Source organism: Hyaena hyaena, unplaced genomic scaffold (genome assembly GCF_003009895.1).
Source record: "Hyaena hyaena isolate Hyena2069 unplaced genomic scaffold, ASM300989v1 scaffold_30, whole genome shotgun sequence".
NCBI classification, from domain to species: domain Eukaryota; kingdom Metazoa; phylum Chordata; class Mammalia; order Carnivora; family Hyaenidae; genus Hyaena; species Hyaena hyaena.
In genome coordinates this window covers 4031555-4312291 of record NW_024080662.1, presented here as the reverse complement: position 1 = coordinate 4312291, position 280737 = coordinate 4031555, and the positions used below count along the sequence as shown (strand labels likewise).

At 50.4% G+C, this 280737-nt stretch overlaps 5 protein-coding genes and 1 non-coding gene across 12 annotated transcripts in view; 3 read left to right on the top strand and 3 right to left on the bottom strand.

The window, feature by feature from the left end:
- The window catches only part of LARS2 (leucyl-tRNA synthetase 2, mitochondrial), a 235356-nt gene extending 204880 nt beyond the window's left edge, over positions 1-30476 (top strand). For all 3 annotated transcript variants that reach the window (XM_039228048.1, XM_039228051.1, XM_039228050.1), the window contains 7 exons: positions 3926-4026; positions 6549-6731; positions 8178-8347; positions 10296-10373; positions 13896-14007; positions 25373-25500; positions 29239-30476. In XM_039228048.1, the coding sequence (XP_039083979.1) occupies positions 3926-4026; positions 6549-6731; positions 8178-8347; positions 10296-10373; positions 13896-14007; positions 25373-25500; positions 29239-29418 (952 nt within the window). In that variant the 3' untranslated portion in view covers positions 29419-30476. The remainder of the gene's footprint in view (positions 1-3925; positions 4027-6548; positions 6732-8177; positions 8348-10295; positions 10374-13895; positions 14008-25372; positions 25501-29238) is intronic.
- A 22080-nt stretch (positions 30477-52556) lies between these two features.
- On the top strand, positions 52557-126251 carry LIMD1 (LIM domain containing 1). 2 transcript variants are annotated; one of them, XM_039228199.1, is made up of 8 exons: positions 52557-54616; positions 84404-84505; positions 115118-115185; positions 116419-116481; positions 121051-121181; positions 121725-121776; positions 122323-122391; positions 123574-126251. In XM_039228199.1, exons 1-8 carry the CDS (start codon positions 53221-53223, stop codon positions 123709-123711), a joined length of 2019 nt encoding a protein of 672 aa, XP_039084130.1. In that variant the 5' UTR covers positions 52557-53220; the 3' UTR covers positions 123712-126251. The 2 variants fall into 2 exon arrangements, with proteins under 2 accessions (XP_039084130.1, XP_039084132.1); XM_039228201.1 differs by lacking the exon at positions 116419-116481.
- Positions 126252-133273: 7022 nt separating this feature from the next.
- Positions 133274-133346, bottom strand: TRNAR-ACG. The gene has a single exon. It is a non-coding gene; the product is annotated as a tRNA-Arg (tRNA).
- A 265-nt stretch (positions 133347-133611) lies between these two features.
- SACM1L (SAC1 like phosphatidylinositide phosphatase) lies at positions 133612-191080 on the top strand. The gene is made up of 20 exons (XM_039228202.1): positions 133612-133747; positions 149614-149711; positions 152327-152401; positions 153885-154012; positions 157090-157239; positions 159937-159996; positions 160846-160879; positions 166151-166252; positions 168739-168824; positions 169605-169691; positions 170160-170228; positions 175644-175723; positions 178814-178912; positions 181357-181495; positions 183271-183340; positions 183462-183534; positions 184485-184578; positions 184694-184786; positions 185430-185487; positions 189230-191080. The coding sequence occupies exons 1-20, from the start codon at positions 133716-133718 to the stop codon at positions 189364-189366; spliced, it is 1764 nt and encodes a 587-aa protein (XP_039084133.1). The 5' UTR covers positions 133612-133715; the 3' UTR covers positions 189367-191080.
- A 6606-nt stretch (positions 191081-197686) lies between these two features.
- Positions 197687-232805, bottom strand: SLC6A20 (solute carrier family 6 member 20). Of its 3 annotated transcripts, none has more exons than XM_039228282.1 (11): positions 232685-232805; positions 219659-219799; positions 217816-217907; positions 214263-214490; positions 210521-210656; positions 209574-209841; positions 208320-208482; positions 204615-204819; positions 202636-202795; positions 200393-200558; positions 197687-198689 (listed from the first exon to the last, which is right to left on the bottom strand). In XM_039228282.1, the coding sequence occupies exons 1-11, from the start codon at positions 232803-232805 to the stop codon at positions 198540-198542; spliced, it is 1830 nt and encodes a 609-aa protein (XP_039084213.1). In that variant the 3' UTR covers positions 197687-198539. The 3 variants fall into 3 exon arrangements, with proteins under 3 accessions (XP_039084213.1, XP_039084214.1, XP_039084215.1); XM_039228283.1 differs by having other exon boundaries at positions 209574-209815; positions 210546-210656; XM_039228284.1 differs by lacking the exon at positions 210521-210656 and having other exon boundaries at positions 209574-209815.
- A 15868-nt stretch (positions 232806-248673) lies between these two features.
- Positions 248674-264799, bottom strand: LZTFL1 (leucine zipper transcription factor like 1). Of its 2 annotated transcripts, XR_005527720.1 has the most exons (12): positions 264669-264799; positions 262397-262521; positions 259908-260102; positions 258467-258527; positions 257118-257189; positions 255658-255723; positions 255494-255571; positions 252498-252674; positions 251405-251508; positions 250352-250419; positions 249212-249382; positions 248674-249000 (listed from the first exon to the last, which is right to left on the bottom strand). XR_005527720.1 is itself a non-coding variant. In XM_039228396.1 (10 exons), the coding sequence occupies exons 1-10, from the start codon at positions 264669-264671 to the stop codon at positions 250401-250403; spliced, it is 900 nt and encodes a 299-aa protein (XP_039084327.1). In that variant the 5' UTR covers positions 264672-264799; the 3' UTR covers positions 250015-250400. The 2 variants fall into 2 exon arrangements, 1 of the variants encoding a protein (XP_039084327.1); XM_039228396.1 differs by lacking the exons at positions 248674-249000; positions 249212-249382 and having other exon boundaries at positions 250015-250419.
- Positions 264800-280737: the final 15938 nt, after the last annotated feature.

Here is a 280737-nt window from a genome sequence, read left to right as displayed (position 1 = left end):
GCTTAGGTCATGATCTCGCGGTTCGTGGGTTCGAGCCCCGCGTCGGGCTCTGTGCTGACTGCCAGCTCAGAGCCTGGAGCCTGTTTCAGTCTGTGACTCCCTCTCTCTCTGACCCTCCCCTGCTCATGCTGTCTCTCTCTCTCTCTCCTAGAAATAAATAAAACATAAAAAAAAAAAAAATTAAAAAAAGAAAAGAGACTTTTCAGAAATCCAGGGTTTCCTGTTTTCTTCTTTCCAGGTCCACATAGGAGCCCACCAGGTCAGGGGGCCTCCCGAGTAGGTAAAACATTATCTGCAGGGGCCAGTAGGGGCTCTGACGAATCCTGAGATTCTGCTAGCCACATCCCGGCTAGTCCAGTCCTTTGTATGCAGTGATTGTTTTGGATAAGGGCGCTTAAAATAGCCTATCAATCCATGTCCTCAAATTCCTTATTTATCCTAATAATTGCTGACCCTCCTCACCCTGCCCTCCCTCCCTCCCTCCCTTGGTGGAAAAAGGTGGCTTTCCATGACCAGCATGTTTCAATTGCTGTCATCTCTGAATTAGGGCAGCACACACTGTCCAGGAAGTACCAAAGAGGGCATCACTCCCCATCACCCCACTCACACATAGCTGTGCCGTGGCAAAAGCGGGCATGCCCCACCTCTAGGAGTGGTATTTTTTTAAATTCTTTTTAAAAAATTGTTTATTTAGAGAGAGAGAACACAAGCAGGGGAGAGAGGGGAGAGAGAGAGAGAGAGAGAGAGAGAGAGAGACTCTTAAGCAGGCTCCACACTCAGCACAGAGCCTGACAAGGGGCTGGATCCCACGATCCTGGGACTATGACCTGGGTGGAAATCAAGAGTCGGATGCTCAACCAACCAAGCCCCCCAGGCGTCCCCTAGGGGTGGTATTTGAGGCATAGCAGCAGGAGAGCTGAGCCAGAGCAAAGGGCCCAGCTCTGCATCCGTGGCAGTGAACCTAGCCAGGCCCCCGCCGCCAAGACCCTGCCTGATGCCCACCTCTGATACTTCCAGGCCAAAGGGGTATGGAGCAGGGGGGGGGGGGAAGGGTGTCACGTTTTTCACTTCCTCATAAAGCCCTCTGCTGTACGCGGTCATTGTGATGAATGAGTAACTCGGTTGCAAGTTCGTCCCCAGTGCCATTCCTGGAGTGAGTGAATGAGCAGATAGGGAATATGTTACCCAGGTTGTGAATCTTAGTAACGAGCGTGGTGATGGTGTGAAGGCTGCCCCTACAGGACTGGGTGCTGAGCTCCGTGGGGCCCTTAATGGCCCCTGTCCCTCATTCCCATGCACCTTGCGCCTCCACATCACACTGGTGCCAACTCTACATGTGTTGATGACTATTTCTGGCATGTCTTGGGCCTCCGTTTTACTGTAAGCCCTCTAACCGCAGAGTGCTCTGTACCCGGCTGTGGCTCAAATACACGGTGAATGAGTAAGCAAGTATGGCTTGCTGAGCTTACTGAAGCTCATACTGAGCTACAGTACTTGAGGGTGGGTGTGACCGGCTCCAGCCATGAGAATGAGAACCTGATTCCCTAAGTCCTGTGGGTCATTCCCTTGAGCCCTGGAGGGGGAGGAGGTGGGGGGACTATTGGGAATGAGCAGGATTCGGCAGCTGGGAGGCTCCCCTCCCACCATGAACTCCAGCGTAAATGCTCTTGGGACCCCTCCCCCATGCTCGTCCCCTTGCTCCCGCTGACCTTCCTGCGAGCTTGAGTGGACCGAGTCTGAAACCGCTCACTGTGCCTCTCCCTGCAGAGAAGTCACGGCCCCACCTATATGCCAGTGCCTGCCCTTTATCCGCCTTTCCTCTGCCACCTCGCATCCTCCCTGCCCACCTCATGTCCCCCCATCTTGCGTCCTCCCCACTTCGCGTTGCCCCCCACCTCGGGTCCCTCTCTGGCGTCTCGTGTCCCCCTCCCCCGCCCGTGTCCCCCCATCTCACGTCCCTGTCCTCACCCCCACCTAGCGTTCCCCTCTACGTTGTCCCCAACTCTCCTGCTGGCAGCTTTATTCCTCCTCTCATGGGAACAACGTTCATTTAGTTCATTCACTGGATTTAGTTCAAACCAGTGAATGAGTATTGAGCATCAGCCATGAACTCGGCACTGCGGGGAGGCTCACAGGAGGAGGGCAGGGAAGCAGCCCCCCTGAATACATGGTAAAATTTAGTATCTGCTGAGCACAACTACCAGGACCACACAGAACACACCACCAAAGGACAGCTCTGGGGACAGTCTCCAGTGTGTGCAGGCCCCCGGGACCCCTCACTCTCACCTGCAGAGGGTTAGAAGTGGTTTTGAAACACTGTCAGCAGCCAGGCTGGTGGTGCTGCAGTGGGGAGGCAGGGCCTCCGGGAGGTAGGTCCACTCTGGCCATCACTGGTGTGCTTATGTTGTGAAAACGCATCAAGTTTTACTCCCAGGATCTGTATACTTTTCTATATGGGTGGTGCACTTTATTTCGAAGTTTACTTAAAAAAAAAGAAAACAAAACAAAACAAAAAAACAAGAAGAAGAATTGTAACCCATTAGGCCTGAAGAGCCTCTGGAAGTAGTGGCACATGCTGGTAGGTGCAACACCATCTGTTCCCAGAAGGTGGCAGCATCGAGACACCTGATGACCTGCAGGACCCAGAACAGGATTCCTGGTTTCTTCCCCAGCCCCCTCTCGCCCCCTCTGGAGGTTAAAACCTCTGTGGATTTTCATCATACTGCTCATGTTTACCTTTGGGATCCAGATTATTCCCTCCCGCCCTCCCTCCCTCCACCCCGAGTTTTAATTTCTCCTGAGAGGTACCAAAGCCGTTGTACTTAGAGCAGGAGAGGAAAGGAAAAATCTCAGAAACTGGTGCGGAGACAGTAACAGAAATTCATCCCACTGGCACCAGGCACAGTAGAGAGAAAGCAGCGGTCTGGTTTGTTTTGTTGTTTGGTTTTGTTTTGTTTCCTGTGAGGCTACGGCATGAAGAAGATTCCAGTCTTAGAGGTGAACCAGTGCACCTTGTGCAGATCAGCCCCATCAACCCCGCTGATGCTCCATGGGGGCACCACTGGGTTTTGGGGGGCTGTCCTTCCTTGTGGAATACTGGCCCCATTTGCCTGGTGCTTTTGAATGTGTTTGTGTGCAGTCTCTTTCTTGACCTGCTTAATAAAAAGTAGCCATGTGATTCTATCTTGTTTTAAAACTGTTGTGGGGCGCCTGGGTGGCTTAGTCGGTTAAGTGTCCGACTTTCGCTTAGGTCATGATCTCGCGGTTCGTGGGTTTGAGCCCCGCATCGGGCTCTGTGCTGACTGTCAGCTCAGAGCCTGGAGCCTGTTTCAGTCTGTGACTCCCTCTCTCTCTGACCCTCCCCTGCTCTCGCTGTCTCTGTCTCTCTCTCTCCTAGAAATAAATAAAACATTAAAAAAAAATAATAATAATAAAACTGTTGCCGTATAGTATATGGAATGCGGTAAAAATCCTCAGCTTGGATGGAAGGCAAAGCTGCCTTCTGGGCCCAGCAGCAGCGGCCACCCAGTGTCTTCCATCTTCCATCCCACTGTTCGCCTGTCTGTATGTGCATATTTATGAATTCATTCATCCATCCATGTTTTGAACTTTTTTTTTCTTTTTTTTTGAGCCTATCTGTCATGCACAGTGCTCAGTGCTGGGGACAGAGGGAAGAGTAAGGGGCAGTCCTGACCGTGGTGGGTGTAGGGCCGGATGTGGACTGGTCTTTACATTGTATCACCGCACAGCCTTGTCACGCTTCTCACGGTGGTGCGTGCCGTCACTGCGGGACACAGGCGAGGGCCCGGAGATGTGTGCGAGAGGGCCATTGTTTCTATCCAGCAGCTGGAAAGGCTTCTGTTGCTGTCTGCTGGATGCTTCACATCCCTACTAATTGATTTCTTCTCCCGTTATCTTTTCGCAGAGAGCCTTTTCGTAAGCTGTTGGCCCAAGGCCTTATCAAGGGGCAGACATTCCGCCTGCCGGATGGACCATATCTACAGAGGGAGGAAGTAGATCTCACAGGTAAGAATGGCCTGTCCACTCCCTTCTGGGTGATCACAGAGAACCGAGGCCAGGTCTCGGGCCATTGACAAGGCAGGTGCTTACCCAGGGCCTCAGTGGGGTGAAAAGCCCAGGAGAGGGCCCCAGGGGTCTCTCGGGGTCTCCAGGTCTCAGCCTGCCGTGTCCGGGTGGCCAGGGCCCTCTGGAGGCTGGGGCTGGGGTGGCCACCTGCTCCTCAGTCCCGGCCCTGTCCAGAGTCTACTCACTTCTGGACGGGTTTTCATCTGTACAGAACACAGAGCCAGCCCGGTGTCGCCTCGTGCCCTTGCTTACATTTGACGGCCCGTCTCAGGGACAGAGTCTCCAGGCCCATGAGATGCTTTTCCAGGCCTGGGACACTCCCAGCGTTTTTCCCTAGGTGGTCTGTAGGGCTCACCCGTATGGCACCCCGGGGCAGCACTTCCTGGTGGAGCCCCTCTCCCTGGTCGCTGGACCCCCGCTTCTCTCCGTGCTCCTGGCGCTCTCTGCTGCTCTCTGTGCTGTCACTCCTCCTCAGGGGTAGAGGTGGCACAGGGAGGGTGTCATGTGCACCCAGCGTGCTGTGCTAATGGAATCAATGACATGGTAGAAAGTGGGGGGGAGGAGGTATGCAGAGGCAACTGTGAGAAGCCCCCAGAACTCTGGCCATGAAGTTTAGCAAGCCCAGTGCACAGTGGATGAGATCATGTAAACCCAGCAACCCCTAAGGGTAAGCAGCCTTCCAAACCAAACACTGGAGAACAGGTTTAGGTGGAAGCTGTCTATGGAATTACCTAATTGTGCAGTCATTTATCAGGGTTTGGAATGGTCCATGGGACAGAAAGAAGCTTGAAAAGAAGAAATTGGCAATATTTCACCAACACAAACCAGAGGAGAAAGGAGCCAAATCCAAAGGGCATATATACATTTTTCAGTTGTTAGTGAAGTGCTCCCTGTGTTATGGGCAGGGCTGCCATTGTATGGTGGTGCAGTTCGTGCACAAAGGCACCCAGCCAAGGGGGTAGCAGGGCCTGAAATCTAGCCCCTTGCCAAACCATAGACCTCAAGGCCACATGTGCCAAGAGAGGGCACCCTTTTCTAAGTTCTCAACTGTTCTGCCCAGATAGATGCCTCTTTCCTAAGCAGTACTGGAAAGAGTAGCTACAGCCCGGAGGAGGTGTGTAGGGTAAATGGAGCAGTGGTTCCCCGAGCCTCACCACAGCCCAGATAAAGCAACTTCCGTCTCCCTCTGCTCTGATGTCAGGGGGCAGGCAGTGTCGTGAGCACCTTTTCCCTTCCCACGTGGACTCGCTCCCTGGGAAAGAATACTCGGATCAGCGTGGGCAGGCTTCCCTCTCCCTAATGCGTGTGCTCCTGCTGGGAGCACAGAGTCGGCTCTCAGGTCCACACATTGGCTCCTTAGGAGTTTGGTTGCCGTCAGAGTCTGGGACTGTTTGTCTAGAAGCACCAGAAACGTGCCCGAAGGTGGGTGGAGCCCAGGATGGAGGGGTACCTCACAAGGCAGCTACAGGGGCTCCAGCCAGGCCTCGCAGCCTGCATGCGGTCACCAGGCACCACACTGATGCCTGGCCCAGAACTTTCTTCTCTCTCCTTCTCCAGCCCCTGTTTGCCCTTCCTCCTGCTCTCTGCTCTTCTGCCCTGTTCTCCTTCCTCCACCAGGCTTGGCTTCTGTTCTCCCCCGACTTCAGGTCACCAGGTGACCTTGGGGAACCAGGGTGCCATGCCCTGCCCGTATCTGCTTAGGACTTTATGGTTCTGGTGCCCAACAACCATGGAACAAGAGCTTCTGTCCCTTAGTCCCAGTTCCTGAGAGACACCTTAGCCTTCCCGGATGTCTTTCCTCGTCCCAACCACCGGGGGCTCGGCCACAAGGACACCTCATCCAAACTTAGCCATGTGAGGCCTTCTGTGTCAGCACCCTTTGGACCGCTGGAATGTGGGTGGGGAGGAGGCACTTGCAAGGAGCGGGCCGTGGCGGGTGGGCACCACCACATTCAGTGGGAGCCTGGTGAGTTAAGCCTGCGGGCCCCAATATAGCGCAAGACCATGTTTCGGTGGCTAAAGTGACCTTCAGAGTGCTTTGCTGCTGCTCTGAGACCCTGGCCGGTCAGCTGCCGGCTTCCAGGGGAGACACCAAATGCCTAAAGAAAACAGCAGAATGTGCGAGCCTCTGTTACCCTGCTTTTACTTTCTCATTTGCATGTAAGTAATTTATAAAGCGGGAAAGTGCTTGCTCTTACTTTGTGGATGAGAAGAAGCTTCACGGGCCGCCATACCTGTGCTGCCTGTTGCCGAAGGGAAGGTTCGTGGGGCGAGGAGGGCCTCATTTCCTTAGAAGAGGAGAGCATTTTCTAGAATATTTCGTAGAGGAAGAGAAAGAGGCGTGGCAGGTGGGTTAGTGGGGTTCTTCAAGTGGATGCTTTCAGTTGCTCTTATCGAATGTGCTGTTGTGGACCCAGTCCCAAGCCGCACACGCTGTCCCCATGTGTGACATTGGTGTCCAGGGGCAGTTCCTGTTCACGCGGAAACGAAGGAGCCGCTGGAGGTGACGTGGGAGAAGATGAGCAAGTCCAAGCACAACGGGGTGGACCCCCAGGAGGTTGTAGAGTGCTACGGCATCGACACTGTGCGGCTCTACATGCTCTTCGCTGGCCCTCCCGAGAAGGACATCTTGTGGGATGTGAAGTGTAAGTCCCCTCCCCTTCCCAGCCCATGTCCCGTGTGACTGGCCTCGGTCGGTTGCCGGAGGAATCTCGGGGAAGGGGATGTCTTGGCCGAAGGCAGGAGCAAGGGTCTAGGAATCCGTCCCAGGAAGTGAGTGGCGGTTTGTCCAGCATCCTGTACCGTCCTCAGACCAGTGACCCCAGAGGTGGTGAGCCTCACACTCACTGGAGGAGCTCATAGACGGTGCAGCTTCCCAATCCTCGCCCAGTCCTGCTGATGGCATCGGCGGGGGTGCCCGGGAGCCTGCCACTAGCAGGTGTGGTGGTGTCCTGACGCCAGTTCCTGATGGGAACACTTCCTGGGAGCCAGACTGGCCTCCCGGCAGCCCGAGGCCCTTTTTGGTCCATGGAGGCCAGTCCCCCCTTGATCTACCCTGAAAGGTTTCTTCTAGCACAGTGTCCGCGTCGCCCCTCACAAGTCCAGAAAACGCTGCCTGGGGCCTGCTCCTGGTGTTACCTGGACTTCCTCCCTCACCCACAGCAGCCCCCCGGCCCCCTCAGGGGAGAGTTGTCTCTCCAGAGTTTTCAAGATCTAAAAAGGCAGAAGATAGAATCTTCTTGGTATATGGGTATCCCAGAATAAGCAGTCCAGCGGTCACTCAGTTTTCCTTCCCGTGGTCTGCCCCAGGTGCTCTGGGAAGGAGAAGTCAGAGGCCCTGGATCACTGCCTTTTTTTTTGTACATACACACACACACACACACACATATATATATATATATATATATATATATATATTTAATGTTTATTTGAGAGCGAGAGAGAGTGAGAGCGTGAGCGGGGGAGGGGTGGAGAGAGGGAGATGCAGAATCTGAATCACACCCCAGGCCCTGAGCTGTCAGCACAGAGTCCGACGCGGGGATCGAACGCACCAACCGCAAGATCATGACCTGAGTCGAAGCCAGATGCTTCACCGACCGAGCCACGCAGGTGCCCCACCAGCGCCTTACTCAGTGAGCCACTTCCGGTGATGCGCGTGGCTTGGAGCAGTAGTCACAGATGCCGGTCCTGGCAGCGTTGGAATCGCTGGGGACATACGGAGTGCGGACGTTGAGGCTTAGGTTGTTTGGGGACAGCTTGTGACCGCAGGCTCTCTCAGGCGAGGCAGCTGGGCACCGCGGCGCGGCCTGGCCCAGGCTTCTGAGCCAGTGGTGGGCCAGGGGCGGCCGGGGGGCACTCGGAGGAGCCCTGCCGCCCAGTGCCCCGAGTGCCCGGCGCTCTGGGATGCGGCGGCCTCGGCGCTGGTCTGCGCCCCGCGACACTGGAAGCCAGGGCGGGCCCTGCAGCCTGCCCTTGGGTGACTCCATCGGGGCGCCGCGAGGTGCGTCTTCATTGCGCAGGCGCATCACGGCCAGGGTATAACTACGCCAGTCGCTCACGTGTCTGTCTCCCCCTTTGTCTCTTCTCCTCAGCTGATGCCCTCCCCGGGGTGCTAAGGTGGCAGCAGCGTCTGTGGGCCTTGGTGACGCGCTTCATCGAGGCCAGGGCTTCCGGGGCGGCTCCCCAGCCCGGGCTGCTGAGGAGCGAGGAGAGAGCCGAGGCCAGGAAGCTCTGGGCGCACCGGAACTCGGTCGTCTCTGAGGTGAGGGCCTTGCCCGGTACGCTGGTGAGTTCTGGGGCAGAAGGCCACACCCGATGGCGCCCATGGCCCACGGCGTGCAGCGTCAACAGAAACGGAGGTTGAAGGTAGAAAGGGTCGTGAAGAGACTGTTCTCCGGCCTCCGCGGGTTACAGATGGAGGCAGAGCTGAGGCCCAGAGACCGGGTGCGACGGCGGAGGGAGGGCTTGCCTGCCCCCCACTTTGTCACACAGTGTCTGTGTGAGCTGGCGTGGCTTAACTTTTGCAAGATGCGGTGTGTTTGGGTTACCTTCTTAGAGAATAGTATTTTATTTAGAAAAATTTTTTCTAATGTTTTATTTATTTCTGAGAGAGAAGGAGAGACAGCATGAGCAGGGGAGGATCAGAGAGAGAGGGAGACACAGGATCTGAAACAGGCTCCAGGCTCTGAGCTGGCAGTCAGCACAGAGCCCGACGTGGGGCTCAAACCCATGAACCGTGAGATCAAGACCTGAGCCGAAGTCAGATGCTTAACTGACTGAGCCACCCAGGCGCCCGACAATAGTATTTTATTGTCTAAATCATCTTTATTTTATATTTTTCTTTCCTAAATATTGTATTTTTAAGAAATCTCCGTGCCCAACATGGGGCTTGAACTCCCAACCCCGGGCTTCATGCTCTACTGACTGAGCCAGCCAGGCGCCCCCAAATTCATTTTACAAGATTCTTCACTGATAACAAACCCCTTTAAATGTTTTATCCCGAGGTCTGCCACAGCACCATGACATTTGCCTTTTTAAGAACTTTGTGGAAAAAATGTCATATGTCTTTGAAAGAAGGCATTTAGGAGCTCTGAAGGCAGTTCTTAGTGGGTATCGGACACAACAAGTGACTCCTTAGGCTAAATTTTCTTCCTTCCTTCCTTCCATCTGTCTTGTCTTGTCTTGTCTTGTCTTTTCTTTTCTTTTCTTTTCTTTTCTTTTTTCTTTTCTCTTTTCTTTTCTTTTCTTTCTTTTCTTTTCTTTTCTTTCTTTTCCTTCTCTTCTCTTTCTCTCTCTCCCTCCCTCCCTTCTTCCCCCCCCAGTCTCAGTCTCTCTCTCTCTTGAACTGCTGGTTTGAACTTACAAAGTCAGCCAGGGTCACTCTTCCGGACTCTGGTAACTGACAACATTGAAGGCACAAGGTTTTTCATGAGGCCTTGGGTCCAGCATGGTCTCATTCGGTGACACTTCTTCAGCTCTTTTCCCGTCCCTTCTCCTCTAGTGCAGAGAAACTGAGCTCAAGGAACTGAATTCCGGGATGTGAGTGGTGCCTGAATTATTATGTTCATACCACACGTCTCCTCTCTGGATCTGGCACGTTCTTATGTTCTGTCAGATCATAGAATTGGGTCACTTCAACCAGTTGGAAACTCTTGACGTCTCTTGATGTGTGGGTTTTCTACATTCTTGGCCATGGTCAAAACTGAAAAGCACGCGAACAGGAAGAAGCTGGCAAGTCCCGTTAGTGTTTTTATATGGAGTCCATATTTGGAAATGCAGAACTCACCTTCTCCTGTCTCCTAAGCACCTTCGTTGTGAATGAGAGTCCCGGAGTCTCCGAGGGCGGCGTCCTTCACCCCACCTCCTATTTGCTGTTGTTTTGAGACTGCTCATCCGCGGTCCTGCCTCCGGTCATTGGCAGCGTTTTAAGTCCCCACTGCGAGACCCAGCACCACCCAGGCCTGGGGGAGGAGGACGTGTCGAATGGTGGAAACAGCACTCACCCTGATTTCAAAAATCTTTGTGCCAATGAAACATTATCGTGATTATTCGAGACAGTGAATCCATTTGTAAAGATCACTACAATCTTCATGCAGTTCACATTTGTAGAGTCATCCGTTCGTTTTGGTGGTGTGTTGTGTTCTATTGGTTTTTTGTGGAAAGCTTCAAGGGATGTTGAGGAAAGTGTATAATTCAACTTTTGCCAATAGGTGACCACCTGTTTCACAGAGGACTACTCGCTGAACTCTGCAATTTCTCAGCTGATGGGACTCAGCAGTGCCCTCCTGGTAAGTGGCCCTCATGACCTCATCCGCTGGGAGCAGACAAGGGCGGGTGGCTTCCAGCTGCATGGTGAGGTGGCCTGTAGGGTCCTGGGTCGTGGACAGAGAGTAGCATGGTGTTGCCTCCTCGGTGTGGCTCTTCTGTCTTAAAGAAACATTTTTTTATTCCATAGTCACAACCTAGTTTTATAGCTGGAAGGTTCTTAAAGGTTGTCTGGCCCAAAATAACTGAAAAAAAGAGGGGGTTGCCTGGGTGGCTCAGTCCGTTAGCGTCCGACTTCGGCTCAGGTCATGATCTCACAGTTTGTGAGTTCGAGCCCTGTGTTGGGCTCTCTGCTGGTGGTGCAGATTCTCTGTCTCCCTTTCCCTCTTTGCCCCTTCCCCACTTGCTCTCTCTCTCTCTCTCTCTCTCTCTCTCAAAATAAACAAATAAACTTTAAAAAAAAAAAGATACTCTGGCCCAACGACACCCCTCCCCCTCCCCCTGCAATGGTTTGCATATGAGGACCCAACGCCCAGGGAGGTTAGATGATTGATTGACGCCCGGGGAGGTTGATTAGTGATAAACCCAGGACCAGACTCAAGCCTCCTTCCCTCCTGACTCTGCTTTTTTTCTTCATGCTCCCACCACCTGGTGTCCTGATGGATCTGATACCCCTTTGGCATCATTAACGTTTTACATGCATTTAACCTGAATGGGTCCAATTTGTGCTCACTAAAAACAAAAGTCTGCCTTTTCCACATAGACTCATCTTGTTGCTACATGTGACTACAGTTTTTCTGGCCAGGGGAAGGATTTGTCGACAGATGCAGCTTAGGCAAGCAGGTGGCTGTTTGGATAACAAAAAATGTGCATTAAAACCATTAAGAAATGCCTTTCATAATGTGAAGCTCTCCCCGAACTATAAGAACAGTGGAAGAAATGTACAGATTTGACTGCATAAAACTTACCATTTTTAGTGTTTTAAAACATGCCACATTCAAAGGTAGATAAAAACTGAGGAAAACATTTTATAACAAATATATCAGACCTAAGGCTTAAGATTCTCAATATATAAAGAGCTCTTTACATATGAACATGAAATACCTAACCTACAAATGATCAAAGGATGTGAAAGAAAATAACTCACAGAAGGTAGGATAGAAATCACCAGTAAACTTGGCAGAAAGAAGTATTTGCCTTCCTAACTATCGTGAAATGCAAATTAAAAACGCGATGCAATTTTTTTGCCTGTCGAATTTGCAGAGACTTTTTAACATAAAGTCTGTGCTGTTACAAAGGCTGTGAGACTGTGTCACACACCAGCGGTGGCCATGGTTGATGTAACCTCTCCAGGAAGCGCTTTGACTTTGAGGTCAGTGGCCCTGCGATTGTTTATATCCTTTGATGCAGGGTTGCCCCCTGGCAAGTGACTTACAGTCACTGAGACAAAGAATGCCGGCTGTGTCCTCAGAAGGGAAAATCGGTAAATGACTTCGGTCATATCCGTAAGAACGAAATGCGCCACCACCATTCACAGTGTCTTTCCAGGAAAACTAAGTTGCAGAAACTCTTCGTGATGTAACATCAGGTAAGAACACAGAATACAGAAGAGTCTATGTGATAAAAATTCCAGTCAAGCACAAGGGTATGTAGACAGATATTATAGTCCCATATTTTTGCGGTTTTGGAGACCGGGATAAAACACATCAGTTTTCTTCTAGGTGGTACAATGATGAGTGATTTCGCATTTCCAGAATTTTCATTGCTGAGTGGGTGTTATTTTTTTAATCAGGAAAAAATGGTAAATATCATAGAAAAATGAAATTAAAAATGAAATGTCGACTCCCTGACAGTTCCGTCTACACGCTTCCAGTAGACTCTGTACCCACCCCATGGAGTTAGATTCAGATCTGTCAGGCCATTTTGCAAAGATCCGGCCTGTCTTTTTTTTAATGTGTAGGGGCGCCCGGGTGGCTCATTCGGTTGAGCATCCAGCTCTTGATTTCAGTTCAGGTCGTGATCTCACGGTTTGTGGGATCAAGTACTGTGTCGGGCTCTGTGCTGACAGCATGGAGCCTGCTTGGGATTCTCTTTCTTCCTCTCTCTGCCCCTCCCCAGCATGCCCTCCACCCCCCCATATAAATATATAAACATTTTCTTAAATATACAGTATTTTGGGGGGGGGTGCCTGGGTGGCTCAGTCAGATAAGCATCTGACTTTGGCTCAAGTCGTGATCTCATGTCCTTGGGTTCAAGCCCCACATCGGGGTCTGTGCTGACAGCTCAGAGCCTGGCACCTGCTTTGAATTCTGTGTCTCCCTCTCTCTCTGCCTCTTCCCTACTCATCCTCTCTCTCTCTCTCCCTCCTTCCCTCTTTCTCTCTCTCTCTCTCTCTCAAAAATAAACATTAAAGTACATTTAAAAAATCTTTAAAAAGACTTTTTAAATGTACAGTATTTTTGGCCTTTCTCTACCTAACAAAATACATTATGTGGGCCTCCTACTTTTAAAGTTTAACAAGCATATAAAATTAAACCAAAACTGTTTTTGTCACAGGGTGTTGTGAGCATAGACTGAGTGCCACCATCTGGCCAGGCTGGTTTTTATCAGGTCTCCCCCAGGGTGCCTTGAGAACTGCCAGCCTCTGGGAGACTCGGGGACATGCTTCCCACAGCCATGGCAGGGCGGCCCCTCCCCTTCCCCACCGTCCTCGAACCACACGCACCCGCTCACACCCTGCTTTGTTGGCCACCCTCCCTCCCCTGCACCCTGTGACACCCTTGGTTCCTCTGTCACCCCTCTCCCCAATGGACGATAAACTCCTTGAGGGCAGAGACTGAGCCTTTCTGGATGTTTTCTCCCCCAAAGTCCCGCACAGAGTAGGTACCCCATAAATTGGATGGGCCGGTCACCCAGTGTGCTGGTCACCCAGCCAGCTGCACCGCAGGAAGAAACTGGGTGTTTACAGTAACTGGCCAAGCTGTTTACTAGAAGGAGGACCCCTGGCATCCCTGAGGGGGCAGGGGTACCCCTGCGCTGGCCATTTGCACGTTGCAAAACCTGTGAGCCAGCCTGTCTGCGTTTCTCACCCATGTTGCAGCGCCCGGGAAACCCGGCAGCACGGCTAGGAGTTTAACTCTGATTTGAGACAGAGTTTAACTCTGGATTCTCGTGGGGGCTGTGTCGCTCAGTTCACCACATCCCTGGGGGCGGGTTACTCTCCCTCTGTGATCCTGAGTTGCCACTTCTGCCTAGTGCGGGAAGAATACTGCCCCCCAAGGGTCGTCGTAGGAACCAGATGAGCCAGCCTCAGACTCAGGGTGTAGTATGTGCTCAGTTAAGAGTGTTACACGTGTTGTCACTGCCGCCGCCCTCCTGTGATTCTCAGGTTAGATGAGCAGTGAGGAGGGGTGCTGCCAGCCTGCTTGCGTCTCTGGGCCTCAGATAACACGCATGGCCTTTCTCTGTGCCTACACTCTGTGCCTACACTCTGTGCCTACACTCTGTGCCTCCGTGTTCTCATGCTGTTTTTTTCTCTTTCTCAGCAAGCTTCTCCGAGAGTCGTCCTCCACAGTCCTGAGTTCGAGGACGCTCTGTGTGCCCTGATGGTGATGGCTGCCCCAATGGCCCCTCACATCACCTCGGAGCTCTGGGCAGGTAGGTGGGCATGTCCTCGTCCAACCCGTCACTGCTTGCCGGGATGTCTCGGGGCTCTCGTTGAGCATGACTCAGGGCTCAGCCGTCCTCAGGTGTGGGGTCTGACATTTGTCATCTGTCCCTGGGACCTCTCTGTCTTGTAGTGGGAATGGGGGGACTCCTTCCTCATAGTCGCCCCCGCCAAAGGGGAGGATGTGTCGTCGTCGTAGCACACGGTGCCGGACGAATGGGAGTATTGGCGTCCCTATGGAACACCCGGTCTGGTCACGCAGCGTCCTGTTCTCCATATGCCCTGACCCCATGTTATCTTTTTAAGGTGGAAACTCAGGTTTAGTCCCACTTTATGAATGGAAACAGGGCCCCTGGAATTATGGCTGCAGATCTCAACTTTACTCCTTAGATGAGGATGCCATCTCTCCAGCAGCCCCTTGTTCCTAAACTGGGCACTGAGCACAGCCCACTGCCCGGGGCTCAGTGAACCAACTGCAGAAGCCTCTGCACCCCCCCTCACCCCCGTGGTCCTAGTTCTGGAGCCTTGGGGAGAGACCAGAGGGCCTATTTTTAACCAATTGCTGGGTGTACTGGGTGATTCTGAGGTGTGGGGGACTGTGTCCCTCTGCTGTTAATACCTGGCTCTCATGCAAGAGCTTAAGGCAGGACCACGTGCAGCCTCTTGAGAATATTTTTCAGGGCCCGTTGTTCATTCTTAAAAGGTCATCACTGGAAACACATCCTCTTCTTTTAAGAAATAATTTGAACACTCTTCATTCTAAGCTGTCTTCAATAGTTATTCTTTCTTTTCCTTGTTCTCATCTCTATTTTTTGTTAATTTTGAGATAGAATTCGTTTTTCAGATGGTGTGAGGTTCATCGTTCCTTCCCACTTTTCTATTTTTGGACACTTAGACCTTTTATAATGATACATTATTGTTTTAAAAAGTGAATAGCTACGTTTGTGTCCACATGCAAAACCATTTCCTTAGAACACATAGCTGAATGTAATGCTTGCTCAGAAGAGATATAAAATATCCCTCAAGAGAGCACGAGTGGGAGAGGGGTGGGGGGGTCGCTGCAGACAGAGCAGAAGCGCGGCCTGAGCTGACAGCAGCGAGCCCGACGCGGGGCTCAAACTCACAAACCATGAGATCGTGACCTGAGCTGAAGTTGGATGCTCAAACGACTGAGCCACCCAGGCGCCTCCAAAATATTAAGGCTTTTGAGGCACCTCCTCAGATCAGCTTCCAGAAATTCTTTGAACCACTGGTGAAGCTGCACAAACGGGCATCTGCCAGGGTCCAGGGGTCTTGTGAGGACTTGGCAGTGTCTTGGTGATGGTGATAACCTTGTCCTGCATGTGCTGGGACGGCCCAGCCCCACGCGCCCCTCGGAAATCCTGAGTGATGTGCTCGTGTGTGGCTGCGGTGAGGATGAGCAGCAGGGCCGCATGCCCTCTGAGGCCAGCAAGGTGGTTAAGCCTTGGAGGAGCTTGGCCCCTGGGCCTTGGCCTCAGTGTCAGGGGCCTAGCGTGGCTGGTCGGGACAGGCTCAGGGTAGTCAGAGTCTGGAGCACAAAGATGGAGTCTCAGCCATCTTTCCCTACGTGGGGCTCCGGTTGGTTTCCTAGGGTTAATGGAGAATTCACCAGCGAGTATTTCTGGTTTAAAAACAAGATAACATTTGTCAGCAGCTTGATTTCTTTTTTTTTTAGCTCGTAAACGTTTTGAAGGACTGCATTAATTGTCCACAGGCGTGACTTTGGTCACTGTCCCAGTAACGTGTCTAACATTCGCTCCCAGCATCCACCACGGACGATTCTGTGCGTAAATCTGTGTTCCCGCCTCAGAGGCTGTCCTTGAAGTGGGAAGGATAGGAATGTTTTTAAGATGCTTGATGTATGTCACCAGATTATTTTCCTGAAAAGTTATCCCCGTCTCTACTCCAGGGTCTGCTTTTCAAGCACATGTTCTGTTTCGCTGATTAATTACTGGATTTTTCCATACAGTTTTAACATCTGGTGGGCTCGCCTCCCTTCATTTCTTTTTCATAAATTTTTTTAGTTCCTCTCACCTGTTTTTTCTCCTCAGTAGAACTCTGGCATAATTTTTTTTAATGTTTATTCATTTTTGGCAAAGAGAGAGAGAGCATGAGTGGGGGCAGGACAGAGAGCAAGGGAGACGTAGAATGGGAAGCAGGCTCCAGGCTCTGAGCTATCAGCACAGAGCCTGACACGGGGCTTGAACCCACAAACTGGGAGATCATGACCTGAGCTAAAGTTGGACTCTTAACCGACTGAGCCACCCAGTTGCTCTAATTTTATTATTAAAATGCTTGAGATTATTAAAATCTTGAAATATGACTAAACCTAGATTTACTTTGGGAAGGTCTCACATTTTTACCCCTTCCAGACTTCCATGTGGTCAGTCCCTCCCCCCACCTTTTTTTTTTTTAATTTTATTTTTTTAAGTAATCTCTCCACCCAACATGGGGCTCAGACTCCCAACACTGAGATCAAGAGTCACATGCTTTACCAACTGAACCAGCCAGACACCCTGTCTGTCCCTTTATTTTACACTTCCTTTGTGCAGAGTCAAGTTTTGTAGTTTTTTCATGTAGATCCTATGCATTTCCTTTTCTTTTAATTTTTAAAAATGTTTATTTATTTTGGGGAGAGAGAGAGAGCAGGGGAGGGGCAGAGAGAGGGGGGGACAGAGGATCTGAAGCAGGCTCTGCCCTAACAGCAGCGAGCCTGATATAGGGGATGCAGGGCTCAAATTCACCAACCATGAGATCATCACCTGAACTGAAGTCAAACACTTAACCAACTGAGCCACCCAGGTGTGCAGTCCTGTGCACTTCTTAAGATTATTCTCAAGTGGGTTTTTTGTTGTTATATTTTATTTTGTCTATGTTCTTGTGACTGGAATCTTTTTTCTTTTACAATTTTTGACTGGTCATAGCTGGCATGTAATTTTTGAAGTTTATTTGCCTACTTATTCTCTGGCCCAGATTTCCTTCCAATCTCTCATACGTTGTGTAAGGGGTAACATCCCCTTAGATTTTCTAGGGTTCTGGGATCAGCAAATAAGAATAAGTATTCTCTTCCTTCCTAACAGTTAGAAGGTCTTGACGTCTGTGGACAGACTGCTTAGAAAACCCTGTGGGACGTCCAGGAAGGCTGGTGCCGGGCAGTCTCCTCTCACCTCCTGATTGAAAGGGCACTAATGCTTCCCTCTCGGGCTTGATGTTGGCTGTTGGTCGAGGATAGATAGTCCCTCTAATGTTAAGGAAACAATTTTCTGTCCTTGTTTTCCAGAACTCATCTTAAGAGTGGGAGCCATATTTCACTTAACATCCATTCTTCCTTTGTTGAGGTATTTGTATCATTTGCTTTTAACTTCCCCCTTTGCCCTGTTGATATGACCGATGTCCAGTTAATTGACTGCCTAATATTAAGCTCTTCCGGAATAGGTTTATGGTGACGGTGGTGTTGTGGACTCTCAATGCACCGTTAAATTCTGTCTGCCAGAGTCTTATTTGGAAACAGGCAGTTATTCTCCTGCGGAAGAGAAGTTTTCCTCAGTACATGTTGTCAGGTTTGGAGGGTTTCACTGACTCGTCGAGTGAATTGTGTTGGTTTCCTTCTGCATTTTGCTCTGTCCTAGAACAGACTGCAAGGGACAAGACGTTTGCCCATTCTCTGCGGAACCGACAGAGCGCCCCAAAGGGAGGCTGGCATAGGCCCTGCCACGCTAGCACCGTATTACATCGTGCGTCACGCTAGGGCCATATTTATTACACCGTGCGCCATACTAGGGTCATATTACATCGCGGCCAGGCTAGGGCCGTATTACATCATATACCACGCTAGGGCCATATTACATTGTGCGCTATGCTAGGGCGGTATTACATCGTACGCCACGCTAGGGTCTTATTACATCATGCAGCCTTCTCTTACCTGCTTGGGAAGGAAACCTGGCTCCTTCATTTAGCATTGGCGGCCACATTAAGTTGTGTAAATGGCACGCTATTCGTTCTTTCCTAGTCTTCCTTTGCCCTAAAACAAACCAGTCTAACTTGTGATAAACTCACTCTTATCCTAGAATATACATTCTCTATATTCTCTATAAGTCTCTTTCTTTTCTCTTCTTTGCCCCACTTTATCTGTTTTCCTCCTTCGTTTCATTTCCCCCACAAATGACTAGAGGGCAAAACACCCTCCTTGGATATCCTTCAGTTGCGTTGCGGGGATGTGGGGGGCGGACAAGATCTACCCTTCCCAGGGCCTTGTCCCTACCTGACAGGCCTTAGGATGTGAGTATACACTGTGGCATGGCCCTGTGGTCTGTCCTTCAGCTGTGCGACAGGATCCTCAACGGGACATATGCCAAAGTATTGTGATAGAAAGGCCCTTTCTAGACCTTGCTCTGTGATTCTTCCTGCACAGCACACATGGCTTTTGTGAGCTGTATTACAAGTAGAGATAGATTGAATCTTAGTTTTGCTACAGTGTTAAAATCAGGTTTTTAGAGCATGCATTATGTGCCACGGCTCTGTTCTGGGGCATTTGTGGGAGAGCTGGGGAGGGCGGTCTAGCTAAGGTCTTCCCTCAAGCTTTACAAATTCATAGCAACTAAGCTTGCTTTTGCTTTTTTAATGTTTATTTATTTTGAGAGAGAGGGTGTGTGTGTGCGCACATGAGATCATGACCCCAGCCGAAATCAAGAGTCAGATGCTCAATCGACTGAGCCCCCCAGGTACTCCCTAATTTTGTTATTTTTTAATTCAAGGAACTAATGGGACGGCTTGGTCTCCTGGCTCTCACCCTGTGCGTGTGGCACCCTCTAAATGAGCAGCCATAACATAGTCAAGTGAGGAGTCCCACACACTTGGTGTGGCACTCTGGTCATTGACTCACAGGTGCAGGTCAGGTGCCCTCAGGAGAGAATGAAGACATGACCCCTTCCTGGCCCTCCCAGAGCTAAAGAAGGCCAGTGTCTCAAGGTGTGGGACGTCCTTTGCAGAAAGAAGCACTGCGTCGCGAGGAGCATCAGTATCGCCACCCCACACTGCTGGTCATTCTAAATCCAAGGCTTTGCACATTCTTACAAACGTGTATCTGTTTGAGAAAATAGCTTTCCCATTGGCTTCAGGTTTCGTTCCTGCATCCTTAAAAGATAACTCAGAACGGCTATAAAAGGGAATGTGGTGAGGGCGGGATGTCCAGAAATTGCCATTTCTCAGAGTTCCCTAGAGAAGCAGATTTTCACAAGAGAGACTCTCTCCCAAAGAGCCGCAGACTTGAGCCCTGTCTTCTAGGGGAGGTGCGGAGTCCTGTGGGCAAGATGGCCGCCATTGCCGTGGACAAAAAGGAAACGCTTCAGAGGAGCTCGGGTAGTCCCCTACCAGTCTCAAGAGCCTGTGAAGACCTTCAGTAGGAAACAGAACCAATGCCCTGGCAGTTGGCAAGCTGTAACAGGATGAGGAAATCTTTTTTCCTTCCTGAAGTTTTGGATTTAAGAAGCTTGAGACACCACGCCTGAATGTACACAGTTCTCTTCTGTGTTCCATAATAGAGTATTGTCTGAATGCAGACGAGGGTGGCAGCGGCTCGCCTTGGGAAATTTTGTGTACTTGTGTGGTTGGAGTCACTGTTACCATTTCCAAACAGAGGGCACAAGGTTTCCTTTGCTGGTGGACAGTAAAAGAGCAGAAAAATCACCCACTGGGAGCTTCTTGGTGGTACCCTGGTGGGAGATATAATTTCATCCTCCTGAGAAATGACCTTTCTAACTGGCAACAGAGTGGGTGGATCCCAAGAGAATTATGCTGGGTGAAAAAAGTCAGTCTCAAAAGGTGCTATACTCTGAGTCCATTCACATATAACGTTCTCGAAATAACCAAAGTATAGAGCTAGAAAACACAGTAGTGGTGGCCAGAGGTTAAGGACTGGGCAGAGGGGGTGGTGCCCATAAAAAGGGGGCGCCTGGGTGGCTCAGTCGGTGAGTGTCTGACTCTTGGTTTTGGCTCAGATCATGATCTCACGGTTCGTGAGTTCAAGCCCTGCATCTGGCTCTCCCCTGAAGGTGCAGAGCCTGCTTGGAATTCTCTCTTTCTGCCTCTTCTGCCTTTCTCTCTCTCTCTCTCTCTCAGAATAAATAAATAAACTTCAAAAAAAAGAAGCAGGGTGGGGACACAAGGAGCCCAGTGGTGGTGGAGCGGTTCTGTATCTTGACTGCGGTGGACGTTGCATGAAGCTACGCACACATGTCAGAGCTGTCAGAACAGATGAAACCTGTATAAGCCCCATGGACTGTACCAACCTCAGTATCCCAGTTTGAGAGGTTACCGTCGGGGGAGGCTGGAAGAGGGGTCCCATTTCTTCACAGCCTCCTGTGGACATTAAATTATTTCAAAATAGAGTCCTTTTGTTTTACATCGTCTTTCTAAGCCCACAAGTCCTGAGTGTTAAGATCCTGGCTCTGAAACATAGTGACCCTGAGAGAAGAAGGCTTTTATTTCTGGTTGAAGAAGGTTTTAATAGACACACACACACACACACACACACACACACACACACACACCCCAGACCAATGCTTGAGACGCTGTGTCTCCTGCATTGCTGGGCAGAGCAGCAGGACAGTCACAGGACAGGCCTGTCCTTGCGGTCCCACCCGCGCCGCTGCCCCAGGGTCCCCTTGGCTGCTGGGGAAGCTCAGCTTCGGAAGGGAAGGCCTAGTGCCAGCTGCAGAAAATAACTCCCCCTCCAGGGTGCCTCTCTGGTCTTCTTAAAGCAAAGCAAAACCCAGATTTTTAATCGAAAAGTTATGTCTCCATGCATATTGTGAAGCATCCAGCCGTCACAGAAGGGTGCGTCCTCAGCCCCGTCTGCACTGACCCGGTTGCTCTGTTGCTCTGAGAACCTCTCTACCGGTTTGCTATTAAATCTGATGCTCGAAGGGGGGCCGCCCAGGTGGCTTGGTCGGTTGAGTATCCGACTCTTGGTTCCAGCTCAGGTCATGATCTCACAGCTTCATGGGTTCAAGCCCTTTGTTGGTGGGACTCTGTCTCTCTGTCTCTCCTCCACTCGTACTGTCTGTCTGTCTGTCTCTCTCAAAATAAATAAGCTTTTTTAAAAAAAGAATTTAATCTGAGACTAGAACTCCATGCATGTTGTCCATGAAATGTGCGTCTGTTTCTATACAGATGTTGGCATCATGTACAACGTTTTGCTCCCTTTTTCTATTGAGAGTAGTTTTGTACCAGTGCTCACGGGCACGCCCGTTCTTTCTTTACCAGCCACACCATGTCCCACCCTACAAAGGTTCCACAAGTCATTCGGGTGATCTTTCCTTCTTTTGCTATTTTTTGTGCTACTTTGGAGTTAGCCTCTCGTCTGAAATACGAGCTATTTAAGATGGGGTGGTAAGCTCTCGTTTTCTGTTTTTCTGGCCATTTTTATGGTTGCGCAGGGAGGCTTCTGTCTGGACTCCTGCATCAGACTTTACCTTGTGTGAGCTTCAGGTCTGCCATCAGCACTGTAGTTGTGAGGTCACAGCAAGGTGACCCGGTACCCTCCCCTGCCCCCAGGCATTCAGAAGTAACTTGTAATCCTGAAAGTACCAGGCTGCCCCCATGGATCCATTTTTCCTCGTCAAAGTGGCTGTAAAGTAGTGCAGTGTAGGGGCACCTGGGTGGCTCACTCCATTGAGCATCTGACTTTGGCTCAAGTCATGATCCCACGGTTTGTGGGTTCGATCCCTGCATCAGGATCTGTGCTGACACCTCTCTCTCTGCTCCTCTGCCACCCTGCTCTGTCTGTCTCTCTCTCTCAAAAATAAACATTAAAAACTAAAATTAAAAAAAAAAATTTAAAATAGTGCAGTGTAGCATTTTGCTATGCATATAGGTTATGTTCCTCAACTTCAACAAAATTGCAAACGTACAGATCACGTAGGGGTGTGTGTGTGTGTATGTGTGTGTGTGTGTGTGAGACCTTTGTAAATAAAGGAGAATAAGTTCTCACTGATGATCTGAGGACAGTTTACTTACATGTGTAAAATTTGGTCACCTGCCTGGAAGGTCGACACACCGGCTCTCCCAGAGGAGGGGGAGGAGTGGTGGGTGGGCCGTAGGCGACTGCACGCCCTGCCTTGTGTGCCGTGGCCTTGACACTTCCTGGCCTGTGTTCAGACTCTGTCCAGGTGCTACCCAGAGACTGGCTCTCGACCTGGGCTGTGTCACGTAAAGAAACCATTGTTTTTGCTACGCAAATGTTGGGTATTTTTACTTCCCTAAAGAGCAGAGAGGCAAACGCCCGGCATAGAACCCACAGCCCGGAGTTTCTGTTCCTCCTGCCCGGCAGAACAGCCCCACCCCCGTCTATAGGGACACCCTGGCAGGGACCCAGGCTGCTATAAATAAGCATTCTGATTGCTCCAGGAAGGCCGGGCTTCCTTGTTTTTTTTTTTTTTTTTTTTAATTTTAGTGGAATTTGTAGCAGCTTCTGCCCAGAACATTAGTGTCCAAGGCCCTTTCATCTCCAGGCATCCTGTACAGCTACCATGCAGAGGGTCTGGACCCTGGCCCACTGCCGCTGGGTCACAGGACAAGCCAGACGGGGCCAGCTTGCTAAAATAAAGACGTGATTATCTCCCTTCTGTGACCTCTGTCTTGTATTTGGACAGGAGTCATAATAGCACCCCTTCTGAGGAACGAGCCGGAAGCTCCTCCCGGCTTCGGCCAAACCGCACATCTGTTAGGAATGGAGTGGGTTCGTTAATGAGTGCTGGAACCCTGGGGCACAGGGCCCAGCTGGGCCACAGGAGTACATCTTTGATGCCACTAGATGCTCAGACTCTGGTGGGCGTGCATTTCCCTCAGACTGACTAGCAGCACAAGAGTGCCGTGGAGCACAACATGCACTAAGCGACACGTACGTGCATGATACCAGCACAAGAATCAAGACAGAGGCGTACAGAGTAGAATGGGTCCATGTGACTCTAGGGTGAGTCGTGGACCTGGGCCGGTCTGGGAACTGGCTGAAACAGGCCACAACGGGATAAGCAGCTTGAATTTACAGTGTGTGTCACCACGCACACTTCTGAGGCGGGCCAACCAGTTATTTTGGTCAAGGAAGCCTTGCGTTGATCCACATTCTGGCCTGTGTTCTTCTGCCTCGCAATGAGCCCAAGGTGGGACTCAAACTCACAAACTGCGAGATCATGACCGGAGCTGAAGTCAGACACTTAACTGACTGAGCCACACAGGCGCCCCTATTAATTATGATTTTAAAATAATGAAACAAGGAATACAGAGCTCCATATACAGCATGATCCCGGTGGCTGTGCCTGGTTTGGTCGGGTTGGTTTGTATATATCCTATTCACTAAATACATTACTATCTTTCAAAATAAGAAGCTTGAGGGCACCTGGGTGGCTCACTTGGTTGAATGTCCAGCTTCAGCTCAGGTCATGATCTCACAGTTCGTGACTTCAAGCCCCACATCGGGCTCTGTGCTGACAGCTCAGAGCCTGGAGCCTGCTTCAGATTCTCTGTCTGCCTCTCTGTCTGCCCCTCCCCTGCTCACACTCTGTCTGTCTGTCTCTCTCTCAAAAATAAATAAATCTTAAAAAACAATTTAAAACAAAAGAAGAAAACAAAATAAGAAGCTTAAAAAATGTTATCCAAGTGAACATGATTTTCTTTGTAGTCTGAGCTTTCACAAATTTTCTGCAAACAGCGGGCATTACTTTTGCCGTCAGGGAAGATAAAACGTTGGTCCCAGCAGTATCCCTGGCACGCTGATGCTGGTGGGATTCATTCCTCGCCCTCGGAGCTGGCTTCAGACCATCCACTGAGGCATGGGCTCCTCCCTCAAGTGCACCTGCCGGGTTCAAGGCTAAGAATAAGGAGGAAGTGTGCAAGGGCTACCCCACCTCTGCCACTCCTGGAAAAGCCAGTCCCAGAGTGAGGAGCACCGCCCCCTTCACTGCCAGCCCCCGTCCAGGGCCCGCCTCCAGGAGGACGGGAAGGCAGTGGGGAAGTGGCCACACTGGTAGTGCCCAGAGATCTGTTTTCTTTTTAAAATTTTTTAGTGTTTATTTATTTTTGAGAGAGAGAAAGAAACAGAGAGAGACAGAGTGCACACAGGGGAGTGGCAGAGAGAGGGAGACACAGAATCCAAAGCAGGCCCCAGGCTGTGAGCTGTCAGCCCAGAGCCCGACGCGGGGCTCTAACCCACAAACCATGAGATCATGAACTGAGCCGAAATCGGATGCGTAACCAGCTGAGCCACCCAGGCGCCCCAGGGATCTGCTTTCTGATGCATGTCTTCCTTGCATGTTTGGGGGCATCTCTTGTGCTCATGAGATTGGCAGAAGCTTCCCAGTCCAAACTTTCCTACTAGGAAAGCAACATGTACATCATTGTGTTCTGACCATTGCGGAAGTCGCTGGGCACCCCTGCAGGTGGGGAGCCTGCCTGTGTCTGCTTTGGGGCTGCAGCGTGACGCACTCTAGGACACAGACTTGTGGGCTTTTGTTCCTTACCGCTTCCTCGCGTTCCACCCGTCCGGAGCCAAGACTTGCACTTTCTAATTCATTGCTTGGCGGGGGCCCCTCTCCAGAAGTTGAGCATGAAGGCTGGGATCCCTTTGAGAAGGTGGAGAAGGAGCTCCCTCCTGCTCTTGGCGTGTTGGCTCAAGTGATTATGAGTAGAGGGACCGGGGTAGCGGGGAGGCCCTCACAGACCACAAGTAGTGACAGGCAGGAGGGGAAGCGAGCACAGCTCATGATTCGGGGATCTGCTCGCAGGAGCATAAAGGCATTACTTCATCAACAGAGCTGCAGAGACCAAGGCAAATCAGTGGCCTTGTTTTGCCAAAATGCACACTTTAGAACAGTGTGTCTGTCTTTACAGCTCAGGGCGCTATTTAAAATGGTTGGTCGGGGCACCTGGGTGGCTCAGTTGGTTAAGCATCCGACTTCAGCTCAGGTCATGATCTCACTGTTTGTGGGTTCGAGCCCTGCGTTGGGCTCTGTGCTGACAGCCCTCTCGGAGCTTGGAGCCTGTCCTCAGATTCTGTGTCTCCCTCTCTCTCTGACCCTCTCCTGCTCACTCTGTTTCTCTCTTTCTGTCTCAGAAATAAATTAAAAAAAAAAAAAAACACATTAAACGGTTGGTCGGTGGGGGGACTCCCTATAAACCCCAGGCCAGAATACGGTGGAGGGGGGAGGCGCCTGGCAGGCTGTGAAAAAGCTGTGGTGTGGCCTCGTGCAGCTCCTTGCTGGGCTCTGCTGGGGTGAAAGCTCACGCTGCCCCCATGATCCCTGTGTGTGCTTGGTGACCCTCTGTGCTTTGGTGTTGCAGGCCTGGCTCAGGTGCCCAGGAAGCTGTGCGCCCACTATGCCTGGGATGCCGGCGTGCTGCTGCAGGCGTGGCCGGCCGTGGACCCGCAGTTCCTCCAGCAACCTGACATCGTGGAGATGGCTGTCCTGGTGAGTGTCTCCCCCATAGCCTGGCCCAGGCAGGTCCCGGCCCCGTGTGCAAGCCCCTCAGCCACTGCCTGGGCCTTTCCAGCCTTCCCGCCCCCAGCCTGACCGTCCCGCCCCTCTTTCCTTTGCACACCTCAGGTCACTACATACCAAAAGCTTGTGAGCATAAAACACTCAGGGCCCATCAGGGATTAGAAAGTGGAAAAGGGAACCCTGCCCTGTGTTACAGGTTCTGGTGGTCTTGTTCCCCCAGCTGGGTTCCAGTCTCCTCTTCTTTTGTTTCGTTCAGCTGCTCTCAGTTCATTTAGGGAGGAGGGTGAGGGTGAGGAGGTTGGCATGTCACTGAAAACATCTATTTCAGAAAGGCTGCATCAAATTTCTCTTTTGGGAGGATGCCTCGGTGGCTCGGTCAGTTGAGCATCTGAACTTTGATCTCTGGCTTTGAGCCCTGTGTTGGGCTCCACACTGGACATGGAGCCTATTTAAAAAGACAACAACTTTTTTGGTAAATTGCATCATTGTAGGTACATAAAAGACATTCTTTTATTTCAACCTTTTATAGAGCAGGTAACTCTTAATGGTTTGTCCTTTATATAATGTTTACACATTTGAGGCTGACGGGGCTGAACTGGGGGACCTTTGAGTACACACATCTCTGAACCACGCATGGGGCCGGGTCATTCACATCCAAAATCGAAGTAGACTCTTCTCACTCAGTGAAGTAGGTATTTCCATTCTCGGTGTTTGCAGTGGGGAAATCAGGCTCAGCGCAGTTGGTCGCCTTGCCTGAGTTTATTGATTCATCAGTGGTTCGAGATCCTGACTCCTTTACCCCAACACAACAGCTCTGGAGCGGGCCCTGTTTTACCCATTTCACAGGCATTTGTGTGGCTAAGGCCACTTGACTGAGGAGGAAACAGTGGCAGAAGGGGCTTACTCCCTGGGTACGCTGCAGGTGTTGCTAGGTGCTCGAGGGCATTGCAGGGAGGGGACATGGGACCTTGGCTCTCAAGGGGAGCAGCATTTCCCTAGTGCAGAAGAGGATGGCTGCTTGGCACAAGCAAGGGTGGGGAAAGCCCTCGGTGATGTTGGGACTGTGAGCCATGGAGGGGCTCGAGCAGAGGCACAGGCAGGGCGTCACTGGGGAGATGGCCAGGCGTCACCCTGAGGGGGTGGCAGGGGGCTGATTGGGGGCAGAGACGAGCCATGAAGTCATTCCGTCTTCATCACTTGTGGAGTGGGGCCTCGGGCAGGGGGCTCCACCTCTTGTGCCTCAGCTTCCCCATCTGTAAAATGGGCACAGAGTGGTCCTGCATGTACTGCACAAGGCTGCAGGAAGACAAGCAGGTTCGCCCGGGTGTATTGCGCAGCCCAGAGCCTGGCACAGAGTGAGAGCTCAGTCGGTGGGAGCTTCCATTTTTCATAGCTGTCACAGGGCTGCCTCTGTGTCGGTAAGTGGCTGTGGATGGGGCAAGGGCAGCGCTCAGGGTTTCCAGCTTTTCTGTTGGAAAAGTTCAAGAGAACATGCCAAGGCCCTGGACCACGGCTGGGAGTGATGAGGGGAGATGGCAAAGTTGGAGGAGCAGAAGCCACCGAACAGGGACCCAAAGATTCTTCTAAAGTCACACGAGAGCTTCTTCCCCTTTGGGCCCCTGAAGGCCAAGTCCGGGGGCATCTGTTGTCCATTTAACTGGTGCCTCCTGCCAGGAGCTGGATCAGGATGGAGCCCCGCCCACTGTGAAGGGTCGGGGCCCTGGGTAAGGTGACTCAGGAGTCCCAGGGAGCCAGAAGCCATGAGAGGGTGCCTGGGGCCATTCCCTGGACACGTGCAGAGGTCATGGGACCCCCTTCCCAGCCCCAGCTGGGAACAAGTATGACTCAGCTCCCTGGACCAGCCTCACCAGAGGGGCCAGCTCCCAGGTCCCCAGAGAGGCACCATTGTGCTGAGGACATCCCACACCAGCTCCTTCCGTCATAGCCGGGAGTCAGGGGATAAGGAGGTGTAAGGCTTAGTGGGCTGGTTGCCTCATACAGGTTTATCTCCCTCAACGATCCAGAGGATTCCATCCTTAAAGAAGAGAAAACTGAAGGTCCCATGGCTTGTAAGTCCAGGCCTGAGAGTCAAACCTGAGTATGCTCAAAAGCACCTACTCTCTCGCCTTGCCCTGGGCCCCTCTTCCCTGGGTAAGAGCCTGAGAGCAGAAACTGGAGCCGTGACTCACTATCCAGCGCCCATTCTAGGGTGCCATGTCTGAGGCCCCCAGGATTTCACGAGGGGCACGGCTTTGGTGTGACAGGGTGGGAGGCCTCTTCTGGACTCTCGTTAAAGCAAGCACAGGGTGGTGAAAGAAGGAAGCTCCTAATGGCTTAGAAACAAAAGGCAGGTGGCAGGGGTGGGGAGTGTGGGGGGCACAGCCCTTCGAACGGCAGCCCTAGCTCCACAGCTTTAGAACATTAAATCCCTGCATCCGGGAGACTCATCGTTTTTTATCTTTTTTTAAGTTTATTTATTTATTTTGAGATAAAGAGAGCAAGCAGAGGAAGGGCAGAGAAAAAGAATCCCAAGCAGGCTCCACACTGTCAGCAGAGAGCCTGACGTGGGGCTCGAACTCTTTGAAACACGAGATCATGACCAAAGCTGAAATCCAGAGTCAGACACTTAACCTGGCTGAGCCAGCCCCAGCCCTGAGACTCACACTTTTTAAAAACAGCCATATTTTTAAGTTAATTTATTTATTTTTATTTTTAAGTTTATTTATTTTGGGAGAGACAGAGACAGTGCAAGTGGGGGAGGGGGTGGAGTGGTGGGAGAGAGAAAGAGAATCCCAAACAGGCTCTGTGCTGCTAGTGTGCTGCTAGTGCAGAGCCTGACGTAGGGCTCAAACTCACAAACCACGAGATTATGACCTGAGCCGAAACCGAGAGTCGGATGCTCAACTGACTGAGCCCCCCAGGCAGCCCAAAAAAAGAACCATATTTTAGAATATTTCAGGACATAGTATTTTCTTATTTGGCTCCCACCCAGTGATGTAGGTTAATGCAACCAAGAAAAATGCCATTACGTTCTATGCAAATCTGAAAAAAAAAAAATGAAGTGGGTGATTAGGGACACCTAATAGACTTTAGTTGAAAGCTCAGAAATTATTCCTGATAACTTTTCATAATACAGTGACTGTATTTTCCCTGGTAAAAAGCAGGAGCATCCGTGAAAGAATCGTAAGTGTTCTTACGGGAGCAGTGGGCTCGGGGATCTGAGCCTGGCCATTGAGAAGCCGCCTGGGCCGTGAGAGCACTTTCCTCTGTGCCCAGATCAATTCATATATGCTGTGAAGTTTGTCCATGTTGAACAACACTCAGTGTATATCCACTGACGTCTGCAAGTGTACCGGTCCCTTCTTGGCAAGGAGAGTTCAAGTGACGTGGGCCCAGGTTCCCAGTCACTGTGCCTGGGTGCCCCCTTTCAGAGGAGCCAGGCCTGTGACCGGGAGGTTGCCTGCCTTCCCCAGGAGCCAGCCCACCTACGGCCCGGGTAGAATCCTGGGTGGCTCCCTGGCAGTGGCTGAGGGTGTGTGACCTAACTTCCAGCACAGCTGGGAGGGGGCCATGCTCGGGAGCACAGGTGCACCGGCTGCAGGTGTGGGCACCCAGCCTCTGTCTGCCCATCTGTGGTGTTGGGAAGCTGGTTCTGCGAGGTTCCCTCTCAGGACTTTCCTCATTGTTTGTCTTGCCTTTTGTCCTCAGATCAACAACAAGGCCTGCGGCAAAGTCCCTGTACCCCAGGAAGTTGCGCGGGACCAGGACAAAGTCCATGAACTCATCCTCCAAAGCGAGCTGGGTGTCAGGCTCCTGCAGGGGCGAAGCATCAAGAAGGCTTTCCTGTCCCCCAGAACAGCTCTAATCAACTTCTTGGTGCAGGACTGACGGCATGGAGGGCCCGGGAGGAAGGGGTAGGGGCGTGTGGGCCCAGGGCGGGGACACGACAGGTGTCTTGAATATTTACCCTTGAACTCTGATGGAAGGGCATGGGTGGCGAGCCTCTGTGGTAGGACCTGGTGCAGGGGTGGGGGCGGGTGTGGGCAGAGGAGAAGGACTCGAGAAGGTGGAGGGGTAGAGCAGCCCCTGCAGGTGGAGGAAGCCATCTGAGCCCGTGCGAAGCCACCAGAGCTACCACCGGGTTTCTGCAGGAAGGCGAGAAGAGAAGTGAGAACGAGCGTGTGCCTCTCAAGCAGCCTGGGAGCTTCTGACCCCCAGAAACCGCACGGCCTTAGACACACCCCGGGAACAGGAGGGTAAACTAAGGACCCACACACAGTATTTGGGTTGTGTCCAAATACCCAGAGTGTGACGTGGATGCGGTGGTCTTCAGAAGCTGCTGGGAACCAGAAGGCAAGCAGGGCGGGTCCCTCTGCAGACGTCCCCGCTGCCCGGCCTGCTCGGGCGAAGCCGTCACCTCCTGACCACTCTCTCAGGGTGTGACATTTGCTGCGTAGCGAAGCGGAACCACGCCGGTTGGACCTCGGATGGAACCAATCCCAGGGCCCTCCTCAGCCCCACGAGCAGTATGTTCATGGGACCCAGACACCACCACCGCGGTTGATGTGGCCCCCAGGGCCCATCACTACAAGGGCGAGCTCACCACAGAGGAGTGGCCCTGTGCCACTAGGCGTTACCTCCTTGTTCACGCCCCCATCTGGCAGCCAGGGAGGTGGCCGGGGACGGACCCCTGTTGTTGGTGTCATTAGGGTAATCTGGTTTTATGTGACATCAGCAATTAGATGCTCTTACCAGAAGGGGCGGAAGCCACAGATTAATATTTAATGGGGACGTGGAGGGGAATCTAGCCATTTTGTGATCCTCAAAATCTGTTTGTTTTCTGATGCCATTTTTCTGAGGTGGCCTCAGATTAGGTAGCCTGCAGTTGAGCAGCTAACAGATGACTTTTTTTTAATGTAATAAAATATTTGTCATGTGTGACGGGACATATGTGTGATCTTGGAATAGCCACCAGATTCCAATTCTGGGAGTTAATCAGGAACAGACTGAGGTATTCTCTTACCCTCAGAAGGCTTGGCCATGTGCCTGACTCTGCATGGAAAGTTCTGAAGTGAGGTACGTGTAGGACTCACACACACAGTAGACAGCACTGATTCAGGGATCTGAGCAACAGCTATTAAGTTACTGGTTCTCAAATGTGGCTCAACCGAATGCCATGCCTGGTCCTCAGTAAATCAGAAATTCTGATTTAATTGGGCTAAGGTGTGTTTGGGCATCAGAGAATCTTAAAAGCTACACGGGTGAGTCTTTTAAAATTTTTTTCTTAATTTTTTTTTTTTTAGTGTTTATTTTTGAGACAGAGACAGAGCCTGAGGTGGGGAGGAGCAGAGAGAGAGGGGGACACAGAATCAGGCTCCAGGCTCTGAGCTGTCAGCACAGAGCCAGACATGGGGCTCAAACTCACAAACCATGAGATCGTGACCTGAGCCGAAGTCGGACACTCCACCGGCTGAGCCTCCCAGGCACCCAGCACAGGTGATTCTAATGGGCAGCAAAGTTTGAGAACCACTGGATTAACTGGCGGATTTGAACCATAACATGTAGGGGTGCCTGGGTGGCTTAGTCGGTTAAGCGTCCGACTTTCACTTAGGTCATGATCTCGCGGTTCGTGGGTTCGAGCCCCGCGTCGGGCTCTGTGCTGACTGCCAGCTCAGAGCCTGGAGCCTGCTTCGGATTCNTAGACAGAGGAAGAAGTATGTTTAAGTAAATGTTAAAATGTTAAGGATAGCCAGCAGAAGAATAGAAATTGAACGCGTAGCTTCCAAACTACTAGAGGAAAAAATGGATGAATCAAATCAATCCAAGAAAGAACAGGCAAAGAGGATTTAAAAAAGAAAGAAAGAGGGGCGCCTGGGTGGCTTAGTCGGTTAGGCGGCCGACTTTCGCTTAGGTCATGGTCTCGCGGTTCGTGGGTTCGAGCCCCGCGTCGGGCTCTGTGCTGACTGCCAGCTCAGAGCCTGGAGCCTGCTTCGGATTCTGTGTCTCCCTCTCTCTCTGACCCTCCCCTGCTCGCGCTGTCTCTCTCTCTCCTAAAAATAAATAAAACATTAAAAAAAAAAATGAACCATGATATGTAACTAGCTCTTCCTCTCCCTGTCTTCAGCTTCTCTGGGATGAGTTTGGTGTAGGACCAAACATGGGAAGGAGGACAGCTGAGAAAGAAGGGGAAGCAGGGGCCAGAACTCCCCCGCAGGTACGAATGTTCCTGGAGCTGACTCGGGAGACACACCCATGGACCAGCCGCTGTGGTCTAAATCTAGCAAAGTAGATACGGAATATTTGATCCGGGGAGGGCGGGAGGAGTGAGTGTTTCTGCTTGGTTGTCTTGTTTGTTCCTAAAGTGAGCCGAGTTGCCTTGAACCCGTCAACAAGATACCGGGGACGGGGGGGGGGGGGGGGGGGGGGGGGGGTGGGGGTGCTTTATCTGCACATAATCCGGCCAGAGCAATGGGCCATTAAAGCCTTTGGGCTCCTGCACTGACCAGTGTGGCTTCGGAGAACTTTTTCTTCCTAAGGCTAAGCCTTTTGAAAACAAGAGCTCCCTTGGTACCCCTGGAGATGATTGGTATAGAGGAACAGAAGGCTAATCCCCGGGGGTGGGGGGCAGGGTGGGGAACATCCCAGGCCTCTATTAACTGCCTCCATCAGGCCCAGACCTAGACTCAACAAGTTCACTAGCATTATGTCATGTAGTTCCCACAAAAACCCTAGAGGGGAGGAATTTTCCTCCAGTAAATGTGAAGAAACCCAGGCTCTGAGGTCCAAGAATCTGCTCAGTTTCCATAGCAAAAAAAAATAGAAGAACTTGGATCCAAACCCACATCTTCTGGCCTCTAAATCCCCCAATACCACCCGGCTTGTTTTTGTCCATCCTCCCCTCCCACCCACCCCCACTTAACTGCCCCTGTTGCCCGAAGTACCACGGTCAGGAAATTCAGCATTCCCCGCTGTCTGGCCTGGCCCCTCCTCCTGTGACGTCCTCGCATCTGTAAAGCCACATCTGTAAAGCCAGGAAGTCCCAGCAGGGACAGGTGCAGGGACAGGTCGTGGCTGACAGGCCGGGAGCACGGTGTGGGGTCCGTGGGCTGGAGGCAGAAGTTGTTGCCAAGCCAGTGGGAGCCCCGGGCTCTCGGGTGATGGCGGGGTCCTGTCTGTCAGGAGCAGGAGTGCCCCGTGACAGATGCCACTACAGGAGGTGCTTAGGTGTACCAAGGAAGAGGACATTGATCTCGGAGCCCCTAAAACAATAAATAAGCTGAGAAATGGCTCAGACAGGCTTCATCCCAACCTAAGCGCACACCCCGGGGGCTAGTTAAGGAAAACAGGGCGCGGCCAGTCAGTGGAGGCAAAGCTTGGTTTATGAAAGGATGTAAGGCAAAGGATGGCTTATAAAAACCATGTACTGTGACATTGTTCTCATGAATAAATCAGTATACTCACACAATGTGATCCTCACCATGCTTTTTTTAATTCCTGCCCTTACACAGACAGAAGGAAATTTGCCCACAGATTATTGGTTGAGAGTCCAACGAGTGATTTTTTTTCCTTGTTTCCTCTTTTTTTTTGTTTTGTTTTTTTTGCATTTTCTAACTTGTATTGGCTATGTGATTTTTCATTAATGGTTGAGTGGGGAGGAATGTCAAAATGGACATGAAGATCCACATGAGTTAAAGGCCTTCCCCCTCTTGATTTTTCTTTCTTTTTTTTTTCTTTCCCACAGTATCTAGTGGCCACTGCGGAAGTGTCCCTGTTAGCAAAACATAGGCCCTCTGTTTTGTGACGGGGAACCCAAAGAAGCAGAAAGCAGCCCCTGTGAAGCTGGTGTTTGTAGTCCCCTCAGAGTGGGCAGGTGTGCGAATCTCCTCATCTCTCAGCCTTAGGATCTCGCAGCCTGAGGACAAAAGAACAGAAGGTAACATTCCCTTCCCGGGACTCTACTGTTCTTGGTAGATGAACCAATATGGCAGCTGAGAGCATGAGCTCCGGAGTTCAGCCAGACCAAGGTTCTGGAACTGTGTGACCAAGCAACCAGGTCGCCTGACACCTCAGTGATCGAAGCAAGCCTTGAAAATGAACCTAGCCTTTGTTTCTTCAACTATAAAAGTAATGCCTTGGGGTATGAGGGCAAAGGGAGATCTTGTGTGTGAAGCACGCGGCATGTAATAAGCTCTCAGTAAATGAGTTTATTATGAGTAATCTGGCCGGAGTAAGAATAGGCTAATGGTCTAGAATGGGATTATCTTTGGTCAGAAAAAAGGGAACATTTAGAAAAAAAAGCATCCCATGCCTGTTGACGGAAAAGATTGAAGCAGTAAACTTGGAGGAATTTTAATCCTGTTGGCAGAATCAGCCCTATTATATGGTATTTTCACCTCTTGAAACCTTAGTATTATCTACTTCCATAATTCCATGCGTGCTGGTTAGTTTCTTGGAGCTCCATCTGGGTGACAGTGATATATCTTTAGGGCTGGACACCTCTTTTCCTTAAGTGGTAGCCCAGGCCACAATCTGACGAGGGTCTGGGAAGTTCCCAACCTTCCTGGGGGCCTACTGTGGCCATCTGCTTCTGTCCCAGGACACAGGGGATTGTGACATGGTAAGGAATGGAGCAAGGGACAAAAAGCCAAGAGCTGGAAACCGTATGTGTGAGCTTAGCCTCCACCCATAGATCAAGACTGGTTTGGGTGGCCTGCCTCTGGTGCGCAGAGTAGAAGGTTACAAGTGGCCTCTGCATCTTTTCCTCAATAGTAGTTATTGGAAAGGGAGCCTGTGATTTGCTCGGAGGCCTCTTGACTCGGTGGAGTGGCCCTCATTCTTCCTGGCTTGGGGCTTACTGGTGGGTGGCCTGAGGCTGCTGAGAGCAATGGCCCAGTGATGTGGAGCGAGAGGAGGTTTGTTGCCACCTGGAGAAGAGACCCTGGCAGGCCTTCCATGTCCTAGAGGGCATGTGGCAGGCCAGTGCCCAGACAAGATGGCCTCTAAACCAAAAGCCGGGCATCAGAGGTTTTCGTTTACAGGTGGTTTGGCTCCGAACTGAGTTGCAGAGGAGTTATGAGGCCACTAGGGCCTGCAGACAGGCCACAGCGTGGCCACCACGGACCAAGGCCAAGTTAGGGCACGATTCCTGCGCCAGCTGTCCCCCTCAGCCTTTCTCTCCTGGGAGAGAGGGGAAGGGGCGGCTGTGCACCAGACACCATTCCAGGGCCTTGCAGCCGCTCTGGAATTCCCACATCGAAGCTACAGTGCGGGCATCATAACGGACATCCTATGAAGAAGAAGCGTAGAAACCTCCAGCGAACTACCTGAGCCGCACCACTGGGAACCGCTAGAGCTGGCGTCAGCCCCACATCTGCCTGTCTGTCCCTGCTCATGCTTTCTCTACATACCAACCTGCCTACCTGGGTTGTCTTGGGAGCAAGTGCAGGCCTTCTTGCTCTTTCTATCCAGAGAATTCTGAGCTGGAGCCCTGCAGCGTGTGGCCCTGCAGACATGTCCCTCCCTGCAGAAGGGGCTGGGCCTTTGTGCCTGAATCTGTCCATCACCGGCTGCAGGCCACTTCTGGGGTGTGGGTGGGTGGGGGTTAGTAACTTCCTGGGCATCCGGGGGTGTGTGGAGGGGGGTTCCCCTCTGTGCAGGGAAAGTCTCTGGAGAAGGGCACAGAGGAGCCATCAACAGCCTGCCAGCCTGGAAGAGGTCTCACCAGAGACCCATCAGCACCCAAGGGGACTCTCAGGAGCAGAGAAGGCAGCCGCCCCAGCCTGAGAAGCAGCGAGCCCGTGGGTGAGGAAGGGCCCTAGACAATAGTAGCCTCACACACAAGGAGTGGAATGCGGGTTGGAGTCTGAACAAGCCCAGCAGCCTCCGGCCCGCCCTGTGCCATATGCTAGGCGGCTCAGGGCAGTGCTGCTGGCCCCAGGGCCGTAGAGAAGACCAACCAGAAGGCGTTATCCCCTGTCTGCCGATGACAAAACTGTGGCTCCAACAGGCTGGGACTTGCTCAAGGCCCGGGCCGTAAGCGATGAAGACTCCAATCTGTGCCCATTCGGCTCAGAGCCCCGCCCTCCTTCTCAGGACAAGCATGGTGCTTCTGGCATCAAGATTCAGCCCAGGATGTAAACTGTCCTAACGGACAAGCCCCACTGCACCCTAGAAGGTCAAGGGAAGGCAGAGGGTAGACAAAATGAGAAGAGTTTGCTCTCCCCTTTCTCTCTGTGAGAAAAAGTTGCAGAGAGAAGGAGCAGAAAACATCTGTTCTGTGGGCTGGGTCCCTGTCCGCCACTCCGAGGGTGGGTGGCCAAACGCTCTCATCCAAGCCAATGAGTCTGGAGATTGGAATCTGGGATGACCAGCAGTGGGCGAGCGGGGAGCCCCCTGAGGGTGGATGGGTGGGCAGTGCCGGTGCTGGCAGGAAGGGCAGAGCCCGGAGCATCTGGGAAAAGGCCATCCTGGGGGCAGAGGCCCCAGATCCAAGGGTGGGGCCAGTGCTGCCCAGAAGGATGGGCCCTGTCTGTCCCGCCTCTGGACCGGCCTGCAGGAGGGAGGGGCATCGGGACGGTGAGGCCCTGCGGGGGAGGTGGCAGCCAGGCCTGCTGAAGTCACCCAGCTGGCCTGCGACCCAACACTGATGACTCATCTCCCCCCGCCTCAAGCCCTGAACTTGAATTTCAGTTCTTGTTCAGCCTCTGGAGGAGTGCTGCCTGCACCGGACACCCAGGGTGCAGGACCCGCCATCTGTGACCCCCCACTAAGGGCAACAGTAACATTTACCGCTTCCTGGGAACTAATCACATGCCAGCCCCTGTTCTCCAAGCTCCACCACAGAAGGGGCCTTGCTCATTCCGCCCCAGAGAAGACAACAGAGCTGTGGTTCTGACCCTCTGCCGCCAAACCACTTCCCACAGGCCTTTGTGCAAACCAGCCCACGCACTTCCTGTATTTTCCCAGCCAGTGCTGATTTCTGGCTTTCTCTCCGGTTGTCCCTCAAGCACCCTACAGCCTACCAGATCTGCACGCCCGGATCTGTGGCTGGGCACGTCAGCGCGCTGTGGATGCACACCTGGGTGAGCACATCCCTGGTATCCTGTGTGGCCCAACTCAGCGAGTGCCATGGGAGAGGTCTGGGCTCTCTCTGAGCCTGGGACTGACCACTCCCAAGGAGCCATCACCTCTGGCAGACAGACGGAGCTTCCTCTGGGCACCATCTTTGGGACTTAGAAGTCAGGGAGTCAACTTTTCTCAGCGTCACATACTACTGGGAGAATCCCATGGAAGGAGGCCCGGGCAGGCCTCACTGCAGCCTAGAGCAGCGCCTCCCTGGGTCATCCTTTCCATGCACAACAGAAGAGCCTCACCTGGGAGTCCTGAGCTTGGCCAGGCCCTTGGCCCCATGCAGAGAACTCACCCACTCCTGCTGCTGCACTCAAAACCCGGAGAGAACAGCGTCCTGGGGAGGGATTCCCCTTCCTCAGACCAGGCGCCGGGGGGAAGTCGGGAAAGGGTGTGATGGACTCCATGCAGTCGATAGGGAAGGCAGGGCCACCCAAAGAGGAATGTCATTCACTGGGTCTGGCATGTCATTCGTCAGGAAAAGGCAGGCCCTGGCTGATTTGCCCCGCAGGCCCTAGGCAAATTCTTTCCTACAGTGCCTTTCCGCTGAGGTGTCCTCAGCATCAGGTCAGAATGAGCTAAAAGACTGACCTTGAACATTGGTTCGTGGTGCTGATGTGATTCCAAGGGTGGAGAAGTGGTTACAGACTTTTGGCTGAGGCTCGGTGCTGCAGCACAACTCTTGAGTTCTGATTCAGGCCCTACGTGAGCTCCGTGACCTTGAGCGTGCTGGTGAAAACACAGCCAAGACTTTTATGTCCTTAATTACCAAATTGACCGGCGATGCCAGCTGGTTGGAGACGGGCACCCCGGGAGGGAACACTGCTGAAAATAGTCCAGGGATATTTTGTAAATTGAAAACTCATGTGCAGCCCTAAGTGACAGTCTGGGGGTTTCTTGGCAGGGAACAAAAGCGTAACAATTGGACGATTTCCTGCAGTTTTACATCTAAGGCTTTGGCCTTGGCCCCTTGTGCCTGGGCCACCGCAAGCCTGGCATGGACGATTAATCACACGGTGTTGCTGGAGCGCAGCGGCCTGTACGTTGCAAATATAGTTTGTGTTTTAGGTCTTGATAGTCAAGAACCAGGCTGACCCCAAGGGCTGGGAGCCTGTTGGGGAGGGAGCTTTAAAGCAAAAGGCCACATGGAGGAGGCACCATTGGTTTATTTTAAGTCTAGAAAGAAGGAAAGTTCAGGGAGCATAAGATGGTATAGTAATCAAGGCCCAGAAGCCCCTGGCCTTTACTTGGATATCTCCCCCGAGGCAGGAGTGAAAAGGAACTAAGTGTTCTACTTACCCTCATGTTGGGGCCAGAACCCAAGAGAGTCGGGGAGGGGAGAGGGGCTTGGGACAGCCATATTGGCTCAAATACGGCCCGTTGGCCAGTTGTGGAGTGCAATGATCCTCTGTGGGCCAGAACTAAAGACCACTTGATGGTGGAATAATGCAGAGGTTGGCCAACTATGGCCCATCGGCCAAATCTGGCCCGCCACCTGTTTTTATAAATGAAGTTTTATTGGAACACTTCCATGCTTAAGTGTCTATATGCTTTTCTGTGGCTGCTTTTGTGCAGAATTGAGAAGCTGTGGTAGAAACTGTATGGCTCACAGAACCTAAAATATTTATTATCTGGCGCTGTACAAAGTTTCTTGAGTCTTGGGATGATGGAAGGGGCTTGGAGGGTCTAAAAACTTGGGTTGACTTCTGGGGCAACTTTTTCCTATCTGGCGACCTTGGGCAAAGCTTTAGGCCCTCCAAGCCTGAGTATCTTTATCTTCTTTAACTTGGACGGAAATGGTCTGCCCAGAATGGTTTACTCAGTTATCATGAGCATCAAATCGGTTATATATCTATTATATTTCTTTGTATTTTTTAATGGTTATTTTAATGTTTATTTTTGAGAGAGAGAACGCGCGCATGAGAGAGAGAGAGCAGGGAAGGGGCAGAGAGAGAGGGAGACACAGAATCTGAAGCAGGCTTCAGGCTCTGAGCTGTGAGCACAGAGCTCAATGTGGGGCTTGAACTCATAAGCCGTGAGATCATGACCTGAGCTGAAGTCAGATGCTTAACCCACTGAGCCACCCAGGCGCCCCTTTAATGGTTATTTTAGACATTGGAACATGCCAACGTAACTGATAATAGACTTCCCTGAGTTTATACTGTGTCACCTCACAGTGTACATACACATGGAACTGCTCTTCCTTTCCTTTGAGCTGTCACCAAATACCTTTTCTCTATATGCTGTAAATCCCACATAAATTGCTTATTATTCTTTCTTCAAACAGCTGACAGTCTTTAAAGAAATTTTGTTTTTAAATTTTTTTAGAGTTTGCTTTTAAGAGAGAGAAAGAGAGCCAGGGAGAGGGACAGAGAGAGGGAGAGAGAGAATCCCAAGCAGCTCCAAGATGTCAGCACAGAGCCCAACGTGGGGCTCGAACTCATGAATGGTAAAATCATGACCTGAGCTGAAATCAAGAGTCGGATGCTTAACTGACTGAGCCACCCAGGCACCTCAAAGAATTTTTTTTTTAAGAAACAATTGTCTTTTAGTTTTACCCAGACACATACCAATTCTGGTGTTCTTGATTCTTCCTGCAGATCTGACCTCGAATCTGAGATAATTTCCCTTTAGGCTTAAAGCATGTTCTTTAGTGTTTATTATAGTGGTTCTATAGGCAGTAAATTCTCTCAGGTTTTCTCAGCTTCTGTGTGAAAAAAAAATGTTTTCCCTATACTTTCACCAGAGACTCCTGGGTTGACACGTTTTCCTTTCAACATTTTAGGTGACATTCCATTGACTTCTGGTTCTTTGTTTCTGAGGAAAATCAGTCACCATTCTTTTTGTTGTGCCGTTGAAGATGCCCTTTTGCCTTTGGCTACTTTTAAGATTTTCTCTTTAACCCTGGGGTGCCTGAGGGGCTCAGCCAGTTAAACGTCTGACTTGGGCTCAGATCATGATCTCACGGTTTGTAAGCTTGAGCCCCGCGTCTGGCTCTACACATTCAGTGTGAAGAAGCTTGCTCGGGAGTCTCTCTCTCTCTCTCTCTGCCCCTCCCCCGCACACACACTTGCTCTCTCTCTCAAAATAACTTTAAAAAAAAAGATTTTCTCTTTAAGTGATTTGAGTTGGACCTGCTTAGATGTAGTTTTCTTTGTATCTGCCCTGCTTGGGGTTCATGAGAGCCACAGGTCATCACTGGGATGATCTGGGGTTTGCATCTTCCTGCCCCTCCCCTGCCCTCTCCTCACCACACACACCCCTTCTTGCCCCTTCCGCATTCCTCTTGGGTTCCCGCTGTCTGGACGGGGAAGAGACACCCACAGACACAAGAGCAATGGGCCTCTGAGATTCAGGGCGGCCCTGAGAGAGAGACGAGCCCCACAGAATGTTTTTCTCTAAAAACTGCCCCCAAATCAGGCCCTTCAGGGTGTGTGGGCATCCACGCAGAGCCGCCATGCCCCCCTCAGCGCTGACTTCTTGGGTTCGGATGCCTGCAAAAGGCAGAAGGCCCACCCCCCCACCCCTCGCTTTCCTTCCTTTTCCTCTCAATTTGGAATCCAGATGTGAGCCTGTTTTTCAAGACAGGCTTAGTGTGAGGTCTGTATGTACACAGGGGGTGGGAGGGCACATTTGCAGCCACAGTGACCCACTGCTCCCCTGGAGATGACAGTGCCTCGTCAGGGCCTTATCCATGCCCTTCCGCCTCCCCATTTTGTTCACTCATTCATTCATTCATTCATTCATTCATTCATTCATGTTTATTTAGAGAGAAGTGAGGGCAAAGGGCAGTAAGAGAGGGAGAGAGAGAGAGAGAGAAAGAGAGAGAGAGAGAGAGAGAGAGAGAGAGAACCCTAAGCAGACTCCATGCTGTCAGTGCAGAGCCTGATGTGGGACTTGATATCACAAAACAGTGAGATCATGACCTGAGTCGAAATCAGGATTCAGATGGATGCTTAACCAACTGAGCCCCCCAGGCACCCTGGGCCGCCCCATTTTAAAATCCATCTGTGAGGAGTCGCCTGGGGGGCTCAGTTAGGAAAACATGTGGCTCTTTGTTTTAATTTTTTTAAAAGTTATTTATTTTTGAGAGAGTGAGACAGAGCACAGGCAGGGGAGGGGCAGAGAGAGAGGGAGACACAGAATCCGAAGTAGACTCCAGGCTCTGAGCTAGCTGTCAGCACAGAGCCCAACTCAGGGCTTGAAACCCTGAACCGTGAGATCACGACCTGAGCTGAAACCAAGAGTCTGATGCTTAACGGACTGAGCCATCCAGGTGCCCCCAAAACACGCAACTCTTAATCTCAGGGTTGTAAGTTAGAGCCCTGTGTTGGGTGTAGTAATTACTTAACAATAAAATTTTTTAAAAATCCATTTGTGAGAATAACCAGCTGGGATGAAGGTTTAACTGGTAGTAGTTTCTCATTGAATTTAAGATAAGTCCAGAACCCTGACCAGCCCTAGGGGGCTGCCTCCTGCCCCCTCAGTCCTGCTCTGCGTGGCTGCACGTGCTTTCAGTTCCTCGCCAGGGGAGCACTTCCCTGCCCTTGCACCGCACCACACTCCTGGTTTACTTTTTATTTTTAAAGTTTATCTACTTATTCCAAGAGAGAGAGGGAGAGAGAGAATCCCAAGCAGGCTCCGCACCATCAGCACAGAGCCCCACATGAGGCTCAAACTCACCAACAGTGAGATCATGACCTGAGCTGAAACCAAGAGTCGGACACTTAACAACAGACAGAGCCACCCAGGTGCCCTTTTTTTAAAGTTGCTTTATTTACACCCTCCTGGTTTAAATGTCATCTCACAGAGTCACTCTCTGATCCCCGACTCCTCGCCACGCCCTGCCCCTCATGCCCTGCTCACTCTGCGCCCAGCACTTCCTACCACATGGGATCCTCCGTCCTCCCTGCGATGTTCTGTGTGCACCTGTCCCCGCGAGGCCACTGCCGCCGTATTCCCGCCGCACCCCCAGCGCTTAGCGCGGCCCCCCGGCCCTGAGTCGGTGCTCCGTAACTGTTGGTTGAGTGACTGAATGAAATGTTATCTTCTCCGCATCTGCCTCGCTGGGGGATTCTGACTGTTGGGGGGGCTGGTTGAAGGGGAGCCACGGGCTGCCACATGTGCCCCTCGGGCTGGGAAAGTACCGCAACAAAGCGCCGCAACCTGACGGGTTCCGACCACAGGGAAGTATTTTCTCGCCATTCTGGAGACTGGAAGTCCCACAGAGAGGTGTGGGCGGGGCCCTGCTCCCTTCTAGAAGGTTCCAGGGGGAAGCCTCCCTTGCCTCTGCAGCGTCTGGGGACTCCGGCGTTCCTCGCGCTTCTTGGCTTGCGCCTGTGTTACACAAACCTCCGCCCTGTGTCACGTGGGGTTCTCCTCCCATGTCTCTGTGTCACTTTGTATCAAGACCAGGGTCCTACTGGTCCCTGGAGCTGCCCTACTCCCATATGACATCACCTGCACTAGTTCTGGCCACAGACACCCCCGTTTCCAAATAAGGTCACACTGTGAGGCTCCAGCAAGGCTGTGACTTTGGGGGGACGCTGCCACCCGTCACGGGCCTCCTGCTGCTCTTTCCCGACTGCTTTCTCTAACCTCCCGCCTGTGTTCCACTTCTGAGGCCCCTACACCTCCCCTAGGGGAGGGGTCTGGCAGACCCCCCTGGCTCACCAGGACTTCACCACCCGGTTAGGAAAAGGCAGCACCAATTGCTCAGTAAATGGTAAAAGTGACCCGCCACCCCCCACCCCTGCACCCTCCTTCCTCTCCCCCTTCCCTGCCCCTTGACCTCATGGCACCCTGAGTCCCTGGTTAGGGTCAGCAGGGTCATGTCCCCTGGTGAACGAGAGCAGGAACCGCCCGCTGCACCCCAACACCCTCTGTTTCTCCGTGTGAGGTAGCGTCACACTTGAACATGGGAATGGCCAGCCTGCCGAGGTAGCCGTAATGGGGACACGCAGTCGCTCACGTGGATGGGGTTAAGACAGGCTGGGGTTCAGTGTGCACCTCTCGGAAGGGTGTCCATGTCTCTTTATTTTTTTTTTATTTTACTTTTTAATATTTTTATTTATTTCTAGGAGACAGGGAGAGAGACAGCGTGAGCAGGGGAGGGTCAGAGAGAGAGGGAGATACGGACTGTGAAATAGGCTCCAGGCTCTGAGCTGGCAGTCAGCACAGAGCCCGACGCGGGGCTCGAACCCACGAACTGCGAGATCATGACCTAAGTGAAAGTCGGACGCTCAACCGACTAAGCCACCCAGGCGCCCCTCCATGTCTCTTTAGAAGGGGACAGAATGATGACCCCAGTTATAGCCGGGCACTGGCACGAAACCGTAGAAGACTGACCTCGCCCTCCAGGCGGTGAATGCCCAGGCTGTTTGCTGCACTCCCATCAATTTCTAGAAGCTTCGGGTGTGTTCATTTGGATTCTTGGAGAAGCGAATACCAAGATGGGACGTGCAAGAGGTTTATGGGGGGAAACCTGTGTGAGAGCATGAGGAGGAAGATGAAGGAAGGCGGGAGAACCCCCAGGCTGAGCCCGGCTTGACACTGCCGTCCAGAGCGGTCCTCACGTCAAAGCAGCTGTGGGGGGCGGGGGGATCTGGCAGGAACAGGCCTGGGGGCAGCCAGGACCAGTGGCCTCAGTGCACCTGCATCCAGAGTGCGGCACGTGGGGCACCAGGCTATTGCACCCCCTACAGGAGGAGTGGGGAGGGCCTGCCAGAGGCTCCAGACGCCCAGTTCTTTCTCGGCCCTGTCGTCAGCTTGGCCCCTACCCTGAGGCCTGCCAGGGACCGGGGGATCCCACCCAGACCGGTTCCCAAGTGCCTGGGGGTGCAGGAGGGAGGCAGCCGTCCCCACCCGGGCTGCCCGGCCTGGGGTGGAGGTCACCCAGGATGCCAGCCCACGGCAGTGGGAGTTTCTGTGAGGTCCTTTAACTTCCATGAGGGTCAGCTGTCCTCAGAGGAAATCAAACCATGAAATCTTTTTCAACACAAAAGGTCCATTTATTTTGACAAGGAAAAAAAAATAGTGGCTCTGAGCGGCCCTCAGCTGTGGTGAGCGCCCCGTGGACGCCCGCTGTGCCTTGGGGTCTATCCACAGCTCTCAGAGGGCATGGAGCAAAGTGTTTTCGTGTTTTGGAGTGATTTTTATTCATTTATTTACTTATTTTTGAGAGGGAGAGAGAAAGGGAGAGAGAGGGGCAGAGAGAGAGGGAGACACAGAATCTGAAGCAGGCTCCAGGCTCTGAGCTGTCAGCACAGAGCCCGATGCAGGGCTCAATCCCATGAACTGCGAGATCATGACCTGAGCCAAAGTTAGATGCTCAATCGACTGAACCATCCAGGCGCCCCTGATTTTTCCTTTTTAAACAGACTTTGAGAAGTGTGAGCATTTTATACTTCCCTGTATTTCCCCTGTTGAGTTCCGCATAGAGTGGTTGTGCCAAATGGACTGAGCATGACACAGAGCTTTGGCCTTGGGGCTACATTTTTGGCTGAGGCTGAAGGAAGGCACACAGTGGGCATGAAGATGGTATGAAGTGAGGCAGGCGGGAACAAACAGGGCATTCTTCCCTCCTGTCTGCAGGGCTCACATCCTCTGAGTGGAGGTCACCTCTCCCAGGTAGCTGCTGGGGGCCTGCCTCACACTGAGATCCTCGGTCCAGCACCTCTAGCAGCTTCGAGGGGCCTCCCCGGGCTGCCCTCCAGCTGGGAGGTGCCTCTTCAATAGCTCACACCTGACCACGCTGACGAATGAAAATGTCACAGGCACTTTTTCCTTTTTTTTTTTAAGTTTATTTATTTATTTATTTATTTGTTTGTTTATTTATTTATTTATTTTTAAGGTGTTCATTTTCGTTCATCCATTCTTTTTTTTTTTAATTTATATTTTATTTATTTCTGAGAGAGAGAGAGAGAGAGCACATGGGCAAGCAGGGGAGGGTCAGAGAGAGAGGGAGACACAGAATCCGAAACAGGCTCCAGGCTCTGAGCTGTCAGCACAGAGCCCGACGCGGGGCTCGAACCCACAAACTGTGAGATCATGACCTGAGCCGAAGTCAGACGCCCATCCGACTGAGCCACCCAGGTGCCCCTATTTATTTATTTTTGAGAGAGAAAGAAAGCATGAGTGGGAGGGCGGGAGAGAGAGAGAGAGAGAGAGAAAATCCCAAGCAGGCTCCACCACATTGTCAGCAGAAAGCCCTATGCAGGGCTTGAACTCATGAACCGTGAGATCATGATCTGAGCCGAAGTTAGACGTGTAAGTGACAGAGCCGCCCAGGCGCCCCAGCACTTTTTCCCTTTTGATACTGCTTTACACGTGTAGCACAGATGTCCCCATGCCCTCTGCCCGTCTGGAGTTTCCTACTCCTTGATTGCCCATGTAGAGCAGGTGCAGGCCGAGCCACGAGCCTGAAGCCGGCCCTGCCAGTGACCTCCATGTAGACAGGCCCCTGGACGCATTTCCATTCTCCTGTTTCAATTTCCCCGCCACTCTTTCGTCTCTTCTCTTCCTGCCCCCTTGGCCCCTCACCTCACCCTCATTTCCTGGCTCTTCCCTCTATCTGAATGGTTCCGGGTGTGGTCTGGGCTCTCTACTTACCTGCTGTGTGCACCTGTGAGCCTCTGCGTCTCCGTCTGTAAAGTGGAAATAATAACGGGATTGACCTCAGAGCTGTTGCAAAGATTAAATAGGGTCATTTAGGCCCCTCTTAGTGCTCCCTGGATGATAGTATCAGCACCGTTACTGTCCGGTACGGTAGCCGTTCATTCAGTACTTGAGTGGCGTGCAAGGTCCAGGGCGGGCCTGAAGCAGACTCGAGCCCTGCCCTCACAGAGCTTGCAGTCAGGTCCAGGTTCTCTCTGGGCACGCTGCGGTGCTGGAAACAGAAGATGTGGTTCCCGTTCAGACGCGGAACTACCTCGGGGCTGCAGTGGACAAGCACACACCCAGATGGCCGTGTTGTGAGAGGCGGTGGGGCACGGGGCTGGGCAGCCTGGTGCCAATCTGGGATCCACCACCTCCTCTAGGTGAGGCCAGCAATTCCTCCTCGGTGTCTCCGTTTCCTCTTCAACACAGAAGAGTGGGTAACGGTGCCTCTCTGATGAGCCGCTGAGGAGACTGAACACTGTCCCACCTGTAGATGAAGAGGGTGGTGCTGAGCTGGGCACAGAGCGGGCGCCGTGACACGTTAGCCATCCTTATTCTTGTCGGGTCTCGTGCACGGTTCTAACGCTGGCCCCAGTGAGATGGTACCCAAGGGATAGGGAGGCAGAGCTCCTTGGTGTCAGTAGAGAAAGGAGTCAAGGCAGCTAATCATTTGCAGCAGAATGGTGGATTTTCCAGAACATGCCTGCCTTGTGGGTTTACCCCGCGGAGATGCTTGCACAGGTATGAGCCGGCTTGCAAGGCAGCCATCACTATGGTGCGTGTCACGGCCAAAGCGTGGAAGCAGCCTAGAGGTCTGTGAAGACCGGACGGGTTAGAAACTCCACGACTTCTCCAGAGAGAGAACTGTGGCCCTCAGAAAGACCAAGGCGGCCGCGTGTGAAATGATGTGAAAAGATTTCCAAGAGTATTTCTGTTAAGTGCAAAAAGCAAGGGCAGTGCAGTTCTACTTTGTGTTACCAAAAAGCAAGCGAGAAGGAAATGGACGTGCCCGTGTACTTTGGTAACATGACGGTGGCCGTCCCTGGACGGGGCTCTGTGCAGGGAGGACACGCACTTTGCACTCTGTGCTCATGGATACCTTTTGAATTTGAAGCTATATGCGTGTATTGCATATTAAAAACGACAAGAGTGAGCAGAAATTGGAGCTGATTCGTGGAGAAGCACTGCAGTACACTGTGCCCCGTTGACCATCTTTTGTGGCTTTCGGAGCAGGTGGCTCTGGGATGGTTGGGCCGGGGCCTGCGGGTGGCTCTCCCTCCCCCATGGGTGTATGGGAGCCACGTGGGGCTCACATGGCCAGGCACATGCCTGCAGCTGGGCCTTCCTGGGTGGCGCAAGGGCCTGGGTGCAGGGCTGAGGCCAGCGGAGAGTGGTCTCCCGTAGCCTGGCAGAGCAAGGGCAAGGTCCACATATCTGGGTCTGGCCTGGGCCGCTTTCCAGAGCAGACGGTCATGATACAGAGCACCGGGAGAAGGCCTTCACCACACCTGTTTCTCTCCACTCACGGGGCAATTCCACAGTGAAACTCAAGGCCGGAGCAGCCAGGGTTCCGGGAAGCAGATGTGGAGGGACCGAGGTTTCCTGGCCCGTGCTGGGCCACCGTGGGATGGAGAGAGCTCAGAGGAACCTGGGCTCTTCGTTCTTCATCCATCTGGAGCGCAGCTGAAATATAAAGATTCTTTTCAGAGTTCTCCCTGAAGTGGCCCTCCAGCTCTGGGACACACGCGGCATTGTGTGCGGGGACGTTCCCTGTAGCCAAGCAAAAGTGACAGAAAGGCCCTTTCAGTTAACTGCAAAATAAGCAGGGCTCTGTCTAAAGAACAGGGGCCCTTTGCCTCATGGGCCCCTTGGTAGTTCACAAACTGGCCGGGCACCATTTATTGCCTGCAATCTCCTGGATTAGGGATTTTTGAATGCCCTTTAGTCAACAATTCTGTATACACACCTATATGAGAAATATACATGTATGCATGCAAACAAACACATATTCTTTTTTTGTTTGTTTATTTTTGAGAGAGAGAGATAGTAGGAGCGGGGCAAGGGCAGAGAGAGAGGGGGAGACACAGAATCCGAAGCAGGCTCCAGGCTCTGAGCTGTTAGCACACAGCCCAACACGGGACTCAAACCCTGGACTGTCAGATCATGACCTGAACTGAAGTTGGACGCTCAACCGACTGAGCCACCCAGGTGCTCTGCAAACAGATATTCTTAAGTCAAATATCCTTTATACATTCAAATACACACACACACACACACACACACACACACACACACACATATCTTTATATAGTCACAATTGACTAGCAAGATAGAGTATGTATGATGTAGATCAGATGTTTGTACAAGGTGATCACTAAGCTCTACAGAAGGTTTGTGATGACACCCAAAGTTGCAAGAGTAATAATACAGTCTCCTTTCTTTGTCTCTCCAAATCTGGGTCATGGTTAAGTCCAACTAGTTTTTTTCCACCTATAGATGATAATGCCTGTACTCGCTTTTCAACTGGGACCCCTTCATTTATTTACCAAGCATTTTGAAGGGGCCCTACCACATGCTAGGCGCTGTTCTAGGTTCCCAGAACATAACAATGGACAGAATGGCCAATGACCCATAGCCTGGGGAGAGGTTTGCGTCCCAGTGAGGAGACAGACGTTCCCTGCAACGACAGGTGGGGACAGGGATGGAGACAGGGAGTTGAGAAGGGACCGCTGGGTGCAGACCAGAGGGTTGTAGGCCACGGAGTCACAGGGCTATGGGGCCTCGGGGGAGGGGAGCAGGGTCTAGGCAGGAGAAATGGCAAGTGTCTTGCCCATTCTAGATACATTGCGCTCACTTGGCAGAAGCCAGTTGGATCCAACTCTCCACCTACTTCATGCCCACATCAGTGCACCACTTCACCGGTCCACCACTGCAGCTGGCCTCTGAGGAAACTATTCAGGAGAGCTGCCTACCACCCTGAGATTCCAACTCCTTACGTACCTCCCTACCTGATTCTTGCCCACGTCCTTCCTGTTACCATGGATGAAATCTGCAGTCGAGCTTGGCCCTCTCTGCTACTCTGGTATGTCACTCCAAAAATCCCCTTCTTTCTCCCCTACAAGAGCAATTCTCCTGCCCCAACCCCCACCTCAGGGGGCCATTCCCATCAGCATAGACACGTGCACCACTTCCCACATTTACAGAAAATGTCTAGGGGCACCTGGGTGGCTCAGGCAGGTGAGCATCTGACTTTTGATTTCAGCTCAGGTCATGATCCCAGGGTCATAGGACTGAGCCCCGTGCTTGGTTACGCACTGAGCATGGAGCCTTTTTGAGATTCTCTCTCTCTCTCTCTCTCTCTCTCTCTCCCTCCCCCTAGCTCACACTTTCTTGCTCTCTAAAATAAATAAATAATAATAATGTAAAAAAGCCTCTCTTGATGGCATTTCCCCCTCTATTCCACTTCATACCCAACAAAACTCCTGAGAAGGGCTGTTTAGATGTCCGTCTCCAACATGGCTCCTTCCGTTTGCACTTCTTCAAGTCTGTGCTCAGTGAGACTGGCCATTGTATTCAAAATGGCGCCCCATCCTCTTCCTTATTTCATCTTTCACATTAGCTCCCCTCACTTTCTAATGTCTTCCACATGGCAGGTGTCTATTTTCTCTATTGTCTACCCTGCTGCACTGGGGTGTAAGTCCAGATAGACAGCCGTGTCTATTTTGTTCACTGTTGTATCCTCAGCACTGGAAAAGGGCCCAAGGCCCCCTGGGCGCTCAGTAATGTTTGCTCAGTGAGTGAACGAATGCAAGGTGAGGGCACAGTGAGGAAGTCAGTGCGGCTGGAGCAGAGGAAGAAGGCAGATTGGAGGGAAATGAGGCGGGAGAGGTGGCCAGAGGCCCGATCACATAGGGTCAAGGGGAGGGTCTCCCTCTCCTTGTGGTTTAGGATGCTGCTGGAGGGTTTGGGGCTGGGCTGAAGGCACTTAATCTGATTGATGTTACTGAGATTCTGGGCAGGTCAAGTTGAAAATTCCACATTTCACAAGTGTGTTCATGGGCACACACTTTTTATACCCATGTGCTCGTGACAATAAGCTTCAAGGCTAAAGGAAAGCTGTATGTGTATCATGGCTCCTATTACAGGCAGGGCCATGGGGGATGGTCACTGCCGTGGAATGGCTTTGTTGGTAAAATAGAGTGTGGGGCATTTCTCATCCAACAAAACAAAACATCGGTAAACACTTAAAACCATCCATGCTCTGCCTACTTACTGATAAAAAGATTTAGGTCTTTAGTATTTTGCTTTCTAAACAACTGATGCGCAAGTATGGACACATTTTTTTTTTTTAATGTTTTATTTATTTCTAGGAGAGAGAGAGAGACAGACAGCGTGAGCAGGGGAGGGTCAGAGAGAGAGGGAGTCACAGGCTGAAACAGGCTCCAGGCTCTGAGCTGGCAGTCAGCACAGAGCCCGACGCGGGGCTCGAACCCACGAACTGCGAGATCATGACCCAAGCGAAAGTCGGACGCTCAACCGACTAAGCCACCCAGGCGCCCCTGGACACATTTTTTTGAGATTCTAATCAACAGATGTTTCCAAGCACACAGAACAGACAAAACCGGCTTACGTTAAATAATCATGGCTGGGATTCTAAATGTTGGGCACGGAATTGGAAAGCAGTTCTGCCTCTGAAGCATTAAACAGCAGCAGTAAAATACCCAGTGGCCTCCTGGCCATGACTGTCATTTCCGAGGAGCCCTTCCCACGAGTATGTGATGTGCTGTGGTGCTCCTGGGATGCTATCTTTATGCGCTGTTCTGTAAAGCTATAAGGGACTCCACTGACCAGGAGGGGGCCAGCCAGTCCGGTGGGGAAATAGGTAGATGATGGGTTCAGGTGTGTGTGTGGAGATGGTGCAGCAGTTTCTAGAACTGCAGCGGGGATGGGGAGTAAAACCCATGGCTTCTGAGTGCTCCGGGCAAGGTGAAACAGAGGGCAGGGGTGGGAGGAGCCTGTAGGGACCAAGGGTTATGGGCTCAGGTGCTGCCGGCTTAGCATGAAAAGAGAAAACTGATTTACAAGAGGCCCTGGCTGGTGTCTGTGGCTCTAGTATCCAGGTTCCCGGCACTTTGTCAGCTACGTCCCCGATACTCAGGGGTCAGGTGCCGTGGGCCACAGCTCTCTACTCTGATGGATGCCCTCACCTCCCCGTACACTAACGGCCACTGTCACAGTGCCTAGAGCAAAAGCATGGGACTTGGGACTCTAGTGGTTCTCAAGTGTGGCCCCTGAACCTGCATCAGAGACACCTGGGAACTAGAGAGGCAGATTGTTAGGCCGCACCCCAGAACCGTCCAGTCAGAAGCTGGTGGTAAGTCCCAGCAAGCAGTGTTTAGTAAGCTCCCTACGGAATTCTGATCGGTGTTCAGGTTTGGGAACCACAGGTCTAGACCAGTTCCAGGGGCGGCTGCTGCTGCTCGGTCCAGGGCCCTCGTTTGAAAGCCACTGTTGTACAGCGTTCACAGGCACATCACTCACTCTATGAGTAAACCCAGTGATCAGTTACCAAGTATGACTGAATACCGAAGGATCGTTTAACAATGATCTCTGGTCAAGGGGATCATGGGCAACTTTTTAAAAGTTCACGTGTCTTTGTATTGTTCAAAGTTGTGACCATAAATGTGCGTTACTTTTGTAGATAAAAAAAGTTAAAAGACTTTGTAAAAGTAAAATTACTTCATTCTATATAGTTCTGTTCAGCAGCGCTTCTCAAACTTGTGCAAACAGAGCACTGTGGAATCTGGTTAAAATGAAGATTCTGGTTTAGTAGGTTGGATGGCTGGAATGGGGGGAGGGAGTAGTGAATTTTGATATTTTCAACGAGTTTCCTGGTGAGTATAGCATACTGACTCATGTAAACCACACTCGGGGTTTACAGAATATAGAGAGCACTTTTTATGTAGATTATTTTATTTGTTCCCTGTCACAGTCTTGGTAAATAGATTCACTAATTCACCTTTTCAACCATTAGATACTAGTATGTACTACTATCTACTATGTACTGGGTATCCAGATAAGGTCTCAATGAGGTGGAAAACCCACCGACCACCACCAAACAAACAAACAACAAAAAAACTGCATGTAAACAGATACATAAATAGTGATCAGAACTGATGAGAAAAGAAAGAGGGTGATGAAAAAGAGGAGGTGATTTCAGCAAAGATGGGAAGGATGAGCCATGAGAGTTCAAGGTCAAGCTCTGGGCAGACACTAGGAAGCTCCTGCAGCTAGAGCACAGCGGCCCAGGGTCCCCAATCAAGTTGAGGAAGGCAGGGCCCGCCAGGGCCTCAGGTAGAGAGCGGATTTTAATCCAAGCCTCGGAGTTAAGCACTGAGTTTAAGCAGGGAGGTGACTGGTCTGGTGTTTGCCTAAGGATCACTCTGGCTGCGATGGTGGGAAATGAACGACACCTCGGCAGGGTCACCTCGGAGTTGGTGCTAGGAGCGCTGGGCCAGGCGGGGGCGCCCAGGAGTCAGGCCCGCAGCCCCAGAGGTCGTGCGGACCCGGGGGGGGAGGGTCAGGAATCCCTTTAGGAATAAGGAGGCACCAGCACCGGGGAACAACGTGACTTTTTTCTTTTCCTCCTTTCAGAGGACCTGGGCTCCCACTTCCCCCTCCGTGCTTGAGTCTGCCCACCTGTTAAGGAGAACTTGGGGCCAGCCCCGGGTGACCTCCCGGGCCTCCAGTCGCGCACCCTGGGCAAGCCTGGAGGCCGGCACGGCCTGAGCGGAGGCGACACACGGGGATGACTGCCCACCTGGGGAACTGGGTCACGGTGGGGCGAGGGGCGCGGACCCTCGAGGCTCCCGCAAACTCGAAGCCGCACGTGGCGGGCCCCCGCGGGCTGCCCGGGCCGCCCGCCAGCGGTCTCCGCGCGGAGGCCCCCGCGCGGCGCGCCCAGGGGCGGGGCCGGCCCGGAGCCCGCGAGCGGGGCGCGGGGCCCCGGGGGGCGGGGGCGCGGTGCCAGCTCCCGAGCTCGGACGCAGCCCCGCGTGCCCCCCACGCCCGGCCGGGGAGAGGGCGGCGGGGCCTCGCCGCGCGGCGCAGGCCTGCCCCGGGGCACCCGCCGCCGCCGCCGCCGCCGACCCCGCCCCTCGGCCGCCTACCCCGCCCCCGCCTCCTCGCGGCCCGGGACGCGCCCGCCCGGCCGGCCACCGAGCGGCGGGGACTGCGTCCGGCGCGCTCACTTCCGCGTCCCGCCGCCCTCCGGCCCGCGCGCGCCCCGCCGCCGCCGCCATCGGACAATAGGCCGCCCGCCGCGGCCGCCGTGGACTTCCTGCTCGGCCCGGGCCGGCCGGTGCGCCCCTCTCCGCGCCCCTTTCCGCGCTGGACGGGGAGCCGCGAGCACCCGGCGCTCGGGACGTGCCTGCGCCCCCGGCCGCCGCGCCTGTGCCGCGTCGGGTCCGGCGGCCTCCACCCTCCCCCGCCGAGCCGGCCCCACGCAGCCCCGTCCAGAGGCTGCTCTCGTCGTCCCGTTTCGGACTTTGGTTGCTTACGGAGGGGATTTGTCTTTTTCTGTTTCTTCTTCCTTTTACGCTTTGCAAAAGAGAAAAGAACGCGCGGCAAGCGGGGCCGGTGAAGCGCCACCAGCTGCCCCCACGTGGACACCTCTGAGGGGAAAGGGAGTTGGAAGCAAACTTGGGCCAGCCGGCCTTGAGGCCTCCACTCCGGCCGGACTCCCAGGCCTGAGGCCATGACTCTCCGGCTCCGCAGGTGGAAGGCTTTACCTGTCCTGGGCTGGACCTGAGCCCCCGCCCGGCGTCAGCAACCTGCGCACCTCCCCCCCTCCCCCCGCAGCCGCATACCGGCCACCTGGGCTAGCCTCTGACTCCCGCCTGCGACATGGACAAGTACGGCGACCTGGGCCTGGAGGCCAGTAAATTCATTGAGGACCTGAACATGTACGAGGCCTCCAAGGACGGACTCTTCCGAGTGGACAAGGGAGCGGGCAACAACCCCGAGTTTGAGGAAACGCGCAGGGTGTTTGCCACCAAGATGGCCAAGATCCACCTCCAGCAGCAGCAGCAGCAGCTCCTGCAGGAGGACGCCTTGCCCAGGGGGAGCCGAGCCCCGGCCAACGGCGGGGGCCCCCCCGGCCCACAGGTCCGCCGGGACGCTGGTGTGGGCAGCAAGCTGACCTCGCACGGGGCTGCCAAGCCCCCTCTCGCTGCCTCAACAGCGGGTCCTGGGACAGCCACCACGGTCGCCTCTGGGCAGCCCTCGTACCCACCCCAGGACCAGAGGGCCAGGCCGTACGTCCGTGGCACAAGCCTCGGCAGCCAGGACTGTGGCTCCAAGGAGAGCGTGGCACGCTGGGAGATGTCTGCCTTCCGCCAGCCGGGCCCCTGCGAGGATCCTTCCTGCCTCACCCACGGAGACTATTATGACAACCTCTCTTTGGGAAGCCCGAAGTGGGCTGATGAACCGGGAGTGTCCCCCGGCATCAGGGGGGGCGTAGGCAGTGGGTGGCCTGGCACCCCAGGGATTGATGCACCGCTGCCCAACCCCCCCGGGGACCCTTCCCTGTACCAGCCTCAGCTGTCCCCGAGCTCCAGCAAGTCATCGGAGAGTGGCCAGGATGGTGGTGGCGGCGGTGGCCGCAGCGGTGAGAAGCCAGCCGGGCTTTGGACTACCGCCTCTTCCCAGCGGGTGAGCCCTGGCCTTTCTCCCCCAGGCCCAGAGAACGGGGCCTTCCTGGGGCCCGCTCAGCCCAGGACCCCTTCTTTCTTAGCACCCCCGGCCCAGAGCTGCCCCAGCCAGGGAGCTCTTCCCAGAACAAACTTGGGGGTGGGGAGCGAGGTTTCAGGCACCATGCCCAAACCCACGATGGACCCTCAAGCCTGGTTCCAAGATGGACCCAAGTCTTACCTTCCTAGTTCTGCCCCATCATCCTCAGCAGCCAGCACGGACAGTTTGCCGTCGGGGGCGGCCCCTGGACCCAAGCCCGTCTGCACAGACTCTGGCATTGGTCCCAAGCTCAGCGCCACCAGCCTTGTCCATCCAGGGATGTCCACCCCGCCTGAGTTACCCTGTAAAGAAGGCCCCACTGGCTGGTCATCGGACGGCAGCCTGGGGCCTGGGCTCCCGGAGAGCCCCAGCTCCCCCAGGGTGAGGCTGCCCTGCCAGACCGTCATCCCAGGCCCCGAGCTTGGGCCCTCGGCCGCCGAACTGAAGTTAGAAGCCCTCACTCAACGTCTGGAGCGTGAGATGGGTGCTCACCCAAAGGCCGACTACTTTGGTGAGTGAGAGATTGGTGGCGTGGCCCGCCGTGGGTGACAGGGTCCCTGCATTTGGGGGAGGGGCTCCCCATCGGGGATGCCGTAGCGCTCCTTGAGTGGCATGCTGTTTTATTTTGGGGTGTGTGGCTTCCTCTTTCAGCCGCATCTTCTGATTCAGAAACTTGAAAGCATCCCTGAACGGAAAGCGGATCTTGCAGCCGGGGCGTTAGCCTCGTGCAAAAGGGCCAAGTGGGGTGGGATTGCTCATGACCGCTCTCAGAAAAGGGAAATGCCGGGACTTTGGGTTTCAGGGGTTCCGGCTGTGCCCCCAGAGCCTCTTGGCAGTGACTGGCCTGTGCAGGACTTGAGTGGAAGCAGAGTCTGGGGTGCCGGTACCTCTGAGCGTTCCATCAGCTGGTGGCTGGGCCAGGCTGGTCTGGCTACTTGAAGACCAGTGGTTGGGCAGGGGCTTTCTCTGGCCCTGTGTGTGTGTGTGTGTGTGTGTGTGTGTGTGTGTGTGAGTGAGTGTGTGTGTGTGTGTAGTTGCACTACTAACATGGAAGACTTTGTTCTCGAGCCCTGGTTCTCAAAGAGTAGCCTCTGGACCAGCAGGAATTGTTCACCTGGGAACTGGTTAGAAATGCAAATGATACAGGGCCCCACCCCAGACCTACTGAAACTTGCAGTGGGGGTGCCGAGGGAGGGTGGGGGTGGGAAGGGGAGGGGGCGGGGGTGGGGGTGGGAGGGGACAGTCTGTTCCTGAGACGTGTGGACTAGCTGAATCCTAACTCAGCCCCTGCCATAGGTTCGAGCCCACAGCCAGGTTAATACCCACTCATGGCGCCCAGTGGGATGGAAGATACTCCTTGATTTTACTCAGTTTCTGGTCTTGTTTTGTTGTCTTTGTGAAATCTCAGACTCTCCGAGGCTGCTGGCTTCAGCTTTTGCTTTTTCTCTGCTCAGGATTTGGAGACAGTGAGAAAGCCGCTCTCTTGCTCTATGGGGTAACAATGTCTTGGTCTCATAGGAGAACTAACTAGAAAGGCTATTTTAAGATGCGTCTGAGGGTTGTTTTTGACTCTTCCCCCCCCCATTTTTGTGCTGTGGATAATTGGGGTCACGATTTCCCCATCTGAGGCCTTGGGAAGCCACGTCCCATGAGGGTGGCCATCGTGCTGCACGGAGGGGGGCAGGGCGCTGGGAAAGGCCTGTTTTTCGCCTGCCCTGTTCTTCTGGCCTGAAGTGCCTGGAGGAACGGGGTCCCAGGTGCCCATGACAGCACTGTGTTCCTTGTCCTCCGAAGCCTCATGGGCCCAGCCCTCGTGTGGGCACTCGGAAATTGGGGCGACTTCGTTGATTTATCTTTCAAAGCACGTGGCACCATCTTACTGCTCTCTGTCTCTTTTGCAGATTACCCCCTTGGGGAGTAATACTTAGATGGAAATATTATGGTTTTTAAACGTAAACTTATGCTTAATTAAAAAAATATTTTTAATCTTTATTTTCGAGAGAGAGAGAGAGAGCATGAGCGGGGTGGGGAACACAGAGAGGGAGACACAGAATCTGAAGCAGACTCCAGGCTCTGAGCTGTCAGCACAGGGTCCAATGCGGGGCTCGAACTCATGAACCGTGAGATCGTGACCTGAGCCAAAGTTGGACACTCAACTGAGGTGCCCCACATGGGCTTAATTTTTTATTTCAAAGTCCTTAAAACAACAAACAGCAGTTTTCTTTTGTCAGGATGGCAGGTTTACACACCGGATCGGGACCGAGGTTTTCGCTAACACCAGCCATTCAACATGTATTTACTGAGCACCTGCCCTGGGCCATGCTCTGTTCGAGGCCCCAGCGTGCATACTAAACAGGACAGACGGAACCGTGGAAGGAGATGGACAAAATAAATAATGAAGTCCTGGGGAGAGACACAGGTCGAGGAGGAGATGGAGCCTGGGGGCAGGTGTTGGCAGGGATGTTTCTGGTTTTCAAGCAGGGGGTCAAGGAACCACCCCATCAGGAAGGTGGCATTTGAGGAAAGGCCTGAAGGAGGCAACATCTGCCCCAGGAAAGGGCATTCTTTGTGGGCAGATGGCAGAGGCAAAGGTCCTGGGGTCAGTCTGTGCTGGGCTCTATGCTGGATGCTGACCTACCTTTTTTTTTTTTTAATGTTTTTTTTTTTTTTTTTTTTTTTTTTTTTTTTTTTTTTTTTTTTTTTTTTTTTTTTTTTTTTTTTTTTTTTTTGAGATAGAGATAGAGGCAGCGTGAGCAGGGGAGGGTCAGAGAGAGAGGGAGACACAGAATCCGAAGCAGGCTCCAGGCTCTACCATTTTATTTACTAGTTGCAGCCACCCTGGGAAGCAGTATGCCTGTCTTACCCCCTGGGACGCTAAAGCCCAGGGAAGTTGCATTACTTAACAGGCCTCCCAGGGGGGCGCCGGGTGGGGCTGGCAGTTGAGCCCTGCGATGCAGTCGCAGCCGCAGTGGCCATGCCTCCAACCAGCGTGGCCAAGCTGCCTCCCAAGCACAATGCGGAACACTGATTTATGTAGGTATTTATTTATTCATCTGCCCCTTTTTTTTATATTGCAGCAAATGTCACACACCGTAAAATTAACCCTTTCAAGGTACGCAGTTCAGAGGCATTGAGTACATTCCCGGTGTTTTCCGAACACCAACTCTAATAGTTTCAAAACGTTTTTGTCACCACGAAAGGACACCCCCTCCCCATGAAGCAATTAATTGCTCCTCACTCTCCCTCCCTCCCAGCCCCTGGGAAGTACCAGTATGTGTCCTGTCTCTATGATTTGCCTGTCCGGGACTGTTCATATAAATGGAGCCCTAGTTTCTTTTTGGGGAAAGGGAGGGGCCCCCGTCTGTAGGATGCAGGCCCAGCTTCGGGCTGACTCCCCGGGGTGGGGTGGCGGGGCTGGGCCTCATGCCCTTTCCGTGTTGCCTGGCCGCTGTCTGCACGGCTTGTTCGGGGACCACAGGGCCCCCCACCCGGCAGGGGCCCTGCTCGCAGTCGCTTTGACAACTGGGCTTCCACTCACTCTTCGCGAGCAGCCGTGTGGCTGTGTGGCCAAGGAGGAAGTCTCTCACCAGAGCCTCCCCAGCTGGCAGTTCTCGGCCGGCCCTGCCGCACAACCTTGAACAAATGCTGTTCTCTTCCGGGACTCACCCCTGCAACCGTAGCAAGGACTGTCTGCACCAGCTGAGGGGCTCCGCACGGAGGCCTCCCTGTCCCTAGATCAGGTGTCATTTGAAAGATGGTGTCTGCCCCACGCGCGGCGTTTCTTAAATGGTGACGAACTTGTGTTTGCAAATAGAGGAGTAACTTTCGAGACAGGGCTCTTCCCGAGAGAGTCCGGGCGCTGGAACCGTTGCCGTCAGAGTGGATGGAGCTCCAGCTGGAAGCAAGCAAAGTGGACGTGTAGGTCGGTGACTCAGGCGGCCTCCTGGGTCAAACAAAGGCGTCCCTTTGGGTGCTCACACTGTGGGAAGCGCGCGTGAATCCCTGCTGTTACCTTTGAGAACACTTGGGTCTGAAGACACCTCAGTGTCCAGTAATTGATCAGCTTCTGGCACTTTCCTTGGCCGTGTTTGTGGGTTTGGTGCGGTGTGGTCCTAGCCACTGCTTCTCCCCACTCTTTCTTCCCCGTTCCTCCCCCGGGGCCCCTTTGTGTCTTTCTGTCCGTGAGGAGAGAGGCGAGGATGGACTCTTGGCGCTGCTTCGAGGGGGTCCCTGGTTTGCCCAGTGCAGTGCGGCTCCTGTTTTAGTGCCGCTGTTTACACTGCAGAGGAAGAGGAGAGGTCACCGGGTCTTTTGTTGACTCTTTCCTGGCCTCTTCCTCCACCGTCTCCACCGTCTTCCTCACACTGCTTCCCTCCTCCCTTCCCAAGGAAAAAGGATACGAACAAGCCACCTGTCACAGCCTGGGTTTCCCTGGGAAGCTACTTAGACAGTTTAGTGTGCAGGGGGCTCCCCAAGAGGTGCCTTTGGAAGGAGGGAAAGGATGCAGGAGTGGGTAGAGGAGGGCCTCAGCCGCTGTGCAGGCCTGACAGGCCAGGGCCCACCCCACACGGGTCCCGGGAGCTGGAAAAGCCCTTCGGATCTGTCCCGAGTTGGGGCGAGATGGCCAGGCCTTCACGCTCCTCATAGAGCAGTTCTCAGATGTGGGCCGCCCCGGGAAGCATGTGACCTTGGGCGGGGTGGCCCCGTGCAGCTGGGACAGGGCCCGAGGGGTGGACGAGCTACGCCACTCCCCTGCTGCACCCCCGGCAGCCAGGCCCCTTTGGTGAAGGTGGATCTGGGAGGCCCATCAAAGGGGCCCCCATCGGGGCGCCTAGGTGGCTCAGTCTGTTAAGCGTCTGACTTTGGCTCAGGTCATGATCTCGTGGTTCATGGGTTCGAGCCTTGCATCGGGCTCTGTGCTGACAGCCTGGAGCCTGATTCAGATTCTGTGTCTCCCTCTCTCTCTGCCCCTCCCCTGCTCATGCTCTGTCTGTCTGTCTCTCTCAAAAATAAATAAACTTAAAAAATATATTATAGGGACGGCCACCGCAGCCCTCAGAATTAGGCAGACAAGACCCCTTTTACATCGACCTTTGGGCTTTGTGATTCTAATCCTGGCGACCGCCTGTTGGGTGCCTGTGACGTGGTTGGCATCGGGGACGTGCTCTGTGTTAATGTTCATAGGCAGACACCCATAGGCTCTGTTCACAGTTGAGAAACTGAGGCTCGTGACTTGCTCAGGACCACAGGGTGGTGGTGCTTCCACACCGTTTGGGCTCTGCGGCTCCCCGGGGGGTCTCGGACTCAGGTCTGTGTTGTTGCTCTGTTGGTCACTCCAGATTCACCCCCTACCCAGCTGCTGCGGGGCATCGCTGGGCCCTGGGCCTGTAGCCCCGCCCCCCATGCCTTCCCTCTGGGCGGTGGGGTCTGGGGAGCAGAGGGAAGCCCACTCTGCCCTGGAGCAGGGGGAGGCTCTGCCAGACTTGGTCAGGCACCAGGGGGCGGAGAGGCAAGAAGGGGTTTGCTGTAGGGTCTCCGTCACCCAGTGAGTGGGCTGACCGGCTCCTCCCGCCCCCACCCCGCATAGGAGGGAGAAAAGGCCGGCTTTGCCCGTAGTTTTCCAGTCTCCCCTGGACCCTCCTTTTTTTTTTTTTAAACGGTTATTTATTTTTGAGAGACAGAGAGAGACAGAGAGGGAGAGGGAGACACAGAATCCCAAGCAGGCTCTGAGCTGTCAGCACAGAGCCCGATGTGGGGCTTGAACTCACGAACTGCAAGATCATGACCTTGAGCCAAAGTTGGATGCTTAACTGACTGGGCCACTCAGGTGCCCTGTCCTGCAGACCTTCCTGATGCAGCCGCCGACCCGCCTTTGCCCAGGAACCTATAAACAGGTGTGACTCCTCCCGGGAATGCCCCTGCCCCTGGCGGGGCCAGCAAGGCTGTCCCATGTGATCTCAGGTCACTAGCATGGCAGGAGGCAGCAAGATGATTAAATACGTGGTCCCCAGGACGAACACGTAACATCCTATCCGCTCCTTCCCAGCTGACGGCCTCTTCACCCTCGAGCCTTATGATGATTGTCTTAGTGACCCTGTGCGCACTTCTTATCTGACTTTATTAGCAACAGATGCTTGCAATGTGGTGCTTAAATCTCGCCCTGAATGAAAAGTGGTGGGTGGCTTCAGAGCACTCTGCCACTTCAGGGTGGCAGAAGGCAACGGCATCGGGCAAGCGGCCCCTCCGGAAAGCCAGGGCTGGGCCCTGCGTGTGCCCCAGAGGCCAGTGACCCCCGAGATAGCAGGCATTGCCATAAGCCCAAGCCAAGTGCCAAGGGAGAGAGGAAGGTGGCAGAAGACGATTAACCATCTGGCTCTGGGTCGCTGGCGTGACGGAGCGTGATTCCCTGGGGGCTCACAGCCGACACGCAGGAGACGTCGTGTAATTTGGACCTAACTGAACCCAGGCGTTCGCTGCCTTGGGAGGAAACTCCTGGTCCCCCCGGTGACTTTTGTAAATGACACCCGAGGCTCTGGGTCTGCCCGTTTCGCCCTGCGGTGTGCGTCGTGTGATGTGGGGACAGCGGCTCCTTTAGAAACCAGGCAGCCAGGTGCATCGTTTTTAGCAGACCAGGTAACATCCTCAAAATTAGGAAGGCATATGTGTTTTGGAAAAATGTTTATTTTGAGAGAAAGAGAGTGAGAGAGAGCGAGAGCGAGAGAATCCTAAGCAGGGTCGGACATGGGACTTGAACCCATGAACCGTGAGATGATGACCTGAGCCGAAATCAAGAGTCCGATGCTTAATGGACTGAGCCACCCCGGCTCCCCAGGAAGGTGTATGTTTTGTAACTTTTTATCTACGTGTAGCATACACGTAGGGTAGGTGCTCACAAAGTGAATGCAACCGGGTAAGCGGGTCAAGGCAAAAACATGAGTGACGGTGATCCCATACGTCCTGCACTGCATGCGACCTTTGGGCCCACACTCAGGCCCACCCTGGCCCAGCTGTGCTCACCGGGCCCGTCACAGCAGCCTTGCTGCTGGTCCTCGAGCTCCTGGAATTTGTCCCCGCCACAGGGTCCTTGTCCTCGCCCCTCCCCAGCCAGCACCCTTCTGGCACCCAGAGCTGCCTGTTCCTGTGACCCTACTCAGGGACGGGTCTCCAGCAGAGCCCTGATGCACCCTGACTTCAGTTTCCCACGGTGTGCGCTGTGACCCTCTGTCGTGGTCACAGTGGTATGTTTCTGCTCTAGTCCTCTGTGACCAGGAAAGAATGTCTTGTTTTCCCATTAACAATCCACAGCATGGGGGCGCCAGGGTGGCCCCACGGGTTAAGTGTCTCACTCTGGCTCAGGTTATCATCTCATGGTTCGTGGGTTCGAGCCCCACATCGGGCTCTGTGCTGACAGCTCAGGAGCCTGGAGCCTGCTTCCAATTCTGTGTCTCCCTCTCTCTCCCCTCCCCACCAAAAGTAAATAAACATTAAAAAAAAAAAACACCTTAAAAAATAATAGTTCACGTAACTTTTTTTAAGTGACATTTCTTTACATTTTTTGATTTACGACCCCGCCATGGGACACGGAACTGGGCAGGGAGGGCCCGGTTTGGGGAGCGAGGAGCCCAGGTGTCCTGCGCCTGACTTACCAGTAGCCCTGGGCGTGACACAGGGCCAGCCGCTCTCCCTCAGTGCGGAGACAAAGCCGACCTCTGAGGGCTCGTCCCGGCCCGAAGGGCTGTGGCAGTGGCTGTGGGGACCCTCGGATGCCTGGGTTTTAGCGGACTGAATAACCGGGAACGGGACCACATCGCCGCCAGCGCCCTGCCCCGTCCAGGCCTCTGCGGAAGTAGAACGCTTCTGTAGTTGAGTTACGCTTACGTTTTCTGGGGCAAGCGGTAGTCGTCTTTGCTTTAGGGATCCGGAAGACACATCCAACAGAAACAACCGTGAATCGCCGACGTGCCGGCCACCCTTAGAATAATCGGCGTTACGATTTTCTGCAGTTTCCAGCGCCCGGCCATGGCTGGAGCCTGCCGCGGTTCGGGGTGCGTCATGCGCTGCCGTTCTGGGCTCCCCGGCCGGCCGGAGAAGCCTTCACTCGGCCGGGGGTCACTTTGCCGTGCAGAGTGTGTCTGAGGAGAGTGAGATTCCGAAGGAAAGATCTCTAGGAAAGCAGCAAACTCAAGGAGCCACTGGTGCCACACTGGTCGCCTGCCCCGAGGCCCTTTGGGGCTCTCGTTCTAATTAAATGCGGGGTCCTCGATTCAGGGGGACTGCGAGTAGCACTGGCTGTGGGGTTCGCTGACCTTGTTTTCGCTGGCGTGGCCCACACTTCCTCCCCGGACTCGTGTGTTGTCCTTGGTGGTGCTGGGTCATCGGACACTGGAGAGTGGCCTCGGGGCCCACGTGTCAGGTGCTCGGCCGCTGTCCTGCTGGAGGGGTGGAGGGCCTTCCGCTGGGGTGTGACGGGAGCAGGGAAGGGATTTGTACCCGGAGTTACGGCTCTGAGATAGTTTTGCTAAAACGTGTTGCCCTGTGCCAGGTACTTTTCCATTCTCTCACATGCGTTGGCTTGTTCGATCCTTGGCAATAACTGTATTTCATTAGCCCCATTCTGTAGGCAGGCAAACTGAGGCACAAAGAGGTCAAGTAACCTGCTGAATACATTCATTGAGGAGCATGGCTGACTGAGTCCAAGATCTTGACCCTCAGCTCCTGGGAGCACAGTGGCTTTCGGACAAAGGGAACTTCAGGGGGAATGTGGACCTGGGTAGGTCAGGGCTGAGGTCCTCCGCTGCTGTGGTGGAGCAGTGAGGGAGGCAGGACATAGGGGTGCTGGATTCCGCTCTTGCAGACAGGGTTGGCACCCAGCTTCCTTTCCCGGCCAGGAGCCCGTGCCCAGACCAACCTTCCTGCAGAGCAGAGATGGAACCACGAGGCTCAGAGGGATACACGGGGCCCATGCAGTGACCTTGACTGCCCGTGATCCCTTAGGCCCCTGACTTCTTGTGTTCCTCTGATGGGTGTGGGTCGGGGCAAGCAGGCCATGCTCTTGGGGACTTTGTGACACCCCCAGGGGTTGTGGGCAAGCATAGCAGTGTGCCAGGGTGCCTTGGCTGAGGATCAGTGTCCAGCACCCGGGTGTCTCAGCCATTAAGCCTCTGACTTCGATTCAGGTCGTCATCTCATGGTTCTTGAGTTCGAATCCCACATCGGGCGAGCTCGAGCCCCACATGAGGTGAGCGTGAGCCCCTCTTAGGTGAGCCTGAGCCCCACTTTGGGTGAGCCCTGCTTCTCTCTTTCTCTCTCTCTCTGCCCCTCCTGAAATTCTCTCTCTTTGCCCCTCACTGACTTGCACCCTCTCTCTCTCTCTTAAAAAAAAAAAGAAAGGATCAGCGTCAACCCCAGATTGTGTGCAGAGATGCTTAGAAGCAGACATTGGACGCAGCGATGCTTAGAGCCCTTCCGGCCAACAGAGCAGAAAGCTTCCCTGCAAACAAAGCAGGTCTCCAGTTCCCGAGGTGCATCGACAGCAGGGGCAGTACTTGCCAGCAAATATTTATATCTGCTTCAGGTTTTGTTTTTCATTTGTCCCCTCCCAGGGAAACCAGCTGGACACGGAATGTCACGGTCATGTTGGAAGGCTGGAGACTTTCTGCTCGAGTGTTTCAAAGGGAATACTTTAGGGGCCACAGCCAGGCTATTTTTAAGTTTTGAGAGCCATGAGTTTAGACTTGGCTGAGTTCCCTCCTCATCTTTCTTGGTCTGTGACTCAACTCTACGCGTCCCAGGAGAGCGAGAGGACCGGTTACTCCCGGTTACTGGAAGTCTGTTGGGAGCGTATCAGGGACCTCCATCTTTTCTCCCCTACGCACATATCTGCAGCATATGGAAAGTTCTGGAAGCGTGCCCTGCCGCTATCTGTCACTGAAGAGGAGGGGCCTGGCGTTCAGTGTGCATCTGCCCTTCAGCCAACCCTGAGAAGGGTAAAAACCCAGGTAGTTTGAGGACGAGTGGATATGGCACCTGCGTATAATGCAGGTCCTGCGTCTGGGGGCGCACACGCATCTCAGCGGGCTTTGGCCCGGACAGCATGTGACGGTCATTTCGGCATGCAGATAGTAGCACGCTTGTCAAGGCCTTTCTGACCATAATAGCAGCCTCCCTGTTCTCCGGAGCCTCCCGTCCAGCAGGGTGGGACCAAGCTGTGGCCGCGTTTGCTCACATGATGGTCAGGCCTCGCCCAGGGCATCCGGGTAGAGCTCTCGTGTCTGCTGAAACGTCGCCTGCCCTGTTCCTCTCTCCCCCGCTCTGTGGCTTGCGTTGCTTCCTGATGAGGCAGGGAGGTAGCAGATTTAGAAAGATGGACCCTGGGGGCGGCCCAGCTGCAGGCTCCAGGGCATCTGCTGATTGAGGCCCTTCACCATAAATATGCTGGCAGCCAACTGTGCCAGCTTGGGCGCCTGGCTTCTCTTTTCTTTGCCCTCAGTTTCCTTACCTCCTGGGGACTAGATGTCCTGTAGTCTGTATAATTCTGTTCCCTTCCCCGTGCTGCGGGCCGGTGACGGGTTCAGGGCTCCTGGCAGAGAAGCCGGGAACAATGCGTGTGTAAATGCACACTCCCTGGGCAGCTGGCCTGTGGTTGGTGATGGCAGGCACTTCTTTGACTTGGCCCTGCCAGGTCCCTCCATGAGGTCACTGTCCCCAACCAGGGTGACCCTGAAATGCCCTTCTCCCACTAACAGTGGTCTTTGTCGGCTTCATTCATGAAATCAAATCTACATTCTTAGGAAAATCTTAAGCTCATATGAAGTGGCACTTGAGAATAATAAGGAAAATGAGGAAGTAAAATCAAACACGGAATTAGTGATAAGTTTAAAAGTACCAAACACAGGGCTTGGTCCGTAGAAGAATAAAAAGTTACGATGTTTTGAGAGCGCCTGGGTGGCTCAGTCAGTTAAGTGTCTAACTTCGGCTCAGGTCCTGATCTCATGGTTCATGGATTCGAGCCCCATGTGGGGCTCTGTGCTGGGAGCCTGGAGTCTGCTTCGGATTCTGTGTCTCTGCCCCTCTCCTCCCCACCTCAAAAATAAATAAAAGCTTTAAAAAAAGAAGTTAAGATGTTTCAGTTACAAAGCCACCGTTGGCTGGGCAGTAGTGGACTGGGAAACTGTGGATGCCACAGAGGCCATTGCTCTGTCCCCCTGTGCCCGGCAGCGGCTTGATGCCCTGACAGCCCAGCAGGGCGGAAGGCTGAGCTGCTTGGGCTGAGACTTGGGTGACGTGACTGGTGGGAGGTGGGCCACACAGCTGAACGTCGGAGGTGCTGAACCTCCAGTGTCTTCTAAACTTGGGAGACGTTCTGGCCCTTGGGGCGGACTTGACCCTTGGCCACATTCTGAGGAGAAGGGAGTTCCGGCCAGGGAGCCTGTAACCTGGGTGAGCCTCTGGACTGTTCCCGGCTTAGCTTGGCTGCATGGAGCTCTGGAGTCCTGAAGCTCGGGTTATGGGTGTGACCCCTGCGACTGGGTCCCTGGCTTTCCTTGGGGGGGGTGGGGGGCAGGGCCCTCGCTGGCCCCTCCCTCACCTCTGTCCGGCTCCAGATCCAGTTCCAGACCCAGATAACATACTCCCTCAAGTGTGTCATTAGGGAACACCTGCTGTATACAGGAGACAGAATTAGGATTCGCGGGGCATCTTTTGCACACAGTCCTGTTGCTTAGCTCCGTCTGCTGGGATGTGGGCGCCATGAGCGGGGTGGGTGTCTGTTCTGTTCACCCTTGTATCCCAGGGCCCAGGCCAGTGGCCGGTACACAGCAGGTGTGCAGTGAGGACTTGCTGAACTGTGGCCAATGGAGGGATGAGGAGAGTCCCCGACTCCCCCGTGACTGCCGGCCCTTTGAGTGGGGGTGCCCTGCTGTGGTGGGCACATGCTCCGGGGCCCCTCCACACCCCACGTGCACGTGCTGGGGCATGCGCGGGAGGCAGGAGCACCGGGTTCGCTGGCACACCTCACCCTGGGACACGCAGGCACCCGCACGAGCTCCCCGGCCCAGGTGGCCCAGGACTGCAGTGGCGGGAAGGGGCTGGGATGCCGTGCTCCGGGTGGGAACTTTGCAGAGCTCCAGGGACCGGAGTCCCGGGGAGGTTTGGACGGGAGCAGGGCGATGTGCTGGCGGGCGTGTGCGTTCATGTCATACTGTAGTCAGAATCTGCGGCACTGCTGTGGGCTCTGGCTCTGCCCCAGGCAGACTCTTTGACAGCCTTGTGCCTCAGTTTCCCCGTCAGGAAAATGCAGACATGGCTGTTGGGAAGACTGAATTCATTAACGTAGATCTGTACTGTCCAGCAGCTGGGAAGGACTTCAAAACACGCTGGTCCCCGTGAGATGTGCTCTAAGGGTGATCCCCCTGTGGGCCAGACTTGATATGGGGAAAAAATGTCAAATAGCTCATTAATATTTTTACATTGATTCTATGTTTAGTGTTTGTTAGTTTGTTTATTTATTTATTTATATTTGAGCATGCATGCAGGGACAGGCAGAGGGAGAAGGGGGACAGGGGATCCCAAACAGGCTCTGAGCTGTCATCAGAGAGCCCAATGCGGGGCTTGAACTCACAAACCGCAAGATTATGACCTGAGCTGAAGTCAGATGCTCAACCAACTGAGCCACCAGGCATCTCCTACATTGATTCTATGTTTAAACAAGAATACATTGAGGGGCGCCTGGGTGGCTTAGTCGGTTAAGCATCCAACTTCAGCTCAGGTCATGATCTCATGGTTTGTGGGTTCGAGCCCCACGTTGGGCTCTGTGCTGACGGCTCAGAGCCTGGAGCCTGTCTTCGGATTCTGTGTCTCCCTCTCTCTCTGAGCCTCCCCTGTCTATCTCTCTCTCAAAAGTAAATAAAACATAAAAAAAAAAAAAAGAATACGTTGGACGCACCTGGGTGGCTCTAGTGGTTAAGTGACTGACTCTTGATATCAGCTTAGGTCATGATTTCATGTTTGGGGGGGATCAAGCCCTGTGTCAGGCTCTACGCTGACAGCACAGAGCCTGCTAGGGATTTTCTCTCTTCCTCTCTCTCTGCCCTTCCCCTCCCCCTCTTCTGTCTCTCAAAATAAATGTTAAAAAAGAGACTACTTTAGATGTATTGGGCTAAGTAAAATATATCATTAAAATTAGGGGCACCTGGGTGGCTTAGTCGGTTAAGCGTCCGACTTTCGCTTAGGTCATGATCTCGCGGTTCGTGGGTTCGAGCCCCGTGTCGGGCTCTGTGCTGACTGCCAGCTCAGAGCCTGGAGCCTGTTTCAGTCTATGACTCCCTCTCTCTCTGACCCTCCCCTGCTCACGCTGTCTGTCTCTCTCCTAGAAATAAATAAAAACATTAAAAAAAAATTAAAATTAGTGTGACCCACTTTTACTTTTTAAGCGTGGCTCCTTGAAAATCTAAAATAACAGGTGGCGTGCACTGTTTTTCTGTCGGTTGGGGCCTGTGAAACCTTTAGAGGACAGACGGCCTGCAGGCTGCTTACTGTATAAGTGGTTACTGTTATTGTTTCCCGAAATATCAAAGCACCTTTACCTTGTCCCATCTGATAGCCACGCTCCCTTGGTTTGTTCAGACTCACAGATGCTTACACAAAACAGTGGTAGTTTGTCCAGTCGCCACCGCCCTGACACGAGCCCATGGAGGCCGCGTGCCTGCGGAGATGACAAGACAGCCCTCACGGCCCCTGAAGCATCTGTCCTGATGGAGGAAGAAGGTAGTCCGCGATCTGAGCAGGTGGTCATTGTAGCTGAGCCGGCGTTCCAGGACCTGAAAACCGCATTTAGTCTCCCGAGGAAGGAGGGCACCCAGACCGCCCGCCCCTGGCTGTCCTGGGAGAAAGACGGTGTTCCTAGTGAGAGGCGCAGAAGGCCCTCTGGGGTTGGGCCCCTCACACCCGGTGCCTGTGGAGGCCATGCCTGGGCGTGGGGAGGGTGGCCAAGTGCGGTGGCTTTCCAAGCAGCCTCCAAGGGCCTGTTCCGGCGCTGCTGACGCCTTCCTCTCTGGCGGTGGGGCTTAGACAGACGCCCTTGGGTGGCTGGGCCTTGGAGGTCAGTTCGGCATTGGAGCCAGCCCTCCCTCCTCTGCCTGTGGCCCCCAGCTGCCACCCATCGGTGGCGGTGGCGGTGCGAGTGTGGGGTGAGGCAGCCCTGCCTGAGTTTATAGCCAGAGAGCAAAGGAAGGGAGGCAGGGAGGGCAGCAGGAAGGAGGAGCCGATGCCGCCAGGGCCCCAGCCCAGCTGTGCGCTTTGTCTGTGGGGTTTCGGTCTCTGCACTGGGCGTTCAAGGGCAGGCCCGGCCCTTTCTGCTGCGTGGCCTTTTCTGACCCAGCTGTGGAAGTGGTTTTGTGTCACTTCTGCTGCACACCGTTGGTGAAAGCAGTCACCAGCCCTCCCCCATTCAAGGGGAGGGGTGGGAGCCTCCCCCACCTCTGTAGGAAGGGACATCGAGGAATTTGTGGCTGTGTTTTTATTTTATTTTTATTTTATTTTTTGAAGTCTATTTATTTATTTATTTTTGAGAGCGAGAGAACGAACAGTAGTTGGGAAGAGGCAGAGAAAGAAGGAGAGAGAGAGAACCCCACACGGGCTCTGCACTGTCAGCGTGGAGCCCAATGTGGGGCTCAAACTCCCCAACTGTGAGGTCATGACCTGAGCTGACACCCAGAGCCAGACGCTTAACCGGCTGAGCCCCCCCAGGTGCCCCACGTGGCTGTGTTTTTAAAAAGTTACCCCTAAACAGACCCTGAAAGGTGTCGTCGGACGAGTTACAGCAAAGTCTGGCACCCGCGTAGCCCACACTCCTGCCGAGGTAGCGTTCCAGCCCCAGGGAGTTCCCTCCTGCCGCTTCCGGTCCGTGCCCACCTCCAGGCAACCGCTTCTCTGATGCTTTTCATAGTTTGTTAGTTTCGCCTGCCCTAAAACACAGCAGAAATGGAGTCACAGGGTCGTATGCAGCCACAGTCACATGATCGTATACAGCCGATCCTCACTGTTCACGGATTCCGTATTTGCGAGTTTGCCTACTTGCTAAAATTTGTTTGTAACCCCAAAGTCGGCTCGTGGCGCTTTGGTGGTCGCCTGGGGCCATGTGTGGAGGGGTGAAGAACTTGAGTGTACCCCCCCCCCCCACCACATTCCCAGCTGAGGGCGAGCAGGGCAATGCTCTGTCGGCTTGTTTTAGCTCTCAGACTGTAAACAAGCATCTTTTTTGTGGTCTCTCTAGTGCCATGATTTTTATAAGCATTTTTGTGCCCTTTGTTGGTGACTTTTCTGTGTAAAACGTTCCCCAAGTGCAGAGCTGAAGGGCTGGGTGGAATTCGTAAACTGGAGAAGGCTGTGATGTGCCTTAACAGGGAAAATACCTGTTTAATAAAGTTCGTTTAGGCGTGTGTCCTGTTCGTTCAGGCGTGTTGGCCATGAGTTCAATGTTAATGAAATCAACAATATATGTTAAATAAGGTGTCGTTAGGGGCACCTGGGTGGCTCAGTCAGTTGAGTGTCCGACTTCGGCTCAGGTCATGATCTCATAGTTCATGGGTTCGAGTCCCGCGTTGGGCTCTGTGCTGACCGCTCAGAGCCTGGAGCCTGCTTCAGATTCTGTGTCTCCCTCTCTCTCTGTCCCTCCCCAGCTTGTGCATGCGCTGTCTCTCCTTTTCTCTCTCTCTCTCTCTCTCTCAAAAATAGATATTTAAAAATATTTAAATAAGATGTCTTTAAATAGAAACAGATAAAACAAGGTTATGTACTGCCTGGTTGATGCAAATATTATGACCAGAGGCTGGCGGGAACCTAACCCTGTATTTCTTTCCGGGGTGGGGGGAAGTGTTCACTATTCGCTACTTCGGTATTTGCGGTGACTTCGTGGAACATTATACTGTGAACATCGAGAATCGCCTGTAGAACTCTTTTGTCTGACACAGTTCACTCAGAGAATGCCTGTGAAATTCATCTCTGTTGTCTGTGTGTATCAGATGTTTATCCTTTTTGTATTTTATTTATTTTTTTGCCAAGTAGTATTCCATTCTGTGAGTACACCACAGTTTGTTTTTCCATTTCCCTCTTAAGAAATTTTTGTCTTCTTTCACTCTGGGGCTGAATAAGAAGTCAGCTGTGGTCATTTGTGTGGAGATGCACTTTCCCTTCTCCCGAGTAAATACCCAGGAGTGGAATTGCTGGCTCATATAGTAGGAGTGTGTTTAACTTTCTCAGCAGCTGCCAAAAAGCTTTACAAAGGGGCTGGGCCGTTTAACCTTCCCCCTAAGTCAGTGAGAGCCCCCTCCCTTTCGTTTTGACGTGTTGTTTTGGGGGTTTCTTTGGGCATCCGCTCCTCTGGTTACTTCTCTCTGAGGAGACACTTGGCTGACACCCTTCCAATTCCTTCTCTTGAAATACTGTCTTCACAGCCGAGTTTCATGCCTTTTTTGGTAGTTACTATACTGTCACAAGGGTTTGATTTCTTTTGTTTTTAATTAAAAATTTTTTTTTTAATTTATATTTGAGAGAGAGAAAGAGAGAGACAGAATGCAAGTGGGCGAGGGGCAGAGAGAGGGAGACGCAGCATCCAAAGCAGGCTCCAGGCTCTGAGCTGTCACCACAGAGCCCCATGCGGGGCTCGAACTTATGGACCGCGAGATCATGACCTGAGCTGAAGTCGAATGCTTAACCGACTGAGCCGCCCAGGCGCCCCTGATTTTTTTTCCCCACCAGCTTTCACTAACTCACAACACTTGTATGGTTTTCGCCATTTCCAAAAACTCACGCACAACTAACTGAGGGAAAGTCAGAAACTCTGCGCAGACAAAAATGATAGTAAAAGGGATGTACCATTCCACTTTGGGGTTGTCACTGTTAAGGCAGCCTTTTGTTTTCACACACTGCTGTTTACTTTTTCAGCGTCTGAGGGAATGAGAGTGAACTTTGTTAGAGCAGTGAGTCTTTGGTGAGAATTGCACTGGTGGAGGGCTCCATGGGAGGACACAAAACTCGAGCTCAGAAGCCAGCGAGTGGAGCCTTTGCCCCTTGAGCTGCTTGTCGGAAATGCCCCCTTGCATTTGGTTTCTGGTACTTGCTGGGAGACTTCGTGTCACCGGAGTGGCTTGATTTTTTTGAAGGCTGCCCCTCGTCTAATTTTATGCAAGTCATTATAGGATCAGAATGGAGAGTGGGAGGGGAGGGGAAGCCTCTCCCCCCCCACCCCATGCCTTGGGGAGCTCTTCTCCAGACCCTCGGACAAACCCCTCTTCATTCCTCTGGGGAACCAGCAGTGGGTAGGGCTCTCTCTCAAGGGTACCTTCTGGTGGTTTGAAAGTCTCTTCTTCTGGGGGCACCTGGGTGGCTCAGTCAGTTAAGCATCTGATTCTTGGTTTCTGCTCAGGTCATGATCTCACAGTTCGTGAGTTCGAGCCCCGCATCGTGCTCTGTGCTGACAGTGTGGGGTGGGCTTGGGATTCTCTGTCTCTCCCTCTTCCTCTGCTTCTTCCCTGCTTGCTCTCTCTTTCTCTCTCTCTCAAAATAGATAAAAAACTAAAAAAAAAAATTTTTTTTTCTTCTGTCTGGCCAGCAAGCAGTCTAATTTAGGATCTGATCCCATCAGCAGTTGGGGGGATCCTGTTAAAACAACACCAGGTCCTGTCACTCCTGAACCCGGAAAGAATCTTCATGCTCTTCTCCCTGTTCCTCACTCATAGCAAAATCACATCTGTGTCTGCGCTACAGATGGCCGGCCTGCTCTACAGGTCCTAAATGACACAGTCTTCAAAAGCAGTGCTTTCGTCTTTTCTCGGGAAGGAGAATTGACAAAGTGCCCCGTGTTAGCCTCTTGGTCCATCAGCAGATGGGTGTGAAAGGCCCCTGTTTACTGGCGGGGACTCGGACCCAGTCCCCCCACGTTGGTCCCATGTGAGGCTTGGGGCCGGTCACGGAAGGAGGGCTGTGCCAGGCGCCTTACCAGCACCATCTCACGCTTTCAGCAGCTCGCAGAGTGCCCAGTACCGTTTCCTGGTTTGAAGATGGGGACAGAGCAAGGAAGCCGCTCGTCCAAGGCTGCACACGGGGTTAGCTGCAGAACTGGGCGGAGTGCTTCCAGACTCTGCGTTTGTCCCAAGGGGCAAAGTGTGGGTGGTGGTCCTCTCCCAGCTGGCACGGAAGGGGGAGACCCTCTCCAGCCCACTGTCTCCTGCTTTTAACTCCCTGGGCTCTGTTTGGAAATTGGAGAGCACAGGCTACCCCCGCCCCAAAGTTTAAAGTTTCCACCCCTTGGCGTTATTTTCCTTTTCTGTTACACCGTTTTTCCTTCTTTGGTGAATGCATAGTTAAAGTACCTCTAAAAGCAGCCTTGTGTTATTCTTTTTTTTTTTTTTTAAGTTTTATTTATTTCTGAGAGAGAGAGAGAGAGCATGAGCAGGGGAGAGTCAGAGAGGGAGACACAGAATCTGAATCAGGCTCCAGGCTCTGAGCTACTATCAGCACAGAGCCCGCTGTGGGGCTTGAACCCAGGAACCTGAGATCATGAACTGAGACGAAGTTGGAATGCTTAACCAACTGAGCCACCCAGGCGCCACGAGCCTTGTGTTACTCTAAAACTTTTTTTAAGTGTTCATTTATTTATTTTAATTTTTTAAATGTTTATTTCTGAGAGAGAGAGAGACACACAGAGTGCAAGTGGGGGAGGGGCAAAGAGAGAGGGAGACACAGAATCAGAGGCAGGTTCCAGGCTGTGAGCTGTCAGCACAGAGCCCGATGCAGGCCTCGAACTCACGAACTGTGAGATCATGACCTGAGCCAAAGTCGGACACTTAACCAACTGAGCCACCCAGGCACCCCTATTTATTTATTTATTTATTTATTTTTGAAGTGGGGGAGGGACAGAGAGAGGGGGACAGAGAGAGGGAGACAGAGGATCTGAAGCAGGCTCTGTGCTGACCGCAGAACCCATGGACTGCGAGATCGTGACCTGCACCGAAGTTGGACCCTTAAGCAACTGAGCCACCCAGGCGCCCCCAGCCTATTCTGTTATAATGAAGAAAGTTTAGGATTTTTATTTTTTCCTTAAAAAAACAAAAGGATTTTCTTTCTGGTTCCACTTGGTTAGCTGTGGCTGTGGCATTGGGCTGTAGTCTGAGGTAGGGGTGTCTCACTGCTCTGGAGTGACTTATGTCAGAGCCTCTCTGTGCCTCAACATCCCTTCTGAACCCAGTGTGCATCCTGCACTCTGTCTGCTCTGTTGTCCGTGGTTGGGGTGTGGGATGAGGTCCTGGTCCAGATAAAGGGATGTTAGTGGGACAGTTAGTAAAATTTGGATAAAGTCTGTAGATTAGTATATATATTGCATATCCATGTATGTGTATATATTGCACACCTGTATGTGCAAGTATGTGATTTATCAGTGTTAATTTTCTGAACATTGGCAATTAGAATCATACAAATGTTAACATTTGGGAAATCTGGATAAAGGGTATATAGGAATTATTTGTACTACTTTTATAATTTTTTTTTGTTTTGTAAGTCTGCAGTGACATGAGAAGGCCCTGTAAGGTGAACGAGCTTGGAGGTGGCGGGGTGGGTATGGCGTCAGCAGCTCCATGCATAGGCTGGCTGTGAGGCCACAGCGTGCTCTGAGGACTTTGAACTTCACCTGTAGGTATCAGAGACTGAGGATTTTTGAGCACGAACATGATGTGGTGAATATACATTAAATTTAAAGCATTCTTGGGGTACCTGGGTGGCTCAGTCAGTTAAGCGTCCAGCTTCTGCTCAGGTCATGATCTCACAGTTCGTGGGTTCGAGCCCTGTGTTGGGCTCTGTGCTGACAGCTAGTTCAGGGCCTGGAGCGTGCTTCAGATTCTGTATCTCCCTCTCTCTCTGACCCTCCCCTGCTTACACTGTTTCTATCTCTCTCTCAAAAATAAATAAAACATTAAAAAAATTTTTTTTTAATTTAAAGCATTCTTGGGGTACCTGGGTGGCTCAGTCAGTTAAGCGTCCAGCTTCTGCTCAGGTCATGATCTCATGATTCGTGGGTTTGGGCCCTGTGTCGGGCTCTGTGCTGACAGCTCAGAGCCTGGAGCCTGTTTCAGATTCTGTGTCTCCCTCTCTCTCTGACCCTCCCCTGCTTACACTGTTTCTATCTCTCTCTCAAAAATAAATAAAACATTAAAAAAATTTTTTTTTAATTTAAAGCATTCTTTAAGTCTTAAAAAAAAGCCGCCATTTCTGAACACAAAGGTAATATATCTTCATTGTAGAATATTTTTTAAAAATGCATAAGAACTTAAGAAAAAGGAGCATGTGGGTGGCTTAGTCAGTTAAGCATCCGACTCAGGTCATGGTCTCGTGATTCATGAGTTCGAGCCCTGCATGGGGCTTGATAGTGTGGAGCCTGCTTGGGATTCTCTCTCTCTCTCTCTCTCTCTCTGCCCCTCCCTGCTCTCTCGCTCTCAAAATAAATAAATAAACTTAAAAAAAAAGAAATAAAATAAAACCATCCATAACCGTTCTTCGTAGCATATCTGCACGTATAAATATACTTAAAGAAAAAGAATAGAAAACAATGCACCACGTACTACATAGTGGTCTTCTCTCCCTCTTTGCATTTAATATTGTTTGATGAGCTTTTTTCACGTCTTAAGATACTTATGTCAAACTGTGTTGCCAACTACATAGAGCTATTTAAAATTACATTTAAGTTAATTAAAATTAAATGTCAATTAGTTAAAATGAAACGAAATCACAGATTGAGTTACTTATGTGTCCTAGCCCCATTGGCCAGTAGTCACCAGAGCTGCCATATTGGACAGTGCAGAATAGAACATTCTCGTTACCGCAGGAAAGGTTCTATTAGACAGTGCTGCTCTAGAATATTTAAAATTTCTAGAATATCTAAAAGTTGTACAGTGTTTATTTAGGTTTACCTCTGCATTTGGGATTCTGTTTTTTTCTGTTTTGCATACTTACATGTTTTAATGTTTTCATGAGTTTTCTTGTTTGTTTCTAACAGCTTCGTTGAGATGTAATCCACGTACCATAACCCGCCCTTTGAAAGTATAAAACTTAGCGGTTTTTAGTGCGGCCAGAGGTGTGCCACTGTCCCCGGTATCTGATTTTAGAGCATCTTGATCGCCCCAAAAAGCAAGACCTCCACCATTAGAGATACAGCTCCCTGCTCCCCCAGTGCCGGGCAGCTGCTAATCTACTCACCTCCTCGTGCACGCCCATCTTTGGCAGCATCTTTGATTTTTTCTTTTTTCCTTGGGAAAAATCCTCTTAAATTCCTGGGTCAAGTGGTGTGAAGGTTTTTTAAGGCTTTTGGGACGTTGCCCACGCCGCCCTCTGAAAGGTGTTGTCCACATTTAGGCTTGTGCCAGCAGCGTCCAGAAATACCCTTTTCTCAGCATGCATGGTAATGCCGTGATTGTCATTGTTTTTCCTCTTTGCCCATGGGCCAGTGACAAGTGGCATCCCCCTTTGCACGTGGCCCCTGGCAAGGTGGAACACTGTTTCCTGTGCTAATTGGCCATTCCCACGTCAGATCAGATTTGGGAGAGGTGCCTGGCCTCCGTGTGGGGAAGGACGGAGGAGGGTGAGTCTAGAGGCACAGGGCGGGGTGTCCCAGCAGCGGCTACAGAGCCGGGCTGGGGGCACAGGGCTTGTTAGGGGGTGTACCTTGAACCCCGTGTACCTCTGGGGAGCGGAGGGCAGGGAAGGATTGAGGCCAGAGAACGGGGGTGTCCTGGGGCAGGCTCGAACCTGCAGGCAGCCTGGTGAGGCTTGCTCTAGCCTGCAGTGATTGGGAAACTGGGATGGAAACTTCCTTCCCCACTGCGATGAAGCGAAGCCATCATTGGTTTTGAGCGGCTTTCGGGGTGAAGAGAGCAGACTGGCGCAATGACCCCGTCACCCAGAATGGGCTTAAATACTTCCTTTGTGGCTTGGGGAGAGTTTCCCCCGCCTGACCCTGGAGCTTCAGGGTGCATGGGAGAGAAGTCAGAGACAGAGAAGGCCTGGTGCCTGGTGGGATGCAGTTGGTGTGTTTGTTACCTACATCCATGGCTCTTGACCTTGGCTGTTCCCTTAGACCCATCTGAGGCGCTTCGGTCGCATCCCCCCCCAGGCTGGCACCAGAGCCCCCGAGGTTACAGTGGGCATCTGTACTGACCTGCACAGCCAGACTAAAGACGTGACCGTCTGCACAGGGCCGGGGGACCCAGCACCCACTGCCTCCGGGGGGTTTTGTGAGCTCACACGGGGCCGGGAGGAAGACCGTTGCCGGGGTCATTGGTCCAGCTCTGCCCCAAACGCTCGGCCCCTCTTCGAGAACCTGTTGACTCCCAGAGCTGCCCAGGTCCACAAGCTGCAAACTTCAGCTGAGGAAAAGACCTTTCTCAACTTGTGTCCAGAGTAACTTGTTCAGATGTGGCCCCCAGGGAGACCCACCCCCTCCCTGCCAACCCCTGAGCCTTGACCGGATGCCGTGAGCCTTGCCTGGATCCCTTTCGTGCAGCGTAGGTGGTTCGTGGCTGTGGGATCCCACATGACACGCGGCATCCGGGCGGAGTAGAGAGGGTGCCCTGCGGTGGCCGCAGTGGGGGCGGGGCAGCTCCCAGACACCTCCCATCCGAGTGAGCTGGGGGGTGTGGGGCCTCCCCCGTGGGCTAGCCTGACAGAGCCTTCTTACTTCAGACCTTATCATAATAATACAAGGTGCCGACCTGGTCATCGCCCGGATCGGCTGTGTGTTCAGGTGAGGGAGGGCTGTGGTGTCCTCTGTTGGGCGGTCTGTGGGAAGATCTCACCCTGAGGCTGCTTTGCTGGCCTCCTTGTTTGTGAATCCAGCTTCGCAGGGAGTGGGGAGGCTGCCGTGGCCCTCAGCCAGGTTTGGGTTTTGGCTCCGGGTGCACGAGAGATCATTCCATACCAGTTTGGAATAACCCACTTCACGTGGAGCGCTGCCCAGGCTGGGTGGTGTCTGCGTTCGATCAGTCATCCTGTGTAATCGGTTCTCAAATAGTCTTTCTGGAACGGCGGCAGGGCGGCTGGAACATTCCAGGAGGCAGAGGGGGAGGAGGCTGCGTCCCACCTAGACCAGAGTGGTTTCCCCTTCTGTTATATGTAGTTGAGTTTTCACTGTGTTGTGTTTTGTTTTGTTTTGTTTTGTTTTTTGTGACAAGTGTCTCCTGCTTTAAGCACCTTGGGAACCCCTGTTGTGCACACAGAGAGGCCCGCCTGGGTGTGTTTCTCCCGTGCTGTTAACCTGCAGCCAAAACAGTGGCAGTGACGGTAACGGTAATAATAAAACGTCAAATTGCTGTAGTGGTAAAACTTGTCTCTTTCCTTCTGGAGAGTCGGAGAGCTCTCAGTAAGGCTCGCTTTATTGCTTCAGCTTCTTGAGGACATTACGATCCGCCATAGCTTTGGCAGTGTTTGTCGCTGGTGCCCGGTTTTTCTGCTTATCACCTGGAAGACCTTAGAGAAAGCTCTGGACAAGGGCTCAGTCAGTTGAGCATCGGACTCTCGGTTTTGGCTCAGGTCATGATCTCACGGTTCGTGAGTTCAGGCCCCGCCCTGGGCTCTGTGCTGGCGGTGCAGAGCCTGCTTGGGATTCTCTTTCTTCCTCTCGCTCTCTGCCCCGCTCCACTCCCTCACTCTCTCTGTCCCCACCAAAATAAATAAATTAACTTAAAAAGTTTAAAACAAGAAAGCTCTGGACAGCCGCCCAAGGCACTGGCCTGCCCACGACGGCCTCCCAGATGACAGCTGGGCAGCCTGGGAGGGGCAGATCAAGTGTTGAGGTAGGGCCTGTCTTCCAGGAGGTTCTGGTGGGGAGCGGCCCAGGAGGCCTGAGCCACATGGGCCCGCGACAGTCTTGGAGCCTCCCCGGAGGAAGCAAATCCTGCCTCCTACCTTAACTGTGCAGTGTGTCCTCCTCCCACATCCACACACCTCCCGGTTCAGAGCGTCACATCCCGTCACCTCCCATGTCCCGGGGCCGCCGGGAGTTTCCCTGCGTCCTGTCCCTGCCTCCAGCCCTGCTGGCTCATGGCCACAAATCATCCCACTGTTATGCACATCCCTCCGGCTTTCCGGCTTTCCCATCTCTGTGCCTTCTCTTACCTTTTCCTGAACCTGGCTCACCCTCCCCGCCTCTCCCCTGCCTCTGCCTTTGAATGCATCCATCGCTTCTCTGGTATCTGCCGTGTAAGGGGCACTCTGCTTTGCTTGTGTTGGTGGGGGTACTAAAAGAGAAAGGCAGGTTTCTTTTCTCAGCGAGCTTATTTTCCGAGACGTAAGAGGGGACGTACACCGCGAGCCCTGCCTGGGCCACAGGCCGCAGCAGACAGGTGGTTGAAGCGCTTGCATAATCCTCAGTGGCTCTTTGCCTCCCGTTGTCCATCATTTAAAACAGGAAACTGTCCCTAGTCCTTGCCCTTTCCTGTGGGAATATTATGATTTAAAAGAATCCCTTATAGCCACTTTGGAAGACAGTTGGACAGTTTTGCGTTTTTTTAAACAAAACTAAACATACTCGTACCATACAAAGCAACAGTCTTGCTCCATGGTATTTATCCAAATGAATTGAATCTCATGTCCATGCCAGCATCCTGTATGTGACTATTCACAGCAGCCTTATTCATAATTGGCCAAGCTTGAAAGCAACCCAGATGTCCTTCAGGGGGTGAATGGTTGAATAAGCTGTGGTCCATCCAGACCATGGGATCTTATTCAGTGCTGAACAGAAATGAGCTATTGAGCCATGAAAAGTCATGGAGGGGACTTGAATGCGAATTACCCAGCAAGAGATAGAGGCCAGTCTAAAAAGGCTTCATACTGTACGATTCCACTCCCATGATGTTCTGGAAAAAGTAAAGCTATGGAGACAGTAAGAAGTTCGATGGCTGCTGGGGGCTGGGGGAGGGAGGGAGGACTAGGTGGAGCACGGAAGATTTTTAGGGCAGGGAAACCGTCTGTATGATACTGTCATGGTGGACATGTGTCATTCTACTTCCATTCAAACCCACTGGATGTTCAACACCTCCTGTAAATTATGGACTGTGGGTGCTGATGTGTCAGCATAGGTCCATCAGTTGGAACAAAGGTAGCGCTCTGGTGGCGGATGGTGATAGTGGAGGGAGCTGAGCATGTGGGGGAGCAGGAATATATGGAGACTCTCTGTACCTTTTGCTCAATTTTATTTTTTAATTAAAAAAGTTTTTTTAATGTTTATTTTTGAGAGAGAACCAGAGCCAGAGCTCAAGCAGGGGTAGAGCAGAGAGAGAGACACAGAATCTGAAGCAGGCTCCAGGCTGTCAGCACAGAGCCCAGTGTGGGGCTTGAACCCATGAACCGAGAGATCATGACCTGAGCTGAAGTCGGATGCTTAACTGACAGAGCCATCTAGGCTTCCCCCTTCTGCTCGATTTTAATGTTCTAACAAATAAAGTCTATTAACAGAAGTGCCAGAAAGAAATAAACTGAAATGATAAATGTCATGTTTAAAAAATCACCCCAATCTATTGATTTTTTTTTTAATATTTTTTTAAAGTTTATTTATTTTGAGAGAGAGCAAGCGTGAGCAGGGGAGGGGCAGACAGAGAGAGAGAGAGAGAGAGAGAGAGAGGGAGAATCCCAAGCAGGCTCTGTACTGTCAGCGCAGAGCTGACTCCGGGCTTGAACCCACGAACCGTGAGGTTGTGACCTGAGATGAAATCAAGAGTCAGAAGCTTAACTGACTGAGCCACGCAGGTGCCTCTCTTAGTCCCTCTTATAAATGCAATGTGTGGACTGGAAAGGACCTGGTGTACAGTCAGCCCTGACTTCAGATATTCTGCTTAATCTTTGAACGTCAGTTTCTTTGCCTGTAAAATGATGATAATGTTCCGTGGGACTGTCATATGTGTCATTAAAACACATATACATTGTTTACTGTCGTTCTAAAGACAGAGTCACAGACCTGGATTAACCTCCTTACTGAGGCAACCGAAAAACCACAAACAAAAAACTTAGAAGTGTATGAACCAAAGGTTTTCAAGACACTGGACATCAGGCAGCAAAGGATGGTTATTCTTTTTTTTTCTTCAAGTTTATTTTGAGAGTGAGAGTGGGGGAGGGGAAGAGAGCAGGAGGGAGAGAGAGAGAGAGAGAGAGAATCCCAAGCAGACAGCACAGAGCCTCTGTCTCTCTCTTTTTTATGTTTTATTTATCTTTGAGAAAGAGAGAGAGCGCAAGCAGGGGGCAGAGGGTCCAAAGCAGGCTCTGTGCTGGGAGCACCGAGCCCCACGTGGGACTCAAACTCCCAACTGAGCCTCCCAGTGGGATGGTAAATGGATACTTTTCTATCCATTTACCACAAGGCACAAGGCTGAGATACTTCCCCACCTAGTTGCCTCTTACGGGCTCTTCGCTCCGTGACCAGCGGCTTAGAGCATCAGTGGCTTCCTTCCTTGCTTTGAGTCGGTGCCGGATGGTCCGAGTGGCGGGAAGGGAGGTCAGCAGCCCGGAGCACGCGGGGTAAGAGAAAGTTCCCAGGGAGGCAGAAGTCAGTAGGTCAGAGCCCTCGGGTGGAGAGGAAGCCAGAGGAGAGCGTTGCTGTGCCGGCTCCGGGGAGCAACAGAGAGCTGATCCGCCGTGACAAAGTAGCAGGAAACCCCCAGGTGGCCCGTGCACCTGTTCTTGTCCACTTGATGATGCTGACATCCTCCGTTGGCTTGACGAGCGTGGCTAGGGGAGGGCGTCTGGTCTCATCCCCCAGATCCAAACGAGATGAGTCCACGTCCTCCTTGGGAGCCGGCAGCATCCCTGACTCCGGACACCTGTCTCGCCTTTCAGCCTCGACGCGCTGTCTAGAAGGCTGGCGCTCTTCTTGCGCCCGGCCCCTGCACGGTGGAAGGGCTGTCCACACCGCTGCGTCTCAAGCCCCTCCGCTCTCTGCAGCTAGCGTTGCTATGGTGGCTTAAGCCATGAGGTCACCATGATTAACAGGGAAAAAGTGATGTTGCCTTGGGCGTGGTTTTGTTCTGTGTGCGTGAGCAGAGTTATAGTCCTGTTGCTTTGAGCTTCCTTCCATCCAGTCTGTGGATGGTCTGCTCTGACTGTGCTTTCGTGGCCGCCTGACACACCAGTCTTTGTTTCCTGTTGTGAGGGTCCACAGTCAGGTCGATCGGTGGGTATGGACAGGTGGTCTGAAAGCGGATCTCAGAATCACCTTATTCTCAGAATCACCAAATAGTATAATTAATACCATACTGTGCCCTATTTGGTGTTTTTTTTTTTTTTTTTAGAGAGTGTTTTTTCTTCATGATCACATTTGCTGAAGATGGAAGGCAAGGCCACTGGGGGAATTTTCTAGGGGTTGGAAATATTCTGTATCATGGCCGGGGCTCGCCTTACGTAGGTCATTTGTCAAAATTCATTGGATGGTAGACTTTTCATTGGGGCGTTTCGCTGTTTGTGACTTTTCTCTTGAGAAAAACAACTGTAAGCAAATGATGAACTCTTGTTAATGATTTGCAGGCTGACGTGTTTGGGGATGAGGCAGAGTGCTCTCTGTGCCTTACTTTGAAATGCATCAAAAATGAGATGGGTTATTGGTCTGATTGACAACAGAATGTTCACAATTGGAGGATTGGGGTGGTGGGTGTATGGGTGTTTCCTGCACGATTCTTCAGCTTTTCTGCCTAATTGAAAATTCTGTAATAAAATGGTGAAACAGAAGGATTATAAGAACTACTACTTGTGTTCTCTAGAACTTTCCATAAACAGATTCCTTCCAACAGCTAGATTTCTGGGCTGACACCATATTATTCCTACAAACGGCCTCACCTGCTTCCTAAACGCAGTGTTGGTGAAATGAGTTGAGGGCCCTTGGCTTGGTGAGCTCACTGGGAACCTGGTGTGAGTGCTTTCATGAACCACGTGTTAGCCTGGACCGCCTTTGAGGGTGACACAGTTTGTCAACTTGAGTCAATAGGACTCTGAAACATGGGGCTTTCCACCCTGTAGGCAGAAGGCTGGGGCTTTGCAGCCTGAAAACAGCCTGACACCAGTGTTAGAAAAGGGGAGCCCAGGCTGGTTACCTGACAGACATGGGGGAGCTCTGTGTGTGTGTGTGTGTGTGTGTGTGTGTTCAAAAATATAAACACTATACAGTATATTTAAACATATTCTGATGCTTTTGATATTAGACCTTTCTAGTCTAGAGAAGTGCCTGTCTTCAAAGAATTTTTTTTTAATGTTTTATTTATTTCTGAGAGAGAGACACACACAGCGTGAGAAGGGGAGGGTCAGAGAGAGAGGGAGACACAGACTCTGAAACAGGCTCCAGGCTCCGAGCTGGCTGTCAGCACAGAGCCCGATGCGGGGCTTGAACCCACAAACTGCGAGATCATGACTTAAGCCGAAGTTGGACGCTTAACCAACTGAGCCACCCAGGCGCTCTCAAATAATTTTCTTTAATGTTTATATTTGAGAGAGAAAGACAGACAAGAGTGTAGCAGGGGAGGGGCAGAGAGAGAGGGAGACACAGAATCTGAAGCAGGCTCCAGGCTCTGAGCTGTCAGCATGGAGCCCGACACGGAGCTTGAACCCACAAACCTTAAGATCATGACCTGAGCCGAAGCCGGACACTCCACCAACTGAGTCACCCAGGCGCCCCAAGCATCCACTCTTTATATTTTGGTATATTTACTCCCTGATTTTTTTTTTTTTTTAAATTTCATGCATCGTTTACATAATCGTGATGTTTTTCATTTGACTCTAATGAAGTTCTTTGGGAAGGAAGCTCCAGCACCTCCTTTATGTGGACTGGCCCGGAGCCTGAGCTACAGCCACAGAGATTCTGGGTTGGTCTAGACAGAGAGAGTTCCGGCTTACTCACAGGGTACGATCCTGGGAGGGCTGGAACCTCTTAAAGAGCCTGTCGGGCGTGGAAGCAACTTTTTGCCGAATGCACACCATTTTTGCATCCTTACTAAGTGTGTGCCTGGTCGTTGAACATATGCCTAATGAAGGGTGCTGTACCAAGTACTCTTGGTGTGTTCTCTCCCCATAAGCTTGCGAGAGGCTGCCATCATCCCATCTCACAGAAGAAACACCAGACGGCAGGGAGTTCAAATGATCTGCCCTAGTCACATAGAGAGTAGATTGTGGGGTTCTAGTTCAAGAGCAGGCTCGATAGACACTTTGTAGCTGAGACAGGGCCAACTCCAATGAACTTGGTGGTTTGCAGAGCAACCTTCACGGCCACCCCACTGGCCGCTCCTGGGAACAGGCAGAGCAGGGGGCCTTAACCTCTTTTTCCTAATTGAGAACTGATGCTCCCAGAAGTTTCCAGGTTAACTCACACTGCGTGGGAAGCAAGTGGGCAGGGAGACTAAAGGTTAGAGCCTGGCTCTCTAATTTCTGTTTCATCATGTTGCAGTCAGAGCCTGAGAGTGGAGTGGGAGAGGCCTGGGGACTTGAAGGGACAAAGGGTGGGTGTAGGGGAGCCCGTGAGCAAAGGCTCAAAACTGGGGTCCAGTGGGGCTTGTTTGGAGGTGAGGGGCAGGGAAGGGCCCTGGCCTTGTGGTCTGCCAGACCTGGGGCTGGTGGCCTGATGCTTTTGTAAAAAGTGAGGCTCATCAGGGCGCCTGGGCGTCTCAGTAGGCTAAGCGTCTGACTCATGATTTCAGGTCATGATCTCACGGTTTGTGAGTTCGAGCCCCATGTCAGGCTCCGTACTGACAGTGCAGAGCCTGCTTGGGGTTCTCGGTCTCTCTCTCTCAAAATAAAGAAATAAACAAAACAAAAAAAAGATGAGGATTGTCAACCCTACTTGGTTCCCATTGAGAATTAAAGGAAATAATTTTGTTGAAATCGTCCGACCTGCGTGCTTGGCAGGTTATAATCATGGTGTGGTTTTTTGGATGCCGTCTGATAAGCAGTGGGAGCCTTTGAGAGCTTTGGGCCAGGACGTAGATTGACAAAGCAGAGATTTTTTTCCCCTGACTATCAGCATGCCAGTGTGGAGGTCAGTCAGCATGGGGCTTGGGGGTAGGGGCCTGAAGGCCAGCCTGATGGCTGTTTCCTGGAGTTGAAAAGCTGATGGAGAGAGAGAGAGAAGGAGAGAGAGAGGAGAGAGAGATCTCCAAGGAGTGACCCACTGGATTTGGTGATGGGCTGGTTATGGGAACTGACAGGCATCTCACTTTGCTTATTGGCTTTTCTATGACTCAGTTTACTCTGTCTCCTCCCAACTCACCGGCATATTCTTGCTTTGCAGGAGCCTGCGTGAAATGCAGCAAAGGGGTGTTCGGGGCCGGCCAGGCCTGCCAGGCTATGGGGAACCTCTACCACGATGCATGCTTCACCTGCGCGGCCTGCAGTAAGTGTGGGGTGTGCCCGGGGACAAGGACGGGGGGTTGGGAGGACAGGGAGGACAGGGGAGAGCATCCTTTCTGGAGGCACTTGACCCAGGCCTCCCACAGCGCCGCAGAAAGGCGGGTCGGGGCCCTTGAGAGCCCCCAGCGCAAGGCCCATCAGAGGAAGGGGCCATACCAATGACTGCCCAGGGCCAGTGAGCGGGTAGTATCTGTAGTAACGTCTGTAGTAACATCAGGTTTGTGATGCGAATCAGAGATCTCAGAGGGGCTGGGGGCAGAGTGGGGAGGGGGAGGGGGGGAGCACTGGGATCCACCATCGTCCTCCCCCACTGTGGCACCAGCCAGTCAAAAGTTGGTCAGTTACTCCTGTGTGAGGAGGGGCCCTTTTAGTACGCTGTGAGTCCGCTCTTTGATTTGGAGGCTTCTCTATGAGTGTGAAGTGTGAGTGTGTGCACAAACGCCCGTGTGTGCACACACCGAGGCGTCAGTGCCCGTGAGCGCACACACCTGCTGGCCTCTCCACTCCGTATACGCAAACTAGATGACCAGGCCTGTGCTCAGCCCCGCAGACTGTTCGTTGGGTTGATGGCAAGCACAGTGGAAGATTCTAGCACATTCGAGATGTTTGCTGAGTCTGACCATGTCTGGAACTGTGCTTGTTTTATGGCTTCTACCAAAGATTAATTCTGAGGAGTGTTTTTTAGAAAATGCCCCGCTGATGTTCTCCAGTCCTGTGCTGAGGCTAGCAGCTATCAATGACAAGGAAACGGTACAGTAAAGCCAGAGAGTCCGGAGCAAAGGGGTCTTGTTATCTGGCCCCTCAATCCTGGCTCTTCATTAGAATCCCCTAGGAGATTTTGTTTCTTTTTGTTAAGTTCATTTATTTATTTTGAGAGAGAGAAAGAGAATCAGCATGCACACACACACACAGGGGAGGGGCAGAGAGAGAGGAGAGAGAGAATGCCAAAAGGGCTTCATAATGTCAGGCCAGAACCTGATGCAAGGCTTGAACTCATGAACCGTGAGATCATGGCCTGAGCTGAGATCAAGAGTTGGACAGTTAACTGACTGGACCATCCAGATGCCCCTCCCCTAGGGGATCAAAAAAAATTCTTTTTTAAATGTTTATTTATTTATTTTTATTTTTTTTAAATACTTTTTTTTAAGTGTTTTATTTATTTCTTAGAGAGAAAGAGAGAGAGCATGAGGAGGGGAGGGTCAGAGAGAGAGGGAGACACAGAATCTTAAACAGGCTCCAGGCTTTGAGCTGGCTGTTAGTACAGAGCCCGACGTGGGGCTCGAACCCATGAACCATGAGATCATGAACTGAGCTGAAGTCGGATGCTTAACTGACTGAGCCACCCAGGCGCCCCTAAATGTTTATTTATTTTTGAGAGAGAGAGAGAGAGAGGGAGAGAGAGAGAGAGAGAGAAAGAGAGAGAGAGAGAGAGAGAGAGAGAGAGAGAGAGACAGGAGTGGGGGAGGGGCATAGAGCGAGTGAGACACAGAATCTGAAGCAGGCTCCAGGCTCCCAGCTGTCAGCACAGAGCCCCAGTGCAGAGCTCGAACCCACGAACCATGAGATCATGGCCTGAGCTGAGATCAAGAGTTTGATGCTTAACAGACTGAGCCACCCAGACGCCCCTCCCCAAGGGGGTTTTAAAAGCCAGTGATGCCCCGGTGCCACCGAGGGTGGAGTTTCTAGAATGGTCAAGAGTGCTTTTCCTGTCTCCTCAGGGGACTCCAGGGCGTGGTCAGGCCCAAGCATCTGGATTAGTGCCAGCCTCCTCATTTCAGAAGCTTCTGGAGAAAGGAGGGGTTAGATTTGCTCTTGGCTGGTTTGTGGCACGTCCAGTGAGCCTCCTGATTCTCAGTCTAAAGTGAGCCAGGTGGGCATGGACCTGCCTCCCAGCCTGCCAGGCTGTGATGGCTAGGCACACGCCCGGGTTCAAAACCTCATACGTGAATCCTTGCCTCGATTTCCCACGAAATGCCTGCCCTACAGTCTATGGTTTGTGCATTGATGAGTATTCACCTCTGTAGGGAAAATGTGAGAGAGCCTTAGAGGTGAGTCAGAAGCCTGCTGAGCAGCCTCATCAGAAATGTGGGCGTGGCCTGGAAGCGTGGGCGTGGTCTGGAGTCATTTTCCCTGGGCTCGAGCTTCTCCTTGTCTCTGAGCCACGCTGCACCTTGTAAGTTGTAGAATCCCCATGGCAACCACGATTCTTGTCCCTAACAATGCAGACTGTGTCTGGTGGAGATGCAGTTGCCGGTCGCCCTGTGGAGGTTGGTTTCGCTTCTGCCAAAGCAAGTTTATTTCAGCACTCCTGATGGCCACATAGCCGGGGTTCTTTGCACTATCCCAGATGTAACATCTTGCATCTCCCTGCATTAACTGATGAGTTAAATTAAATCTTTGACAGTGTGTTTGAGTCTTATCTGGACAAGAGTTGGGATCCTGCCTCTTTCTAAAACATTATCTTTGAGGCGCCTGAGTGGCTCAGTTGGTTAAGCGTCCAGCTTCTGCTCAGGTCATGATCTCACAGTTCATGGGTTCGAGCCCCATGTCTGGCTCTGTGCTGACAGCTCAGAGCCTGGAGCCTGCTTCAGATTCTGTGTCTCCCTCTCTCTCTTTGCCAGTCCCTTACTTGTGCATGCGTGCTCTCTCTCTTTCTCTCTCTCTCTCTCTCAAAAATAAAGACATCAAAAAAAATTTTTTAATTACCTTTGACTTTTGGCTCCTGCAACTGGTTCTCAAAATTTGCTATTTTCCAGGGGAAAGAAAATATTAAATAGAAGCTAATTTCCATCTCAAGCAGTTGCCATTTGAGCAAAGAAAGTTTTTCAGAGTTGGGGTGGGTACCGAAAACTCACTTGGTGCCACTTGTGGCTGCCCGACTACCTGTTGGTTCCATATCGGGTTGAATTTATCCTCAGGTGATGGCGGGCACAAACACGGCACACACGGCTGGTTGGGATTTTCCTGGTCTAGCTTCTAGGGCCCTTGTGTTGTGGTCTCTGGCTTAATGCTTCCTGTAATTGATCACAGACTGAACTCCCTTTTCTACTTCCCTATCTCTGATCACACCACCCCCTAGATCTGCTCTCCCCACTCCATACATTTAAGTTCTGTCCAGTCGTTAGGGCCCAGCTCAACGGCAGTCTCTTCCAGGAAGTCTTCCCTATTCCCCTAGCAGGAAGAAATCATTTTCCCCCCCTCGAACTCGGCATGCCCTGCTTTCTTACTGGTGCTGTCCTGTAGACTGTGAAGTCACTCTCTGTGACTTTGGAGCCAGCACGCCAGGCCCTGGAACAGAGTTGTTGACAGGTGAGGACAGGGCCCCATCAGGAAGTGAGTGGCGCACATTCCCGTTCGCCAAGGGCCTGCAGGCTCCCGTTGTGTGTAAACACACGTGCCCCCTGCGCTCGCTGAGCAGTTGGAGACCCAGGCCTGCGTCTGAGCAGCGTCTCTTGGGCGCTAGAGGTGCTTCGCCCTGTCCGGTTGACTTATTGCCATCCTGGGACTGTATTCAGCAGCAGGAAGCACCTGGGCGCTCCGCGTCCCGGCTCCGCAGGTCCCCAGGTGTGTCACCAAACCCTGGTGCTGCGCAGATGGCTCAGCCCGGGCCAGGCCTGGTCCCTCGTCACTGGCACAAGAGAACATGGGGACCCAGAGAGGGAAAGAGCATTTCTCAAGATTAAAGACCTAGGAGCAGAGCTGGTGCCGGAATCCAAGGCTCCTGGATCTTATTAGCTTTGCATATGCCCGTGTCTCTCGGTTAGTGTATGTGTTAGTGAGTTTATAGGTGTGTGTGCTCTCCGTTTTCCCATTTCTTCGTGAAGATGATCTCGCTGGGGGCGCCTGGGTGGCTCAGTCAGTTAAGTGTCCCACTCTTTTTTTTTTTTTAAAAAAAAATTTATGTTTTTAAGTTGATTTTACTATATGTGCTGCCGAAGCGAGCACTGTTTTTAAGTTTATTTTGAGAGAGAGAGGGAGACAGCGTGAGTGAGGGAGGGGCAGAGAGAAGGGGAGAAAGAGAGACAGAGAATTCCGAGCACACTTTGTACTGTCAGCACAGAGCTCGATGTGGGGCTTGAACTCACAAAACTGTGAGATCATGATCTGAGCTGAAACTGACTCAGATGCTTAACCGACTGAGCCACCTAGGCGTCCCCACAGAGAATTTCAAGGGCAGAGACCTAGTGTGTGATTCTAGCACAGGTGTTTTTACTTGTGTGTTTTCCCTTCTAGGTTTTGCCCAGAGATACTCACGGCTTATAGAGCTGTGATCACAGCATGTAAATAATGTTCTGTCCTTTTTGATCGAACGTGCTGTGGACCCATCCACATCTCTGCAGTCTTCAGCATACTGATTTAACACTCTCAGAGCAATGGACCGCGCTGGGCCGCAGTTCTGCGGCACTCGGCTTGTGTGGGGTTTACTGGGTGTTCTGCAGAGCCTGCCTCACTGCCCGCCTGCACCCCCCTTTTTCTCTGCTGAATTGTGTCCTTGGTGTGCTGCCCAGAAGTCAACATTCAGGGTGCGGCGTGTGGGCCTTTGTGTGGTCTGCTCAAGTCCCTCCTTTCGGATTGCTCCTTGGGCGGCCAGTGTGTGTGGTTGCCATGGAGATGTGGGGGGGTGTCCCTTCTCCCACTGTGGGACCTGCCCACCCCAGGTGGCTGTGCCCTCAACTGGATGCCCTGAGGAAGCCGTTGGCACAGTGTGGAGCAGGAGGAGGGTCAGCGCAGGGGGCAGGCATGGCCTTGGCCTTGGCCCTGGCCGGCAGCCATGCTCTGCGTCTGACGCTGGGTGTTGAGTGGCCTGAGGAGAAGCTGGCGCCCGTCTGTGGCTGAGAGGGGTAGAATGAGGAGGAAGGAAAGGTACCAGGTCTGGACGTGTGGGTCAAGAGGGCCTCTCCAGAGTGGGGCTCTGGCACCTTCTAGAACAGACTGTGAGGGAGAAGGAAGATAAGGCTCTGTGTCCTTCCTTCAGGCAGGTTTAGATCTAAAATGTCAGATTTTGGGGCGCCTGCGTGGCTCAGTTGGTTAAGCATCTGACTTCAGCTCAGGTCAGGATCTCACAGTTTGTGGGTTCAAGCCCCGCATTGGGCTTTATGCTGACAGCTAGCTCAGAGCCTGGAGCCTGCTTCAGATTCCGTGTCTCCCTCTCTCTCTGACCCTGCTCTGCTCACGCTGCCTCTCTCTCTCAGAAATAAATAAAAAACACTAAAAAAAAAAACCCAGTTAAAATGTCAGATTTTGTTCCTTTTGTAAAGACTCGATCCTGGAGTCCAGGTGAAGCCTGTTGCCATGTGCGTGTTCACGGCTGCTCTGATTTTTCATCTGTACGAGCTGGAAATCCCATGTGCTCTCCTTCTCCGAAGTCCAGAGAACACGAGGGCCCGGGCCCGGGCGTGGGATGGGGGGCAGGCTCCAGGCTGATGGGAACTGTGCCCCCACAGGCCTAGACTCAGAGAAGGGCCGCTGCAAGCCAGCGGGGTCCACCCAGGGGACAGCGTTGGGATGTGCAAGTCATAGCCAGAGCAGGTGGCCTTCAGTGTTGTGCCTAGTGCTTCAGCCCTGGGTGGGCCGTGTGCCGGGACCTGCCCGTTGTGCCTCGGGGGACCCACGCCGTAACTGAGGAATATGTGCCATTGCCTGTCCCACCTTCGAAAACCCAGACACTGGTGGAGGTTAAAGATTGTGAAGGGATTTCATGGCGAACCTCACCCCTTTAGACTCAGTCATGGGAAAGTCAGCCTAAGTTACTGAAGAGGCTGCATCCAGAACTCTAAAAACATACCACTTCATTGGTTCAGAAAACAGCCAGAATTAAGCCCAATGTTATGGAACTGGGGTTCTTGAGTAAGTCGGTGGTTTCTTTTTTTTTTTTTTTTAATATTTTATTTATTTCTGAGAGAGAGAGAGTCAGCATGAGCAGGGGAAGGTCAGAGAGAAAGGGAGACACAGAATCTGAAGCAGGCTCCAGGCTCTGAGCTCGCTGTCAGCACAGAGCCCGACGTGGGGCTCGAACCCAAGAGCCTTGAGATCATGACCTGAGCAGAAGTCGGATGCTCAACCAACTGAGCCACCCAGGCGCCCCAAGGCAGTGGTTTCTGATTGGTGGGCCATCATCTGGTAGGTTCTGGAATTGGGAGGGTGCTTGTCAGCTCTTTTGTTTTCTTACAAAGTTTAAATGCTGCCCCTGAGATCACGTGTACTTTCTTTTTTAAATGTTTTTAGTTTTATTTTTGAGAGAGAGAGCATGAGTAGAAGAGGGGCAGACAGAGAAGGAGACAGAGGATCCGAAGCCGGCCCTGCACTGACAGCACGGAGCCTGATGCGGGGTTGAAAGTCACAAACCGTGAGATCATGACCTGAGCCGAAGCTGGACGCTCAGCTGACTGAGCCACCCAGGCGCCCTTGTTTACTTATTTTGTTTTGCTGACTTTGTATACGACCTCGGCCACCCTGCATTTGAAAATGCTCACAGATTCTGAAGTAGCGGAGCGGGCACCAGGGAGGTCTTGCTTTAATTCGCAGCTGGATGGCTTCCTTAAACCAGCCCTCACAGTATTTATAAGTAGCTTGTAGGTGTGCTGCCCAGCTTGCTCTGGACAGTCCCCCACACCGAGCCTTCCACCCACGGGAGCTCGCTAAGTTCTGGAACAGGCCAGTGAGTTCAGCATTATCCTCAGCCTTCTTTTCCTGGCGAGCAGACAGAGGCTTGGGAGCGTAGTTTGCTGGTGGCTGGTTACCTTAAGCAGCGTGCTCAGCGCCTGAGCCCAGGACCGTGTGGACCCACGGCCTCTGCTCCCGCCACCGTGTTAGAGTCCCCTTGCTCGGAGCAGACATGTGCCGAAGACAGGACGCTGGCTTTGCACCTGCAGTCTTGTGTTGGCGCTGTGTGGTGACAAAGGCTGGGTTTGCAGAGATTCTCTGGGTGTGATGCAGGAGAACAGCCCGAGCCTTGGAAGAGGGGAGATATGAGAGACCTGGATTAAAGGCCTCGATGTCTGAATTTCTGAGCCCTTGACTCATGCCAATGTTTCTTGCCACATTCAGCAGTTGTGAGTAAGCTGCGTGAGTCAGCTGGATCTAAGGAAAAAGCGGGAGGGGGTCAAGAATGTGAGAAAGGAAGAGTAGGCACGGACTCAAGGAAGCCAGTGGGCGAGGAAGAAATCAGGAAGCAGCCAAAATAGATGAGCTGGGCGAAGGGCTGTGAGGGTCGGCAGAGGGCAGAGGGGCGACCCTGGCTTGGCGTGTTGTTACAAGAGTCTCTTGTGTTTGTCTCTAGCAAACCCCATCTGGCTAGGGGCACCTGACTCGGGCCCAGATTTGGTTTCTCAGATCAGACTTTTTTGGTCCAGAGGCCGTGAGGTCCCTGACAGCAGGAAACATCCGATTCCTTGTGACATTAACAGGGTCTGGGATATTGGAGCGCTACACTGTAGAGGGTGACTCCAGCGTGACCCACACCTACTCGCCACACGTAGATTCCAGTGACAGCACGCACACATGGTTTTGTGGTGGGGGGGGGGGGGCCCTGCACCGTAATTAGCCTGAAGACATCGAATCCGGTGCCTCATCTCCGAGCCAGAATTCTGGGTTTAGGGAATAAGGTCTTTTTGGAGGTCTGAACTCTATTCTGGCATCATAGACGCTACTTGGGTCTCTTTGGCTCTCTTGTTAAGAGTGTCTGTTCTTTGCTTTCTTCAGTCTTCTGTCTCTCAAATATTCTCTTAAATTTCTGTCCTCAACTCTGGCCCTGTGATGGTGAACTTAGTGTGTCAGCTGGAACTGGGCCACAGGTGCCCGGATGTTTGGTCAAACATTATTCTGAGTATGTCTGTGAGGATGTTTCTGGATGAGAGTAACAGTTGGTAAACTGAGTAAAGTAGACATTTCTCCCTAGTGCGGGTGGTCCTTGCCCAATCAGTTGAAGGCCCACACAGAACCAGAAAAGCTGACCTTCCCACAAGTAAGGGGATTTCCTCCAGTCGGACTACCTTGAGCAGGGACGTGCATTCTCCCCGCTTTCTGACTGGGATGACGCCATCGGCCCTTCCTGGGCCTCCGGCTCGCCTACTGCTGACCTTGCCACCCTTGTCAGCCTCCATAATCATGTGAGCCAATTCCTTTTTTTTTTTCTTCATTTTTTAACGTTTATTTATATTTGAGAGAGAGAGACTGAAACAGAGCATGAGCAGGAAAGGGGCAGAGAGAGAGGGAGACACAGACTCAGAAGCAGGCTCCAGGCTCTGAGCTGTCAGCACAGTGCCCAACGCAGGGCTCGAACCCACATACTGCAAAATCATGACCTGAGCCAAAGTTGACACTTAACCCACTGAGCCCCCCAGGCACCCCCAGCCAATTCCTTTTAAACGCTCTCTCTGTTTCTGTCTGTACACACACACGTGCATGTGCATACACACATGCACGCACACAGGCATGCACACACGTGTGCACACCTACACATGCACGTGCACACATATGCCTGTACCCTCTGGGTCATCTGCAACCCCCCGGCTAATAAGGACCCTTCCATCCTTCTTCTGCATTACTTTCCCTTCCCTCCCTACTTCCTCCCTCCCTTGTGTCCCCTCACTGACCATTTCTTTTGCACCCACGGCCTCTGTCATGGAACCCTGTGGGGCTTCTGTGCTCCTGTACGCTGCAGACCCCTGACCACACCTGCGTGTACGTGCGTGGTGAGCATCCCGGGGCCTCAGCCACGGTCACCTGGGAACGTGTCTCTGGCCCTGGACTTGGCCTCACCACCCACACCTCCCCTGCCTTCCTTTGGCCTCTAGCTCCCTATTTCCTGAACTCTAGACTCGAAGCATCCGCTGTGGCAGCCGATGGCCACATGTGGCTTTTGAACACTTGAAATGTGGTCAGTGCGACTGAGGAATCAAACGCCGTATTTTTGTTTTTATAAATTTTTGTAAATGTTTATTTTGAAGACAGAGAGAGAGTGCAAGGAGGGGAGGGGCAGAGAGAGAGAGGGAGACACAGAATCTGAAGCAGGCTCCAGACTCTGAGCTGTCAGCACAGAGCCGGATGTGGGGCTTGAACCCACAAACCACGAGATCATGACCTGAGCTGAAGTCACTTGCCTAACCGACTGAGCCACCCAGGCGCCCCTACATCATATTTTATTTTAACTGAAGTTTTAAATTTAAATAGCGACGTGGTCCGTGGCTACCATATTGCACAGTGTGGGTAAAGTATCTCGTTCCTAAACCAAAGTTCCCTTATTAATACAAAATGATCAGTGATGTTTATTATGTTTAGTACTTTATACGTTGCAAAGGCAATATAATCACATAGGGAAAAAAAAACATATGGGAGAAGAAATTTGCCCATCACCCAATACTGAAACGAGACCAAAACGTGTCTGCCAGGCCTGTGTCGCTGTGCCCGGGATCCTTACCGTCCACCTGTGTCCACTGTGCTGCCCACTGTTCCGTTTGGAAGCACATCCCACACCTCCTTCCTCGAGGCTCCGCAGTCCTGGAAACCAAATGCTGCATAAGATCCTGTTGACCTGATGACTCAATCGGCACAGCCTTCCTGCCAGTTGAGTTTAAAGGGGAAGAGAATCCTTATCACGTGCGTGGGTGTCAGACCCTGTTCCGAGAAGGCACCGAGGCCAGGCGGCAATCCTGTGGCCCGTGTTCAAGGACCGGATGCACCTCCAGGGCACTGACCAGCCTGGGAATCCAGCAGACGCGGTGCCGCAGCAGAGAGTGCAGGCTTCCCCGTGATCAGGGCAGTGGGGACAGCTGCGCCCCTCCACAGCCGCGTGGCCACCATTGCTGGGTTCAGGATGCCAGTGGGGTCCCGGGAGGCCCCATCTGGGAACACCCTCTCTGGTCCTTATGTGGATCCCTGCCGATCGCTCCCAACTGCCTTGGGTCCTGTTTGCTGGCCTGGCGTCTCCAGCCACACAGCCGGCGTTGCGCACACCGTTGTGGGGACCACACCCCCGCTCGGAGGCCTCAGCCACTTCTTACCGGAACAGCACCATCCAGTTCCTTCACTCAGCATCGAACCCATTCTTTGCCCGTCTCCTGTCCCGCCACTGCCTCCTCCCCCCACCCTCCTGCAGCCTCCCGCCCTTGCCTGTCACCCTCACGCTTCATCCCTGCGCCCGTGAATACCGCTCTCTAAGGCGCTGTCCTCCCTCGAGGTGTCTGTTACAGCTCATCCGATCTCGGGTCTCATGGACACCTTGTTTGTTGACCCATCTTGTGATGGTTTAAGATACGGTTGGATTGAGGTTGGTTGCAGGGTCTCTGTCCCCTCCTCGGTGGTCAGTGTTGGGAGAATGGGGATAATGTTCCGTTGATCTTGATTTACCGCCTGCCACCCTTCAGTACCTTCAGTGTAACACTGGGTATTACCTTGTACCCTGTAGCTGTCACTTCCCATTCTCCACCCCTCTTCCCCCAGCCCTCAGCAACCACCAGTCTACTTTCTACTCCTATAGATTTGCCCATCCTGGATGTTTCATGTAAAGGGAAGCCTATAATACGTGGTCAGCTGCAACTGGATTCTTTCACTCAGCAAAAGGTGCTCCAGGGTAGCCCGGAAGTTTGTTCCTTCTTACGGTGGAATGATGGTCCCTTTTCTGGATATATGACATATTATCCATCTATTTGTCATTTGTTGGACACTTGTTTCCACATTTTGGCCATTATACTTGATGCTGCTGTGAACACTCTCATACAGTTAATCCTTGGATAACGCGGGTGTAGACCACAAGATCTACTTCTCTGTGGACGTTTTACAGTACGCTGTTGTAAATGTGTTTTCCTTAGGGGTTTAATGGTCCATTCTCTCCCTTATGTTGTGGTTGCAACACAGTTTATAATGCGTCCAGCATGCAAAATACACGCTCATCAACTGTTGATGTTATCGGTAAGGCTTTCGGAAGGTCAACAGGAGGCTGTTAGTAAAGTTTTGGGGGAGTCAGAAGTTATATGTGGATTTCTGACTGCATGGCGGGGTTGGGACCCCTAACCCCTGTGTTGTTCAAGGGTCCACTGGATGTGTTTTTGTGCAAACATATGTTTTCATCCCTTTGTGTTTATATCTAGGAGTGGGAATGGCTGGGTCATATGGTAGCTCTGTGTTTTATTAAACAATTTTTAATGCTTACTTATTTTTTAGAGACAGGGAGAGACAGAGCGCAAGCAGGGGAGGGTCAGAGAGAGAGGGAGACACAGAATCAGAAGCAGACTCCAGGCTCTGAGCTGTCAGCACAGATCCCCATGCGGGGCTTGAACCCACAGGCCTCAGAGATCATGACCTGAGCTGAAGTCAGATGCTTAACTGACTGAGCCACCCAGGCGCCCCTCTGTGTTTAAGTTTTTGAGGAATTGTTTTGCAAAGTGACTGCATTTTACATTCCTACCAGCAGTGTATGAGGATTTCAGTATCCCCACATCCCTGCCAACGCTTGTGATTATCTGACGTTTTGATTCTTAACCATCCTAATGTGAAGTTGAATCTCAGTGCGGTTTGATTGGCATTTCCCTGACTAACGATGTTGAGTATCTTTTGTTTTTTAAATATTTATGTATTTTGGGGGAGAGTGCAAATAGGGGAGGGTCAGAGAGAGGGAGACAGAGGATCTGAAGCAGCCCTGTGCTGACAGCAGCGAGCTGATGTGGGTGGGGCTCAAACTCAAATTATTGGGTTTTGATAGATTTTTATATGTTTTGCATGAGTCTCCAGTATGTGATTTGCAAATATTTTCTCTCCTATGTACTCTTCATTTCACTTTCTTGAAGTTTTTGCAGTACAAGAGTTTTAAATCTTGATGCAATCTAATTTATCTACTTTTTTCTTTTGTTTCTTGTGTTTTTGGTGCTCTGTATAAGAAAACCCTGCCCAACCCAAGGTCACGAAGACTCATGCCCATATTTTCTTCTGAATGTTATAGTCTTAGCTCTTAGGCTGAGGTCTTTAATCTGTTTTGAGTTGGTTTTTATATGGTTTGAGGTAGGGGTCCCACTTCATCCTTTTGCGCACAGATATGAAGTTTTCCCAGCACTGTCTGTTGAAGAGATAATCTTGGGACGCCGGGCCGGCTTGGATGGTTAAGCATCCGATTCTTTATTTCATCTCACGTCACGATCTCACAGTTCCTGACATCAGTGCATAGCCTAAGTGGGGTTCCCTCTCTGCTCTCTCTCTCTCTGCCCCTCCCCCACTTGTGTGCCCACCCTTGCGCACGTGCTCTCTCTCTCTCTTTCTCAAAATAAATAAACATTAAAAAACAACAGAAAAGAAAAGACTACTCTTTCTCCATTGGATTGTCTTGGCAAATGTGTCAAAAATGAATTCACCCTAAAAGTAAGGGTTAGTTTCTGATCCCTCAATTTTTTTTCCCATTGCTCCTAGTCAATTATCTTTGAAAGAGATTTAACTAATAAGAAAAATATCTCATTTATCCACACAGTTGTTGCTATTTCTGGTCATCTTCATTTCTTTGTTTAGATCCAGATTTTCATCTGGTACCATTTTTCTCCTGCTTAAAGACCTTCAACTTTTTTTTTTTTTTTTTATAGTGCAGATCTGCTGGTAATGAATCCTTTCAGCTTTTGTATGTCTGAATTCATCTTTATTTCACTTTTGGGTTTCAAGGATATTTTTTGTGGGGCTAGAGAATTCTAGGTTGATGGTTTTTTCTTGTGCTTCCTTAAAGATATTATTCCAGGGGCGCCTGGGTGGCTCAGTCGGTTAAGCGTCCGATTTCGGCTCAGGTCATGATCTCCCGGTTCATGGGTTTGAGCCCCACGTCAGGCTCTGTGTTGGCAACTCACAGCTCAGAGCCTAGAGCCTGCTTCTGATTCTGTGTCTCCCTCTCTCTCTGCCCCTCTCCTGCTCATAGTCTGTCTCTCTCTCAAAAGTAAATAAACATTAAACAATACATCGTTCCATTGTTTTCCATCAAAAAGCCGATGTTCTCTTATCACTGTTTCTCTGTAGGTAACATGTCTTCTTTCTCTGTCTTTTAACTTTTCTATCATTGATTTTGAGAATTTTGACTATGATGTCTCTTGGTGCCTTTTGTATGTTTCCCATGCTTGGGGTTTGCTGAGCTTTTTGGACATGTGACTATAGTCTTTGTCAATCCGGGACGTTTCTGGCCACTAATTCAATTTTTCTGCTGCGCCCTCCCCCCCCCCCCCCCCCCCCCCCCCTTTAGGGAGTTTGTATCCCTTCTGTTGCTTCTTTGTTAAATTTAATAAATTGCCCCTTAAATTAAATCTTAACTGATTAAAGTTGTCTCACAGATCACTTACATTCTTTTTATTCTTAAAATTCTTTTACATTTTGAGGGAGAATATATCATTCTCAGATGAATGTTTCATTTTGGCCATTGAGTGGTCAGTTTTTATCATTATGCCTTTAAATCCACTTATCTTTTCTCTGGCAGTGTGCAATCTCCTAATCCCATCCAAAGTATTTTTCATCTCCGATACTTTAGTTTTCATCTTTGGCCATTCAGTTTGGGCACTTTTAAAGATCTTCCATGTCACTGTTTAACTTTTTGGAGATAGGAAATACGGTGACAATAACTTGTGTCTCTCTTTTTCTATTGATTCTAAGATTTGTGTCAGATCTGGCTTGATTTCCATAGATTGACTGTTTTCTTAAGCACGGGTTGTTTTTCTCGCCTTTGTGCATGCCCGGTAATCTTTGAGTGGATGCCAGACATTGCGAATTTCACCTTGTTGAGTCCTGGATGTCGCTGTCTTCCTTTGAATCCTCTTGAGCTGTTCTGAAATGCAGGTAAGTTATTTGGCGGCAGTGATGTTTCCGGAGCTGGGGGCTCCAGGGCAAAACCTTCTAGAGCATTTCACTCAGTACCCAATACTCCTGGATTATGAGTTTCCCTGCTCTGGCAGGTGGGAATAGGCACTGTTTTTGGCCCTTGTGGGTGACATTACCCCCTGGGCTGGGTTAGTTTCTTCACAGGCCTGTGCTGCCCTAAGCCCTGCTGAATGCTCGAAGGACAGCCTCGGCAGGTCTCCAGGCCTCTTTCTCTGTGCGGCGTTCTCTTCCCTGATCCAGATGGTTATCGTCTGGAGTGGTAGGAATGGAAAACAAAAAAGAGAATGGATTGGTAAAACTATAAGGAAAAAAAGAGCAAAGACTTGGGAGCAGCCAGTGAGAAGAGGATCGGGTTGTGGAGTGAGTCTACCCGGAGCGTGGCCTCTGGCAGCGTGGCCAGTAGGGAGAGAAGTGCAGAAATTGAGACCACTTGGAAAAACTTGCAACAATTTGACGAAGTAGATTGCAGCTTGGATTTGATGTTTCAGCTTCCCACACTGTTGTATTTTCCAAGAAAATAAGCCTGACGGATGGAATTGAAACCTGGCTTTTTAACGCAGGTGAACTGAGAAGGAAGGAGTGAGCTGGAGGGTTTGGGCAGAGAGAGATGGGGGCGGATGAGATTTGTAGCTCAGGCAGGTTTCTGCTGAGGAAACTGAAGGTCCTGATGGGGTCCCTCTGCCAACAGTGACTTAGGCTAAACACTCAGGATGAGTCAACACCGCGTTGGGCTCCGCCTGGCGATCCCCTATTGGGTCCTCTCCATAACACCAAGGAACCCCCGGGGTCAGGTGACTGGCCACCCTCTCCTTTCTGGGAAAGTGGCCAAGACAACGACCTTCCCCTGGGTGCTTTGCTATTTTCCTGCCACTTTCTGCCTCTTTCCTTGGCCCACTGAGGCTATGCCAGCCTAGGAAATCCAGGTTGATCGGTTCATCCGCACCGAACCAATTTGATTTGTTTCTCACTTGGCTGGTATTAGCAATTCAAATGAAGAGTTAACCTGTTCTGGAGGAAGGTGTTTGAAGAAGTATATCAGGAAAAATTTCTCAAGATAAAGCAAAAATGTTCCAGAGCTGCCCTGGTCACAGTGGTCCTCTGATACTTGGAATGTTCTCCTTCAAGTACTTGAACTGAATTTTAAATGTTATTTTATTTTAATTACCTTATATTTACATATGAATAGCCACATAGCACTGGTAGAAGTTACTGTATTGGGGGGGTGGTGCCTGGGTGGCTCAATCAGTGGAGCTTCCAGCTTCGACTTTGGCTCAGGTCATGATGTCACTGTTCGTGGGTTCGAGCCCCGCGTCGGGCTCTGTGTTGACAGCTAGCTCAGAGCCTGGAGCCTGCTTCAGATTCTATGTCTCCCTCACTCTCTGACCCTCCCCTGCTCACGCTCTCTCTCTCTCAAAAATAAGTAAACGTTAAAAAAAAAAAAAACTAAAAAAAAAGTTACCGTCTTGGGGCAGCACAATACAAATAAAATCTAAACAGTGGCTAATGTTTGCAATAAAAACGGAATCTCCACAGTTGCTCATGTTACTTCCCATTTTTCAGGGAACTCCTCTTACTGTCAGGAAAATCTTGCCTTTTTACTTTTCAGGGAGGTGTTTTGGAAACTGAAATTTGTGATGAAGGCTTCCAGCTAAGGGCCAATTACTTTTCCAGAATACACAAGCCGTTTCTATTTCTGGACGGAAGGAAGAATGTTTGGTTTTATTTGTCAGGTCAAATGGCCGCCTGCTACACTGGCTTCATCCACATTTTTCTCTTTTCAGCTGAAGGGGGCCCTGAAGGCAAATATAAAATATCCATTCACTGTCAGTAGGAAGTCGCTTTTTGACGGGTTTGTACACTTATTCGTCAGTATTCTGTAACCTATTGTTGTGACTGAAAAATAAAGAGCAATTTGGACTCTTCTAAAGCTCTGGGAAAACTGTTTATTTGGTATGATGTTGGTGTTCACCTCCCTACACATTTCCTGGTGTGAGGAATACCTTGTCCAGAGGCAGGAGGGTTCTGAAACCAGAATTATAAAGATGTAGCACTGACCTGCCTTCCTCCTCACAGTTTTTGTCGCTCATGGTTCAGGAATAGCCTCGATTTTAATACTTTTTTCCTTTGAGCAGGATGAGTCACGTTAGGTGGAAATGCTGGTTCGGAGAGCAGCGCGGGGCAGCCCCTGTCGGAGCGGTTCTCAAAGTGTGGTCCGTGAACCAGCGCCTGCAGCATCCTGTGGGAAGGGCGCCTTCTCAGGCCCCTCCCAGACCTGCTCCATCGCGTCTCCGGGGGTGGGGCTCGGCAGTCTGTGTGTTAGCAAACCCACCAGGGGGTTGAGTATGCCAGGCTTGGAAGGAAGGCCCTCGACCATTCCACCTTGTCCTCTGTCTGTGTGAGCACCGACACAGCCACTCCTGGCTCCTTGCTGTCGCACCTCCAGGCTTGTGTCGCTGCAGGGAGTGAGCGAGGACCATGGAGCTCATTCCCCACACAGGGCAGTGGAGTGAGGAAGAGGTGTGCTTGGGAAGGCCAGGAGATGCCCCTGTCCCAGTTGGAGAGATACACCTTTGTTTTGTTTTTTTTTTTAAATAAAAGTTTATTTTTGAGAGGGGGAGGGACAGAGAAAGAAAGAGACACAGAATCATAAGCAGGTTCCAGGGCTTGAACCTGCAAACTGTGAGATCATGGACAAACTGTGAGAACTGGACTGAAGTCAGACACACTCAACTGACTGAGCCATGCAGGTGCCCCATTTAAAAAAATTTTTTTTTAATTTTTTAACGTTTATTTATTTTTCAGACAGAGAGAGACAGAGCATGAGCAGGGGAGGGGCAGGGAGAGAGGGAGACACAGAATCTGAAACAGGCTCCAGGCTCTGAGCTCTCAGCACAGAGCCCGATGCAGGGCTCGAACCCATAGACCGTGAGATCATGACCTGAGCCGAAATCGGACACTTAACCCACTGAGCCACCCAGGCACCCCTAAAAAAGTGTTTTAAACATTTATTTATTTTTGAGAGAGAGAGAGAGAGCGAGAAAGAGAGCAAACACATAGGGGAGGGGCAGAGAGAGGGGGACAGGGTCCCAAGCAGCCTCTGTGGTATGACCCCGGAACTTATTATGGGGCTCAAACGCACCAACCATGAGATCGTGACCTGAGCCTGAATCAAGTCAGACACTTAAGTGACTGAGCCACACTGGCACCCGGAGAGATTCTCCGGTGGGGACAAGCAGAGTATAGTGTGGTGGGAAGTGTGCTTGCTGGCTTTGTGCCAGAGAGCCGGGTTCAAGTCCCAACTCATACCTCCTTGTAGCCACGCAGGCGGGCGTTTGCTGGACTGATTTGGCTGCTGCATAAACAAGGTAGGGTAAACAGCCTTCGGTACAGGTCCCGGTGCGGCTGATGACTGAGTGACCACGACGCAAGCCCTGCCTGCGGTCTGGTGCCACCTAGTGGTGGCTGGCCGCTCCAGCGTGCACGGCAGCGGGCCCTGGCTCCTGCACCCGGATGGGATTTGGCGGACGGTGAGGGAGTCCAGGAATTTCCAGGTTAGCTGGTGTCTGTGTCGTTGGCCAGATCCGGAGTGATTCGGCCTCAAGGTTACTTTCCCTGCCTGGCCCCACCGTCCCCTCCCCTCGCTGTGCTCACACTGGAAGATGGGAGCCACTCACCACATACAGTGTAGCCACAGGGGGGCCGCCACAAGGGGTTTTTACGGAATTGTCCACAATGAAGCGAGATACAATGTAGGTGAAAGGCCCAGTACGCAGAGAGTGCTTTAAAACGTGAAAATTCCTGGAGTGCCTGGCTGGTTCGGCTGGTAAAGCACGTGGCTCTTGGTCTCGGGGTCGTGAGTTCGAGCTCCATGTTGGGTACAGAGATTACTTAAATAAATAAACTTAAAAAAAAAGAGAGAATTCCCTTCTCCATTCCCTGGTAGGAAGAGAGAAAGTGGATTCTACGTGTGGCTCACGGGGCGGCCTCATGGCACTGTGGGACAGACATGCTCTTCAGAGCCAGACACACCTGAGCTCCCGTCCTGCTCACTGACCTCTGTGAGCCTCAGCATGTGTGAAATGGAGGTAACGTTTATCCCACCTGTGTCCCATTCTTATGAAGAGAAAAGCCTGGGTGGCTCAGTCCATTAAGCGTCCGACTCTTCGTTTTGGGCTCAGGTCATGATCTCACGGTTTGTGGCTTCAAGCCCCACATTGGGCTCCGTGCTGACAGCTTGGAGCCTGCTTGGGATTCTCTCCCTCTCTCTCTGTCCCTCTCCTGCTCATGCTTACTCTGTCTCTCTCTCAAAATAAATAAATAACAAGAAAAGGAAACCCGGAAAGTTGGGGCGTGATCTCAGGGTGTCCTTCCCAGCGATTCCTGAGGATAACGAATTCCCACATGTGTGCACCGCTCCACGGGGCTGATGCGTGGAGTGTGATTTCTGCCTCGTCCTGCACGAATGCCTTGATGCTTCCTGCAGCCTACAGGGGGCGCTCCATGCACTTCTCTGTAGAAGGCATGGCATAGGACAAGGACAGAAAGGGGGCTGATGACATGGTGACATGTGGCAATGTTAAACATTTCTGAAACTTGTTACTATAGAAAAGTTCTAAATATGGTACTTGAAACCTAGAAGGCAGTCGACAGATGTTAAGGTTTTTTGTTTTTTTCTCCTACTGATCAAATACAACCTAATGTGGTGTGGGACCTAGTTTCTAACCTTAGATGGCCTTTTAAAACTGAGGTAAGTGGGGCGCCTGGGTGGCTTAGTCAGTTAAGCGTCCGACTTTCGCTTAGGTCATGATCTCGCAGTTCGTGGGTTCGAGCCCTGCGTCGGGCTCTGTGNTGCTTGGGGTTTGCTGAGCTTTTTGGACATGTGACTATAGTCTTTGTCAATCCGGGACGTTTCTGGCCACTAATTCAATTTTTCTGCTGCGCCCTCGCCCCCCCCCCCTGCCCTTTAGGGAGTTTGTATCCCTTCTGTTGCTTCTTTGTTAAATTTAATAAATTGCCCCTTAAATTAAATCTTAACTGATTAAAGTTGTCTCACAGATCACTTACATTCTTTTTATTCTTAAAATTCTTTTACATTTTGAGGGAGAATATATCATTCTCAGATGAATGTTTCATTTTGGCCATTGAGTGGTCAGTTTTTATCATTATGCCTTTAAATCCACTTATCTTTTCTCTGGCAGTGTGCAATCTCCTAATCCCATCCAAAGTATTTTTCATCTCCGATACTTTAGTTTTCATCTTTGGCCATTCAGTTTGGGCACTTTTAAAGATCTTCCATGTCACTGTTTAACTTTTTGGAGATAGGAAATACGGTGACAATAACTTGTGTCTCTCTTTTTCTATTGATTCTAAGATTTGTGTCAGATCTGGCTTGATTTCCATAGATTGACTGTTTTCTTAAGCACGGGTTGTTTTTCTCGCCTTTGTGCATGCCCGGTAATCTTTGAGTGGATGCCAGACATTGCGAATTTCACCTTGTTGAGTCCTGGATGTCGCTGTCTTCCTTTGAATCCTCTTGAGCTGTTCTGAAATGCAGGTAAGTTATTTGGCGGCAGTGATGTTTCCGGAGCTGGGGGCTCCAGGGCAAAACCTTCTAGAGCATTTCACTCAGTACCCAATACTCCTGGATTATGAGTTTCCCTGCTCTGGCAGGTGGGAATAGGCACTGTTTTTGGCCCTTGTGGGTGACATTACCCCCTGGGCTGGGTTAGTTTCTTCACAGGCCTGTGCTGCCCTAAGCCCTGCTGAATGCTCGAAGGACAGCCTCGGCAGGTCTCCAGGCCTCTTTCTCTGTGCGGCGTTCTCTTCCCTGATCCAGATGGTTATCGTCTGGAGTGGTAGGAATGGAAAACAAAAAAGAGAATGGATTGGTAAAACTATAAGGAAAAAAAGAGCAAAGACTTGGGAGCAGCCAGTGAGAAGAGGATCGGGTTGTGGAGTGAGTCTACCCGGAGCGTGGCCTCTGGCAGCGTGGCCAGTAGGGAGAGAAGTGCAGAAATTGAGACCACTTGGAAAAACTTGCAACAATTTGACGAAGTAGATTGCAGCTTGGATTTGATGTTTCAGCTTCCCACACTGTTGTATTTTCCAAGAAAATAAGCCTGACGGATGGAATTGAAACCTGGCTTTTTAACGCAGGTGAACTGAGAAGGAAGGAGTGAGCTGGAGGGTTTGGGCAGAGAGAGATGGGGGCGGATGAGATTTGTAGCTCAGGCAGGTTTCTGCTGAGGAAACTGAAGGTCCTGATGGGGTCCCTCTGCCAACAGTGACTTAGGCTAAACACTCAGGATGAGTCAACACCGCGTTGGGCTCCGCCTGGCGATCCCCTATTGGGTCCTCTCCATAACACCAAGGAACCCCCGGGGTCAGGTGACTGGCCACCCTCTCCTTTCTGGGAAAGTGGCCAAGACAACGACCTTCCCCTGGGTGCTTTGCTATTTTCCTGCCACTTTCTGCCTCTTTCCTTGGCCCACTGAGGCTATGCCAGCCTAGGAAATCCAGGTTGATCGGTTCATCCGCACCGAACCAATTTGATTTGTTTCTCACTTGGCTGGTATTAGCAATTCAAATGAAGAGTTAACCTGTTCTGGAGGAAGGTGTTTGAAGAAGTATATCAGGAAAAATTTCTCAAGATAAAGCAAAAATGTTCCAGAGCTGCCCTGGTCACAGTGGTCCTCTGATACTTGGAATGTTCTCCTTCAAGTACTTGAACTGAATTTTAAATGTTATTTTATTTTAATTACCTTATATTTACATATGAATAGCCACATAGCACTGGTAGAAGTTACTGTATTGGGGGGGTGGTGCCTGGGTGGCTCAATCAGTGGAGCTTCCAGCTTCGACTTTGGCTCAGGTCATGATGTCACTGTTCGTGGGTTCGAGCCCCGCGTCGGGCTCTGTGTTGACAGCTAGCTCAGAGCCTGGAGCCTGCTTCAGATTCTATGTCTCCCTCACTCTCTGACCCTCCCCTGCTCACGCTCTCTCTCTCTCAAAAATAAGTAAACGTTAAAAAAAAAAAAAACTAAAAAAAAAGTTACCGTCTTGGGGCAGCACAATACAAATAAAATCTAAACAGTGGCTAATGTTTGCAATAAAAACGGAATCTCCACAGTTGCTCATGTTACTTCCCATTTTTCAGGGAACTCCTCTTACTGTCAGGAAAATCTTGCCTTTTTACTTTTCAGGGAGGTGTTTTGGAAACTGAAATTTGTGATGAAGGCTTCCAGCTAAGGGCCAATTACTTTTCCAGAATACACAAGCCGTTTCTATTTCTGGACGGAAGGAAGAATGTTTGGTTTTATTTGTCAGGTCAAATGGCCGCCTGCTACACTGGCTTCATCCACATTTTTCTCTTTTCAGCTGAAGGGGGCCCTGAAGGCAAATATAAAATATCCATTCACTGTCAGTAGGAAGTCGCTTTTTGACGGGTTTGTACACTTATTCGTCAGTATTCTGTAACCTATTGTTGTGACTGAAAAATAAAGAGCAATTTGGACTCTTCTAAAGCTCTGGGAAAACTGTTTATTTGGTATGATGTTGGTGTTCACCTCCCTACACATTTCCTGGTGTGAGGAATACCTTGTCCAGAGGCAGGAGGGTTCTGAAACCAGAATTATAAAGATGTAGCACTGACCTGCCTTCCTCCTCACAGTTTTTGTCGCTCATGGTTCAGGAATAGCCTCGATTTTAATACTTTTTTCCTTTGAGCAGGATGAGTCACGTTAGGTGGAAATGCTGGTTCGGAGAGCAGCGCGGGGCAGCCCCTGTCGGAGCGGTTCTCAAAGTGTGGTCCGTGAACCAGCGCCTGCAGCATCCTGTGGGAAGGGCGCCTTCTCAGGCCCCTCCCAGACCTGCTCCATCGCGTCTCCGGGGGTGGGGCTCGGCAGTCTGTGTGTTAGCAAACCCACCAGGGGGTTGAGTATGCCAGGCTTGGAAGGAAGGCCCTCGACCATTCCACCTTGTCCTCTGTCTGTGTGAGCACCGACACAGCCACTCCTGGCTCCTTGCTGTCGCACCTCCAGGCTTGTGTCGCTGCAGGGAGTGAGCGAGGACCATGGAGCTCATTCCCCACACAGGGCAGTGGAGTGAGGAAGAGGTGTGCTTGGGAAGGCCAGGAGATGCCCCTGTCCCAGTTGGAGAGATACACCTTTGTTTTGTTTTTTTTTTTAAATAAAAGTTTATTTTTGAGAGGGGGAGGGACAGAGAAAGAAAGAGACACAGAATCATAAGCAGGTTCCAGGGCTTGAACCTGCAAACTGTGAGATCATGGACAAACTGTGAGAACTGGACTGAAGTCAGACACACTCAACTGACTGAGCCATGCAGGTGCCCCATTTAAAAAAATTTTTTTTTAATTTTTTAACGTTTATTTATTTTTCAGACAGAGAGAGACAGAGCATGAGCAGGGGAGGGGCAGGGAGAGAGGGAGACACAGAATCTGAAACAGGCTCCAGGCTCTGAGCTCTCAGCACAGAGCCCGATGCAGGGCTCGAACCCATAGACCGTGAGATCATGACCTGAGCCGAAATCGGACACTTAACCCACTGAGCCACCCAGGCACCCCTAAAAAAGTGTTTTAAACATTTATTTATTTTTGAGAGAGAGAGAGAGAGCGAGAAAGAGAGCAAACACATAGGGGAGGGGCAGAGAGAGGGGGACAGGGTCCCAAGCAGCCTCTGTGGTATGACCCCGGAACTTATTATGGGGCTCAAACGCACCAACCATGAGATCGTGACCTGAGCCTGAATCAAGTCAGACACTTAAGTGACTGAGCCACACTGGCACCCGGAGAGATTCTCCGGTGGGGACAAGCAGAGTATAGTGTGGTGGGAAGTGTGCTTGCTGGCTTTGTGCCAGAGAGCCGGGTTCAAGTCCCAACTCATACCTCCTTGTAGCCACGCAGGCGGGCGTTTGCTGGACTGATTTGGCTGCTGCATAAACAAGGTAGGGTAAACAGCCTTCGGTACAGGTCCCGGTGCGGCTGATGACTGAGTGACCACGACGCAAGCCCTGCCTGCGGTCTGGTGCCACCTAGTGGTGGCTGGCCGCTCCAGCGTGCACGGCAGCGGGCCCTGGCTCCTGCACCCGGATGGGATTTGGCGGACGGTGAGGGAGTCCAGGAATTTCCAGGTTAGCTGGTGTCTGTGTCGTTGGCCAGATCCGGAGTGATTCGGCCTCAAGGTTACTTTCCCTGCCTGGCCCCACCGTCCCCTCCCCTCGCTGTGCTCACACTGGAAGATGGGAGCCACTCACCACATACAGTGTAGCCACAGGGGGGCCGCCACAAGGGGTTTTTACGGAATTGTCCACAATGAAGCGAGATACAATGTAGGTGAAAGGCCCAGTACGCAGAGAGTGCTTTAAAACGTGAAAATTCCTGGAGTGCCTGGCTGGTTCGGCTGGTAAAGCACGTGGCTCTTGGTCTCGGGGTCGTGAGTTCGAGCTCCATGTTGGGTACAGAGATTACTTAAATAAATAAACTTAAAAAAAAAGAGAGAATTCCCTTCTCCATTCCCTGGTAGGAAGAGAGAAAGTGGATTCTACGTGTGGCTCACGGGGCGGCCTCATGGCACTGTGGGACAGACATGCTCTTCAGAGCCAGACACACCTGAGCTCCCGTCCTGCTCACTGACCTCTGTGAGCCTCAGCATGTGTGAAATGGAGGTAACGTTTATCCCACCTGTGTCCCATTCTTATGAAGAGAAAAGCCTGGGTGGCTCAGTCCATTAAGCGTCCGACTCTTCGTTTTGGGCTCAGGTCATGATCTCACGGTTTGTGGCTTCAAGCCCCACATTGGGCTCCGTGCTGACAGCTTGGAGCCTGCTTGGGATTCTCTCCCTCTCTCTCTGTCCCTCTCCTGCTCATGCTTACTCTGTCTCTCTCTCAAAATAAATAAATAACAAGAAAAGGAAACCCGGAAAGTTGGGGCGTGATCTCAGGGTGTCCTTCCCAGCGATTCCTGAGGATAACGAATTCCCACATGTGTGCACCGCTCCACGGGGCTGATGCGTGGAGTGTGATTTCTGCCTCGTCCTGCACGAATGCCTTGATGCTTCCTGCAGCCTACAGGGGGCGCTCCATGCACTTCTCTGTAGAAGGCATGGCATAGGACAAGGACAGAAAGGGGGCTGATGACATGGTGACATGTGGCAATGTTAAACATTTCTGAAACTTGTTACTATAGAAAAGTTCTAAATATGGTACTTGAAACCTAGAAGGCAGTCGACAGATGTTAAGGTTTTTTGTTTTTTTCTCCTACTGATCAAATACAACCTAATGTGGTGTGGGACCTAGTTTCTAACCTTAGATGGCCTTTTAAAACTGAGGTAAGTGGGGCGCCTGGGTGGCTTAGTCAGTTAAGCGTCCGACTTTCGCTTAGGTCATGATCTCGCAGTTCGTGGGTTCGAGCCCTGCGTCGGGCTCTGTGCTGACTGCCAGCTCAGAGCCTGGAGCCTGTTTCAGTCTGTGACTTCCTCTCTCTCTGACCCTCCCCTGCTCACGCTGTCCCTCTCTCTCTCTCTCCTAGAAATAAATGAAAAAAAAATTAAAAAAATAAAAAAATAAAACTGAGGTAAGAGTGGAGTTTGAATCCTTCAGAACAAACTAGGACCCCACTGTTTTCCCGTGGGGGAGGCCTCATTTTAAGATTGTTTTTAGAGTTTATTTATTTTGAGAGAGAGAGAGAGAGAGAGAGAGACAATCCCAAGCAGGCTCTGCACTTTCAGCACAGAGCCCAACGTGGGGCTCGATTTCCCAAACTGTGAGACCATGACCTGAGCTGAAATCAAGAGTCGGACACTTAACTGACACAGCCACCAAGGTGCCCCCTCAATAATAATAATAATAATAATAATAAATTTATTGTTAAAAATGAATAATAAGTAGCATTATTATTATTATTACTATTATTTTGGAATAAAGACGAAGCAGATGCAGCCTAATTTAAGCCTTTCCTTTGGCCCCTGGGGTCTGGACATGGGACTTCTCAGGGCACTGGTGACAACAGTATTTATCTAGCCAGCCTGGCAGGTTTTTGTAAAGGTTGATTAAAGTCCTATCTGCTTATTATCAAAAGTTTGACGAAGCATAGGAAAGTGTAAAGAAGCAGACAATTAGCAAATACCTTCTCCTCCCCACAACCATGCAGATACCATGTGTGTCCACCAGAGGCACTGTTGCTTGGGGCCGATTTTTTTTCCAGTCTTTTTTTTCTTTGAATTTCTTCTTTACGTAGTTGAGATACACAATTTTTAGATCTTGCTTTAGTATTTTTCATGTTATTACATCCGGGGTTTCTTTTAACAATTAAAGTATTGTTTTTCAAATTATTGAATACATAATTCTAGAAAAACGTAATATAAAAGCGTATAAAACCAAAAAGTGAAATTCTAATATCATCTACCAGTGTCCCTAATACTAGAAAAAAATTTCAAATATTGAAATGTATAAAGAAGTGAGAGAAATTCCCCTCAGTACAGCGTACCACTGCTACATAGTACTGGATCAGTTTAAATAATGATACGATTGAAAGTGCAAGGGCACCTGGGTGGCTCAGTCAGTTGAACGTCCGACTCTTGGTTTTGGCTCAGGTCGTGATCCCATAGTTCATGGGTTTGAGCCCCACGTCCCGCTTTGCACTGGCAGCACAGAGCCAGCTTGGGATTCTCTGTCTCTCTGCCCCTCCCCTGCTTGTGATGTCTCTGTCTGTCTCAAAATAAATAAATAAACTTAAAAAATGTTTTTTTTTAAGAAAGTGCAATTTACCTGTAATACTGTCTACCAGTGCCAACCACTTTTAGCACACAGTCTTTTGGGTTTTTCTCTTTTGTATATCAGTGTGTGTGTGTATAAGTTACTGAAATGGAATTGCACTGTGCATACAGTTGTCTAGCTTGCATTTTTTCATTTACTAATGAATTTTGAGTAACCTTCTATAGTATAAGCATTTGCCAGTATCACTGTAACACTTATTTGAATGGCATTTTAAATAACTACGTAATATGGCAACATTTAGATATACTGTTTTATGTAATCATTTCTGCTATGGTTTCCAATTTAGACCTAAGTAAATATTTGTTCACATTTCTGATTCTTTCCTTAAGCTAAGTCCCAGACAACCACAGTGAGTCAGAAAGAAACATTTTAGAGTTTAGAGTTTAGACTTTAGAGGGGTGGAAGGGGGAGTTTGTCATTTTACAGCTCTTCAGTAGCTGACAGAAATGTGCAGGGACAGCAGTCATAAACAACTGCGGTCATTTAAAAAAATCTTTGTTGATGTTATAAGCGAGAAAGCTCTCGTTTGATTTGTGTTTCTTAGAACACTAGAGCGCTCAGTGCTCTGGCCTGTTTAATAATCTTCCTCTCTGATTTTTGGAACAGAGGTAACATGCACTCTATTAAAACAAAAAGTTAATTCCCAGCCCAGACTCCTTAGAACTTCTGGGACCCCATTCTTGGAATCAGAGCTCGGTGTTCTCTGCCTTGGACCCGAAGCCTCATCTCTGTCTGGGAAGTCCTGTGCCGTTTCCAGATGGCCCCGTGCTCTCTTCAGGGGCTGCACTGGGACCTACAGCTTTGCCTCTTTTCCTCTCAGAACCCAGGGGTGGCAAAACAAGGGAGCCCCACTCACCAGGCTGGACTTGGACTTCACTTGCGGTCGGACAGTGTGGCCATCGCCTTACTTTGTGGTGGGCTCTTTGTGTCCTTCTTGTCGCCTTGGTTGCCAGGGAGGGACTGGAGGCTCTCACCCAGGTCCCTGGTGGAGACAAAAAATCAAGAGGGGATACTCTAGTTAGTTATCATTTTCCTTTGTAAAATTTTGAATTCTCTAGAATGTTGTTATAGAGGGGAAAGTTACAAGTAAGTAAAATGATGAAAATGAACCTCCATGGCTATAAAGGGAGTTCTGTTAGTGAACCCTGGAATCATTTAGCTATAAGTGCTAGTTTTGCAGAGCCAAGAAACATTTGTGAAGGTTCTAGAACCTTCTAGACATGAGGGTAACTAACTTTGAGGGAAGGACAGGAGAGAAGGTGTGGAGGGCCAAAGACTTGCATTGCGGCCTTCTAGCATATATCCCATTGCTCTTTTCACACTCCCTCACCCATTACAACTTGTGTCAGGCTATGAAAATTAACATATAGTCATTGCAAGAAAAAAAAACTAAAAATCACCCATTTTCTATACCCAAAGATAATGACTATTAACATCTGGTATACATCTCATATGTATGAACAGACATGTAATTTTGTGATCATATAGGTGTGTGAGCCTGTGTTTCCTGTCTGTACACACACACACACACACACACACATACACACACACACTTTTATACTTTTATTTACTTATTTACAAAAAAATTTTATGTTTAATTTTGAGAGAGAGAGAGAGACTATGAGTGGGGGAGGAGCAGAGAGAGGAGACCCAGAATCCGAAGCAGGTTCTAGGCTCTTAGCTGTCAGCACAGAGCCCGACACAAGGCTCGAACGCACAAACTTCAAGATCATGACCTGAGCTGAAGTCAGATGCTTAACTGTCTGAGCCACCCAGGTACCCGTATACCCCCTTTTAAAGTATTTTAACACTCACTCTCTGTCATCAAGTCCGTTTTTAAAACAGTCTTCATTTATAGCCCCATAATCGTATAAATGCTGTAAATTATTTAATAGGAATTCGATGTTTGCTTGATGCTCATTTTTTTTACCCTGTTTTAAGTAAGGTTGAGATGAAGATCCTTTCAGCAGTCCAACTCTGATTGTTTCCTTAGGATACATTCCTGCAGTAGAATTTTCGAGTCAAAATGATCTGAGCTGTTCTCAGTTCCATCGATATTTAATACCAAACTTTCTCTTCAAAGCTCATTCTGATTTCTCCTGACCCTCACAGAGCAGAGAGTGTCTTCAATGTCAGTACAGATGCTGGGCAGTATTTTTAACCTTTGCCACAAGTCTGACAGACCACCCGTGGTGTGTTCTTCTCATTTGCACAGTTTAATCACGAGAGAAGTTGAAAGAGAGAGAATGTCCTCATTCTTTGCCTATTTTTTTATATTGCACTGTTGACTTATTTGCATATTGGAGTCAGTTGTTTTGTGTCCGACTATGCAGATGTTTGCTCTGGTTTGTCATTTGCTTTTGGCTTATAGTATTTCACCTAAAGAAGGTGTGTGTGTGTGTGTGTGTGTGTGTGTGTGTGTGTGTGTGTGTTTTCCATACAGTTTCAAAACTACGGGAGAGTACAGTAGGAAATAACCTTTATTTACCCACTATCCAGAATGCACAGACATTTCTATGTTGTCATTTTGTCTCCTTTCTTTTTTTTTTTTAATTTTTAAAGTGTTTATTCATTTTTTGAGAGAGAGATAGAGCATGAGTGGGGGAGGGACTGAGAGAGAGGGAGACACAGAATCCAAAACAGGTCCAGGCTTTGTGCTGTTAGCACAGAGGCCGCTGTGGGACTTGAACTCACGAACCATGAGATCGTGACCTGAGCTGACGTCGGACACTTAACAGACTGAGCCCCTGGGGTGCCCTTCTTTGATGTGTTTATCAAATTTTTGCCAGAGGGCTTATGCCAACTGGCTCTCCCACCAGCAGCGTGAAAGGCTTCCTGTTGTCCCCACACCTTCATCAAGACTCTGTACTGTCAGGGGGTGCCTCGGTCAGTTAAGCGTCCGACTCTTGATCTCCACTCAGGTCGCGATCTCGTGGTTGTGGGTTCAAGCCCTGTGTCGGGCTCTGCGCTGACAGTGTGGAGCCTGCTTAGGATTCTCTTCTCTCTCCCTCCCTCTCTCTCTTTGCCCCTCCCTAGCTCATGTGCATACACTCTCTCTCTCTCAAAATAGATAAAATAAACATTAAAAAAAAAAAGACTCAGTACTGTCAGGCTTAGCGAGTTTAGCCCATCTGGGAATGAGATGGCATCTCATTATGGTTTGCACATCCTGATTGCTGGTGGGATTGAACATCTTTTAAAACAGTTACTGCCTAGAGTTTAACAGATTTTCTCCTCTCTCACCTTCGCTGCTTCTTCTCTGCTCATTTTTTCTATTGGGTTGTCTTGGTCGGTTGGTGTTCTTTATGTTTTAGATACTAGTGCCTTGTTATATGTGTTGTAGCCATCTTCTGGCCTCCAGCCTGCCCTCCCTTTTATTTCTTACACTGAAGCATTTATTGCCTTCCGTTAGACCGTTGGTAAGCCCTCCTTACATGAGGCTGAGTTGAAACTACATTGTAACCCCAAGGAGTGCAACAGATATTCAGAGCATTAAAAAATTCTTTAAAACATTTTTTTCAACATTTGTTTATTTTTGATAGACAGAATATGAGTGGGGGAGGGGCAGAGAGAGAGGGAGACAGAATCTGAAGCAGACTTCAGGCTCTGAGCTGTCAGCACAGAGCCCAACGCGGGGCTCGAGTCCACAAACGTGAGATTGTGACCTGAGCTGAAGTCAGATGCTCAACTGGTAGAGCCACCCAGGTACCCTGCATTTTCTCACGTTTTCTTACAATACCTTTTTTTCACACTGAGGTCTTTAATCTGTCTGGAGGTTTTGCTTTTGTAGTTAAACGTATTTCCTTTTTTGTGACTTTTTCTCTGCATCGGTACTCCCCAAGTCCTCTCTAAATTCCAACAGGTCGACATCACCAGGCTTGTCTTGGTCGCCTGGTGCTCTGTGCTTGCTCTGTGAGTCCCAGGCAAGGGCACTCGGCAGTTTATCAAGGTCATGTCCCTGTCTCAAGCACTGTTACTGTTTGTGACATTGGTGACTTTGCTGTCACGTTGTGGACCCCGGCTCCCAGGGGCATCATTCCACCAGTATAGACTTCATTCAGTTTTTGAACACTTCCACAGAGTCTATCGTGTGTGCTTCGTGCCTGGTGCTGGCGGCATTCTCAGATCTGAGGATGCGGCCAAATCCCAGACCCAGGGTCTCCCGTAAAGGTGCTCCTGCTTAACCTTGAACCTGGGACCCTTTGTATTTTTTCATAAGGGGTCAATGGAATTGATAAAGTATGCTGTTCCTAGCTTTATGGAAACTGTAAAGTGACATCTAAGGAGCCTGGGGTGCTTTCTAGTTTTCCCACTCCTCCTCCTCCATTTAAATCAGGAGGAAACAGGAAAAATCATTATCTATCCAACAATGTGTGTTTTTTGTAGTCGAAAAAATGAAAAGATATACAAAAATAAGGAAAATAAAGTTGAGCAGTGGGGGCGCCTGGGTGGCTCCATCGGTGAAGCGTTCGACTTTGGCTCTGGTCATGATCTCGTGGTTTGTGAGTTCGAGTCCCACATCGGGCTTTCTTCCCCTCCCCTGCTTGCACTCTCTCTCTCAAAAATAGATAAACATAAAAAAAAAAAGTTGATGAATTTATAGGACTTTCCTGATAGGTTGTCACCAACATTCCTGGAGAACATGTCAAACAAAGATAATGTCCCAAACACCTGTGGGAACCGGCTCCACAAAGACTGTTACCTGTACCCCCACTGAGTGCGCCTCCACCATCCGCCATCCGGTCCAATGTCCTGCTGGGGAGGAATCGGGGGAAGAAGGTGTGGGACAAGCCCCAAGGTAGCGCTGGTGGCCCCGCCACTCAGCACCCGCCAGTGGCCTGGGCTTCTGGCCTCAGCCTGCCCATCAACATGGCGGCTTTCAGTAATCACGGACTGTTATCGATAGGTGACATTTGTTTTGCCTTTGTTCTTCCTTTTTTACCACGTAGCCACCTTTGTGTTTTCTCCTCAGGCCGGAAGCTGAGAGGAAAAGCCTTTTATTTCGTCAACGGCAAAGTGTTTTGTGAGGAAGATTTCCTGGTGAGTTTGTTCCCCGAACTTCTCCTGCCCCAAGTCCAGACAGAGTGTGGGGGCGGGGGTAGCCTGCGGGGAGGCCCAGACCAGGGGTAGAAGAGTGTGGTTTCTCTCTGGGGTCCCTCCCGTGCTGGTGGGGAGCTGAGCGCTGCCAGAGAAAGGGGGTCCCGACTTTCCCTCTGTAGATGCCCAGGGTGGCCCTTGTTCCCAAAGCAAGGGACAAACCACAAGAGCTCTGTGCTTGGAAGGGACTTAGGGTCCCTTGGCCCGTCCTCCTGTGCTCTGCTCATTTCTGCCCCCCACCCAAACTTCCAGACCGGGGTTCGGGCCCTCGCTACTTGGCATCCTATGTGCTGTCTGTGGGCAGCATCCCGCCTCTCCCAGGATGTGGCCAGGCATTGACCCTCGTGCCACCACGGCCTCTCTGAACCCTGCTTAGCTTCCCAAAGTCAGTGTGGCTGAGCCGCGCTACCCACGTGTCACCCAGCCTGCCCAGGTGCCGCATCTCCAGGGTTCGAAGCCCGTGTGTAGCTGTGTGGTCCGGGGCCCGCCTTGTGTCTCTTCCCCTTGGCTGCTTGCTTGCCCCCTTCCAGCTGTGCGCGTGTGTGTGTGCGTGTGTGTTGGAAAAGTCAGTCAGAGTCTTTACCAAGTTTCTTTGAAACTGAAGGCATTGGCTTTCCAACCAGAACCAGACTCGAATTTGAATCCTATGCTTACCCCTTATAGGCTGTGTGACCCTGTGCAGGTCACTTACCTTCTCTGAGCTTCTCTTATTTTCATCTGAGAAATGGCATGATACACGCTTTGTTTCAAGAACTGTTTTAAGGACTAGAGCGCTGGCGTCAGGCTTGACCTGCATCAGAGCCCCCTACCAGGCTTTTTGAAATCGCAGATCACCAGGTCCCACCCCAGAGCCCGAGTTTGCATGTCTCACAAGTTCCCAGGTGATGTCAGGGACTCCTCTTTGAGAAGCACTCGCTTAGAGACAGAGCCTGGCATGCTGTGGGTGCCCAGACGCAGCGGTTGTTGGGGTGAGTGGTATTAGTATTAGTGATGGCTCTGTGGTGCGGGGGTTTCATGACTCCTCCCACACCATGCTGTGCTCTGAGAAAGGACAGATTCTGGCCGAGAAGGACACATCTCTCTGCAAAGTTCCTTGTTGTCCTCGTGACTGGTGGCCAAGTGGCTGAGCCATCTGTGCCCCAATGGGTTTACCTTTCCTGCCTGTCTCCTCTGCAGTACTCCGGGTTCCAGCAATCTGCCGACAGGTGTTTTCTGTGTGGCCATCTGATCATGGACATGGTGAGTCAGTGGGATCAGCCAAGCAAGAGGATGGCATGGGGTAAGGGGATCAGTCACAGAAAAGAAAAAACCAATAGTTGAGAACTGTGTTTCCTACCCTGATTTGTGGTCGCATCTGTTTTTTTTTTTTTTTTTTTAAAGAAAAGACCCTGTGCAACACAGCTCTGCCTCCTCTAGGGGAACCACGTTGTTGACCTTGACTGGCTAGCATCCTTAGCCATGCAGTCCACACAATGCTGTGTTTCTGATGATGTTCTTTCCTCTGGGCCACTGGGATCACACCGGCCTACCTCTGATTTTCTGTGGTCCTTGTGGTGTCCTGGGTGAGACGCCAAATGACAGATGTCATCTACCTTGGAGTTGGGTACGGAAAGCTGGGTAAACACCATTGTTTGCCCCCACATTCTGCCGGGCTCCATCTACTCCTAAGATGAGTTTTGGGGAGCCTGTCTTTAGTTCTAAGAGAGCAAAGGCTCTCTGAGCTCCTCTTGGGCCTCAGTATCCTTATCTCCTCAGTGGGGACAGTTTTTCTTTCCTGGTCTCCTTATTGGGTAAGGTTGTGAGGTTAACAAGTACAGAATACTTTGTGTGAGGGGTCAAATTATTCAGCACTGGAGAAATTATACAATGTTCTTTTTATTAAATTTTTAAATTAAATTTTTTTTTTTAATTTAAGAGAGAGACAGAGAAAATTTTAAGCAGGCTCCATGCTCAGCATGGAGCCCGATGCCAGGCTCAATCCCAAGACCCTGGAATCGTGAGCTAAGCTGAAATCAAGAGTTGGACACTCAACCACCTGGGCCACCCAGGCGCCCGTACAATATTCTTTTAGTTGGAAAGACTTAAATCTCTCTCTAAGCTGACCCATTAATTCCATCTGGAGAAAGGAATTGCTAATCATTGCCTTTTTTTTTTTTTAACCTTTTTATTGAGAAGCAATTGATACAGTAAAGCGTGTATATCTGAAGTGTACAGGTGAATAAAGTTTTACAAATGCGTATATACCTGTGTAACCACCACCAGCCAGGTCAAAATGTGGATGTTCCCACATCCCACACCCCAGAAAGTTCCTTCTTGTCTTCCTCCCAGTCCAACCCCCTCCTCCAAAGACCCCTCTATTCTGACCTCTGTCGCCCCAGATCTCTTTTGCTGGTCCTGTTCACGTCGTATGTGAATAAAGCTGCCGTGAACCCTCTTAGGCGTGTTGTGTGGACATAAGCACTCGTTTCTGCTGGTTCTGTGCTAACATAGATAACACAGAGGTGAACTGGAGCCCTTGTGTTCAGGAGAAGCCTGCTGTTGTCTGGACTCTGACACCGCACAGCCGAGCTCAGCCCCTGTGAGAACTGGGACCTCGTGGGCGCCTGGGTGGCTCAGTCGGTTAAGCGTCCGACTTTCGCTTAGGTCATGATCTCGCGGTTCGTGGGTTCGTGCCCCGTGTTGGGCTCTGTGCTGACTGCCAGCTCGGAGCCTGGAGCCTGTTTCAGTCTGTGACTCCCTCTCTCTCTGACCCTCCCCTACTCACGCTGTCTCTCTCTCTCCTAGAAATAAATAAAACATTTAAAAAAAAAAAAAAAAGAACTGGGACCTCCTTAGTAGCCAAGACCTCCCTGGGGGCCATGGCTCTCCACCCAGTTCCCCAGGGCAGGCAGGCAGGAGCCCACACCCTCACCTCTACCTCCTACAGATGCCAGCCAGTCTCCACAGGGCTCTCTTTCGTTAGGAGAATTTGTCCTTGAGAGTTTAGAGTCTTTCTAACAAACCCACCACACATGAGGTCAACAGTGTTCAAAGTTATGAATGTGATTATACCTGATTTTTACTTCTGGGCGTCCTAAGCCTTCTCTGGGCCTCAGAGTTGCGTATCAAACCACCTATGACATGGTAGTTTAAAACAACAGTGATTTGGGGCATCTGGGTGGCTCAGTCGGTTAAGCATCGACTTCGGCTCAGGTTTGTGGGTTTGAGCCCCGTGTCAGGCTCTGTGCTGACAGCTCAAAGCCTGGAGCCTGCTTCAGATTCTGTGTCTCCCTCTCTCTCTAACCCTTCCCTGCTCACATGTGCTTGCTCTCTCTGTCTCTCAAAAATATTAAAAGAAATTTTAAAACAACAGTGATTTATTTATCGTGATTCATAGAATTAAGTCGGGGCTCAGTGGAATGATTCTTCTGCTCCATGTGGCCTTGGCTGGGGTCACTCATTCAGCTGCATTCAGCTGGTATCACAGTTGAGTGCCCAAGATGGCTTCTTCCCTCCAGGCCTTGCTCTCCGAGGCCACTGACCTCATTCGCTGGACGACTTCCCTTCTATAGAGAGGAAGGAAAGCTGTCAGGCTTCTTAAGTCCTCAGCTCAGAAATCTCCGAACATCATTTCTTCCTCCTTCTGTTCCTCAAAGAACATCACAAGGCCCATCTTAATTTACAGGGTGGGAAAAATCTCCTCCACCTTTTTTTTTTTTTTTGAGTTTATTTATTTTGAGAGAGAGGGAGAGAGAAAGCAGGGGAGGGGCAGAGAGAGAGGGGGAGAGACAGAATCTGAAACAGGCTCCAGGCTCTGAGCTGTGAGCACAGAGCCCGACGTGGGGCTCAAACCCACGAGTGGTGAGATCATGACCTGAGCTGAAGTCGGACTTTAACCACCTGAGCCACCCAGGCGCCCCTCTCCTCTTCCACTTCTTGAAGCCAGGGCCAGCCTTGCATGCAGGGAGGGAAGGAACAAGCTTTGGAATCATCTCTCCACACAAGGATGACGCAAAGTTGGACCTGGGCCCTTGCAGGGTCTTTTCTCCCACTTGAATACTTTTAGCGAATGCCTGTCTGGTAGGGACCCCCTGTTTTAGAAACAGAACCGTTTACGCAGAGAAAGATCCCTTCAGACACCATTCTTGGTTCTCCAAGGGAACCAGCCAGTTGTCCAGGCTCTCCTATAACCCGTTGGTGCCCCTCACCCGCCCCCTTAACACAGCGGAGTACTCCTAGCTTGCAGGCTAAAACTGGGCATCTTCCCGCAGTAACAAGAAAGATCACAGTGAGTCAGAGTGCACTTTGGGCACATTGTGGGTTAAGTTAATTTAAGAGTCTCTTCTGCCAAGACAGCATTAGCCTGGGAGCAAAGTGCATTCTAAGGTCCAGATTGCCAAGTGGACTTTGGATGCCCGGCTGGGCGTTCTCCCCATTTTGGCAGCTTGCTGCAGACTGAGAGGGGCCCCGAAGGTTCGTGACTCACCAGAGGGAAGGAGGAAGCTGGGAAGCTGAGCCGTCAGGGCACACGAAGCCCCCAGCTTGCCCCCATGGCTGCAGCGTGCCCGGTGTGGCCTTGGCCTTGGGAGGGGGAAGCATTGGGCTCTGGAGCACACCCTTCCTGCAGTGTCATGTGCACCGACAAGGTTTTCCGCAGTCCTAAGCCCCCTTCCTGCTGCCTAGTTGAAGGCATTCTGCTTGGCTTGCCTCCGGGGCGCTGCTGACCGTCGGGGCGCTCCTCGCATCCGTCCGGGTGCTGTAGTTCAGCCGTTCGTGCTACGTTTCGTGGCGCGGGCGATCACAGAAGTGAATCTCCTATGGAGTTGGTAAAAATGCTTTCAGCTGCAAATTATAGAAAAACCCAGACTTGTTGGAAGGCAAACCAATGGTTCTCAAAGTTCAGCATGTGTTGGAATCATTGTATGAAAACACCACCCGGGTTTGCCCTAGAGCTTCTGATCCTGGAGAGCTGGGCTGGGGCCTGGGAATGGACGTTTTTTAACAAGTTCCCGGGCGACGCGGATACTACAGGTCCAGGGACCCCGCCGTGAGATGCGCTGACTTTATAGGAAGGCGCTTCTGTGTCACCTCACAACGGGTTTGGAGGCGGGCAGCTCTGCCGGGAGGTGATTTGGTCACCGGCCGACACCACCAGGGGTGTCCTCACATGTGTCTCCTACCTTGCCTGTCCCAGCTCTGTCCTGGTCCCGGACAGCCTCTTACCACTCCAGGCGTCGCAGCCAGATCAAATGACACTACGGCTTGTGGCGCTTTCTCTCCGTCTCGGGCTTAAACACAACAGCAACAAAAGAGGCTTTGCTTGTGCTTGGATTTGAAATAATCCGGGTCGAGTCACTGCTCATGGGTTATCCTCTGCGGAGGGGAAGCCGTTTACAAGGGGCACCGGGGAGGCAGGAATGAAGAGGTTTTTCTGAGCTCTGCCATTTCTGTGTGGAATTTCCTTTCATCTTTCCACGGGCTGGCTGCTTCCTAAATCTGGGACGGAGCCTTCCGCGGCCCTGCTTCGCACCATTTCCTGCAGAGAGCTGCGGAAGCGCCCCCTGAACTCTCCTCTGGAGGGTCACGTGCAGGAGCGGGGTCCTGTTTGGCTTCCTCCTGATGATGCATTTACCTAGATTTGCCTCCCCCCCCCCTACCCCCCCCCCCGCCATCTCTTGACCTTGATCCAGGGGAATCTCGGATGAGTTCACGCCGGGCAGTGTGATTGCGCCCGTGGTGCCTCAGCCTGACGTGTTCCTCTCCTTCCCGCCGCCCACCCCTTCTCCCACGTCGCCGCTGAGCCCTGGCCTCTCCCCTGTCTGCCCCCAGATCCTGCAGGCCCTCGGGAAGTCCTACCACCCCGGCTGCTTCCGCTGCGTCATCTGCAACGAGTGTTTGGACGGGGTGCCCTTCACCGTGGACTCCGAGAACAAGATCTACTGTGTCCGAGACTACCACAAGTGAGGAGGGATGGGGCGGGGAGGGGCCGCACGCGCGAGTGTGGACGGACACCTGCCTGGGCGCGTCCGCAGGCTTGTACCCTCGGTGCAGTCGGGAGGTCAGCTGATGTCGGTGCAGATAGCAAGCGGTTACAGATCGCGTTTACTGATAAAACCGGAGCTGAGATCCCTATAGTCAGATTCCCACGAGGCCTCAGGCTGCATCTGGGAAGCCCGGTGGCTCCAGCCTTAGTTGACTTCCAAAGGCAGCCACCCGGTGCCAGTGGCCACCACCCTCTCTCTGCCTGGGCCTGTGCGGGGCGCCGTGAGGGAAGCCGACCCGGTAACCCCCATCCCTAGCAGGTTGTGGGCAGAGGGCCCGATGTGCTTGTTGCACACTCCTGAGACACCGCCCAGAGGGTGAGCAGGGCCGTCCTGATGCGAGGGCGGAGGGGTTCACCTGACCAGCGACGGGCAGGAGCCCAGCCCGAGGAAGGCTCCAGGGTCTTTCCTCCCGGAAACAGCACAATACGCACTTTATTGCTTCTCTGCTTCTCTCGGCAGGGTGCTGGCCCCCAAGTGCGCAGCCTGTGGGCTTCCCATCCTTCCACCTGAGGTGAGAGGCTTTTGCAGACCCACTTCTGGCGTCTTCCATGCCATGAATCCGTCCCTGGGGTCGCTTGCAAGATCTGTGTCCTGTCCTTATACCTTTGAGAAAGTCCTTTCTGGGGCGCCTGGGGGGCTCAGTGGGTTAAGCGTCCAACTTTAGCTCAGGTCACGATCTCACAGTTTGTCCTCACCAAGAAGGCCCTTTCATGTTAACTCGCTTCCCCGCCCACTGCCCTTCTTGTGTCCCATCTGACCTCACAGGCGTCCAACTCCTTGACTTGATAGTGACGCCTAGATTAGAAGGTGAGCAGAAAGCCTGCCTTTCATTCATTTTTTCAAAAAACATCACACTCCACGTAGGTGGTTTTCCCAGCGTTGAGTCTGACATTCCAGAAAGCCTCCTGCCTTCTCTCGCATTGGGCCAAGGTATCCCTTTTCTGGCTGGTGCGGGACCTCACTGCAGAGCTATGCTCTTCTGAGGCCCCCTGCTTGTCACCTTGGGAGTCTCGTGGGTCCCCCACCTGCCTCTTGTTCTTACTTTCCTTCCGTCCAGGGCTCAGATGAGACCATCCGTGTCGTATCCATGGACAGAGACTTCCACGTGGAGTGTTACCACTGCGAGGTAGGCGCCTCCCCGCGCAGGCTCCCCCAGCCCGTCTCTACCGTGCAGGAGGGAAGTGTGGGCTTCACGTGCCACATTGTCAAGTAGCTGTGTGATTTGGGGCACAGACGCACCCCGCTCCAGCTTCGAGGCTGGCCCATCTGCTGAGAGCCCCTTTCTGAGCTGAGCCTTGGAAATCATGAAGAAACCCACCCCTACTTGGAAACAGACATATCCCTGGTTGGTGTGAAGGTGCCTCTGGGGCTCGTCTGTCCCCTCTCTACCTTGCATCACACCTGGGCTAAACAAGTCACGGGCACCTTGTGACCGCCAGGCAGGCCAGGGCTCCCTCCTCACCCGCCCTTGTGAAGGGTGCAGACACTCTAAGTGCCCGTGGAATTTCAGCCAAGATTAAGTGGATTCGGCCATGGAAGGAGAGTAGATTTACTGTGTGACGCTGTGCGCGGGGTGAATGGGAAGGGGGTGGGGGACAGAGGGAGGCTCCAGTTCACCTGGCAGCCCTGGGGACATTTACTCATAGTCTTCTCCACATAGTCAGTGCCGTGCTGTCCCGTAGGGACCTGAGAGCCACAAAGTCAAGTTGCGTGTGGAGTTCTGTTTTCTAGTAGCCACATTAAAAAAGTAAAGAGGGGCCGCTGGGCGCTCAGTCGGTTGAATGTCTGACTCTTTACTTGGGCTCAGGTCCTGATCCCGGGGTCATGGGATGGAATCCCGCATCAGGCTCCGTGCTGAGCGTGGAGCCTGCTTGAGGTTCTCTCTCTCCCTTTGCCCTACTGCCCCCCTGTCTCTCTCTCTCTCTAAAGTTTAAAAAATAAAAAATGAAAAGAAACGGGGGATTCACTCTTACAATATTTTATTCAACTGGTATATCCAAAATGTCATTTCAATACGTAATCGACATAAGGGGTTTTTCATGAGCCATCTGACATTCACGTCCTGCCCTACGTCTTGGGAACGCGGGGTAGGCATGCCCCGACGCCCCCTCTCAGTTCCAGCCAGCCCCGGTTCAAGTGCGCCTTAGGGCCTTGCCGCACCTCCCCTCGGCTGGACCACGGAACCACACAGCGCCCTCTGCTGGTTCCCGGGACGCTGGCTTCGGCAATCCTTCTGTTCCGTTCTACTAGCCCCTGGACATTTTTGCCTCCCCCTTCGCCCCCCCCCCCCCCCCCCCCCCCCCCCCAGGACTGCGGCCTGGAGCTCAACGACGAAGACGGCCACCGCTGCTACCCCCTGGAAGACCACCTCTTCTGTCACTCCTGCCACGTCAAGAGACTGGAGAAGAGCCCCTCCCCTGCAGCTCTCCACCAGCACCGCTTCTAGCCAGAGCCTCTTCCCGACCTCGCGGTGGCCTCGGGAAGCCAGCGTTGCAAAGCCAGACGTCTGCCTGCTAATTCCGGTGGCCCCCGGCGTGGGAGGGCAGGGTGGGGACAGGCAGGTAAGTTCCTGCCGATGCGCGGGGCGCCTCTCCTTCAGCCGGGGAGGTGAGCCCTCCCTGCCCGGTAGGTGCCACTTTCCCAGTGCCTTTCTCCGCCGCCCCGCCCTCACCGGCTTACTCAGGAAGACACTCTAGCAGGTGTTCGGTGCGTGACACCCCGAGGACCCTCCCGCCCCTCTGGGAACAGTCCGTGCCTTAGAGGGAAAAGCTTGCACTGAGCGAACTTCACAGCATCCTCTGGGGATCACTCTGCTGCCAGTCCATTCGGCCCCTTCCGTGGCCCGTTCAGAAAACACCCGCCCAGCAACAGCCCCCGCTCCCCACGTCCATGCACACAACGTGACTGCAGCCTGCACCCCAACACGCACACACACGGCATTATTTAAGACTTCTTCCTGCCCCAGAGACTCCGCTCTTCTGTCGAGTGGCTGCATATTTTAATTGCGTTGTGGCAAGAGGGAACCGTGACCCATGCTCCGTGCCCGAGGGAGAATTCCCTTGGGAAACCGGAGCCGAGTTTCGGACCAAGCGAGCCGGCCTCGCCTCCCCGGACGCCGACAGAGTTTTGGGTCTTCCTGCAACCCTCCCTCGCTGCCAGGCAGCTGGGAGCCCAGGCGGACGTTTGTCCCGATCGACAGCAGAGCGTGTCTGGGACGAGAACGCAGGGCGGGCGCCTGGCGTCCTTTGTCTTCCTGTTTGCACTGTCTTTCTCTGGAGCTCTCGAGAGTCTGGGACTTTGGAGTCGCTCCCGCAGAGGCAAGTCTCAGGATCCCACGTGGGGACAGCTCTGCCTGTCGCAACGCATTTCACAGGGGGTTCGGGGAAGTCTTGCCCACGTGCTGAGAGCCGGCCCCTCGTACACGCGGAGACTGTGTGTGTGTGTGTGTGTGGCATCTCTAGCCAGCACGAGACGGAGTGCCACAGGAACACTCACCATATTCGTTCTCCACGGGCATGGGCCGCAAAGAAACCCGCAGAAGGTCCACCGCTTCGGTCTGTTTCTTTTCTTGTTTTTCATAGTTTTTCTTCCGCTTTCAATCTTCCACATGCACGAAATACCTCACAGATCAGGGCTTCGCCAAACTGCAGGAGGAGGGACTCGGCCGTCCCTCCGGGCTCGGTGATGCCTTCGTGGGTGCGGGAGGCATCTCCGGTCAGGGCGCTGCGGTCTTAGCTGAAGGTCGGCTGAGGGTGGATCCGGCCGCACGGGGGCGCTACTGCCTGCTGCGTTTCATCAAGCCGGTGCCCCCGGTGGCCAGGGCGGAGCGAGGGCCGCAGCGCGCAGGACTTCAAGGCCGCCTCTGCGCTGCGGAAGCACGGAAGCACGGTTGGTGGCCCTGCGGGTCACCCTCCTGAGGCGGACGTCAGTCTGCCTGGTGTTGCAATGAGAAGATGGTGTAAAAGACTTAGAAAAGAAGGTTGCCTGCCGTTTGCCCCCTCAGCCCGTGGGGAGGGGTGTGGCTGCGGGAGGGCGGCGGTCGTGCCTCTGCTGCCAGCCGGTCTGGGAGCATTGCCCTGGCATCCGCTCGCCGCCACCTCCCCCTCCCCCCCTCCCGGCCTCGCACCCAGGGCGTCAGGGGCCACGGAGAGTGGTCACTGGAGCCCGAGGCCCATGAGACTCGTGGACTTTTCAGCGGGCACAGCTCCCCTTCTACGCAGTGTTTTGACTCTTTTCGGTCGCAGTTGCTGCAAGAGGCACAGAATTGGCACCGTTGAGTTGCCTCCGAGTTCTGTTCAATTCTTCCTGCTAGAGTCCTTTGGTCAGATGTCGCTTGGGCCCAGGCTGCGAGCTCTTATCGATCCCAGGCCACAGGCAGAGGCTCCAGACGGCCTGGGGGAGCGAACCCTGGCGCCAAAACCCTCATGTCTCATAGAATCGCCAGCCCGGCTCTGGCAAGGCTGGTGGGCACATGAAGCCAGCCGACGTCTCTTAACTTTGCCAAAACCTCTCCGGCCTTCACACACCTGTGCTCTGTATGCAAGTGGAGCAAACGGTGGAGAAAACTGTCAGAAGCAGGGATTTGTTTGTAAAGTGGGTAACTAATGACTTAAAAAAAAAGCCTTGGGATTAATTTTTTAAACGCAACGTTTTAAGTGGCCTTGATGGACGTGATTGAGACATCTGCAAACGTGGTGTTTTATACTGTTAAGGAAGAACAGTAAGAGAATTTCCAGGCACCCTAGAAGGCCAAGCAGCAAGTTCTCTTGGTCCAGGGCCCTGGAGAGGGCACCGGTGGGAATCTTGCACCAGCTCCGTTTCTCGGGCTCTTGTGCTAAATCGTGAAGAGATGTTCGCCTACGTGGTTATGTTAAACATTCTGTAAGCTGTTAGCCAAACAGAATTGTAATGGGGTTGAATTTATAGGCACCTAGAAAGAAGATACAAGCACCTGGTAGACCAGGATGAACACATTTATTTTAAAAGATAGAGCGGTGGGGCGCCTGGGTGGCTTAGTCGGTTAAGCGTCCGACTTTCGCTTAGGTCATGATCTCGTGTTTCGTGGGTTCGAGCCCCGCGTCGGGCTCTGTGCTGACTGCCAGCTCAGAGCCTGGAGCCTGTTTCAGTCTGTGACTCCCTCTCTCTCTGACCCTCCCCTGCTCACGCTGTCTCTCTCTCTCTCTCTCTCTCTCTCTCCTGGAAATAAAAAACATTAAAAAAATAAAATAAAAGGTAGAGCGGGTAGCCCTTCCTGAGTTCCCTAGATAGCTCTTGGGCTTTAGATAAATGAGGAAAATTAAGGTTTGGTTCCTGACCCCAAAGCCAGCCTCCAGCCTCCTTCCCTGCTCTATTTTGCCATTAGAATTTTCTCCTCCCCCTCCCCCCCCCACCCCTTCCCAAGCGAGGGCCGTTCAGAAATTGCCGAGGTGGCCTGAGAAAAACCAATAATGTAGTTTGCCCTGCTATCGTCTGTCTCGATGTCACTCTCCTACCTGTCACTGGGTAGAGTGATTTGTTCATCTCTCATCACGGAAGGGCATTTCATCCCGTCTGGGTCATTGCCTGTACATGGCAGCAGGGTCTGCCCTCTCTCTGAGGGGCCAGCGCTCCAAGTGAAAACCTCGTTCAGCTGAGTGTTGAGGCCTGGGCGGCGAATGCAGTAAGGGGTGCTGATCACCGTCACCCGCCGCCATCACCTTGTTCCCATGGGCTTGAGTCATACAAAAGGAAAAATGTCAGGACCTGAGAGAATGATCTGGAACCCCCATCCTTGGCAGGCATGGCATTTCCCATGTGCGGGAAAGTATGGCAGCCGTGGTGTCTGCCGGTTCCCTCGCAAACCACGTGTACAAGACTTGACCCCCCCCAAAACCAGCCGTGTTGCTGGATGCACCAGTCACAGATCTGTCCGCCAGGAATTCCTTTGTGCCAGGAATGAGTTCTAACTTGCAGGTGATTCGAAGTCAGTCTTAAAAGTAATAGAATAAAATGAGTGAAACATAGTAGCTGTTGTTCTGAGCTGGAACTGGACAGATGTGGGACATTTCTGTAGAGTGTATGAAAATTTCACCTTGCAGGGAAATTATTTTTCTCTGTATCTCTTCTTTTACAATAAAAAACTCTTCAAAATTGTACTGTTACTATAAAATGATTCAAAATGTCATGACAATAAACTGCATCAATTGTAGCCTATTAAAGTGCTCTCCAACATGGTGGTGATTAACGGGTTTTCTTTTGTGTGTGTGCAGTACACCGATGATGCTTTTTGCTAACTGTGTTTGGTCTTCTTTTGGGGCTCTGGATCCTTAAAGGAACGTAGGGGTCAAAACTACGGAAGGTCCAAGAGCTAATAAGGTAGCGTGTGCCGTGGTGTCATGATCCTGCTGGAAGTTATGAGACTCCTCGGTCAGAGACAAAGGACAGCTTAATGCGGCACCAACAGGAGTGTTCTTTATTGGGGGTAAGGGGGAGCACAAGCGAGCACAGAAGAGGGTCAGGGAATCTTTTCTTTTAAATTAACTTATTTAGAGAGAGAGAGCAGGGGAGGGACAGAGAGAGAGGGAGAGAGAATCTTAAGCAGGCTCCACAGCTTCAGCACAGAGCCCAACGCGAGGCTTGAACTCATGAACTGTGAGATCACTACGTGAGCTGAAACCAAGAGTCAGACCTTTAAGTGACTGAGCCCCCTCCCCCAGGCACGCCGAGAGAGAGAATCTTAAGTAGGCTCCACACTCAGTGCAGAGCCCAACACAGGGCTGGATCCCAAGACCCTGGGATCGTGACCCGAGCCGAAATCAAGAGCTGGACACTTAACTGACTGAGCCACCCAGGTGCCTCAGCAGCGTTTTACCTTATCAGCATTTACCCGGACTCCCTGAGCCCGCATGCTTCTAGGGCCCCATGAAGAGGGCCAGGGGATCCCTGCGCATGCAGCAGGCTGCGTTGCAAGAGGAAACCCGAGTCTTACAATGACAGGTAAGCCTGCCTGTCCTTGGCTCCAGAGAGAGACACTGTGCTTACCACCCAAGAAAGACCATTCACTACACCAACATCCTTGAAAAGACTTCTGGAATGAAGACAGGGGGTGCCTACCTCATAGGATGTATAGGAACATGAGGGGCCCTTGCAGAACCAAGAATTGGCAGTTTCTCTCCCTGGGTCCTTAATCTTGAGACTGGATGTCATGCTGCAGTGGTGGTGATTTTGTCTCCTATGTATGTTTCTTTCTGATGAGGTCCCAATCGAAGAATCCCAGAGCTGAGTGGCCCCTGGATGTGAAGCCAGCACGCACAGGGAAGCACGGGAAGGCAGAGAAAAGGGCTGTGTGTGTGCTTGGGATCCTTGGGGTGGGAGAGATGGCCCGGACTTGCCTTTTCACAGCTCAGTCCACGGGCTGTTTCAGGCTTTGGGTGCACTCTTGTGGCCGCCAGGTCTGATGTGCCGGCGACACGGGGAAGCTGAGAGCGGGTGCCCACTGTAGTGGTGTCTTAACTGGAAAATAAAACCGCTTTTTACATGATGAGAGAGCACTTCTACTGATTTTACAAACATGGGCTGCCATTTTCTCATGACCCTGATGCTGCAAGGGATGAAACTATGATCAGGGGCCAAGGTGGGCTGGGGAGATGGCGATTAAGCCCTGATTTGTGGTGTTTGCTCGTTTCTATGATGTATGTACTCCCATCACAGCCAAGTTTGGGCTTGACGTGACATCCCTGCGCCTGGAGCTGGGAGGAGATGGCAAGGTCATGAACAAATACCAGCTGGCTCAGGCCTCCTGGGCCATGTGGGGCTGAAGCACTGGGGAGATCTGGTTTGGTTTTAAGTTCCACGATTAAAGCAGTAACAACAGTAATAGCTGCCATGTATCATGTGCTCACTGTGTACTAGGCACTGTTCTAAGGACCATATTCTTTATAATCTATTTAATGGATAAGGCAACTGAGTCACAGAAGGGTGAAGTAACTCTCCAGATGCGAAGCACCCAGTAAACCAAGCCGAGACTTCATCCAGGCCGAGTCTCACCCAGAGGGAACTGTTGCATCACTGTGGCCCCTGGGAGCAAGAACTTGTGGCTTTGTTCATTAGAGCCACTTGGCCGAAAGCACTCATTGCGAGGGGGGAGGGAGGAGGGGCCTGCTGGAGTCTATATTGGTTTATTGCTTCTGGAATAAGCAAATGGAGTGGCCTAAACAACACAAATCTGGGGACATCTGGGTGGCTCAGTCGGTTAAGTGTCTGACTCGATCTCGGCTCAGGTCATGATCTCATGGTTGGTGAGTTCGAGTCCCCCATCGGGCTCTGCACTGACAGCCAGGATCCTGCTTGGGATTCTCTCTTCCTGCCCCTCCCCTGCTTGTGTGCATGCATGCTCTCTCTTTCTCTCTCTTAAAAACACACACACACACACACACACACACACACACACACACAAATCTGTCATCCTATGGTTCTGGAGAAATGGATTTATAGAGCTCAAATCAGGGTGTCAGCAGAGCCGAATTCCTTCCAGAAGCGCTAGGGGAGAATCCATCCCTTGCCCTTGCCCTTCTTCAGCTTCTAGAGGGTGCCCACACTTCTTGGTTTGTGGCTCCATCCCTGAAGACTGTTATCACACCTCCTCTCTCTCCGCCTCCTGCTTCTTGCTTGTGAGGCCACAGGGTAGGATTACATTGGGCACCCCCATGGGGTCTAGGATAATCCCCTCATCCCTTAAGGATAATCCCTTAACTAATCACATCTGCAAAGCTTCTTTAACTTACAGGATAAGCGATTCATAGGTTCTGGGGATGAGGCCGTGGACAGCTCCGTGGGGGAGCACTTCCCAGTTTACTACAGAGTCCACCATACTTTTTGGATGGAGTGAAAATATGGTGTGATTATTAGGTGCATTTTCTTTCAAGCATTGCTAAAGGTGGGCTTTGAATTTCCCCTGGATTGAAAACAGAAGTGCTTCCCACATAAAAGTGATTTGGCCTTTGGATCCTGGGTGTAAAAATGAATCCGAATCCGTCGCACTTCGTGGGAGAAAAATAAGCCAGCGGCCTGGGCCAGGAGAATTCCCAGGTGTGTGACAGCCCCAGGTCTGTGACACTGTTAGGAGAAGCCCTAGTTACCTGGATGGTCCGAGCAGCCGACAGCATTCCCATCACTCGGTTAGATACACGTCCCTCCCACTGATCCCTCCCATTGACCCTGAGTCCACACGTGTGGTCGCCCTCCAGTGCACAGAAAGCTGAAGGCCAAGATAGCTTTGGGGTCAAGAGCCCAGACTCAAGTTCTAACTGAGGCTCACCACTTAATTGCTCAATGACCTCAAGCAAATTTTGTTCTGCGCATGTAAAAATGGGGACAACAGGTGAACTTCCCTTATAGGATTGTTGTAGGATTGATTGAATTAGTCCAAGTGAAGAGTTTAGCGCTCTTAATTGCTAATAAGAGTGACAGGCTTTAAGACTTAATTGATCTTTCCATTGGGAGAGCAAAAAATAAATTACAAAGTGATTAAATGGAAAAAACAATACAAACACAAAAAAATTTGAAAAGACCACGTATACAATAGAAAAAAAAAACGTAAAGTAAAATATTGGTAAATTGGAATACAAAGTAGTGAAAATTACTTTAGATTCAAAAATAGTGTAAGAAAAAGATAAATGATAAATTGCAAGATTGCGATGTTTGAAACCCAGTGAAGAAATGGGCAGAAGATATGAACAGACACTTCTCCAAAGAGGACATCCAGATGGCCAACAGACACATGAAACGATGCTCAGCATCCCTCCTCGTCAGGGAAATACAAATCAAAACCACACTGAGATACCACCTCACGCCAGTCAGAGTGGCTAAAATGAACAAATCAGAGAACTCTAGATGCTGGCGAGGATGTGGAGAAACGGGCACCCTCCTACACTGTTGGTGGGAATGTAAACTGGTACAGCCCCTCTGGAAAACAGTGTGGCGGTTCCTCAGGAAACTAACAATAGAACTCCCCTAGGACCCAGCAATAGCACTGCTAGGAATTTACCCAAGGGATACAGAAATGCTGAGGCATAGGAGCACATGTACCCCAATGTTCATAGCAGCACTCTCAACAATAGCCAAAACATGGAAAGAGACTAAGTGTCCATCATTGGACGAATGGATCAAAAAGATGTGGTTTATCTATACGATGGAATACTACATGGCAATGAGAAACAATGAAATCTGGCCATGTGTAGCAACATGGATGGACCTGGAGGGTGTTATGCTGAGTGAAATAAGTCAGGCAGAGAACGACAAATACCATATGTTTGCACGTATAGGAGGATTAGGAGGAACTTGACGGAGGAACAAGGGAGAGAAGAAGGGGGAAATGGTGGGGGAAAGGGAGAGAGGCAAACCATGAGAGACTCTTGAATGATGCCAAAAACTGAGGACTGATGGACGTGGGGGAGAGGGGGGATGGGCATGGAGGAGGGCACTTGTGGGGATGAGCACTGGGTGTTATGTGGAAACTAATTTGACAATAAACTATTTGTAAAAAAAATAAACTTAAAAAAACCAAAGAACAAAAAAAAAAGATTGCGATGTTTGAGAGCTAAAGAATTAATATTCTTTATGTATTAAAAAATCTAACAAATCTAAGAAAAAGTGAATACATACATCAAGAGAAAATAGATATATGAAGTAATATATGTAAAAGGAAGTTCTGTTTTTCTATTATGAAGATTGCAAAGAAATTATAGTGAAATCTAAAACATTCAGTGTTGGCTAGCAAGCAGGAAAACATGCTATTAATGTAAGTAAGTTTAATTTTTTTGGAGGGAATTTGAAAATATGTTCCAAGTCTCAAAAATGCCCATGAAATGGACCTTAAAAACGTCCCTCTGGTCATTCCACATCCAGAAATTTATAAGACATATCAGAAATAATTCAACACAGCACTATCTTTAAAAACCGTTAAGGTGAATAATCCAAATTCCCAACAAGAGAGTAATGCTTAAAATTACCTAGTTCTTGGATGGGATAGCTTCAACGTATATTTAATGACCTTAAATCTCAGGAAGATAAGGGGACAAAACGGTAACACAAAGACATACCTAGTACTCCCTAAAATTTGGAAAAATACGTGGGTAGGTATATCCATATTTAAAAGCGTGGAAGAAAAAACATCTAAAAGGAAAAAATTATATTAACAGTAATGATCTCAGGATGGGAATTATTTTTATTCCAAAACAGTTTTCTGTATTTCACAAATTTTCTGTTATTTCTTCAAGCGGCGGGGGGGGGGGGGGGGGGGGGGTAGTGATACTGGAGAGCTTAATTGATCGACATGTCTGTCCTGTCTTAGCCAGTCCACGGGTTCGGGTCTGCTTTCCTCCACAGAGATTTCCAGACCTCAGGTCTTCAAGGCAGGCATCATAATGCATTCTGCTAGATCACCTGGAGTCACCTCACTATAAAAACACGCCTGCCTCGGGCCTTCCCGGGGAAATTGGCTGCAGGTGGCCTGTGCACGCTGACCCCCTCCACCGCCTGCGCTGCGTGGCCCGCGCTCCGCAGCCGCGCGCAGCCGCACTCAAGCGCCCAGTCCCCCGGCGTGTGAGCTCCGGAGCCCTTGCCCGCCGGCCCCCCACGTCACTTCGGGATTCTCCGCCCCGGGGAGACGGGCCAGGACCGTGCCTCGAGTGCGCTTTGGGCTAACCTCCGGCCGCAGCGCGTCCCCCACTCCAAACTGTCACGTTTCCAAGTGTATCTTCCTTTTTGGACCCCATTTCCAGAGGCTCCGGCATCATCAAGGGGGCGCCGTGCACTTTACAAACCACCTCACTCGACTCCCGGTTCCCAACCAGCTAAAAAGATGACATTTCAAAAAAAAAAAAAAAAAGAAAGAAAAGAAAAGATGACGTTTCGGGCAACGTGGCGGTAAAAGTCAAGCTATTTAACTTCCACACTCGAGCCAGGGTCCTCTCCAGGGAGACCGTGTAACGTGATCAAACCCAGACCCAGACGTGGCAAAAAGTGCACCACGAGCCAGCCAGGAGTCGAACCTAGAATCTTCTGATCCGTAGTCAGACGCGTTATCCATTGCGCCACTGGCCCTGTAGCAGCCCAACCCTCCCTGTGATGCAGATCACCCCTTGCACAGCTTCCACAAGTTCCCCGGCACAGGCGCAGCGTTTCTGCCCCGAGGCCGCGGCGCCAGCCCACCGCCCTCGCCGCCCCGCCTTCCCCTAACTAGCGCCCTGCACCAATCCGCAGCGGCAACGTCACGGCGCTCTTGGGCTCTTGGGCACAAGTTTGGCCGCGGCCGCCTCCCGTCCGCTCGGGGTCGAATGGGGCGGGGAGAGGGGTGGGGCGAGCTGGGCGCTGCGGCCGCGGAGCAGGGTGAACGGTAGCGCCGTGGAAGAGGTGGCGGCGCTGCGCGGGGCGCGGCGGGCGGAAAGAGGAAGAAGGAGCTAGTGGTGCACGATGGCGGCGACGACCTACGAGCGGCTGAAGCTGTGAGTCCCGCGGGCTGGAGGCCATTGGCCGAAGGGGCCTGAGGGGTGGCGGGCGGGGCGGCAGGTGCGGGCCGCCGGCGGCCCCGGGCAGGGCTCCGGAGTCCCGGGGCTGCGGGCCGGGTGTGGGAGCCCCTGGCGCTCCTCGCCTCCCTCGCCCGGTGCGGCCCGTCCCAGAGCTTGTAGCTTGCGGCCGCCCGAAGGCCCCGCTGGGGTCGCCACAGGCCCGGGAGCCCGGGGACGACAGTCTCGCCGGCCTTTCTTCGCCCAGCTCGGCCTCAGCGCCCACGGCGGGAGAGCGGAGCTGCAGCCTGGCCGCCAGCGAGCCTGGGGCGGCGTTGGGATGCGGCAAGCTCGGGGCGTGCTCCTCCCCACCCACTCTGCTCGTTTGTTGGAGAGGTGGCGGCTAAATTTATCTTTATTGCTTAGTTGGGGGGGGGGGGGGAGAAGTTTTTTTCTTTTCTTTTCTTTTCTTGTTTAATGGACCCATCACGTTAGAGTCCACAGGCAAATGGACAACTTGTAACGGGGCATCAGAGCCTTTCTGACCAGCCTGCAGGATGCCGGAATAAGGAACAGTAAGATACTCTCGAGATCCTAAAAGGTTTCCCTCGTCTTACTTACCTATTATGCAACTCCAGCACAAAGCAGGTTAAGTTCACGTTGATAGGCAGAGGCTCTTCTGGAGATTTTTTGGCACTGCAGATGGACTTTTCTGCAAAGCCCAGGTTCTTGAGGTTTCGAGAAATAGGCTCTGGTTGTTCGAGTTGTAAATTAAGTATTTGTAGGTTCTTTGGGCTTGTCCTGGATAAATAAAAGTACCCGTTTCCCCTAGCATTACCGTGACCTCCTTGGTTTTCTTGTGTCTGAATAACTTTGTTCTACTCTGCGTTTAATGCTCTTCCCTCTAGACTGAAAGTCCACTTGCCCTCGTCTGAGAATGTCCTTGGGCTCAGAAGCTAATGCCGTTTTGGGGAAGCTTACCTATCCCTAAATGAGTTAAAATACCTTGGGACTTAGGCAGAGGTATCACGTTTCCCTTGTAGGGATATGAGGACATCCAAATGTGGTTTGGGCACTTCCTCTGCTCCCTGGAACCTCAAACTCACTTAACTTTTTGGAAGGTTCAATTTAAAATTAGGGATGCAGGGGTGCCTGGGTGGCTTAGTCGGTTAAGGGTCTGACTTTCACTTAGGTCATGATCTCGTGGTTCGTGGGTTTGAGCCCCGCTTCGGGCTCTGTGCTGACTGCCAGCTCGGAGCCTGGAGCCTTTTTCAGTTTTTGTTTCTCTCTCTCTCTGACCCTCCCCTGCTCACGCTGTCTCTCTCTCCCTCTCTCTCCTAGAAATAAATTTAAAAAAATATTAAAAAAAATAAAGTAAAATTAGGGATGCAGACTTGAGAGTGAAGTCATCTCCTCGACATGAGGTATTGTGCAGAAAAGATGATTTCTTTTTCCTCAGCCCCTTTCCCTTTGCCCCTTTTGCGTACGGTAATTCTCTGCACGCTTCCCTCCACATTTTCCGTGCCAGGTTTCCTTATTCTCTCCCAGGTCCCCTTTGCAAGATGATCCGTCTTGCTGGTAAATGAATGCAGCGAAAGGTCTTTGGCTCGGGCTGGGGCCGGGGTCACGTGTTCTCAGCTGGCTAACTAGGTTATTGTTGACTATCTGATAGTCACTAAAGGGTTTAATACGATCCTACTGCAGGTCTCAGATGTGTTCGAGCAACGTGGAGCCTTGGCTTGATACAGCTCAGGGGTAGGCCAGGGAATGCAGTGGAATCTGCCCGTGGCAAAGATTGAATGGACCTGAGAATTCTGATGATTGTTTTTATGTTGTCAGGGAGGCACTAAATTCACCACTCCGATCTTGAAAAACAGAATAGAAGGCTCTATATCCGTAAGAGAGAAAGGAAATTTGGCCCTTAAGTGGTGGGGATTTTTGTATTGATTTTTATATAAGTGGAAACTGAAGTGGCGTGAAAATAAATCTGGGGTTATGTGAGAGTCACGCCCTAACTTGTGGGTCCTCAACTTTATACCCCCCCAACAAAGTTTTGAGTGCTTGTGTCAGTGTGAAGCTACCATTTTGTGTGTGTGTGTGTGTGTGTGTGTGATTTTGCTTTTCTTGCCAAGAAGTTTGTGGTTGGAGTCTCTGCTCTTAATCCTTCGTTTTGGCCCTTCCAGTTCCGAGGCCTTGCCGTTCAAGATTTTTAAATGTGGCCTCTGACCTAAGGGGTGTTCTTTTTTAGATGCATTTGGAGGTGGGAGTAGTTTCTGACCCACGTAAGAATTAGTAGGACATAATAGCCATTTTTATTAAAAAATCTTTTTAACGTTCGTTTCTTTTTGAGAGAGAACGAGCGAGACGGAACACAAGCAGGAGAGGGGAGAGAGAAAAGGAGGTGCAGAATCCAAAGCAGACCCCGGTTCCAAGCTGTCAGCACAGAGCTGGACGCGGGGCTCGAACCCACAAACAGCGAGATCATGACCTGAGCTGAAGTCAGAGGCTTAACTGACTGAGCCACCCGGGCGTCCCAACATAGTAACCAGTTTTAAAAACATACCTATAGACGCTTCAAGAAAGATCCATACGAGAGATAGTTTGATCATTTATTACAAAACTGCCACTGAGTCTGTTACAGTGTTGAAATGCTCGGGATTTTAAATAATTTGTTCTACATTTAGCTCCTCCGTTTGCAGTCAGTCTGTGGCCTGCTGTGTTCACCCCCCTCATTGCGCTGATATTACCCTCTGCTCTCCTGCTTGCAGTCTCTAGTTGGTTCTTGCCTGTGGGGCTGAGCCCACATTTCTTAGTCACCTGGATCTAGTCTCTTCCCAAGCTATCCCTTAACCTTCTTTCCCCTAACTGCCCCATGTGTTTCCCCTTCCACCACACCTGGCCGCCCTCGGTTCACCTCAAGCTTGGGCTTACTTTATTTTAATCCTTCTACCCAGATGCCTTCTTGTTCTCTCCCCTCTTTACATGCTGATCACATCCAAGGACCCATGGCAGAGCTGAGAGAGGCAGGCTGTTTTGTCAGAAGAGACTTAGATTCAAACCCTGACCTTGTTAACTTCCTTTAAGTTATGGCCATGTTACTTAACCTCTGGGTCAGTCCTTCATCTGTAAAATGAGCACAGCGCCACTTCACAGGATTATCATAAAGATTGAAAGAGTGTAGATGTAATTAACAGAGACTCACTTTCTCTAAGAAGCCATCTCCCCACATCTTTCCCTTCATGGAGCTCCCGTGGCAGTCTCCTGTCACGGAGACTGGCCGCCAAGTGTGCATCTCGTTTGCACACTCTGTCTCTTAGGACTGACGTGCGGTGTTATTTATTGTCTCCGGGACAGGAGGGCTGAAAGGAGAAGTCTGTTGCGCTGTTTGAACCAGTCACTTTGCCACTTGGAAATGACGAAATCACTATAGTGCATACGCTTCGTTGCAAATAGGTGGAACATGTTAGAAATGCCTTAACTGTTGATTTCTTCACTAGTCCTCGGTGCTAAGCATAAAGCCTTGTGCAGAGAGACGCTCCGTGAGTCACCTGAGTAAATGAACTTGGCAGTGTCAAGCTACCACCAGCATTTCAAAAAGAACACAGCCTGGGGTAATTTGGGGTGTATTCTGTTGAAGTAGCGGCCGCTGCGGTCATTTCATGTCTGTGATTGTCTTTCCAAAGGCCCCTGAGGTCCCAGGTTGATGTAGACCCCCTGTCATCGTTGGAGATGGAGGTTGTTGCCCTTGGCAGGCCGAGCCATGGCACAACCGGCCTTGGAACACAGCGGGCCCAGAGTCCAGAGATCTTTCCATTACACTGCATTATTCAGATTACCTGTTTCCTTATCAGATTGCTTTCACCTTAGTCCTTGGATATGTCTGGTATAGAAGCCAGTCACTTATGTTTGAAAATAGCTGACATATCCATATGGAATTTTAATAAAGAAAGCAGTATTGATGTGTTCAGAATCTAAAATTCTTTTTTTAAATGTTATTTAAAAAAATTAATGTTTATTTTTAAAAAAATTTTTTTTAACATTTATTTATTATTAAGAAACTGAGACAGAGCATGAGCATGGGAAGGGCAGGGAGAGGGGGAGACTAAGAATCTGAAGCAGGTTCCAGGCTCTGAGCTGTCAGCACAGAGCCTGATGTGGGGCTCGAACCCACAAGTGGTGAGATCATGACCTGAATTCAAGTTGGACGCTCAACCGACTGAGCCACCCAGGCGCCCCTAATGTTTATTTTTGAGAGAGACAGAGCGCACACATATGCATGTTCCCTCAAATGGGGGAGGGGCAGTGAGAGATGGAGACACAGAATCTGAATCACACTCCAGGCCCTGAGCTGTCAGCACAGAGCCTGACATGGGCCTCGAACCGACAAAACTGTGAGACCATGACCGTAGCCAAAGTTGGATGCCTAACTGACTGAGCTACCCAGATGCCCCATTTAATGTTATTTTTGAGAGAGAGAGAGAGAGAGCAAGCTGGGGAGGAGCAGAGAGAGAAGGGGACAGAGGATCTGAAGCAGGCTCCGTGCTGACAGCAGAGAGCCGGATGCAGGGCTCAAAGTCCCAAACTGTGAGATCGTAACATGAGCTAAAGTCGGACACTTAACCAATTGAGCCACCCAGGCGCCCCTAAAATTCTTTTAAAACATCCAGGCCATTCTAAATAATCTACCTGTGACTCCTTTTTCTTTTCAAGTTACTGGTGTAAGCATGAGTAATGTCAGACAATGAAAAATTTGAAATTTCAAACGATTACAACAGAAATCCACTATTGGAAACATGTGAAGCACTCCCTGCCCCCCGCCCTTTAAAAGGTCAACTGAAAGGTGTAAGACAGGAAATCCTTTAGAAAGTGAATTAGGCTGCAGCTTGCCTCTGAAGAAACACTGTTGCCTGGGTTAGCACATCCCCTTTCTTCTTCAAAGTTGGCCATAGTTGTGAGGTCGGTGGGGCAGATGTGATGCAACCCTGAACAGACATAAGCTAAGTTACACAGCAATGAAGGCCCGATCCAAGGAACAGTCAGCATATCACACGCCTCTTTGTGAGGAGGGATGGAGGGGAGGGAAGTTACACATTTGGGCACAGGTCAGCTGAGTTGGTATACAAGGTTGGCTTGGGGTGCAGGCTAGAGTGAGTTAGTGCTAGGTTGCTGTGCTTGTTTTAAGTGCGTATTCCAGAGCCTCACATTAGGCCAACTGAGTGAAAACTCTCTCAAGGTGGGTTCTGGGAATCTGCATGTTTAGCTGTCCCAGTGGGCCTGTACTTTTGGGCCACGTGAAGCAGAGTGAGAACTAAAGCATACTGGTTGGTTAGTTAGTAGAACAGCATTCTTTGGAAGGCTTGGGGCCCGGGAAGACTTTGCTACAGATTAGAACTTCAGATTGGGTGGCAGTAAGACCTGGGCCTGTACAGGAGTCTGGTTTGGGGAGATAATGGGTCTTGTGATGCGTAGAAAATAGGAAGTGGGTGGGACCTCAGGGTTTTGAGGAAGAAGATGGAATGAAAGTGAATTTGCTTCCTGGAGATATCGACTGTTTGGGATCAGGTTGGGCTCCTGGGTTGTCTGGGATGAACCTGGGCTCTGAGAGAGGTCCCCGAGGAGTGGCCCAGTGAGGAGGGAACCCCTGGGGCCCAAAGGGCAGATGGATGAGGGGTGGGGGGAACACCTGGATGTCGGTATAGTGGGCTCAGGGGACCTACCCTCTTTACTGTCTGAGTTCTTAACTTTTTGCTAGCCAGATCTAGTAGAATGCTATTCCTGTATATTTTGAACCAGAAATAGGGTAAATTTGATTATTAGGATTTTGATTTAGTTCTTTATGTAAGACTTTTGAGAATGCGTGTCTTTTGCTACAGTTTGTTGACATGACAGTTGACATGCTTCTGTGCAGATAGTAATATGATTCTAAATTGTGCTAAAATATACATACGATTTATCCTCTTGACCATCCGTAAGCGTACAGCTCAGTGGCATTCACACTGTTGGGCAGCCATTACTGCCGTTCATCTCCAGAACTCTCCGTCTTGCGAACCTAAAGCCCTGTGCTCATTAAACAACTCTCCGTTCCTCCTCCCCTGGACCCTGGCAGCCTCCATTCTACTTTCCATCTGTTTCATTGTGGCCACTCTAAGGATGGTAGAATCATCCAGCATTCGTCCCTTTGTGACTGGCTTATTTCCACTTTGCATAATGTACTGAGAATTCATCCATGTTACAGTATGTGTCAGAATTTCCTTTTTAAGGCTGCATAACACTGCATTTTATGTATCTCCTACATTTTGTTTCCCATTCATCTGTTGTTGGATGATGAGGTTGCTTCCACCTTTTTGGCTATTAGGAACAACACTGCTGTGAGCACGGGTGTATAAATATCTCTCTGAGACCTTGCTTTCAATTCTTTTGACTATATACCCATAAGTGGAATAGCTGGATCATATTTTAATTTTTTTGAGGAACCGCCATGTTGTTTTCCCACAGTGGCTGCACCATTTTATGTTCCCACCAACAGTGCACACTGTTCCAGTCTCTCTACATCCTCACCATCAGTTGTTTTGTTTTTCATAATAGCTATTGTAATGGGTGTGAGGTCAGCAAATAGTAATATTTTTGAAGTGGGGTAAATTTGCTCTCTGGATGTGACAGGATTTTGAAGAGATTAATTGTTGCCTAGAAATATAAACGTTACATGGAGGAAAAAAGGGATGTTTTCAGACACTAGACAATCATATATTGACAACTCTGAAAAAAATATTGTGTTTATATTATAATTAAATATATTGCTTTTAAATTTGACAAGGGTAGTTTTTAAAAAGCACTCTTAAGAGCTTGTGAATCCCAGTTGGCTATAAGATTAAATGCATTTCTATTAAGTATAATAGAATTGCCTCGTTGAGTTTAACTTTTAGTCCTCTGGATTTTCTTTTTTATCGCCTATGTGAGCAGTAATCTGTGAAAGCAAAATAGCCAAATGAAAGTAGTCAAAGTGGAAGTAATTATTATTTAAGTATTCTGCTTTTTTGATATCTCTTCCAGGATACGTATCATCTCAACAGAAAGCAGAACTCAGGGTGGAAAGAGCCGCGGTAGTTGTCCTGTTCAGTTAGAGTTACGCTTCATGCCTGTTGGACTCGGAGAACCTCAGCCGGACAGTGTATGTAGGACCAGCGCAGTGTTGAGTGCACAGTGTTACTGTGAACTTCAGGGGCTTGATATCCTCAGCATGGTTAATGACCCAGTAACCTTCTTGGGTGGAGTCTTCTTGCCTTAACTTGTAAAATCTATTTCGCAGAAAAAGTAATGTGAGAGTTTAATGAAACGAGAGACTTCACAGCAATCGGGGGCCATTCTTTTGGGAGAGGATTTTCTCCCAGATTTTCAGTTATCATGGAGCCTTCTGTCTCAGTTTAGATGTATTTATTACGTTGAGAACTCAGTGTAGCCTGTCGACTGGTTCATTTTGAAAAGCTCCAAGTGGAGATTGTCTGGTGATGTTTTGTGGACTTCCTAATCTAAGAGCCACCGCTGCTGCCTCTTTGTCCTCTCGATAGTGATGCTGTGCCCTCCGGTCCAGTTAGCATGTGACCTGTCGGGATCTCTCCTTAGCGAGGAGAAAGGAAGACAGTTTCATAAATTCTTCTTACTCTCACTGAGCCGAAGAAAACATTAGTTAGGCGCCATAGAAAACACCTGACTTAATGTAGGTATCTGCTGACTCATTATGTTATGTTATATTGTCTGAGAATATTGATCGAGTTTCTGCTGTCTTCTTGTGAGAAATAGCAGGGGGGTGGACAGGCAGAGTCCTTGTCTATAGGCACTCGGTAATCTGTTTGGTGGAGCTCTAAAAAGAAAAATGATAATAAAGCGGCGCCCACCAGCAGAAAGTACCCCCTGGCTGGTTTACTCCAGTGTTCCTGCTGATAAGTGCCAGAGAGCCGAAGGTAATTTCACTAGCTTTTGAAATGAAACCCCAGGGGCATAAAACTACAGTTTACTGGGGAAAGCTCATATCCTGCAGATCGGTCAGTTAAAGAGCGGTGGGAAGAGGGAAGGAAGAGGAAGGCAGCAGAGGAGTGTGTAGACCTCTCTGAGTTGAGGTGACGCCCCCGGGATCATTAGTGGGCTCTGAGTCCTCACGGATCCCCGCTCTTCTTAGAAATGTTGACTAGCTGGCAGTCACCGTTCACAGCTTCATCCCTCCATTTCATAAGCCGTTTTCGAGAACATTATCAGAATCGGCTGGTGGCAGCACCGGCAGCTTGGATTCTAGCAGCATCTCTGAGAGGCAGAACCCCGCAGAGCTCCAAAAACTGTTGGGCTGCAGCTCTGCTTTGGTCCACAGTAGCTTTTTTTTTTCCCCCCTATTTTAACACATTTTTAAAATTTAATTTTTATTTTCATATAATACCTGTGAGCTTATAATAAAAAAGAGACCACCCTTCCGCACTTCTAATTCCCACTGTCCCAGAGACCTCGACTTTCAGCTTTTTAAGCTATTTCTTGTATTTTACTCCACATTTTTTCCCAAGATTTTATTTTAGGGGTAAGGAGAGGTAGAGGGAGAGAGAGAATCTCCAGCATCGTCCATGTCCAGCGTGGAGCCTCGTGTGGGGCTTGATCTCACGACGCTGAGATCATGACCTGAGCTGATCAGAGTCAGACCTGTAACTGATGGAGCCCCCCAGGCACCCCACATGACTTCTTCTTCTTCTTCTTCTTTTTTTTTTAATGTTCCTGTTGCTAATTGATCATTCTCTGTGACAGCAGTAAGATTCCTCTCCAACACGCGGGGTAACTCTGAATTCCATTGCTTCTCTGAGCCTTACCTCTGGGAGCGCAGTGCCCCCTGCGGTGATCCGTGGTTTCCCTTTAGGCCTGTTGCGCAGTTGTTGTTCCAGACGGTACCTTCGTTCAGAGAACTTCTTGTGCTGCTTTCCTATTTTGGATTCTCAGTCTAACTCTTACTCCATTTTGAAGGAAATAAGACTTTCCCTTCTTTCTAAGAGTGAGAAAGCAGTATCCTTCCAGATACTGTACATCAAAATGTTTTCACCCTATCCTCATGCTTGTTCCGTAGTGTGGCTAAGTGTGGAATTCTCCGTCAGAGATTACTATCCTGTAGCATTTTAAAGACCTGCTGTTGAATAGTCCCACGAGTGCCTTGTTCCTGGATAATCCAGTAGTGTGGCTGTTGACTATTTCAATGCTTCTTTCTCTTCTTTTTTCTGGAAACTTTAGGATTGTCTCTGTATGGTGTTTAGAAGTTTGCGTAATTACTGTGCCTTTGGGTGTGTATGTTTTTTCCATTTTGGGTTTTTTTTTTTCCTTTGAAACATTTTATTTTTTCTTTGTGTGCTCTTCTGGAATTTCTGCTGAATGTATGTTGGATATCCTGGATCAGGCTCCTCTTTCCCTCTCTCCCCCTCCCTCCTCCCCTCCTTCCACCCCTTCCTCCCTCACCCCCTTCTTCCTTCCTGTGCTTTCCTGTTTTACAGCTCTTATCTTTTTATTCTGTTCTCTTGGAGAGTTCTTCAGTTTTATCTTCCAGCCTTTCTGTTGAATAGTCACATTATTATTTCCGCTCTCAGTCCAAGAATATGTTCTTGCTTTCTTTTTTTAAATAACTATTTGGGTTTTCTTTTTCTTTTCTTTTTTTTTGTTAATGTTTATTTATTTTGAGAGAAAGAGCATGATCAGGGGAGGGGCAGAGAGAGGGAGAGAGAGCTCCAAACTGTCAGCAGACAGCTCAGCAGGGGGCTCAAACTCATGAACTGTGAGAACATGACCTGAGCCTAAATCAGGAGTCAGATGCCTAACTGCCTGAGCTACCCAGGTGCCTCTATTTGGGTTTTCTTTTTACTTACTATAGGGAATACGGTGTAGGACCTTGTTTAGCCAGGAGTTGTATCTGTAATGTCAATTTTTATTTTTATTTATTTCAATTTTTAAAATTTTTCAATTTTTATTTTTAATATTTATTTAATTTTGAGAAAGGGGAGAGAGAGTGTGTGTGAATACATGTGAACAGGGGAGGGGCAGAGAGAGAGAGAGAGACAGAGGATCTATAGGATGCTCTCCTCTGTCAGCACAGAGCCCAGCGCGGGGCTCGAACTCAAGAACTGTGAGATCACGACCTGAGTTGAAGTCACTTAACTGACTGAGCTACCCAGGTACCCCTGTTCTCAGTTTCTGAATGTGCTTTTTTTGGTTCTTATTTCACGAATACAATGTCTTTTTTCTGAGGCTGTCACTTAAATATGTGTTTTGGAGTTGTAGTCTCTTCCCAGCATAGTTCGTTCATTCAGTGGTACTTCTCTGTTTGTTTTGGACTCTGTCTTATGTGATGGAAACTTTTCCTTGTATCTGGTGATCTTTGGTTGTCATTTCATGTTTAGGAAGGAGGCACTAAAAATGGACTGGAGGGTCTGCTTGTGGGTTAGGACTTGTCAGCTGGTGGCCTTCGTGTTGAGTGATTGCACAGGAACTCAACTCTTCCGTGGTGGGGGGAGCTGCAGGTCAGCGGTCGCTGGTCCGTGCTTTGAGGACCACAAGTTGATTTAGAGATGGTATCCAGGCTCCTGTGGGAGCTCAGGGAGAGGGATGATGTGAGCTTGGCCACCGGCACAACGGGAATCTGGCAGAGGAAGAGGGCTGGATGGTGTTCCCAGCCTGTAAGTAGACCTTCCCCATGTCTCCTGACCTCATGTGGCTCTCCCCTTGGTCCTCAGCTGCGCCTCATGTCTGGGGCCAGAGAGCATCTTCTGTTAACTGTTCTAAGCATTAAATCCCATAGTAGGGAGGGCAGGTGCCTGCTGTGGGTTCGGGTGGGTGTCTGAGAACCGCCTCACCCCCACCCTAGTCCTTGTTCCCTTTTCCTTCCGGTTCTCGAGGCTTTTCAGCATATTCTGCCGCTGAGGTCTGCTCGCTTGGTTGGCTCTCAGCCCATAGGTGCTTAGACTCTGCTGACTTAGTGCATTAGCCCATTTCCAAGCGCTTTCTCTCTCTCAGACCTGCGTCTGAATGCCTAGTGTCTGCCCCGCGGCCTGCACCCCCTGTCGGTACCCCCTAGATTCCATGTTCTCAAAGAATTTCTGGACTTTTTTTAATGGAGGGTTTTCACTCTTGGAAGTTCACTTCACTATACTTCAATTAAAATTTGATTTGTTGATCTCATTTCGGATGTGTTTATCTGACTGCAAATGTTATACATGGTATTTTTCCTATTCTTAGAAAAGAATGGTCAAGTAGCAAGGTGTAACCTGCATTTCATGCTGTCTTAAAGCCAACATTGTCTCCTGTAGCTTTTTCTTGTTAGAGATTCATATTTACAAATAAGAAAGACATTCATTCATAATTCTTATTCACAGTGTATGTTCTGGGACCTTGGATAAATCAGAGGTCTGTTTTATATAGTCTTAATATTGGGGGTATGTATTTAGTAGGACACACTTTGATTCCAGTATCTACCGATCAAATCAAAGCTAAATTGTTCAGATGGGGTACATGTGGCAAAGGTATCAGCAAAGCCACCTTCCATTGTGTTATGTCTTGAAAGTGTGAACTGAAGAACTTTTCTGGGCCTGTTTCACCACCCTGTCAAGAAAGTTTGCAACTTTTCTCCTGTCTCTCTTAAAGGATGTTTTCGTTATTAGTAAAAAGTTATACCTGTGAGTCAGCCCTTTGATCCTTCGCAAAAGTACCTCACAAATGCCCGTTTATCCTTCGCTCTTCTGTGAGGTAGTCGGGGTCCACGTTTGCATCCCCAGGCCTGACGCAGGGCTGAGGTTGTGGGGCGGGAATGGGGGTGGGGTGGGGGGGTGGGAAGAGGGCCAGGCCGTGAAGGACTGGACCCGAGGCGCAGCAGCGGAGACGGGAGCGTGCTGCAATACTCAGGGACGGTCTGCCAGGAGGCGGTGTGAGGGCCATAGTCACGGCGACGTGGGGGAACACCGACGTGTGGGGTTCCCCTGGCCCTGTCACCGTGGGCGCGCGGCGGCAAGGAGCCCGCTGCTTAGTTAGGGCCTGGGCTCTTTCCAGGTGGCCTCAGAAACCGGTTTGCACCGCCTGTTCGCCTTCAGCAGCTGCTCGCTCTGGGCCCTTTTGCCCTGTGCAGGTCCCTGTCGCTCAAGCCTGTGGCCTGAAGGCAGCCCGGACAGAGCCGGCCTGTTGCCAGAGGGGCCTTGTCTTTGTTCACGGCTGTGGGGAGCGTTTTCGCGTTTCATTCAGTCCGCAGGAGCATGGATGATCCTCCCCCCACCCCGCACCTTGGCCAAGTCACCCTGGGTTTATTACTGTTTTGCAGCGGTTCCCTCCAAAATCCCTGAATTCCTGCCTTGTGCGTTGATTGTCTCCCGTTAGAAGGTAAGCTCTGTGAGTCAGGGACTCTGGACTGGTCCCCAGAACAAGGGCTGGTACGGGGCGGACACTCGGAACTTGGCCGGCACTGTGTGGCTGGTAGCTGGCAAAGTCGGGGGCAGAACCGCTATATTTTTGACTGCAGATCTGGAGGTCTTTTCGGTGCGGCTGCTCCTAATGCAGTGCTCTTCTCAAATGTTGAAGCCGTGTTTCAATCAGAGGCTTACGATCAGTTATGCGAGTGCTGGGTTTTGATTTCCCATCCAGACATGGCCTACGCGTGCGTGTCGATTGACCGTGACTCTGGGTGGTTGCTTTGGCACTGCTGGGGCGAGAACAGGTCACTGGTGGTTGACTTGACACGGAAGCAACGTTGGCACCGGACTGCTCCTTATCAGCGCTGTGATCAGTATTTCAAAAGTAAGACAACCGAGGAGAGAGTCTTTGCTGTTCTTCAGGTGCTGGAGGTGGGACACGACGTTTCGAGATGGTGCCAGCAATTGAAGTATTTCACGGGCTCGTTCAGGCCCTAAGCTGTTTAAGCCTCAAAGAATGCAGTAGGGACACCTGTGCTGCAGGGACGCTGGCAGCCGCCCGAGGGTGGGAGTGGGGTGCCCTTAAAGAGCGAGGCTTTGGAGACAGCGCTCTCTTTGAAAGCTTTTTTAAAATTAAAATGGCTATTTACTTATTTTTGAGAGAGAGAGAGAGAGAGAGAGAGTGCATGTGTGAGCAGGGGAGGGATAGAGAGAGGGAGGAGACAGAGAATCCAAAGCAGGCTCCACATTCTGAGCTGTCAGCACAGAGCCTGACGTGGGGGCTCGAACTCATGAACCATGAGATCATGACCTGAGCCGAAGTCGGATGCTTAACTGACTGAGCCACCCAGGCGCCCCTCTTTGAAAGCTTTCATAGAGAAGCCTTGCTTTTGAATTCTGTTTCTTACTAATTTTTTTTCTATTATTTTTGATCTGTTACCCACATCCTAGTCACTCGTGCTTGTGTAATACTTAACATATCATTAGCTTTTCAGGAAAGTTCTTGACATACTCTTAGCGACTTACGCTTGCACAAACCATCTGCAGATAAACAGTTTTGTTTTAATGACTTAAGACTAGAGGTGACTTCCCTGTGAGTAGATTGTCTGGAAGTTTGTCATATTCCTTTTAGGATATCTCACTTTTTTTTTTCATAGCTATATTGGAAGTACAAAGTTTACTGACATAGAGTAAACTCCACATATTTCAGGCGTACAGTTTGATCCATTTGGATGTATTTTTAAACCCATAAAACCATGCCCGGTATGAGGAGAATGGACATCTCCCTCACCCTGGAAAGTTTCCCTTGTGCCGGCAGCACCTCCCTTTCCCCCTCCGTGTGAGTTAAACCTACAGCCCCCGTGAGATCCAGCCGCTCCGCCTATAGGCAGTCACCCAGGAGAAGTGAAGGGTATGTCTCCCTTAGACCTGTGTTAGAATGTTCATGGGACCTTTGTTGTTCATACCCCAGACCAGAGGCAACTCACGTGTCTATCAGCAGGTGAATGCTTAAGGAAGCCGTGAGGTGTCTGTCCACTAGAATGTTCTTCAGTACTATACAAAGAAATGAACTGCTGATTTAGTTTGAGTTGAAGACTGCGGTTTTTAAAGCAGATTTGTCTTCTTTTTTGCGTTTTGCTTGATTTGTATTAAAATTGATTGATTTTCATTCCCTTAGCAACCTCCCCCCTTCAGTGGAGGAAACTAACCTAATATTAAAAAGTTGGTTATAGATGAACCAACCATAAAAGGATGTAAGTTGTGTTTGGGTACTTAAGGGTTGAGAACTTGTAGTCAGAAATGGTCGGTACAGTTTCTGTAATCCCACATAGCTTTTTTTTTTTTTAATGTTTGTTTGTTTTGAGAGAGAGAGAGCACCCAAACCGGGGAGGTGTGGAGGGAGCAGGATAGAGAAAATTGCAGGGTCCGGTATTGGGCTCGAACCCACAACCGTGAGATCACAACCTGAGCTGCTATCAAGACTTAGATGCTTAGCCAACTGAACCACCCACCCATTTCTGTAATCTCATCTAGCTTCACACCATCTGTATATAAGAGACAATGCCAGTGAAAGTTGTGTGGGTTTGTATCAGATTTTTTGTGGGCAAGGCAAGTGGAATAGAAGTAGGATTTAAGAGGAAAGGAAAAGGGGCACCTGAATGGCTCAGTTGGTTAGGCATCTGGCTTTGGCTCAGGTCATGATCTCACAGTTTGTGGGTTCAAGCCCTGTGTTGGGCTTTCTGCTGATGGCTCAGAGTCCGGAGCCTGCTCATGTGCTCTCTTTCTCTCTCTCTCTCTCTCTCTCTCTCTCTCTCTCTCTCAAAAATAATAAACATTAAAAAAAAAATAAAGGTTGTCTGCTGCACAGACAAATTCTTTCAAATGAGGTTTAAGACAATGAAGATTAGTTCCTGGAAAATACAAACAAAATGAAACCACCCCACAAAAATAAAACTGGCCCATTCCCTGGGCTAGACCAGCTCCGGGAGGCTATCCTTCGGCATGGCCACCAGGGCCCTGGGCTGGGTGGTTCTCACCGTCTTAGGTTACTGTTTCCTGAGGCAACCCTAACCTCCCTCACCCCGCTGGCCTGAGTTACCCAGGTGCTCTCCCCAGGAACCAGAGGGTTCTTTCTGTTGGACTCTGGTTACAAAGTCGCATCCATTCTGAGTAGTTTGTCCCAGGCCTGATTCCCCTGATGTTTATTTCTGAGATAGAGACAGAGCTTGAGCAGGGGAGGGGCCGAGAGAGAGGGAGACACAGAATCTGAAGCAGGCTCCAGGCTCTGAGCTGTCAGCACAGAGCCTGACATGGGGCTCAAACTCACAGGCCATGATGTCATGACGTGAGCCAAAGTCAGATGCTTGACTGACTGAACCACCCAGGCGCCCCACTCATTATTATTTTTTTTTTTAAACATGGCATTATAACAAAAACAAAACCACCTAAATGTTAATTTATTTTAACCTACCTTATTGGAGTTGTTTTATTTAAAATGTGTTTCTTAATATTTTTAGCAATACATCTTGCTTACTAGGAGTCAGATGTTATTCTGAGTGCTTCGCAGAGAAGCTCAGTTTATCTTCCCACAGTGCTGCTTGATGTGTGAGAGTATCCCTATTTTACGAATAGGGGACTGAAGAACAGAGGACAAGTAACTGGCCTTAGGGCACACAGCACGCAGTCTGCGGAAGCTGACTGTTCCCGACTGGGCTACATTCTGCGCCGTTGGGGGATGTAATAAATCAGGATTTATTATGATTTTCTTCCTGAGCATCATACATAAGCAAAAAGAGTTACAGTGGATGCGCAAGAACAGCAGAACTGCCATCCCGTAGCTGGGAATCCTTTCGATGTCAAATTTAAGCACCACTGAAATTCTTCCACTAAATAGCTTCTTTTTTTTCAAGGCTTCATTTTGTCTGATTTAGGTATTTATGGTTTTCCATTTCTTCTTAGGCACATCACACCTGAAAAATTCTACGTGGAAGCTTGTGATGATGGAGCGGATGACGTACTTATCATCGATCGCGTGTCCACAGAAGTCACCCTGTCAGGTATTTGGCAGCCAGGGTCAGAGGCAGCAGGAAGGACTTAGTGCTGCAGTTGTGCTTATTAAAGTAAACGCATTGGGTGTTTCTGCGTGCGGCTCCCCGAGCTTCGTCGTCTAAAATGCTAACTACTGCCACCTCGTTTGGTTTCTATGCATTCATCTCCTGCTTCCTCCGGTTTGTGAAAAAGGAAGAATGGGCTTGAAAACTTTACCATCTGTGAGGATTTAAAAACATAATTATCTCTTGATCCATTCCCTCTTCTGTGCTCTAACGGGATTGGTCTTGTCGATGTCTGAGTCCCCCTCTAGCTGTAAGATTCAGGGTATTTGAGTGTGAAAGTGGTTTGAACATTAAGTGTGTGGAATTTTAACAGCCGCTTTTGATTTTGAAAATACTCATGACTATGAGGATAATTTAATAAAAGAAAAATTATATGTATATATGCATATATATGACTAAAACTTACGTTTTGGGCAAATAATGTTCCTAAGCTTTATCTATCTATATCTTGTCTGTCTCTCCAGTTGTATTTTGGTTTTGGTTCTCTCGGGTGTGAAAAACAACTTTTTTTTTCCCAGTTGTATGGAACACTGATTTCTGGTTAAGTGTGCAATAATTTTGGTGACTAGTGTACCATGTGACATCACATTTAGAATTTCATATTTTCCTTGTTTAAAGATTCACCTCTAGACCGAGTCTTCTGTAGGCTTTTTAAGTACGAAATTTGAGTAACCAAACAGTAAACGGTCAGTAAGCAGTAAATATCCTTTGAGTGGGCAAAGTGAAATATGAATATACATAGGATAGTAAAGTGTGAGAAAGAGATGGCCAAAAACTTCTATTTCTGTGGTTATCTGGTGGTTTTGGTAAGTACCATACATAGTTTTTCTTTGACCAGATGGAATTAGAGGTCTGTTTTTGTTTGATAATTTGGCATTACCTGTGTCTGTTAGGTGATGGCTGCTTTCTTGAGAGAGTGTGAGCAGGGGAGAGAGGGGGAGAGAGGAAGGATCTTAAGCAGGCTCCACACATAGCATGGAGCCCGAGGTGGGGTCCGATCCTACGACCCTGGCATCATGACCTGAGCTAAAACCAAGAGTCAGAAGCACAACTGACTGAACCACTCAGGCTCCCTTCAATTATTTTTGACCTTTCGGTGACATTTATGTGTAGGTAGAGACCACAGACCCGTTTGAGGGGTCAAAGCTGAAGGTCATGAATAGCTTGGATGTAGAAAGGACACCACGCAGGCCTCTGTAGACACGTGAGGAGGAACTTTGACCTGAAGCCTGTGGTGATGAGGGGATGACTCACTCACCTTTGCTCTGCTAGTTGTTCCTTTTTCTTTTCTTTTCTTTTCTTTTCTTTTCTTTTCTTTTCTTTTCTTTTCTTTTCTTTTCTTTTCTGTTTGGGAATGCAGACAATTGCCATGGAAAGGGGGATTTTTTCCCCTCCATGAAAAACTAACATGTATCCTGGGGAATTAGCTGTTTTATTGCTTTTATACTCCCGTTACTATAACATAGGGCTCCATCAACAAATAGTACATTAAGTTTATCAGATGATCTCTGTATATTCAGGATTTCCTCTAAGCTTTACTACGCTGGTGTCCCCGTCTGTCACGTGCGGTGACTGCGGCAAAGCCACGCTAGGTAAATTGAATCACTGAGGGAAACAGAAGTGAATCTTAGGCCTTACTCAGAATTACTTTGTTCGGAATAACAGGACTTGGATTGGCAGCCATTTTCCAGAATAAGCTCTAGGATGGTAATTAAGCCAGGACCAGAAGAGAAATTGTATGGCCCCCTGTGTTCGGGGCCGTGAACGAAGCTGGGAACAGCTTTGTTTCCCTGTGGGCCGCGCCTCCTTAGAGCCTCTGGCAGTGCACCCTTGCGGTGCGAGTCTGGGAGACGGAAGAGGGGTGGATGTGGCAAAGTCAGTCTTTGGATGAGGAGGCCCTACCTTCCCTGCCTCGGGGGCATTATTCCCTAGCATGTGCAGGGGTGCTTTGTGAAACCCCTAGGCTGAAAGCTGAATAATCATGAAATGAATCCCATCATCGAAGATACTCTGTTACTAATCAGGGCACTATTGGTAAAGTCATGTTAATGGTGGTTCCTCCCTGCACACCCGTGTTTCCTTCCTCCCTCGTCCCCTCGTCCCTTGGGTCTCACCTCCCATTTTCCACATTTGTAGAGGTGGACGGGCAGGTCTGTGCCTTCCGTTAGTTGCATGTTGAGATTAAATTCATCCCCTCCCACGCCCGTTAACTTTCTGATTCTTTTAAATGGACAGGGACTTAGGTTTCTGACAAGAGGTTGAATACAGTTGGTTGAGAAATGACTGTAGAAGTATCCCACGGTTTACATGCTGGGGATGCTGGTGCTTGTTACGCCGGGCACCTGACTCTAGACGGCAGAGACCTTTGTATGTCACACGCACGTATGATTTCATATTTTGCCAAAATGGACATCGAGCTCCTGTGAAGAACTCCTCCTCCCTCAGAACAAATCATGCATGTTGACTGTGAAGTGGCTCCTGAAATAAACTAAATTTCCTTTTCTGTTGGAGAGCTTTTTCTGTGTGATTTTTCTTTTTTTTTTCTTTTTCTTTTAAAGTCAAGAAAGATATTCCTCCTTCAGCTGTCACAAGACCAATATTTGGTATCCTGGGCACAATCCATCTGGTGGCAGGTAAGAAAATAAGCTAAGATGGGCAAAGAAGGTAATTAAACTGACACGGCAGAAGATGAAGGCACACTTCCTGTCATGCTCTAGGCAATAATATAGGTCAGGTATTTGTCATTAGGTTCGAAAAGTGACATATTCGAAATGACAGGTGGTTACATTTATCAGCCTGAGGTTCTGCTAAAAAAAAAATAATAAAATTTTTTTGTGTTTGGTTTTATTTCAACTAGAGTTGAAATCCTTAGCCAACTAGACATTTCCTCATATATCCTAAGAGTACTTAAATAAACATCTTCATGTACTGATGGACCAGAGGATTCTATATCATCGGTCCCGTTTCAAGGATGAGTATGACATAGTACATGTTGGAGACTATTACATGGTTCTGAGTTGTTAAGGAAAGTGATTTTGTTTACCTAAATGTTGTTTCATGGAACTTAAAAAAATTCCTGTACTGACAGGCACCGTGCTAGAGGTTGAGTTAGAGAAGATGCTAGGCCCTTTGGTCTTGCAGTTCACAGTCTAGTGAGAGGTGCATGTAGGTAGGAAATTCCCGCAGTACCTTGGGACACGGTCTGGGAGACAGATGTACAAGGAAGACTTCCAGGAAGGGTAGAACCTTGCACAGAGCTTCAGAGTTAATGTCATGGTAAAGGCTTAGCCTGTTTTACTTGTGGGAGGAGGAGGTGGCCAGGGTTAGGGCTGGGGTACTGTTCCTGGTGCTGTGATGGCTTCTTAATTCTGGATGCTTCCTCTTTGTGATGTTGCAGTGACCAGTTGTATTGCCCCGGTACGTTTCTTGGCCATTTATGATGACTTGAAGGATATAGGGGTGGAGTAGGCGGGACGTTATCTATCCTGCAGTGGCCAGGTCTCGTGACCCATGATGTTTTAGCTACGGACTGGGAAGGGCATTAGCAGAGGCCTATATGCATTGGGGATGGCGGGAGAGAGGAAGGTTTTCTGTCTTTTACACTTCATCTGCTAAGATCACTGCCTTTGCTTTTATTTTTATTTATTTATTTATTTATTTATTTATTTGAGAAATGCTTTGACCTTTCAGTAGGAACTTTTCTAAATAGTGTGCTGTTCCTTCTAGTCATAAATCCTAAGATCCCTCTTATTTATTTATTTAATTTATTTTTAATGTTTTATTTATTTCTGATAGAGCACAGAGGAGGGTCAGAGAGAGAGGGAGACACAGAATCTGAAACAGCCTCCAGGCTCTGAGCTAGCTGTCAGCACAGATCCTGATGCGGGGCTCGAACCCACGAACTGTGAGATCATGACCTGAGCTGAAGTCGGACGCTTAACCGACTGAGCCACCCAGGCGCCCTCTAAGATCCCTTTTAAAGCAAATGCGGCCTGTTACCCATACAGCAGTGTGAAGTCCTGGCCCGCTGGCCTTTAAACAGTAAGGACTTCGGCTACTTTTGGCTTTAGAGTTGCCTTTTTTATATTTATGTGTGTTTGGCTTTGCTTTTTGCAGGTAATTATCTAATTGTCATTACCAAAAAGACAAAAATAGGTGAATTTTTCAATCATGTAATCTGGAAAGCAACAGATTTTGATGTCCTTTCTTATAAGAAGACAATGTTGCACTTAACTGATATTCAGGTAAGAAGTGGGGTCACTTCCTGATTGTGGAACCTGAGGCAGTACCTTGGGGGGGGCGGGGGGAGGTGGAACAAGGGATTTTGGTGGATTTCTGTTAAGCCTAGTTATTTAAGCAGTGCAGAGAGCGAGGTTCCCCTACACACCTTTATACGTAGCCATAAAACGTACTATTTAAAAGTCCTCTGTATGTTTTATTGTTCTTGGTTTTTCTTTTAAACAGACTCAAAGTCTTAAATTATGAGCTTTTCACATGTAGAGGAAAGGACAGACAGAAAACAAATCTCTTCCAACAACCAGATTTAACTTCATATCTTTTCTGTAAAGAAATAAAACATGAAATACCTTTGCAGTTCTGCTCATCCCATCTCATTCATTCCCTCTTTGTCCAGAGAAAGCTTTCTTTTACTGCATGCGAATAGAAGTGCGTGTGCGTGCGTGTGCCCAAACAGCCCCCCTTTTGCACGATGCGCGTGTGACCGGATTTCCGTTACTGTAGTGTAGGAACAGGGCCCCCCAACAGCACAGCTTACATTGCATTGCCCTGGTATATGAGCTATCCACCCGGCAAATGTGGACATGCAAAGAAGCAAAAAGCGACAACTGTAGACGCAAATTTTGGATTGAACGCAAGAGCGGTGGCGCTTGCCCTTCCGGAGGCTCTCGGTGTGCAGCCAGAGGTCTTAGTGAACGTGGTCTTCTTTCTTGATGTTCACGGTAAAGCAGTTGTGAAGAGAAGGTTGAGGATGACCCAGAGAAAGTGACGCTGGCGACAGACTTCACACGGGAGGAACTCTTCGGGTGTCCCGTGACTTGGGGAGTGCCAGGGCTGAGGCATTGGAAGCGGACTTAGACTTGGAAAGGCGGACAGTTGGCTGGGGATAGAGACTGTATTACGGGTTATCTGAAAAGAAGGCAAGCACCCTGCAAGCTACTCTTTTTAATTTTTTTTTAACGTTTATTTATTTTTGAGAGAGAGACAGAGCACAAGCAGGGAAGGGGAAGAGAGAGACACAGGATCTGAAGCAGGCTCTGGGTTCTGAGCGAGCCGTCAGCACAGAGCCCGACGCGGGGCTCGAACCCACAGACTGTGAGATCATGATCTGAGCCGAAGTCGGTCGCTTAGCCGACTGAGCCCCCCAGGCACCCCCTTATACTTTTTTTTAAATTTTTTTAACGAAGCTACTCTTGATAAACTGTTTGACAAGAAGGAAAATGTTTTTGATTCTCAGTGTTTCTGATGTTTTAAATTCCAGCGTAACTAAGTCGCTGTGTTGTGTGCCTGAATACTACAACCCTGTGTGCCCAGTGCTGAAATGAAAACTTAAACCATTAAAAAGAAATAAGTTACAGTGTGCTAAATAAATACTAGCTTCAATACCTTTCCGTTTCCCTGTACATTTACAGCTTAGAGAAAGAGCGTTTTTAATGTTTTGGTAAAAAGTTTTTAAAGCTCCTATCACATCTATGGTTTTTCCCATTGGTGATCAAAATGGTTAAGATGATCCGCTTTAAGATCGCATGGTCATTTCACAGTCCCACCCTCTCATGCAAAATCAAGATCGCCTGTGTTCATATTCAAACAGTATTTTTGCATGAAGTCTTTTTTTGAAAATTACATGAGTGGTGTCACCCTGTCCTAGTTTTTGAAAATTAACTTTTTTAAGCCAGCACTGTGTTTAGAGATTGACGCTTAGTGTTTGTCTTCTGACTGATTTTATTTACAGTATTTGCTGTTTCAAAATTTTGACTTTCATTTTTACTCCCAAGATTACAAAATGTTGGCTTCTAAAAGAAAATTTAGGATCCTAAAACATGTAACACGTAACTCTCCCATGGTAAACATTTCTAAAAATGAGCCCCAGTCCTTACTACCTTATTGACTAAGTCAGACTGTAGGATATGCTTCCATACTTTAAAGTTGAAATTTCATTTTTACTAAATATATTAATATATGTCAATATGTTCATTCTCTATAAGTCATGGTATTTAAGGCAGTAAAAATGGTTGTATTTAATAGACCGATAATCTTTACTTGAACAATTTCTTCTTGTTGCTATACTTGATTGTCCGGCTGTCCAACTAATTTTAACATTGTCCACTGCCTATAATTGGCTTATACTTTTTGTTCTTAAAAAAAAAAAAAAAAAAAAGTATGAGACCAAATTAAAAATTTCGTAGTATGTAGGTTTTTAACATGCTATTTGTTGGATAGTCCTTAAACGTTACCAAACATCAGTTGTTTTTTAAAACAAGGATAAAAGTAAATGTCAGTCTCGATACTCGTTGGGAAAGGCAGCTGAAATGATGACCAGAAAGTAAAGATCAGTATTATTTATACCGGATATTTCTTTTTCAGATCTTTGCATTAATAAAAAGAATTTAATCCCCTTCCAGCCCAGTGAAATTTCTTAGGAATGAGGACGGTATTATTTCTTTGTTATTTTTTTTTAATGTTTCATTTATTTTTGAGAGAGAGACAGAGCAGGGGAGGCCCAGAGAGAGGGAGACACAGAATCTGAGGACAGGCGACAGGCTCTGAGCTAGCTGTCAGCACAGAGCCTGACATGGGGCCCGAACCTACGAACTGTGAGATCATGACCTGAGCCGAAGCCAGGTGCTCAACCGGCTGAGCCACCCAGGCGCCCCTATTCCTTTGTTCTTTACTCACTGTGTCATTGGGCCTCTCATGAGTTTGTGCTTTTCATTTGTCACATGAGGGTAATAACACTAACCCAGGAAGGGTGTTATGAAGAGGAAAGAATCTATTTCCAAAGGGTCTGGCAGGAGGTCATAACCAGAGGCGCTGGTGTTGTGTTCAAGTAACTTGTGCCCCTTCGAGCAGAGACTGAAGGACCCCCAGGGCAGGAGTTCAAGCCTGTCAGCTAAGGCAACAACACCCTCCGCTGCTATCGAACTTCCTCCATGTCAGGACCTGGCCTGCGTCCTGGGGGATGGCAGGCATCATCCTGCCTATCAGTCCGCATGCCGGTGACAATGAACGGGGCCGGACTTACAGATCTGGACAGATCCTTCTCAAGTATGAGGCAGACTGATGTTTTTCTCCCCTTTGTTTACAGTTACAGGATAATAAAACTTTCTTAGCGATGATCAACCATGTCCTGAACGTGGATGGGTTTTACTTCTCAACGACGTATGATTTGACCCACACCCTGCAGCGGCTGTCCAACACGAGCCCAGAATTCCAAGAAATGAGCCTCTTGGAAAGGGTAAGCTTCGTTTTCAGTTATTTTTACTTATTTTAGGGTTTTTAAAAATGTTTTTATTTTGAGGCGCCTGGGTGGCTTAGTCGGTTAAGCGTCCGACTTTCGCTTAGGTCATTATCTCGCAGTTCGTGGGTCCGAGCCCCGCGTCGGGCTCTGTGCTGACTGCCAGCTCAGAGCTTGGAGCCTATTTCAGAGTCTGTATCTCCCTCTCTCTCTGACCCTCCCCTGCTCACGCTGTTTCTCTCTCTCTCTTAGAAATAAATAAAAATATTAAAAAAAGTATCACCACATCTCCTTTTAAAAAAAGAAATGTTTTTATTTTTTGAGTTCTTTAAAAAATTTTTTTTAATGTTTTATTATTTTTGAGAGAGAGAGAGACCGCGTGAGCAGGGGAGGGTCAGAGAGAGAGGGGGACACCGAATCCAAAGACAGGCTCCGGGCCCTGTGCTGACAACTTGGAGCCTGTCTTCAGATTCTGTGTCTCCCTCTCTCTCTCTGCCCCTCCTACATTCTCTCTGTCTTAAAAATAAATAAATAAACCTTTAAAAAAAAAGTTTTATTTATTTTGAGGGAGAGAAAGTGAGCACAAGTTGGGGGGAGGGGAAGAGAGGGAGGGGGAGAGAGAGAGAGAAAATCCCAGGCTGTCACAGAGTCTGATGTGGGGCTCGATCCCACAAACCATGAGATGATGATCTGAACCAGAATCAAGAGTCAGACACTTAACCAACTGAGCCCCCCAGGTGCCCTGCCTTTCTTTTTTAATATGAGTGTATCTTCAAAAGTAGGTCTCAAATGCTATCAGCCTAAAATTCCTGTTGTTTAGGAATCTGGATAATTGCTGCCTTGATTTTTTATTAATAAACCTTAGATGTGTTTGGTGATCAGACATATAAAAAGTTGCTATCTTCGCTTTTAGGTTAGACCATATGAGATTGCCAGTAATTGATCATTTTTGAGCAATAAAAATGATAATTTCCTATAGTTTACCCTAAATCAGTATTTTAGTTGGCTCTTTTAAGACTTTATATTCTAATCTAGTAAAATTGTATGTAGGCTTGGGTGCAAATTTGGATGTAAGCTGCAATCAGGAAATTTGGCTTTTAACCACAGAGACCGATGCTTTTAGATGCAGTTGCTATGTTACATTCTCCATTTGTTTATCAGATGTCTCCGGGATGCCTGCTGTGAACCAGGCACTGTACCAGCCAGTGGGGACACAGAGCAAAAAGGGTGTCCCCTGGGGGGGAGCCCAGAATTCCCTGGGGAAGCACAAGTCCAGGAAGTCACAGAACAAGGGACAGTTGCTGTCATGGAGCTATGTACCAAAGTGGGGTGGGGTCCAAGGGAAACCCGGGTTCTCCTGGGTCGGGAGGCCCTGGGGGTGACTACCAAGGAAGGTACTCTTGAGCAGACACTGGATGCTGAATAGGCCTTGTTGGTCAGGGAACAGTGGGAGAGGGAGGCTTCCAGGTGGAGATGGGGGCAGTGTTCTGTGACATGGAGACAGAGCCACCTCACGTGTTGGGAAGGGAATCTGTCTGCCATCAAGAGCCAGTTAAAGTTAATGTGGGAAATCGTGAAAGTGACAAATGAACCACATATACCTTAAGCGTTTTATCTAATTTATAAAGTTTGACACTGGTTAATTTTTTGATATAGGACTATTAGCTTTTCTTCATTTTGGTTTCCTTGATTCCTGTATAAAGTACACCCATAGCACTTTCCGGTTTGAGTCTGTGAAGAGTTTGACTGCGCCGAGCGATCTGTTTGCAGAATCCTGTAGATTCAGTTTCTCTACCTGCCGCTCCTCTGGATCCAACAGCAGTATTGTGTTAGCTTGCCTTTTAACATTTTAAGTTTTGCATCGTTCAGCTGCATATATGTATAAAGTAGTTTGCTTTTAAGCCCGATTTCCTTGATGTCTAAGACATTTAGTTAATTATGTAACGATGAATAACAGGTGTGGTGGGCACACAGTGATTGAGGTACACACCTGAGGCTGGCTGCTGCTGACTGCCAGGGCCCCCCGCCCCCTGCCCCCCAGGACTCAGCTGTGGAGGGGCAGGGAGTGGGACAGGAAGGGTGCCAGCCTCCGTGTTTTATAAAGAGAATGGAGAGTTAAGCCACTGTGTTGCTGAGGGGACTTCCTCTGTCTTTAGAGTTTGAAAGGCCAGAGGTGCCCCCAGGGAGTTCATGGAGGGGCAGCCAGACCCCAGCACTGGCTAGGCCGCCAGGGGCTTGTTCTTCAGGTGATAGCGAGCCACTGAAGAATTCCCAGCAGCCGGGAGACGGGTCACATTTGAGGGAAGGCTGGGAAGGGCAGGGCCGAGACTGGAGGTGGGGTTGGAGAGGCCATTGTAGTAGTTAGACTGGAGTCAAGTGCTGGCCAGCGCGGTGGGAGCAGAGATGCAGGAGGTAGGATGGATTTGGAAGGAGATTTAGTAGGACTTGGCAGTCGACTACAGATAAGAGAAAGACAGATTCCAGAGGACTCGCAGGTTTCTGCCTGGGCCCGCAGCACTGGCCTGTGCCAGGGAGACCCGGTATCCCCCGAGGGGCAGGTGTGAGGGGAGGTCTGTCTGGCCTGTCAGTGAGCCCAGCGTGTAGCCAGCAGGTGGAGACACTGATCGTTAATTGTTCTTCCAGTGGGAAGTCAGGTTGGCAGGAGAAATTTTACTACTTTTAAATCTTCTCTCTCAGGCAGATCAGCGGTTTGTGTGGAATGGTCATCTTCTAAGAGAGCTTTCTGCGCAGCCAGAGGTAAGGTCCTCCAGATAAAACCTGCTTGTCACTGTCCAAGTTCTGGTTGAGTATGTGTTCTACATAATGGCTGCCCAATCACCAGGGTTTTAGTAAACAGCTCTCGTTCATCTCACTTTATAAGCTACAACCTTTGACAGGTCTGCCCCCTCACATTTTCTGGTTTGAAGAAGCCTACTTAATTTACTCTGATTGCTATAGAAGCTTTGAAAAAGAAAACATACTGAATAAAAATGCACTGCTTTCTGCGAGTAAGAGAGAGTGCACGGGTCCTGGTGGGTGAGTGCTGGGAGGCCCCTGGGAAGGTGAGAGTTCTGCGTTGGTCTTGTCACCCAGGAGAGACGTGTGTGGGTGTCACCTTCTTGTGTCCTTTGCGGGTACGGATGCGGGGTGAACAGGAAAGCCCAGCCGGGAAGCGTAGTGGGCTGAATCTCGGCACATAGAATCGCCTAGTGTGCTCCCTGGCATTTGCTCTGCTCTGCGGATGAGAGTGAGCTGCCGGCACCTCTCCCGGAGCTGTGAGGCTGTTGTTGGCCAAGGCGGACGGGAGGGAGGTGAGTGCTTGGCAGTGTCATGTGGTTCTTAGTGTCCCCGAACCCGAGCACTCGGGCCCAAGTGATTGCATCACGTGCTTAGATTTTTTTTTTTTATTGGAAAGACTGGGCTTCATTAGAGACTTTTGGTTTTTTTTTTTTTTAAATAGAAAGTTACCCATAAGCTTGATACCTCCTTGTATTTGTAGGTGTGCAGATATTTTTGTATAGTGCAGGAATGTTTCATGTAGCGCCTTCTTCTTGTTTATTTTCAAAGCATATTTCTTCCTAAATATGATGTTTCTCTTCATTTCAGGTCCACCGGTTTGCCCTGCCTGTGTTACATGGCTGTATCCTTAGTAGCATCGTCATCCGCCGTCCACCGGGCTCCGGCTCCGCGTGCTTAATGAGGCAGCTGTAGGAATAAGGAGGCTGTTTTAGGATTAATAGAAATTGCTTTTGACAACAAAATCAAACCCCCGTTAACATAAAAATCTTAGAGTAGTGGTTACAAAAGGCCCCCCTCCCCCCCCTTTTTTTTTAAGTGAACTTTTTAGACTGAATTATTCTCTCTGTTCAAGAGTTCTGGGGCGGGTGGTTTAACGATGAAGTACGCACCCCGTATTTTGTCTTTATTCGGTTTGGTACCAATAAACAAGACTAGTTTGAACCTGGCTATTAAAAGGAAAAGTTCCCCTTTCCCCTAAAAAAGTTATATTGAGGAACTACGGTGCCCAGCGATGTGGAGAGGAGAATTATGATCACAAATTGTATTTGTCATTCGAAATAACCACAGAAAATGAGAATAGATGCTACACAAAGAATAATGCTCACCAGGGAAGGCCAGCGCACATGCAGAATTAATGAGTATCTAATTGTAAGTTCATTTTATATTTTCTAATATTTATTTTGAGAGAGAGAGCATGCGCTCATGGGGCAAGGGCAGAGAGAGAGAGAGAGGGGGAGAGAGAGAATCCCAAGCAGGCCCCACGCTGTCAGCCCAGAGCCCGGTGCGGGGCTCGGTCCCATGAACTGCAAGATCGTGCCCTGAGCCAAGATCAGGAGTCAGACACTTAACCGACTATGCCACCCAGGCGCCCTGTGAGTTCATTTTAAAAACTTACCATAGATATCATGATAAAGATTGGGAAGCAGAGTGAGCTCCCGTTTTTAAAGGAGAGGCCCACCGCTGAGTGCCCACAGTCAGCACTGTGATTTCCCTGCAGAAATGGAGGTGATCTTTTTATCAGGCACCCCTAGGAAGTTTCCTAAGGACACAGTCTGATTTTGATGCTTATTACGTTAATATGTAGATTATTCTTGTTATACTTAAAGAAAAGCAAAAAAAAAAAGTGTAGAGGAAACCTTTTTCATAGTTGTGGGAGAATAAAAATCAGAAGCTCCAGGGATAAAAGCTCTTATTTATTCAGTAACTATGCCCTCTCTCCTTCCCCGGAATACTTCCAAGTTCTAAAACTAAAATAAGCAGTGTACTTAGATAGTGCTTTAAGGGGTTTGGGCCAGTTGTGTTTTTCAGAGTGATTTTAGAAACAGTCTATCCATTTGTTTAGCTTTAAATCTAAAGCTTTAAATTCACTTTTGTTTAATGTGGTTTCAGTGTTTGACATGCACGGAGAGAGAGATGGGAGGGAACAGAGGCCTGGAGGCAGGAGCCTGCTGGGAGAGGGGACTGGGAGGTGGGAGCCTCTTGGGGGAGGAGCCAGGTCCGGGTTACGCAGGGCCTTGTGGGCTTTGTCCGCACTGTAACTGTGATGAGAAACTTGGGGCTCGCTTAGAGGCCTGGAGTGGTGAGATGGTCACTCTGATCGAGATGGAGAACTGGCCTGAGGCGGCCGTGGGAGGGGACAGGTGACAGCTGGGAGGCAGTTGCGGTAACCTAGGTGTGAGAGGTGGTGGTACCCGGGACCAGGACGGTAGCAGTGATGCTGGTGCAAGTGGCCAGGTTCTAGAACTTTCTGACAAATTGTACGTGGGATATGCAAGAAGGGTATTTAGCATGAATCCGAGGTTCATGGCCAGAGTAGGTGGAAGGAAGACCTTCTCTGATGTGTTTGGGGGCCTGAAGCGGGGAGGGAGGCCAGAGTGTCCGGAGCCCCATTGGGACACCCTGAGCTTGAGGTTTCCGTAGCTTGCAAGTAGAGATGTCATGGAAGCAGATGGATTCGGGGCTGGACTCTGAGGGAAGTTCACGTTGGAGATGTAAATTTGATAGTCCTCTGGGCATAGACATCATTTCAAAAGCCACAAAGCTGATGAGCTCATCAAAGGAAGGAATACATGTAGAGAAGAGAAGAGGCCTTGGAGAAAGAGAGAAGGTGGCTTGTAGAGAGTTCTAGATAGTGAGGAAACACTAGAGCCGTGGACTGTAGGCCTCAGTGAGGACAAAGGGCCTGTGGAGTGGGGGCATCAGTGTGAGTGAGCTGGAAGGGCAGGAGAAATGAGATTGAACCAGCCAAGACCAGTGAGGAAGAGGGGACCATGCAAGGGGGCACGGGGTCCCAGGAGCAAGGGAGAAGGCAGTCTGCAGGCACGGGGGTAATCGGCTGATACGCTGCCCATTGGTCAAATACGAGCGTTCAGAAGGCTCCTAATGTATCTGCTTCCCTGGCTCTCCTCCCCAAATGGGCGATACTGCCAGGTGCTGGGGAGAAGGATTTGGAGAAGGGAAATGGGAGGTGGTGAGAGCGCAGGCGCACGCTACAGTGACGTGAGTGTGTGACAGGCAGAGAGAGGCTGGTGCCCCGGCCCTCTGCCGTTGTGGATGGGAAGCAGGCATGTGTATGTGGATGCTGGTTGGTAGGCAGGTGCGGGGGGAGCATTTGGCTTTTATTCCCACAAAAGAACAGGAAACAGGTCAGTGGTGTGGGTGGAATGAGAGGGTCCTTGTGGGCTGAGAAAGTGTGACACAGGCACCTGAGTGGGAGTGGATGGCCCCAGGCGAAACTCACTGATAAAGACTGGAATTAAGTAAGTACATTTACATGGTAGAAGTTATGTCATGGTGATGAGCTGCTGCATGAGTTTTACTCTGTTATTTCTTCTGTGCTTTCTGGATTTTCTAAAGTGTGTGTAGATTTGTAATCAGAGGAAATGATTCATGAAGCAGTCAGTCATGTTCTGTGCTACGCTTAGTTCTCTAAGGGCAGGCTCCTGTCTTACTCATCTTTGTGCCCTGGCCCAAAATAGGGAACAGGTGCATGAGGGAAAGAATAAATACTGCCTAGATTCTTCTGTGGCGCTGTGGGTTCTAAGGAAAGGTGAATTGGGATGAGTCACTGTTAAGTTTGATGATAATCAGGTCAGAGAGAGGGATGAATCGTTAGAAATGCATATTGGTATTGTCCCTCGGTGCCATCATTTTGAAAGTGACTCGGCATTCTCTTTTGAACTTCCCAGAACTTCCCCTATACATACCTGGGAGGTTTATATCAGGAGGTATTTACAGAAGTGTTCACAGCACCACTAACTGACACCGTGAGTTCTGTCAGAGAAGAGTTAGGGCTCTCGTAGGGCGGTCCTTACAGCTGGCACAGGGCACTGAGGAGGAGGGGCTACAGGCTCATGCCGTCCCAGCATGCGTCTTGGGAACTTAGTGGTGGAAGTAAACAAGGGCTGAAGTCTATCAAGAAAGTGGTGCAATTTTTATAAAACTCAAATATAAGTGAGCCGTGTGTTTTTAAGTCATGGTCACAGATGGTGAAATTAAAAAGGCAGGAGAAAGGGGTGCCTGGATGGCTCGGTTAAGCGTCGAACTCTTGATTTCGGCTCAAGTCATGAACTTATGGTTTGTGAGATTGAGCCCCACGTCAGGCTCGGCACATCTTATGTCTGTGCTGACAGCGTGGAGCCTCCTTGCTTCGGGGCAAGAAGACACTTGGATGGGTTGGTGAAGGAACAGATAATTAGATTCAGGGTTCTGAAGTTAGTAAGTTCATAGATAATTTATCGTGCTATTATGCTATATAATGGAGGAATCAAGTTACGTGTTAAGAAAAAACGTTAGGTATAAAAAAGCAGCATAGGGCAAACCAAAACAAACCAGGAAGGAAGGAAGATAAGGCCGTTGAGACGATGAAAGAAACTTGCCTTTCTCTTAAACTTACAGACATCAAGCATGGTAAAGATGAAAAGTCAAAGTAGTCCTTTAGAGAACTTGGCATTTCCTAATACGGTCAGATGACGCGTACAGTCCGCGGCCTAGCAGAGCCGCTCCCCCACGTCCATGTGCAGAGGTGTTTGCAGCGATGTTCCGCCAGTGCCAGCAGGAACCCGGCTGTAGGATGGACAAGCCAGGGTAGCCAGGAGCCACCCAGGGGACTAGACTGCTGCCATGAGCGAGCCGCCCACACGTGTGATGGGACAGATACAGCAAGCCTGAAGAGCACACGCACTATCCTTCCTTCTGTGTGAGAAAGGGGAAAACTGGTCCGCCTCGGCCATACGTTGCTCGGTGCAAAGCTGGAAAGACCAGTAAGGAAGTGGTGAGCCGAGTGGGTAGCCGCCCTCACTTGGAGGGCCGCAGGGGAGCTAGATGCAGGGGTCACTGCTCCCTGTGCTTGGAGGTGCTGGGGGCACATGCGTGGGTGGGCGTGTGTGTGTGTTTAATTTGTGTGGTGCTCAGACATACTTCACTGAAAGCTGCCATCGCAGCCAGTGCTGCTGTTACAGTTCAGTCAGTACGAGAGCATCCACCATCCCCCGCACCCCAGCCGGAAGTTCCCTGTCCCCGAAGCAACAGCTCCCCAGATGTGGCTGTTTCTGTAAATAGTTAGATGCGCTGTATTTTTTCTTTATTATATTTCCTAGTAACACCATGTTAATGGAAGAGTCCCGCCTGCAGCCCTTCACTCTGGCCGGGAGGTGGAGAGGCCGCACCTTGACAGTTTGCAGGGGTGGAGGCCTCCGCACGGCCGAGAGTGAGCCCACGGCATGGACTGTTACAGGTCGTTAGGGACACAGCTTTCATATCAGGAAAAGCTTTTGAGGGAGATTTTTTTTTTTATATATATATACAGTTTCACTTTTCCTGTTTCAAGGGAAAAGTAGAGTCAACATTGGTTTCTGGATAGTCCTTAAGTCACAGTTTGATCTGTAAATCTTCACAGGTTTACCAACTTTCGGGCTGTTTTATATTTGTAATTATGCATATGATGTATTTTTATTTTTCTTTCAGATTGCAGTAGCCAGTCCCCCTCCCCCCCTTTTCCATTTCTTACTTCAAGGCAAAACTATTTTAAATTTATGTTTTTCATTCAGAGTAGGTTTTTGGTGATGTGGTTAATAGTTTACCTTTAGAAAGTGGTTGAGGATAGCAGGGAAAGGAAATCATATTATTTAAATATTAACAGTGTAATGAACCATGTAAACATAACCTGTATGTGATCACAGGCTTACTGACTTGACCAAACTTCACAATTGAACATTATAGCACTAAAGGCTGTTTGTGGATATTCACAAAGAACCCCAAAAGAATGCATATTTTTTGTCCTTTTTTCTCTTAAAGAAGGAGTCATTCTGGCTAGGGTAAAGAGATTCAGATGTAATCTGGAAATAATACGTATGATTTCTATAAATGTTACATTTTTCTTAATGGAGCCAAGTTATTACTATGCACTCGTGTTCTATTAACGGAAAATACTTTGATTGGATTCTCATCTCGAGGAGGAGTTGTTTCAGAGCTGGTGTGCGCTATTATGTGAGAGGTGAGGTTAACTTTGTCCGCGCGATTTGGCAGTGGGTTGTATCTGTCCATAATTAATGTTTAGTCACATGGTGACACAAATGTAACCTTTTGTATTTTGTTTTCATTGTCATTCGGATAGCTTCATTAAGTATTTATCTCCTGCTTCATTATAATAATTAGGTAGGTCTTCTGTGCTGTACTCCAGCTTCTGTAGCCACTGCAGATGCTAATGAGACCCTGCAGGCCGCCACTGACCGCTTCGAGAGGAATCGTGCATGTTACTTGCTGGGTGTCTGAAAGCCAGCTGGACTCTGTAGTTTCCAACAACCTAAACTCTTGTCAGAAAGTATTTTCTTTTATTGCTTTTGGCTCCTTTGCATGCATAAAGCTAGACCTCTCACCTTATGCCTTCAACTTTAAAGATTTACGTTTTGAGCATTTAGTCCCTAGGACTAGTACTAGCAACATGCTAATTTGCTTAAACCAAGCTTTTAAAATTTGTATCGAAAATCAGTGACATTATGAAAAGGAGTTTCTCTAACTCTTCTCCTTATTTATTTTTTTTTTTAATAAGCTAGGCTATATCAGAATAAAATCCTGTGGGCCATTAGATAAATCGTAGAAGTTTTGGGCCAGGAAGTTGTAAAGGTTATTCCCTTACTACAGCTGACATAGCAGAAGAAAGGCATTCAGTAAGTGACCTGGCCAAGATTACAGAACCAGAATTGGAGTTAGCGACTCCTTCGTAATGGAGACGTTTTTAATTAAAAATTTTTAATAAGTAATGCATTCACACACCTCAGGTATCAACAAGTATAAGGATTTATGCAGGAAAAATACTTCTCATTTTGGAGCCCATCTGCTGTGTCTTCCTCCCCCGCCTGCTGATGAGTTGTTAGTTATTGATCCTTCCCGATCGGTGTTTCGCTGTTACAGTTGTGGGTTCTCCTTCCCTGTAGACAGTGGTTGTGTGCTCTGCCCATTTTCTGGCACCATGTTTTTTTCTGTTTTTTAAATTTCATGTATCTTGGAAATCTTTTACATAAAGGTCTGCCTGCCTGTCACCCTCCCCCCCTCCCTGCACCCTCCCCCGTCCATGCACACCATTCTCACTCTCATTTCTGCACATATTCCTTAATGGGAATTATGGAAAGAACCAAGTATATGATGCTTCTGACAAGTGATTTTAGAAGGTATTGCGTTTTCAAAATTGAAAAGGGGGGGCCGGGCGCACCTGGCTGGCTCGTAGGTGAAGCACGCCACTCTTGATCTTGGGGTCATGAATTTGAGCCCCATATTGGATATAGAGATTACTTAAAAATAAAATCTTAAGAAAAGAGAAGGTATTCGGAAAGCATTTTATTGCTGATTTGACACAGTAATTTTGTCCTCATCAATATTAACAGAAACACCTCCCTCACCGCAAAATGTTGTTTGAGAAATCGATCAGATAGAAAGGACATTAAGGAACATTTGAGGTGGTTAAAATTAGATCAGATAGAAAAGATATTAAGAAACATTTGAGGTGGTTGAAAATCTATTGATTTCTTAATGACAACTTGGTAACTTGAGTCTGGGACTAGCTTGAAAGTTGTCCATGCAAGCTTTTCGTAGTAAACACAGAGCATGTAAACAGGGCTGTATGGGAAGGTTTCAGATCATTGGACGAGCTAACCAATATTAAGACTAAACACTTGGGAGCAGTGCTTTTCAAACTAGGCTTTGTGGATGTGTTCATGAGGTTACAGGGGTTCTAGGATCATACAGTTTTTTTGTTTTCATTTTGATCGTTAAAATCATTGTAATACACGTTTATTGGACCATTTGCATTATCGTAATGAAATATTGTGAACCTAATGACCTACATTTGCATTTGCTATCATGTTTAAGGGTTTTAACTTTCAAGATAGTATTCTTCAAACTGGGATCTAAGGACATACTCTCAGGGGTCCCTGGGAATTTTATTTTTTAATTTTTTTAAAGTTATTTTTGAGAGAGAGAAACCATGTGAGCAGGGGAGGGGCAGAGAGAGGGAGACACAGAATCTGAAGCAGGCTTCAGGCTCTGAGCTGTCAGCACAGAGCCTGACACGGGGCTTGAACCCATGAACCACTATATCATGACCTGAGCTGAAGTTGGGCGCTTAACCATCTGAACCACCCAGGCGCCCCACAGAATTTGATTTTTCTTGAAAATATTTCTCAAGTTTGAAAGACACTGTTTTAGAGAAATCGTATATATATAAAAAATTGACACTTTAAATAGTGACCTACTTCATGTGTTTATTAATAGGTCCTTTATACGCCCCCTTAAGCCTGTTGAAACGAGTGAGCTGCTGTTAGCTTTCTGATTGTGGACTGTGCATTTGTCTGAAATTTATTTTTACAAGTACTCTTCCACTAATGTGAGCTGACTTAATTCTTTCCAAGAGAAACTGAACTAGTGAATTTCTGATGTGTTCCTTATATAATAAATAAAGTTAACTTTACCTTGTTTTCAATTCAGGAATTGACTCTGAAGGCCACGCAGCCAACTTTGTGGAAACAGAGCAAATCGTGCACTACAGCGGGAGCAGGGCCTCGTTCGTGCAGGCAAGTGGGCGCGTGAGGCGGCTAGCCTGGCACCCTTCTCACCCGGGTCCTAATCTGCCCTGTTGCTGAAGCTGTCCTCCTCCTTCCTGCTTTTTAAAGCAGTATCGTCTACAGTTCACTCTGTTAACTACTCCATTAACCTGGCACTCACCTGCCCTTGAGTTAAATCCCAAAGGAGGGGAGAGGGGAGGGGAGGAGATCCCAGGGTTGTGGAAGGGGAGCCTCCGGTCTTCCTCACCCTCCGGACTTCCTCTGGGTGGCTGACCTCCTCTGGGTGGCCGTGATGGCTTGCAATGGCTTTCCCCTGCCCGCACTTCTTTGTGGGACAGCCTGTCTCTCGTTGTCTCCTTGTGGGGTCACAGGTCATTTGCTGCTCCAGAGGGACAGTAGTGGTTCAGCATATTTACAAGTTCATAAGCTACTCATTTAGAATGAATAAAGCCATTTTCTAGTTTTAGCATAATGCCGGATTCTGTAACAGGCATAACTTATTAAGTTTCACTTGTAGATAAGTTGATTTATTTTAGAGTTTAGGGGAAACAGAACTGTTTGCCACCCACAGTCCATGTGCGTAAAACCAGGAGAAAGTCCTTTCCGAATGTGTTCCCACAAAATAGGAACTTGCGCAGTAGGTATACACGCACTCCTTCATGGTTATAGGTTGTATTTAATTTTCTTTCTTTGTAGTCAGACAGACAGACTGACACACACACACCCTCACAGTAAAGTAGCTGAGAAAAACTGTGTGTGTATATTTCTTTTCATATTTTTTTCTTTTAGACACGAGGATCAATACCACTTTTCTGGTCTCAAAGACCAAACCTCAAGTACAAGCCACTGCCACTGATCAACAAAGTAGCAAATCATGTGAGTATCTTCTGTGGCATCATAGTTTGCACGTGGAACACGTATTTATTTCCTGCACGTCGGATTCAGCATCTCTGCAGCCTTTTCCCTGGGTCCTGGCATCTAGTGAACCTCTGATGCCCAGGCTGTAGAGATGGCAGGTCGGAAACGGGGAAAATGAGCTGATCAAACGCGTGGGCAAACTTAGATTTCAGAGCTCTTGTGACACGTGCGGCCCCGTGCTGTTCAGAGTACCTTGTGTGTTCGCTTTGACATTGTGTGCACAGTTCAAGTATAGTATACTGCAGCTCAAAATTGAGTGGCCTGGAATTACTGTTTACCACACGGTATTTAGGGCACCTGATCTCAATCCTGGTACCATTCTCCTTAATATACAAATAGGACATTTAAGGAGCTATTTTAAACATACTTATAAATGTTCTTACAGTAAAATGTGGTAAAGTGTGTAACTCTTTTTTTTCTTCCTAGATGGATGGTTTCCAAAGGCATTTTGATTCACAAGTCATTATTTATGGAAAACAAGTCATAATCAATCTGGTATGTGTCTTACATGTTTCTTGGGGGGAACAGAACAAGAAACTTCCGTTTTAAACAGCGTAACAGTTTCCATTTTAACTGTTTTTAAGTGCGCAGCAGCTCCGTGGCATTAATGTATTCTATGGGGCTGTGCAGCCAACACAATCGACCGTTCCCAGAACTTTTCATCATAGCAAACAAACTTGGCATCTTCCTAGGACCCTTCTCCCCTCTGCCCCTGGTAACTCTTCTACTTTCTATCTTATCTAAATTTCCCTATTCGAGATACGTCACCGAGGGGGATCATATTAGATGTAATCCTTTGGTTCTTGCTTATTTTACGGAGCTTAATGTTTTTAAGGTCTGTCCATCCCTGTTACAGCACGTATCAAACTTCCGTTCCTTTTCAAGACTGAGTGACACTCCATTGTATGTACCATGTCATGTGTCCACGTACCTGTGGGTGGACATGGAGCTGTTTCTGCATGTTAGCTGTTGTGAATAATGCTGCTTTGAACACTGGTGTGCAAGTATGTATTTGTTACTGCTTTCAGTTCTTTCAGGACTATACCTCGAAGTGGGATTGCTGGATTGTATTATAGTTCTAGGTTTAACTTTTTAAGGAACCACTGTCCTGTTCTTCCCCATGGCTTCGTTTTACGTTCCCTCCAGCAGTGCACTGGCATTCCAATCTCTCCACATCCTTGCCAACACTTATTTCTTCAGGATTTATTTTGTTTCCTTTTTTGATTATAGCCATCTTTATGGTGGTGGAGTGGTGTGTCATTGTGGTTTTGATTGGCATTTCTCTGGTGACTCGTGACGTTGAGCATCTTTTCATGTGCATATTGGACATTTGTATGTCTTCTTAGGAGAAATGTCTTCTCAAGTATTTTGCTCACTTTTAATCAGGTTGTTGTTTTTGTTGTTGAGTTATAGTAGTTCTTTATTCTGGGATGAATTCCTTCTTAGAGATGCTTTGCAAGTATTTTCTCCCATTCTTTGGGTTGTTTTTGAGAACTGCTAGATAAGGTCTATTCAGATTTCGTTTTTGCAAGATTAATGATTTGGTAGATTGTCTCTAGAAATTTGTCCATATCATGTAGGTTGTCTAGTTCATTGAGATACAGATGCTCATAGAATCCTCTTATAATCCTTTTTATTTCTTCAGACTTGGTAGTAATGTACCATCTATCATTCCTGATTTTAGTAAGTTGAGTCTTTTTTTCTTGGTCATGATAGCTAAAAGTTGTCTATTTTGTTGATCTTTTCAAAGAATGAAGTTTTGGTTTCAGTGAAGTTTCTCTGTTTTTCTGTACTTTATTGTATTTATCTCTGCTCTCATCTTTATTTCCTTCCCTTTGCTGCTTTGAGTTTCATTTGCTCATTTCTTTCTGGTTCTTTAAAGTGTAAAGTGAAGTCCTTGATTTAAGGTCTTATTTTTTTTTTAATTTAAATGTTTTTATTTATTTCTGAAAGAGAGAGAGACAGCATGAACAGGGGAGAGTCAGAGAGAGAGGGAGACACAGACTCCATAACAGGCTCCAGGCTCTGAGCTGGCTGTCAGCACAGAGCCCGACGTGGGGCCCGAACCCACGAACCGTGAGATCATGACCTGAGCCGAAGTCGGACGCTCAACCCACTGAGCCACCCAGACACCCCTAAGGTCTTATTTTTTTAATATATATGTTTATAGCTGTAAGTTTCCCTTGGTGTGCTGCTTTTGCTTTATTTCCTAAGTTTTGACATATTGTATTTTCAGTTGTCTCGGGTTATCTTTTCATTTCTCTTGTGATTTCTTCCTTAACACAGTGGTTGTTTAAGAATATGCTGTTTAATTTCCACCTATTTATGAAGTTTCTAGTTTTCCTTATTCATGAGGGTTAGCCTCATTCCATCGTGATCAGAAAACATACTTTGTATGACAGTTACTTTAAATATGATAAGACTTATTTTGTGTTCTAACATGTAATCTATATTGGAGACTGTTTCGTGTGCACTTGAAAAAAATGTATCTTCTGGTAGTAAGTTGGGTGGAGTGTTTTGTTTGTTGGGTCTGATTTGTCTGTGGTATTGAGCTTCTGTGTGGCTGCTCTCTCCAGTATTGAAAGAGAGCTATTGAAATCTCCAAGTGTCATTGTAGACATGTTTATTTCTCTCTTCAGTTCTTTCAGTGTTCCTTCTTATGTTTTTGGGCTCTGATGTTTGGTGCATATGTATCTGGGGTGTTTGATGTTTTTGGTGAATTGACTCTTTTATCACCATGTAATGGTCTTCTTTGTCCTTAAAACAGTTTTTGACTTAAAGTCTATTTTGTCTGATGTTAAAGAGCCACCCCTGCCCTGTTTTGATTACTATTTGCACAGACTATCTCTCCATCCTTTCATTTTCAACTAATTTGTATCTCTAGATCTAAAGTGAGTGTCTTGTATGGCATATGGTTGGATCGTGTTTTTTAACTCATTCTGCTAATCTGTGCCTTTTGATTAGAGACCTAATCCATTTATATTTAAAGTTATTACTTATTTGTAAAGACTTATTAATGCCACTTTGCTATTTGTTTTTTGTATGTCTCTTATCCCTTGGCTTCCTCCATTACTGTCTTTTGTGTTGAAGTTTTTTGTACTTCTGTATTTTCATTACTTTCTCATTTTCTTTTGTGTATATTCTAGAGATGTTTTCTTTTTGATTACTGTGAGAATTACATGTAATGTCATAATTAATTTGTAATTAATTTGAATTGATACCAACCTAACTTCAGTTTGCATACAAAACTCTACTCCTATAAAGCTTTATCCCTTCCCTTTACATTATTAATGTCACAAATTCTATCTTTATACATTTTGTTCCCAGTAACATAGATTTATAAATTTCTTTCAGTGCATTTTACTTGAATCCTATAGAATATTAAAAAAAAAACAACAAAAAACTGGAGGTGCAGACCAAAGTTACAACAATGCTGCCTTCTATATTTGCCTTTGTATTTACCTTTATGGGAGATTTAAATACCTTCCCGTGGCTTCAGGCTGCTTCATAGAGTTCTTTCATTTCAACCTGAAGGAAACTCCTTTAGCATTTCTTGAAGGACAGTTTTGCCGGATAGTTGCCAGATAGAGAAGTTTTGGCTTCCAGTTCTTTTCTTTCAGTACTTTATAAAAGTTTATTTATTTTGAGAGAGAGTGTGCAAGTGCATGCACAAGCGATGACGGGGGCAGAGAGACGGGGAGAGAGAATCCCAAGCAGCCTCCACGCTGTCTTTGGCACTGTCAGCATGGAGTCCTAGGAGGGGCTCAGACTCAGGAACCGTGAGATCAAGACCTGAGCCGAAATCAAGAGTCAGACGCTTAACCGACCAAGCCACCCAGGCGCCCGTGTTTCAGTACTTTAAACACATCAATCCCCCTGTCTTCTGGCCCCCAAGGTTTCTGGAGGGAAACTGGCCTGTAATCGTGTTGAGAATCCCTTGTATGGGATGCATCGTTCCCTCTGGCTGCTTTCCAGACCTTCTCTTTCTGTCTTGCAGTAGTTTGCTTATAATGTGTGCGTGGTGTGGGTTTCTTGGGGCTTAGCATACTTGGACTTGGGCGATGTTTTTCGATTTGAAGATTTATGTCTTTCATCAAATTTGGGAAGTGTAGAGCCATTTTTTTTTTCTTTAAAAAAGATTTTTACTCCTTTCTCTCTGTCTTTTCCTTCTCGGACTCCCATAATGGACATGTTTGTCCCCTGGTGGTGTCCCAGACATCTGCTGGGACTCCATTCACTTTTCCTCATTCATTTTTCTTTCTATAGCTCAGACTGTTACCCCATCTGTGTGTCTCATCCTCCAGTGTGCTGAGTTGATTTTCCTCCTGCACACAGTGCTCTTGAATGTTTGAGGTCTGCTTTGTACTTTCCAGCTCCAGACTTACTGTTTAGTTCCTTTGAAATTTTTGTTTCTTCACTGGTGATCTTAGTTTAGTCCTATACTGTTTTCCTGGTTTCCTTTCATTCCCTGTCTGTTTTCCTTGAGGTCTGAGCATATTTAAGACACTCGTTTTAAATCTTTTTTCTGATAAGTCTTCTGCAGGTGGTTTCTGTCAGTTTATTCTTTTCCACTGAGGAAGCCTGGTTTCTCTATTTATTTGTGTGCCTGGATATTTTTGTTGTCAAAAGTTAGGCACTGGGTGGTGGTTGTAATGTGGTCACTCTGGAAGTCAGGTTCTCCTCTCCCAGGGTTTGACGGTGTTTTTGTTCTCGTTTTTGTTTTGTTGTTGAAGGCTGTAGCAATCCATTGGTTTTGAGACTTGTCCAAACCACTTTCGAAAAGACTATCCCCTTGTGTGTCCTCACTGAAGCCTCTATTCTTTTCGCTTGTGTTCAGCTAGTGTTTTTGATAGATTCCTTTGAATGCCGGGAACTGAAACAAAGAGGAAAACAAAAATCGAGAGAACAGTCCTATCTTCCGATCTCTGCAGACCAGTTCTGTGCTGGTGGGCCAGGCTTGCTGCAGCGCGGGGGCCAGCCTCGGGGGATCGGTCTTCTCGGGCCTTTGTGAGTGTGTCCCCCACCAGGGTGCGCACATGGCTCTCTAAAATCCTCCCTTTATGTGGCTGCTTTTGAAAGTCCTAATTTCCCGAAGAGTGTTACCCCAGCTGCTTCACAGGCTGTACGTGGTCTCGGTTATGCTTCCCGAGATCCCCTGCTCTGGGCGTCTGGTGGCCGTGGAGCTCTTGCGGCCTGTAGGAGTGGTGGCCGCCTCCCCTCCTGCCCGTGCGTTCCCGGTTACGCGAGGCAGAGACAAGCAGGACAGTCCTTCAGGTCAGAGCACAACACACACGATAATTTGCATACAAGGACTGGTCCTCTCTCCAGTTGGAGAAGGGGACTGAGAACCTGCTTGCCATTTTTTTTAAGCTTATTTATTTTTATTAATTTATCTTGAAAGAGACAGAGACAGTGCGAGAAGGGAAGGGGCAGAGAGCGGGAGGGAGAGAATCCTAAGCAGGCTCCACACTATCAGCGCAGAGCCCGACACGGGGCTTGAACTCAGGAACCATGAGATCGTGACCTGAGCCGAAACCAAGAGCTGGACGCTTAACTGACTGAGCCGCCGAGGCGTCCACTGGTTGCCGTTTCCTAACACTTAAGAATGAGACTGTCACTGGGCCGGGGATGGGGTGGGGTGAGGGCAGGTAAAAGTGACACAAAACTGTCCCACACTTTTGAAGAGAGCTTTTTTCTGATTGGGCATTTGCTCAGTGGCCTCTTAAATCTTTGGTGGTTTTCCAGACCCCCCTACAGAGTTGGCTTCTGTTGTTCTTGGTGTTTGTTCCTGTGATGAGGGTCCGGGAGCTCAGAGCCTCCCAGTCCACCGTTGTGCTGATCTCACCCTCTCCTTTTAAAGGGACTTAAATGAAAGCTGTGGTGGTTTTATTTATTTACTTATTTTTGCAGGTTAACCAGAAGGGCTCAGAGAAACCACTGGAACAGGCATTTGCAACGATGGTGTCTTCCTTGGCAAGCGGAATGATCAGGTACCTCCCTAGAAATCCGTGCAGGTCTTTTCAGATGGGATGTGCGCACACGTGGCCAGCAGCCCTCCTCGTCCCCGGGCACCCGTCCCCAGCCCCCCCATGGATGCCTGAACTCACACGCGGCACTGAAGCCCGCGGGTACTTACGTGTGCATACCCGTGATAAAGTTGAATATGTAATACCACCCAGTTGGAGATGAACTGAGAGTAGAAAATGCCATAACTGAAATAGAATCGTTGAAACAATACGCTGTCATAAAAGCTGCGTGAACGCAGCCTCTCAGAACATCTGACTATTCCTGTGGTCATGCTACTCGTGACACGGTGAGATGCTAGATGCCCACGTGATGAAGTGCACGGGCATCGTGACCGCATCAGGTCGCACTGACCTGACTGCGTGTCAGAAGGAGGGCCATCGGCTTTCAGACCAGAGTCGATTACGGGGAACTAAACCTGGTAAAAGTGAAACTGTGGATGAGGGGAGACGACCGTAGCCACGAGTTTGTAGCTCTCCCTGGACACACAGGTGTCCCCACATCCAGAAGTTGGCTTTATACCACTTCGCTTTTATAAAAAAGATCCGTTAGTACCTGTTTTCGCTAACGGGAAGGAATCCAAAGGCGATTTTTCACTTTGACAAGAAAGTCACTACCTTACTAATGGAAGCCTTCCGTAAAAAAAGCAGTGTGGCCTGGGGCATACGGCGAATGTTTGGAAAGCAGGGGCTCCCCTTTGCTTTAGGCTGTTTCATAGGAACCCTCAGGGAGAACCTGTTGTACGTATTTCTGCTTTCTTTCTTTTTTCTGATACTAGGTCAAAACATGATCATGTTGGCTTGAAATCTTCTCTGGCATAATTTATATTGCAGAATAACTTTTTTTTTTTAAATTTTAATTTCTTAATGTTTTATTTATTTCTGAGAGAGAGAGAGAGAGAGTGAGCAGGGGAGGGTCAGAGCGAGAGGGGGGGATACAGAATCTGAAGACAGGCTCTAGGCTCTGAGCTGTCAGCACAGAGCCCGACACGGGGCTCGAACCCACGAACCATGAGATCATGACATGAGCTGAAGCCGGACACTTAACCGACTGAGCCACCCAGGCACCCCATGCAGAATAACTTCTTAATAGTCAGATTTTAATTTACTTTTGTGAAAGTTTAGTTCCTAATCAAAATCTCCTTGAGGCTGTGTGTCGCATGGCCATGGGGTTGTGAATTTTCAGTTCTTCGTGATGTTTGGTGTGGTCTCTTTGGTCCCGACCACCATGTGAATAGAGAAGTTTACCCTTGGCTGGTGGCCTTGTCTGGAGCAGTGGCTTCGCTTTTGTAGGTCGCCAGGCAACGGTTGCAGACTCTGTAGCCTTGTCAAAAGAGGGGGTCCCAAAACCTCAGCAATGGCTGAGGAGCCCCTGTGGAGCTTTCTACAGCAAGAAACCAGGCCGGAGGTGGGGGTGCGCTGTGTGCTGTGGGAGGAGACGGCCACAGGCGTGTGGGGGAGACTTCCCAAAGAAATGGAATTGGATTATTTGGGGAGAAGTTGTTCTTCTAATTTTTTTTAATGTTTATTAATTTTTTTGAGAGAGAGAGAGAGAGAGTGCGCAAGCACATGAGTGGGGGAGGGGCAGAGAGAGAGGGAGACACAGAATCCAAAGCAGGCTCCAGGCTCTGAGCTGTCAGCACAGAGCCCGATGCAGGGGCTAGAACTCACAAACTGTGAGATCATGACCTGAGCTGAAGTCAGGCACTGAACCGACTGAGCCACCCATGCGCCCCTAACCTATGAGAAACTTTAAACATGCACAAAAATAGAATGATATAATGGCTTGCTGGACTGCTGGGGTCAGAGGCAAAATGATGTATTTAGAACCGTTTGTTGTCAAATGCAGCTCATTCTTAGAAGATATTCACGTGATTTTAGAAGGATAGGAGCTTAAGAATCCAGATGTGTTTGGATGTTGGTGGGCTGCTTCAGTTCTTCAAGCCACTCCGGGGCCCTTACTTCTGGTGGGAGCGCACCGAAGGGGACTGTCACACTGCCACTAGTGAGAGCTGCCTTCAGAAATGCGCCCCCCGCCCCTCCGCCCCAGTCTCCACAGAGTGTGGCCTCTTGGTCAGCTGGCCCCTGTTACTGTACTGATTTCTAAGGGTGCCATTCTCTCCTCATCAGTGAGAGAACCACTGAAGTGGTAGGGAACCCCCCCCACCCCCCGAGGTAGGAGCCCTCCGAAATGTGCAGAGAAGCCCACGCTCCACTGATGCTCCTTCTGCCTGTTGGGACCCAGGGGAGTCACACGGGAATGAGTGTCTCGTCTGAATTTGACCCTGGGGACCAGAGCACGATGCCTTTCCAGGCCTCCTGCTTTATGGCTTGACTTGATTCCTGACTCCCTTGACTTACAGGAACTGGTTCATGATTTTTCCCTCTCAGTTGGCAACATTTTCCAACTTGTGGTAGGACACCTTCACCGTCAGAGGTGTTCTGGCCTTAAGAATTATACCCATTAAATATCAGAGAACCAAAAACAACCGCATTACACCTTGACAGAAGGTTCTTTCCCCCACATCTATGTAAGATGTATAAATACTGACAAAGGAGGCAAATGGTTTGATTTGTTAAAGAAAGCGATGGGCCGAAACTAACCAGAGTGGGGACCGTGCTGCCTCTGTTCTTCTCACAGCCCCTAGGGCAAGTCTGACACTCCATCTAATCCTCCTTGGACTGAACTGAGCTGGATGGACCGTTTTGAACATTTTAACCTGTTTGAAAAAAAATAAAAAGGGACCCTATTCTTTGTACATCGGGGTAGAGAATAAAAGAGAAAAAATATACACTGGGACTCAGTACTCATTTGGACATGGCTATTTTATACTGTCTACCCGATGCTGTGCCTGAGCTCACTTCTGCCTTTGCCGGGCTCCTTCTCAACTCCTGTTGGAAGGCCCTAGAAGAACATGTGAAGGGGTGTGTGGGTGTGTAAACCCACGGTGAAGGAGAAGTGCCGTTTCCACTCAGGAGAGTCAGCTTATGAACAAAGTAGCGGCGGGAGGAAAACGACTCCTTTGCTCAGTTCCTGCATATATTTTCTTTTGGCAGATACATTGCTTTCGACTTCCATAAAGAATGTAAAAACATGAGATGGGATCGACTGAGTATTCTGATGGATCAGGTAGCAGAAATGCAGGATGAATTAAGGTAAGCCGTTATCACCTCCCTGCGGAGGCCCAGGGAAGAGGGCCACGCGTAGGTGAAGATAGGTTGTCAGGCATCGTCTGCCAGGCTTACCAGCACAGCACCTTGGGTTCACCGTACTTGTTTGGAAAAAGACCATTATTTTTAGTCTTTTTTATTGGAAAGATGAGTCTTTGTGACTTAAAAATATGTTTAGGTTCTTGAAAACACCCCAAGGCCAGGTATTCTCACATTCTTACGAATCCGTGTCCGCATGTTTACAGAAAGCTTCGTATCATCGGGGCCAGCGCGCTCCTCTTCTGTATCTCGCTGTTGACTGAACACCCTCTCACAGATGCTTTGCTGTTGCGTCATCCCGCCTAGTGTCGGTAGTGATGGGGTTTATGGCTTTTCTGTACTCCACTGGGTCACTATAGGCTCAGTTCAGTGTTCTTTTTCATGTTAGGCATCTGACGTGTTTCCTTTTCCCCCCACAAAAGATGTGCTGCACTGAATCGCTCTGGGCACGTGTGTTCTCACTGCCGTGCAGTGATTCCCTGACACAGTCTTGAGAGTACGGCTAACGGTTCAGAGGGTCCCAGTGACTTCACGGTACTTCCCGTGCGTGTTTGCCATGTCCTCTCCCGCGGTGGCTCGCGGGTTTCCTGTCCTCTCTGCATAGGTCAGTCTTCACCGATTCTGAAGCCAGAGGAGGGAAGCTGTAAACCGTTCTGTCACCTTGTCCGCCTGGGCGTAGTTCTGACCCTGCAGCCCACATGCACTTTCTCATTCCCGCTCCGCAGGAGCACAGTAACACTTGTCCTGTGGGCATTTCTCCATTTTTAAAAGTGTTCTTTATGCATATTAATTAGCAACGGTTAGTTAAATCGCTCTTTTTGTATGGAGTTTTATCACGAGCAGCTAGTGAAGGGAAGTTGATGTACGTCCTTATTGGGCGGCAGTGACACTGGCTGGACCTAGGACGCTGTCGGAGGAGGTGGCTCCTTGGCTCCCCCCATTAATCGCTGCTCTGCAAGAGTGTGAGAAAGCATCACTGTCCTCTGGGTTCTAAGGGACAGTAGGGCTTTCCCCAGTGACCTGCACATGGCCTCTCTGGACACTCTCCCCAAGGACTTTTGGGAAAGTAGAAAGAATTGGGGCCTTGGGCTATAACCTACCTCCTGTTGAAATCCTTGTTTCTTCTTAGCCATGTGACGCAGGGGCAAGGCAGTGCTCTGCAAAGTGCAGAGGATAATACCTCCCCCAGAACAGAGCCAGCCCCTGTCCATGCGTGCACTGGCCACCGGAGGCCAGCTCCCGAGGGACGAACAAGTGGGGCCGAGGGGCGACCCACTAGCGTGTAGTGTAAGAAACGATACTTATAAAACACCTAGTATGTATTTTGTAAGGGCTAACCCGGTGCCAGCACCCGTGTGCACTCACGCACACCTACCTACATACACCAGCTCCAAACGGTCTTCACCAATTCTGCGTGAATCTCCTGTAGATGTTTAGCTTAAACACATTCTTTTAGACCCTTATTTTCAAGCTCATACTTTTTATTTGGCCTGTGGTAAATCTGTTGTGTTTCCCTGCTCCATGTCAATTTGGGGGAGTAATTGCAGTGAAATTATCTCATGGTGGTCATTGTATGTTACGCTTTGTCCCACGTGCTCCATCCATCACCGCATACGTCATGCCCCTTTACCATTGGGCCTTAGAGTGGTGGGACAGGGTGCCATCCCCTCCACCTTGTGGGTGAGAACTTCGGTTCTGAGAGATCAGGGCAGTGACTTGCAGTGACACAGCCAGCGAGTGGCCTGGGTAGCGCTAGGGGCTCCCTGCCAGAGGCCACGCCCTTCCCTGCTGCACTGCGAGTTGTCCAGGGAAGGAACGAGACGCAGGAACTGAGAACCACGATTGGCCGGTGTGGACATCTGGGTGGTGAAGGGGAGAAAGGGAACCTCAATTTCAAGTAATACCTTATTGAACTTTATAAACTTTGTACTTTCCCATATATTAACCCAGTGTTCTTAGTGCACAGTTTCCAGCCTTTGCTTGATAGATTCTGACTTGAATTCATCTCAAGGCCAAGTGCGTTCAGTTTTAAAAAACAGCTCGGGGAAATCTGACACAGAGTGTAGGGACCGTGCTTCAGACAAGAAATCTGGTCTGCAGGACACAGATGGACGGCTGTGCCGGAGGGGGCCTGCTCCCGCCTCGGGGTCGCCCCTCCGCCCCCCTGCTTGTTCATCCCTCGGGAGCTGGCCTCTGGTGCCCAGCGCGCGCTTGGACAGGGCCTGCCTCTGTTCTAAGCAAATATCCCTGGGCCACACATTGCCCACCTGAACTTGTAATCTGCCTGCCAGTCTCCCCCGTGTTGGGGACCAGAACCGTGCCATCAGCGGCGGGTCGCCCGCGTGTCGGACTGCCTTTGCTATGAGGGTGTTTATACGAATGTGTTATAGTTATTTTCTAGTGGACTCCGCCGGCATGGTGGTGGCGAGCCAGGAGGGCGTGTTCCGCAGCAACTGCATGGACTGCCTGGACAGGACCAACGTGATCCAGAGCCTGCTGGCCCGCCGCTCGCTGCAGGCCCAGCTTCAGGTGCAGAACCTCTTCCCTCCTCCTGGGCCAGCAGCACGGCCCACGGTAGAGAAGCCGCATCTTTAAAAACATGAACGGAAAACATTACAAGCCAAAACAAATACCAGAAAATATTCACCTTGCTTCCCACCCTAAGCCACCTTTTTTGTTTTTGCGCCTTTCCACCCGTGGGCGTGCACATTTCCATACCTGTGGTTGGTGTATGTGTACACAGTGTCAGGTGGGGGGGTTGTTTTTGTTTTTTAAAGATTTTATTTTTAAGTAAGCTCTACACCCAATGTGGGGCTCGAGCCCACAGCCTTGAGATCAAGAGTCGCAGGCTCCACCAGCTGAGCCCGCCCAGCGCCCCTCTACACAGTTGTTAATTTTTCCCCGTCCCCCAGCGTGACGCGTAGCCAGAGGGTTTAGGAGTTGCACTTATTAAGCTGCTGCATTTTTGGCTTAGAAGTAACATTGCCGAGGATATGTCTGCATGTGTTATTATTAGCTTGAGTTCTTCCCTTTGGGAAAATTCCTAGAAGTAGAATTTACTGCATTAAAGAGAATATGCTTTCCAAGAGGCTCCTGGCAGTTTACACCGACACCGTGATTAGTGAATCGAGTTCATTGAACTCCTGCCAGCCCTAGACGTTTCTACTCAAAACTTTGTTTTCCATTTTAATAGTACGGAGCAGTGCTTCTAGTGTTTGCACTTGCATCTCTTTTGTTACTGGAGCCCAGCTCTCCAGGTAACATTGGCATTTATTATGAGGGGCAAACAGAATGTGTGCTGATTGGTTTCCTTTGTTTATGACAATTCAGCTTCATTTATGGTAATTTTATGATACCAGGAATTGCAGAAGTAGAATGAATTGTGAAATTTAAAATGAATTGACTCCTCGTAGGTAGCACAGGCCAGAGGAGCGGTTTCCCTGTTGGAACGTGCTCTAGCTTGTATCGTACCTTGTCCTGGTCAGTCTCAAGGATCTACTTCAGGGTGTATTTTTTAATAGAAACAATAGTAGCAAAAAAAAAAAAAAGAAAAACAGTAGTAACAATGGTTGTTTCCAAGTCCGATAAACAAAACCTATTTAGGTTCTGTAATCTGTACTTAACTATTTCGCATGCTGAGTGAGTGCTGTACAACCTAGCCACATTTCCAAGAGTCATTTCCGCATCAGTTCCGCGGTGGTGGGGACTTCTGGCATCCCCCCACCCTGGCCCCCACCAGCTAAAGGTCATGGAGGGCAGGTGGGAAGGCCATTCTGGGGTGTGGTCTCAGGTGAACAGTGAAGGTGGGGGTTCCGAGAGGGCTGAAGTCCAAGACAAAGACCAGGGCTCGGGGTCCCTAATCTGTGGACAGTGACCCCAGAGTGGGGTCCTCTGAGATCCTCAGAGTCTGTAGGGGAGGAAAGGAAAGACAGTGGGTAATGGGAACAGTGGGGAGGCTGGGGGTGCAGGCAGGGGGAGGTTGGGGTCAGTGGGGAAGGAGGAGGTGATGGCCCGGATGCTGCCACTGCCTTCCCTCCCTCTGCCCATCTTCTCCCTTGGGGCCTGGGGCTTGGGGAGAGGTGGGGCCGCAGGACAGGGAGCCCTCGGAGGCTCTGCAGCCTGGCCTGGGATGCGGGTAGGGGGAGGCCATGGGCAACAGGGGCACCCCCACTCCCCATGTGCAAGGACGGCATCCCCGCCTGCAGCTGGGAGCCTCGAGCCACCAGCTGGGACTATCTACTCTTCTTCCCGGGCCACGTGTGCTGGAACCCTTACACTTGACCGGGGTGTGCTTCTTATTCCAGAGACTGGGAGTTTTGCATGTGGGACAGAAGCTTGAAGAGCAGCATGATTTTGAGAAGATTTACAAAAATGGTATGTAGTCTTTTTAAAGGAGGCAAAGTTACTTAAGTTGTGAAATAAATTAGTGATTTGGATTTAGAGACTCCGGCTGTCACATTCATTATCGTCAGTTGACTTTCCCTTGTTTTCACAGCCTGGGCCGACAACGCGAATGCGTGTGCCAAGCAGTACGCGGGCACTGGCGCCCTGAAGACAGACTTTACCAGGTAAGCCGTGCTTTCTAGCTCGCGTCTGCGCACGTTAGGGTCACAGCGGCCAAACCCCAGCGCCTGGGCCTCGGTTCGCAGCCGTCCAGTGAGGCTTGCTGGGGCAGTGGGGTGGGGGGCCCAGTGCCAGTGGCTTCCTGGCCTCCCTGGCGGTCTTGCTGTGCAGGGAGCGAATGCGGCCCCTCAGCCCTTCCCACACCCTGCGGTGCTGCCGGGTCAGGGTGGTGTGATGCACGGGTGTGGGCGGGGCCTGGGTTCTGTGCCGCAGGGGAGTGGCCAGTGATGCCGACACACTGCCCACGAGAAGACCTGGGAACTTTGTTTCTCTGCCACACGGATTCTCGGAACAGAGGAAGATCCCTAGTCTCTGCTGTTCTGACCACTGCATCTGGGCCTCTCGTCTCCTTCCTTCCTTCCTTTCTTCTTTAATTTTTTGTTGTTTATTTATTTTTGAGACAGAGACAGAGCACAAGCTGGGGAGGGACAGAGAGAGGGAGACAGAATCTGAAACAGGCTCCAGGCTCTGAGCTGTCAGTACAGAGCCCAATGTGGGGCTCAAACCCATGGACCGTGAGATCATGAACTGAGCCAAAGTCTGACGCTTAACTGACTGAGCCACCCAGGTGCCCCTTTAATGTTTATTTTGAAAGAGAGCGTGAGCCGGGGAGGGGCAGAGAGAGAGGGAGACACAGAATCCCAAGCAGGCTCTGGGCTCTGGGCCGTCAGCACAGAGCCTGACATGGGGCTTGATCTCCTGAACCGTGAGGTCATGACCTGAGCTGAAATCACAAGTCAGATAATTAACCAACTGAGCCACCAGCGCCTCTCCAGGACGAGTTTTAAAATCTCTGTAATTCACTTTGGGTCCATACCACGTACTCACCAGGTATAAAACTGTGGAAGAATTTCATATACAAATCTGTAACTTGAGATTCACCTCTTTTGACCAGAACTGGGAAGAGGACTCAGCTGGGGCTGCTCATGGACGGCTGGAACTCGCTTATACGCTATTACAAAAACAACTTCTCTGACGGGTTTAGGCAGGTGAGTCTGTGCGTGCTGCTCATCGTTGGCCACACGGTGGCCGCGTCTCTGTGCTGTTCCCGAATCCTGTGACTGCCTCCGAGTGGGGTCCTTAATCTCCTTTCTTCTGTTCCAGGATTCCATAGACTTGTTTCTCGGGAACTACTCAGTGGATGAACTGGAATCTCATAGTCCTTTAAGTGTCACACGGGACTTGAAATTCCTGGCTGTAAGAAACCTTTCTCTTCTTCTCGTTTATAAAAGCACTGTGTCTGCAGATAGAGCTGGTGGCACCCTCCCCGCCCCCCAATTTTTAACCTTATGTGTTGTCCTGAAAGGACCGTACACACTCAGTCTCCCTGAGGAGAAGACGAGGGAGGGGAGTCCAGTGACTTCGGGTGCTTGTGTTCCTGCGCACTCGACTCTCTTCCTGAGAGCACATGAGCCAGAGGGAGGGTGGGGCGGGGTCTCTCGTTTCAGGAAAATTCCACTCCCTTCACACTGAGGGGCTGCAGGAGGTGCACCCGCAGTATGGAAGGCAGGGTACGTTTCTGACTCTTGTCCCCTCTGGGACTCCTCCGCTCAGCAGATGTGGCTGGAGCCTCCCTGGGGTCTCCTCCAGCAGGCAGAGGGGCCTGCGCCTCCCTCCCTTGTGTGGGCCAAGGCCATGCTGCTTCAGCTCCCGTGACCTGACCAGTCTGCAGTTGTGGGCAGTTGTGATTGAACCGCCTCAGTAATGATGTTTTGCTGGAAAAAGATGGATTGTGTTGGGTTGCAGGAGAGTCTTTTTCACGCCAAGAGCGCACAGCTGAGGTTGCAGCCGTTGAGTAGGATTCTCAGCTGATCGTTTCTCTCTCTGTTTGCCTTTCTAGCTACCCATCATCATGGTTGTGGCCTTCTCGATGTGCATCATTTGTTTGCTGATGGCTGGTGAGTCTGCTCACATTTCACGTTTTGCATTAATTTCTGAGAACGTGGGGCTTCCTCGTATCTTAGCATCTTGAGATTAGGAGTCTGCTCGGCCCTTGATATTCCCTGTTGGATTCAGTGAGCACAGTGACTGGTCCTTACGTGTGATGGGAGGAAAAATACGTGCAAATACATGCTCACGCTTACTGATAATTAGTGTTGTTTATTTAAGATTTTAAAATACTTTTTTCCCAAGTTTATTTTGAGAAAGAGAGCATACACGCACGTGCACACGTGTACGCTCGACCCGGGGAGGGGCAGAGAGAGGGAGAGAGAATCCCGCAGGCTCCACACTGTCAGCACAGAGGCCGACACGTGGCTCAAACCCCCAAAGCGTGAGATCATGACCTGAGCGGAAATTCAGAGTTGGATGTTTAACTGATTGAGCCACCTAGACACCCCTAAAATTTTTTTCTTATTACTAAAGTAGTACATAGTAATTATTATTATTTTTTAATGTTTGTTTTTGAGAGAGAGAGACAGAGCACGAGCAGGGGAGGGGCAGAGAGAGAGGGAGACACAGAATCCAAAGCAGGCTCCAGGCTCCAAGCTAGCTGTCAGCCCAGAGCCTGAGGTGGGGCTCGAACCCATGAACCATGAGATCGTGACCTGAGCCAAAGTCGGACGCTCAACCGACGGAGCCACCCAGGAGCCCCTAAAGTAATACGTAGTAATTATAGAAAATACAGTTAGGCAAGAAAGAAAAAAAAATCATCCTGACTTCTAAAGATAAGCTAACTACTCTTAACATTTTGATGTTTAAAAAACTTTTTTAATGTTTATTTTTGGGAGAGACAGAGTGTAATCGGGGAAGGGGCAGAGAGAGAGGGAGACACAGAATCTGAAGCAGGCTCCCAACTCCAAGCTGTCAGCACGATCTGAGCCAAAGTCAGATGCTTAACTGACTGAGCCACCCAGGCATCCCGGATGTTTTAATCTTTATAACTATGTGATTTTTTTCACAAGTGAGATATTACACATTTTTGTAATCCGGTTTTTTAAATTGAGCAATGTAAACATTTCCCTATGCTCTTTATTTTTAATGGTTGCATTAAAATCCATTTACAAGGGCTCCTAGGTGGCTCAGCCAGTTGAGTGTTCGACTCTTGATATCAGCTCAGGTAATAATCCCAGGATGGTGGGATAGAGTCCCATGTTGGGCTCAACACTGGGAGCAGAGCATGCATAAGAGTCTCTCTTCCTTTTCCCTCTCTTCCTTCCTGTCCCTCCCCCACTCACACTCTGTAAAATTAAAATGAGAGGGAGGGAGGAAGAAAGGAAGAGAAAGAAATCCATTTATGGGTATATAGTTTATTTAAACAACTACCTATTATTAAACAAATGTTATTAATAGATTAATACACTGGGGTGCCTGGGGGCCTCAGTTGGTTGAGAGTCCGACTTTGGCTCAGGTCATGATCTCAGTTTGTGGGTTCGAGCCCCGTATCGGGCTCTGCTGACAGCTTGGAGTCTGGAGCTTGTTTCAGATTCTGTGTCTCCCTTCTCGCTGCCCCTCCCCAACTCATGCTCAGTCTGTCTCTGTCTCTCAAAAATAAACAAACATTAGAAAAAAATAGATAAATACACTACCTATCGTTAAATTTTAGCAGATGGAGAGCAGAGTTGCACAAGAACTTGTGCATGACATCTTTACCGGTTTTCTCTTTCTCTTAACATCTCCTGTGTTACTATGCTAATAAGCATTTGGGACTGAAGTCTCCGTAGAGTACAGTGCAGTGCCGTGGGAGCCGGAGGCTGTGACTGGGTCGCAGTGTGCTTTGCGGGGCGGCCTTAGGCGCTCAGGAGGCAGGTGCCCTTCTGCCCTCCCCCTCTGTCTGGCTCTGCGGGCCACCTGGTCAGGACACCGCCTGGACGTCCCCCCGTCACTGCCGCCGCACCGTGTGCCTCTCGTGGCACTTTCTCCTTTGACCTCAGAAGCACCCGATCTCTTTCTCTCGGGGGCGGCGCACCTCTCCAGTGTCCCTGGCATCCCCAGAGGCTATTTCTCTTTATCACAGTTTGTGTACTTGTGTGTCTTTCTCTCCTGTGTCTGAGATCTGGTAAGCCCTCAGCAAAAGTTTGTGAGCCGAGGACCCTTAACCACTCCCCCCTTCCATGCACATGCACACGCTCACATTCTTGTTGGCGTGGCCCCTGTAATCCCCTCGATGTCATGCACTGCAGACGGTCACGACGTGGGGGAGGGGGCCCCTGTTGTTATCTAGTGCCGATGGGTATCTTAGTGGACGGTTTCGGTACAGAGCGAGGTAATAGCTTAGACTTCCCGGACTATGTGCGGCCTCTGCGGCGCAGCGTGCTTTGAGCTCTTTGAAAATGTAGAAACCATCCTTAGCCCACAGCATGAGGACAGGCCGTGGGCTCTGGAGCGCAGGAAGTATGTGTGGCACCACTTGGGTCCTGTGTCCACTGTGGGGGCAGGAAGGACAAGGATGGGGCAGCCAGCACCTGCTTTCCATGCCCTTCACTCCCTCCACTGACTTGTTTAAAGCGCTGCCTAGTGGAGGCCTTTTCCTGGGAGCCCGTCAGTCCACCGCTGAATTAGTTTTGTTACTGTGGCCTGTTCGGTGTTCCCCTGACTCCCTGGAGAGCCAGAGCTCGGCCTGAACAAACGGACCGTGCCTTTGGGGAATGTCCCAAGTTGGGCTTGGGAGGAACTGCCTTTCTTGTTTGTCCTAGAAGAATGTTAAAACTCAAAAGGTGTAAAAAGTAGCAGTTATGTCAATTTGGATGTATTTTTGAGTAAAAGGAGACTGCCTCTATGGACGGCACCATCTCACAGCAGTTCATTGCCATAAAATTGTGAGCGTGAGCGTGGGGCATCTGGTTTCTAGCCCACACTTTGGGTTTTCAGAGAATGGGAAATAGCGCAGCATGATCTCCGACAGCTTCCCAGGAGCCCGTGCCTCCTCCCTGTCTCTTGGCCTCTGCGTGTGTCTCCCCACCTGAGGGTGCGTCTGCAGCCCCGCAGGCGCATCTCCCCGTTACCCGGAGGCGCAGCCAGTCCTGTTGCAGGGGAGAAATAGCACTAGGTTCAGCTCCTCAAGCTGTAGAACAAAGTAGATCTTTTCTCGCTGCTGCCAACCGTCATGAACCAGGGACGCTTGCAAACAACGCTGTATCAGGAGAATTGTGTGAAATGCATCCTCAAAATATGTTACCTTAAAATATGTTGCTTTATATGCTTTGATACCTAAGTTTCCTGAAGCATTTTGTTTTGTGAAGTTATTTCTTTTGTGCAGGTGTTTTGATTGTAGCAAACGTATTAGAAATGACTTCTTGTAATGTGAAAATATGTCATCTAAAAGTAATAATTCCGTGCATGATGTAAGGTGGAATGGTTTAGTCAGCTGCTTCTGAAGGTGTGGCCCCCTGGCCAGTGGCATCAGTGTTATCTGGGAACTGGTTAGAAATGCAGATTCTTGGGCCCCAGCCCAGACCTGCTGAGTCAGAATCACTGGGGTTGGACCCAGTGGCTGATGCCTTACGGAGTCCCGGCCGGGACTCTGATGCCAGCCCGAGTTCAAGAACTACCGATTCAGACCTTAGTTCAGAGCTTCTTGTATTTTGTACTCATAAACTTTAATGTTGTTGAGACTATACTTTTATCGTTTAAACAGCTGAAACTAGATCTAGGATCAGTAACACGGCCCTTTATTTATCAGTTCTCTGTTTATATTGACAGGTGACACTTGGACAGAAACACTGGCCTATGTGCTCTTCTGGGGAGTCGCAAGCATTGGAACATTTTTTATTATTCTTTATAATGGCAAAGATTTTGTCGATGCTCCCAGATTGGTCCAGAAAGAAAAGATGGACTGAATTTGTGTCTGTGGAAAGCGGCTCGGCTTGGAAGATTCCATCACGCAGAATTGGAGTCTTTACTGACCCGCTTTCCACATCAGCCCGAGGTCCTTTTAAAGCCTCTCTCCAGAAGCACACCTTGTGCTCCGTTTGGGGGGCAGGGTTGGGGGGGGTGACCTAGAATCAGCCTGACGCTCCTGCCTCGATGGCTTCTTCACTACTGGGACTGTTTATAATTTTGAAACTCTTCCGTAATTAAAGGGTAACCTGAATTCAGCTCCCCGAATGGAAGGAATCTACTTCTTGTCGATTTGATCAACTTTTACAGGATAAGTAATATATTTAAGAAATCTAGCGTCTTTCGTTATTTAAAATGGTAAAATTATTTTTCTAGCTCAGTTTCCTTATGGTCTTTGTAGAGGCCGTCACTGTTAGCAAGCGGACTTCCGTACCCATCTGTGGACGTTCTTAAAAGTTGAAGAATCTGCTAACTCGACTATTTAGACAGAGTGTGTCTTTCACGGACGTCGAGTGGTTTGACGGCCGGCCTGAGACCTTATTCCTTGTAGGACGGGGTCAGGTCTAGTGTTCTTCTGAAGTTTCCGTTGGGCGGTCTTCTGAGTTCAGCTCAAATTGAGTATGAAGAAGAAGTTTGGATGATACTTTATCTTTTGTTAAAGGTATAAATGAAATCAAAGAATGTAAAGCCCGTGTCTTATGCTAAAGGCCCAAAGCCGCCTCTGCTGTAAGCATGTGCCCCCCGTGCGGAGGACACCCTGCGACTGGCCCACCGGTCCCCCCCGGGGATGCTGTTTCTCTAGGGGTCGTGCAGCGAGACACGCAGGCCTCTGAGAGGCCCGCGCGCTGGACCTGGTGTTGGCCTTGGAGGCCCACAGCCGCTTCCCGCGCACGGCGCCGTCTGCGCTCTCCACCCGTAAAGGTTTGTTAGCTGCCCAGGTGCGCCTGCAGTGTCTGCTCCGGGTCGTTAGGTTCGCGTTCTCCAGATCAAGGACCAACTTCAATGTTAATTTATGTGCAAAAACAAACCTGAGAAATCTGCTTTAGAAGCTGTGCATATTTCTAATCATAAGTTGGACTGCATATTCAAACTGTAATTATGAGGTTTAAATATTAGAAGAGTCATAGGGTAGTATAATCCCCACTGTTTTAAGACAGTTCAATTAAATACGGCTGCAAGATTTATGTTGTGCTTGAAAATATGTACAGTTTATTTCAGTGTGATACCTTACGTTGTCCTTAAACGTCTTTTCAAAGCGCCTTTGTTTCAACAGGACTTTTTTTTTCCCCCCAACATTATCTTTTATAAACATTATTAAAGATGTTGCTTCTAGAAACTCTAAAAGATAATAGCTGGACACCCTCTGTAGCTTAAAAATCAGTCCCTAAAACTCACAGTAAGCTAAGTAATTATTAGAACTACTATTCTTAACATGTACATAAGCATACTTTGTTCCAAAGATGAAGTGTTTGGACCTTGGTTCGTGTCTACTGTACTGTATGACTCGAGTGCTACCGGCCGCTTCACGGGAAGATCTCCCTGCCACAGCCACAGCTGAGACCAACTGAGAGCCGCCAGCGTGGACGGACGGACAGACGGACACCGGTGTGTCCCATCTGAAGGCGTCTGCATTCCAGAACCCTGCGGTGATTTTATTTCTAAATTCGTGTACTGTACACCCCTACATGGAAATAAATGTCCTATTCTTTTCTACCTGCTGTTGGTATCGTTCCCATGCTTGGTCTTGAAAGGTATGTTCTTTTTTACTGTAGACTTTTATTTATTTATTTTTTTTATAATGATTTTTTTTTTTAATGTTTTATTTATTTCTAGGAGAGAGAGAGAGACAGCGTGAGCAGGGGAGGGTCAGAGAGAGAGGGAGTCACAGACTCTGAAACAGGCTCCAGGCCCTGAGCTGGCAGTCAGCACAGAGCCGGACACGGGGCTCGAACCCACCAACCGCGAGATCATGACCTAAGCGAAAGTCGGACGCTTAACCGACTAAGCCACCCAGGCGCCCCAACTGTAGACTTTTAAACCTCGTGCGAAGCAGTGTGTGCTTAGGCTGTGCAGAAAATGGGGACGATGTAAGTGAGCAAGAGAATTAATAGCCTCTGAAATCCCACTTTTCATTTATCACTTGAGAAATTGTGTTCATCCGCACAATTATTTTTTTTGTTGTTGTTACAGATAAAACCAGGGAAACATCAGGCCATCTGGTTGGTTCAGTCAGTTGAGCGTCTGCTTTGGGCTCAGGTTGTGATCTTGTGGCTTGTGAGTTTGAGCCCTGCGTCGGGCTCTGTGCTGGCAGCTCAGAGTCTAGAGCCTGTTTCGGTTTCTCTGTCTCCCTCTCTCTCTGCCCCTCCCCCGCTTACACTCTGCCTCTCTCAAAAATGAATAAAAGTTAAAAAAAAAAAAAAGGGAAATACTTAGTAAAGCATGATGTCTGTAAAAAGATGTCCCCTGCCCCAAACCCCCTCTGAGTTGTGGTTTGTTTTTCAAAATGATACAGGCCTCAGCTGGGAAGTGCGACAGTGCTGCTGCTTAGAAAGTGGTCTCTCAGGCTGGGAATGTGTCAGAACAAGGTGGGAAACACCTCGGTGCCTGGGAGGCCCTCGCACATGTGAGGAGCAAGGCAGAAGTCCTGGGGATGGTGTGTGGGGTACACTGTCCCCCTCTGAGCTGAGCAGTGCCGCCTCGGACTGTGCCAGGCCGTCCCTGGTATTGGCTCTCTGCATGGGCTCTCACAGTTCCTTCCCCGCACGTAGGGTGAAGACAGCTGCCCCCACGGCTTCCCGTAAAGGGGTTTTTAAGGATTCTCTCCCACCTACTCGCTGTGACCTTCTGTCCTTCCCTGATAGCCTTATTGGTGTTTTGTTCCTGGTAATCTCTAGCTCCTTCCTTCCATGGGATGAAGAAATGTTTGATTGTCCGACTGTACTTTAGTATGAGAGAGATTTAGCAGTGCGTTCCCCAAGGAATCTGTGCTGTCTTATTTGTAGCTACAGAATGACAAGCCTTGTCCCGTTCAGGATTCAGGGACCACAGGTGGGGTGGGGAAAGGTGCAGACAGCCCCCAAAGTTACATGATGCGGATTCCTCAATCCTGATGGAATGGGGTTTACTTTTGGTATCAGGATTGGAATTGGAGGTGTGCCAAATGCAAGGTCTGGATAAGAGGGCAGGAAAGATGCAGGGTGTGTACATAGGGGTGATGTTCAGGGAAGTGGCTTAATGGCTTTTTTTTTAAGTTTGTTTATTTTTGAGAGAGAGAGGGAAACAGAATCCAAAGCAGGCTCTGGGCTCCAAGCTGTCAGCATAGGGCCTGACACAGGGCTTGAACTCACGAGCTGTGAGATCATGACCTGAGCTGAAGGGTTTTAGGTCTTGGGGTTTTATCATCCAGAAGTCCTGATGTCAGAAGAAGGCATTCTGATACAGATGAGTTATGATAGGTTTGTTCCTTGCCTCGTGAGGCTCTCCAGCATGGCGGCTGGGCTCCTCAAAGCCAGCAAGATGGAAGTGCCAGCCTTTCGTAGCTGCCTCTCCGGCCTGTCATCCCGTGGCATCTGCTGTATTTTCTGTGTTGGAAATAAGTCGGCGGCTCCAGCGCACTCGAGGGGAGGGGGGGATTGCACGGAGGCAGGAGTCCCAGGAGGTGGGCGTCTCTGGCGCCATCGTGGAGGTCGGCTACCGCAGCCAGCGAGGGGAGAAAATCGAGGCGAGACTCTGACTTAGTGCCAGGGAGAGTCAGGAGGCCACCTGTGGGCGGTGGCGCCTGTGCTGGGACCCAGGGGTTCTGGTTTACGAATCCTGCATAGCAGACAAGAGCCCAGAGTGGCACAGGACAAGGGTGACGTGGGTTTTGCTCACAAACCCTGCAGTTTGGGCAGGACCTGGTAGGTATCCCTCATCTCTGCTCCCCTTGGCAGTTGTGTGGTACCGAGTCGAGGGCCGGCTCTCACCTGGGAGGAGGGGAGAGGAGAGACAGAGGAAGTGGAAGCAGGCGGGGGGTAGAGGGAGGAGGGTGCAAGGACCTCCCTGTCCCCAGCAGCTGCCCTGTTCCCCGCAGCTCGCGGCTGCCTTCTCTCTCCGTTTCCTTCGGGAAAGGCACCTTGCTGTGTGTAAGTTCAGAGCCTCCAAGTTCAGAGCAAAGTTTCCTTGCTCTCCTCCTGTGACAGAATGGGGGAGAAGGGGGCCCCGCATCCTGCCTGGGGCCCACCCCTGCGTCCTCCCAGAGAGCTCACCACCAGCCTCACTCTTCTTCCTTCGCACCTCCGCTCCCCCTCACCCATGCATCCACACCTCTGCCCGTGCGTCCCTGAGGAGGCGCGCTGTCTGCTTTCGCTTGCATCTCAAGTCTGTAAAGCTGTGTCATCCCGTGTGCACCCGGTGGCCTGCCCTCGATCGAACTCCACATCCTGTCCCTAGGACTCCTCCGTGCCGGTGCTCACAGCCGTCACCCCTTCCCATTGGTGTGTTGAAAACAAATGCATCCCAGTGGGATTTCTAGATCACAGTCCATGTTTTGTCCAGCCTGATGCTGATGGGCATTTTGGTGGTTTGCTGGCGTTAGCCCCTTAGCCCCTGCCGCCGGTACGGCTCCGCGCATTCCCCACACCCCCTGGCTCACGCGGGAGAGTGTGTCGCCTTGGCACCTGCCCCGGGTGAGAGTACAAGGTAACATGGAGTTGTTCTCTGAACTGGCTGTGCCATTTACAGGCCTAGTGGCTCCCCGTTACTCCTGGGAAGCCGGACTTCCTGACTTGAGTCCGCCGGGTAGGAAACGGTGTCTCATTGTGACATCTCTCTGATCACCGGTGAGACAGAACATCTTTCCACGATTCTTTGTTTGGTCCTCCGTGTTCCTGTTCCGCACCTTGTCGGGGTCCTTCGCCGGCTGCTGTTAGATTGTCTGTCCTTACTGATGTGCTGGTATTCGTTATATTCTAGAGAGTAGTTCCTTGTTGGTTTGATGTGCTACATACATACATCTTTTCCGGCAGCTCCCGCAGGGCAGGGCCCCCGTGTTAACCCCTCCGTGGGGATCTGGTGCTCTTTGAAGACAGTCTAAGCTCCTTGCCTGGCCTACAAGGCCTTACTGACTCGACCCTGCTCACTCCCACCCCCGATCACTCTCCCCATCACAGCCACAGGCCTCCCTGCCCCTTCTCACCTCCGGGCCTTTGTGCGTGCTGTTGCCTCCACTTGGACAGATGTTCCGTCCACAAAGCTCCTCAGCCACCTGCCTGAAGTGCTGTCCCTCTCACACCATCATTGGACCCATGTGTTGGCTTCTTGGAAACGGTCATCGTCTGTAATCCTCTTGTTTGTTACCTTCACTGTGACTCTTCCCCTGCCCACCCCCCTGCCGAATGTAAGGGCCATAAAGTCCAGGGACCGTGTCTGTCCCATTCAGCACTGTCCCCAGCACCTGCCCTGGGACCAGCTTGTAACACATCAGTTGGTGATCTCAATAAAGGCTGATGCTGTGCAAGTGGGTGATAGAAGTGATCCCCATGTCAGAGGCTGATCAGGACATCCTGGTTAAGAATTTATTTGTCGAGGCGCCTGGGCGGCTCAGTCAATTAGGTGTCATCTCTCGATTTCGGCTCAGGTCATGATCTCCTGGTCATAGGATTGAGCCCCACGTTGGGCTCTGGGCTGACAGTGTGGATGGACCTTGCTTGGGATCCTCTCTCTGCCCCTCCCCAACTCACGGCTGTGCGTGCATTCTCTCAAAATAGATAAAGAATTTCCTGTTCATCAATGATGTTTTTGCCTTACAAGTAGATGTTTAGATCTGTTCCTTTTTTTTTTTTCCTTCCCCCAACTAATACTGAGTAGAACCTAATGGGGGCAGTTAATTCTCTGCCCCAGCTTTTCTGTCAATAAAGTGGGACAGCAACCACAAACTTTTCTACGTAAAGTAACTCGTACAAAAATCTAACACAGTAGTTTGCATGCGCCCCCCTTCCCCCAGGACCACAGCGAGGGCGCGCTCAGGCTACTGCTGTGGTCCCTCATGGCCTCAGCCAAAGTGAGACCCTGAAACAGGCAGGCTGCCCAGGATGCCCTTCACAGGGGCAGTTCCGCACCAGTTCTCAAGAGCTCATAACCTGTTTTAAATCCATCAAATTAAACCTTTTTCAAAAAAAATTTTTTATAGTTTATTTTTTGAGAGAGAGCAGGGGAGGGGCAGAGGGAGAGAGAGAGAATCTCAAGCAGGTTCCACACTGTCAGCAAAGAGCCCAGTGTGGAGCTCGAACTCACAAACTGGGAGATCATGACCTGAGCCGAAACCAAGGGTCAGACACTTAACTGACTGAGCCCCCCAGGCGCCCCTTTTCTGATCTTATGGACTCTCAGCATCATCTCACATGAGGGTCTTTACACGGTGCACCTGTGTGGTTTCTCTGGCTGGCTGAGGAGGGAAACGTGGGGAAGGTGCTAGAAACAAGAGCTGGGTGGACTCGCTTTTATTTGCCATGTTTTTATAATTAGCTCATCTATTTATATAATGAGGGAAAATCTGTTGAGAGGGCTCAAAACTGCAGCCAGTACATGACAAAAACCTACAGATACACTTGTCAAAGGTTTTACCTGTGACAACAATTGTTGAACACCCAAGTATTTCCCTCTCTGGTTTCTCAGAGCTAAGTCAGGGGCCATTATGTCTCCAGTGTGAATAGAAAACTCTCTGGAGTCTGCGATCCAGCCATGACATCATGGGGACTGTTAGTGGCCAGGAGGTGCATCCCTCTCTCTCTGCAGCCTATTGGAGGAAGGCGAACAGAGGTCACATGGGCAGTTTTGTGCAGCACCAAGAAAACAGTCAACAGAGTGTTTGAGACAGGACTTCTCCTGCGTCAGGAGGGTTAGTGAGGATGCTCTGCCCATCGTGGAGTTCATAGAAACCAGACTAGACCTGCCCAGAAATCTGAGGCATTTTCACCTGGAGCACATTATTCTAGAACAGGTGACTTCATCTATCCCTTCATCTATCTATTCTTCCATGCGCAAGAATTACTTTGTAGAAGTGGCTTTTCCGTACAATTGAAAGTGCTCAAAAATGCTTTCAAACGTTTAAAGGTCACTTAAAAATTTTTTTTTAACATTTATTTATTGTTGAGAGACACAGAGACAAGAGTATGAGCAGGAGAGGGACAGACAGAAAGAAAGACACAGAATCTGAGGAGGCTCCAGGCTCTGAGCTGTCAGCACAAAGCCCGACGCGGAGCTCAAAACTGTGAGATCATGACCTGAGCCGAAGTCGGAGACTTAACCGACTGAGCCACCCAGGCGCCCCTAAAGGTCACTTTTGATGTAAATATTCCTATACATATGACACATTACGGAGCCCTGGTCCTCCAGGGGTGGCCCAGGTGGACGTTGGGAGTTTTACATGCTCGCAGGTGGTTCGGATGGGCGGGGAGGTGTGGAAACCCAGAATAAAGGAATGATTTAGGACGTGTGTCCCCACGGTTCTGAGGATACCTTGCATCAGGGCTGAGACACCCTGCTGGTGACGGACCCCAGGAAGGGTGGCCGTGATGTAAGACCGGGACTGGGCGCTAAGGGCGGTCCCGCTTCATAAGGATTCGGGGACAGAACTGTGTGTGTGTCACTGAGTGTGCCTGCTCTTCAAGCCTTGATGTCTAAAGGTTTTCAACACGAGACCCTCTGGCGAGAAGTCTGAAGACGGAGTGCCTGGTAAGTGCCGGTGCATGCATTTTAAAGGCAAGTGGTGATCTCTTCATACCTGGCCATCAGTTATGCATGGGAAGTATTGACAAATGGCTTGTGAAAGACCTTTCAGATGCCTGTTTTTGTTATTTGGCATTTATAGCATGATAAAAGAAGTAAAAGAAAACTCCAGCCGATGTCCCAGGTGAGTGTTTCAGTGTCTTAGATGTTTGTACAAACCTACCCAAAGAAACTTTTCTGAATTCTGTATGTCCGTGAAGCACAGAGGTTTGGAGGGTCCCTCTCCCCTCAGGGATAACCTTGACTTGCCGATGGCTGTAAAAAAAAAAAAAAAAAAAGACAGGAGACACTGGCACGGTAGATAACGCAGTATCATAAATACGGCGTCTTCAGTTACAAGGTGCTCTGTTTGAGTTATATATACATTTTAGAAAACTTAGGTACAGGGGCACCTGGGGGGCTCAGTTGGTTAAGCATCTGACTCGGTTTTGGCTCAGGTCAGGATCCCATGGTTCCATGGGTTCAAGCCCCACATCAGGCTCTGACTGGGTGGAGCTGCTTGGGATTCTCTCTCTCCCAATGAATGGATAAACTTAAAAAAGAACTGTACAAATATTTTAAAATTGATTTTAAGTGACGCTGTCTTTCCTGTAAATAGTTGGCCACCATGTCCAAATACATCATCATCTGTGGGAAAGTTAGGTTGACTTTCACGCTCAGAGTTGCTCTGGCACCTCTTCTACCGCCTAAGGCACTGGGCCGGCCACACGGGCTGCTCACGGAATCATGCCCTGGGCTTCGGGTATCATTACTGCGGTTGGGTTGATGGGTCCTGGACCCGCTGTGATGTGAGAGGCCTCAGGTCACAGGAGTGACCGCAAAGGCCACCCTTCTTTGTGGCCAGCCAGTCCACTTAATGAAGAACACAGTCTTTGCGGATTCAGTCTGGCTGAAAAAAGAGAACTGATTTTGCAGCAGTGACCTTCAGCTCCCTCCTCTCAGGGCACTTAAAAAAACCTCTCTTCACACTAATGTAAAAACAATTGCCCTCTAATATGTTGGGATTTCTTTAGGGGGAAAAATTGCTTAAATTTTATTCCATAAAAATTATAGTCAAATTTCAGCTCACACTGTGCCTGAATTCTGGGACTTCCCTAGAATCGAGAAAGCAACGGTCTTCAAGACTGGCCTTGAGAAGCCCACGTCTTTGGCATCAAGAGGCAGCGCGGTAAGACCTCGGGGGCAGGCACAGGGGAGCAGGGGCCGCTCCGAGGGTGGGGTGTGGGGCCTCCTGAGGGAGCCTTCTTCCTCCACACCCTCCTGATTCTTCTTGATGGACTCAGGAAGATGACGGGCTGAGTATTTCTGGAGTAAATATATTTAAAGGCAGCCAAGGAGAGTCCACCTGTAAATACAGCCACAGAACAGTGAGCGGTCAAACCGCAGTCTCTGAGAAGCCCAGTCCTCAGGCCACGGGGGCCGTGTCTCCCCTCTTGAGGCAGCGCACAATGAAGGTCCCCAGGGCCACCAGTGGGATGCACATGGTGGAGGCGGCCACTAGCAGCCCGATGACGGCCAGTGCGTAGAGGGGGTAATCCTTGGTCACAAGCTGACCCTGAAAGGAGAAGTCGAGGGTCAGTGGGAAGAGCCTGGTTTGGTGCAGAGTGGGTGGGGCTGGGCATCCTTACATCTGGGGCCACCTGGCTCTGTTGCTCACTAGCAAGCATGCTGGGTAGACTAACTGCCCTTGTCTTCCTTCTCTTCCACAAACTTCAACAGCGTGCTTACAGCCACTATTTGGAGCTATCCATAAGGAGCAACCACAAGAATCATCAAGGGCCTTCCCTTCAAGGTGCCATTTGGGGCACCTAAAGGTAGGGGGCTAACCTTAGCCGGGTGCTGTCCAACAGGACCTTCTTGATGATAGAAAGTTCCATAGGAGTGCTGTCCAACATGGCAGCCAGCAGACACAGGTGGCTGCCAAGCCCTTGAAAGGTGGCCAGTGGGCATGAAGAACTGAATTTTACGTTGTATGAAATTTTAATGAGTTGAAATATTAATAGCCACATGTGGTAGTTGGCCGCCATCTTGAGCCGCACAGCCCTAGGCTTGGGAGAAGCCTTGATAGATGTCTGGGTTTAGTTGGCGGATGTTTCCCTGAATGCAGATGCATTAGAGCTGATGAGACATGAGGCCAGAAAGCCAGTAACCACCACCTTTCCACGGGGGAGCCACAGAACAGCTCTGTCCGAGGGAGCAGATGTTTGCGGCTTGTAAACCAAAACGCCGCTCAGAGGGCGGTGCGGGAAGCAGCCCACCGACTTCCCGCTTCTCGTCCTAGGACTTTTTGTTGTTGTTCCGTTCTGACTAGTACAGAAATCGGGGGAAGCGTTTAGAAGCTGTCTTAGCAATTTGACCGCTTCATCGTGTAGCTGTTGAATAGAAGAAATTTTCTATATATATTCTATATATAATTCCCACTTTTCAAGTGATTCAGTGCTGCTGCTTTTTACGAAAGCGTCAGTCTTCTCTGGGTTGGAGAAGACACCCTGGCCGTCCTCCTGCCGGCCACCGCTGCAGGGGCACCTTGCAGCCGCCATCAGTCACCTGCTTGCGTGGAGTGGCGTCCTTCGCAGCCCCCCGTGCACGCCAAGTGCTAAGGGACAGGGTCTTCTACCTGTAGGAAGCCAGTGCCGACGGGCCTGCAGGATTCCTTTCCTCGCGGCATAAACGTTCTCCATGAGACCGTGTCTGCATGGAAGGGCAGCAGGACTGGCCCTCGGGCCAAGTGCATTGATACAGCCGCCCTGGTTGTTAAAGTACTGACACAGCAGCTGCCTGTGCCCTTGATGAGCCTGTTGTGTCCCAGCCACACACACCCCGAGCCAGACCCTCCCGGGATCCGGCAACTCAAGTGCCAAGCCAGGTGGCCTCAGGCGCCTGCCGGGGCTCAGGGACTATGCCGCAGAGGCTGGCTCTGCCTTTCCCCAGGAGGCAAAGTGGACAGAGGTCAGGGGGCCTGCGGCGGAGGAGATGGGCGCTGCCTGGGGGGCAGGAACCAGCGCCTTTGCAGGGGGCTTTCTCCCAGCCACCAGGAAAGGTGCCCTGAGAAGTTCTGGAAGGAATCTTACTCTTTCCTGGAGCTCACATTGCAAAACTCAAAGCCCAGGTCTGCTGTCCTGGGCTGTTGTTAAATACCTGGGTGGTGTCTCCGTGTCGTGACAAATAACCTGCCAGACTGTGGAAGTGGGTCTTTGTCAGAAAACGTAAAGCCAGTGCTTGAGAGTGAGCCCGGGGGGGGGAGGCCGAGACGGGTACCTGGGAGGCGTCCCAGGCTTGGTACTGCAGGGTCCCTGTGAGGATGTAGTCACTCAGGTAGAAGACAAAGAGGCTGATGATGAGCAGTGGGCTCACGCCGGCCCACATGGCCTTCCAGTACCAGTTCAGGGTGCGGCCGGTCATGGCCTTGAGGTCACTTTCAAATCTATTGGGGAAATGGGGAGAAAGTCCAGATTATCCGTGCTGTCGGGGCGAGGGGGCTCCAGGGTTCACATCCCTATTTGTTTAGGAAGATTCTGTTCTGAGCACAATCTCTCCAGGGTGCCTCTCTGAGACCACCTGGAGAGAGGGGGTGCTGGGGGGGAGGGGAGGGAGGGGTAGGGCCACCACAGAGCAGGGGGAGCAGAGCAGGTAACCAGAGTTACCTGCACATCAGGAGCTACCTTCCCGGTGCCCTGATGAGGGCTGCTGGTGTAGACCAGGGAGCGGCCCCCAGAGATAGCAGAAGCCAGCGGCCTGGTGGGCCATTTATCAAGCCAGTCCTCACCACTCAGGGACCCCGAGGGGCAGTTCTGCCCCCACCCTCCCGTCCTGGTATCAGGGACTCGACTGCCCACAAAAATGCCCTAAGAGAGGAATCTCTTTTGTACCTGGGAGCTGCAGCGGGTTTTCTGGGACAGAGGGAGAGCCCAACCTGGGAAGGCAGCACTTTGGCCGAGACCCGCGGAGTGGGCGTAGAGAGAGGCCAGGGCAGTGCCCCCCAAAGGTGGCTGCCCGCAGCCCACCGCTGGGATTCCGATCATGTCTGCACATCATGTCTGTCTTTCTCCCCCTGTAAACAGTCCCTTCCCTAAATTTAGCAATAGCACAACAGCATCGATTCTCTGCTGGGTAGGATAAGCTAATCATGTTTTCTAATGCAGACTTAAGGAAGTATGGAAAGTATCTTCAGCACTTTGGGAAATGCTGACCCAGCCATCACCCCCATTTAACAGCAGCAGGCACCAAGGCCCGGGCTGTGAGGTCACCTGCCTGAGGGCACCCAGCTAGTGGCATACCCATGCCTGCCTTGGTCTGTCTCCCGTCCAGGGCCTTGAAGCTGCACCCACGGTGGAGAAGTAGCCATGAAGAGGGGCGGGGCTGCGGAGGTTGTGAGACTGTCACCAGCTGCAACTGCAGCCACCTGCCATACTGGGGCCTGTGACCTGTCCTCCGTTCCCACGCACCCCCGCATACCGCCATCTACCCCCACGGGCTCCAGGCCACGAAGGGAATGCTTAGGTGCATAATGGGAATACTTAGGGTTTTCAAGATCACACGTGGCATAAAGAGTCAGGGTTCTTTTGTCCCTTTACACTCCACCCCCCCCCCCCCCCATCCTGGATAGGGAAATACGGGGAGAGCTAGCAGGCTGAAGGAAAAAAGGTGACACGGCACTGGTGCCAACTGCTCACTAGATGGCGCTGTCTCCCTCCGCTGGTCATCCCCGGATCCTGCCACTGACAAACTCCAGGAGACACCTTTTGTTTCTCCCTCCCTCCAGCCTCACCACTTAGCACCACCCGTTTGCATGGACCTGTGCCTTCTCTCCAGCACCCCCAGTGGGGTCTGGGCTCTGTTCCTCTTTCCTTAACCTCCTCCCTTCCTGGGAAACACCTACCCTCTCAGGTGACCAATCTGTTTCTCCCTCTAGACTGGCATTTCCTAGGTGACCAGCTTGTCCCAATCTCCCCAGGACTTCCCCAGTGTCAGCCCCAAACGGTCCCACATCCCAGGAAAGCCCCTGACCCTGGGAAAACAGGGAGAGTGGGTCACTCTAACTCAAATGTCCCCAGTAGGGGGCAAATGGGAGGGAGGCTTAAAAAAAAAAAAAAAAAGGCTTCCTGACCAAAACAGTTTTGGCAATGCTACAACGTATACCCCCTCTTTGAGATTCACAGTTGTCTTCTAGGCTACAGGAAGTCCTAGAGGAAAGAGATTTTTACTGTTTAACTCGTTATGTCTTGAAAGCATTAGATCATGGAAGTCCCTCAGCGTGGCACGGGACCCCAGTGCTTCTGGGGACACAGTGGGAAATGTGGCTCGAGGAGTCTGGTTTCTAGAATGTCATGGCTGGTGCTCGGTACCCCCAGCCCCCTCCAAGCCAATGTGGAGGATGGGACAAGACTGGACGGGGGCACAACTTGCCTCACCCTTCTAGTTGGCTCGCATCTGAGCGGCGCCTCCCAAATTGCAGTGTGGACCCCTCCCGTGTAAAAGCGTCGGGGGCAGGGCCTCCTCACCTCCTGAGCCCGAACACGTAACACACGGCGATGATCTCCACCAGGACGATGAGCAGCAGGGGCAGTGTGGCGGCGTAGTCGTTGAAGATGTCGAACCAGTAGTTGCCAGCCTCCGTGGTGAACACCAGGCCGATGGCGCAGTTGACGAGGCACACCAGACCTGGGGCACAGGAGCGCACGCTCACCTGCCTGCCATGCCCCCCGTTCATCCGGTTCCCTGCGTGGCCACAGAGCCACGGGCGCCACTGTTACTCTGCCCGGGACTGGCCTTTCTGCATGTGTTCGCCATGGGTATGTGTTTGGGCATGGGGGTGGGGGGTGGACAGCAAAGGTGTCCCGGGGAATGTATGTGTCAGAAGTCACTGATATTAATTCAGGGGGCTGTCCTGTGGGGGCGTGGGGGTGAAGCTCAGTGGAAAAGGGAAAGTTGTGGGTACTGCTGGCTCGGGGTGGGGGGGTTCCCACCCAGCCTGTGGGTTTGGTGATGCTGTTTATCCCAACAACTCAGCCTCTGAACTCACAGGAGGGGAGTCGGGGCAGTGGGTTTGCGCTGAGGGCCATCCCAGTCAGGACATCCTAGAGAGGACTCCCGTGTGGCGGGAGGAGGGAGAGGAGGGGAAGACAGGATGCTTGCCCAGCTCCCACTACGTACGCCCCAGGCACCTGTCAGGCATCAGATCTATAGGCCTCAGGAGTCCCTTTTACAGATGGGGAAGCCAAGGGCTCAGAGATAGGGAGTAACTTTCCCAACATCCCACAGCACGTACGTGGTGGAGTCCGGGCTCAGACCCTGGCCCTTCTGCCTCCAGGACTCGGGGTTCTGGTCCCAGTCTCCTCCGGCTGGCTCCCTCAGGCCCTCCACGAAGTATTTAACGCTCAAGCTCCCACCTCCCTCCTGCCCTTCCATACCATGTGCCACCAGTCACCCAGCCTAGTGCCAGCTTGAGGGGACACATGAGAAGGGGCCGCGTGCTGGCCAGGAGCCCCCGGCACACAGGCTGCTGCTCCAGAGACCAGGTGCAAGGGGAGATGCTATGTGCTAGAAGCTTCTGACAAAGGGTGGGCAGCTCTGCCTGGTGGTCAGGGGATGGGATGGGAGCTGGCTTGGATTCGGGCTGGGAGACAGGATGTCCCGGATGTGGCGAGATGCCACCATCGGCCGGGGGGGGGGGGGGGGGGGGGGGGGGGGGGGGGGGGGGGGGGGGGGGGGGGGGGGGGGGGGGGGGGGGCGCGGGACGGACAGGGCAGGATGCAGCACATGGGTGGTGGAGCGAAGCAGGGAGAGGGCTGATTAGAAAACCAGGTTCCTTCTCTGACAATCCAAATGCCCCCAGGCAGCAGAACGGGAAGACAAGCTGTGGGGGGCCCAGAGGACGGTCTTTCACACAGGTGGGAAAGGGACAGACCACTCACAGCAGCGGGGTGGACCGCACAGAGTTTGGTGAAGACAGGAGACAGTGCACAGGCCAGGGTGACTTCATTTATATGAAGTTCAAGAACAGGAAAGACCTAAAATGGGAGCAGAGAGGGGAGGCCCCTGGGGGAGGCTGTTGGGGACATGATGGTGGGAAGAGGTCGGAAGGGGCTCTCAGGGGTGCTGGAAATGCTCTGTGTCTTGGCCTAGGTGGTGGTTACTTGAGTGGAAACACGTAAAAGTCATTAAGTTTGTGTTTAAGAAATATACATATTCTAACTGCTAGCACTGCAGTGAAAATGAAGACACAGGCAGGTTCTCCCTGGGCCTGGAGAGTTCTGAGCACCAGGTTGGTGAGTCTGGCCCTGCCCAGCGCTGAGGCGGCCACTGCACGTCCCCATGACTAAGAGCCAGATGCGTGGGCCAGACCCACCCGTACTGGGTCCCCGCTGCCCGAGAGGAGGGGGGAGCCACCTCGACAAGCACGTGGTCCCCGTGGCAGCTCGTCCATCTGCTTGCGCCCCACGCCCCGACCTCCACGTCCTCCAAGGATTGGCCCACTCACCGGAGATGGCCTCCTTGGGCAGGTGGCTGGAGATGAGCTTGCTGTCAGTCAGGGGCGTGAGGATGGCTGCTGTGTTCCCCAGCATGCTCCCGATGCCCAGCATCAGCAACATGAAGAAGTAGAGCACCGACCACAGCTGGGAGGCCGCCATGTTTTTAATGGCCTCCGTGTAGACAATGAAGGACAGGCCAGTGCCCTGGACTGCCTGCCCACGTGAGAAGACACCAGTTAGCCCAGCGGACGTACGCCTCCTGGGGGGAGGGGGGCGGGGGGCTGGCTATGAGAAGCCACATTCTGAGGTTGGGTTTTCGATCTGCAGACCAGCCCCCCAGGCTTAGCTGGGCTGGAGAGAAACGTGAGCTGTCGGGAGTCTGTATTTGCAAAGTGTGAGATGTTTCAGTCATCTTGGAGCCAAGTTCCTGCACATCCATTCAGGATGAATTACAATAAAGACGATGTTTGGATAACTTCTGCTCCCGGTATCATGACTGACCAGGTGCCCCGAGGCTGTGGTGGCTGGGAGCTGGGGTGGGAGGGGGACCCAGAGCAAGAGGAGCCTGTAAGGTGGGGAGCTGGCCTGGCCAGCAGGCAGCCTAGAGGCCAGTTGCTCAGTGGCCAGATCCCAGCAGTGGCAGCACTATTGTGGGGGTACCGCACCGCGCAGATGGAGCCTAGAACTCCCTGCCTACAGACAGCCCCCCAGAAGGGGTCGAAAGAGGTCATGAGCTGGGGGTGCCCCTGGTTCCCAGCAGCAGAAGCAAACCCTCTCTGGGGGACAGCTCCCCCACTTTAGACTTGCAGGACCACCAGAGATGATCAAGCCGCGAGCTTGCAAACGGATTTGTAAGACGAGCCACCCTAAGTAAAGAGTCAGCAGGACTAAGGTTTAGAACGCCCTTCCCCAAGAATGGCAGGCGCTGGGTCAGCAGATTGAGAACACAGGTCAGCTCAATGGCAAACCAGTGAGCCCAGTGGGACTCTCCAGCTCTGGGTGCAGACAAGAGGGGGTGATCCCTCGTAGAGGTTTACAAACAGGAACGACACCTACTGAACTTAGCTTATCATTATTATGAGCCAACAAATTCCCAACAGTGACAAAACATTCCTCCCCTTGAGGGCAGACTGCCTTCACTCTCCTGTCCAAGGCCACCAGTGGAACAGCTATGTATGAATTTTTTTTTTTTTTTTGAGAGAGTGGGAGATCAGGGAAAGAGGAGAGAAAGAGTGAGAGAGAATCCCAAACAGGCTCCACACTGTCAGCCCAGAGCTCAGTATAGGGCTCCATCCCACAAACTGAGGTTGTGACCTGAGCTGAAATCAAGAGTCAGACGCTCAACTGACTGAGCCACCCAGGTGTCCCTACATATGACATTTTTAAGGAAACAAAAGATAAAATGACCAAGATAAATATATAACAAGCAACCTCTGGAATGAAAAGCAAATTTCACAATAAATAGTATCTGAAAACGCATTGAATGAAAAGACTCCACTGACAGCTAAGTACCGCTTGCACCTGAAGAGAGAATTAGTGGACCGGGAAGTCTATCCCAGGGAGGAATCCATAATGAAGAAAAAAAGATAAGGTGAGAAAACATCAAAGAGCGCGGACATGCAGGGCGGGATGACAAGAAGGTCTCGCTGGAATTCGGAACGGAGAAGAGAGGCAGAAATCAAGAAGAGGCTTACAAGGACATAGGTATAAATGTTCTAGAACTGGTAAGACACACGGGTCCGTGGATCCAGGAAGCCCAACGTCACCCAAGCCCGCGTTGGATAAATAAAAATACACCCACGCTTAGATCGTAGAGGCCAGAGACCAAGAGAAGATGACAGAGAAATTGGAGTGAAAGCACCAGGAAGCCAGGTGCTTTGAAGAAGGACAGGGCATTTTAAGAGGGACAGTGGAAGCCAGAATCACAAGGCAAAGATCTCCAATGCGTTGAGAGAGAAGAGCTGTACACCTGGGATTTTCTACACAGGGGAAACTGCCTCTAAAAAGAGGAGACTGAATATAGACATTTGCATACAAACAAAGCCTGAGGAAATTTATCATTAAGAAACTTACTGTACACCTGGAACTAATAGAACACTGTATATTAATTATGCTAAGATAAAATTAAAAGAAAAAACTATAAAGGAATGCATTTTTTAAAAAGTTTATGTATTTTGAGAGAGAGCGAGAGCGCGCACCTGTGAGCGCGCACGCGTGAGCAGGGAGGGGCAGAGAAAGAGGAAGAGAGAATCCCAAGGAAGCTCTGATTGGCTTCAGCTCCTGACCTGAGCCAAAGTCAGACGCCTAACTGACTGAGCCACTCAAATGCCCCTAAAAGAATGCACTTTAAGGGAAGAAGAAAATCCCAGAAGATAGGTGAGGCGCAAGAAAAATTGGTGAAGAGATAAAATGGCATGTGGGTAGATACAAACACTGTGGTATAAAACAGTACCATCTGACTTACGGGTTTAAAAAGACAGAATTGGACACAAATGGTATTTAAAACTTTGTGGATGATAAAAATTTTTGTGGTGCTCAAAATTTTGAGCACCTGGGTGGCTCAGTCAGTTAAGCGTTTCTTGATTTCGACACAGGTGATCATCTCCTGGCTCTGTGCGGACAGTGCAGAGCCTGCTTGGGATTTTCTGTCCCTCTCTCTCTATGCCCCTCCCCTGCTCACTCACGGTCTCTCAAAATAAGTAAACATTTAAGAAGTACTTTATAAAAAATAAATAAAATTAGGTGGACGAGATGAAAGTGTTCTAAAGTCCTTGTTCTCTTTGGGCAGGAAGTCAAGACACTGCTGAACTTTAGATTTTGTTAAGTTAAATACAGATAGGTAAATTTGAGAGGAGAAATAATGCTGTGTCCATTCCAGACTCTTTGTTCAAGAACAAACACAATGGAAAAAACCAGTTTGAATGAATGAATAACCACATAATTCTTGAACGCTGAGCCAAGCTTAAAAATCAGTCATAAAACCCCAAAAAGAGAAAGGAAATTTGAAATGAGTTCACCGAGTGGGAGCTGGAGCCCATCGGAATAGATCAAGGCCTTGAAGGCCGGGGTTGAGGGCTTGGACTGCGGCGACGGCTGCCCAGGGAGGGGTCAGGCCATAGGCCAGCATGAGCAGGGAGCTGGGAGAGACAAAGTGTCGCCTCATCCGTGAAATGACCTGATAAACAATAGTGATGGAAGCTGGATTCCAGAACCAGGGCCAATGTCCTCCGGGAAGTGGGTGCCAGGGGACAAGCCACCAAATACAAGTGCGGAGGGGATTGGCCTTTCAGGCTCATGAGCCATAGGAAGTAGCTCTGGGGGGCCTCATGACAAGCTGTTGTGCTTTAAGCTATTTATCTACATCTTTGGTTGAGGAACCAGACGGTGCTAGCCATGTCTTAAGAAAGACTGCATGTGCTCCCAGCATGAAGATGACAGAAACTCTCGGCCCCAGATCCTGAAATATGGCCCCACACGTGGGCTCAGGAAGAGGAGAGGTAGTAACGAAGGCCTCTCGCTGGGTAAGAACCAGCAGGTCCCCCCAACCATCCTCGTCATTTGCCGAGGAGTGGCCGCTGAATGGAATGGACGGCATCCGGGAGGTAACGTACAGGCCTGACCCTAAGGCGGACTGGAGAAGCTTCCCTGGCTTGCCCTTCGCTGTGGGCAGCCCTCAGAGGACAGAAGCGGCCACCATCTTGCCCGGGTCTTACCGTGGCCAGCTCGGATTCCAAGCTGCAGTTTTTCATTTGTGGGAGCACCTCGCTGTATTTGCCGGGGAAGGCGGACGCTAGGTAGCCCTTCACCTGCTCCAGGTTGCTGGCTGTCAGAAAGCCATCTTCAAGGTCAAAAGAATTGGTCAGCAGTAGAATCACCCTGCAGAGCAGAGCACCAGGTTGACCTTCACCGAACAGAAAGGCCACTGTCACCAAACCCTCTCTTGGAAGCCTGGCTGCTGGGGTTCCCTCCCCTGGGATTGGGCACACTCTCTCCAACAAAGGGGAATCTGTTGATTGGTGGTTTTTTACAAAAATTTTTTAGTTTTTAAAAAGTTTATTTTGAGAGAGAGCAAGTGAGTGGGGGAGGGGCAGAGAGAGAGAGTGAGTCCCAAGCAGGCTCTGTTGCTGTCAGCAGAGATCCTGACGCAGGGCTCAATCCCACAAACCATGAGCTGTCACCGAGAGTCGGATGCTTAACTGAGTCACCCAGACACCCCGGTTGTTGACCTTTTAAAGTTCAAGGTGATTTTGAATGGCTTTGACGGAGTCTCAAATAGGACCAGAGATGAGAAACCAACCCACAGAACTAGGCCATTTTAACCTCTGGGCCAGCATTGTCCGACAGAAATTTTATGGTGATGGGAATGTTCCCAATCTATGCTGTCCCCCGTAGGAGCTGAGCCCTTGAATGTGGGGAGTATAAGTGAGAAGATGACTTAAATTAATTCACATGTAAATGGAAACCAATTTAAAGAAAAATGTAATTAACTGGTTTAACGTAACTAAAATTGCAACTGCTTAATTAAAATGTAATTAATTCATGTAAGCCAATACGAATTTAAACCTGTGAAAGTGCCCACTTGGCATGAGTGACTGCCGTGCGGGACAGCCTCGTCTGGATGACGTTTACTGTATGTTGGAGAAGGCGGGGGCAGATTCTCTAATTGCCGTGGCTCACGCAGAGGGCTCTGGGTTACTTCCAAGGTCAGGGAGGTGGGGCGGAAGAAACTAAGGTTTGTCTGTTCAGTGCGCTCCTGTGCTAAGAGCTCTGGACATGTGAAACCGCCCTCAGCCCTCAGGTGGGGTGCCCAGGGTTGGGCCCCAGATGGAAAGCCACAAAGCCAGTGCCCTTTGCCCCACACCCCGTGACCTCCTGGCATGCACCTCTTCCCAGGTGGCCCTGGGAGTTTGGGGGACATGCCCCCAACCCAAGACCCCTGGGCTCCTGGGGTGGCCTGGGCGGCTTACTTGTTCAAGCAGCTCTCGTAGTTGAAGGTGGCCTTGAAGCCGTAGATGGAGAAAGTCACGATGCTGGCAAAGATGGAGGTCGAGCTGTTGATGAGGGACACGATGATGGCGTGTTTCTGGCAGTTGGTGGAGGGCTGGTTGTAGCTGGCGAAGGCGATCAGGCTGCCAAAGCCCAGGCCGAGGGAGAAGAAGATCTGCGTGGCTGCGTTGATCCAGGCCTTGGGGTTGGCCAGCTGCTCCAGCTGCAAAGCCGGCAGGGTTGGGGCCGCTGGACCCGGCCCAGTGGCTCTCCCACCCCTGCAACCCTCTGACTGGAGGCCCAGGGAGGGGCAGCCCCTGGTCCATGATCAGGCACTATGGGGGGGAGGGGGGGAGGTGGTGTGGCCTGGGACTGGAGCTCTAGGCCTGGGATGACGCTGGGGGCCATCTGAAATGTGGGAGGCACCTCCGGGGTGGGGGGGGGCGCGCTGCCATGGCCATTTTGTTTCTAGACACCAGGTTTGCTAAAGGCAATAGCGCCCCCCCACCTCCACACCATCTGCTGACCAATGAGCATTGACTGTGGGGTGTCAGCGGGGGGGGGGGGCTGGGGAGGGACCACAGAATACCCTGTGGAATGTGGATTCACCTCTGTACGGGAAGGGGTGCGGGGAGGTGCAGGAGGGAGAGAGGTGGCTGGATAGCGTATCCATAGACGGCCAGAAGGGTGTGGGGTGAGAGTGGGGGCCAGATGTGGGGCTGGGGTAGCACTCACTTGGCGGGGGGAACTGAGAATAAGGAGGATGTATGGACCAAAGACTCAGTGTCCCTAAATGAACAGAGCTTGGGGACAGCCTGGCGGAGGAAGTGACCCAGTGCCCACAGGTCATCCACACCACTCCCACAGCCTGGTGGGCTCCCACCCACCTCCTTGGGTCCTCCCCTTTCTACCCATCCTGGAAGATCGCAGGTCCCCTTCCCTCCAGCCTGTACCTTGGGCGTGAACATGTATGCCAGGCCGTTGGTGGCTCCGTGGAGCGTGAGGCCCCTGACCAGGTAGATGATGAGCACACAGTAAGGCAGCAGCGCCGTGAAGTACACCACCTGCAGGCGCCAGGGACAGAGTCAGCATCCTGGAGACACGGGGAACAACGGGGCCCCTTTTGTCCCTGGGACAGACCCGCAGTCCTCACAAAGCACCACAGTATCTTGGAGATTCAGGCTGCTCACAGCTGAAAACGCAGCAATGCAGTGAGTTTTGGCTGGTGGGGGGGGGCGGTGGTGGTGGAATGGGGCGGTGGCTTGCATTTGCCCATCTCCATAACTTCTGGGAAATATGTTTCAGGAGAAACCGGAGACCTCTGCCTTCTACTCTCCCTTCAATAGGACCTTATTCCAGAAAGGATTTGGGGTGCCTGGGTGGCTCAGTCGGTTAAACGTCTGACCTTGGCTCAGGTCATGATCTTGCAGTTCACGAGTTCAAGCCCCATGTCAGGCTCTGTGCTGACAGCCTGGAGTCTGCTTCGGATTTGGTGTCTCCCTCTCTCTGCCCCTCCCCGACTTGTGCTCTGTCTCTCTCTCAAACATAAAAAATTAAAACAAGAAAGGATTTGAGGCAGCCCACAAAAATATACCTAGAACATTAACACTAAAAAAACTGTTAAATGTTTTTTAAGTTTACTTATTTATTTTGAGAGAGAGAGAGTGAGTGCAAGGGGAGGGGCAGACAGAGGGAGAGAGTGCCAAGCAGGCTCCACACTGTCAGCATAGAGCTCGACTCAGAGCTTGATCTCACGACCTGTGAGATCATGACCTGGGCTGAAATCCAGAGCTGGACACTTACCTGACTGAGCCACCCAGGTGCCCCGATTTTTTCAACTGCTAGGTGAAGAAATCAGTGTAGGAAGAAAGCGTGAGCAATCCAGCGGGATGAGCCCCAACAAAAAGGCCGCCCACAGTGCACGTGTGTGAGCTCTAGCCTGTTTGACAGCCAGACCCCTCCCCGAGCTTCCTTGTGGCCTAAGCAAAGCACTTACCTGATTTATATGGTCTTTAAAATTTTTTTTACATGTTTTTATTTTTGAGAGAGAAACAGGGCACAAGTGGAGGAGGGTCAGAGAGGGAGGGAGACACAGAATCCGAAGCAGACTCCAGGCTCTGAACAGAGCTGGATGCAGGGCTCAAACTCACAAACCAGGAGATCATGACCCGAGTCAAAGTCAGAGGCTCAACCAACTGAGCCACCCAGGTGCCTCTGATTTATATTATCTTCAAAACGAAAAATAAATCCCAAAAGCCCAGGGCCTTGGAGCAGGGGTGTGTGTCTTCAGAGCGGAGACCCAAGAGGGACATGGCCACGAGGGCTCATGAAGGAAGCGTGATGATATTGGCAGAGGGAGCATGTCCCTCTAAGGAACAGGACAGAAATTCGATGACCTATTTTTTTTTTTTTTTTTTTTTACAAATGGCTTCACTCTCACGGGGTTTAACACCAGACATGAATGGCATTTTTGGTCACCCAGTCTTTTTCCTGCTGACATGACCTGTATCACAAGTCCATTGGTTTTCGTGGTGGCTTTGGCAACAGCCCAGGAACTGGCGCTTCCTCTCCGAATCCACCGCGTAGGCGCCAGAGCCTCTTTACGTACAGTCCAGAGATACTTCGCAAAAAGAATTTTGCGACAGCGGTTCGCTTAAAGTGTGGGTCCTCCTGTGGGAAGCGCGGCTGGAGGCCCACACCCACATGGGCTTGGATCGGGCTCAGCAGCCCTGCCCTCCCGCTGAGGCGTGGTGCCTTCTTCCTGTCCACTCCCAAGGCCACCAGAGGAGCGGTTGGTGCCCTCTCACCCGGGGGACAGCAGGCAGAGGTGGGGTGTGTCTTTTATCATGGATTCTTCACTGAGGTCATTGTAACTGGAGAAGAGTCATCAATCTGGCTGAATGACAGGTGCGAGATGGAGACAGATAAGGCCAACGAGGACATCGGTCAGAGAGCTGAGGACATCAAGGGCAACAGGGGAGGGGTGACCTATGTCCATAGCCAGTGGACACTCAGGGGACACGGAGGGCAAGTCTCTGGAATTTCCCTCCTTCCCGTCAGGTAAACAAGGGTCCTGGGGTGCCCTCTGGGCTCCCCCCTCCCTCATCAGGGAAGCTTGGTGTGTGCTCCCGCCTACACCACCGGGAGAAGCCATTTCTGACCAGAGGAGATCCCAAGAGGAGAGGCCAGGAAAAGTTACACGGTTTTTAACAGACTTAATCCCCACAAATAAAGCTGTGGGGTCACTCTGTCATGGAGAGGGCGTGTGGCTCGGGCAGAGGAAACAGAATAAGTGTTGGATGGCGTGGCGTGACCTCATAGAGCATACGTATAAATGATCTAGAAAAGAGTTGACGGAGACTGCCCTCGGACCTTTTGTAGCACGTTCGTAATCACCTGGTAAAGACAAACTGCAAAAACCGTGTTTTTATGAGCATAAAATATTGGCCAAGTTCCAAGATGGGACAGAGTGAGTAGCTGTACAAGCTCTAAGTTCTTCCGGAGAAGGCGCACTAGTCCATCAGCTTGGCCATGGGCTGGGGCGCCGTTGGGGCTACGATGCCAGCCGTCACTGAGGCTTGGAAACCAACAGAAAAAACCAGGCACGTTACTGGGCTCGTTCCAGGGCACCTAAGATACTATGGGTCATACTGGTCCTGCTGCCTCAAGAGAAACACGGTGGGGCCGGAGGAGGCGACTCAGGTGGTCAAAGGGTGAGGGCAGGTGGCTCGTAGGGGCTTCTGCAGGGGAAAGTTGGGATGGACTGAGTCACAAAAGGTATGGCGAGAGCAAACGGGAGGTGGCTCACTAGACCAAGATGCTGGGGAGTCTTAGTGGCCGTGCTGGGTCTGACCGGGCTCTGCCCTCCCTGGCTGGTGCCCCCGGGTGGGCTCCTTCGCCCCTCCACGCTCAGGTGAGTGGGACAACGAAATCCACTCTGAAGGGCTCTTGCGAGACTGAGGGAAGGTACACACCCGACCCGCAGGCGACCAGCCAGGAGGAGGGACTGAGCATGAGGCGGGGGTCACCGGGGGTCCAGGGCGTCTGCTGCAGCTTGAGAAAGGTGGCAAGTGCTGGAAACCCTGCAGGAAAGGCTTCCTACCTGGGGCAGATTAGAGTTCAAGAGCATCTCAGCCCCCTGCAGGAGTATAAACCCGGGGGCACACCAAGGAGCCAAGGCCTGACAGCAGCTGAGAGCACAGGTTCTCAGACTCTGCTGCGGATTAGGAACCCCTGGGAGGGGGGCTTTTAACATCCCAGGCTCAGGTCTCTGCCCGCACTGAGCACCCCAGGGCTCTCGGGGGAGGACTTGAGACAGCAGAGTTCTAGAAGTTAGTGTCCTCTCCAGGGACACTAACGTGCAGTCAAGTTTGAGAGCCAGCGGCCAGGGTGTCTGGGGGACATCTACCGTCACTTAAGGCTTTTAAAGAAGGGAAGACCCCCTGTCTAGGAGCTCAGTGCCTCGTGGGTGGTGTGGCTTGGCGCCGGCTGCCTGGCACAGAATTGCTCATCTGCGTAGGGACTGGGAACGCCCTCAGTTCAAGACTGCAACTTCAAGTGCCACCAGCCACGTTCACGGTCACCTCGCAGGGGGTTCGTGCCAGTGACACCATCTGTGCCCTCCTCCCCGCGTGGCTTCCACACCCAGGCGGGAGCCTATGCCGACTCACCTTGCCGGTGGACTCGGTGCCCCGCAGGATACACAGGTACACCACGAGCCAGGCCAGGATGAGGCAGAGCGCCTGCTCCCACTGCATGCCCCCGCTGTCCTGGATGGATGGCGCGATGTTGAGGGTCTTCCGGTACCAGAAGTACTGCGTCGAGGACGCCTTCTCGCACTCCTCGTCGTAGCCCGTGCGGTTGCCGTTCAGCGGGCACACGGACCAGGGCAGGGGATCCTTCAGGAGCAGAACAAGCAGGCAGGTGAGGGCTGGGGCCGAAGGGCAGGGCGGGGAAGGATGGGAATGTTCCTGATAGGCCGCTCGGGGGAGAGAGGTGGCGGTCCCCAAAGGACAGGAGCACCTGCAGGCAGACAGGGACCAGGAGGGTCGGTCAGGGGCACAGATGGGCTTGGGGGTAGGGGAGAGGCAGGGAGAGGGCTTCACGCACCGTGCAATCCCCCAGGTGTTTGTTGAGGATTTCCTGGCTTGACCATGGGTCCTAGAGGCTGGGCCAAACGGACAATGGCCAGGCCGTCTACGACAATAGGACAATAGAATCCACACCTCTGCCAGCGATGGGCCCACCGACTCCGGCCACAGCATCTTGCAGTAAGTGGCCTGGAGTGGGGTGGGCAGGACCTGGGCGGGGACAGCCAGTTTCCCTAGCTTGTGTGCTTCCCAACCCCAGACGAACCGGAGGAAGCCAGATCTGCTCCCCCCGTCGCCCAGATAGCCCTCACAGTCCCCCACGCCTTCCAATCCGGGCACACCTGAAGCCTTGCCTTTTACCCCCACTGACTCCGACACACTGTCTCCATTCCTCTGCCCGCCCTGGGCTCTCTGCCAAAGTCAAGCGATCGCAAGCTCTGGATAAATCGCCTCAATCTGTTCTCATTTGGGGGGACGTGGCTTAATTTTGCACATTCCTAGTAAGTCCTGGCTTGAATGAGACTCAGGTCCTGCCCTCACTGGTGGTGGAGACATGCATCTCCCACAACAGACCCCGGGTTTAGAAGTTAGGCAGGAGTGAGGTTCAGCCTCCCTGCAGGCATCTTGTGTGCCTACAACAGAGAGAATCTGGCACTGCTGACTTCATTGGCACCTGAGTCAAGCTATGCCTGAAGCAGTTCCCCTCCTGCACGTTGCAGAGTCAGTAAGAGCCTCTTCTGCTTCAGCCAGTTTGAACTGGCTTCTCTGTCACTTAGGAACAAAAGAGCCTAAACATGCGTGCACAGTGAACAGGATAGAGGTGGCAGGAAGGGGCAGGCGGTGGATTTAATTTTGGCTCTGGGGAGGGGGAAGGAGGAAGGGTAGGAGTCCCACCTCCACTCTGCCAAGCCCCACGTCAATCATTTTTGCTTGTATCCGGATCCTGCAAGTTCAGATGGCATTAGACATAAGTTCTCCACTGACTGAAGCACGTCCGGGGCCGCTGGGCTCCATCTGTGCGTTTCAGAGGAAACAGATGTCACCCGGTGGGCCAGGGCCACTCTGCTGGTGAGTAGCTGGGGCCCTGCTTTGTCCCCCTAGAAAACACTTGTGACCTGTGCAGGGTCGGGGGGTCCTTGGCCTGTTGAAATTCAAGTCAGTTTCTAGCTTTGACCCTGAATAGTTCCAAAGATGGCACCCAATGGTTCCTTCCACGGGAAGGTGGCATCTGCTGTCCCTCCCCGTGAACCTGGGCCGGCCCGTGACCTGCTCCGACCAACAGAATGCAGTGACGTGACACAATGGCCCTTCCCAGCCTGGGCTTCCTGGGGCCTCGTTGCCCTTGTTGTCAGACTGGGAACCAGCTGATGTGTAAAAGACCTTCGGCCACACTGCTGAGTGATGAAGACTCATGGAGAGAATGGCCGTGTGGAGCCAACTGAGATGCTCCACAGTGACCAGCACCACGGCCTGGCAGGTGGGAGGGTCCCTCGTGGACTCGGAGCCCTGGGGAGCTACTCAGTCCACGGCCCCTGCGGCCATTTTGCTGTGCGGCACAGACTGGCCGGTCCACTGGACCATTGCGGAGCCAGCCCGGCCTGGCCTGCTTCCCAGCCGTGGTACATGACTACATCCCAGAGGGTAAGGAGGCTTTAGAAACAATATTGTACCCAGGCTGCACCCGCAGTGGCTCCGATTTCATCGGTCTGGGTGGGGCCCATAGCATCTGAGTTTTGAAAGCTCCCCGGCGGGAGGGTTCTGGTGCACAGCCAGGATGGAGGGACCTTAGCACACGCAAGGACTTACTAAACTGACCGTTCCCCAGCAGCCGGCCTCCCTCCTCCAAATCAGTGGGTTGGGCTCGCATTTTGCATCTGCTTTTCTAATAGCCCCCCCCCCCCCCCCCCCCGCCCCTCCTGTGGTCCTTCTGGGGAAGGTCCTAGACAGTCCTAGACAGGAGGCTGGGAAGCCTAATGGGGGGGAGGGGAGTGGACAGGCTTCAGCCCCTGGGGCCAGGCTGCTGGCATCCAGTCTCACAGCTACTCAGCTCCCCTCCGCCTCCGGGGCACCCACATCACAGGGCTGTGGTGACAGTTCATACGTGACCACGGAGGAGAGCTCCGGGGGGTGGGGTGTGGGGGAGACTAAAGGAGAAGCCTGTGGGGCCTGGGAAGGACAGAAAGAATGGATGGTCGAATGATTTTCAGGAATTGCTGGTCCTCACACTTGAGAGTTAGGAAAACGGGTCTCATTTCTTGAGACCACCTTATTTTCACCTTGGGAAGATGGTCAAATAATCCTGATTTTGTTAGAACGGTAGCATCTTCTGAGTGTAGATGCCACGTTCTGATGACTGACGTCATTCACCCAGGCATTCCTTGGGGCGCCCAAGACTCAAGGCTGTGCCCAAGTGCTCCAGAGAGTGGCCCCCACAAGTTGGGGCTATTCCACAGTCCCTGGCCAGCCCTGTCTTGCTTTTGGATCTTGGGGATAGTGTCTGTCCTGTAAAGGTCGGGTTTAGTGGCAAAGGGTGTGGCACCTGCCCAGGGGGCGGTGGGGGGGGAAGCTTCTGCCTGAGATGGAGAAGGCTGTTACGGAGGGCAGTCCCTTCCCATATTCTGCCATGAGCGTCAGCTATGGCTGTAAATCAGAAGTACATGTTTAAAATGTTTATCTCTGGGAGTAGGCCCTACTGTGCTACAGGGATGCCAATGGTCATTCCAGAAGACCTTTGGTCTGCAGGGAAACGCAGGGGCTCCGCCTGGAGTCAGGAGGCTGCGAGAGCTGGGAGGGGGAGGGGGAGCCCTCCTGCTGTCTTACTGGGTTGGGGGCTCTCTCCACACATTCTCCCCTGGAGCATCTGGTGGTGCTTAATATTTTAGGGGGTCACATCTTTCAGAGAGTGCGTGACGTAAGCCAGAAACCTGCCCCCCGGAAGCACGCACACACACAGTAGCAGGGTCCTGCGGTGCCAGGCTCAGGAGCCCTCCAGTTGCCGCAGGGGGTCTGCACCCCGCAGGGGGCGTGGCCCCTCCCCGCCCCCCCCCCCCCCCCCCCCCCCCCCCCCCCCCCCCCCCCCCCCCCCCCCCCCCCCCCCCCCCCCCCCCCCCCCCGCCCAGCTGCTCTCGCTCACCTGAAAGGAGTGGAAAAGGTACCAGAAGGCCCAGGCGTTGATGATGTTGTAGTACGTGGACAGGAAGAAAGACACCACCACGCTGGCAAGGCCTGTGAGGGGGAGAGGGGCGCTGAGGACCCCCCGGGTCCACCTGCCCGGTCCCGTCCTGTACGCGAGCCCCCCACTCCCCCCCGCGGGACATGCCTTGTGACAGCCCCAGGAGAGCAGACTCTCCTTCTCAGGTGTGTGAGAAGGGCAGCCACGTCCAGGCACCTGCGAGCACCTTGGAAGGGATAGTCTGTTCCCGCAAACTCACTCCCAGGCTTTGCGGACGGGAGGCTGATGCCATTTTTTTGAGACCTAAGTGCCAGGTGCTGTGCTAAGCATCCTTTGTGCTTTACACCTTCCCAGCTATGTTGTCAGGGGGGCATTATCACCTCCACTTCACGGGAGGGAACATCGAGGCACAGACACTGCCCAAGCTCACCCAGCCGTCAAGTGGCGAAGTTGGATTCGAACTTAGCGTGAGTCGGGGCGTCTGGGGGGCTCAGTCGGTTGAGCGCCAACCTCGGCTCAGGTCATGATCTCACAGCTCGTGAGTTCGAGCCCCGCGTCAGGCTCGTGCTGACAGCTCAGAGCTGCTTCAGATCCTGTTCTCCCTCTCTTTCTGCCCCTCCCCTGCTCACACTCTGTCTCTCTCTCAAAAATAAATGATAAAAAACATTAAAAAAAATAAAAGAACTTAGGCTGCCACTGCCAAGTGCCACTCTGATGCTAGACGTCACAGGTGCTCCCCCTGTGGCTTACCTGATGTGAGTCACTTGTGCCAAACCCTGCCTTGTGGTGGCCAGGAACAGGGCTCTGAGGAAGAGTGTCCCCAGTGGAGGGACAGGTCTGCCCCGACCTGGCCAGCCCACACCGTGGGCACCTCTGCCCATCCCCACCCTCTGGGACATCTCGTGGGTAGTCTGCAATTGGTTGTGGCAGAAGTATTTACACCTCGGGCATCAGGGAATGCTGCACACAGGCCTCCCCTACCCCCACCCACCCCTGAGCTGGCTGTTAAACATTCACCAGCGCTGCTGCTTGGCACAAACATCTGGTATCTTTCCTATTAGGCAGCAAATGCCACCTCAGAGAAGCCCTCTGTGATTGATTACTTGGGCAGACTGTAAAACCACACACCTCCTTGTTAAAAATTAACAGCCCTTCGAGATGAGGAGGCAGTTTGGGTTTCAAGATGATGTTTGAGGCCACGGACACCGTTCTTGTGCCTCAAGACTAAATCCCATGCCAGTGTATACCCTCCTTGCTCCTGAAACACCGCTCTGCTTCCCTGCCTGTCCAGGGGCAGGAGCGTTGAGCAGAAGAGACCAGGGCCAAATGCTGGCCCAAGTTCCTCCTGCCCACAGGCCGCCCTGGAACATGAGGGTTGTGCAGGGTGGGTTAACCACCGCTGAGAGGTGCCGTGTGCATATACCGTACAGGCGGGCACCCAGCACGTAGTAGGTGCTCACGAGAGGGAGCCATTATTGATCATTAGCAAGGACCAGTTAGTTCTGAGTGGAAGCTGCTGGGACACTGAGTTACGGCTCCTTGGTTGGGCGGCCACTTCCTTCTACAGAAGAGCAAGCTGAGGCTGACAGAGGAGAAGCAATGTGGTGTCAGCTCCCCGGAGGGGGTGCACCCCCCCTTCCTCAGCTGACTTTCTGTGGCACCCCCTCCTGGGCTCGCTCTTGGGCCCTGCACTTGCCCCTTGCTCTGGCTGCGCTGCCAACGGGCTCCTACCCACACCCGCTGCGGCCCAGGATCCAGGAGGAGGACTCTCCAGGTAGGTGAGGACTGCAGAGCGCCCACTTACCAACACCACCGAGGTAGGGGCTGATGGTCCTCCAGGCACCGATGCTGCCCTGCCGCATGCGCTGCCCCACTGCCAGCTCCAGGTACAGGAGGGGCATGCCCTCCACAATAAGCATGATGACGTAGGGCACCAGGAAGCTGCCTGTGGGTGTCCAGAGCCAAGACCCGCCCATCACTGATGAGGTTTCCTCTGGAGCCCACCCGACCTCCGTGCACGCACACACACCCCTTCCCTTCCTTCATTCTGCCTTTCCATCCACCCCTCCTCCCACATTCCCATTCCTCCTCCATCCTTCTGCCTTCACTCTCTTCCACCTTTTCCACTTCCCCCTTACCCATATGTCATGTATCCATTTTCTTCTATTCATTCATCCACCCACCCATCCATCTACCCATCCATCCAACCACCCATCCATCCACTCACCCAACTATCCACCTATCCACCCAACTATCCACCCATCCAATCATCCACCCACCCACTCACCCATCTACCCGTCCATCCAACCACCCACCCATCTACCTATCCAACCATCCATCCACCCTTATATCCTTTTTATCTTTCTACTTATCCATCTGTCCATTCATCCATTTATCCATGGATGACATGCAGACTTGTCAATTAAAAAGTTTAAATACTTCCATCCTGAGTGATAAATTGCTCCTGTCCCAAACCCCTTGAGTGTCTCCTTCAATGCTCAGCTGTCCCAGCCCCTCTGCCAGACACCCGATTCCATCTTCTGTTGTAGGAACCAATGGCAGAGCCAGGGGAGACAAGGGGTCCTCAACAGACAGAGCCTAGGCCACCATCTCCTTTTATAGAGCGCCTCCATTGTATGTTTTAGACGGCAGCCCTCCGCTTGACGTTTTCTTTTAATGAAGACTAGAACACAAATTTAAAACCCACTGGTTCCAAGGAGCCACCTGCAGATAAGGGCCTGTGTGGATAGTAGGGAGCCAGGGGTGTGGACGGAGCTACGGAAACCCTCCCCACTGCTGGCACCCAGACAGAGGTGGGCAGTGTGCGGGGTGGGCTCTGCACAGGCCTGCCCGAAGCCCTGCCCCTCCTTCCCTGAAGTCCTGCTCATCCCCCACTCCCTGCTCCCCGCTCCTTGGCAGTGAACCCAGGAAAAGGTCCCAGAGGAGAAGAGGGCAGGACTCCTGATTAAAATAAAACCCTGACATTACAGCTGCAGGGATTAAGGGCGGGTTACAGAAGGTTCCAAAAGTGTTCAGGTAAAGAATCAAACATACATGCTTCCGTGAACATCTGATATTTACAAAACTGCCTCCGTCGTGCGTAGGTGCTGCCCCAGAGCCTGCCTTCCTCCCCCGACCACAACACGCCACTCATGTCACCCTTGAGCAGCCGTACAGCACTCACTTCATAGGTGCTCAGACACTGGGCTGTGGCCAGGTCCCTGCCCTTCTAAACAGAGCAGTGGGACTGAGCCTGGTGCACGTGTTGCGTTCTTTCCTCGGCATGGAGATCCCAGGAGTGGAGTGGCTGTGCCGGGGCCAAGCCGAGCGGGCAGAGCCATCCACCTGCCGCTGTGGGGAGACAGGCACGGCCGTGCGCAAGGGACCATCGGGCCTCACGTGCCCGGCTGCATCCTCCCTGCTCACACGGGGCCTGTGGCAAGTGCTACCCTCCGCTTCTGGACTCTGCTCTGACGACTGCCGGGCCTGCTCCCTCCCTGCCCTGCAGAGATGTGTTTGGACGTCTTACCAGGTGCTTCTCAGGAGCGAAGAATCCAAGAGGCCGGCTGCTGGGTGGGGGCTCCCACCCACAGAGCCGACAATAAAGGCTGTGTTCGCACCCCCCTACTTGGGGCAACAACTCAGACCCTCAGTGGGTCCCGGAAAGGCTCATTTTCACCCGAGATGTTAAACAGTAACCCCGTGAGGCCCGCAAGGTCCATGGCAGCACCGGGCCGATGGCCCACGGCCCACAGGAAGCTGGGACTCCAAGGCCTGGTGCCCAGGTGGCGGCATGGGGGCTCGCGAGGCCTGCCCATCGGTCATGTCCATTACCCAGCCTCCAACTACCCCGACACACGATCCCAGCAAATTTGCTTGGTGACTATTTTCTTAATATGTGATGTGAGAACAACCGAATGCCCTTTCACAGAAAAAAAATGAATCTCAACCCCTATCCCCCATTTTATACATCCTCTCCCAAATCTCAAAATGGGTCACAGACCTATATGCACAGCTCAAAACTACAAAACTTCTAGAAGATAGCCCAGGAGAACAGCTCTCTGACCACAGGCTAGGCAAAGATTTCTTGGATACCACATCAAAGGTGCTATCTATGAAAGAAAAGTATTGATGACTTAGATTTCATTTTAAAATTGTGTTCTGTGAAAGGTATGGTTCAGAAAGTGAAAAGGGCAAGCTAAAGACTGGGAGAGACTCTTGTGAAACCCGTATCTGGGAAAGACTTAGCATCTAGAATTTATAAAGGACCCTCAAACCTCATCAATGATAAAAAAAAAAAAAAAAAGGAACCCATTCAAAAAAGGTACAAAAGAAGATATGCAAATGGAAATTAGCCCATGAAAAGATGGTCAGCACCAGCGTTTATGAAAATAAGCAAATTCCAACCAAATGAGATGCCACTGCATACCTCTTGGAATGGCTAAAGTAAGAAAGGCTGAAGAAAGAAAAAAAAAAAAAAAGAAAGGCTGATAACATTAAGTGCTGGCGAGGAACCATGGGACACACCCGCGCATTGCTAATGGAATGTAAAACGAGAAAGGTTTGGCAGTTTCTTATAAAGCTAAACTCTCACTCACCATACAGCTCGGCAAGTGTACTTCTGTGTGTTTACTCTAGAAAAATGAAAATGTACATTCATATAAAAATCTGTACATGAATGTTTATAGTAGCTCCATTCAGAGTCATCAAAAACCAGAAACAACTCAATTGTTGTCCATTGGGTGAGCGGAAATAAATTCTGGTACATCCACACAATGAAATATTATTCAGCCAGTGAAAAGGAACAGACTACCAATTTCATGCAATAAGATCAGAGACTCTGAGAAGTATTATGCTGAGTTAAAGATGCCCGATTCAAAAGGCTACCTACTGCACAACTCTATTTATATGCCATTCTAGAAAAGGTGAACCTGTGGGGACAGAAAACAGACCTACGGCTGTGGGACATTGGGACCGGAAGGCTGACTATAAGGGGTGTTATTTGGTGGTGGTAATACAACCACGCATTCATCAAAACTCATAGAGCTGTCCACCGACAAGTGTATTTTTCTGCGGGTACATATATCACAATAATAGAAAAATTAGTTTTGTGATCAGTTTGAAAACGAGTTCACTAACCGACTCTCTTCCCACTGGACTGCTCCCCATGTTCCTTTGATGTAAAACCTCTGAGGGGCAACTGGGTGGCTCAGTTGGTTAAGCGTCTGCCTCTTGATCTCAGAGTTGTGAGTTCAAGCCCTGTGTTGGGCTCTGTACTAGGCGTGAAGCCTAGTAGAATAGAATAGAATAGAATAGAATAGAATAGAATAGAATAGAATAGAATAGAATAGAATAGAATGATAGAATGATAAAATGATAAAATAAAACCTCTGACACCGCCTTAGCATGAGGAGACCCTATCATCAGGGAGAGGCGGACACAGGCCTTCACTCCCGCATGTCTGGATGGGGCACATTGTGAGAGATCCAATATGGTGGCATGTTCTCTGAAGCTGCTCCTGTGAACAGGTTCCTCTCTCCCCCACCCGTGAATCTGGGCTGCTCCTGGGACCAGCTCATCCAACAGGATGTGGGGGAAAGGACACCATGGTGGTTCTAGAGCCTGGGTCTCAGGATGCCTTACAGCTGCACCACCACCTCTTGGAGCGAGCGCCCTGAGGCTGCCATATTTGGAAGGTGGTCCAGGGGACCCGGGGATGAAAAGCCACAGTGGAGGAGAACTGAGGGCCCATCCAACTCAGCCCCGAGTGCCCACGTGTGAGGGCTTTCCAGCCCAGTCCAACCCGCCAGCGGATGCCGCCATGAGAGCCAGGCCCGATGAAGCCGGCAGAGAAACGCCCAGTCACCCCCAGAACGGTGAGAAAGAATTCACCTTTCGCCACTATGCCCCCTTCCCCCTCTCTGTTTTTTTACCTTCTCCACACTTCATCGTGAAGTTCCTAAAAACAAGGACATTCTCTTGCATGATCCCGGGGCAAGGACCAGAACCGGGAGAGTGACACAGAAGCAGCACTGTCATTTAACCTACAGACTTCTCTGGAATCCGACCCCCTACCCCACCCCTGCCCTCCCTCCGGTCTCACCATCACACATGGCATCTAAGGTCACATCTCATCAGTCACCTTCAATCCGGAAAAGCCTCTCAGGCTCTCCTTGTCTTTCATGACCTTGACCTGTGGGACAGGACTCACCAATCGCTCTGTGGAATGTCCCTTGCTTTGGGTTTTGGCAGGAACCCTGAAGCGACCTGGGTCTTTGTCCAGAGGCAGGCGATGCCGCTTCACCCCCTTCCCGGCCAGGTTAACTCTGCTCACTCGGTCAAGATGGGGGTCTGCTGGGTGCCTCTTCGGAAAGTTCCTGTTTGCCCTTTGGAAACAATCACATGTTTTGCTAGGAGATATTGAGATAAGGTTGCCGTCCCTTGACCGTCAGGCCTCTGCCCTCCAGATTTAGCTGGAATCTTCCCGGGAACAACGTTCTCGCGTCGGTTGCTGAGCGGTGACTTTCTAATTCCATCCTTCCTTCTCAGTCCTCAGGTTTTAGGCTGGTCTCTCATGCAGAGGTAGGTCAGGGCCAGTGGGTGGCCTGGCCCCTGCGCGTCTGCATTTCTCTGGGTGAGGGGGTGTTCACAGTCACTGAGGACACTCACATTCCGAGGATACAAAGACAGCTCTGAGCCTAGAGAATTCTTACTCACTGCTGCCTCCCAGCACCTGCCACGATGTCTCAGCTGCAGTCCTTTTTTTAAAAATTTTTTTTAAAAATCTTTATTTTTGAGAGAGAGAGAGAGAGACGGAGCATGAGCAGTGGAGGAAGAGAGAGGGAGACACAGAATCGCAAGCAGGCTCCAGGCTCCGAGCTGTCAGCACAGAGCCCGACACGGAGCTTGAACTCACGAACCGAGAGATGATGACCTGAGCCAAAGTCGGACGTTTAACTGACTGAGCCCCCCAGGCGCCCCGCGGCCACGGTCCTCTTGATGCTGGTCTTCTCGAGTCCACTCTACAGCTGCCCCCAACAGCTTATTGTCAGACTGTGTCACTCTCTGCCGCCCCGTCCCCTGCCCTCCCACTTGGGCAAACCCTCTTTGGCTTCTCCTCACACCTGGAATAACACCCACGCTCCCGCCCCCGACTCTGAGCCGCAGGTCTGGGGGCCTCCCTCACGCCCCCGCAGCCGCGTGGCCCTTCCCGTCGGGCCGGCCTCTGCACGCTTGCCCTTGCTGTTCCCTCAGCCCGGGGTGCTTTCTCCCTTCTCCCGTTTCTCTGCCAAACCTGCCTTCCTCAGAGGGGCCTTCCCGGTGCTCCTTAGTGACGACCGTCCCCAGGCCGCGATGGTCCTCCACCTTCTCGCCCCGCCGGGCCTTCCTTCCGAGCAGTAACCCATGTAGACCCCTACTGCGGCGCTAGCTGGCTGCTTGGGGTCAGTCTCCCCTCAGCACAGAGGCTCCCGCTGCCTGCCCTGCGCAGAACGGAGCTGGCAGCAAGCAGGGCACAGGGAGTGTTAGCCGGAGGCGCGACGGAATCCTTCAGGCCTCACCAGGACTTCCACGCGCCTCACTTCCTCCAGGGACCTTTCCAGGTCACCCGAAGCTACGTGGGGTGCCCCCGTCACAGCCCCTGCTCACTGAGCGTCCACTGCTCTCTTCACCCCTACTTCCCTAAACAGCTCCCCAGCACCGAGATGGGGTCTGCCTGGCTCAGAGTTGAATCTCCAGCCTCTAACAGAGGGCCAGATGCAGAGTAGGTGCTCAGTGTTTGCTGAATGACTGCTTGATGGTAAGTGGCTCTCTGATGGTGGTTCTACTTGCGTGGGCCACGTGCGAAGCCATTACCAGAGAGAGGTGACAGAGAGGCCTGGTACAGTTCATCATGTTGCTAAAATTTCATCTAAGGTTCCTATGAACTCTCGCTTTATCTTGTGGCTCTATTAGATAACACGGATGTTGGGCAGGTTGGCAGTGACCTGCGCCTCCCTCAGAAAGGCTGAGCCCTCAGAAGGAAGTCTTTGGATCTATGAGAACACATCGTAGATCAAAATACAAGGGCTGCTCTAAGGCCTCAGGGCAACCGCCTTCCTCTGAAGTCGATTTGCCATGAGAAACAGAAGAAATTGGTAGAATTCTAGTACCTGATCTCTAAGGGCCAGGAGGACCCTGTGTTTATGGAAGAGCAGCAGGCGATGATGAGGAACATTGGTTTCTAAGAAGAAAACAAATGTATGAAGATGAAAAAAATATGGCAGGTAAATTTAAAGCCAAGGGAGGCAATAAGCAAAAAAAAAAAAACACCCCAAAAACCCCAAAAACCCCAAACACACAAACAACAACAAAAAAACCCCACCACCTTTAGAAAATACCTTGTAGCTCAGGGAGAAAGGATGAAGTGGGAAGGATGGGCGACGAGGCCCGGACAGCAGGCCCAAGCTCTCCCTGTAACTCCGGGGAGAACCTAGCAGGACAGAAGTCTGCCGGCACAGCATCCGGAACAGCAACAAGTTCTACCAGAAGCTTCCCTGGCCGTGTTTCTGAAAGGGTTCACTAGTCCCAGGTTAAAAAAAAAAAAAAGAAAAAAAATTAAAGTTTTGTGAGCTATCGTGTCCTATGTGCCAGGGGGGCAGAACTAGTGGGCTCTCTGGAGGTCCGGGGACACGGGTCCCAGGGTTCGAGCCTGGAGGATTCGCCCCACGGAACACCGCGGTCGTTCAGCCCCATCTGCAGCCGAGCGCGTCACACCTGGGCGTCCTTAGCTCAGCCTCCACCTGTGCGAAGTTTAATCATGTCTCCCAGAATCCGAGGGAGAATCGGGCAGGGGGAGGAGAGACGCACCCTGAGAAGGGGACCCCGGGGACAGAGCAGCCTTTCCTAGCAGGGGGGATGCCTGTCCCTCTCCCCAGGGAAGCCCACCCCCCGACGCAGGGATTTCACCGTGTCGGGCAGCCCTGGCAGCCCATTCACAAGGACAAGTTGGCTGAGATCTTGAGTTGGCAGAAAGTACTTACTTCCCAGGAAGGCCTCTGGCGTACCCTCGGTGGGTCAAGGGCTGGCTCGACACGGTTGTAACCAGCAGAGGACATGGAGGAGGGTCCCTGCCTGGCTCCCTCCCCCTTCATGCTAGGAGCCAGCCTAGTCCAAGACACACCTGATGCGAATGTGCTGGACACCTAGACATATAGTTTGCGAGGTGTTCATATAGCATATTGAACGCCTAGCCCCTATCTGTGAGATAAGGTTCCGCACTGGAGAATGGGTACGTTAGCTGTCACGTATGTACACGGCATCCCACGGAGCTGTTTGAAGTTCGTGGTTTTGAAGAGTATCGAATGATTTTGGAAATGAGTGTCAGAGGTGAGGTAAAACCAGCAAAACACTAAATTACATACAAAATATGCTCTTAATTTTTTTAAGGGAAAAAAATAACAGTCAAGGGGTATTGGAATTGGGGGTGATTTTGTATTCTTTTTTGTATATTTCTCTATTTTCCAAATGGTCTACCACGAATTTGCCCCCAAATCTACCTGATGAGCTCAGACTCCTCAGCCAAGGCCTAGATGAAATGCCACCACCACCGGAAGCCTTCCTGGGTTCTCTCGGGCAGTTAGTCCTTCCTCATTTCAGTGAAGCCTCCCAAAGAACCGTCTGCGGAAGCTCTGCTGCCCCATGTGGAAGGGGCACTTTCATGGGGCGGCACCCTCAAGGTGATGACCACCTTTGTCCCTGGCCCGTGGCAGATACTCCAGCAGTACTTGTTGAAGGACTGAAATTAAATTCCTAGGATGTTTCTCTTGGTGAGTGTTTAATTTTCTATGCTCCTTCCTGTTTGGAAAAGGCTAGAAGACGGCCATTCTCGTCCCCGTGCCCAGCTGGATCCCCTGCGGAGCTTTACAACTAACGTTCAGGCCACACGTGAGACCGACTCGATCAGGATCTGCGGCAGGACGGACGTCGGCATGACTCACAGCTCCTGGGTGATGCTAACGTGCAGACGGGGTAGAGCCTTCTCCTCTGGCAGGTGGATGCTGAGTCCTGGCCAGGGCTCTTCCTCCCCACTGTGGGGGGTGGGGGAGCCGTGTCTGCGCCCATGGTGCTGTGCACAGTAAGACATGGCTTTAGAGTTCCTTTTAACTGAGGGAGGAGGAGGCTTCCTGGAGAGCATGAGCAGCATGGGGGACACCCAGCAGAGGGAGGGCACCAGACATTTGGGGGCGGGGCTAACAGCCACAAGGGCTTCTCTGGGGAGCGGGGGACACTGCAGACCGCAGGTGGCTGGCCAGGCCGCCTCCGGGGCGCAGGGGAAGCCGAGGTTGAGGGTCACAGCCCTGAGTCGGGGCGAGCCCGGGCCTGGGACTCCCCTCCGCAGCAGTCGCTCCTGTTCTGCTTCCATCAGAAGACGAGGCCCCGACGCTGGGGGTCTGGAGAGACCCCCGGCTCAGACGTGCGAGGGGCCTGAGCCCCAGCCGTGCCTCCAGGAGCCCCTCTGCTTCTTTGGACTTGTGCCCCATCTCTAAGTGGCCGCAGGAAGCACGGTGCCTGAAGCTGGGGCCCTGCATGCACTGGCTCTCGGCCCGGAGTCCGGAAACCCCAGCACGCGCACCAGGCGTGGCTGCTCCACGGACTCACTGACCACATGCTCTCACTGCCGGGACCCCGCATCTGGAGCCGCCTTGGGAAACTTCACGTGTTCCATTCCCTACAAGCCCTGAAACCCAGGTCTCCATCCCACACGCGCACACACGTGCGTGTGCACACAGCACCCCCTGTATGGTGAGCAGCAGCGCCTGCCACCTGTCCACCTGCCCGGCCATGCCCTGCGCATGGAGCTGGCGTGACTCAGGCCCAGGCCGGGCACGCACACCTCTGCCACCCCCACCTGCCGGGACCTTACGTGGGGAAACGTCCTCGGGACATCACAGTGTGAAATCGGCCACCGTGGGAGCATTTACGCTGCGATAATCATCAGATGATGACACATTAGGTCTTTCTTCTCCCCCCAGCACCCTCCCAGGCAGCTGACCAGCATTCCCCAGCATCCCACTACCTGGCGGTGGCCCCCAGGGGGCACAGGAGCAGCCCTGACCTCCGTCTGAGGTGTGCTCCACGGCCCCGCAGTGCCCGTTCCGCTTAGAGACGCGGGTAGAAAGGCAGATCCTGCCCTTGTCTCACCACAGACCTGAGTCGGATCTTTAGGGGCAGGGACCACAGACCTGCAGTTTATGGGGCTCCCCAGGCATAGATGCGATGCTCTAAGCACCAGGGAGGAGCCGCGGGGTGGGGGGGGAAGGGGGGCTTTGAGGGGCCATGGGACAGCCAGTCTGAGTGTCATCCAACCAACACAGGCAGGTGCCCTCTGATTTCTTCCTCTTCGCAGCTCAAGTATAATAGAGAGAAAGCTTAGGGGGGAAAACCATCCACATTGTCACCTCAGGGGGCAGGGGGTCCTCAGTGGGCCATGTTTCTTCCACGACTTGAGCCCTCGAGTGGGTTTATACACAAGTCAGCCGCAGGGGTGTCTATTCTCCACACGGGCATACACAGCACGTTTGGATCCCGGTTCTGTTCTGGAAACACACCATCTTACACCCTGACACGGTCACCGGACCAGGTGACTCGTTCAAGAAGAGGCTATTTTTTCCCTAGCACTGGCGTGCTGAACGGCGGTGGTTGGTACCCAGAATGTAATCTTTCAGAATTAACATTCCTCGTGCCCGGCCTGGCTCGGAAGGGCAGGACAAGCCCTCTGGTCACGGGCACAGCCCCGTGGAAGGGAGCACAGAGCCCCTAATCCGTTTTATTCTGGGAAGTATTTTGGCACAGCTTGGCTCTGGCGTTTATAAACAAGTTCTTTGTTGGCTGGACGGGGCTTGTCTAGAAGGAGGTTAAACACTCCTCTGGAGCCTTTTATGATGTGGGTGGTTCACCTTTTAGCTCTGGGGACAAGAATGGGTCTGCACACCACCTGGATCTGGGGCCACATAAATCACTTTTCAATAGGTGACACTGCCCGGTAGGGAAAGGTGGGGAGAAACCACCAGCAGCCCCGCCTCACACACCCTGCACTTTTCCCAACAAAGCTTGCTTGTCCATCCGACAAATTTTCATCGGCGCCTGCTCTGACCTGGTGGCTTCGCGCGTGGGGCCGGGGGGAGACCAGGACAGGGGCTCCAGGCTGACAGCAGCCTCCCAGGTGGAGGAAATAGAGAATACCATTTCCACAGAGAACTGTCCAGAATAGGTGGTGGGGCTGGGAGACGAATGGCAGGAAATGGGGTGGAAATAGGGGCAGGTGTTGGGGGATGATGAAGCCCTTACTGTGGGCCCCGATGAGCTGTTTCATCTTTATTCTGTAGGCATTTATGCTTAAGAGGGTGCCACCCGCCCAGCCTATATCTGCCCACCCTGGGCACCTCCAGCCAGCCACCCATCCGTCCTCTCCTCCGTGTCCGCCTGTCTGTCAGCCATCAGCCATCCATCCACCCATCCACACTCTGTACCAGACCCAGGAGTTCTTTTTTTTTTTTAGCTTATTCATTTATTCTGAGAGAGAGAGAGTGAGAGAGACAGACAGACAGACACTATGCACGACGGAGGGGCAGAGAGGGAGAGGGAGGGACAGAGAATCCCAAGCAGGCTCTGCACTGACAGTGCAGAGCCTGGCGTGAGGCTTGAACTCATGAACTGTGAGATCATGACCTGAGCTAAAATCAAGAGTCGGAGGCTCAACCGACTGAGCCGCCCAGGTGCCCCCAGAATTTCTCCTTTCCTTTCCTGGGTCCTTAAGGACCTGCAGTTCTCCAGCAACTCCCTACTTGTATTCTATTTCAGAACCACCCCAGCCTGCCTGTGTCACCTGCAGACTATTCAGGGGATGGTGTTGTTAGAAACAAGGAATTAGACAGTCAGGGGAGAGCCTGGCGCCCCTGGCCGGATGGTCGGAAAACACGCAGCCAGGAAAGAGGGATCGTGGGTGGATGTGCCGAGCAGGGCAGGACATCTCATCCTGACAATTCTTTGAAAAGTCTGTTATGAAGCTGTTACAACATATGGCAACACGGGCCCTTTGAATAATTATAATGTATTTATGGCCTTCAAGTTAATAAAGGAATCAGAGAGGGGCGCCGGGGTGGCTCAGTCATTTGAGCCGAGGTCATGATCTCATGTTTTTTAGGTTCAAGCCCCATGCGTGGCTCTGTGCTGACAGCCTGGAGCCTGCTTCGGATACTATGTCTCCCTCTCTCTCTGCCCCTCCCCTGTTCACACTCTGTTACCCTCTCGGTCTCAAAAATAAAATAAACAAATATTAAAAAATTAAAAAAAATTTTAAGTTAAAAATAAACATCAAAAAAATTTTAAAAAGGAATCAGAGAATTAAGATGCACTATCAAAAAAAAAACAGCTCTGTGGATTAAATTTTTGTCTTTTTTTTTTTTTTCAAGCTGGTGGGGAAAGGGGAAAGGGGGGCAGTATTTTAGGTCTTGGTCCTTTTTACACGGGTTAGGGTTTGTTAATAGTTTGGTCTAACATCTCTTATTGTCCTTTATGGTGAAAAACATTCCTGATTATAGAAGACATCACACACATGCGCACACACATGCACACAGTACAAAGCAAAAAAAAAAAAAAATACTCTGAGATGACGATTATTAACATTTTGGAGTAGTTTTTTCCTAGTCTCTTTTCTTGGAGCAGATTTTTAAACATAATTGAGATCAACCCTTTTACACAGTTTCGAATCTGACTTCCCCTCCTTCCACTGAATATGTGATGGGAGAAAACTATGAAAGTTCTGAAAACGACTTCTTAGTGGCTGCGAAGAACACCATTACACGAATGTTCCATAATTTACTGAATCAGTCCCCTTTAGTTGATGGCTCGGGAAGTTTCTTTCTTTTAAGTTTATTTGATTTTGAGAGAGAGAGGGAGGGAGGGAAAGGGAGAGAGGGAATCACAAGCAGGTACGGAGCTGTCAGCACAGAGCCTGACGCAGGGCTCAAACCCATGAACTGTGAGATCATGACCTGAGCTGAAGTCGGCTGCTTAACCGACTGAGCCACCCAGGTGCCCTATGGGCTTAGGAAGTTAGTAACATTTTACTCTTACGAAGGGATGGAGACCATCCTGCCTTTTCCACCCAGGAGGACAAACTGTTTAATGCTGAGGCTCGACCCCCTCTTGCCACACTGCCTTCCAAAGCGACAGCCGCAAGCAGAGGCTCTGTGGCATGTCAGGAAGGTGTCGCCCGCCCCGCGTTCTCTGTAACTTAAGGGAAAACGAGAGCGTGTGTTGGTCTATGTGGGGAGTGTGCATGATGCTTGGGAGGAAGCACTTGTAAAACAGAACCAAACTGCAAAACAGAATTGCAATGATTTCCCTTTCCCCTCCCTCACCTGTGGTCCCAGGTTAAACCAATGCTTTAACACAAAATTTAAACAACTGGCTCAAGACCCTTTTACCCTGAGTTTCAAACCTGCTGCTGGGGATACGTGTCTGATTTGAAAATTGGTATCAGGAGTTTCTGCCCAGCAAGACAATTCCCTGCTCACTTTTCACACTTAAAGAGAAGGTTTGTTTGCTCACCAGAAGTCTGACTACTACTGCTGCCCCAGGGAGGAACCGGTCCCTGAGCCTCCTAGGGCTCTCGGCAAGGGTGTGGGGGCGCTCAGCCGCCCCTGGGATGGGGTTGGAGGTTGCAGAGAGCACACTCCCTCCACCCTCCGCCCAGGACGGCTCAGGGAAAGAGCTGGGCAGCCGCGCGCCTCAGTTTACCGGCCTGGAGCATGGGCCCAGTGGCGCGCACCCCCTCGGGCGCACTCACCTCCGCCGTACATCTGGCACAGGTAGGGGAAGCGCCACACGTTGCCCAGGCCCACAGCGTACGAGATGCAGGCGAAGACGAACTGCAGCGGGTTGGCCCACAGCGGCCGCGCCTTCTCCATGGCCACGGGCTCGGCGCGGGGCTGCTTCGGATAGCGGCTGCCGGTGCGTCCGCCCGCTCGGCCCTGGAGTGGCCCCACGCCGCCGCCGCCGCCGCCGCCCGCCCGCCGCAGGCTCGCTCGCTTTTTAATTGCTAATCTCATTAACGCGCGCCCGCTGGAGGGGCGAGGCTGGTAAATGGATGACGGCCGGCCCCACCCCGCCGGCCTCCGCGGCCGGGAAGGCGCCTGGGATTGCGCGGCACGGGGGTGGCGCCCGGGGTGTGTTGCTGCGCGGCGGCTCTTGGGGAGCCGTCAGGTTCTCCCAGCCCACCTACCCATCGTTTCCTGGGTGCCTCCTGGGTGCTAGGCTTGGCCTGGGGACGAGGCTGTGAACAACAGACATCCCCGACGTTCCCGGCAGGGAAAGGCTTACACTGGACAGGATAAAATGTCCTCTTTTCAACTACCGCTGACCTACAGAAAGGACAATTTCATATTGTCCAGGGGCATGAAGAAGACTGCCAAGGCAAAGAAAAAGGCTGAGCAGTTGCAGGGTGGAGGCTGGGGTGATCAGTGAGGGCTTCCCAGAGCAGGAGAAGTAACATTTGCCCAGAAACTGGGAGGGAGGCGCTTTCCACCCCCCCCCACCCCGCCCCCCACCCTTCACAGACACACACTTCCTGGAGTCAAGAGCCATCCAGGTGGTCAGGTTTCCCTCCATCTGTAGACAGGCCCTACTTGCCTACTGTGTACAGGACAGGGAATTCCACTCTAGTGCAGGGTGGGGCCAGGAATCCAGTTTTGAACAACCTCTGTGAAATATTCTACTGGTTGGCTCAGTCTAAGGGCTAAGATTCTGATTCATGACACTGGCATTGAGGCCTAAGAGACCAGTCTGCAAAGATTATTTGGTTCGGGCGGTCACTAAGCCTGGTGCTTTGGAGAAATGCCAGCATTGGCTTTGAGTCTTAGCTCTGTCACTGACTTAGCTGTGTGACCTTGGGCAAGTCACTTAACCTCTCTGAACCACTTTTGCTTCATCTGTAATAAAAAGAAGCCTATCCCTCACCCAAGGGCTCGTGTGAGAATTAATTGATAGCTTACTAAGTGGCATTACAGTAAGTGGTCGGTGAAGTTTTAAGTCCCCAGTAGTCTGGATGAATGAATGCATAATGGGCTAAGTCAGTTCATTAATGATATACTTTGAACAGTGCCTGGTACATAGTCAGTGCTTCGAAAATTCTTGATATATAATTAAAATTAAAAAGAGATGAAAAATGGAATCACTAGTGGAAACCTTCCTTGAAGCCAAAATGAAATCATTATGCTGGTGTCTGCCTGGCTGGTGGCTGAGAAAGGGCAGTGTGATGAGGAAGGTAGAGGCTTCTTAGACATGCTATCCGCTCTTGAACTTTCTATCTCCAAAAGGCAGAGCAGAGAAAGTCCACAGTGCAGCAAGGGGTGTGTGTGTGTGTACTATTTTAATTTTAAACTTTGGATTCTGGTGTTTTTCCTACAACTGGCCTCCTCCCCAGAGGGACCCACCACCCCAGGCTAATTTCCGCTGCTTTTGCACATGAACTACATCGCACACATGAACTCTTAGGGAATGTGCTCTCTTGTGCCTGGCGTTCTTGTGGGATTCAGTCTGCTGCAGCGTGTGGTTCTAAGGCTCTTCTTCCTCACGGCCACATAGTATTCTACGCTGTGAACATATCCAAGTCGGTGACCTCAGGACATTTGGGTCTGCTGTGAATAAAGCAGTGAGGAACATTCTAGTGCATGCCCTCGGCGGATGAATATGCTCAATGCTGGGAACTTCCAGGCTGGTCAGCAAATGTTTGTGCAGCTTTGGCAGATGTTGCCCAACTCTTTTCCAGAGAGGTAGTGCTGGTTCATACTCCCACAAGAGTTTCGGCTGTTCTGTGTCCTCACCAACGTCTGTCATTCTGTTCTCAAAGTGCTACCAGTTTCATGGGCGTGTAGTGATAGTTCACCGTGACTTTTAATTTTCATCTGCCAGATACTAATGAGGCTGCATGCTTTTCCATGGGCCAACAGGGTCATCTGGAGAACCTCTTTCACGAAGCGCACGTTCCTTTGCTGCTCTGTAGTTGGCTTGTCTCTCTTTCCTTTCTTATCTAGGACATTCTGGACCAGCCCTCTGTCAGTTTTATGCACAGTGCAAATTTCTTCCCTCCATCCGTGACTTGCCTTTTTATTCCATCAGTGGGGTCTCCTGATGAACAGACATCCTTGAATTTAACAAAGTGCAGTTGGCCAATCTTTCCCTTTCGGTGGTCTCCGTTAGTTTTTCTTCTGTGACAAAGGTCCCGTTTGAGAGATGTCTCCCTTAGCAACTCTGAGGTCATGATGGCATTCCTGAGAATTTAAATTTGTGGCAAAAGAAGGCAATCTGTAGACGGGGCCGCCTCCAGCTGTCTGCTTGGCACCTTCTTGTCCATGTACATGAGTTCTCCCTGGAGGGTGCCTGGGCACATGGCGGCACTCAGGAACGGGGCGCCCTGGAGGGATGCCCGGCACAGTTGCCTGCCACCTGTGGCGCTGCTGGGGGGTCGTTGGCTTGGCAAAGGCAAGGCTCCTCTGCCGTTTCCCACCTGCAGGGCTCAGGCTGCGCGTCCTTGCAGTCCCGCCCCGGAAGCCTGTCCAGGGTGCGAGGCCCTGGGTGGGGGCTCTGGGCAGCTCGAGGAGATACCGGCAGGATGACTAAGCGAATCTTCAGGGGCAGAGGCTCAGGGCTCCTGCCAGGGTCCTCACACCTTCCGGACCCCCCGCCTGCTGGCTCTCTCTAACCCGGCAAGATGAGTGGTGCTGCTAGAAGTGTGAAGAACAGGCCTTCGCGGAGCCGGGGAGGCGGTGGAGGTTAGTGGTGGCGGATGCTTAACACCCCGCTCTCCACGGACTCTGCCGATCTCGCTGGTGTCAGTACTCCCACTGCGGCCACTTCCAGGCTTCCCGCGTGGGGCCGCCGAACGTGGAGCTTCGTGGTTCTCCATTACACACGCGCGGTGCACACAGCCTCAAGTGTGTGATGGAGGGGTAGTAGACAATTAGGGAGTGGTGGGGTTTGAGTATTTATTACTTCTATTTTAGATCATTTAACTGTTAGTTTCTATAACTTAAGTTTTAATAATGGCTCTTTAATGTTTGGTTATTTTGAGAAAGAGGGAGAGAGAGAATCCCAACCAGGCTCCATGTTGTTGTCAGCGCACAGCCCAACTCATGGCTCGAACCCATGAACTGTGAGATCACGACCTGAGACAAGATCAAGAGGTGGACGCTTAACCAATGGAGCCACCCAGGTGCCCCAGTAATGGCTCTGTTTGACAATCAGCTCATAGTCTCTCAGTCAGTGGGTTCAAGCCCCACGTCAGGCTCTGTGCTGACAGCTCGGGGCCTGGAGCCTGCTTGAGATTCTGTGTCTCCTTCTCTCTCTGCCCCTCCCCTGCTCATGCCCTGTGTCTCTCTCAAAAATAAACATTAAAAAAACCCAAACAAACCCAATCAGCTCACAAAATTCTGGAAAAGTACCCGCTGGCTCTCACAAGCCCCCCACCGGGCCTTGGAGCTGGGGGAGCAACCTCTGTGTGGCGGGGGTGGCGGCAGGAGATCAAGTTCAAGTGCCCAAGGGCAGCAGGGTCCTAGGCTTGGCGAAACTCTGCCCTGAGTGCTCCCCAGGGGGCCTCCCTGCCAGAATGGGAGACATCTTCCCCTCTGACCAGGCGACCCATCCTGTCTCATCCCGCCAGGTGTCAGTGAGGACACAGCTTGGGAAGGTCAGAAGAAGGCCAGCTCACCGGGGTTATCAGTTTGGGGAAGAGGGTGGAGAAGGCAGGGGCGGTTCTGCCTCTGATGCATAGGTGTGGTCACAGTTTCTAGGATTCCAGATCCTTGCCCCACCAATGGCTGAGGGCCGCTGCGCAGCTTTCAATGTGCTCACCCCAGCGATAATGCTGTTCATTACCCCCACCAGTCCCTGGCTCCCCACGAGATAAAGTCCAAACTCCTGAGGAAGGCCCTGAGGAATTTATTCTTTAATGGGGCCAAGAGGAATTTGATCCTTGCTCACCTAGGTTCCAGAGAAACTAGACTTTTTACCTTCGGGAATACAGTGTGCTTTTCTATGTTGTGGGCATTTCCCTCTGCCAGGAACACATTCTCCCTTCTTGACCTGGGAAAAGCCTCCCCCTCCTTCCTGACCCAGACGAACACCACCCTTCCTGGGGAACCCAGCACCCCACCCCGGGCAGATTATATTGCTCTTTCTTGCCCCCCCCCAGGCCTGGGTGTGCTACTGTGCCTCGGTGCAGCCCTGTATGTGTCCCCCCCCTGCTCTGTGGCTGGGGTCACATCTTCCTCACCTTTTTCTCCCAGCCCAGGTGCAGGCGTGAGTCTCAGTGAAGGTTCGCTGATAAATGAAAAGGCTGCCACAGACTGAGCACTGTGGTGTGAGCCCGTCATCGTTCTCTAGCATCCACAGCCCGGGCGCCTACGTTTCAGGAAGTTTCTTCAGACAGTCAAGCTTTTACGGCTCACCTGCTACGAGCCAGGAGCCCGCTAGGCTCAGGGCCTGGAGACACAGCTCTGGACAGGATGGTGCCCCCTCCTTGCTGCCCACGCTGCCTGCTCACTGTCCCTGTGGGGGGCACAGAGACCTGCACCTCGAGATCTGGGTGGGAGTTGCCTCTGGGCTGAGTGTGTGCCTGCATGAGGATGTGTGTGCACATGCCTGTGTGTGTGCGCACGTGCACGCGTGGTGCTGAGGAGGCAGGAAATCCCATGAGACCTGAGCCTTTCCTGGCTGCAAATGGCGCCCCGGGGCTCGACTCCTGGACTCTGAGTGCTGCCAGCCCCTTCGAGCGCGCTCCGCAAGCAACCGGGTATCCGCAGATGCCCCGAGTTATCGTTAAAATGCAGGTCCTTGGGGTTGCCAGGGGGGCTCAGCCAGTTAATCATCTGACTCTTAATTTTGGCTCAGGTCATGATCTCATGGTTCATGGGTTCAAGCCCTGCATCAGATTCTGGGCTGATAGTGCTCTCTCCCGGCTCTCTCTCTCAAAACATAAATAAATAAACTTAAAAAAAAAAATGCAGGTCCTGCTTGGGCTGCTCCAGGATGGGGCCTTCGAGTATGCAGTTCCAACCACCTGCCAGTGGGGGGGTGGCCCTTGCTATGGGCCCAAGGCCCCGTGTCCCCACATCAGACCCTCCATGCTTCCCATGCTCCAGCCACATCTGCCAGGTGTTTGAACCACCATGTTGTCACATTTGTGAACCACACGGGCTATTATTTATTTATTATTTTCCTTTAAATTAATTCACATTTTTGCTGAAATACATTTTTAAAATGTTTTTTTTTAAACATTGATTCATTTTTGAGAAAAAGAGACAGAATGTGAGTGGGGGAGGGGCACAGAGAGAGACACACACAGAATCTGAAGCAGGCTCCAGGCTCTGAGCTGTCAGCACAGAGCCCGACGTGGAGCTTGAACTCATGAACCGTGAGATCATGACCTGAGCCAGAATCAGGAGGCGGATGCTGAGCCAACAGAGCCCTCTGGGGGCCCCCCAAGCCCACAGCTTTGTTTTAGAGGAGGGGTCGCAGAGCTGGGCTGTCCAACATGGCAGCCGCCACATGCCATTACTTAACTTTAAATGGACTATAAGGAAACAAACACCAGCCACACGTCAAGGGCACAGTAGCACACGTGGCTGGTGGGCGCATGGGTATTCGACCTTCCCATCACCGCAGGGAGCTCCTGACTGGGGCAGGAGGGGACCGGGAGAGGGTTTCTGTGCTAATTCCCGCTACGGAGCTTTATGCCTCTGGGCCTGGATTGTGAGCAGCTGCATGGGACACAGGGATGACTGAATGCTATCCTGTCCCCAGAGGAAAAAAGATGGGGCCTTCTTCCAGTCTGCTCCTCCACCCCTTGGGATGCCGAATGTGACACATTATCCTTCCCCACCCTGCCCCTGGGGATATGCCCCTCGGGGCTCTGTCCCCTGAAGCCACTCCAGCTGCAAGATGGACACCCCAGCCTCCACCCCTCCCACTGCCTTTCAGTCTCGGGGGACCAGGGCCCCATCTCGGGCCCCTGCTTCCTCAGTGTCTCCTTCCCTGGCCTACACCTTACGGCCAGCCAATTCCATGTACTGCCTTCCTACCTGCCTCCCTCTTCCCCCCCAGTTCTTTAACCACCCAAACGCGAGGCTTCTCTGGGCTTCCTGGACTGCTGGCAGGTGCTTCTGGAAAAACCTTGCAGAGCAGGGACTGGGTCTGCTGCAGACATGGCCTGGGGCCGGGCCCTCAGCAGAGCTTTGCTGCGGCTTGTTGCTCTGGCGTCCATGTGCCGCTTTGTGGCCCTGGGCTGGGTCCCAGACCTTCTCTGTGTGCCTCTCTGTCCATCCTCCCCTCTTCCCACTGATGACTTAATTTGGGTCCTCAGCACCCCTTAGCCAGCCAAGGCTGGGACCCCACCCCTCCATCACCTGCCACAGCTGTCTCTCCCCACCAGCTTCCCTGAGTGTGGGCTCCGCTGCCTCCCGGTGTCTGTCCCACTGGCCATCCCTGCTGTCCCTGTCATGACAGATAGCTTTTCTGTGTGTGTGTTTGGGTGAGGGGGCTACATTCCGTCTCCATCCCTTCTCCCACCATCCACTCCTTTACCTCGTACAAGGGACTAACGTGGCATCTAGACCTAATGAGCCTGTCCGGTCCATCCTCCATCCTTTCTGTTTCCCCCCTGTTATGATGGAGCCCCTCCTCCTCGCTGAGCCCCAGCCAGCGCCCCCACGGATGCGCCCCCAGCTCCCCCTGTGCCCTGGCGTACCTAAGACCCGCACCAACGACACAGCAGCTTTGAAGACTAGACAACTCAATGAAAGGGTGTCACTGTGTCAGTGAATGCAGAGGTTTGGGAAACGATGGAAAATGAGCAGAAAAAGAGCAACTTATGAACCATATTCCTTGTTTCCCCCTTTTCAGAGTGAAATGTAGGTATTCCCCTTCAGACAACTGCACGTGAAGGCACATGGCTCAAGACGATTGTCTCACTCAGGTCAAGAACACGATGGCCAGCACCCCCGGCGGCCCCTTCGCCAACCCTGCGTGTCACACGCGTGCCCTCCTTGCAGAAGTGACCCCGTGGGGAAAGCGTCTTGCTTTCCTGCATGGTTTCACCCCCCCAGGTGTGAATCCCACTACTTTTCTGTTTTATCTGTGTTTGAACTTTATATTAGGAAAAAATATAGTGGCTGTTCTTCAGGGTTTGATTTTTTTTCACATCACATTATTATTTTCAGTTTCCTCCAAGTTGGTATGTAGATGGTTGGTATGGTAGCTGTAGATAACTTTTTTTTTTTTTTTTGCCGCTGAATAGTGTTTTCTGCATGATTATAACCGCAGATGGTTTGTCCACATTTGGATAATTCTTGGGTTTGACTATTATGAAGAAGGCTGTCGGGGCACTCAGGTATGTGTGTCCTGAATGTGTACAAGTGTTTCTGTGGGTGGATTTGCTGAAGCAGATGTGTATTTTTAACTTTGGTAGATGATCCCTAGAATGGTGGCTATTGATTCGTGTATATGAGTCAAAGCTCTATGGCAGCCTGGAGTTCCAGTTGCTTTACATTCTTGCATGAAAGTAACAAAACAAAACAAAACAAAACAAAACGTGGGGTGGGGAGCATTAGTAAAAATTCAGAGCAAATAGAAAGCAAGAAGTAAGATGGGGAAAGAAGTCTAAATGTGTCAACAATTACAGGAACTATAAATGGAGTAAACGGACCAGGTGAAAGACTGGAGTAAAAAGTTCATTCATAAGACACATGCTAAATGTACTAGAAAATTTTATAGTTAATTGATGGAAGGGAAACACCAGGAAAACATTATTCAAAAGAAAGTCATTATTCAAAAGCGCTGTATTACATCAGACAAAATAGACTTGAAACCAAGAAGTGTTATTAGTGACAGAAAGGACATCTATCACTAGCAAGATGGGACATTTTCAAAGTTGAATAAACCAAACGATGAATAAACCAGCTTTAAAAGACTGGAAGCAAAAACTGATAGGACCCCGGGGAGAAAGGGACCTATCTGCCATCAGGACAGAGGTTTCTGTCCTTGTCTGTCCGTGATTGATAGTCAAAGCAGGAGATAGAAAATGAGGAGCAGAGAACGGAAAATGGTACAGATCGTTGGAATACAAACAAAGTGGAACTTATAAAATGAAAAGTGCCATAAAAATGAGACCTCAGGATCTCAATGGATGAGTCTCAAAGTGGGTTAGACACAGCTAGGGAGAGATTCAATGAACTCGAAGATCTGTCAGAAGAAATTTCCTGGAGCCCTGCTCAGAGAAACAAAGAGGTTAAAAAAATTATGAAAAAGGTTAAGATATGTAGAACAATGAAGTAGTAACATGCTTCCCTAGGATTCTAGAAGAAGGAGAGGGAGAAATGGAGACAGAGCAATATTTAAAGTACAAAGAGCTCAGCGTTCCCCACTACAGATTCACGCAGCCTAATGAATCCCGTGTAGGGTTGAAAAAAGAAAAATATACATGAAGATGCATCAGGATGCTGGAACATCCTGGTGAGCCCTGAATGCACACCAAAGATCTCACTGAAGAACAATGTTTACTTTGTGGCATTTTGAAAAAATAATATAAGTTAAATCCTGGGCCTGCAACTTTGCGTGACAAGAGTTAAAATATTCTAAGCAGGTAACTTCAGACTTGGTCAAGGGATGCAAAGTGAACATTTCAGGGAGTGGTCCCCAGATGCCATTTGTTAGCCATCCAGGAGCTGATCAGGGTTCTGGCATTGCATGCAGTTGTTGTGAATACAGCTGCTTTTAGGATGGTCTCCCCACCTTTTTATTTCATGACAGGAACTTTCTGGAAACTGGGCTAATCATCCTAATTGCAGATGGCCTACACAGGATCTGTCTGATGGTCTCACTGGGGGTCATTTAAGACTGTTTTGTTTTTCCTCCTTGTAACTTATACAAAATGTGTTCAATTTAGTCCTTATACGGCACACGAGATATATGTTACAGCATGGTATGTGCACTCAGGTAATGAACTGTGTTGTTATTGATGGACTTTGGGGGGGAAACAGCATATGACCCTTCTGAGTTTACATTTTACATTTGCAAAAGGGGAAAGATAACTGGCCTCCCTCACTGAATGCTCCCGAGCAATTTAGACCGCCTGGCCAGTCTCGGCATGGCCACAAGCCCCCAGGCTGGTGGAGAATCGCCAGCTAGAACCAAAGGCCTGGTGTGGCGGCGTCTCTGGCCCTGCATCTTGCTGTGACACATGAGAAAGTAACAGACACAGATGACTTCAATGGCAGCCTTCAAAATGAGGGAAAAGAAAAATGAAAAGAGGCCTGAGGCTTGTGAGCAGAGAAGGCCTAACAGTGATGCGGGGAAATGCCAAAGCAAATGGTGTGAATTTGTCCACTTTAGAGTGTGTGCTGGTGCAAACATGGAGCATGGAGAGGCGCAGAGCCACGTTAGAGGAAACAAGGAAGTTAACACACGGGGTCCCCTCATCCGGAGGGCCACTTCCCAAAGGACAGGCCCTTCAACAGAGCAACCCGAAGGGATCATCTGTAAATTAGTTGCTGGCTTGCGGTGTCTGGAGTAGCGAATTTGTGTGAACACCACCGAGTGGGCATCTTTTAGAAAAGCCCTGATTGGACCCGACAAGCATTTTTTCTGGCCAGAGAAAACAGATGCAGAAGTGAGTTTATGGGGAAACATCATGGCTTCTTCCCGCGATGACTCAGCCGGCCGTGTTGGGGGAGGCAGCCGCGTGCTCTGTAAACACTGGCCCCGGGGAGTGGTGGAGGGTCCCCGCCATCCTTTCTGTTGGTGTTGGCAAAAGGTACCTCTTCACCCTGCATATTTGTGCCGGGAACAAACACTTGAGACCAGTGAGAAGGCGTGATCCACTGAGGGAGAACAGACGGGGCGTCGTGAAAATATTTTCCAGGGCCTGAGCAGACCTGGGGCCATGCTGCCCTGATTGGCGACGCCCTGAGGAGCTTCCCGTGTCCCGCTGTGTTGTTTTGTGCTCGTGCTCTCATCTCACGGCAGGAGAAGCCCTGAGCGTCTCACTCTGCCAGGAAACACACATGGTTCATTTCACAGGCTCAATGGTTCAGATTGTACTGGGTTTCTTTGGCCTGTTGATACTCAGAACATGGTCTGTAGCCAAGCATGGGCACCACCGAGGGGCCAGTGGGAAAGGCAGACCCTTGGGCCCCTCTCCAGGCCTCTTAAGTCAAAACCGACGTGCTCTAGCAGGGCCCTGGGGCGGGGGACGTGGGCATATTAAAGTCTCCAGAGCACACTGGGTTCTTAAACCAAGCAGCCCATCAGGATCATCTGTGGGGCTTTTTTATTTTTAAAAAATATGTTTTGAGAGTGAGTGTGCGAGCAAGTTGGGGGGGGCAGAGAGAGAGAGAGAGAGAGAGAGAGAGAGAGAATCTCAAGCAGCCTCCATGCTCAGCGTAGAGCCTGGCTTGGGGCTCGATCCCATGACCGTGGGATCATGACCTGTGCCGAAATCAAGAGTTGGATGCTCAACCGACAGAGCCACCCACGGGTGCCCCATCTATGGAGCTTTAAAACACAGATTCCAGGGGCGCCTGGGTGGCTTAGTCGGTTAAGTGTCCAACTTTCGCTTAGATCATGATCTCGCGGTTCGTGGGTTCGAGCCCCACATCGGGCTCTGTGCTGACTGCTAGCTCAGAGCCTGGAGCCTATTTTGGAGTCTGTATCTCCCTCTCTCTCTGACCCTCCCCTGCTCACGCTGTCTCTCTCTCTCTCTCTCCCCTAGAAATAAATAAAAATAATAAAAAAAAACAAAACACAGATTCCCGCTCCGTGTTCCTCTGCCCATGGTTCCGAGTGCTCCTTTGTGAATGGTCCCCTTCTGCCTGCTTTTTCCTACCTTTTCAACTTTCGCCAAAATACTTTTAGAGTCAACAAAACGATGATGGGCATGCGTTCTGCCAGGGAGAAGACTCCTCACAGTTCCTTTGCTTGATACCACTTCCCCCTGTGGCTTCTGCCGTTTGTTCTTGTTTTTACATTGGCTCTTTGATGGCAAGATTCAAGAGGTATCGATACTTGCTCCAGGTTTCTCTCCTCCCCCCACCCCTGCCCCTGCACAGTCACCTGCACCAGAACTGCCTCCCCCAGTTTAACAGAACTGTCTTGTCATGGCCACCAGCGACCCCTTGTGGCTCAGCCGAAGGCCGGCTCTCAGCATCCCTTCCTCGCCCTCTCTGCCGCGTCTGCCCCGGGTGACGACTGCGTCCTCCCGTGCGGCTCCCCGGCCGGGCTCCTGGATGGCACCATCGAGGGCTCCCTGGCCCCTGCGGTGGCGGCTGGTGTCCTCTGCAGTCTTCCTGTTCTCCGAGGCCTCACGATACTGCCGCACCCGGCTTCTCAGCCTCGCTCGCCTCTTCCGTGCCTCCTCCTCTCTCACGGCTTCCAGCCCTCTGCACACCTGTAACTCCCACACGGTCTCCCCGGCCCCGCTCGGGCCTCAGGCGCCTGTCTAGACTTGCATGTCTGCCGCCTCCCCATCGTCCTCATTGGCACGTCTGCGAGGTTCGGACAGACTTCCGACCTTCACCTCCCCGGCGTCTGCTCCTCATCTCCACTGACGCCAAGCGTCACCACGCAGTTGCTCGGGCCGAACCCTCTGGAGTCACTCGGGACTCCCCTCTCTGAGGCCCCGCTTCCAGTCCGCACTCCCGCCCTGTTGTTTCACCCTTGACGCAGATCCACAATCAGAGTCAGCTACGCAGGCCGCAGGGGGTGAGCTGGCAACGCGGAAAGGTGTGGGGCGGGGTCCACTCACGCCGGGCCCCGGTGTGTGCGGTGAGCCGGCGGGTGCGCCGATCTCCGCCAGGAGTGCCGCACCAGCCACCGGCATGTCGGGGCCTGGAGCCCAGAACAGCCACAAATGTCTAGCAGATGAAGGTGGTGAGGGAGCCGTGGAAGGTTCACGTGAGCAAACACGGGCCGGGATGAAGACTGTCAACGTGCCAGGTGTGCGGGTGATGCACACGCGGTATACACGGTGTGACTCTGTGTATGTGAAGTTCGAAAGCAGCCACGAGGAACCTTGGGCGCTGGAAGCCAGGAGAGTGGCTGCCTCTGGGCAGAGACGGGGCCATGGGAGTGGGGGCCGCGGGAGGCCTCTCGGGGCAGAGAATGGACGAGCCTTCATCGGGTGCTGGTTAAACGAAGGGTTTCCCTCACGAACGTGCCCTGAGCTGGACACTGGGGTCTGTGCACTTTACTTTAAGTTTGCCTTGGATTCAAAACAGCCAGACTCCACCGCTCTTCCCGCATCCACCACTCCTCCCTCGATCGAAGCCCGAGCTCTCACATGGATGATGCCTAAGCTGTCCCTGCTCCCAAACTTGACCGGGGATGTCCGTTCTCAACCCAGCCAAAGGCCCGTTGGGTTTTCTCATCCCAAGGCTCACCTGCACAGCATTTCCTATCGAGAAAAGTCTCGAATCTTCCCTGTCTCCCCCAAGGCCGGCATGACCCAGCCCCGTGGCTCCTTGCTGCCTTCCCACAGGCCGGGCCACTCCCGTCCAAGGCCCTTGTCTGCTGTTCCCTTGGCCTGTGGCGCTCGTCAGGCAGGCCGAGCCCTCGAGGAGGGGACCCGCCTACTGACCTTGCACTCAGTACCCCCAGCTCTCTCGTTCTTCCCTGTTCTACTCCACTATTGTTCCTTTACCCTCACACCTTCTTCTTCCAACACACCGCAGGCTGTCCCCCCTCCCCCAAATGTCCACCCAGAACCTAGGGCTGTGACCTCACTTGGAAAAGAGCCTTTGCCAGTGTAATTAAGGGTCAGGAGATGAGAGCACCCTGGTTAGGGAGGGCACTAACCCCAATGACAAGTGTCCGAGGGGATGTGAAGACGGGGGCAGAGATGGAGGTGATGGGTCTACCAGCAAGATCGCCGGGCGGAAGGAGCGTACGGTAGGCTACCGTCTGAGCTATCCCGAGGGAAAGCCGGTGCGTGGGGGCCCGGGGCCAGGAGGGTCATTGTACAGGACAACTTTCGGGGGGCGATGGGAAGGGCCTGTGTCTTGGCTGCAGCGGTGCACCCACGGGCACCCACGTTTGTCCAGACTCATCAAGCCACGCCCTTAATACGAGGGCATGTTGTTGTATGCAAATTCTGTCTCCAAAAGGGGGTATAAGAAGGCGGCTCATCTGTCTGGAAAAACGTAATAATTATCTAAAGCAAATACCCACCGTGGACCCTGGGGCCGGTCTAAAGATATGATTATAGAATCTCAAAATATGTGGCAAGGAAGCAGCAAATGTAAAACTGAAGGGACTGAAAAGAGACGGTGCTGTCTGGAGCCTGACTGAGGGTGCACCTGCGGGACGGCACCGCCGGCAGAGTCCACATTTCAGGCCACGCGCCTCCAGCCTCGCACCTGCCGCATCAAGCCCCTGGACCGTGTACCGTGTGTCCACAGCTATCCTGGGGGACGCTGGCGCAGGGGCTTATCACCCCCGCCCACTTACCTATCTATCTAGTCTCTCCTTGGGGGGGCGGGGCTCGACTCTGACAAGAGATCACTGATTTTAGTCACAAAGTGAGATAAGCGCAGGTCAAAGGGTTCAAAGGTTTTGTTGAATGTGAACCAGGGTTGGTTTGGAAACACTGTTGGTGGCTTTCAAACGACAGCTGTTTTATGAGGAAGGAAACTCCACAACAGTCTCTAACATGAATATGGATGCAAACCCCCCAAATAATGGGAACCAGCAAGCTACGAAAGGATAGTGCCTGGTGACTCTGCAGGCCGGGCCCGTGGGAAGCAGACTCCGAGACAGAGGTTGGTATGGGGGACCCCGGTCAGGGAGGGTCCTGGGCAGGCCCAAGGGACAGGCTCTTGACCCGGGGTGAGGAGGGGGTTTTGAAGGGGGTGGGAGCGCCTGGCCTTCATACTTCTGCACTGACCACTGTCAGATAGTGTCACCCTGCGGGGTGCATAAACCTGGGCCAGGTGGTTCCCTTTAGCTGGGCACTTTGCAAAGGGTGGACAGCTGAGGACTGACTGCTGGTGACATTGCCAGTAGCCGGGGCCATGGTCCTTTCTTTATCCTGAAGGGCATCACCAAGCACATGGCAGCAGCCAAGGCGGGGCTGAGTCAGAAAGTGAAGATACGATTTAGATTTCGATTTAGATTCTGGCATTGTAGACGGTGAAAGGAAGAGAGCAAGGCAAAGGTGCGGGCTCCCTGGGTCCCGCTCCCACATGCCAGAAGGGGCAAGATGGCCGCCACACGAGCTGGGGCGGGGTGGGGGGGCACCGCATTGCTGAGCGTGGCAGTTCAGCTCATGAGTGGACCCTGAGCTCATCAGAAGCCTCCCAGGAGAGGTGGGCAGGGGAGGGGGAGGTGGCTTTGGAGGAGTTGCTCACTAGTCTCCCACCCCGTCCCCTCATCAGCTGGGAGGATGAGAATTGCAAGACGTCCTGCCAGGACCCAGATGAGCTGTGGTTCAAACGTGCCTGGGTGGCTGATGTGGCAGCGTGCCTCCAGCACCTGTCACAGTGACAAGTGACATGGTGGCAGGACTCTGAAGACAGTTGAACACCAGAAAATTAAGTGCTGTACTTTGCAATATTAACAGAAAGAGAGAGAGAAGGAGAGGGAGGGAGAGAGAAGTCTGTCACCTCCATAGATGCAGAAAAGACATCTGGCCAACTTCAATACCCATTTCTAATTTTCATAAATGCTCTTAGCAAACTGGGAATAGAAAAGAGTGTCTCTAATCTAACACAGAATATTGCAAACAACGTTCTTATTCATAGAGTTATTTAAAGTGTTGCCCCGGAGACTGGGAACGAGGCAAGTGTGGCCTCTGTTACCTTCTATTGGACATTGAACTAGAGCTGCTGGCCAGCGCACTAAGGCGAGAGAAATAAATAAAAGGCATAATATCCTGCTTATCCACCTATCTACCTGCAGACTGCAACTAGTTGAAACAAATCTCACAGGTTAACATTCTCTTATAAAAATGAGCATCTAAAACAGTCTCAGAGTTGCCAGGATGCTACAGGTCTATGCACTTTGCTCGCAGAAGAGGAGTCCCTTAGGCCCTCACTCTGGGGACACACAGAATTTTAATAAGCTTCTCTTTTTGTCTTGCAAACCCACACCACTTAGAAACAGCCACAGAGGTCGGCATGCTGGTCAGAATCCGAGTGTGAGCTACCAGAGTGGTAGGAAAGGACACGAGTGGACGTGGGTTCGCCAGAAAAACACCAATGCAATAGTTCAGAAAACACAGTGCTCGCAAACCACTTATTACTCGGGCAAATAGAACTCTAGCTGAGGCAGCCTGAGGCCACTGCAGTACAGGACAGTCACTGATACTTGCAATAGTGACTTCGAGTCATCAGGAAAAGATAAAATTGTGTTTATGTCTCGCCACCTAAAAAGGACGGGAATTATGCTCCGTAGGAAAGATTTTTCTAGTGGCTGAGTTTTCAACAATTTTGGTCACTGGTATGGGGAAATCTGATATTCGAAAACTTACAGGTGATATCTAATATCTCGAGCAATCTACCCAAGGGTTTTCATGGCTTAAGCAATGCTTATGCCGGAAGCAAACACTGGGACTGAGCTCCTATAAGGGGCCCTCATGCTTGTGTCCCAAAGGGGACAATGAGGGAGGCAACGTCAGCGCTGTCAAGAAGCTCGGCGGGCGGGCGGCTGGCCGCAGCTGGCCAGGGCACGCGGTGGTGCCGTACACCGGCTTCCCAGGCCTAAGGAAGGTGCAGGGAGAAAATGATTAAACGGTTTCTGACCAATATACAAGCATGTTCTGTTTCCAAATACCCTGAGACTTAAGTAATGGAATAGATTTTTGGAAAGAGTGTCAATTTTCGGTTAAAGAAATATGCAGGTGAAACTGAAAGCTCTAGAAGGAACAGAGATTGATGAGTGACGTCCACAGTGAGAGGTAGGTGGGGAAGGGATGTACCATAAAGGCTGGTCTGTCAGATTTTCCCTCCCTTCTCTCATTCATCCATCTTTTTAAGACTGCCTTCCGTGTCCTCCTTGAGGCGGGGTGGGGGATCTGTCTTACCCTTCATCATCTGTTCCTTCGGTATTTCAACAGAAAGCCTACAAGAAGAACAACAAATTCCAGACTACTATTAAAAAGCTCGAATAAAAATGATAACGAGCCTTATCATCTCATCAATAAACTCTGGGTGAATAAAAGCTTTGCATTTGTGGAAGGGAGATGACCCCTCTTAGCAGTCACTTAGGGTGTGACACTCTGCTTTTGGAAACGGAACCATTACTTTCTAAACAACGTGATAAAAGTAAATACTTTCTTCCTGATGCGTTGCTCCTCTATGGACCTTATTTTATTGGTCTTCCTGGCCCGTCGCTGCATTCCACACCGCAGGGAAGATGCCTAATTTCTGATGACTTATCCAGAACCACTCACGGAGAAGCAGAACCAGTGGAAATAGAGCAGAACCACTTGAAAATGCAGTTACTGTGGATGCATATAAATAAGCTATGATCAAAAGTTGAGTCTTTGGTCTGGGAACGGAGTTCATGTTGAATTGAAGTCATTTAACATGTAATTTAAAAGAATACCCTGGAAACTGATTATATTTATTCTGAGTCCAGATACTTTTTTTTTGAATTTTTTAAATTCAAAATAAATAATTCAAAATAAATAATTATTTATTTTTGAGAGAAAGACCGAGTGCGAGCAGGGGAAGGGCAGAGAGAGGGGGGATGACAGAATCCAAAGCAGGCTCCATGCTCTGAGCTGTCAGCACAGAGCCTGACACGGGGCTCGAACTCACAAATGTAAGATCATGACCTGAGCTGATGTTGAATGTTTAACAGACTGAGCCACCCAGGCGCCCCAGTGAGTCCAGTACTTTCTTATCTGAGCGGCACAGGGCAGGTCTGAATCCAGATTCATGGTAAGTTTGGTCGCACAAAATGCTGCCCCTCCTCTGAGAAATACAGCGTTTAGCTAGAGAGACGGAAGTTAACCGAATCCTCATGTTTGCTGTTTCATTTTCTTTTTAACTGGTGAGAGTGCTGCCTATAAAAGTTGGTAGTCACATTTTCAGGGCATTTGTATCTTTTTTTTATGACACAGAAAATTAATTAAATTTTGAAAAATTAGGTTTATTTGTAGTAACTATCTTTAGTAACCGTTTTTATTTTTAACATTTACTGAAATGGTATACACTTTGTGCTAATGCAGAAGGAGAAGGCTCTTCCTCCCGCTCTAAAAAAATCTCTTCTTTACCACAGAAGCGTCACAGCATTGGAACGAAGACTCTGGAGAGCTGGGCAGAGGGGCCTGCGCCGGGACCGGCCAGCAGGCTCCCCGCTGCTCAGTCACGCAACTGCAACAGGGAGTCTAGTTCTAAGCGGTGGAAGCAAAGTCTATGTATTAGAAAAATAAAGAGAGGGGATATAACAAACTGCTTCAACATACATGCCTGAGGTGAGAAACAGCAGCTTCCAGAAGAACTCTTCTTTGGGTTTTAGTCTTCAGGTTCGTATCTGGAAAGAGATAAAAAATGCAGTGGAGCCGGTGACGTCATGATACTGCTAGCTGTTGTCGTCGCTACCAAATGAGTTTAGGCGCAACACCTCCAGTGACTAAACTAGTGATGCTGCGTTTGTCAGTCGAGACCACGGCTCCGGGGGAAGCCAGGCCCGGCGTGGCGGTGATGCGGGGGCAGCTGGGCAGCTCGTGGGAGAAAGGGACGACTCCGGGCCCACACTTCGCCAGCTGGCACTCAGGCCCGTTACCGCTTAGGGACCACCCAGGCTGTCAGATGCACACAGGGCTGACACGGCCACACGAGAGAAAGGTAACCGGCCCCCTTCTCTAAAGACGAGCTGGGTCTTGGATTTACTTCCCAGCCCTGTTCCCTGGAATCCCAGTAAAGGCAACGCGTTGGCCGAGTTTCCAGGCAAACCTGCTAAGGACAGAAACGAGCCCGGTGAGCGGACCATGCCCGGAATGGGACGGCTGTGGCTGCACAGTGACATGTGGCGGGGGCCACGGATGCAGGCTTCCCTGCGTGGGGTGGGCCCCGGGAACCGGGCCTGGCCCTCCCTGGGCGTCACGTGGAGTGGGATCTCCTAGGCCCCACTGGCTACGGCGCCCATCCGCAGGGACCTGGTTCTCTAGTGCCCGGCGGTCATGGCAGCACCGTGCGGACAGGTCTCAGGTTCCTGCGAGGACGCTCCTGAGGAGAAAGGCCCCAGGCCTCCCACAAGCTGGCTGGGTTTCCTTTCTGATGTCCTGCCTAAATGACTCCCTTGCCCAGAGTGGCCTAGTGTAGTTGTGTGTGTCTCAAGTTCTAGCCCTGGCGGGCAGGACGGACAAGACTCCCCTCAAACGCAGGCTGCTGGACTAAATGACGGAGCAACCAGACACTGTCCCGACCCCTCTGGACACAAGCTGATATTTCACTAAGAGCAGACATCAACCCGGCAGGGGGCAAACCTGAGAGCCCCCCGGATCGTCAGGGCTTACTTGGTCAGTCTTCTCCTCAGGTCTTTGATTTGGTCATTCTTCCTGGTGAGAATCTCTTTCATGTTTCGATAAGCTGCCGTCTGTTGGAATTTCTTGTCTAATTCCTGTGCAGTGAAAAAGGTCAGTGCATTGCTAAGAAATGGTGAGGGAGAGAAAGAACACATCTTATAAAAACGTATACTTTGGCTTTATTTTTACCAATATTCTGCTTATGTTGTTTTCTAATTTCTTTTTTAAATTTACTTATATGAAATTCAGATTGTTCCCACTTAAAAATACATTCCTTCCAATGAGAAGTCAATAAAAGAGCAACACTGTCAGCATATGACTGCGTATGCATACGATGTTAGCAGAGGGTGGGAGCGAACCGTGCCCTAGACGTGGGACGACCTTTGTGTGAGACGGTAACGCCTTCTCAGGTGAAGTAAGCATGAGCTCTTCCCCGAGGCCCACAGTAGCGTCAGTTTCTAGGTGGAGGACTTTTCATTCAGTTACGTGTTAGCGCCCGTACACTTAAGAGTCTAATCCCTTAAATGAAGAATACAGTTCTCTACCCATTTCCTATAAATTAAGAACAAGGCATAGTATCCTTTAATGTTTACTTATTTATTTGTTTTTGAGAGAGAGACAGAGAAAGCAAGCAGGGGTGAGGCAGAGAGAGGAGAGAGAGAATCCCAAGCAGGCTCCGCACTGTCAGCACAGAGCCCAGTGTGGGGCTTGAACTCACAAACTATGAGATCGTGACCTGAGCAGAAATCTAGAGCCAGACGCTTAGCTGGCTGAGCCACGCCCCTCCCCCCCCCAGGAGCCCCACGGTACAGAATCTTTTAAAGAGAGGTCACCCATCCCTTTGCCAGGTGACACAGGGACGGGCATTGCGGGGCACAGGACGGCACACGTAAGCTGTCCGGGCAGGAGAAATTTGCCACACCAGAGGAAGGAGTGGAGGGTTTTTATCACCACAGATATTTTAGAGCCAAAGACACACTGGCTGCCACCTTGAGGAACAACAAGGCAGACCTGCAGCTGTCCTTCAACGTCCCCCCGTCACCCCTGCTCCCTGCTTGGGCGGACACACACAGGCGAGCCTGACCTTTTCAGCCATGCTCAGCTGCTCCTGAACCCTGAGCAGGTCATGCTTGGCTGTTGCCAGATTCTCCTCCAGGGACTTCTGATTTTCTGTCTGGTCATTAAGTGTCTTCTGAAACTCACTCTTTAAAGCAGTAACTGTGTCCTCCAAGTCATTCAGGTCTTGGGCCTTGATAAGATCCTATGAAAAATACACCCGCTGTCACATCCAAACCAGTCACTTTTCTACAACAGTGACACAAGAGTCAATGTTTTGCGTGTGCACGTCAGCCTCCCTGCCAGCCCGGGGAAGCTTCAGGTCCCTGAGGGTCCCCGGTGCGCCCTGTTCTCCCTTGGCCCCAGTGGATGGTGTCCTGGACGACCAGACACTCAGTGGTCGCTGATTTCCAAATCTGCAAACGATCGTCCATGCATTGCTGGAGTCCCACTGAGGAGCAGGAGAGAGGTGAGGTCTCAAATCTGACAACGCTGTGTGTGTCCCGGGGGGGGGGGGGGGGCGCGGAGAAGGCGGGAGTGGACAGGTTTCAGATTTGAAAAGTCAACTTAAAAAAAATCCTGAAGAATGCTGAGTGATATAGATGGTAAAATAATCAACTTAATAAAAAATTTTTAAAATTTTTTAATGTTTATTTTTGAGAGAGAGAGAGACAGAGCACAAGCAGGGGAGGGGCAGAGAGAGAGGAAGACACAGCATCTGAAGCAGGCTCCAGGCTCTGAGCTGTCAGCACAGAGCCCGACATGGGGCTTGAACTCATGGACCAGGAGATCATGACCTGAGCCAAAGTCAGACCCTTCATAGACTGTGCCACCCAGGTACCCCAAATATAAAAATTTTAATACAAAAACTTTACATCAAAAATTTAATAGACGTATGGCTTAGTCATTATTTACATTAAAATATGATGAGAGCCTAATTAATGCTTACTGATTATACACCTTGCTAAATTTATAAGATTTTAATTTTTTATTAATGCACTATGCGTGCTTGCACACACTGTAGGCATAATGGAAGCAGCTGCGTCATGTTTTTGACGGGAGAAATTTATAATGGAAGCAGCTGCATCACCACGACAGGAAAATGGGGGGTAGCTGCTGATTATGAACAAGGGACAGAACTCCCAACAACAGAGACACTCCTCACTCATGTCTGAAGTCTGGTCCTTACCAAGATGTTACTTCTGCGCAGCTAGTGAAAGCATGCACTTATTTTCTTTGGTCCAAATTTAAAGTTGGGGCAAAGTCCAAAATGGCTTTTAAGGTAAATTCTTCATCCAAAAAATGTTTGCAACTGTTTTACTCTTGAGAAATTATACAGCTGTTTTACAGTAGTTAGCTCTGTTTTCTAAATCTATGGTCCTTGATACAAGATTGAAAATCATAAATCTCTCCTTTGTTTTTCGTAGCCATCTAAGAATTATCCTATTTTATTTTTGTTTTCTATTTTTTATTATTTTTAAAAATGTTTATTTATTTTTGAGAGAGAGGGAGAGAGAGAGAGACAGAGCACAAACAGGAGTGGCAGAGAGAGGGGGAGACACAGAATCCGAAGTAGGCTCCAGGCTCTGAGCTGTCAGCACAGAACCCCATGTGGAGCTCGAACTCACAGACGGCGAGATCATGACCTGAGCCGAAATCAGAGGCTTGACTGACTGCCGCCCAGGCACCCCAGATCCTATTTTAAAAATATCTCCGGACAGGGGCGCCTGGGTGGCTTAGTCGGTTGAGCGTCCGACTTTCGCTCAGGTCATGATCTCGCGGTTCGTGGGTTCGAGCCCCGCGTCGGGCTCTGTGCTGACTGCCGGCTCAGAGCCTGGAGCCTGTTTCAGTCTGTGACTCCCTCTCTCTCTGACCCTCCCCTGCTCACACTGTCTCTCTCTCTCTCTCTCCTAGAAATAAATAAAACATTAAAAAAAAATTAAAAAAAAAAAAGAAAAAAAAAATAAATAAAAATATCTCCGGACAAAATGATGTCATGTCTGAGATTTGTCTCAAAAAAACCCTGAAGGAATGGATGAAGGAGAGTGAAGTGGGAAAGCAGCCTGGCCAGCTCCCGGTGATGGGGGAGTGGAGTGAGGGGCACCGGGGGGGTGGCACACTGTACCCTCTACTTCTGAGGAGTTTGAGGTTTCCCATAAAGAAGTGTAACGATAAAAGTCCAAAGAAGCAAGTTGGGGACTGTTTAGCAGACCTCTGCAATGACAGGACACCCGCTAGAAAAGCCAGCGCTCCGCTGAAAACGCCCTTACGCGGCCCCGCAGACAGGAAGTCTGCGCAGCGTCTAGTGCCCAGAAGGCCACCTGTGTAGGCGAGAACGTCCCGCAGGCAGAGCGGTCCACGGTCCACCCCCAAGACAGGCCGGGGAGCCACCACCGGATTTCGGCACGTTACATGAATGCTCCAGATGGAGGTGGGTGTGAAGACGCACACCGAGTAAATTCACCCTATTTTGTCATACTCACCAAAGGCCGACGTAATCAGAAGTTCTATATAATAAAGCCGAATACAAATCTAATGAACTGAAAGCTCCCCCTTTCTTCATTTCCTTTCCCCCCATTGTAATTGGAACATCAAGATAAAAGGGGGAAGAGCTAAACACAATAAACTTCAGGATACCTTGGGTGCTGGTGGGCTCTTGGGACCCGTGAGGCGTGTGAGTGGTGGACCCGCCCCCTCGGCCCTCACCCGGCCTTCCCTGGACAGGGACGTCTGGATGCAGGACAGAGAGAGGCAGAGCTGGGGCAGAATGAACAGTAACTAACTTCACGTTAGGGTTGTACCTTTATTCTATTAATTCTATTAGAAAAACATGAAAAAGCTAAAACTGATTCCGCCTCTTAAAAAAAATGGAAGGATAACTGGCGTGTGACATCCTATCAGCTCCAGGCGGGCACTGCAGTGATTCGGTATTTTACATGTACCAAGCAAGCCTCGTGACGAGCGTGGTTACCAACTGTCACAAGATTATCACAGTGTCATTGACTGATTCCAAATGTCTCTCACCTGTTGATCTCCCTTGTCGAGCTTCAAGTCCTGCAGTGCTCTTTCCAGTTTTGACTTCTCATCTAATGCGTGTGTTGCCTGTAATTGGATTTAAACAAAACATCCTCAGTATTTATTCTGGAAGCAGCTCTTTCAATGGTTTTGGTAAAGCATTTCCCGGTTACCTGTATTTCAATCGTCTTCAGCCTCGACTTCAATTTCTCATTCTCTTCTTGAAGTCGTGCAATTTCCTTTGTGAGTAAATCCAAGGTTTATTATTTTAGCTATGGTCTCTTTAATACTTGAAATTGCTTCACTTAAAAGTTTAATTTCAAAACTAAATTTAATTACACGCCAGCTCAAACATCTGTGTGCCCTGGTTCCTGGCGACATCCAGTCCCACCCAGCCCACCGGCCTCCACACCTGAGTCCCTTGCGGACTCTAAGCCTCTTTCACAGCCAGTTTCTCAGGCTCCCTTCAGGCCTCTGCTCTCAGCCTTCTCTCTCAGTCTCCCTCTCTGGCTGGGCCTGCAACTCTGTAGGCTGTCCCTGGCCAGCACCTGCACTTATCCTAAAAACATGGCCTTTTTTTAAAGTTTTAAACATGTATTTATTTTGAGAGAGAGAGGGAGAGGAGGAGCAGAGAGAGAGGGAGAGAGAGAATCCCAAGCAGGTTCTATGTTGTCAGCAGAGAGCCTGATGCGGGGCTCGATCTGGCAAACTGTAAGATCATGATCTGAGCCAAAATCAAAAGTCGGACGCTTAACTGGCTGAGCCACCCAGGCGCCCCTAAGAACAGTCTTTATCAGTGCGACAGTCTACACCCAAGCCCCGAGGTGCTTCTAACTGCACTTGGCCAGAGGCCTTTGCTCCAAGCAGCTCCATCATAAGGGCCGGCACGGAGTCCAGGCCTCTTTCTCCCGATGCTCAACACCCACGTCAGCCTGGAGAGCACCGCACTCGGTACCACACCATGGTGGCCTCCCTGGGGCCCTCACTGGTGCCCCCGCTGGGTTCCCATCCGCCACACCCCCTTGTCTCCCCAAGGACAGTTTAATCTGTATTTAGCCTCCGGCCCAGCTCAGAGCCGCCTTCCCCCAAATCCTCAACCGCATGTATCCGGAACTGCCATCTCCACCACCCCGAGGCCCACAGGTTAGCCTTCCTCTATCTGTTTCTAGAATGTTAATTCTCTCTTCTCAACAAGACTATAGGGGTTTGGGGGGCAAGAGACTAGGTACTACATTGCTTGTATCTAACAGCACCCAGCATAACGTTGAGAAGACAGGAATCATGGAAAGTATTCGCAGCTTAGTAATTAATTTTTATTAACCTCCTAATAAAAAATCCCATCGTTGTTGTCGCAGACCGTAAACTTCAAATGTCCATCAACACACACAGTCCCAATCGCCATGCCCTTTGCTTGACCGTCAAAGATGCAATTAAGAGCTATTTCAGACTTTCTGGAAGGTGAGTGCCCTCTTCTTGCCCACTGGAACCATGAAGTAAAGCGACTACAGTGGACCGATCACCCTCCATGAACCAAAGGCCGAATCAAGCTCCTCCCCCCTCAGTGCCTCCACCCTACACTTGTGCCGGCACCTGATAAGAGGGTCTGCCTTTCTCCAAGCGAGGGCAATGTTACCTTGTTCAAGAGTTCCGTTGTTCCGCCCTCATTAAGTGGAGCAAGTTTTGGCTTCATGGCATCTATGATGGGCTGGCACAAAACAAAGAAACCAAACCAAAATCACCACAGAAGAAATCACATGTAATCACTCAACATCTGCGCTTCCCTTTTTAAAAAATATTTTAAGTTTACATATTTATTATTGAGGGGGGGAGGGAGGGGCAGAGAGGGAGAGAGAGGATCCCAAGCAGGCTCCACACCATCAGCCAGAGCCTAAGGCGGGGCTCGAACTCATGAACCACAAGACCATGACCTGAGCCGAAGTCAGACGCTTAACCGACTGAGCAGCCCAGATGCCCTCAACATCTGCACCTTCTGAGTGGATTCACCACATAAACACACCCACTGGGATGTCAGCTCTACACGGGGCGGGGCGGGGCGGGGTGGGGGGTTGTAGGTTTGGTTCTCTGCTCCGTCCCAGTGACGACGACGGTGCCTGGCCCACAGCTCCCCAAACAAACCAGAGATGCAGATGAAATCCCTCCTCCCAGATCCTTTAAATTAAACTACAGATGGAGAGGAAAGGTGGGAAGGAAGGAAGGAGGGAGGGCGCTGGAGGCAGGGCAGACAAAGGTCCCAGCGTCTGGGGACGCAGTTTTAACCTGGGGGAGTTGAAACAGATCTGCAGGGACCTGAGTCTGGGAAAACTGTGCGAGGCGGCTACCCACGGGCGAAGGAGACCTCGGCCCCAACGTCTCAGCCGTTTGGCAATACACGTTCACGACAAGTGAATCCACGCCCTCTGACCCAGGCACGCGCCCCAAAGCAGTAAGAGGCGGGTTGCTCTGTAAGGCCTGGGGTGAGGACCAGCGCGTGACCGCGGACTCATCTCCGCGGTCCCCTTCTGTCAGCCGCCAGGGAGGGCTTGTGCCGCCTCAGGTAAGGGCTCCTTGCAAATAACGAGAGTGCCTGGAAAGAGAAGCAGGTCACCAGCCACCACTAGAACTGTCTCCACTGGACAGATGAGCACAACAGGGCGCGGCTGTCTCAGGCCACCCGCTCAAGGTCACTCAGCGAGAGAGCCAGAGCCAGGCTGTGCTCCGTGTCACTTGAGCAAAGAGCTTATATGGCAGGGAGGGGGTGGACTGCAGGGACTCCGTGTGTTGGGGGGGAGGAGGGGGGGAGCCAGAAGCAAGTTTTCACAAAGCTTTATCTTCTCATGCCTGAAAATAGGAAGTTTTGAATCCTGCTTCTGAATTGCGTGCTTTCCCCTGCGGGTTTGCACTTTCGCCTCTGAAAGCTCTGAGCAACTCGAGGGTGTCACATGCTGGCTACGAAGGCGTGGACTTAGGACGATGCCAAATTACCTTTTTATTCGAAGACGTAAATTCTGCTTTCTCAAATTCTGCGACTTGTTCTAACAATTCTCTGGAAGATACAAACATGAAAAAAATATTCACTGAAAACAGATCCTGTCACAGGAGAATAAAATCCCCGGTACCATCTCCCACAGCAGGCCAGGGACAACAGCGCAAGCACCCCGTCAAAAGTAATACTTAGTTACTAATGGCCCGAATCCAGCCCACATGGACCAGATCTGAATATCCCCGGCACCCAGGACCCTGCACCCACTGTGCACACCCTGTAATTGCCAGAGCGAAACTACAATGTGACTACAAATTTGCTGAAGCTTGTCCTCAGCTCCCTATTTCTGAGGTGTTCGAGGGAGACTGCTCTATGACACGATACGCGTTGACTGTTAGCTAGGGAAGGTTCGAGAAAGGCAAACTGGCTGTAATAAAGCAGCCTCGGAAAAACGGGGTGAGTTCCTGACACCTGTTGAAAAGAGTGTCGTACCTGCTGAGGGAAAATGCTGTATCCGAGGAAGAAAGGTGGTTCGGGTGTGAACCAGCCACCAGAATATTCCCTTTCCCTGCCCCGCTGCGGTCCTGGTCCAGGTCCCCGGGGCCGTCTACGCGGGCACCCGGGAGGGGATGCGGTAACCACCCTCCCAACTGGTTTTCCTCCCGCACCGGGCTTGCAAGGCCAGCCCGGCGGGGCCCACGGCGATGGCTCTCTGCCGCACCTGGAGGCGGCCCGGCTTCTCTTAGACTAAGTTTTAATTTCGTCTTACATTTTTTGTTGTTGTTAATGTTTACGTATTTATTTTGAGAGAGAAAGAGTGAGGGCGTGCATGTGCGAGTGGGGAAGGAGGGTAAGGGCAGAGAGAGAGAATCCCAAGCAAAGCTTGGGATTTCAGCTTGTGCTGAAAACAAGACAGTGCTCAACCGACTGAGTCACTCAGGCGCCCCTCATTTTACCTTTTTTAAATTAATGAGCTCTTTGATACTGTCAAGATTATAATTTTTTTTTTTACATTTCCTATTTTAAAGTAAGTGTATAACTTAAAATGTAATTATAGAAAACGCTGCAGTTTTCCTGGTCTGAATTGATGGTATTTGAATTAATTTTTTATTTGTTCCATAATCTCCATTTCCTCACTGGCCTATTATCTCTAAAGACTCATTACAATACATTCCGGCCAACAAAGAAACAGGCAGGAAAAATGAGTGACAGGATGCAAAGCCACCCTGAGAATCTCAGGCAGGCGGGGAAACAGAATTCTGAAGAGGACACTGGGCAGCACCAGGAGGTCGCTTTCCCGCTGCCCGCTCGCCCCCCCAACTTCCTCAGCACCCCTACCCCCCGCCCCGAGAAAAAGGGAGAAGAGAAGCAGCGAAGACGCTCACTGATTTTGAGGCCACGCCTGGGCCTCTCCCGTCCCACCCGCGGGTCCAGTGCGACTACCTGTTTTCAAGCTCCGAGATGTCGGTCTGCAGCTTGAGGTACCACTTCTCGGCCTGGGAGAAGAGCTGGCGCAGCAGCAGCACGTTGGTGCGGGCCGTGTGGATGAGCTCGGACTCTAGCTCGCTGTAGACCACGGCCTGCAGCCCGCTCAGCACCTCGGACACCTCGTCCGCGGTGAAGGTCTCCTCCACCAGCCTGCGGAACACAGCCCACACCATTTACGAAATACAACAAAACCCAGGAAACCCACACTCAGATCATCTGAGGGGGGACAGGGTTACTGCGAAGGTCTCTGTGGGAACGGTCTGCTTTATAAATGAAACATAACGAAGACACCTTAAGCTCAGTTAACTTTTTTTTAAGCTCAGTTCATTTTTGGCGTCGGTCAAAACGGCCAAACTATGAGTGCGCACATCCTCTAATGCAACGTACGTGCTCAGAAACGTTCCCCCAAACTTTTACTTTTTTCTTTACTTTTTCAGTTTAAACATTTCTTTAATCTCCACGAAAATCAGTCGTATCACATTTAGCACTTTCAAAAGTCCCCTAGAAGGTATTATTTTTCTTTCTATTATTCGTTTAGGATTTCAATAATTGTATGAACTATTCAAATGTTAGTAAATGATGATAAGAAAATGTTAGTAAATGATTTTAGTTAGTAAAAGAAAATAATTATATGTTGCTTCTCTTGGTATTCTTTTTTTTTAACTTTATTTATTTTGAGAGAGACAGAGACAGCGTGAGAAGGGGGCAGAGAGGCAGGGAGGGAAAATCCCAAGCAGGTTCTGCAGTGTCAGCACAGAGTCTGATGCAGGGCTCGAACTCACGAAATCGTGGGACCATGACCTGAGCCGAAATTGAGAGTCGGACACTTAACCAATGGAGCCACCCAGGTGCCCCTTTATCTTGGCATTCTTGAGGCCCAGACGAAAAAACAAAACCAAAACAAACCCCAAAATCCCCCCAAAAACCTAACTTATCTTAGGTAAAGCTCCTCTGAGTCCTGACCATTCCATAAAAATGAACATCATCATCACCATCAAGAGCACTCAAAGCCACTCTCCCCCCACAGGGAAGGCTTGGGTTGGGAGGGAACTTCAGAGCCATTTTCTTCAACCCCTTGGTGTTACAGATGGGGGAGTGGGTGGGGCTGCAGGCTCAGAGGGGGGCGGAGGTAACATGCCCCTGGTCCCATGTGGGGGTGACTCAGGCCCACAAACATCTCCGGGAATCTCAGCAACACACCCAACAGCCAAGTCCCGAAAAAGCTCCTGATTGAAAGGAGAGTTTGACAGTAAGACCATCTCTCCCCATCTGGCCCCAGCCCTCAGCAGCTCAGGGGACGGGCGTGATGGCCCCAGCCTGGTCCCACCTCTTCCTCACTTCCAAAGGTACATAATTAAGAGAGGTGCACCAAGGTCTTATCAGGGTTATACTCAAGTTAGCAGTATATGATACCATTCTTCAATGTTCCACTCTCAGCCAGAATTTAGCCAGTCTCAAAAACCCAAAACGTCATGTATTTTTGGTGAGCATCCTGATTCAATATGTCAACAATCTTCCTCTATTCTTTAATAGAACAAACCAAATCTGCTTCAACTTTTTTTTTTGGCCACCCAAGTTCATGATTATGAACAGCAATTAAGGTATCGCTGTATAAAGTGAGTGATAATCATCTCTGGCTCCCAGCCGGGCCAGTGAAATTGTTGCTTTCACCTGCTGGGGTCAGGAAGCCGGCGGACCAGATTACATTAGTGGGTTGAACCCATAACGGTCTACAGCCAATGGCGTCCACTATCATGTGCAGCGCGTGGCTCAGTGACACTCGCCGCTCACATGGAGGCCTTCCTCATCTTCCATCTCATCTGACATTTAACTGTGCCAGAGTATGATCCCTGAGTAATCTGATGGATCTTTATTACTTAGTCCTTTTCTTTCATTGGTTTGCCTATGTTTCTCTGGATCAAACATGAATTTTCTATAGACTTTAACCACATCCGATGACTGGCTCAACCAAACTAATGATCATCTCTTGCTGGACACCCACTAGCAGCTCTGGTGCCAGTGCAGCCTTTCCATGGTTCCCTGCTGTCTCGGCCCCTCCCGAGTCTTCCGTATGAACGGCACAGGTGTCTTGCTAACTGTCATGCCTTACGGCTCTAGTCCTTTAATTAATAACTCAGGTAATCAAAGTTCTGGGATCTTTAATACAGCAAGCCACGCATTAACCTACATGCCCATCACCATTTCCTGACGGCCCTTTTGAAACCTGGCAATCTCATAATTATCCTATGCGTATGCTTGGTAATAGATTGCTCCTGCCACAATCCGGTTTCCTGAATTTCACATATCCACGGGGCTACTCTCAGCGAGGAACTGGTCATGACAATCCCAGCAATGGCTTGTATGGCCTCTGCTACCACATCCCCACACCGGCTCCCAGAAAGCATTCATGTTCCCCCCAGGGTTTCCTTCGAGTCCTCTGATACCTGCTCTCCTTGAGGTCTTGGAAGCAGGAATCTACAGTTTTGAGTCTCAAGCCTCTTTTTGAACGAGCAAAACGCATGTAATTAATAACTTCATTTTGGTGGTGCTCATTTAGGCCCAACTCTGCCTACAAGAGAGAAAAGTAATTGTTAGTCGTGGAGGCGTGATGAAGGAAGCAACGATGCAAACATCAGAGATTGCTACATGTCCACTAAATTCTGGTCTTCCCTTCTTCCCCGGCAAATGGCTGCCCAACTGGACGATACTTCCCAACCATTCCTGCAGCCAGGTGTGGCCACACAACTACCGCTCTGTACTGGGCATGAGTGGAAGAGATGTAGGCCACCTCCAAAGCATGGGCCTTCGGACAAGGCGTTGGAGGGGGGGTGACTAGGCTGAACCTCGCAGACAATGCCCTGAGGGTTGGGTGGACAGCGCACTGAAAAGGACCCTTATGCCAGACTGGTTTTGTGGACCTACAGACCTAGATGAGCAGCGAGATGGCAGTGGAGTGAGAAATACAATTTGGTATTCTTTAAGCCACTGTTTTTCTGGATATCTATGATAGCAACTTAACCTTCCCCTAGCTAATACAGCTTTTAAAAAGGTACTGGGTTTTTGAAATAGTCATTAATTGGTCCAATATTTTAAACTGCATGAGAGCTTGACAACTATGAGCTAGAGATTAATGAATTTTTCTTTTCATGTTATAGCTATGCTGAAAAGAAAAGGACATTACACAACTGAACATCCAATGTAGGGATGATCTGAGTCAGGGATGATCTTTAAGAATGAGGAACTCCCATAGCCTTCCTAGGGGAGACTGAAGTCTAACTTCCGAGCCTCTTTTTCAGGCTCGTCACTCCCTCTACAGTGTTGGAGGCCAACGCCAAGGCCATCAGGCACGATCTCTTTTGGCCCCCAAGTCCCTTGCGGTGGCTTTTCTCCATCCACGCAGCTCCCCTCTGCGGTCTCAATTTCCTTAGGACACAGGTCTCTGAAGGTCAGGACCTTGCCCACCTGGTTCCCTAAGGTGCCGCCATTTCTGGAACTAAGCACAGGGCCTCACAAGCAACAGATGTGCCCACAAATGAACTTAAAGAGCATTCCTCCTTTTGAAGGTCACTTCTTCATCAGGCCTTAATCGGTTCTCTTTCAAACTCCTGGAGGACTTTAATTACTCTTCCCTCTCAACATTCTATAGGTTTTTTCTTCCCTTCAGACTATACATATACACCTTATTCAAAAACCCACAAAACCCCGCAATCCTGAGAATCCCTCTAACTATGCTCGCATTTCCCCACCCCTTCTTCCCTTGCTATCCCCACACCATCACCCAGTCCTTAAACCCACACCTACTCAAATTGCTTTGTGAAGCTCACCAGCAACTTTCTTTTCTTTGTTGTCTTCTTTGTTTAGTTTTAGAATTACCAGGGGGCTTTAATTTATTCATTTATTTTAAAACTGTTTAAATTTGGGGCGCCTAGGTGGCTCCTCGGTTAGGCATCTGACTTCGGCCCTGCTTCCGGCCCTGTGCTGACAGCTCAGAGCCTGGAGCCTGCTTGGGATTCTGGGTCTCCCTCTCTCTCTGCCCCTCCCTGGCTTGCACTCTCTCTCTCTCAAATATAAATAAAACATTAAACAAAATGTTTTTTAAGTTGAGTACAACTGACACTGTTACAGTCGTTTCATCGCCGAGGTATTTCAGTGGCCCATTTCAATGGTGACCCCCAACTGTGGCTTCATCCTTTCTTCGGAACCTAACTTTTGCACTGGGCACTGTCCTCAGTACGGCTGCCACGCCGTATCCGCTGGAGAGATGAATGCATACGCTTCAGCACACAGGAAAACCTGGTCTCTTATACCCCTCGATGTCCTTCAGCTGTACGACGGAGGGCTTGGACTCTGAAAGTCGCCCTCGCATTTCAATCACTCTCTCGCCCTCAACTCGCTGTAGTACCCAATTGTTCGTGCTGCCCAAGGGATGTGCGTGTGAACACTTGGGAGTTTTAGGACCAGAGTGAGAGTCCCGCCCTACGGCGTGTGCTGTGTGTCACCTGCAGCTCCCTCCACCTTCGAGACGTGACTTGGCCGGGACCCGCGCAGCTAGGGCTGAGGACGGACCCGACGCGGCGGGGGAGGCTGCCCGCGCGCGGAAGGGGCTCCGGCCTCGGTAACGGAGCCCCAGCGGCCGGCGGCCAGGAGGCCCCCGGGTCGTACTGGGCCCGGCTCGGCGTCGCCTCCGCGCGCTACGGCGCCCGGCCGACTACTCACCATGGCGGCGGCGAGAGTCGCAGCCCCGGGGAGCGGGAGAGGCCAGGCGGAGCCCCGCCAAGCCCGAGGGTCGCCGAGGCTGGTTGGGCCGCAGAAGGGCCGGAGGGAGGGCAGCTTGTTTGGAAGCCTCCGGTTGCTAATGGGAACGGAGACACGTGACCCCCAGCGACGCACTTTTATTGGTCCTCAAGATCACGCGACAGGAAGTGCAGGGTGCGCGGCCGACCGTCGCATGCGCACTGGCCTCCAGAGCCGGCGAGTCCCACCTACTCGCGCCACGCAGACTTTGGCGGCCGGTGCTGTTGCCAGTGGTAACGGGAGCGGAGAGGCAGCCGGGACCCCGAGTTCTGGCGCGTACCCCCGCCTCCCCCACACCCCCAGCCACCGAGCCTCGGGCTGCAGGGAAGGGGTGGCGCGCTCTGCACACGCTTGGTGATGCCAAGGCGTGGACGTCTGACTCCCTGCCTCAGTGGCTTCAGGGGCCTGGCGTGGGCGCAGAGGACTGCTTGCTTTTCTCTCCAGGGGTGCCTGCGTGGCTGGGCTAGGCAGGCCGCCCCAGGTGCCAGCATAGGGCTTTGAACACCCCTTTCCCCGCCACGCTGTTTTTTTTTTTTTTTTTTCCTCTTACAGTCCTGGTAAAACTAATAGCACCTTTACCGTTAAGAAGGGCAAAAGGATGGGTGGAGGAGCAGTGAATTTCAAACTGTTATGCCGAGAACCACCAGGGAAGCTTGCTGAGCAAATGCTTCCCAGGTCTCACCCCCGGAAATTGGGAGTCAGGAAGTCTAGCTTGGGTGCTCGGAATCTGCATTTTTTAATCACATACAAAGAGTGATCAGGCACCACTCTTTAAGAAACGCTTCCTAGATCATCAAGGAAATGCAAATCTAAACCACAATGAGGTAACACCTCACATCTGTCCGAATGGCTAGTCCAAAGAAAAATACCAAGTGTTGATGAGGATGGGGAGGGGGGGGAGGGAGGACCCTTGTGCACTGTTGGTGGGAAGGTAAATTGGTACATGGTGCACTGTGAAAAACAGTATGGAGGTTACTAAAAAATTAAAAACAGAAATATCATATGAGCCAATAATTCCACTACTGGGTATTTACGCAAAGAAAGCCAAAACACTAATTCCAAAAGATATATGCACTCCTATGTTTACTGCAGCGTTATTTACAGTAGCCAAGATATAGAAGCCACCCAAGTGGCCACCAATAGATGAATGGATAAAGAGAATATGGTACACACACACAGAGGAATATTATGCAACCACAAAAAAATAATAAGATTTTACCATTTGGACAACATGAATGAACAGACAGGGTGTTATGTGTGCTAAGTAAAATAAACCACAAGAGAAAGACATAATACATGATATTACTTACATGTAGAATTAGGGGAGGAAAAGCCAAAAAAGGGAAAAGTATGTGAGGTGGTGAGGCTTTATTAATTTAAAGAAGGGAATTCTTTTGCAGTGTGTAACAAGTAAATTGCACACTAAGCATATTAGAATTTTCTGTGTTAATTTTACCTCAAAGAAGCTGAAAGAAAGAGAGAGAAAGAAAAGAAAGAAAGAAAGGCCTTAGAAGAAGCAAAGTTGCAGGATGAAACAGATAATTAAAATAGCAGGGGCCTGGGGCTGGTGGGTGAAAAGAGCTGAGTGGGGTACAGGACACCGAGTAGCTGTTCAGCAGGCTCAGAAGACAGAAGCACGAACCGCACTAAGGAGGGAATGAATAACCTAAAAGCGAGCTCAATGTGATAGACCCTGAAATAAGAAGGGGAACAGAGTGGGGACCTTCCTGAAAATCTGGGAGACTTAAAACAGAGGAGATGCTATTTGGCATTAGTCTTGATTCGTGAATAGATAAACCAGCTTAGATAAGGTAATGGCTTTGGGGTTTGGGTTGATTTTGGCCACTACGCAATTCAGTTTAAAATGGGTCACAAGTGGGACCTGAAAGTCTAGAAAGGATTTTACACTCCTGCTTCCATCTGCTTAATTTATGGATCCTGAGGCTGAGAGCAAAGGCCACATGTCCAAGTCCTCCGAGGGCGAGGTGGAGGCATCTGAAGTTGGAGTCAGTGACGAAGCTAATACAAATATGTTTTCAGGAGAAAAACCAGAAAGCAGGTGTGACCTATTCTGGTCCAGGAGGTGTTAAATCATATTCTGGTTTTGAGAATTTCATTTTTCTTTTCATTTCTTGCCACATTCATTTAATTCAGAATACAGCGTGTACCACATTATGTACAAGGCTTAGTAGCTGTCCCAAGGAGTAAGCTCAATGCTTTTAAAAATAGACTTGAAACTTCCATTGCTAGAACCGAGTGGTAGCAGATAAATTCTGTAGAATTTACCAAGGGATGAAGGCTTTAGAAAAAGAGGCGGAGCGATGAACACACATTTGTTAAGTTAAATGGCCAGTATGGCAAAGTGGAAATAATCTAAGTGGATGAGTTTCAAGTCAGACAATATGACAGCTAGGAGGAAACAGCATTTTCAGATGAGGAAAGACAGCTCAGAAAAGGAAAGGGTCTTGCCGAGTAACAGAGGCAGGGGAGCTGGGTCTGGAATCCAGATCTTATGATCAGTGGTAAGAGCTTCTCAACCATTTCAACCCATGCAAAAATAGCTGTCAGGACTTTCTCTTTCAGTTTTATCCCCAGCCCTGTGAATGTGAGGCTCCTCACCCTCTGTTTAGGGGAGCTTCTGAGTGTCCCATGGCTGATGAAAAGTAAGGGAAGAAGGTGTGGTTTTCCAGTTTGGATGAGCCTTGGCAAAGCCTTGGTGAGCAGCCAGGAGCCCTTCACATAAATGGTCAAAGGATGATAAGCATGTGGTTGACCATGGAAGGACCATGAGCCTGAGGGACAAGACTATCGCCTTGACAAGGTGCTCCTGTGTATAACCTGGAGCACTCCTGGACATGGAGAGATGTTCTGGAGCATCGGCTTGGCTGCCCCGCCTCACCATTGCCTCCTAGTGGCATCTGGACATGATCTAGTCTCCCTACAAGGTCTGTCAGGACAGGTTCTCAATACCTCCCGCCCCACTCCCACCCCCGCAGCGTGACCTCCTCCAAACTCAGTTCAATGTCCCCCTTCTCATGTCTCTCCCTTTCCCGTTGAGTGAGTGTTTGTTGAATGGTGTCCATTATTTAGTGGTTTGTTGAATGGTGTCTATTATTTGGTGTCTATTACAGGCTAGGTGTACTCCAGTCTGATAGTTAATCCTCACAATCTTTGGTTCTTTCTTATCACAGTAGACATTCATGAGTTCACATACGGGGAAGGTCACTGTGCTGGGTGCTGTGGAGGCGAGATAAAGAATGGATTCCATAACCATTTAAGTCAAGGTGTTCATATCTAAGGAAACTTAAGTGTGTTTTCCCGCAACCAATCTCCCGTGCTCGCTAAATGCTTGTTAATGCTGGGGGACAGAATGAGTGGGTAGATAATGCAAATGTGTCACTTGCAAGTATGCTTGTGGCTTGGGGATTTTTCAAGTTGTTCTGCGAAGCTGCATCAGGTAGCCGTTTTAATTGAAATTCCATTTTAATCTAAAATCTTCTGCACCAAGCAAGTTACAATGACCACGGTTAGCCCATCTACCCAGCGGGGTCGATCGTTGTTACACAAGCTGTCCAAATAGCATCAGCAAATGTGAATGTGTAATTTTGGCCTTAAATTGATGAATTTGGCTCACGAAGAGGCTGAACTTGTGCTTTGGGGTGTTTACGAGCTCGGGCTGATTACCAGAGCAAACAATTCAAGCTGCGGGGGAGAGCTCCACCCTACTTTGATAGCGAACTTCTTAGTCTCACACTATTTTTTTTTAAATCTCTGTGACCATTTTAAAAGTGTGTGTGTGTGTGTGTGTGTGTGTGTGTGTGTGTGTGTAAATTTGGAAGGAGTAGAAAGGAGGCATCCAAATGAGATCATTCTATACTTTTCAGCATAGTTCAACAGAAATAAAATGAAGATCAACTCTGTCTTTTCAGATGGTTGGAAAAGACCCTTGTGAGTTCACAGGTTACTAGCCCCTCACACTGGCACCACCAATTTCAGGGTATTTGCAACACACACTAGGAAAAGGAGGGATGGGAAAGTAATTATGGTCTTCTTAGCAGTTTTGATAGGTTCATTGATTCTCTCCTGTTTACAGAGCCCCCCCCCCCCCCACTCCTTGCTTTGTGTGTGCAAGCTTCTGTGGTTGTGATTGGTGAGGATCGGAGGGGAGAAATGTGGGATCAGGAGGCCCTAGCTTTCCCCACTCTACAGATCTTTGCTTAAGGCCGGGATGGGGAGGGCAAGACCAAATAGTAGAAAAAAGGATTTAGTAAAACATGATATAGGCAGGACACAGAAAAGGCAAAAATCTTGAAGGCGATGCGGGGAAGGCGAAAGTCAAAGAAACCCTGAACTGGTAATGGGTGAGGAACGGTTACGGGAAAATCGCTGTGGGGGATTCTTGAATAAGGCAGAGTCTTTGGAGTAAGGGTCCTTGCATATAATACTACCAGGATCCTCTCCAGTTTCCCCAATGGGACCCAGTTACAGCTGAGAAAGGAGCCAATAGTTTAAAGAAGGGAAGAAGCCAGGAGTGAAAATTTATGGGAGTTATGGCATCTGAGAGGGTCTCTGATGGGCAAGGGGTTATTTTTCAGTTCTTCTGCTTGTTTACTCCCTCGGTTGGTTGATTTCAAAATGCTCCAGTGACTGACAGAGTATTGGAGGGTGCTGACAAATAAGACCAGTGAAAACACTATCACATGCATTAAAAGAGGTCAGGCAAGGAAGTGGTTCACCATAAAATACTACAACTCCCTTTAAGATTATGTAGATGACAGCAATTTCTTAGCCCAAATGATAGATTCGTTTCAGTGATTATCTCCAAATATTGAAACACCCCGCAAGAAATGAAAACCCGAACCATCAGAAAAGTGAAGGCTACCTAAAGAAAATGTTAGGAACTTGTGGAGAATGCCTTCTTGGGAAGTACGAGAGAAATTGGTTGTAAACATGGGGCTATGCCCCGAATCCTTGTTCCACACCCCCACATGCACAAATCCATTTGCCTTAGGTCTACAGGCTCTGTCCTGGTCTCTGGCTATTGTTCATGGAAGACTGTGAAATGCACTGTAGGAGTGATTGTTCATAGAAGATGGTGAAATGCATTGTGGGGAAGGGAACAATGGGCAAGATGGAGTTTGTCCCTTTCAGGTCTGAGCGGGCGGGGGATGTGGTAGGATCAGCTTTATCAAATCATCTACAAACAAACCTGTGTGTGTGTGGGGGGGGGGTAACTTTGAACATGGAGCACACACAAGATTGGTACTCTTATGGTTAGATTGGAGACGAATGGCCTCTAATTGCTCTTAGCTGATAAAATTTGGTCTTTAAAAACAGTGAGATGTGAGCATAAACCCAAAGACGGCACAAACTTGAGTATCTGTCTGCATAGTATAGAAACACACTTGCATTTTAAGAAATTTCAAGTATGAATTTCTACATGTGACTTTGGGGAGACACCATGGAGACCATGGAGTTGGCGTTTCACTAGGGTCTCTGCTTGTACCCCCAAAGCAGGTTCTTCTCTCTGTGTGTTGAGAGACTGTCCGTAAGCTCAAGGTGTCTTGTAAAGCCTCAGAATTTTCAATTTTGTGAAGATTTGCTTCTTTCAAATGGATACATATATTTAAGGGGGGGGGGAGTCGTATAGCTGTCATTTGTTGTGTACTTACTGTGTTCCAGTAACAAATGCTTCCTATCTAAAATGCAGTATTTTTTAAAGTTTCCTTATTTATTTTGAGAGAGACAGAGAGAGCACGAGCAGGGCAGGGGCAGGGAGAGAGGGAGACACAGAATCTGAAACGGGCTCTAGGCTCTGAGCTGTCAGCATAGAGCCCGACGTAGGGCTCGAACCCACGAGCCATGAGATCATGACCTGAGCCGAAGTCAGACGCTTAACCGACTGAGCCACCCAGGTACCCCGGTGACTCCCATTCTTGAAGGGACAAGATGGAGGCTTAGTGAGCATGGGTAACTTTTGCACGGTTGTGTGGCTAGTTGATGGCGGGGCTGGGACCTGGGTAAATCTCTGGAGGGCAGCATCCAGGAACATGGTCTCCCAACCCCTCCAGAACATGTCACTGTCATACCTCCCAATGGCATGGCCACAGCGGGGTGTCAGAAGCTTCACTCAGAAGCTCCACATGGACCATTCCTTCTTTCCACCCATTTTCTGATGCTCTGATTCCCAAACCCCTTGATCCACATTTGATCCACATTCAGTCATCTCAGGGTCCCTAGCTTGTTGGTTATCTAGCCTCATCAACACTCGCCCTCCCCAGCTCGCTCTGTGCCTTCTAGAATACACTTTCCATTTCTTGTTGCCCTAAGAGCCCCAGCTTTATCCTTAAAAGTGCTCTTGCTCTGAGAGGGGGCTTCCTTCTTCCTGCAGCTCCTCCCCTCAGGTCACATCCCCAGGCAGGGTAGGTGGGCTGTGCCTCCCTTGTTGGCACTTACCCTCGAGCTAAGCTTCCCTCAACCGGCTTTTGTCTCCAGTGGCCTCACTGTTGCCTGTCTTCCATCCACCACCTTCCACCAACCCCGGGATCGTTCATTCGTTCGCTCACACTCCTCGTGGCTGGTGACATCTGGCCCAGCCTGTCTTGCCATCCCTGGCACTGCCTCGCCCTGGCTCTGCGAGCCGCAGCCCTATATCACGTTAGCATCCACTCTGCTCTCGCACCCCCTCCACGCTGGCTGCTGTCCCGGCGCGGCGCTCAAGGCTTGAACTCAGAAATGGCCATCTGGGATCCTTAACAGCCGTCTGAGCTCTGCTCTGGTTCTGTCACTGTCCTCCAGCCTTGCCTCCCCAACCCAATCTTTGCAACCTTCCATTTTCTTCTCCTCTGTCATCCCTTCTCCTTGACTCGCTTCTCTGGGTCCCAGCTCGGAAGCTCTGTGTCATCACTTGAGCACGAGGCGTTTCTGTTTCTCACCAGTTGAGTCACTGTTGACACACAAACTTGAGCAATTCCAACTTTAAGTTCATTTCAGCACATAACTAACTGTATTGGCTTCATAAAACCTTTTTGAACTCCCCACCCCCACCCCAGTGTTCTCTGATCTTTCAGCTGCTTAGATATTTTGCATCAACTCCTGTCCCTTTTCCCCCAAAGAGCTGTCCCTTAAGTTTTCCTGGTCCTCAAATATTCTTCCATGTCTCCCTCTTCTCTCCCAATGGATGATTCCCCTTCTGCGTTTCCAGAAGGGTAAGCTTCCTTGACGTCCCTGCATTTCTGTTCAGAGTGAGTCCCTTCATCGACAAGTGAGGAAATTCTTCAGGGTTATGAACACTCAGTATGGCCTAAGGCATACAGAGAGAAAGAAAACACACGGAGAGAAAATTTGATAGGATAAATGAATATGGCTTCTTTTTGGGTGGGGGGAGGGCAGCTGGAAATTAGTATCAAAACTGAAAATGCACACACCCTTTGACCCAGAGATTTGCCTTCATTTCTAAGCACTTAAGAAAAAAACAAGAGCAGAGAGATGTGTGTACAGAGATGTTTACTGTGGTTTTGATGTGGTTAAAATCTTGAGGTGGTGTGAGGTGGTGTGAGTGTTTCTCTTGGAGGGACAACTAAAGCATGCCTCAGTAAAGTGGAGTCTTCTGCAACTATCGCAAAAGTGTGACGAAGAATCCATGCGCACTGACAGGGAAAGGTATCCGCAATACACGACAAAGTAAAAAAGATCACGTTGCAGGATGATGGTCGTGGGGAGATCTTGCTTACTTGGTCATTAACGCATGGTCATTAACGCACATACACATTTGGAAAGGTAAAGCCATAAACTGCCCAGATCTGGGCTGGCTGATAGAAGGGTGACAGGTGTGTGTGTGTGGGGGTTGACCTCTGCTTAATACATGCCTGTAATTTGAATTATGTTATTACGTGGGCATTTCTTTTTTTTTCTTTAATTAAAAAATTTTTTTAATGTTTTATTTATTTCTGAGAGAGAGAGAGACACACAGCGTGAGCAGGGGAGAGTCAGAGAGAGAGGGAGATACAGAATCTGAAGCAGGTTCCAGGTTCTGAGCTGTCAGCACAGAGCCTAACGTAGGGCTTGAACCCATGAGCCGTGAGATCATGACCTGAGCCGAAGTCAGACGCTTAACCAACTGAGCCACCCAGGTGCCCCTACCTGGGCATTTCTTATATAATCCGATGATGTAAAGAGAAAATAAAATCACAGCCAGTATAAATAAGCAATTTCAAGTCAGAAATTTCAGGATAGAGACCACCCAAAGATCCATGTCCTTTAAAAAAATTTTTTTTTATTCTTCACTCCAAACGCTGTTGCTAATATTTAAATGTTTTCACTTTGGTTGGAGCCCTCTGCCATCCATTTTCTTCCTTTTTCTCCAGATGGCCCAGCAGACCCAGACCTTCCATACAGGAATGTAGGGGTGTGGGGGGGGAGGGGAGCCAATGAGAGGACTCCGCCTGCCCTGGAATGATTGTTTCATAACCTTGTTCATGACCTCTCTGGGGAGGAATGTCAAATTTCTGTCTGATTTGAATCAGGTTCACCGGGCAGATCCCATTCAGATATCGTATAGCAAAATCAAAATCAAACAGGAAGCTGGAATATATCTTTGGCTACAAAGCTACACCCTATGTGAACATTACAAGCATTAGGGTCATTTTCTTTACTGCTTTATGGGGAATATCTTTGATGGAAAAGGTGTATTTCAATTTTGGTGTAACTTACTTTGAGAACAATGATTATCAATCAGGATTTATTACTGTCAGTCTTTTTTTAAAGTTTATTTGTTTTTGGAAGAGAGAGAGAGAGAGAGGGAGAGAGAGAACACAAGAGGGGAAGGGGCAGAGAGAGAAAAGGAGAGATAAAATCCGAAGCAGGCTCCATACTGTCAGTGCAGAGCTGGACAAGGGGCTCAAACTCATGAACCATGAGATCGTGACCTGAGCCGAAGTCAGACTCCTAAGCGAGTGAGCCACCCAGGCGCCCCATTATTGTCAGTCTTTTTCCAGAAATAGAAGACAAAATTATTAGGTCTATGGAAAGCATTGCAGGGGCTGCCCAGAGAATCCAAGCTCTCAGCCTATCTTCTAGAACACCTGTGTACTTCTTCTTGCCTCACTGATTCTCGGAGGGATTCCTGTCCAGGACTAACTATGATCCACTTCTCCTGGCCCCTTCCAAGCCTTTCTGCTTCCGCAGGGACCCAGCTCCATCCATTATCCCTAAAGATTTTTTTTGAAAGCTACTATGCCATCATTTTCTTCCTCTCTCTTTGACCCTTCCTCAGTTTAGAATCATGCTCATGTTCTCCTGCACAATAAAAAGGATCCAAAACAGAGGCGCCTGAGTGACTCAGCTGGTTAAGAGTCTGACTTTTGGTTTCGGCTCAGGTCATGATCTCATGGTTTGTGGGTTCAAGACCCGCACTGGGCTCTGTGCTGAAGACATGGAGCCTGCTTGGAATTCTCTCTCTCCCTAGTTCTCTCTCTCTTTCTCTCTCAAAATAAATAATTTTTTAAAAACATGAACCAAAGCAATGACAAACATTAACCCCAAACCCGCCCCCTCCTTTGTTCAAACTTTTCCTATCACTGGCTGCCCTGACCTGTTCCTTCTGTTTACTGCTGAACTGCTGGAGACAAGCCTCCCTGTTGGCTGTCATACCTCATCTGTGAGTCACCCCGCAGTGTGGCAGCAGTGCCCCTCGCCTCCCACTGCCACAGACTTCCCTCAAGTCCCCGAACCACCATATGATCGATCATCCGATGATCTCCTCCTTACTGAATCTGATGTCTGGTACCTCGGCAGCCTTTCCCAGTGAAGCCACCTCCCCCTTCTTTACACTTTCCTTGGCTTACTTTGCTCTCTGCTTTCTGTTCGTCCTCACCCTCATGGTTGGGTCCTCCTCTGCTCACCTCTGAGAGCAGTGTCCCTTGGAAGTCCGTCCTCAGTGCCTCTGTCTGCCCACAGTACCCTCCTGGTCCGTGTCATTCCACTGACTCTCAGGGCTTCATCTGTCATATAGGAAGATGACCATCAGATCTGCACCCTCGAGTCGTGCTTCTCACTTGAGTACACAGCTTACATTCCCCAGAGCTTGTAGCTTTCAAAGTGATCAGTGAATGACACGATATACTTGCCTTTACATGTTTACCTCGTGTCATGGAGGTAACTTATTCCTATCCCTAATATCGTTTCTATCCTTTGTTAAAGTTATAATCACATGCTGTATTTCATTTCTGTTGTTATTGCTTCTTAAAGTTTATCTTTTTATTTATTTTCAAGAAAGAGTGCGTGAGCAGGGGAGGGGCAGAGAGAGAGAGAGGGAGAGAGAATCCCAAGCAGGCTCTGTGCTCTGAGCACAGAGCCTGATGCAAGACTCAAACCCACAAACCATGAGATCATGACTTGAGCCAAAATCAAGAGATGGACACTCAACTGACTGAGCCACCCAGGTATCCCTCACATCCCATATTTTGTAAACTGGACCTGTATGCTATATATACTATAGAAACAAACATTTTTAAAAAGTCACCTCAGCTAAAAAGAAATAGAAATCTTGAGAGAATGAGAAGGTATAGGCATACTTCTTTGAAAGTGCCTTTGTTTAGATCCAAAGGAAAACGATAGGGAATTGTGATTAATTTGGACTCCTATTTTATCTCATCATCAAAAGGTTGAGTCGATCTTTACTAAAGGAGCGAAGAGTTTTCTCGTAATGCTATCGTTAAAAAAGTAATTCTAAGAATTGTTGATCTGAACCTTGAGATTGCATTTTTTTAATGAGCTGCTTACCATAGACATCGATGTTTGTTCACTTAAAGTTATAAATTGTGGTTTTCAGAGGGGATTGATTTACTTCATCATTGTTGAGATGAACCCACTGACGATAAACAATGAGCCTCCAGGAAGCTCTCTGAGAAACAGGGACAGAGGTGGAAATATTGTTCCTTGTAAAAGTTATTTCCAAATCAAATAAACAGGGCTTTGGCAGTTGAGTTGAAAAACAAAATGCAGGACTTGCCTCGTTGGGCAGTAGAAGTTGAAAATTCAGCATAGAGGTCAGAAATGGGAACTGATCTCTTCCTGTATTTTATTTTATAGTTTTTCAGTTTTATTTAAATTTCAGTTAATTAACTTGCAGTGTAATGTTAGTTTTGGGTATATGCCTATATTTTAGAAGAATTTGCTGTGCAGAAGTAATTTTTCATTTTGTAGTTAACCTGCATGTCTGATCTGATTTTTTTTACTCTGCTCACACCTATCGAAGGATCTGTGACCTGGGCTCCTAGTTTATGCTGATACTTCGTCTTTCACTGACAAAGGCACCAGTGGATTAAGTTTTCATTTTCAAGTGGCAAAAGTTAATAAGTGAATGAATATGGATCTTTCACAGAACATCACATGGAATACTTACTAAAATGTGTAAAGGATTGAAATAAAATTCACTTCTTTTTTGACAAGTAAGAAAGCATGAAATCCTGCCATTTGCAATGATGTAGATGGAGCTAGAGTGTATTATGTGAAGCAAAGTAAGTCAGTCAAAGATAGGCAAATACCGTATGATTTCACTCATATGTGGAATTTAAGAAACAGAACAGATGAACATAGGGGAAAGGGGAGGGGAAGAGAAGCCAACCAGGAAAGAGACTCGTAATGGTAGAGAACAAACTGAGGGTTGCTGGAGGGAAGGTGGGTGGGGGATGAGCTACATGGGGGATGGGCATTGAGGAGGGCACTTATGATGAGCACTGATTGGGTGTTGTATATAAGTGATGAGCACTGAGTATTGTATAGAATGAATCACTACATTCTACTCCTGAAACTAATATATTACCCAGTGTGTTAACTAACTGGAACTTATTTTTTTATTTTTAAAAAGTTTTATATACTTATTTTGAGAGAAAGAGAGAGAGCATGAGCAGGGGGAGGGCAGAGAGAGGAAGAGAGAGGGAATCCCAAGTAGGCAGACACACTGTCAGTGCGGAGTCAGATGCAAGGCTTGAACTCACAAACCGTGAGATCATGACCCGAGCCGAAATCAGGAGTTGGACGCTTAACCAATTGAGTCACCCAGGCTCCCCATTAACCAACTGGAATTTAAATAAAAACTGGGAAAAAAGACAAAACAAGAATTTGGGAAACTTGAAATGGAATGACATATTAATTATATATTAGTCACAGAATATGGTGCTAAGAGCCTCTAAGGGCCACGGCATGAGGGACCGGCACTGGTGTTTTAGAGGGAGAAAATGAACATTAATGTAGATTTAAAATTTTGCACCCATGAGCGATAATTAATTCAAGAAATTACACCAAGAGAATGAAAAGAGGAGTGTGTGTCTATGAGTGTGTGTGCGCGTGCATGTATGTGTGTGTGTTGTGTGGGTGTGTCTAAGTGCCTATGAGTGTGTGCACACATACTGTATGTGTATGCTGCATATGGGTGTGTGTATCTATATATATGTGTGTGTGTGTGTGTTGTGTATGGAAGTGGGAGGGTGTTGTGTATGGATATGTGTGTGTGTGTGTGTGTGTGTGTTGTGTGTGTTGCATATAGCAGTATGTGTATGGGTGCTTATGTGAATGTGTATTTATGCATGTTCACGAGCATATGGGTGTGTGTGTACGTGCGTGTGTTCGTGGGGAAGAGCAGGAAAGAAAAGGCAGGGACTTTGGGACCCTAAAATAAATCCGATGGTGGGTGAGCATTTATCACAAGCTTATATGTGCTTTTTGTAGGTGAGGGGCAGAAAAGCATCAGCAAAGGTGAGGCCTCTACCTGGCTGGTAATAGAGCTGTGGGGTTCTCTCTGGCAGGCGAGGCTTTTCTTTGCCTGAAATGAATCTTTTATTGTTTTAGATGTTGGCAACATAGTCAGGCCAGACTCATATTCTTCTGTAAAAAACCACTCTGTGCCTTTCCAAGCACACAGAACACATGAGCCATGTAGGAAAGGGCTCCGGCGGGGGTGGGGTGGGGCGGGGGAAGGGACACAGGGAAGGCTGGGCTCATCAGCCCCCGCCTGAGGAGGGGACTCAGCTCATGGCATTTACACACTAAATATGGAGCAGGGGGGCTAGTTAGCAACACGCTAACCAGGTTCATCACGTCCCCCCTTTCTGTTAAGAATCACTGCTTAAATCTCTCCCCTGATTTCTGGCCCAAACCATTGCCAACCGTTGCTGCTGCTGCTGCTGCTGTTGTTGTTCTTTTGTTTTGTTTTGTTTTTGTTTTTTTGTTTTTTTGTTTTTTGTTGTTTTCTTGCTCATCTCTCCTTTGGGCATATTTCTTCTGTTTTTTTTTAAAAGTTTATTTATTTTTGACAGAGTGAGAGAGAGAGAGAGGAGAGACAGAGCATGAGCAGGGGAGGGGGAAAGACAGAGGGAAACACAATCTGAAACAGGCTCCAGGCTCTGAGCTGTTAGCACAGAGCCCGATACTGGGCTCAAACTCACGAACCATGAGATCATATCCTGAGCCCAAGTGGGAAGCTTAACAGACTGAGCCACCCAGGTGCCCCTGTTCTGGGTCTTTTACTGGGGATTATCTTTGGACCCCACTGAGCACAGGATTGAAGCACGCGGGCCTTGCAGGAGGGCGCCGGGGCTGGAGAGGCAGTCATCGTTTCTGGGAAACCAGAGAGAGCCTGAGAGGAGTAGTTCTTACAAACCGCTTAATCTCGGTACAGATACCACTTGTGGGTATTACAGTTATTTTGAAAGAATGCAGAGGAGCAAAAAGAAAAAAAAAACACCCTCAGAGATCAAACCTACAGAGGGCAAAAGTTCAAGGGGGGATTTATTTTTAATGTTAAAAGGGAAGATCGATGGTGAGTGAATTCGAGAACACTGATAAAAATGTGAAAGCTCAAAAAAGCCCCAAAGTGCTGTTTGGTTTGCTAAGTGTTTGTTTTTTTCTGAGCCAGGAGCTAGCCAAACATATCTGCCTGATTCCTAAAAGGTTTTTCTAAGTGGCTGCTAGTCTCAGATAAAAACCATTTACTATACAGCTTCAACCTGTACAGAAGAGTGTGTGTGTACGTGCGCACGTGTGTGTGATGCCTGTTTATGTGTAGACGCAAGGAATAGAATCACAGGTGAGTAAGGTCCAATCTAATACTAATGACATTTTATTACAAGCTAAAGCGTAAAACTCATTGAGATCCACCACTTTCTTAGGCTTCCCCCGTTATCCCTCTCGGTGTCAGAGACTTGAAGGACTTCCTCACCCCTTACCTAAGCAAGACCTCTCCTTCCAGAAGCTGGAAGCCATGAGGGCCATTCATGTCATTTATTATGAACCTGTCTTGGAGGACAGCAGAGAGCTAAAACAGCCACACGACTTGCCCAAGTTGCCCAGCCACGGTCAAACGTTTTATTCCCCACTTGGTGGTTATTACAATCATCATTGTTTTCTGAAGCTCATTTTTTTCCGTGAGAATGCAAAAATGATATATGGTCAGCTACAGCCTTTTGGATGCCAAGTTCATTGATGCATCATATGTATACTGAAACCCAATATATATGTCGGGCACACCTTAGGCTGTGGGGTCACAAATAGTAAGGAAAACAGATATGCTCTCTGCTCTTGAGAGGTAAAGTGGGTCTTAACGCTGTATGAATTGGTTCTAAGATTTTGCTTTTGTCGCAGAAGAGACATGAAAGACGTGAGGCTGGAAGACTGTCTCAAGCTCTGCTGAAAGGGAATGAAGAGTGGCCATGCACAAGGCAGGGGGAGGCTGGTATGCATGGCTTCTCTTTGACAGGTGGATCTGCTCCCCAGGGAAGGGACCAGTGGTGACCCAGGACAAAATGAAAGGCAGACCTGTGAGGCCATGCTGCCCATTGAGGAGAGAGAGTTCCATGATACACCCTCCTCAGCAGTTATTTTAACAAAACCAACACTGCATCCCCTCCTTGTTTCTCCCGCAAACTCTGGTGGGGAGACCGTGACTTGGTGAGGATGGGCTCTGATCCTCCTGTGTCTAGCATCTGTTACATGAGAAAGAAAGAGCCTAGCCTGGGTGCAGGTAAGACAAAACAATTAGTGACTATTGTGGCTTGGAAACATCTTAAAGTACCTGTTGATTGGCTCCAGAACAGGAATGTCTCTGAGCTGCACCGCCAACAACACATGCCTAAGTTGCTGACCATCGGGAACGCGACCCAAGTTTACAGCCTCGCTCGGGTGCACACTTGGATTCTCCCGCATCTTGAAGAGGAGGAGAGAACACAAATATGAATAAAAATGATAACGGTGGTGTATTAGATTATCTTGCCACTGTTCTCTTAGAAAGTGGCGCTTCCTCTTTCCAGAATGTGTGAAGATTATATTTGGACTCACACTTGTTTTGCAACTTTGTTTTAAGTTGAACTTAGTTTAGGCTGGGTTGGGCTCTTGATGAGAATAGTCTTATCATGGTGGCCAAGAATAGCTCAATAAAAACACGCCCAGTGAATATATGAGAAATCCGTAGTGATAGTTGAGCGAAAGCCAAAAGAGATCATCTGAGGGCAGCCAGTACTGACTCCTTCTTTGGAAACTACATAATTAAGGGGAAGTACGTTTAACATCTTTCCAGTAGGAGCTATATATATGTCAGGGTAACCAAACAGCTCCAGGTGACAAGATACAACTATTTTATGGGAGAATGCCAGCCAACTGTGGAAGGACGATAGCCTTAGAAAATCATAATCTTGCAATTCCAATGAGAATGTAGATCCGAGCAAGGACTATCAGCTTGTGTGAAGGACGTTAGCTGGATAGTTAATGGTGCCCGGGCATTTACACAGATCCAAAGTAACACCACAGCGATGAGGTTTGGATCAGCGGGAGAGAAACACAATGGTACAATGGATGGTTCAGATTGTCATCACCCTAACTAATGGTTGATCTTAGCATCAGAAATGGTGGCACCATCAGATACTCCACATTCTCCTGGTGTCATGTATTCCGAGGTCCCAGAATCACCTGGGATGCAGTCTAGCCAAAGATATTTGCC

What these genes read in the sequence shown, in the direction of transcription:
- LZTFL1 (XM_039228396.1), bottom strand. An exon ending in TGAAGACGATTGAAATACAG is followed by an intron (nt 255,572 to 255,657) that starts GTAACCGGGAAA and finishes ATCCAATTACAG; the next exon opens with GCAACACACGCATTAGATGA. An exon ending in AGCTGAGCATGGCTGAAAAG is followed by an intron (nt 251,509 to 252,497) that starts GTCAGGCTCGCC and finishes TTCACTGCACAG; the next exon opens with GAATTAGACAAGAAATTCCA.
- LIMD1 (XM_039228199.1), top strand. Translation starts at nt 53,221, where the DNA reads ATGGACAAGTACGGCGACCTGGGCCTGGAGGCCAGTAAATTCATTGAG. An exon ending in GCCATCTGATCATGGACATG is followed by an intron (nt 116,482 to 121,050) that starts GTGAGTCAGTGG and finishes GTCTGCCCCCAG; the next exon opens with ATCCTGCAGGCCCTCGGGAA. An exon ending in TTCCCATCCTTCCACCTGAG is followed by an intron (nt 121,777 to 122,322) that starts GTGAGAGGCTTT and finishes CCTTCCGTCCAG; the next exon opens with GGCTCAGATGAGACCATCCG.
- SACM1L (XM_039228202.1), top strand. Translation starts at nt 133,716, where the DNA reads ATGGCGGCGACGACCTACGAGCGGCTGAAGCT. An exon ending in TGTGCGCTATTATGTGAGAG is followed by an intron (nt 166,253 to 168,738) that starts GTGAGGTTAACT and finishes TTTTCAATTCAG; the next exon opens with GAATTGACTCTGAAGGCCAC. An exon ending in GCAGGGCCTCGTTCGTGCAG is followed by an intron (nt 168,825 to 169,604) that starts GCAAGTGGGCGC and finishes TTTTTCTTTTAG; the next exon opens with ACACGAGGATCAATACCACT.
- SLC6A20 (XM_039228282.1), bottom strand. Translation starts at nt 232,805, where the DNA reads ATGGAGAAGGCGCGGCCGCTGTGGGCCAACCCGCTGCAGTTCGTCTTC. An exon ending in GCCCAAGGAGGCCATCTCCG is followed by an intron (nt 202,796 to 204,614) that starts GTGAGTGGGCCA and finishes CCTGTGCCCCAG; the next exon opens with GTCTGGTGTGCCTCGTCAAC. An exon ending in TACGTGTTCGGGCTCAGGAG is followed by an intron (nt 200,559 to 202,635) that starts GTGAGGAGGCCC and finishes TTTCCCCAATAG; the next exon opens with ATTTGAAAGTGACCTCAAGG.